The 240,253-nt window shown below is 40.9% G+C and overlaps 5 protein-coding genes and 1 long non-coding RNA gene across 29 annotated transcripts in view; 2 read left to right on the top strand and 4 right to left on the bottom strand.

Moving 5' to 3' along the window:
- The window catches only part of RIOX1 (ribosomal oxygenase 1), a 1,889-nt gene extending 1,208 nt beyond the window's left edge, over positions 1-681 (bottom strand). Inside the window, exons 1-2 of the mRNA XM_057416208.1 lie at positions 377-681; positions 1-223 (exon numbers count right to left, since the gene is read on the bottom strand). The exon at positions 1-223 is cut by the window's left edge and continues 1,208 nt beyond it. Of these exons, the coding sequence (XP_057272191.1) occupies positions 1-223; positions 377-668 (515 nt within the window). The 5' untranslated portion in view covers positions 669-681. The remainder of the gene's footprint in view (positions 224-376) is intronic.
- A 6,405-nt stretch (positions 682-7,086) lies between these two features.
- On the top strand, positions 7,087-106,570 carry NUMB (NUMB endocytic adaptor protein). 17 transcript variants are annotated; one of them, XM_057416179.1, is made up of 11 exons: positions 7,087-7,106; positions 70,796-70,939; positions 82,744-82,818; positions 88,024-88,101; positions 93,569-93,643; positions 95,610-95,750; positions 97,245-97,446; positions 99,740-100,042; positions 101,872-102,021; positions 102,866-103,009; positions 104,606-106,570. In XM_057416179.1, exons 2-11 carry the CDS (start codon positions 70,814-70,816, stop codon positions 105,331-105,333), a joined length of 2,022 nt encoding a protein of 673 aa, XP_057272162.1. In that variant the 5' UTR covers positions 7,087-7,106; positions 70,796-70,813; the 3' UTR covers positions 105,334-106,570. The 17 variants fall into 17 exon arrangements, with proteins under 17 accessions (XP_057272162.1, XP_057272161.1, XP_057272163.1 ...); XM_057416178.1 differs by lacking the exon at positions 7,087-7,106 and adding an exon at positions 7,145-7,249; XM_057416180.1 differs by lacking the exon at positions 7,087-7,106 and adding an exon at positions 10,209-10,229.
- PAPLN (papilin, proteoglycan like sulfated glycoprotein) lies at positions 98,505-159,418 on the bottom strand. Of its 3 annotated transcripts, none has more exons than XM_057416173.1 (29): positions 159,239-159,418; positions 148,284-148,346; positions 136,658-136,773; positions 135,020-135,080; positions 134,637-134,739; positions 133,627-133,757; positions 133,163-133,286; positions 132,319-132,399; positions 131,172-131,344; positions 130,411-130,534; positions 129,135-129,261; positions 127,764-127,829; positions 125,544-125,751; positions 123,579-123,755; positions 122,118-122,274; positions 121,443-121,529; positions 120,636-120,924; positions 120,395-120,512; positions 119,578-119,707; positions 117,714-118,356; positions 116,833-116,970; positions 116,210-116,334; positions 115,154-115,292; positions 113,607-113,744; positions 112,842-112,969; positions 112,141-112,249; positions 110,638-110,813; positions 109,881-110,085; positions 98,505-98,599 (listed from the first exon to the last, which is right to left on the bottom strand). In XM_057416173.1, the coding sequence occupies exons 2-28, from the start codon at positions 148,338-148,340 to the stop codon at positions 109,910-109,912; spliced, it is 4,101 nt and encodes a 1,366-aa protein (XP_057272156.1). In that variant the 5' UTR covers positions 148,341-148,346; positions 159,239-159,418; the 3' UTR covers positions 98,505-98,599; positions 109,881-109,909. The 3 variants fall into 3 exon arrangements, 2 of the variants coding, with proteins under 2 accessions (XP_057272156.1, XP_057272155.1); XM_057416172.1 differs by lacking the exon at positions 159,239-159,418 and adding an exon at positions 158,529-158,735; XR_008973010.1 differs by lacking the exons at positions 98,505-98,599; positions 109,881-110,085; positions 112,842-112,969; positions 159,239-159,418 and adding an exon at positions 158,529-158,738 and having other exon boundaries at positions 110,677-110,813.
- An 18,942-nt stretch (positions 159,419-178,360) lies between these two features.
- PSEN1 (presenilin 1) lies at positions 178,361-204,661 on the bottom strand. Of its 5 annotated transcripts, none has more exons than XM_057416200.1 (12): positions 204,611-204,661; positions 201,424-201,567; positions 199,567-199,605; positions 196,568-196,821; positions 195,096-195,237; positions 191,389-191,456; positions 189,863-190,083; positions 187,694-187,792; positions 186,326-186,412; positions 185,329-185,502; positions 183,224-183,342; positions 178,361-181,142 (listed from the first exon to the last, which is right to left on the bottom strand). In XM_057416200.1, exons 2-12 carry the CDS (start codon positions 201,505-201,507, stop codon positions 181,107-181,109), a joined length of 1,323 nt encoding a protein of 440 aa, XP_057272183.1. In that variant the 5' UTR covers positions 201,508-201,567; positions 204,611-204,661; the 3' UTR covers positions 178,361-181,106. The 5 variants fall into 5 exon arrangements, with proteins under 5 accessions (XP_057272183.1, XP_057272179.1, XP_057272180.1 ...); XM_057416196.1 differs by lacking the exon at positions 178,361-181,142 and adding an exon at positions 181,931-182,920; XM_057416197.1 differs by lacking the exons at positions 178,361-181,142; positions 199,567-199,605 and adding an exon at positions 181,931-182,920.
- Positions 204,662-204,844: 183 nt separating this feature from the next.
- On the top strand, positions 204,845-219,053 carry LOC130602916 (uncharacterized). Its single transcript, XR_008973011.1, has 2 exons — positions 204,845-205,036; positions 218,762-219,053. It is a non-coding gene; the product is annotated as an uncharacterized LOC130602916 (long non-coding RNA).
- Positions 208,974-237,519, bottom strand: RBM25 (RNA binding motif protein 25). Of its 2 annotated transcripts, XM_057416230.1 has the most exons (19): positions 237,322-237,519; positions 230,237-230,357; positions 230,069-230,118; positions 228,445-228,615; positions 228,105-228,162; positions 226,770-226,930; positions 224,084-224,266; positions 221,810-221,863; positions 221,473-221,556; positions 217,625-217,899; positions 216,325-216,541; positions 215,915-216,004; positions 214,203-214,276; positions 213,328-213,478; positions 212,627-212,951; positions 211,381-211,655; positions 210,988-211,086; positions 209,728-209,775; positions 208,974-209,478 (listed from the first exon to the last, which is right to left on the bottom strand). In XM_057416230.1, the coding sequence occupies exons 2-19, from the start codon at positions 230,340-230,342 to the stop codon at positions 209,386-209,388; spliced, it is 2,514 nt and encodes an 837-aa protein (XP_057272213.1). In that variant the 5' UTR covers positions 230,343-230,357; positions 237,322-237,519; the 3' UTR covers positions 208,974-209,385. The 2 variants fall into 2 exon arrangements, with proteins under 2 accessions (XP_057272213.1, XP_057272214.1); XM_057416231.1 differs by lacking the exon at positions 221,810-221,863 and having other exon boundaries at positions 237,322-237,518.
- Between the last annotated feature and the right edge of the window lie 2,734 nt (positions 237,520-240,253).

Genomic DNA, 240,253 nt, shown 5'->3' with positions numbered 1-240,253 from the left:
TCGCCGCCTCGCAGGGCCGCGTCGAACTCGGCCGTGGAGAAGAGCCCTGCGTAGTAGCCGGGTTCGCTCCGCCGCACCAGCAGCGGCGCCCGCTCCCAGTGCCGCCTCACGAACTCCGCTGGCGATACCGGAGCTAGCAGCCACCGGAACAGCTCCGCCGCCCGCTGGCGGCTGTCGTCCAGCTGCCCCAGGCGCCGCAGCAGTCCCGCCACACCGCCGCATTCTCCCGAGCCCACCGCTTCCGCTGTGCCGCGCTGCCGCTTCGCTTCAGCGCTGTGGGCCGACGCCTTGGCCTGCTCCGTGCGGCTGACGGGAGCGGAGGCACTCGGTTCAGACGGGGCCTTGGGCTCCGGACCGCCGCCTCCCGCCCTGCCGCCGCCTTCTCCCGAGCCCTCCGCTGTGCCACGCTGCCGCTTCGCTTCAGTGCTGCGGGCCGGCGCCTTGGCCCTCTCCACGCGGCTGACGGGAGCGGAGGCACTCGGTTCAGGCGGGGCCTTGAGCTCTGGACCGCCGCCTCCCACACCGCCGCGCCTCGGCCGCGCCTTGGCCCACTTGCCGCCTGCACGGGGACGCTCGGGCTGCCCGGCCCCGGCCGCCCGCCGGTACACGGACAACGCCGAAAGCCGGGCCAACCGCCTCCGCCGCTCCGCCGCGCTGCCCGCCGCCATGGCCGCCTGCGCTATGCCGCCCCGCCCTCTCAGGGCGCTTCCGCCGGGGCCTGTGCGTATGAGTGCCCCGAAGCGTCCGGGAATGGGATCGCGGGAAGGAAACGTCCGCCCACCGGAGGGAGTTTTGGTTGTGTGCTTGTGTAGAACGAAAGGTCGTACGTTTTACCGTCATCCCACTGAAAACATGCCGGGCTCCTTCCCTTCCGCCGCCCCGCAAAAGGAGAAGGGAGGCGACCCCACACAGATCCACTCCCTGCTTGGAAAACTGTTCTGGAAGTACGCTCTAAACCCGTGCAGGAAAAGCTTGCTCCGCAGGCGCACCGCCAGGCTGCGCATCTGGACAGCGCGCAGTACTTTGTAGCCTAATGAGACGAGAGGAGGTGAAACCTATTTAATAAGGTTCTGCTGCACAAGGAGTAGAAATTCAAGTTGGATGGAGCCAATTCTGATATGCCATCCCTCCTCCCACCACCGTGCTATAAAAGCACTGTATATATGCAATGGCAACTGTTTTTATTTTGGAGGTATTTTTCTGACAGAGTTCTACCGGCACAGTCTTTGCAGACAAAAATGTGGGAAAAGCAAAAGAAGCAGGAAATTGTCCTCTTTGTTCCATGCTGGTTTTAGCTGAAGGCACCGGGTTTTAGACGTGTGTAAGATAACACTTCAGCCTCCGATTTAAGGTCTTGAACGTTTTAGGCTTTGCCAGCAGGTGGCAGAGGCCGACCAGCGCTCCGCACCCGCACGGTGGGAAATACGCGTGGAACGGGAGATGGCATTTTCCTGGCAGGATGATGTGGTTTAAAATGGGAGGGAAGTGCTCCCTGTGCCTGCATTTGTAGACTGGAAGAGGAAGGAAGGGTGAACTCTATTTCAATCTATTCTTTGTTTTCCCAAGGTTAAGCCCATTTTACCAGAATAATCTTATCAGATGAAACCATTTCAACAGAACAGGGCCATTAACAAACCTGTGATGCAGAAGCTATGAAATATGGTAGATGTCAGGCTGTTGCATGCTGTAATTATAAATAAGCCTGGCTAAATAGGCTTGGCAGGAGTAAGACCATTGAAAAATCTGGGCACCTGGGTTATTACTAGTGTTACTGTTTAATTTACTGGAGTGCAACTGATCCTTCTCAGAAGAAGCTGGGCACTATACAGAGAGCCTGACCTGAGTTACACCAGAATGTATGTAATGACTGCAGCAAAGCTGCTCTGGATGTTTACCAGTATGTCAAGTTCAAAGTCTCATTCAAGGGCTCTTCATATGGGTGTCACTTTCTGCTGCTGAGAGACAGATGATTGACACTGGATTTGGTTTTGATGTATAACAAAGTCTCAGAGTGAAGAACATGGTGGAAAATAACAGTGGTGAAATCTCTATAACAATAAAATGTTTCTTTTGACAATTCAGCTTTTCTAGCAGTAAAGCCTTTCAAGAATAAAGAATATTGCTATTTTTCTGCGTGAAACAAAGGAAGATTTTTACCTAAGGCAAAACGAGACAGCTTCAGTATCACTTACATTGTACTCAGATGGTTGTCTAGGAATAGCCACAAGGTCTACATGCTGTTTTCATTCGTTATCCAGTATTTCAAGGGAGTTTGTTGTAAAGAAAGAACAGTGTCATGTACAGCTCTTTAAATAAACAAAAGGAAAGTAGCCCAGATCTCTGAATGATTAGGCGGTCCCCAGCTGCTGATCACATAGAGTAGCAACTAGAGGCTCGATTAAATTTCTTAATTAGAATTTAGCACAAAGTTAGTCAGATTTTATGACCATATAAGCTGCATTGCCAAGAGCCACATGTGCTTTATTTAAAAGGACATAAAAATGTGGGGAGTACAACTTACTAAAGAGCCACAAGAGACTTTAAAAGAAATAAGCAAATGGCACCTCAAAGAAATGTTGGGTTCACTTGATATTTTAACTTTATGCCTTTCTCTGCTCAAATAATGGATATCTTGAGTTTAAAGAGCAGATCAGGCTAGGCCTTATCCTGAAAAGACATGAACAGTCTTCACTAATGAGTGGAAAGGGCAAAATCCTTAGCAGTTCTCTGATATTAGATATTTGTTCACCACCATGCAAACTGCCCAGTACTTTCTCTGTGTTCTCAGCAAACCATTAATGTAAACTAGTCACTTTTAGAAACTTAAACTCAGTTTAATCCTTTTTCTCATCATTACTTTGCTGTCAGTCTTCCTTTTGCACTACCACTTTTGTTCTCATGCCAAAAGCAATACCCAGTGAGTAAAAAGAAGATTTCAAGCCTTCACTAATGGGTTTCCTTAGCTGACAGTCTTTCTCGTACAGCCTAGTGACATCCAGTATGTCATCACTGGGAGGACACTGGGCTGGATTGTGAAGCCCGCTCCTCATTGGAAAGCCATAAAGTTCACTGCCAAGTAACAAGACTGAAAGCTAATTCAGGAACTGTTTCTCAAGAGCTATCCTCTGGCCCCCTCATCAGAGTGAATGCACTTACTCACTGAAGCATCTCTTGGCAGAGATTTTGGCCTCTCTCCAGCTGTTTCTCTCTTCTCAGGGATTTTCTTATTCAATGGCTGGTTGTGGTCTTTAATCCTGGTTATCTTGTACACAGAGCCCCACTGAGAAAAGAAGTCTTCCCTGCCATGGAACAGTCCAATTAAAACAAATTTATAAAAATAATAATTACAAGGTCCAGTCCTCCCTATGAAATTATCTCTTTAGAGGGATTTGGAAGCACAGATGTTTTCTCTTGTCCCATGTGACACTAATACAGACTTGTAAGTTAAAATTGAATTTACAAAATGTATTTGAGTAGGACCCTCAGCTGAGCTTACTCACTACCTTGATGAGGCATGTGTACTTTGAAAGCATTTAGAAATAATTTCATGGGTTTCTGTGCTCTTAGTAGACACCATCTAGCATTTGGTAGCATTGAGCAGATACCATCTGCAGTGACTCCATAGGCAATGACTAAACACGAAGCTACAGACTCCAGGACTCCAATCTTACTGCTTTTCAGTGGAAGGAGAGAAGTAAACGGCCTTGAGGGGAAAATCCCCATCCTAAAATGAAATACCCTGTAGGATTAATCACATGTAGACAATCAAGTTAGCAGGCATAATCAAGCTGTTCCTGCATGCATCACATATCCTGTGCCAGAGAATATTGTTTTGATATGCACAGACCATGGCTCTTGACAAGCTGTTTGGGTCATGCTTTCCCATGGAAGAAAGATTTTAAAGGATTCTTTCTGTATTAATTCACATATTATTCAGAGTATTTCTGTATTAATGATGGCAACTGTGTAGCATTGCTCATGAAATACATTTATGCCCGCTATTTCAAAATTAACATATAGCCATGCTAATATCCAGCAGCACCATGCAACACTTGCTTCTTCTGTAAGATTCTCCGCTTCCAAAGCCTTGCTAAAGACTTTACCTTTTTCTTCTTCTTTTTTTTTTCCCCTGTAAAAACTGCTTATACTTAAGTATTTCTGAAGTACTCTGAAACTGTTTGCTCACCTCTGATGCAGCACTACCAACATGGAAACATTGTACAAACAGGATGTCTTGGTTTAGCAACCATATTGTTCAGATCTGCTCAGAGCATGACACAAGAAAACCTGAGTGACACTTGCTTATTTGCTTCCCGTAGCAAATTTGTGTTGCTACTAGACAACATGGAACCTTCTAGAAGGATTTTTGAGCATTTTCAGTGCTCATTTTACCAGTATTGTCAAAAAATGGAATTCCTTTTGGGTAAGCACAGTTATAGCAGCATAAAAATGCTTATGTTTTAGTATTTATACTGGTATGGCTTGTTCCTAGAAGGGATAATATTATGGTGTGATTAGAGAAGGGAGATTTAATCACTGACATTGTTTTAGATAGCCAATAGGGGAGAATGATGTTAAGCCTCCGGGTATCTGCAATGAGGATAAGGAGTTTGCATTATCATGAATGCATATGTAATATACTCTCAGGTCCTTAGGGGATAGCATGCTATCCTGCCGTCCCACTCAGACCAAGCATGATCTCCGCTAGAAAGGCACTGCTCGCTGAAATAAGTGGGCATGACAGGAGACAGCCAAGTCCATTAATCCTGCATATTGCCCCCAGAGCCCTGTTCTCAGGCATTAAGAAAAGGTGGAAATGGGGAAATTGGGTTGGGTTTTTTTGGAATGCTGTGGAGTCTCTCCCATTTCTTTGTTATCCCAAAGGATTAAAGCACCTTGAAGTCTTGCTTCCAGTATCAGGCCTTGGAGAATTAATTTACCCCATCACATGTAAACTCTGTGGGAAGACTGACTGTACAGAATAGACTCGGACCCGCAGTACAGCACTGAGAATGTGCAGTTTGCTGTGTGAGATCCCAGCTTGTCCAGCTCAGGGACCTCTAGGGTCATCTTCCTTTCCCACCACAGCTCCCTTTCCCTTTGGTCACCAGTGACTATACAAGAAAGTTAAGTTAGTAGCTGAGCAGAGGTAATGGCAACAAGTCAATTTAGCTATCTAAAAAATACCTGTAAAAGCCACATATTGCTGAAGCATGCATTAGAGTACTGAGTAAGATGAAGAGTTACACTGAAGCTACTGGGAATGCAGTATTTTAAGAGCTATGCCAGGTCAGGAATGTTTTCACAAAATCAGAAGCAAGCTCAGGACTGGTAGAAACCTCTGTCTAGTCATTTTGGAACATTTGGCTCAAACATAGCTGTGTTGTATTGCTGCTGGCTAAGAGCAGCAGTCTGAGAGTAATTGAGTAACAACTGTGAGAGGGAAGGCAGCTCTCTGCTTTGGTTTTGCTTTCCAAGCAGAGGAACATGCATACAGATGAAAGGAAAAAATAATAATAATAAAAAAAAAAAGGTATTTTCTTCTTAGTTCATCCATTGGTGAACAAGGGATGATTCAGGGGTCAGAGCACATCAGTCTGAAACTCAGAGTCAGTGTCATGTTCATCCTGCTCCAGCACCTCCTGTATGAGCTTGGTAAATGATTTTTGCATATAAAGTTCTGAAATTCCCACTGATTTTGGTTGCTTTATTTTTTTGATGTTTGCCAGTTAACATTAAGCCCAGTTTTGTTGCTCTCTTTCTTTGCTTGGTTCGGAAACAAAGAGGAGTAAGGGGGATGGTGCATGCAGAGAGAAGATAATGATGCGGGGAAACCTCATGTAATCTTTGCATTTCAATTTCCTGAGGATTTTGGGGTTTGTTGTTTTCTTGGTTGTTGTTGTTTTTGTTGTTTTGTTTTTTTTTTTTTTTTTTTTGTGGGGGGGGGGGGGGGGTGTCGTTTTTTTTTTTTAGCGCAATGCTGCGGGAACTGTTCTGGCTTGCACTTTGGATGAAGGAGCTGCTTGAAAGTCTGGTGAGGGCAGGCAGCTGTTGGAAATACGCATGCTGGAGACTGTTCAGGGCAAAGCACCATCACACGGGTGCTGCAGGCAGAGGATTCCCCTGGGTGGCTTCCCTTTGAAGAGCAGCCTCCCTGCTGAATCCAGCACCTGGTACTGCCTCCGCTTTGAAAATGGAGTCACAGCTGCGTTTCTTGGGATGAAGGAAACCCGAGAACATTGTGGATCTCAGAAAGCCCCAACCATGGAAGTTAACGCACAGCAGAGAGGACCCTGCTCGCGTTTTCCCTGTAAACCCGGCCTCTAGCTGTTGGAGGACATTATGTGCGCGATTCCTGGAGAGCTGGCATTACCAGCACGTTTCACTGCAGCCCCTGGGGAAGGCGCCAGTGACCACGTGGGGTTTACCGGGGGAAACCGGGTTGGCACCGGGCCCTGCGGCTGGGCCTGTGGGAGACAAGCTCCCCCGCGAAGGGGCTTTACGAGAGCGGCGGGGAAAAGCGCCCATCACGGCAGTGCCGGTGACAGGCTTTGGGCAGGCGCTTGCCCCCAAGCCCTCCGGGGGGCAGTGGGGCGGGGCTGCTTTCAGCTCGCGGCGCTACGGAGCAGAAGCTTCGGAGAACAGAACCCCACCGTAAGGGAGCTCTGCCCAGAGGCCCTACCCGCCCGGGAGCCGACTCACTGTTGTGAGGGAACGAGACCCAAGACTCATGCCTGATCCATACCGGAGACAGAAAACGAGCCGCTCTGTGCAAGAAGGCACGTCCCTACCGAGAGCACCAGCGGGACGCCGGGCGAAGCGGGCTCTGCCCTGACCCCTCGGAGGGACCGCCGCGCACCCCAGCTCTGCTCCTCCCCAGCGCAGCCTACCACCGAGGGGAGAGACGGGCCCACTGCCGCAGCTGACACTTGCACCAGCCTATCCTGGGGCACTGCTCTAACCGCTTTAGCCAATCAGCAGCCGGCAGCAAAAGAGTGGGGGCACTAAAGCCCCGGCGTGAATAAAACACCCGGGACCCGTGGGCGGAGAGAGGCGGGGTCGGGGTTCTGACGAACATCTCCTCTCACCAATCCAAAGGCCGGACGGTGGATGGGTGGCCAATGGGCTGCCGGAATGGGCGTGACGGGCGGCGGGGGCAATCGGCGCTGGTGGGGGGAGCGGTGGCGGTGCTGCTCGGTGGCGACGGGCGGCTGAGGCGGTGCTGGAGGGAAGAAGCTGCGGGCAGAAGGTGAGTGTGGCCGGGCCGCACTGCGTTGTGGGGGTACGGCCTTGGCCGAGGCAGGCAGGGGCTGGAGCCGCGGCCGGGTGTGGCTGTGTCGTGCGAGCCCAGCCGGGGGGGACGACGGGAGCGGGGGAAGCCTGAGGGGGCCGGGGAGGGGGCGCGGTGGTTCTCCGGGAAGGGGATGTGGGACCCGGGGAGAGAGGCGGCGGCGCGCTCCGGTACCCATCCCGGGGGGGGGGGGGGGGGGGGGGGGGGGGTGAGGTGGGCCCCGGCGCGATCCCCGGGGTGGGGTGGTGTGGGGCGGGGCGGGGGCCCGGTGCAGGTGGAGCCCGCGGGGGCGCGGCCGCTGGGCGAAGGCCGTGGGGGGAAGACCGAGCCTCCAGGCCGGGGGAGCGACCCCTGGGGCGCTGCCGCTTCCTGGTCTCTTTCTCCTGGAGCTGCCTGTGCCTTCGGTTTCTCCTAGGCCTTGAATCGCGACCAGGGTTCAGAGAGAGGGTCCCTCTGGCGCGCCCGCTCCCGGGCTTGGTCTAGCCGTGCGCTGCGCTTTGTATCGTCTCCTGGCTTTGCTTGCGGCCGCAGGAGCGAGCTGGGGGCGTCGGGGCTCCGCAAAGCTCGGGCTTCCCCGAAATCCTCCGCCTCGTCTGAGCCGGGGTTGGAGCGCTGTGAAGTTTGGGAGGCGCCGGGACGAGGCTCTGAGGCGGGGGCGCTGACTACCCTGTCTGGCAGCGGGAGTTGTAAGGAAAAGGGCCCCGTAAGCAGCGAAACTCTCTTTTTACCCCGTTCGTGGCTCCACCGGTCCCTTTCAATGTGCAGAGGCCCGCCAGGCTGCACAAAGGAACAGGCGGCCGGGTTCAGCTTGTCCTGCGGCGTGCCGGGGGGACTGGTGAGCAACAGGGAGCCGAGCGGGGGGTGGGCTGCTATGTGCCTGGAGAGGGCTCACCGATCGTGAGCGCTTCGCTCCGCTCTGCTCCCAGTAGATAACCAGGGGTTAAAACGCAGCTTCTATTTCGAATGCGCCTAACTCCTTTTATTACTTACACACTTACTGCATTGAGGGAGATGAACAGTTTTGAAGAATGAAAGGATGCATCTCTCAGAGCAGAGTTACTGTCTTGCAGCAGCTCGGGTCTACAACTCCTTCGGTCCAGTAGATTTATGGAACCTATTCATTAATGGTTTATGAAATAAGAAGGGAGCTTTTGGGTTGATTTCTCTGTGGTATGCTATTTTTAAGGTTGATATCTGTGTTTCTGAATTCAGCAGTCCGGAGCAGGAGATACTTACAGCAGTTGACAGTGTCTCACTGTACCATTTGAGGGGCTTTGTTTTGCTTTGTTGTTGTATTTTTTATCTTCCTGCCCCTCCAGATAGGCTCCCGAATGAGGAGAGTGGGTAAAATGGAAGGCACAGTCATTATGTTTGGCTACATTATTACTCTAGGTAAGGCTTGTAGCAAAAAGTGTAAATATTTAAGTGGATTTCTGACTCATCAGTTCTGTTTGACTTATTGATCTATGGTTACATCTAAAACGGTCTTTATAATTATGCAGAAGTTAATAGTTACCATAGAGAAACAGTATTGTTTTTCTGCTCATCAGTGCGTGTTTTCCATTTCTTCATCTCTTGGCAATTCTCTATGGAAATGCTGCTTGCTTTTTTTTTTCCTAGCAAAAATCTTACGACTGAAATAAAAAAAAAAGTGAACAAAGTAAAAAACAAACAAAAAAAAGAATGAGATGTGTTCTTAAACTCCTTTGTTAGCCTGAGTTATCCTACAGTAAGCTCTTTTTAATCTGTAATTGAATAAGGTGTTGGTTTTAAGCCTCAGTGAAAACTCCGATTTACAGAACTCTAAACATAACACACCAAAGAAATGTTTTCCTAAAGTATACATATGAAATGCAATTCAAATTAGCCATTTAAATCCTTGTTAGCAGAAAATTTATTTTTCAGCCTGGTAATTGCTTTCCAACATTTATTACTTCTCTTAAATGTGTGGAAACTGAAGGTCCACGTAAACGAGACAGTTTATCTTCTCACCCTGGTGTTGTCTAACCCTCCGAGTTTGTATTAGTAGTTGATAGTATTATGCACTTAGGAAGAAAATAGTCCAAACCAAGAAGCCATGCTGGGATCCTGAGACTTGCAAGACATCTAAGTATTACATTTTGTAATTTGTTTGGTGTTGGAATGATCTGCAAGTACTTTATTCCCTACCATAATGAGCATGGTGGGATAAAAGCTTTCTGAACTGACAGTGAAAATCCTTGCAGAAGTGCTTGCCTCCCCAGTAATAGGGGTTATCAGGAAAACATATCATAGCAGTGTATGTATCACATACACTGTATCACATGCTGGTCTGAGCTCGTTACAGCACCATGCAGGATTCTTGAATTCCACCTATAGCTGATTTTGTTCCACTAGTAATGTTGGTGAAGCTGCGTAACGTTGGGGGAAAGAAGAAATCACTCTAATACTATAGAAATTAAATCTCCTTCACTCTAGAAAAGATGTTTTACAGAATCTCTCAGGTAAGAGATTCTCTTGGCAATCTAAGGTGGTTGGACTTTAGGGCCCTGCACTCATCTGGCACTCTGCTGATCGTTCTTTTTTTGTGGGGGAGGTATCAAAGGTTATTTATATTCTTCTTCATTTTGCCAGCTTATCAAGTAGGCTAGGTTTAGACTATTGTGAAATCATGGACTTAGTCTTGCTTTTGGAATTTATGTTGATCAGATATATTGAAATTATAGCTTACTTTTTCAGCCCAGGGATCTCAATTTTAATAAGTGACATTAAAGTGTATTGTCTTTTTTTTTTTCTGCAGAATTCCAAGCATAAGCTCAATCAAGCTAAGATTTAACACATCCTCTACAGTCACGTCATTGCATTACCACCAGAGCAGCTTTGGTTTCTCTGGTGATGCTTTCACCAAACGGAGCTGCTATTCCCTGATAGACATTCTTTGCTGATCCAGCTGAAAACGGTAGTGCAGAAAAATGTTGAGCTTCAGTTGAATCAACTGGATGACTTCATGGCTATGCAAATGTTATTGCTTGCAGAGGAGGAGAAGGAGGTGTCTATGACCATGCTTTTCTGAAGCGGGTCTGTTTTAGTTTTGCATAAGCTTGTCAAGAAACTTGGCAGCTTAAACTGGGACTGTGGTGGTCCTGCCTTCTTGACTGTACATCTTTCCCTGTTGGCAAGGAAGCCTTTGTGGCTGTGAGTTAAGGCAAAGTCAAGGAGTTAATCAGGCTGTTAATGAACTGCTTTTATGTTTTGTTGCATTTTGGCTGGATCATTATTCTGAACTGGCTGACCATCCAGGTCAGGGGGTAGGAATGGGACTTCCTGTTGAAGTGAATGAGATAGGGGGTGGGAGATGGGGCTGTAGTAGCTCTGATTTAAATTTCCTTGAGCTTTTCTGTGAATGTATGTTTTAATCAACATGACCTGGGTTAACAAAGACCTATAGCAAACTGTTTTAAGCTGGCCTGACTAATAAAACCTCAGATAAATTGGAGACTGTTCTGCTTTTCTCAGCTGGCATGTTGATGTGGGTGGTAACAGCAGAAAGTGGAGGATGAGGAGCTAGGGATGGGCTAAGTGGAGTAACCTCAGACTGACACAGCTGTGTCTGGAAGAGGGTTTGTTCTCATCTTAATTCTGGGATCCGTCAAATACCAATTTTGAACTCATATGTTGTATAGTTAAAACAGATTTTGCATAAGAAAGAGGAGAACCTTCATAACAAGCAAGATCAGGAAGACTGTTTTTTACTGACTGAGACTTGCAAGCATTAATAGGCTGTGATCAGTCTAGAAGTTTTAATGGCATCGTGTCATGTGTAGCTACAGTTACATAGTCGTCCAGAATCCTTTTAAGTGTGTTGTAGGAGATATCTCTGTGAAAACTTGAATTGCTTTGTTCAGTATTTGTCATTACAGGGTGATTCTTTGTAGGGTCCTAGTGTTCTGTATTTACCAGATGTGATGGCTTAAAGATATTTCTGGCTAGTAATTTATGTATCTTCTGTTTCTGCAGAACTGTGACTGAAAGTGTGTCAGGACAAGTGATTTGTGTGTGAGAAACTGGCTGAAAGAAGAATATAGATGCCAAAACTAGCAGCTTCACATTTTCCTCAAGAGCACCTTTACATTTCAGAGTTTGAGTGCTGAATCTGTAGGATTTTTGAGATTTAGCTGGTGGGTTTTGATATTGAAGCCAGAACCAAAGTTATTAGTCTTATAAGTGAAATAGTGTTTTCAGATGCAGTGGACTAAAACAGCACTTGGATCAAACAGTTTATAATTTTTTTCTGGCTACCTTTCCTCTTCTAGAAAACAGCAATCTGGAACTTCCTGTTGAATTGGATTGTAACCTGTATTCTTTAATCTTTGGGTATACCCAGAGAGTTTCTTAACCAGAACTGCTTTTTGTAGATACATACTTGGGCACAGTTCTAGAAGCTACAAGTAATCCTGGAGCTATAAAAAACCCCCACACTGGTACACTTGACCAGAACCACTCTTGCTGTATGCTGACTGTTTTTAGTCTAGATGTGACCACTTTGAGTCTGTTCATTTTCTAGTGGAAAAAAACCCTAAACTTTAAGGGTCTCTCTTTCCTTCTACTTTTATTGTTTAAACTTGATTAATGCAATTTGAATCTGTGTTGAGGCTTCACTTTCAGCAGTGGACTGATTTTAGAGTGTTAAACTTGTTTCCATAATCCATTAGGACTAAAGGTACCTTGGCTTTTCCAAGGCTTTGCAGTTTGTTGATGGGCACACTGAGTGTGTAACTGCCAGACTTCCCTAGTTACTCAGTTTGCCTTGCAAGTGAATGCTTAGTGGCTGTTAAATGCTTGGGTCTTTAGTTAGCTGGTATCTTTGTGTGTTGACTTAAGATTCTGAGTAGAGGATAGTCTGCTTTCAAAGGCATCAATTCATCAACTGCTGAAGTAAAAATCTGTGGAGACACAGGAATTTGTTCCCCATACCGGGAATGACACAAGTAGAAACTTGGTTCACAAATTATATAAGCCAGGTCTAACTTTTGTTTAGTAACTAACAGTAAAACAATTGGGTTTGTATTTTTGCTTTGCACAGTATAAGGGAAAAGCAAGTATGTTCCTTCCTTCTAAATGTGTTTAACAGTAATCTTCTAATTTTGTTCTTGGATGTGTTGTTCTGGAACTCAGTAGCACTAGACCAGTTTACGTGAAGCGAATAGCCATGAAACTTAATTGCTGGCTTGTCTAATTGCTTGCTGTACTACTTGTTTCTTATTCAAGTAATAACCTAAATTCTGTGGAAAATAATCAGTGGGTATTTTTCCTTACAAAAAGACAGTTGATACTCATTTGATTTGTACAGGTTGCTGTAACTGCAGGGGTACAGAGCCAGAAAGGCTGTGCTCTGGCAGCTGTGGCTGGCTTATGTTGCAGCAGTAGGATAGATGAATTTTGCAGCTTTTCCCCCTGGTTTCTAATAGGCCTTTGTAAAGCATATACTTTTTTTTTTATTTATTAAGGCTGGCTGTTTTCTTGTCAAAGTCTGTTTAATGTGATATTTCTGCTGACTACCATTTGTTTACAGAAATGAGATGTGGTGTTGTTTCCAAAAAGCCTGTGAGACTTAATCTGATATAAAAAGCCAGAGAAAGAATTTAGCTGTCCCTAAGGTGGTACTAGTGAAGGTTTAGTGCTTTTTGCTGGGTTTCTGCTCAGGTTCTTCTTTTTAGTCCTGATCAATGCAGAGTCTGCATTTATGTCGAGTCATAGCTTTTCAGGTTGAAATGTATATCACCTGTGCATCAAATTCCCTAACCCAGCCTGAAAATACCATATATGAGAATGAGTGTGTTTGGTTTAAGGTCTTACATACACCAGGTTTTATACGATTCAATTGTGATGCTGGTTTTGCATTTCATATTTTAAGTTATTTACTGATTTAGTGGGGTTTCTTTCCTTCCCCTCCCTGCTCAGTAAATTATCAGTAGTCTAGTTAATGGTTAGAATTAATTACATATTCTCTTGTATTAACAGGCCTTGAACATTGTCAGAGGTTTATTAATATTGATGTTCCATTTTGCTTGTATCTATAAATTTTCTTATTTCTGTATAGGTTACAGTGCCTGTGTGAAAAGCATCTCTTATGAAATGTGATCTTTTTTTAACTGGATTTGCACGGGGTGGCTTTGAAAGAATGTCATGACATTTGTGTGCATATTTATTTCCACATGAAGATTACTTCATTTATTTATTTATTTTAATGAGTTGGTTTCTCAGAGGCAGTTTGTTAGTTTAAAGCACCTCTCAACTGTGTCATGCCTCGGTTTTCCTATGTAAAGAATACAGCCTGTGAAAAGCCCCTCATTCTTTAAGCAACTGGGCAGCCCTGTGTATTTCTCTTAGCTTCTTAGCAGAAAGCCAGTCTTGTGCAGGGGAATGAGGGACTGCGATTCAATTGACCTGTGTCTTCTTGCTAGGATATTTACTGGAAGTTTCTATAAGGTAGTTGTTTTTGTGTCAGACTTTATGTAGTTGATTACATATATTAGTTATGTTGGATTCATAGTATGCAGCTAGCAAATAGGAGAATCACTGAATTGTTGAAACGCTTGTTGGGCGTTTCTGGTGTGTTTTGGATAGGTGCATCATGCTAATATTGAATATAGAGTATTTATAATTTCATTTAAATGTCTGTAATATCATTATGTGGTGCCTTTTTTGTTATTATTTTTTTTTTCTCCTTCGGGGTTTATTTTGTCTGGGCAAATTCTGACCTGCTAGCTTAGATGGCCTGGAGATTCCTCCACCAGTCTGTAATGAATGTGATGGTAACTAAGGTCATTCATTTTTGTGCTGTCCCCGGGATCAGCACAGTGGTACATCAAGATAATTTTAAGGTTTTCTCTTGGCCTTTTTACCAACTTGAATTCTTTGTGTCTTGGATTTTCATAAAGAGTACTGAAAGCTGTTAGTGTTATACTCCAAATAAAGTCATTGTTGTTTTTTCCTCAATACTGCAGTATGAATGCTTATAATTGTTCAAAGGCATTCAGGGAGAGCTTGTAAGATTGGCTTGGCACACACCTGAACAGGCAAAATATATAAATATTTCATTACTGTCTGTTCAGGTACGGTACACCCTTTTAGGAGGTGTGTGTGTAGAACTATCCAAAAGTTTTCATCATTCTTGGAAGTAAAGAATCTGCACCTCAGAAATGACCTATATTTGCATATGATATAATACAGTGTCATATCCATTACCTCACATGGTCTTGTACTTCAGTTTTATTTTCAGTTGTAAGTGGTTATTCTCTGTGTAATTAACTCTTGCTTTGGACATTGTTTACATTGCATGCAAGAGTTTGTTTTCAAGGCAGTCACATCCACATAATGTTTAGTATCTTGCCCATGCATGGATCAAGATCATGCATGGATCAAGATCATGCATGGAGCATAACTGAGACTAGAAAAAGTCAACATGGTTTGTCTGCCTACAGTATCTGTTGACTTTAAGCTAAGGACCCAATTCTGCAAATCTTACAGAGTAAAAAATATTTATCATTCATGTAAAAAAATTTGCCTTAATACATACTAATTTAACAACTGCTAAATTGCTATTCTACTACTGTAGATTTAATTTTTCCATTCATCTGAGACACTCAGTGCTGAGGTAGAAATGCAGATACACCAAATATAGTGAGGTGCTGTGAACTGTGAAAGTGTTATTCTGGTTTTGAAAATCTGAAGGATGATAAAAAGTCTATCAAAATAATTATTTTTGAGGAAATCCAAGATGAAAATCCTTCTGAGCATTTGAATATGTCTTAATTTCCTTATCCTCAATTTCCTCTCTTAATTTCTGATAATGTTCTGCAGTGTTTTGCTGTGAATGAGTGATCGCTTGGCTTGAAAAGAAAGTTTTCTACAAAATGGCCTGCCTTTTTCTGTTGGATGTTTTCTCTCACCCACAGAAATTTAGTTGCTTTGATAGTTTATCACTCTCTTTAATATTTTGTATTTCAGAAAAGAAAAAAAATTAGCTATTCAGAACTTTTTGGAAGTGGAATATATCCTGGAATTGTCTGAGATGCTGGACTGCGACTTGTCTCCAGTTGTGTCTGATAATGGCTAAGCTTCTTGCACTAAATTGCAGTTTAGCATCCCAGGACTGTTTGTGTACAGCTTTCTTGAACTGAGTAAATGACAAAAGTGCTTTCTTTTTTCCAGGTTTGTTTTCAACAGGATTGGTTCCCTGTTTCCACTTCTGTAAGTGCCAGCACTGGAGCTTTGGGTGGGGGAGAAAGAGCAGAGGGGCTGTGTTGTTGCTGAAAGGAAGTGACATGGATCTGGTACATATAGCTAATGAAACTATGAGCTAGTACAATCCAGAAATAGTCCTGTGTGCCTGCCTCCCTCACCCTCAAAAGGTGCCACCTGAGCTGAAGATTATGCATTCAGGAGCTCTTTCCCTGGGGTTTCTTCTAGATACAGGAGTGATCTCAGCACTGGGGAGAGGCTGCCAGTAGTATGGCATAGGTAATGATGGCTCTGTGCCTCTTCAGTAGACAGGCATCTGTAGCTCTGTTTACGTGAGCAGCTAACTGCTGATTGTCTTGCGGTAGGATGTAGGTTTCACAGGTGAGAACACATCTCAAATCCATCAGCAATGGTAGGTCTCCTGACTACTACCCCATTGTCTTGCTGTCTGCTTCCAGTAGATGCCAAGATGTTTTTGAAAAAACTGGGTTCTGCTTGTTGCCATAGCCTTTTCTCCTGATACGATGTATCTATATCTGTTCTGTCCCCTCGCGTAATAGCCCTAGAAGTAGGGGTTTCTGCAAGCAAAAGCTGTGCAGCCCTCTAATTGTAAGTAAGCGGTAGTAATTCAGTGGATGTCTTGCTTTTTATAGCATTAGATCCAGTGGAAAATTGAACCGATTGGTGAAGGCAAAATGTCAGCAAGGGCTAAAATTATTAATGATGTGATTGTGAAGGTACAGTTTGTCTTGCTAATGATGAACTTACCCTGGGGGGGGGGGGGGGGGGAAGTAATCCTAAAATTTTCCTTCCTTCAAATTTTCTACAAAGAATGGAAAATTTTATTTCTTCCATGGAGCTAGGCTATGGGGTTGGCTTTTTTGTTCCTTTTCACGCATTTTCTCTGGCTCCAATTATATCTAAAAGAGTACAGACATGCTTACTCGAGTCCTCTTAATGTGGCTTTTACATAAACAATGGCTTATTGTTCAGTTTACTGCTTTAGTTTTTGGTCTAGGTAAATTCTGTGTAAGCTTCCTTTCCTATTTCAAAGATGGTCTTTTGATTTTCTACTGTGCATCTTTCTGCTGTGAGACGTGCGTATCTCACGTATAAAAACTGAGTAGCTGCAACTATGTTTGCTTTTATCTCTATGAAATAGGTAATGATTTGTTGAGTCATCTATTTGAGATGACATTGCATCCGGTCTAATTCTGTGCATAGATACTAGATCAGTCTACTGTGAATTGCTGTCCTAGTTTCTTCAGTGGAAAGAGACTGGCATCTGCCAGTCTTGCGTCATATCACCTGCAGATTCTGAGGACTGCTATTCTGTGGTAGGTGTGAAATGGCTATAGCTGTAGTATTTTGAAAATCGGGATTAATTCCATCTTCCAGGAATTGCTTTCATATAGGCTTTGTGGCATTTGTGGATACCACCAGCAGTTCATGGCTGAAAATTGTGTTTTAAACTGATGTTTCCTTGGATTACCGTGTGGTTCAGCATTTCTAAGGCATGTATAGCTGGCAGGGCCAGTAAACAGCACTGGTTTAAAGCTGCAGGCCTAATTCTTGAGACATACTGTTTTCAGAAAGTAGGGAATGGTGCTAGTGCAAAATAGATAGGGAATTGCTTCTCTTAAGAGCTGTTTATGTGAAACCGAGAATAACCTTTCCACTCTGGACTTAATAGCTTTTAAGATCTAAGCAAAGTAGTTTGTTAAATTCTGGTAATTCTTAGTGCTTGTTTCTTTTAGGCATCTTGGAATGATTGAAGACAATTATTAATTTAGGGAAGGAGCAAGGATGGTCTTGTTTTCATCTTTTAAATACAAACCATCAGTTGCCATGTCAGGTGTTATTAATGAGTACTTATTTAGCTTCAATAGGCTGTTAAAAAAAACCCTAAGTGAAGTTCCCCTAGTAATGTTGGTATGGAGTGTATGGATATCAGTCTCATTTAAGTGTTAAGGCAAGCTGCATTACTGTATTAAATTAGATAACTGCATAATTCTGTGTTTTCTTTGGGGACTTCATTATCTACTGTTTTAAATCTGGAACTGGGTTACAGAAGTTCCTGCATTTTAATGCTAATTCTTTCCTTTAATGCAATTTAGAAGTTGTTTTTACTTTCCTGAAGATAGGAGTTCATGTTCCCCTACCCCCCCCACAAGACTTAGTCCCAGTAACATTTATAAAGGAACTAACCAAGAACACTGTCATTAATATGCATTTTCTTATAATTCTAATATATTTGGGAACATATAATGTCAGACACCTAGAAAATGTGTGAGGTGGTTACTGCTTAGATTGTAACATATTATTCAGTCTTGTCCAGAGCAGAATTAGGGATGTTCTTCACATACATATAAGATTTTTTTATTTTTTTATTTTTAATGACTCTTCTTTTTGGGATAGAAATACGACATTGGGTTTGTCTGAGAGGTGATGAGAATAGTTTCATGTGCTTAAAGTTCTCCTTTATTTTGGTAAGACTATGCAATTGGTCTTTAAGCAGTTAGCAGAACATTTCTTTGACTGATAGAACATCTGAATATCAGAAATTCAAGTTAACAGGACAGGGAAAAGGCAGGACAGTAGCAGATTCTATCATTCTATGCTCAGTCAGTGAAATAGATGCAAAGTATAGGACTTGTTCAAAATAGAATTCTTGTGGTACACAGAAAGTAATGGATGTTGAAGAAAATTGCAAATTCTTTGCTGATTTTGCAAACCAAAATATCCATGATGCAGCACAGGTTTGTTGAAGAGTAAGCTGGTTGATGGATCCTCCCCTCCCTGTTATTTTCCCTAACCTTCTCCTGTAGAAACTTCAAAGCACAAGGTGCAGCTTCTTTTAGTGAGGGGTAAATGTATAAAATCTGGCTTAATTTTTATTTTGTTCTACAGATCTATTTGCTGTTAGGTTATATGGAGTTAAATCCAGAAGGCTTAAATTTTGCAACAGTAACATTTAGGTTCTTGGCATGCCCTACTCAGGGTTATGAATCCTGTTTTGGTTCTCCTGTGTGGACTGTGGTGGAAGGTTAGGAATGCAGGAATCTCATTGCAAAGACAGGGTATTTATTGCTAAGGGTAGGTAGCAAATAAAACACAGAGATGAGACTTGAATCCTCTTACTTTCTAGGGTTAAGGTGCCACACTCTAAGCTGCAAGATGCTTATAACCCTTGTGATTTATGGTTGTAAGCCTCTTTTGAAGTTTAAAACATTTCTGTGGTTCATGGGTCATTCTTTCTAAAATACCACTGGGGGAGGTGGTAGTTGTGCTTCTAGGCAGTGTTATAATATTCAGAGAAACAGATGAGTGTATTTCCAAAGTCCTGTTCACTGACAAGTATTTTTGATATTGTCAGTAGCACTGCTGAGGATGTCTAAGGGTGGCCCTGGATATCTTGTGAATTTTTAACCTGACTGCTGCCACCAGAAGAACTGTTCTTGTTGCCCACTGCGTGCTTCTGCTGTATCTTTTGTGTTTGACTTTTTTGTAAGCCATAACCATTCAGTGAAACCAGCAAAAAGTGACCATTTTCTAATGCTGTGATGAGCTGGATTGTCTCTGAGTGGTGTGGCAAATGATGGCGTAAGGGGGAAAGGGAACTAGGGGGACCAATGGGCAGTTGGATTGGTGCAACCACCTCCTGCAACCTGACCTTATATATGACGGGTTTGTAGTTTATGTGCAAGGAGCAGAGAAGATAATTTGCAGTTAGTTAAACCTAGCTTGGATTGCCATGTGAAAGTGACGTGCTAATGATTTTTGAGGTGGTAGGAGAGTAAAATAAATTGTGTGGTTTGTGGGAGGGAAGTTGCACCAAGTATTAAAATAGGAGTTGCCTGTGAAAAATTACAGTGTTTCCACTTTTTGAGGGGGAAGTGTTTTATTTCATCACTTTGAAGACGTTCCTCATTCAAAAAAAATAAAGCAAACAAAAAAACCCAGAACACACCCCCTACCCCCCCCCCCCCCCCAACAAACAAACAAACAAACAAAAACCCAGAACACACCTCCCCCAAAGTAATAAAAGGTGCTCTGGTCGAGAGAGGTGGAGGTGAGCCAAGGACAAGCATGCCCGTCAAGCCCAGCTGTCAGGCCCCCCTTCTCAAGGACTGACTTGGGTACTGTAGGGGGCTTTTGTTCCTCTTTAGTGTATGGATGTAATACTCTTACTTTGTATGTGTTGTTTTTTTATTTGAATGAGGGCTACTTGGTCAAATCATAGAATGGTTTGTGTTGGAAGGGACTTTAAAGTAGCAGTGGGGAACTACCAGCTTTGAGGAGGTTTGTCAAGTGCCTGAGCTGTGTACCCATGACTAGAAGGAGCAAGTGCTGTGCTTGCATGAGAACTTCATTTACACAAAAGCTTAAACAGTGTCAAGGTTCAAGCTGTGAGAGGGTGTTACTGTTTTGGGTCCTTAATATCTGTTTTCCTGTCACCCCATTGCTGCCTGCTCTTGTCTCTGCTTCTCAGGGGAAGGAAGAAGAACCTCTTGTCTGCATAGTCTGCCTAGGAAACTTTATTTCAGGATCCACCTCTTGGAATACAGATGTGTGAGTACTGTTTTTTTGAGACAGATGCTCTATGGAAATAAGCATTTATATGTTTCTGAAATGTCTTCACTTAATCAGCTCTTGCTTTCAGAAAGGCTGCATCAAACACATGGGAATTTGTATTTTTGTGCTTGAAACCCTCAGGCACTAGGGAGCACAGGTGCAGCCGCTTGCTCTAACTGTTGAGTGCAATCTGTAAAAGTCTGTATTTCACTTTTTAAAGACGTGGAACCATTGATTCACTGTATATAAGCTGCTACAGGCTAGAGCTGTGATGTGGTCACCCTGTTACCATGTTCTGTGTTACTGAAGCATCAACTCAGGACCTTTAATGTTAATTGCCACTTACCTTTCTAGCAAAAGGATGTGGCAGTACCAGGTACCCACCTCTGGACTGGTAGTATTGTAGCTGATTATTGGGCTGTTAATCCCCAGACAAGGTCTGCCAACAGTACAGAATTTCAGGGGGAGAGGTGAATAAATGATTAAATAGCTTGTGCAAGGAAACCGAAACTATAGCTGAGCTCAATTAAGTTTGAAAGTTCATCACATGGACCAGTTATTAGTGGGGTATACACCTTGTATTTATGGAAGTGCTAAAGAATTTTAGCCATGAAAGAAATGCTGTATGATTATAGACTCAGTAAAATTTATTTGGGTAGGAGGACGTGTTTAATTTCAGTCTGCATCAGCCAACTTTTCTGATGCTAAACGGCAAGTAATCACTGTATTTAAAAGTTATTTTGAAGTAAACTTGCATGTTACCTATAACTTTGGAGAAGAAACTGAATATTAAGTGTCATTTTCCTAGTAAAGATGCCTGCAGTGTTTATTCAGCTATACCTTAACACTTTATCATTAACATTTCTCTGGAATTTTCGCACTTTGACAGTTTGCAGTCTCCTTTTCTTTAAAGGAGAGGGGCGACTGAGCACTGCTGTGTGCAAATCTGACTTTAAATAGGCAGTAAACAGCAGAGTTTAGTGTATGTCGTTTCCCAGTTTGGTTAGTTCTGTGATGAGGACAGCTGATCTAGAACATTCCTAATGGGATTATGTGTGCTTTGATTTTATTAAAAGGAGTCTGGTTTTACCCCAGACTTCCCAACATAACTGTTACAGGTTCAGTTTTATGGTGGATGCAGAACTTTGTGTGCCATTATAAAGTCCAGATGCTTTGCCATTTGAACACTCTGATCTGTTCCTAGGCTTTGCTTTAAATGCTGCCGAATTTATTAGTATTAGTAATTTGCTGATAAGATGTTAACTGGGCTTGAGCTTGAGTTGTTGTTTTGTGGACTGGAATTGTTGGGTCTCCTGTGTGTTAATGTTGTAAAGGTGGTCTAATAAACTTTATGTGTGTGTTGGATAAATCTTATTTTTATGCCTAAAGTAATGAGGGGTTATTTGTATGGTAGTGTCTTCGAAACTGGGTGTTCTGATGTTTCTAGAAAAGCTCTACCAGTTCTAGTTAATTTGTAAATCTCTGTGTATACACAGGAGTTCAGATTTTTATAGTCAAGAGGCTTTATCTGTTTCAAGCAAAGCAGAATCAGGTATCTCTTCCTTGTTTTGCTGGAGACAAACTTAAGATTTTCTTTCTTTCTGAATTTGGCAAGCAACTCCTGCATTGTTTTGTGGAACTGTTTTTAATTCCTTGCTACCTTCATTTTTGTGAAATAGCTTATACATGGGCACAGGGGTTCTCCTGGTAGGAGTCAGAGTGGGCTGCCTGAAAGTGAAGTGTGCAAGTAGTGCTTAGGGATGGAGATATTCCTACCTTAAGAAGATGCCTGAGGAAAAATATAGATAATGGATGCCTTGGAGTATTGTTTAATACAAAGGAGGTATTAGGGTAATGAAAGCTATTGATAATCCAGGTTATTTGCTGATGTATCCTTCCTTCTGAAATGATTACTTATTAATGTAATTTTCTTAAATTATAGTGAGAATGAATTGCCTTTGGTGAGTTGTATTCAGTCCAGCTAGGTTTATTCAACTTGTTTAATTCTGATAGCAGTTATTTCACATTCTGACTTTGCACCTCTTCTGATGTGACTTCTCTCAGAGCAAGCTTTTTGCTATGTATGTGAACAGGCTTGTTTCAAAGTGAAGCGTTTAACAAATTGAGCTAGGAAAAAGGCTGAGAATCTTCAAAGTGAGAATGTGTATTAGTGGAAATACTGTGTGAGGCTTTTGGAGAGCAGTTTTTGTTTGATTCTGAAATAGTCTGGAAGAAGTCCACCTTTTAAAAGTTGGTATTAAAGATTTTTTTTTTCTCTTCTGCTTGTTTCATAAAACTTAACATGAATAAAATTAATTTTCTTCTTGTCAAACCAAGTTTCCCATTATTCTTCAAGTAGGAAAGCTTAAAAGCTTAAAATTTAGAGAAAACTTAAAAGGGCAGATCTTATCCTTGAAAGGCACATTTTCATACTGAGTAGATGAAACATTTCCTGCTTCTTTCTTAGTGAGGCATGCTTGCTCAGAACAGGCAAAGCTTAAGAGGAAGCTTTTACCTGGATATGGTTTCCAGCTCTTGTCTTTTGCTGTTTTCATCAGCAACCTTCCTCTTGATCCCAGGAGTGCTTTTAGGAGGACTTGCTGACTGCTGCTGCCGTGGGTCAAAGATCAGGTGCTGCTTTCAGAGCAGTTGCTGACCTACAGGCTGTAGAGGCCTCTGGCGAAGTTGTGCCAGTGAGGATCTTCCTGCAAAAGCACTGGACGACTCAGTGCACAGTTATCTTCCAGTGGAATTGTTTGTTTTATTAGTCCAAAGATAACACTGTTTGCACCAAAGAAGTACTAGCAATGCTAGTGGAAGAATGTGTTGCTTTAAATCTCTTGCTATTCAGGGTATGTTGTGTCTTGTGGCTCTTAGGTCCTGACCTAGGTTAACAGAAGCCGTTATCCTGGGATGGCAGGTGTAAGACAAGTTTTTTCTTCCTCCCACACTCTTATTTTAAGTTTGATATATTTTTGTTTTCAGGGTTTAAAAAATACATTAGTTCCTAAAGACAAAAGGGTGTGTTCAGAAGATACTGCAAGGAGGAAAAAAAATCTAAACCCAAGAAATTAAGTAATTAGAGGTTGCAAGTGCACAGTGAGGACTATCGATTTAAAAAGAGGAGACTTGCAAAGCTGACTTTATTTTATTTATTTATATATTTACTTTTCTTTTTTTATTTTTTTATTTTTTCCTCCCTTTACTGATGCTGGAGCCACAAGGTCTACTGTGATTCTTTCAAAGTCAGTTCTGGATATGAAAGTGAGGGAAGCATCTCAGTTGTGATAAGTCACAAGTCTGTAATTTCATTTTGCAGTTAGTTCAGTCATGCCAGCTGAAGCTTTTCAGGCTCATAAATTTAGCAGGATTCATGATTAATCTGACAATTAGAGTTTGTGTTAAAATGCAGAATACCCAGAAATTCTCTGTGGCTGGCTTTGCTGAGAGTGAAAGAATATCTACTGAAGCAGGCAACATGACACTTAAGTGCTGGGTAAGCTGGAAAATAATGATGACTGAAATTGGGTACTGTTTTTCAACTGAGAGGATTTAAAATATGGAGCCTTGTCTGTAGGAATCGTTTGTCTAGCAATTTCAACCAGGTTGACAAGGAATCTTGGGTCAGTTAGCAATAGAGATGGAAAATGGCCATTTCCAGTTTCCTGAGCCTCAACTCTGCTGGCACTGTGGCAGTGTTAACCACAAGTGCTAATTGACACTTCTCTAAGGGTAATTTTTAAATTCCAACTACAGAAGGCTGAATGCAAGCTGATACCCCCCCAGAAAAAGAGTATTAGAAGCACTGAGAAAGTTAGACTGTTAACAACTGATATCAACTTCTAAGAATGCTTTTTGGATGAGTAAGATGATTTTAGAGGTCATTATTTGTCTTAATACTGCTAGCAAACAAACATGAAGTCTCCATCTCTGCATAAGCTTTGTGTTAGTCTTTTGTCATACAGCCTTTGATCACAAAACAGAACTTAAAGATAATAGCAGTAGTGAAAAGGATGTATGTGTTTGGAAATTGGGTAATGAGGTGATACTGAAGGAGTTTGATATTTGACATCCGTACATCTAGCACTGTTGCCTGAAGAACTTGAAGACTTGCAATGGAGGATCTCCTTGCTTGTATGTGGTTGTAGAGGCAGGTTGTTCTTCACAAGGATAATCTATAAAAGGTAACTGAGACATACTGAACAGGGAAGGTGCAAACCTGGTTGTATTCATTCATTATGTCTCCTATTGGGCTCTTAAACTTGGAGGCAATTTAGGTGTCAAGAACAGAATAGACTAAATTTCTCACAGGTTTCTTTTGCTTTAAGTTGGGTGTTCTTGCAAATGTGTATTCTAATGAAGCAGGACTAAGATAAGGGTCTAGTAATTGTTAATAACAATAAAAAGTACCAAGTTCCAATTACATATAAGTGTTCACTTAAATCTGTATTGAAGCAATTTTTTTCTGCTTTTCTTCCTCAATTATTTTAATGAAGGCAGACATCAGTTGCTTTAAAACTGTCAGTATAATGGTTTAAGTCTTTCAAAGTTTTGCTCTAACACCTGGGGGAGAATGTTGCCCAAATCCACATGAAAGTGTGAAATGCAGCTTATAGTAATCTATGTAATGTGTTTTAAATTTAGTCTGTGTAGTCTACCTAGTAGACAAACCATCAGGATTAGGAAAAACTACTGGTGTTAGTACAGCCACAAACTAGAAAAGTGAAGATGGTCTTAATTTAGCATTTACCATTTGACTCCCAATAGCTTACATAAGTCTACTGAAACAATTCCTTGTATTGGTAAAATTGTGTTTCACCTCAATGCTTTGCGCTACAGTGCCTTAATTATAGTTGACTAGGAAGTTTCAAGTGTAACAGATTCTGTCAATACTGAAAAATTGTAAAAACTTTGGTGGTTGGTTTGGGTTTTTTTGTGAGTGTATGTTTTTGTGTGGTGTTTGGATTTTTTTGTTTGTTTTTTTTTTTGGTGGGGGTGTTGTAGGTTTTTTTTTTTCTGTTTTGTTTGGTTGATTGGGTTTTGTTTTTGTTTTTAAATACCCTACGAGGGAAGCTGTTGGTACAAGTGGAGTAAAAGCCTAAACCTGCAGGTTGTAGGTTATCCTCTGTACTTCCTGAAAAGATCAACTACAGGTTGCTGTTAACTCAATCCTGCCATGTTAATCTGCGAGTAGCTGTCATACTTCGAAGCCTGCCGGTTATACTGGAGAGAGTCTGCATCAGCTTAGGGTCCAAATCCAGCCTTTAAGACATGATTTTTTGTTTTGTTTCTGACCCTTTGTAATGTCTAAGTATAAGGCCTTATTATAAGTATATAATACCTGCTTTTGTTTTGGGATTTTTCTCTGGATTGCTGAGTAATAGGTGCAAAGTCAGCTTGGATCCTGCAAGATTTGTCTGTTGGCTGATGCCTATTACTATGCATCCAAACCAGCAGTGTTGTGAGGTCGCAGCTGGCCTGAGGAAGCAGTACAGCTGCTGCTCTCAAACTCCATGTAGAATTACAGTTCCCACCAATAGCGGACTCTACTGCAGAGACCCTCCATGCTATAGTACTGCTCTGGTCCTCTGTAACTGCTGCTCAGTGCTGGGTTTCCCCTGGTGATACTGCCTTTTGTAGAGCTGCTCTGGCTGTGTGTTTTCACTGTGCTTCCTAGTATGGTTTTGTTTTTTTTGCAGGGATGAGTGGAAGTGAGAGGGGCTGCTTGGAGAAGAGCCAGGCTGGGACCCTGTGTACCACCATTTCCCAGTGTGGTTCCATTGCCAGGGACTCATGTGGGGCTGTTGCTGTGCTTGGGCTGGCTCCCCTGAGAAAGATGGAAGTTGCGAGATAGCTCTGTAGCTCCTTGACTTTATGAGCAGTGGGCTGACCACTTGGGTGGGACCCAGGCTTTGTTGCAGGGGACAATATGTATCCTGATTATGAGAGTCTGTCTCCATGTATTGATTCAGACTGCAAACCGTGGACTGTGCAAAAGCAAGTCCCGTGTTTAGCATTGTCTGTTCTTGGATATTGCAGCTGCTATAACTTCCCCTCCCCTCCGGAGGAAAAAAAAAAAAGGAAAACAAACTTTGCCTTGTGGTATCCCTTCTTCATCTTGATAGACAGAGCTAGAAGGACTATTATTTCTTTAACAGCAAAGCATAGCATTCATTCCATAGCTCTATAAAGCTCCATGGTGTGGAATATGTATTTTAGCACATCTCCAGGCATGCTAAGGCCACCACTGAACCATGTCACTAATGTCTACACAGTTTTTGAACACTTCCAGGAACGGTGATTCCACCACTTCCCCTGGGCAGCCTGTTTCAATGCCTGATCACCCTTTCTGTGAAGAAATTTTTCCTAATATCCAGTCTAAATCTCCCCTGGAGCAGCTTGAGGCCATTACTTCTTGTTCTAGCACTTTTTACTCCAGGAAAAAAGACCAGCCACCTCCTGACTCCATTCTTTCAGGTAGTTGTAGACAGCGATAAAGTACCCCCTGAACCTTCTCTTCTCCAGACTAAACAGCCCCAGTTCCCTCAGCCACTCCTCATCCGACTTGTGCTCCAGGCCATTCACCAGCTTTGTTTGCCCTTCTCTGGACCTGCTCCAACACCTCAGTATCTCTTGTAGTGAGGGACCCATAACAAATGGTGAACGGTGAGCCTAGAGGCATTGGCGACTGGGCACCTGGTATCTCAGCCTGGGTCTCTGCCTTCACTACCGCAGCAGCTCCTTTTCAAGGGAGAAAGGTGGCAAATGCAACCAGTCTCATCTCTGGTGTGCAGACATCCACTAAGGTCACCATATTTAGCTTCTCGATGTTTAGATAAGGCTTACATTGAGTCTCTGTCTTCCTCATTTTCTTTCCTAGAGGCACCATCTTGAACTAAACAAATGTAGTCTAATGGCAAATCTTTTACTGGGTCAACCTTTTTTTCAATTCAGAATAAGACACAATACAATTTCACACGATTTCTTTTGGTGACCATCTGCGGTGGAAACTTACACAAAGTAGACCTAAAGCAGCTAAGCCATGTTTTGTTTGAACTATAACTTGCTCTGTAAATCACACTTTTCATATTTTTTATTAAACTTCAGATGTTGGATTCTCCTCATGTGCCTTGGCAGATTATTCCAGTGGCTAAAAGTAAGCTACAAATATTAGTCCACTCTCAAATGCCAGCTACTTGATCTAGCAGGAAAAAAGCAAAAGATGAAAAGAAGTTTGAAGTCTTTGTCATTTAGATTATGATCTAGTTGTTGCTTAATTTTCTGTTGCATGTTTCAGAAGTCAGTTAACCTGAGCATTAAGAACTCAGTTTTCATGTATGTGTGGGAGTGGCATGTGAAGATCTGATGTTACAAAGCTTCCCTTAAAATGTTGGCACCCAAACTGTAGGTAGTACTTCAGTGCTAAATGTGAAGGAGTCATCATGAGTTGACTGCTCATGGTGCTTCCCCTGCCTACATGTTCTGAGGTAATTTCTGCTGTCTCTTGCAGCATTAAGTATTCACCTAGCTCTCGCTTTCTTACTGGCATAACTAGGATCCAAGATACTCCCTATGATGGAAATATTTAGTATATAATCCTTTTTGTGTATACACGATCTTACACTTGACTTGTCATAATCCATATTGAAATAAAGTCACTGAAAGAAGGACTCTGTCACCATAACTGGTCCTTAGCTGTTTCCCTCGAATTTGTCAGTTTCTGGTAGTGGCACGTTTTACCCTTAAACATTCTTCTTCTCAGGCATAAGTACAATACAAGCAGTATTAAGCCTAATGCTAATCTCTGCTGGACAGAAATAGAAGCACCTTCTTTTCCTTTCCCTGGTGGGCTCCTGTGTACCTGTTAATCCAGTTAATTGATTACAAAGGTAAACATTTAACCCACTGGAATTTAAGATTATGCAACTAAATTTTATGGGATTTACATGCCTTTTATTTAACTGTGAAAACATGATTATAGAGGTTAGTTTGCAATCATGGTATTTCTTGTGACGGAAGCTCAGAGCTTATAAGAGAAATAGTGAGATTGCACTTCACTATGTTAGATATTTGTATTACAGAGGTCTGGAGACTTCTAAGTAGAGAGAAAAAGATTTTGTTACTGTATTGCTGTACTATCTGATTAATTCTCGCATTGGTAATGTAAGAAACCATGCATTACAAATGATCTTAGAATCGCTTCCTTTATTTGCTGAGTAGCCTGTATGGCTGTTGCAAGGGTTCCCAAGATGCAAAGCAAGCGTTAGAATCTGTAGAGTATTCCTTCTAAAAGTATTTTATTTTCTGAACGTAATAGGAAATAATACTAATAGATATAGAATACTGTAATATTCTACGTAATACTGTAGGAAACGCAAGATGTGAAATCAAATATTTCTACAGTGTGGTTATGGCTGAATTGTACAAGTCAAAACCTGTTCTTTCCCCCCTACCAAATATGAGTTGATTTATTTGTACTCCAAATAGTCCATAGGATATGCTTCAAATTAGTCTATTTTAAGTTGTTTAGATGAACTTCTCTTAAAGTGGCTCTCAGGAAGGTGGAGTTTAGTATTGTGTTATGCTCTTTTTTCCAAATAAGTTGAAAAACCTATTGAACTTCACTGCTTTTTTCTTACTGCAAAATGCTGTCCAAACTTCTGGAAATAAAGCCAAAACCAGCAAACCAGAGTCTTTAAAATATTTTGTTCCATACATCTGAAAGCAGTTTATGAAAAATGTTGTCAGAAACCTCAGATGGCACCTTTCAGTTTAAAGGAATAGTGAAATGAGTCATTCTTTTTTCTTTTTTTTTTTTAAGTTTTTTGTCCAGTAATAGGAAAAGGGATATATAATGCTGATCTTTATTGCGTTTGCATTAGGCAGAATTATTAATACTGTATTGTACAGGCTGTGGCACATTTTTGGCAAGCTAGTACATTCCTCTCTTTCTCTATTGCTTCCTCCCACTCCAGAGTTTTTGTCTTTCTCCATCTGCTTTTTGAAGAGAGAAATGTGGTACGCATAAAGACCTCTGAAACTGTAACTTGAGTTTGGATTTGATGTAAAGCCAAATTGTTACCATAAATTCAGACTACAGAAATACACGAATTAGCTCTGTTTTCTTACTAAATAAAACCAAATATAGTTAAACTATAGAATCAGGCAGTAGGAAATTAACCACCCAGACTTTAGTGACTAATACCTGGGCAGAGCTGAGAAATGTCTGCTGTACAAGTCAGTCGTGCCTGTTCTGTGTGTGCTTGTGTATCATCTTTTCTCCATTGAGAGAAGCCTGTTATGAAAGATGAGTGAGTTAAATACAAGAAAAAAAACCAACATTTGTCATATCAGCACAAGAGGTATATGGTAGTATGAGCAAACTACTGTTATGCTCTAATTTTAGAACATAGAAACTTGGTTTTACTCAGAAATCTTAGTCTCTATTGAATGAGTTTGTGTGGAAGAGCAGTGAAACCTACTTGTTCGTTAGCATGGTAAGAACTTAAATTTTCATTGTCAAATATATTGGATGCCCCATGTAATGTAGCTGAAAACAGTTAAGTGGCATGAACTGATACTTTGGAGGATTCTTTTAAGCCTGTCATATGCAAAACCCCATTAACAAGGTTCAGAGGTGGCTCCACACAGAAAAGATATTTTATAAACAGCCTTGGAATGCTACATGTGTGGTAGGTTCTAAAGCAAACAGATAGTAACTCTTCCCCTTTGCCTCTGTTTATGTATCAACACAGATGAATTTAAAAGCTTGATTCACCTTCAGGCTGCTTTTTATTTATTTAATTTATTGGGGAAAAAGTCTGTAAAAATAAGTTTCATTTTAAATGGATATTGGAATAGTTAGGACTAAAGCAAGTGTTTCTTATAAAGCTAGTAATATTTTACTTTAAAGATATTTCCCTATGATGTTTTACACTCAAGACTGAAGAATTATGTCACTAAGAGGAGAGAAGTTGGGGGGGGGGGGGTGTAGAAAAAAGTTGACTTTTCATAGCCAAGGCTATCTAAAAATTGGGCGTAAATAGTACTACCGATTTTCCTTTTTTATGTCTTCTTCAAATTTTATCCAATACCATACTAGGTTTGCATGGCAAGATTTTGGTAGCGGGAGGGCTATAGGGGTGACTTCTTTGAGAAGCTGCTAGAAGCTTCCCCTATGTCCAGTAGAGCAAATTCCAGCCAGTGCCAAGGCCACTGTCATCAGCAATGGTGGTAGTGCTTCTGTGGCAACATATTTAAGAAGGGGGAAGGGAGGGAACCAAACCTGTGCAACTGCAGCCAGAGAAAGGCGTGAGAATATGTTCCATTTAGGCCATGATCTCCTGATCACAGAATTGTAGAATTAACCAGGTTGGAAAAGACCTTTAAGATCATCAAGTCCAACCATTACCCCAGGACTGCCAAAACCACCACTAAGCCATGTCATTAAAGGCCTCATCTCAATGTTTTTTGAACACTTCCAGGGACACTGATTCCACCACTTCCCTGGGCCACCTGTTCCAATGCTTGATCACCTTTTGGTGAAGAAATTTTTCCTAATACCCAGACTAAGCCTCCCCATGCCCAGCTGGAGACATGTCATTACGAGATTAAAATGTGGTGTTTTTTGTTTTTTTTTTTTTTTTTAAAAAAATCTCTCTCCTGCAATTCAACCATTTTCATTGCTTTATATAATTAAATTCACTGCAAGTTACCAGACAATGGGAGCTGTAGCCCCATTTTCTGATCTGACAAATTTAAAATAAATAAATTATACATGTACACACTGCCATAAAGGGTCCTCTGCCTTAGGCATCAAACATCCTTAAAGAACTGCTATCAAACCCTAACACACGACAGACAGAAGGAGGAATCCAAGCCAGGGAAAATTCCATATCAAATTGGAAAAATGCTTAGCAGTCTCCAGAACAGTCCAAGTCTGGAAAGGCAAATCAAACACATATAGATGATGACCATGGGAAAGAGTCATTTCATTGACACACTGTTCTCTTTCCATATCATTCCTGAATGTCTTATGGATTTTTTACAGATAAGCATATAATAAATAGGGGGCTAATACCTGTCCTCTGGTACTCAACTTCACAGACTTCACACCAAAATCCCAATTAATATTTTCCCCAATCTCATAAACAATCACAAGCTTGGCAATTAATTTTTCAAAAGCAAGCTTTTTACACTCACAATATTTTTACAGATACAATTCATACACAGATAGGAACATCACAGTCTTCATAAAAAGATACACCTGCACACAAGACCTGATATTTCATATGTACGCATCAGGTACTCAACTTTATCCAGAGAAGTTTCCTATCAAATTTTACAAATTAAAAATAACAGGGGTGTACATCATGCCAAATTACAGGAGTGGAGAATTGTAACTTTTAAGTTGGCAACAGTCTAACTAAAAACAGACATTGGTTACAACATTTTATCAACGTTTTCTTGTTTACCGAACCCCCAGAAGACCCTCGCAGTTCTTTCTAATGTGCCAAAATGTAACCCAATGGGCTTTTCTTCCCTTATTTTGACCGGCTCCCATTTCAAACAATCTTTTACAAATCTATAGCTTCTCTTTCCCAGTGCTCTGCAAATGCACTTAAAAATATGGAGAGCACCTACACACAAGTTTTATGATGTTCTCAGGGGTTCAGTAAAATAATATCTCTGGGTTCTGGAGATCAGTTCCCCTGGTGTTAGATCATAGTTTCGGTTCCAGCGAAATTTACACTGTCCTAGTATCCACGGTAGGTTCCACTGTTCAAAAGTTACTATGCACCCATATGTGAGGCTACAAGCCTCTGGTACTGAGTGTAAAGTCCAGATCTCAAGAATAGGACTACAGATATTAGAGGTTATACTTCTCTTATACAGCCACTGGGGCGTTTGAGAAACAGCTCTGCAGACACCAAGGTTAGTGCAGAAGGAGGGGAGAGGGTGCTCCCGGAGCTGGAGCAAAGATTCCTATGCAGACCATGCTGAGGCAGGCTGACCCTGTGTAGCCCATGGAGGTCCATAGTGCAGCAGATTCCACCTGCAGCCCAGGGAGCACCTATGACAGAGGTATGCCCAAAGGAGGCTGTGACCCTGTGGGAAGCCTGCGCTGGAGCAGGCTCTTGGCAGGACCTGAGGCCCCATGGAGAGAGGAGCCCATAGAACCATAGAATAGTTAGGGTTGGAAAGGACCTTAAGATCATCTAGTTCCAACCCCCCTGCCATGGGCAAGGACACCTTACGCTAAATCATATCACCCAAGGCCTTGTCCAGCCTCGTCTTGACCACTGCCAGGGATGGAGCATTCACAACCTGTCTGGGCAACCCATTTCAGTGCCTCACCACCCTAACAGGAAAGAATTTCCTCCTTATATCCAATCTAAACTTCCCCTGTTTAAGTTTGAACCCGTTACCCCTTGTCCTGTCACTGCAGTCTCTAATGAGGAGTCCCTCCCCAGCATCCCTATAGGCCCCCTTCAGATACTGGAAGGCTGCTATGAGGTCTCCACGCAGCCTTCTCTTCTCCAGGCTGAACAGCCCCAACTTTCTCAGCCTGTCTTCATACAGGAGGTGCTCCAGTCCCCTGATCATTCTCATGGCCCTTCTCTGGACTTGTTCCAACAGTTCCATGCTCTTTTTATGTTGAGGACACCAGAACTGCACACAATACTCCAGGTGAGGTCTCACAAGAGCAGAGTAGTGGGGCAGGATCACCTCCTTCGACCTGCTGGTCACGCTCCTTTTGATGCAGCCCAGGATACGGTTGGCTTTCTGGGCTGCAAGTGCACACTGAAGCTGGCTCATGTTCATTTTCTCATCAGCCAACACCCCCAAGTCCTTCTCTGCAGGGCTGCTCCGCAGGCTGCTCTGCTCATTCAAAAGATTGATGATCTTTTCCATCATCAATCCTTCCTATGGGCTGCAGTTCTTCATTAACTGATCCAGTGTGGGTCCCTTCCAGGGGTACAGTCTTTCAGAAACAGACTGCCCGGGGAATTACAGACCAGTCAGTCTCACCTCTGTGCCTGGCAAAATCTTGGAGCAGATTCTCCTGGAAGGCATATGAAAAACAACAGGGTGCTTGGTGACAGCCAGCATGGCTTCACTAAGGGGAAATCCTGCCTGGCCAATTTGGTGGCCTTCTATGATGGGGCTACAGAACTGATGGACAGGGGTAGAGCAGTTGATGTCATCTACCTGGACTTGTGCAAAGCGTTCAACACTGTCCCACACGACATCCTTGTCTCTAAATTGGAGAGACATCAATTTGATGGATGGACCACTCGGTGGATAAAGAACTGGCTGGATGGCTGCATACAAAGAGTTGTGGTCAATGGCTCAATGTCCGGCTGGAGACCAGTAACGAGTGGTGTCCCTCAGGTGTTGGGGCCAGTCTTGTTCAACATCTTTGTTGCTGACATGGACAGTGGGATTGAGTGCGCCCTCAGCAAGTTTGCCGATGACACCAAGCTGTGTGGTTTGGTTGATACCCTGAAGGGAAGGAATGCCATCCAGAGGGACCTTGACACGCTTGTGAGGTGGGCTGATGCCAGCCTGATGAAGTTTAACCATGCCAAGTGCAGGCTCCTACACCTGCGTCAGAGCAATCTCAGGCACAGCTACAGGTTGGGCAGAGAAGAGATTCAGAGCAGCCCTGCAGAGAAAGACTTGAGGGTGCTGGTTGATGAGAAAATGAACATGAGCCGGCTTCAGTGTGTGCTCGCAGCTCAGAAAGCCAACCATATCCTGGGCTGCATCAAAAGGAGCGTGACCAGCAGGTCGAAGGAGGTGATCCTGCCCCTCTACTCTGCTCTTGTGAGACCTCACTTGGAGTATTGTGTGCAGTTCTGGTGTCCTCAACATAAAAAGGACATGGAACTTTTGGAACTGTCGGAACAAGTCCGGAGAAGGGCCACGAGGATGATCAGGGGCTGGAGCAGCTCCCGTATGAATATAGGCTGAAAAGCCCCAACCTGGAGAAGAGAAGGCTGCGTGGAGACCTCCTAGCAGCCTTCCAGTATCTGAAGGGGGCCTATAGGGATGCTGGGGATGGACTCTTCATTAAGGACTGTAGTGACAGGACAAGGGGTAACGGGTTCAAACTTAAACAGGGGAAGTTTAGATTGGATATAAGGAGGAAATTCTTTCCTGTTAGGGTGGTGAGGGACAGGAATGGGTTGCCCAGGGAGGCTGTGAATGCTTCATCCCTGGCAGTGTTCAAGTCCAGGTTGGACGAAGCCTTGGGTGAGATGGTTTAGTGTGAGGTGTCCCTGCCTGTGGCGGGGGTGGAGGGGGTGGAACTAGATGATCTTAAGGTCCTTTCCAACCCTAACTATTCTATGATTCTATGACTTAGAAACCATTTCACACAAGAAATGTGTGAAGATGCTTGTTTTTTAAAAAAGAAGATGCTTGTTTTTTAGAACAGTTGTCTTAAAAAGATCTCTATTTCCATAGGTGGTTCTAGATCTCCTTGGAGCAAGGTTGCTGGCTGTCACTACTCTTAGTCACAGGAATTTCTCATCCGTAATGAGATGCCTTTACAGGTATAACTTACCCTGAGTTACAAATCTTTTGAAGAAAGCAGAATAGCCAATAATTTGATAATGGAAGGCATCTGGCTGCTTCCAGTTGAAGGTTTTCCAGTGATGGCAAATATTTAAAAAAAATCCCAAACAAACCCAAACAAACAAATGAGGGAGAGAAGTCTGTAAAAATGTTTTCTAGGAGATTGTCATGAAGGCTCAGAGATGCTTAAGAAGGTGGGGCTCAACTTTGCTGGTGAAGTATTGCATCTTGACAGCTTTTGTTATTGTCCAAACTGTTGGTGAGGTCAAAGGCTTTCAAATATTCAAGTACCGCACAAATCTTTCAACTGTGTTAAATTCAAATCCTTAGTGACACACTGATGCTCTGACTTTTCTGTTTCATCTGTCATCTTAGTGTACTATGGCTAACTACTGTTGCCATTTTCTGCCCTTTGTGTATTTAGAAAAGGGAGCTATAGACCATCTGAAATACTTCAGTTTGTACAGCCAATTGGGTTTCTTGTTCATTTTAGTTAAGTTGAGTTAGGGAAACATTGCTTGGGGGAGTAATACTTTCCTTTTGTCCATGTGGGCAAACCAGTTTTTCTCGTTCAGTGGTAACCAGCGTAATAAGAAATACATATATTTTGGTTGTAGTTTCTTTGTTTTGTTTGGGGGGGTGGATTGTTTTAAGGTTTCCTATGCTGCTTATATATATCTTGAAATTTCAGACTGGAAAATTATAATAAAATGAACAATATGCTTCAGGAAAGCTAGTGGAAAACGCCATTTTTCAGCACCTGAATAGTATAACCTGTTTTGGTTTTTCCTCTTTATGGATGTCTACAGCTAGTTGCTTTCTCATCAGTTGTGCACAGAAGTCGCATTGCTGATGTGCAAGCTTGTGTGCAGTTTTATGTACAGGCGGGCGACCTGGTGGTGACTTAAATTGTAATATTGTCCTGGTTGTATTGATATTTCTGGAAATAGAGTGTCCTTAAGCCAAGTCCTTTGAGAAATTTGCCCTAGCAGGGCTCACTATTGGTGCTTCCAGTCAGTGCTCAGGGAAGTTGTGATGTGCTTGTTGCTGGCCTTCATATTGAAGGCTGTCCTGTGATATTTCTAGTACTGGAGAGAAACTTCTTGTTAAGGATATGTTTCCTCTCCTTGTATGTAGTGCAATCTGTAAGATAAAATAAGCAACTATTGCTAGGGCCTTCAGCTTCTGAGTTCAGTTTGGCATTTTGGGCATACTGTAATTAAAAATGAGTAGCAGGAAAACCATTCCTCATACTAAAGGTACTTTTTTTTTTTTTTTCCCCCACACTCATGTAGCTTGAACAAATACTTTGTACAACAAATTTGATGTTTTGGTTGGTGATTGCTAGCCATGTGAGAGCTGGTAGCCCAGAAGTTTCCTTTGGGAAAGAGAAGTAATGGTATGAAATGGTCCACAGCATGGAAAGATCATCTATACTAGTTAATCTAAGTTTCTCAGTTTTGTAAACTAAATTCCACTTCTTTAGAAGTCAAAACAGTAAAGAGCTGGGTGGAGTTGTATGATGAATCATGTCTGACCTCTAGGTCACCAGGAAGAACTTTATGGTTTGCTGTGCTGTAGTTTTTTCCTGAATGCATGTTTTGCTAAGAAACATAATATTGTGACTCTAATAGGGCTATGCATCTGCTAATTACTGAATGCTACCAATTTCTGGACAAAAATAGTTACTTTAAAATCTTTTAATAAAAATGCATCTTGTCAGTCAATTGCACTTTTTCCTTGGATGTGCGCAGAAAGAACTTGGAGAGGTACAAAGCAGCATCTACCTTCCATGCTGAGATGCCACTTTAGACAGAAGAAATGCTGAATGGTGTAACCCATACTGGTGGTTCAAGTTGGGTTTTCAAATACTTGGTCAGAACTGTGTTGATGTGGGCACAGCTTTGGGTATGCTGGCCTTTAGGAGGCCTGAGATGTTATGGGTCTCACATTAATATGCAGATTTTCACTTATATTGAGAATTAATACAGTTTTGCTTTTTGAATGTCTGGGGGTTAATGGTAACTAGTACATGAATACAGTTAAAATAAAAAATACTGATTTTTGTAGAACCTTATTTTTCTTCTTTACTGATCTGTTTTGTTACCTATTCCGTGGAGTTTTGTATCTGATGGGTTAAAAAAGAAATTATTTGTACAGGTATGATGCATTTTCACTATCAAAACTACTTGCTCAGACAGATTTTTGTATTCACTGTCACACTTACAGACATGAGAAAACCTCACTGACTTGTTTCTGAAGGTACCACTCCCAATATTTCTTCATCTGCCATTCTACTTTTTGTTGATCTGGTTGTGGAAATCAGAAGTACATGAAAAGGCTGTGTGCTGGCTGTTTCAGTCTGAGTGTGTTTTGGGGGGTCAAACAAAAATAGCAGTATGTACGTTCAAAAGGGAGGAGGACTGCACTGAACTGATTATACTTGTAAATGTGCTGCAGTTTCACCTAGAGCACTGAATCGAAATGGGTGCTTGTTTTGGAATAGACTTAATTAAAGTTCTCTTCAAAGGCTTTTTTTTGGTAAACCTGTTAAATCAGTTTGGGAGCCACTGATTTGTAGAAAACTGGTTAAGGATGTTCTGCTGCTTTTCTCTCTCTTTTTTGTTGCTCTTTCAAAGGTTGTGCAGACTTGTGCCTTTTACATTTTTCTGGTCACAGGGTGGCCTAGTGGCTGGTATGCCTGCAGCTGGAGATGACTGTCTGAGAGAACAGCAACACTGGCACAATGTATACCTACCTATAGGAGGAATAAGAGTGGTAGGAAAGGGACATTCAAGTTACACTAACTAGTGGAAACCAGTTACAGGCTTGTGTGTAGGGTGATCAGTTGTGAGCTTGAGGGAGGGAAGGTTGCTGGTGTGGAGTCCTATAGCCACTTTTTGTTACCCTGAGAATTAGTTTCTGATATGTGGCACTTGTATCAGCCTCTGTTAGATCCTCTCTGAAAAATCCAAGTATGTATTTTCATCATTAAACAACTTGGTTAAATGTGGTTGACAAGAATTCTAATGGGCAACTAAAGTATATCTGGATTTCTGCCAAACTGGGTTTTGTTTGCCCCACTCATGAGGTTTGAAATAATTTATTTTGAGACAAGCTAATGTTTGAGAATGCATTTGTTTGGCTTTTTTTTTGTTTCTTTGTTTTTTGTTTGGTTGGTTGTTGGGGTTTTTTTTTAAGTGTAAAGATGATCTCATTTTCATTTGCCTTGACAGATGTCAGGCTGTTAGTATCAGCAATTCTGTTGCTTCTCTGGAGCTTTCACTGCTGTTTTTCATTTGGGACAGTGTTTAAAACCGTTTATCACGCAAAAGTACAGTTTGTAACAAATTCTCAGAATTGCTCCCAGCGCTCTTTAAATGCAAGTGCAACATGTACTATCCTCTGGCATAAAAGCTGGCTTCAGTATGTACGTATTGGCAGCTCAGTCATTTGCTGTGTACAGTCAGAGCTCTTTAATGCGTACTGTCCAAATCTGATGAGTTGTTTAAATTAGAAGTGTTGTTCTAACACTTCACCTCTTCATTCTATATATGTAGAATCAGAGAATCATGGAATAGTTAGGGACAGAAAGGACCTTAAGATCATCAAGTTCCAACCCCCCCCTGCCATGGACAGGAACACCTCACACTAAACAATCTCACGCAAGGCTTCGTCCAACCTGGCCCTGGACACTGCCAGGGATGGAGCATTCACAGCTTCCCTGGGCAACCCATTCCAGTACCTCACCACCCTAACAGGAAAGAATTTCCTCCTTATATACAACCTAAACTTCCCCTGTTTCAGTTTTAACCCATTACCCCTTGTCCTATCACTACAGTCCCTAATGAAGAGTCCATCCTCAGCATCCCTATAGGCCCCCTTCAGATACTGGAAGGCTGCTAGGAGGTCTCCACACAGCCTTCTCTTCTCCAGGCTGAACAGCCCCAACCTTTTCAGCCCGTCTTCATACGGGAGCTGCTCCAGCCCCCTGATGATGCTCGTGGCCCTCCTCTGGACTTGTTCCGACAGTTCCAAAAGTTCCATGTCCTTTTTATGTTGAGGACACCAGAACTGCACACAATACTCCAGGTGAGGTCTCACAAGAGCAGAGTAGAGGGGCAGGATCACCTCCTTCGACCTGCTGGTCACGCTCCTTTTGATGCAGCCCAGGATACGGTTGGCTTTCTGGGCTGCAAGCGCACACTGAAGCTGGCTCATGTTCATTTTCTCATCAACCAACACCCTCAAGTCCTTCTCTGCAGGGCTGCTCTGATCTCTTCTCTGTCCAACCTGTAGCTGTGCCTGGAATTGCTCCAACCCAGGTGTAGGACCTTGCACTTGGCATGGTTAAACTTCATGAGGTTGGCATCTGCCCACCTCACAAGCATGTCGAGGTCTCTCTGTATGACAGTGCCGTGCCCTGGAAAATGCCGGGTAGGCTGTAAGGTATGGATTGATACATAAAATGAAAAAACTGTATGTTCTAAGCACCAGAATGCATAACTACAGGGATGCATTATTTCAGTTTCCTGAAGGTAACAATTCACTTTCATTAGTTATAAACAGGGAAGTTGGTTACTGTTGAGGAGACAGCTTTCTTGCTGCCTAATCACATTCATTCCAGTGCATATCATATCTGTCCATTAGGCTCTTTATTTTTGACTGGAGGAGCAAACCTTTTTAGCCATCGTTAGCATGATGCTTGTATTGTAAGGTTGAACAGAGTAGAGAGGCAATTTGGAGCTAATTCTAGGCAGTTGGTTAAGGATTCTTTGATTTGTTTGTGTTGTATTAGAATGGTTAAGTTAGAGTATGTTAGAATACAGTTTTTCAGGAAGTACCTTTTGCCTTGTTTTGTCCTCTTTTTTTTTTTTTTTGAATCTGAACTTAACTGCACCTCCTGCTTGTGTGTGTGAGGAATGACAATAATGGAAAGCAGAGGAGATCTGATTGGGAGTGGCTTTGGATCTCAGGTTTTCTCTTTTGCCTTGGTCTTTATTGGTAAGATTTCCCTGCTGGAGTTCCAAGCCTTGGAGACTAGTGGGACGTTCTGGAGCAGTGAAGACTTAGCCCCAGTTGAGAACCAATTAAAGGAACGTTTAAACAAATTTGCTTTAAAGAAGCAGTGGGACCTGCCAGAATGCACCTGTGAGTGTTGAGTGAGCTGGTGTCATAGCAAAGCCACTCTGAATTATTCTGGAAAGACTGTGAGAATAGAAGATGGTTCCTGATGACTGGAAGAAAGTAAATGTCACTCTTGCTTCCAGGAAGGGCTAAAGAGTCTGAGGATTTACAGAGTGATCAGCCTCACATTGATCCCTGAGCAGGTAATGGAGCAGATTCTCCTATGAAGCGATTTCCAAACAAATGACAAGAAAGTGATTAGCAATAGTCATCATGTGCTTGGAACAACCTGTGAGCCTTCTGTGATGAAATGATTAGATTGGTGGATGAGGGAAGAGCAGATGATAACTTTTTTGATGTTTGACTTTGACAGTGCTTTTGACATTTTTCTGCTTTAACACCATCACTGACAATCTAGCTGATGATGCAGTCTACCTCACTGAGCCTGTACAAGTTTGCTGAAATGCTGGGTTCAAACAGTTGTGAGAGGTGGTACAAAGTCCAGCTGGAGGCCAATTACTAGTGGTCTGCTCTAGGGTTGAGAGTAGGGGCTGGGCTGTTTAACATCTTCACTGATGTCCTAAATGATGGGACAGAGTGCACCCTCAGCAAGTTTGCAGGTGATAGAAAATTGGGAGGGGTAGGTGGATGCCACAAGAGACAGTTGTGGTGCCATTCAGAGGCATCTTTGACAGGCTGAGGAAATGGGCTGACAGCAATCTCGTGTTCAAGAAGGTTCAACAAGCAGATCTGATAGAAGGGTGTCTGCATCCCAGCACTACCATCCCCATACTTCATTGTTTGTACCCTTGCTGGTTGTTTGCAGACTTCTTGTATTAGGGCTTGGGCAGCATACTGCATACTGGTGTGTAAATGTGGTGATTAGACTGAAAATATGCAAAGCTGTTTGGAGAGAACTATCAAAATCATGGAGAAGAATGTGATAACAAAACTAAAACATTTATTTTTAAGGGTGCTTGAAGTGTCAAGGAGGTGATTTTCACATCTCTGGACCATTATCGAAATGTTATTTGATGTCAGAGTTCAATGAAGCACGGAATGTGAAAGTGGTTTTAATCGCAGCTTATGTAATGGTTTGCCCGTTGTAAACTTAAAGGGTCACTGCTGTATAGCCCTGTGTTGTTGAACTGATGGTCTATTATATTTAGTACAGTCAGCCCTGCTGCCACAAGTCGCATGCAGTTTTTAAGTTATTTCTTTGTGAAAATGAAACATCTTGTCCGCATGTCTTCAGAACTAGTGTTGCCACTTTATTATTGTTTGCTTAAGCATATCTTTCTAAAGATTTCATCCGTCCTGGTTTGCAGTTCTCATCTGAAGAAATGTTTTAGCTGGAGTTAATGGTTGCACAAAAAGTGGATTGTGAAGAGACAAAGTCTTTGAGTATGAAGGCTAAGAGGAGTGTTAGGAACAGACTCAAGTTGTCTGTGTTTATGGATAAGCAAAACAGGTTTAATAGAACTGTTGGGATGTTAAGGATCTTCTATGTAGCCATATAAATCATTTGATACAAGAAATTGGAGTCCAAAAGGAGGACTTGAAGATGACTTGGATTGTCGTGCCCAAAGTGTATGACCTTAGAAGTGGATAATAGTTCACAAAGTCCAAGATAAAAGCTGGTAATAGCTGTATGCTACAAACGACGCTCTTTTCTGCTAAAAAGCCCAGTGTGTCAATTTCTCTTACTTAAGAGTTTTGTGCTTGTCTGTTGTAGTACATCTTTATCATGGTTTGAGGCTATGACATCCTTCTGTGGCTTTGTTCTTTCATGAACGGTGGTGTATGACTGAAAAAGCCATCACAAACTTTGTCAGTCATAGGTAGTCTGTGGAATGGAGGCACTCATCAACATAGTTAAGTCAAAACAAAAAATGTAGCTTGATTAATGTGATTATGCAAAGAAAAATTTTAACTTGGTGCCACTAATACTTGACACAAATGTTCATCTATACACACAACACCTACATGGGCTTCTTTTCACTTTTAGTTACTTATTATCTTCTTACTTACGTTTGTTTGGCAGATTTGGCAGAGCTAAGTGTGGATTTTATTAGTACATCAGTGATAGATGTTCACATGTATTCATTTAGATAATGAAATTGCAGAAGTATCACAAGTTTGTATGAGAAAGCAGGTCTAGAAATATTGCTCCATATAATCTGTGGATTACAAGGTACTGTTTTATAACCACTTTTAAAGGGACATTCTCAAGCTTATTTATAAACCATATTTCTAAAGACTTAAATTTGCTACAACATTTTCTGTTGACAAATATACCTAAGTGCCTATGCATCATTATACTGCAATCAATTGGAATCAGCTCAGCAATTGCTTAGATAATCTTTATTGGAAGGAACATGTCAATGGAAAGAGGTTCCTGTTTTAATCCTAATAATGTAAGCTGGAATGTGTGCTGTCTGCTGGATGTTATTTGAAGTGAATGCCAGTAATTCTTATGATAAAATCAGTGATATTCAATATATCAATTTCAGGAGATACCAGCTCCACCCCAGAAGCTCATAGGAAACAAAGTCTGGAAAATCTGATCCAAGATGAGACTGTATGTTGGCCCTGGAATACTTCTCACCCCAAATCTGGGTACCAAATTCTGGAAGTCTGTCTGCCTGCCCGCCCTTAGTTTTATTTCTTGTCTATGAAATTGATCTTAGAATTTTAAGATGCCCTTGGCAGGAAACTAATAAGAAAAATATTTATATAATTGCAGCTGTGTGGTTCTTCCTCAAGTATATACTTGATTCCAGATGTCTGGATTCAGTCAGGAATATAATGAGGTTGATTTTCTTTTTAAAGGGATGGCAGCTCCCTGATATGGGCAGTCAAGTGACTGTGTAGTTTGCTAAAGATTCTGAAGTGTCAGTACAGTTAAGTGTTTCAGCAGAGGGGATTTCTCGTTCCAAACAGGGGTGATCATGGCACAGTGTAATATGTGAACCATAGCATTACAAGCAGGTAAACAGTCCAGAAAGTTACAAAAATTCAGCCAAGGTTTTTTGATAAACTTTACTCAGTCTGAAATTGGACCTCAAGAACTTTTACACTTAGATCTTGCTAAGTGCAGTTAAAGGTGAAGCCTAAAAATACAATGAAAGCAAAACAGCTTTGTAACAACTCTTAGAGGAAGTGATTTTCTTTTTTGCTGCTTTCTTGTACAAAGCCCAAGTACCAACTCAGGCTTATAAATACTTTCCATTTACTAACGTATTTTATGGCTATTTAAAATAGCATTTGTGAATTTAGCAGTACTTTTAGTTCCTGAAAAATAGAGATCTCAGTCTTGTTTTGCTTTATAGGAAAGGGTGTGTATATATTATAAGGAATGTAACCAGAATCTGTAAATCTTGACATGTGATTTATTCAGTCTGGATTATGTGATTTGCTTTGTCATTGTGTAAAAAGTACAGTATGGAAGTGTGCTTCAGTGTTTGAACTAGGTTTTAATATATGCAAGCTCAAATTTGATTCTCTTATTGTCTCTGTGTTTTGCTGTGTGTCGCTTGCACAATTCTCTTTGCTATTTGATAAAATGACATTCTGTCCCTCAGAAATTCTTAGCAGAATTTTAATCTTGAGAAGATAAGACTTGCTGACCAGTAAAGCAGTAATTTTACTTAGAAGGGAAATTGGTAAAATACTGCCAGTTCATTTAGAAGCCTTGCAATTTATTGTTGACCTGAACAACTTTTTCTATAAGGACTTGGTGCCAGTACTAAGAAAAAGGGAAAACGAGCCTGATCAAAATACTTGTTGAACTTGTTCCCTATGTCATGGGGCATGCCTTGTTCCCTCCTCACAGGTTTGGGGATATAGCCCAAAAAGGGGGAACATAGAAAAAGCCACAAAAGCAGTAAACATCTGATTTTTTAATTTATTTTTTTTTTAAATCAATGAATACAGATTCCTTAGTGAACAGAACTGGACTATATTCTAATAAATTCAAATCTCTATATTGGAAGAAATAGCAAATAAATACATTGTTCTGCTAAACCATTTTCAGCAAACATGTAACTTCAAAACAGAATGGATGTAAAACATGAAAGCTTTTACATAAGACCACCACATAGTGAGTTTAGCAAATCCATTGTTTCCAGTTCCCTGCAGCTGCAGAAGTGGACAAGTTCACCAGGATTTCTGAAGTGGACAAGACTGGGTTAGAAAAGCCTCAGTGTTCTTAGACAATAATTATTTTGGAAGCTGAAATAAGTAACTAGCAAAACTATATTTATTATCCTAATCTCCAAATTTGCACACTTGTTCCTGCTTTCCTGACAGGATGTTTTGGAGGACAGTGTGTCCCTCCCTTGAGGTCAAGCCAGGACAGGGAATAGATCTTCATACTCAAGAGCTAGAGCCATTTTAAACAATGATGCACCTTTGATATGTGATTGTCTGCAGAGAAGAGGGGTATCAGCTACAACACTTCCTCATATTGTTGTGTGTTCAGAAACATGTCACTGCTGAAGTCTCAAATCTTTACAAAGTCCATGTTGTAAACTGAAGTGTGTGCAAAGCTGTAATTTATGAAAGATCAATTTCTCAAAGACCTTTGTACTAATGAGTTTAAAATTCTACCCTTGCTCTGCAGATATAGTTTAGGAGGTTGTTTTACTGCATGTGACACAGCTCTTTTAAGCATAGCAAGAAAAATTTTGAGGGGGATTTTTTTTTTCTGGTTCCCCATTCCCCCAAATTGTTACTCTTAATTTATATTCTTCAAAACTATATAGATTAATTAATAAACAACTTCATAATAGAATTAGAAGGCTGAGTTGGTGGGATTTTTTTTTCTTAATTGTTTTTAAGGCTGTGTTTTCTGCTGGAAAGACTTTTTAACTTTCTTCTGTGGAGCATCTCCCTTCTCTCCTTATGGGGCTGTGAGTTGGTGTTAGGTGAGTGCTGCTTCTGGATTACTTGAATTACTGCTGCTCATTACATAGGCTTCCCAAGTTGAAGGAGTGTCACTAGTTTCATTTCAGTGTCATGGATGTAACCTTTCAAGAACTATTTGACGCAAGGATTGCGGGAGGTATTGTGCCAGCTAATGAAGATTGGGCTTTATTTGCTCACTGGCCTCCACACTAAATTCTGAACCAGCAGTTTAATGTGCTTTCCTGGGTGAGCACTCTGCTTATGGGGGTGCTGGTCTAGAAAATCTGTCCTGAAAGTGTTGTCCAGAAAAGCCAAATCCCATTTTACTGATGGCACATAACACACTTTCAGATGAGTGCAAAGGACGTGTCTTTGTAAATGAAAATGAAATTATGAAGGCGGATATATGTGTTGTGGTGTGGTGGTGGTGTGGTTTTTTTCCCCTGAGATCTGAATGTAGATCTGACCTCTGATTACAACTGAAATTGCTGCCAGAAGATCTAATGCAATGGTTTGATAAGTGGTTAGTTCTCTTGGGAGGAGGGTTGAGAATAAATATCAGTTTTCATAAGAGGTTTGATTCTTCTTTTCCTAAAGGCAAAAAAAAAGGGGGGGAGGGGGGGGGGAGAGTAGGACAAGAAACTGCTCTCTTCAGGCAGTACATTCTGCTGACCAGAATGTCCTTTGAAACAAAACCATTGTTCATACAAAGCTGTAGGCTTGCTTAAAGGTAGAAGTTTTATGTACTGATATGTGCTAGGAAATTAAGATCTAATTAAGAAGTGGTTGACTTGCAGAAAGCCACATGCCATCTTAAGCTAAATATGCTTTTCTAATAGAAAAATTATGCAGTAATTAATAGCATCTAAAAATTTCAGCTGGGATTATCGTTACTTTGTAATCCTTAACTGTGCTAGGCATAATTTTAGTGCATTTGTGGCAACTTTAAGGCAAATCTTTTCCCTTTAAAGGGGATAAAAAAATGGGAAAAGGATAGGAGAGGAAATCATAGGAGGGTAGGCTATTTGGCTTAGATTTAATATTCACAATGCAGTGGTGTGTTGACTGCTATGTTGGAAACTTTCTATTAGTACCTTCAGGGAGATGGGGAGAGGGGATTATAGCTGTGACTTTCCTACTGAGAGGCTTTAATTTTGATTTCCACAGAAATGAAGAGGACAATTGTCCACTCTTGAGCCTTTCTGAATATAAATGCGATGTTGCCTTTCATTTACTATGGGTTGTTTAGTGTTTTTTGGTTTTTGTAGCTGAGAAGTGCTTTCTTTCCTCTGCTGTTTTTAATGGAACAGAAAATAAAGATTTAAAAGGCATGAATTCTCGTTGAGGCTGGGGTTTGCAGAGGCACTTTGATCTGTCTCTCCTTTGTGTGGGTTCCCGAGGCTGGAATTCAGTCAGGACAGTGGGGCAACCCACCTGGGAAACTGATGGAAGGGCAGAGCAGAGCGGCGCTGGGCTCTCCAAAACCCTTTGTCCTCACTGCACAAAGTACATACAGTACTAATCCAAGCTCTTCAACACATAATCCCAAGTGTAGTAGTGATTTGGATCGATTTGCTTCAGGAAGCATTTTTGTGTGTGGACAAAGGGAGTGAGATAAGACTGCGTAAGAGCCCAGTGTTCTGCAGTGAAACTTTACAAGTTAAGCAAGCTGGAGGTCTGGCCCTAACTTACATTTTGCCATTAATACAGGGACTTTATTCTGTACTTTGGTTACCTGATGTCTGGTGGAAAGAGTTCGGGGGTTTTGCTTGGTTTGGGTTTTTTGTTCTTTTTTGGTTGGTTGTTTTTTGTTTGGTGGTGGTGTTTTCCCTTCTTGCATTTATTTGTCTATAGGATATTTTGCTGTGAGTGCATGTGTTCAAAACATAGCACTTTGGTATATGTTTAAATAGTAATTGATGTTGGGGGCGGGTATTTCCTGATACTTCATGATTGTTTAGAACCAAGTTAGTCATCATTGGCCAGGAAATACCAACTCCAGATTACATCAAGTTCAATTATCTAAAAGATAGTTCAGTGTCTATCTGAATGTGGCATAGTGTCAGAGATATTGTGTTTGTAATAGCATCTTGTTTTGGTGTTTAATTATAGAATAAGTAGCGGTATTTGGGTTCTGTGTGCTATAAATACGTCTTGTTGGAGTCACTGCCTCTCCTGCCGCTGGTTTTGGAAAGTGATCAGGCAATATTGCTAAAACTCAAATTCTGCAACTGTAAGAATTGCTTTTGGATTCTCAAATTAAAGAATGTTTGCTGCTCTTCCTCCTTCCTGCCTGGCAACCACAGTTGCCATTTGTGTCAATTTTACAGTACACTTCAGTTGGGGATTAAAACTTAATCTTTTCAAGTTGATGAGGTTCAATTCCACTTTCTGAATGGTAGAGATGATTTGTGAATCCTCAGGAAGGTGTTTTTTCCCCTCAGGAGTCTTACAAATCGTTTGTTCCCCAATGATGTTTACATCAACATATGTTCTTCACTTTACAGATGGTATTGGTGCATTTATGTGCTTTTTCCATGTCATTGATGTAAGGTTAAACGACTCAGATTAGAGAAAAGTGGTATTTTATTCTCTCCACCTCCTTTATACAAATTGAAGGAGGGGCTTGTTTTGCTTATTATTCTTCCCTACCATAACAAAAAACATGCTGAGCTTGTGTTGGATTTTCACAGCAGCTCATAAAACGTTTTTTCAAGGTGAATTACTAGTCTTTTGATAGGGTTAAACAGATGCCATAATAAACTTTTAGATGACCATTTAAGACATCTTGAGAGATAAAATACCAGTGAGGCTGAGTAATGCTTTTTTTTTAATCCCATTCATCCTGCTTAGCTCAGTTTAGATAAAGATGTGTCTCCTCCTTGCAGGAAAGGGTTCAGATGTGCTAAATGATAAAGCCTTTTGTATTAGCAGTAAACTGAACTGGTCAAATAAGCTAGATGTTGAGTGTATAGTAGCTGGTGCATAATGATCTTAATAGCTTTGGTTATGTAAAAACAAAACAACCACCAAATTTCTGATGGTCTCCTATGTAATGATTGTATCTTGTTCCTGTATAGCTTGTGCATTTTTTACTATGCTCTTTTTTCAATATTGAGAACTCTCTTTAGGGCCTGAAATTCCAGATGTAATTTATCATCTTATGTAACACTATTTGAAAGCACTTCCCCAGGTTTTTGTGTGTGGGTATGAGTTCCTGATGATGTTACTCTTCTGCGGTTAGGTAGTCAGAACTTGGAACCTATAAAATAATTTTCCTAGTTAAAACCCAAACAACCAAACTACCAACCCAACAAACATGCTTGCAGAAATTCATTGTTCAATGTTAAGATTGGGCTCTGAATCTTTATCTTAAGATAAGACTGAAGTATTGAATTTAAAGCTTCTTACAGAAGATTAGATTTGATACAGTGACAAGGCAAAATCACTTCTCCAATTGTAGCTATGCTGTTCTGATTTAAGGCTGCTTAACACTTTAATGTGAGAAGAGTAGTAATCCAGAGAAGTGCTCTTATCAAGTAATTATGATTGAAAAGGGGTGGGATATTTTACATAAATTATCTAGAAGAGGAGGTATGTATATTACAGTGAACTTTTTTGTCATGCAACAATGTGTTTAGGCAGGGCAGTGCATCTTAGTGCATGGCATCAGTATGTTAACTTCCTACAGTAGCAGAGCTGCTGTCTGGGAAGTCTCACTCTTCTGCTGTCTTTGGTGAAGCAAACTGCAGCTGGATGTTCTCTGATTTTCATAAGGATAATTAATTACCACTCTTCTAGGACATGTGTATCTTACCATCTTTTTAAACCCAGTGATAGCTCATACAGGGTTCAATACAGTCATACAGGATTTACCCTTGCTTCTAATCCAGTGTACAAGCATTAGCTTGTACTTTGCATGATAGAGTAAGTAAGTTTAATTAAGAAAACTGGACAAAACCACAGAGTTGATGTATACCAGTATCAAACAACCCTGGTAGTTATAGTCAAATATTGCTTTTTGGTTCTGGAATAAAAAAACCTCGAAAGTGTTTGTAAGTATTTGCAGACCCCTTTTCCAGAGATGCTTATTCCAGATATTTGCTCATGTTGACTAAATATTTGTAGGGAGTTGGGGGGAGGGGGAGGATAGAGGATAAAACCAACCAGTGAGTTCTGTAATTCAGGACTGAAATGAGAAATTCAGGAAATGTCTTTCTTAATCTCTCTTCTGCCTTTTTGGCTTCGTTCTCAGGACTGGTGAATTTTTCTGGCTCTGTGCTTGTAAAAATGTATATTGGTACTTAACTGTGTAATTGTAGGCTTCTGTGGTTCCATGAAGTATTACACTCCTTTGGAACAGGTTGAAACTTCCTGCTGTCTAGGTTTGTAACTAGAGAATAACTAGATCACTTCTGCACAGTGATTTTTATAGGTGCATGCTGAAGAGTAGAGTAGCTCTTTCAGTCATATGACAAACTTGGACACCACAGGTGAAAGCAGGATTCAACATACTACATGGTTTACACACCAGAGCTGATTTAAAATGTTGCACTGTTGGCTTTACCCTGCTCCTTGCCAGCTGTTTTTGCAAGTTTTCTTAGGCTACCAGCGAGCACAGCTGGAGCTGGCTAAGCTGGCTACAGGCATCTGCTGTAGAGAGCAAGGAGCCTGTGGTGGCCTTGTCCCACTGATGCAATTGCTCAAGCTTTGCAGGAAAGGCATCCTGTCACTGAAGGTCTTGTTTCATTTGTTGTAACCAAGAAGACAACTGTTACTGCCTGCTAATCCCCACCATTTTTCTATGCTCTGTTATGGAATGAATTCACTTTATGAGCACATTAACTGCAGAATAAAGGAAGGTGTTCAGTAGATTATATTTTTAATTTCATGTGGACAGTGTCAGTGCTACTTATGGTGGAATGTAGTAAATGGCAGTCATGGTAAGCTGTGCTAGTTATAGTTACTGTTCCTGTTAGAGATGTCCTAACGTACGATGATTGTAGTATCTCTTACAGAGTGCTTGCTTGAGAGTCAGGTGTCTCAGTGCAAAACCACAGCTGAAGACGACTTCAGTTTGTGTGCACCGCAGTCTTACAGGTCCAAGTGAGGCACCTCAGGTGTAGACTTCATTTTTACCCAAGGCTATGACAAGTTTGGTTAGGTTTCCCAGAAGCATTTCAGTGTACCTGACCCAGAACAAAGGTTGTCCAGGCCCTTCCTGTTGCGTTGTCATGCCTGTGTATTCAACATGAGGGGTTGTGGGTGGTGAAGAGAATTCACAGGGCGTGTCCTGGGGCAATCTGTCCTACAAAGCCATGTCACAGCCGCATTCTTGCCTAATGTGCTCTCTCTTGCAGAGGTTTACCTGTTTCACGCTCTGGATTTTTGAAAGGGTATCATCTGGATTGGTTTGTGTGTAGCGTACCTACACTGTTAAATCTGTGCGGGTAGTAATTGGTGGACGTAAATGACTTTTCCTTTCCAAATGGTAAGTTAAGTACAATGGAAACCAACAACTTAATTCAGTGTGTAAAAACGTTTCATAGGAGGCTTTTCTTCTCAAATCCTAGGTGGAGTGGATTGAAATTACTGAAAGAGATACTTCTTAGCACTTCTGTTTGAATTACTTATGACAGTGTGATCTCGGTCAGTTCTGCTTGCTTTGACCAGTTGACTCAATGTGTTTATTCCCTGAACTATGCTTGTGACTTTCCCCTTCACTGAATACCACTTCTTTTTACCTTAAAATTTTGTGAGTTTTAAAATTTGAGAGATTCTATGAAAGATTGGAAATGAATTTGAGTCATCTCAGAAAGTTTATTTTTTAAAATGTCTTAATGTAGCTGAGAACATTGTGTAGAAATGTTTTTCAAGTTCTCTGAACTCATCTCTATCAAAAGACTTCAGATTTAGTGAAATCTTTAAATAATACTTACAATTGTACTCATAGTGGGAATCTAACCACTTAAAACAGATTCAGAAAATAGTGATACGTTGAAACAGTTTAAGCATTTGAAATGTAGTAAATAAACACTGGGGATTTTTTACATTGTTTCTAGTAGATAAATTGAATGTTTCTCTAGTTTGAAGACTTGAGTCTTGCTTGAATTTGTTGTTAAACATCATAGTAAGATGATCCAAAATGCTATTAATATTCAGATTTCTACTCAAAATCTATTTCTTCCTTGATGCATTTCAATAATTAGCCATCTTAAAAGCTAGATAAGGTGCTACTTAGCAATATCTATGTTTAGGACGAAGTAATTTCCTTTTGCTCATGTTTTAGTCCTTATTTCTTTAATTTTTTCCTCCTCCAACTGAGGACATAATGCGTAGTCAGTAACACTGACACGCATTGCCTGCTCCCATAATCTGTGGGTAGCTGTATCCTCAAAAAGCACATAGTTTCTTTTCTTCCCCATTCTGAAAATAATTGTATAAAGGAGAATTAGAGGCACAGGACTCGGTTCTAATTTTGCACTGGGGTGAGCATGGATTAACTTGACATATTGTGCATCAACCTGTGATGTTTAGATTTCTGCAGAGATGTTCAGTCATCTCTGTTGCTGGTGTATTGCAATTCCCTTAGTCCTTGCCAGTCTCCCTTCAGAAAGGGAGCTCTTCTGAGAGCTTCACGTTGCAGCTATTTTAATTTTACCAACATAATTGTTTTTGTGTATAATGTAATATTATTATCCAGCAGGAAATACAGCCTCCTACTGTGAACTGAAGATTATCCAATATTTCAGGAATGCTTTCTAACCTTTTTTCTAACATTAGGGAAATCAGTATGTCAGATATCCCTGTCCTGCCCAATCCCCACCCCTGTATTCCTTTAGGAAAAAAAGTCACAAGTTTGCTTTAGATGTCCTGACTCCTGTGATTATTTTTTTTTTCTTTCCTTAATCTATTCAGCTCTAGTTTCATAAATCCAGGGTGGCTTTCAGAAGAAAGTCATAGCAGTAGCAAAATTTACAAAAATCTTACGTAGTGAAAAAGTCACTTAACAACAGAGAATATTTTGAAAAGCAAAAATATTCTTAGTAGAACAAAATACCCCCCCAAAAGCCAAACAAACAGACCCCCCCCAAAAAAAAAACCACAAAACAAAACCCATAAACCCACAAAAATCCCCACAAAAACCCAAACAGCACCAACCCTACCACCACCCCCCAAAAAAACAACCAGCCCAAAACTAAAACACCCCAAACACCTGGAATGCGGTGGAGCAATCACAAGTCTTACAGTCCCTCTTTGGGACAGGGAACATGGAAATACCTCTTGCTGTGTAGCTGGATTTGTAGTACAAAACGTGGACCTCCAGGGATGCTGCTGATGCTCCTTATGCAGTATGTCAAACACACTTGTGTTTTGTCTTTGTCCTCATGTATGGTGTTACAGGGCAGTCTGCTACCAGTTAATGTGGTTTTTTTTTCCCATAAATTCTACCTAGAAAAGATAAATCCAGTGATAGGATTGGATGGCATCAGTGTGTGCATTCAGGGGAATTGGGCTGTACCCCAAACCCCCAGTTTCTTCCACAGCCTTATCTCTCGATTCCTCTGTACCCTTGAGAGTCCACAGTGCATAGGCTATATACCTTAAGTAGGCCACCTCCTGAATCTTCTTTTCTTCCTTAATTTTATATCACTGTAACTTTACTCAGTGGGTAATCAGTACTTGAGTCTCCTACATATGGCTCCAATCTCCTGCTATATCTACAGAACTAGGTATTTATAGAACCCGCCTAAGTGTATTATTCCAGCGGTGAGAAACTGATTCACTGCACATTGTGATTCCTCCTGCGCCTACGTCAGTGACCAACTGTGGGGTTTTTGGCACCCGTTGCATTCCTGGGTGTGGTTGTAGGACAATCCAAGATAGCCTTGGTTATCTTGGCTTTGTTACAGCAGCCCGGAGCAGTTTAGAGGTTCACATTAGAGGCTATGAAAAGCATTTAATTCCAGACTGTGAAGTCTTTTTGTCACCTTCAACTTTAGTTCTTTTTTTGTAAGACTTAAGGAAGAAAGAAGTTACATGAGTAATAAGGAAGGCCTGGTGAAGTTCACAAATTCAATACATGTTAAAAATATTGTGAGTCATGGGAATAAAGATTTCCATAGTTCTGGTTGCTTTTCAGCTTTGGGGTTTAGAATCCTGGGTACACTGAATTTCATCCTTTTATTTTTTTTTAATTTTTTTTTTTTTTCTATAGATTCAGTTAAGGAGGTTTCATCTTGTTCAGCTTGTAACACTTGTAAGCCTACCTCCAGCCAGCATGACTGTACTGTTTAATCTTGAAAAGCTTCTAAAATGAAAGTTGACCGACCAAGACAAGATTCAGCCATGAGTTAGGATTAAACACAGAAGGACTAAGTAGGGGAAAGAAAGCAAGGCCTGTGCATGGCAAAAGAAAACCCACAATAGCTGCCATGATGCATGGACTACAACCCCTTCTTATGATAAGGACTCCCAAAAGGCAATGTGAATATTAGTGTACTGGAAACTGTTGCCACTTGATAGTGTTGGCATTGCTTAAATTCAAGATTTGGAAAGGCTAAGAAAGATCTGCTGGTTTGTATAGTCAGACTCTGTACTTCATAGAAATGTTTCTATATAATCCCTGTGTAAACAGTGCTGGAGGTCAACTTCCAGTGATCATATTTCACAATAGAGAGAGGAGGGAAAAGGAGAACCTGAGTTTTGAAAATGTGGCCTCTTTCTTTATAGAGTATTTTCTCATAGACAGTAAGGGAATGCTAAGAACAGAAAGCTCATTAAGAGCTCTGAACTTGTTTAGATACTTCAGCTCTCCTTAACAGGAAAGATGGTGTGACTAAACTAGGCTGCCCTTGCAAATTTTTGTGTTACTGTGTTTGCAGCTTGATAGATTTCATTGAAGAAGCCTTATGTATGTAAAATGTTGAGGATAAATAACTGAAGAACATGTTATTGTATTGATGATTGATTTTTTTTGTTAATATTTACGAGTTTGTCACCAACCCTAACTATTCTACAATTCCGTGATTATCAACTTTGCCTAACCACTGGAAAAAGTCATTTTGGCGTAACTCTTAAATATGCTTAGTGAAAAATTTGAAGAAAGGTGGCTTGTGGCTTCCAGCAGTACTTTTTGAGGCATGTCATTCAAGTGCCTGTAAACGCATAATTTTACTGTTGTGAGGCTACACTGGCCAGAGAAACATTTGTAATAGCTATTTGGCTTTTTCTCCTGATTTGTATGAGTTCTGCAGTGCTGCTCTTTCTGAGTAGGAATCCAACTTCTCACGTCTCAATTGTGGGAAAACTGTGTGATAAAATGCTTGAATTTAGAAGGGAAGGCTTTATATGATTGTTCAGATTGTTCTGTCTACACTGGTAAGATAGGCTGCGACAAAGGTCAAAAGAAATCTCTTACAGAGAGATGAGGAGTTCTGTAGTTCTTGCCTAAGAACCCTTTCCTTCTCCAGAAAATACTACTACTGAATCAACCGCTGCCTTTAATAGTGGTAGCTGTTTGTTTGGTGCAGTGTGTGCAGGTCCAAAAAGCTGTAGGTAAGATGCTCCTGCATAGATAATCTCAGGAAGTAAAGTTTTAGCTGGAAAGATGAGGAACAAATCATAAACAAAGCAGAAGGATAGGATATACTGCAGTATAGATCGGTGGCATCTGATGGACAAATCGGCCTTTGAAATAAAATACGTCATTTTAGAAGTAATGTGATTTATTTGTTATTTGCACCCGGCAAGTACAAGAAAATGCACATAGGGAGGTCTTACCTATTCTGGTGTAAACAACCTTTGGTTTGTTAGGGCTTTGTGTGTTTGCAAGACACTAGTTGCCTTCAGTTAACCAGGGATGGCGATTGCTAAAGCTAAGTTCTGCTGTATGCATTAATTTTTTTCCGTCCAAGTGAAACGTGTGGCTTTGGTAATCTCAAAGAGACACAAGATGATGCTTGGTATCCAGGGGTTGTGGTCAAGATCCAATCTTATGGAACTTACCAGCAAGAAGAGATTATGAAAACTTCTAAGGAGATCTGATTTTTCCTAGAATGGAATACATTGGCTTTCTATCTCAATTCAGTACCTAATGCCACTGATTTGTATCCCCTGCTCACAAGTTTAATTCCTGTGAATGTAGTAAATAAGGTGAAGTTTAACGTACATGGAGGAGCTGTGAATGAATAATTGATTCCCAATGAAGGAATGTGGTGTTGTCTTCTACATAATATAGATACTACCATTTAGAATGTTACTACAATTATCAATGTCCTATATGCTGCCTATTGTATAAAGAACAACTATTCATTCTGTAAAGAATAGACTTAGAAGGGGAAGGCAGAGGGCACTGTGATAAGAATGGCGAGCTGTGACTGAAGTAGTTGTACTACAGTTACCTGACAGAATAATTGAGTTTATTCAAGGTGCTGTTCAAATCAGTGGACCCTGTGACTAGTCACTGGTGAAGATAACACAGTTCTGACTTTTATGGTTGTGTGAATCTGGCAGTACAATGTCCAGTATCCTTTGCAGTCAGTCCCCGTTGTGCCTGCCCTGCTGCTGGGTGCCAGCTGTTACAGCATGGTCATTTTTACAGTGCTTAATCCTGTTTTCTGCTTCCAAGAAGCAGTTGTCTTTTGTGGAAGTCAGGTGGTGTTCTCCATACCAAGGCAGCAACACAAGGTGCATTTCATCTACCAGACTGGGTGGTGGCAGCAGCAGCACCACAATTTCCTTCTTGCCCAGGCTGTAGATAGACCTCACACTGCTTCTGTGTCAAACCATTCATACCAGGAGTGAAATTTGTTGCTTGCCACTGCAGCCATCCATTGGCATGCAATGCATGATATAGTAAGGACAGAATATGAATGTTATTCAGAGGAAATTCCTGCGAGTGATCATTTGATTCCTTTGATCTGCCACTTGCTCTGCGCTGTGACTGGTAGCAGTGTGTTGTGCTGCGGCCATGGAAAGGCTGCCAATGAGAGCAGGATTTCAGAGTGATAACATATTTCTGTCTGTGCTGAGCTTGACACTTCACTAATTGCTCTGATGAATATGAGGCCCAGTGAGAAGACAGTTTTCCTGGTTGTTTCCTGTTTGACTTCTCTTGTTTCATTGCCAAGCAGTTTAAAGTTGAGAAGATGACAGCTAGTGTATGATTCAAGAGGCTACTGCAGCCACATGTTTTTGCAGCATGTGTTATTTCTGGGCAATGCACTTCTTGGCACTCTCTGACACCAAGCTCTGTGTGTTGCAGATTGTTGTAGCTGTTTTACTGTAGTGAGCAACATCTGATTTAGAAAGGTGAGAGACATCTGTGGGTTTCACAGTTCCAGCCTGGCTGAGGTCATTCAAACATGTGCTCATGAGGACTGTTGGCATCAGCAAAGCTGGTAAGTCGCTGCTGTTCTTGGCAGCCTTGCCTGTACACTGGGACCAACTCATGGGCAGTGACCCATCTCCAGAGGGAAACCCACCTCCCTCTGAGAGAAGATCACCTACCAAGTGCCTGTGTGACACGTTTAACCATCTGAAGGAAATGGAAGTGTGATATCATGTATGATAAACGTAATCCTATTTTGCTGAAGATCATGGCAAGAGTGAAGGAGGTAATTTCTATACCAGTAACATAACCAATATGAGGGCAGCTTTAGGGGATCTGTGTTCTTAGCATTTATCCTTGTAGATAAGTGTGGTGACAATATTGGACTTTCTTCCCGGATTTCAAGGCCAGGCTGGACAGAACCTTGGGTGACATGGTTTAGTGTGATGTGTCCCTGCCCTTGGCAGGAAGTTGAAGCTATATGATCTTAAGGTCCTTAAGCTTAATTCAGCAGATACTACTTGTAATTATACTTTCATGGATCTGTACTAAAATAAGCATAATTTAGAATCTCTTAGGTGGGAGAACTGTTCGTGAGTAATGGCAAACCAGGAATTTGGTGAATGTGGACACGTATGGGATTTCAGTATTTGTGGAAGAAGGTCTTAGTTCCTTATATAGATAAGCTGGGACCCTGAAAAGCAGTACTAGAATTTTAAGATGAATATTGTAACTTTGCCTTTGGAATGTATGATTGACCAATTCCTAAAGTCCTGTTGGTTAAAATATGTCTTACCTAGTAAGTGTTCTGTGTCTTGCTGCAAAAAGAGTATGGGAATACTTTTGATCTTGATTTCTAGATTCTACAGACAATTTCAGTGGAGGTTGTTTATTATTACATGAAAGTTATTTTAAACTGCTGGTATTAGGATGCACATTGTGGCCTTAAAGTCCATTTTGAGACTTGAGTACAACTTTTAAGGAAAACATACATGCAAAGGCTTGTTCTGGCTTTTAATGCATATTTGTTTGTAGTACTTGTCTGTGTTGTGGTAGAAAGTCTGTGCTGATCTTGAAAGAGATAATAAAACCTGTATGCTAACAATTGGGATTAGTATGGGGAAGCTAAAAGAAAAAAGTTGACTTAAGGTCCCAGTATTTTATGGCCAGGAAGGTGGTACAGTAAGGCTGAATCCATTATGTTCTAAGCCAGAGACTTGGCTTGTGTGCTAAATTACCATACGTTTCGTTTTGACCAGAAGCTGAAATGCTGATGTGAGTTCTTGCAGTACGATTAGTAGGTAAAGCAGTTTTATTAGTTTGGAACAGTCTGTCTCAGGCCATGAAATGAGATTTTTGTTTTTCCTGAAACACCTCCCCCCCCCCAAAAAAAAACACCACCACCAACAAAAGAACCCCAACCAACAAAAACAAGCCCAACTTCATTATCCTGGAGGAATTTTGTAACTATTAATTTGGTATTAGGCAAAAAAGATGGAAACCATCTGTTTGGATGTGTATTGAATTACTTATTTAGAGAAATGTATTTTCATTGTTAGGTATATTTAAAGGAAGCTTGCATAACTAAACTGTTTTTACTTTCCACTGGAGTAAAGCGGAAGTATAAATAACCAGTTTGCATGTGGACTGCTGGATTTACGGACATCTCAAGCTGTACCTGATAATTCTCACTGAGCATGGAGTTGTGGATTCATAACGTATTATTGAAGATTAGCTATAATGTGTTACTAATTTTAGTGATCATAATGAAATCTGCTCATTTCTGTGAAAGGAAATGTCTGAGAGATTACTATTAGTATTTTAAAAAATAACACCAGTGATTTTGTAGCAATAGCAGTTTAATTCCTATCTACTGCCTCCATAAAGACAAATGTTACTATCCTTACAGGCAAAAGGCTTTAAATGTCAGGAGATAGGAAGAGGGAGTGGGGAGGGAAGTATGCATCTGTTTATATGAGCTGCTCTGAGAAACTTGACTTGGAGTTGTTCCAAAAACACCCAAACCTTAAATGCAGCCTGATTTGGCTTGTCCTTTCATCCCTTAATTTTTATTGTTTTGTTGTTTTTTGTCTTTGTTTTGTTTTTAATGGACCAGAAAAATCTCCCACCCCAAATCCTCCCCAGTTCTGTTGAGATCCCTACCCCTCCTTGTTTCTCCCAACTGATGATATGCAGACATTGAAGTTAGTAAGATAAAAGGATTTGGCATAGGTCTGAGAAGCTTCAGGTCTGTTTTCATGAACAAAGGAAAATCCAGCCTTGACTGGAGTTGTGGCAAGTTGATATAATGGTGTAACAATTTCAGATCGTGGGGTGGTTCTTTAAAAGAAGCTCTTGAAATAATGTAAAAATCCATTGGGGTACAGGGAGGAAAGGACAGAAATTCTCTGAAACCTTTTATAGCCCACATTGGACTTGACATTATCATCTCTAGGTTTTTTTTTTTTCAGCCAATAGGATCATGTTTTTCTGTATATCCATGGAGTCAAGGTTATAGCTACAAGAGAGGGATTTTGAGAGAGGGATTTTTAAGAAAAGTACTATTGCAGAACCTGAGGAAAAAACTGTAAGTCACTAAGTCAACATATTCCTGCTACTGTCATATGAACATTATGTTCTTGTAACTGCTTCTGTGACACTTGGGGTTGGCAATTTTTATTTTGCCACAAATTACATGAATGAGGATTTTATGAAGCTAAATTCTTCTAAGAGGTATCTCTTTAGCTATGTTGCTATATATAATTTTTAAAATCCCGAGGTAAGCATGCCACTGAAGTTGTGCTTGGATTTTCTTACGACTTTGCGGTAAGCAGACACGGGAAATGTTAGGCACAAGATGAAGTTTTACATGCTGTGTAATCATAAGGAATGTTAGTTGTGTATATACAAAATAGTACCAGAAAGCTGCAATTATGTTAAAGTACCCTGCTTAGACACGTATCATAGGGACTATGGTGACAAATTCTTTAAACATCTTGTGAATTCTTCTGTGGGTGATGAAACATGTGGTTTGTATTAGGTTCTAAAGAGGATGCAGAAGATCTTTAGAGGTCTTCAACTGGTGGGAGAATTCAGAAAACATTACATCCTGTGTACTTAAAAGAATTTACAGCTTGTATCTGGCTTCACTAAGCTAGCTTCTGATTTGATTACATTTATGTAAAGCAAACAGATTTGGGAAATAATCCTGTTAGTTCCTGGTAATGTTCTGCAAAGAGCTATCATGGTAAGAGAGTTACGGAACAACTCAGAACTTGCACTGGACAGGTGTATATTAATTCCTAATATAATAAATATTTTTGTTAATAATAACTTGCATTCTTACATGTCAGCCACATTTGCTATACTGGACAGCAGAGTGAGTTCTCCAACAAGATTCTGCCCATGTTTTATATGAAAGTAAACTTTTGTGTGGCTAGACTTATTGAGGGCTGAGCAAACTATTTTCTGATATTCTGGCAGCCAGAAAAAAATAGCTTTGTCTTTTCTGTAGGCTCATCTTTATTATCAAAACCTGCCATTTTCACAAAAAAGCTTGAAGCAAAGCCTTTGCAATTTCGAGTTATAAGTTAGCATTAAAAATGCCTTTTGTGACACTCGTGATCCTTTGCATTGGCTGCAGTGAGAAGTGTGGCTGATTTAGCCTGAACAAGCTGAAGAAAATGCACAGATAAAAGGACCTTCGTTATCATTGAACTGTTGGAGGATGGGAGCAAGTCAAGTATCTTGAACTGCCACGTAACAGCTGCCAAGCAGTGACTGAAGCGCTTGGGCCTGCTGCAGTAATGGTATAATGAGGAGTCATCTGTCATCCCATGAATGTATGAGCTCGTTTTTTCTCACACATATTTGATGACAATTAAAGCTAACTTTCAGCTGCTAATTGAGATTGGCTAGTGCGCACAGGGCTCATTGCCACCATAATTCAAATTTAGTGAGCTATCTGGAATATACAAATTCACCTGCTTCTTCTTATTTAAATGTCTCAAGCTATAGAAACTTCTGCTTCTGTGACTTTGGGAAAGGAATTTCCTTACCAAGGGTAGTGAGCCAGCTCTTGCTGCTCCTAATGTAGCTGGGTGCCAACAATTCTGCTGTGATGCTGTGAGAGCTGTAACACAGGGGTAAAGGGAGACCAGCTTGGGAGTTACGCTGGTTTGCACCAAGGGCTCTGTAGCACAGTAATTCTCTCTGATACAGTCGGTGTTGCATCCTGAGGAAGAGCAGAAGGTTAAGGCAGGCATCAAATAAGCCTTCCTGGCTGTTCAGCTTGAAATGGGTGATTTCCTGCCTGGGAGGCTGCACCTCCACTGTAATCTCGAATAGCCTTTGGAAGTTTTGATCAAATAATTAAACTGGGTGGGGTTTCTTAAATCCTTTCCTAGTTTTAGTTTATAAAACATCCCAGGGCAAGGAATTGTGCAAGTTAATTCTGTATAATGAGAGAAATAATCTTTTATTTTGAAACCTGGATGGCCAGAGGATTCCATTGTTTCTCTGCGATTTCTACAATGTAAGAATTAGACATAATTCCCTGTTCACTTTCTGACACTTGTGGTACTATAATTTTTGTAGGCCTTCCCAACAGCGAATTGCTCTTCTGAGCTGAAGACCTTTGATGTATCTAATCTGTCCTTGAACAGAAGCAGTTGATGTGGTCCTAATTATCCTTATTACCTTCCTGTACCTTTTCATTTCATTTTGGAAAGGGTATATTAACTACAAGAACTATGTACTGTTGAAGCTGAGTGCAGTCTTGTCTTACACTGGTTTTGCTCTAATCCTTTCAGAATAGTTCTTACTACTGTTTGTTTATTCAACAGTTAACATTTTTAGAGGACTATGCATGTAAATTATGATCTTTCCTAGACAGTGGTAATAGCTGAATTCATATTCATCATTGTTTATAGTTCGGGTCTTTCTCTTACCCTTCTTCCATGTGTTTTTGTCTGCTGCTTTTAATACAGAATAATTTCTTCTTGTGAAATACTCTTACATCATTAAAATCAGTTTATTTTTGTCTATTCCAGAACATTTTGCATTAACTGTAAACAGTTACTTAACTGTTTGCTTTTGAGAACACATATGAATAAAATAAAAACCCCTGTTTCCAGCAAAAAGTTTTGTGTAACTCCTCATTCAGCGTCTGAGCATTGTATTATTGTCGATTTACCTCATATGATTTACCTAGATCTCTATATCTGAATCCTCCTTGCTGACAGACTTGGCAGCACTACTGTCCATTCCTGCTGATGGCTTCTCATGAAGCTGATACTAATTTATAGTTTGTTGTTCCGAATGCTTCCAGAATGTGGGCTATGTGGACTGAACTTTTAAGTCTCTTGTATGCCTGTGCAGAGCACAGTTGCTGAAGCAATTGTTTAAAATGCTGTGCCTTACACTTGTGTTAAGCATGACCATTGTATATGTAACACTGTGTAAAGCTTCCTTGTGAATACATTTTAAAATCTTGCTAAAATGGGTCCTCCAAGTAATCTGGTTGAGAGTACACGTTGGTTCCTGAAACAGGTGTTTGGGATCTGTAGCTTGTTTGTCAGCTGCTTCTGCTCTCACTTAAGATCAAGAAACAAAAATATAGTGTGTGTTCGTATGTTTCTACTCACGGTAAGTAATGATCAGCTCAGCAGCGCAAAGATAGGATTTACTGATATATATTTGACTTTTGCTACTCCTAAGCACCAGATGTTTGCTGTACTGGATACAATTCCTTATCTATTCAAACACTGATTATTTGTATTTGTGACTGATTTGCCAATAAAATATGTTTATTTTGCTTGTAAAATTTATTTTCCTTTTGAAAATACATTTATTTTTGTGAGATTTGACACACTTCAAGCTTTGGTTCTTCGACTTGGGGGATTAAAGGAAATCTTTTCCCACTATTTCATCCCTTTTTGTACTTTTGTCAATATCAAATTGCTTTTTTAAAATCAGCATGTATTTGTAAAGGTACCTTTTAAACTTGAGATGTTCAAGTTTGAAAACTATTTAGTTGTCCGAGACTTTGCTGCCCTAAATGTAAATGATTCACTTCGAACTGGTGTGACTTGGTTAGTTAAAATTCTTCCCATGTGTGCAGATGAGCTGCAAAGCAGAAATGCTTGAACTGTTTTCCACAAGACTCAGCTACTGTTTCTTTAGAAAACTTTTTGCTTATTTTCAGTTATTATGTGTGGTGTAATTCAACTCAATTTTTATTACATAGTGTTTTGGAGACCTGCTTTTTCATTAGTGACTGACAGTCATTGCAGGGTATTTTTAGAGTGAGTTTTTAAAACAGGGGGATTACTGACTCATATCTCTGCACTTAAAGCTTTTAGCATATTGTATAGGACCCTGGTCAGAGATTGCAAAGCTGTGGAGTCTGAATTGGGACATTTGCTTTAGAACAGTTATTGATGGAGAAAGTGAGTCTTGCTTGCTTTTATTTGCTGAACTTCACAGGTTTGGGTAGGCAAGTGATTTCTCTTATGACTGCTAGAAAGAGCATTGCGTGTTTTTGGGACTAACTTCTGCCTTGCAATGATCAAACTTGTATTTTGCTGACAGTTTAAGAGTCTGAGTGTGGTTGCTGTACTGGTACTTCAGTTACATACTGTTGTGGAATACTGAATACTGTATTTAACTGCTTCAGTCTGGGGATATTTATGTTTGAAGAGTCTGGCATATTGTATAGAATTCTAAGCTTTAGGACAGGGCTTCTGGTAGCTATTTTAGCCACTCAGTCATTAACGGTGTATTGGAGTACAGTTCATGATTTCATTTTCTGGTATTTTGCAAGCTATCTGCAAGTTTTGCTTAACTGTGGTTTTTATCCAGTAAGATGTTGGTGTTGTAACATTTTTTTTTTTCCTTCTTCCACCCTCATCCATGGCGCAAGCAGAATTGTCAAGTGCTCTGGAAGCAGCTGTGGAACGCTCATGTGATACTTCAGCTTAGGTATGAGACAGCAAGAAATCTGATGGATTTGAGAGAATGGCTAGTACCTCACATCTTGTACTGACAGTGCATTGCAATTTTGAAGAAATATATACTACTGTTACAGTTCTGACCTCTTTAGTCTTACATAAAGTTTAAAGTTGCTGTTTCTGCTGTATTTTCGAAGTATGATCTAAATATTAGATCTTTCCCTGCTGGAAGGTGAGTTTTTTACAGCTGATATGCATGTTTCAGTAGTCTTCATTTTGTATCCAACATTTCATTTTTCTGCAGCAGGGAAAACCCCCTTAATTTGAACTCATTAAATAACAGCAACAACAGCAACAAAATGTATTTACTAGCTCAACAAATGAACTCATGCTTCACCTTTATGCGTATTTTGATATCTGAGTATGCTTACTTGTAGTATTGTGTTACTAGGTCTTAATTGGGTAATGAAAGGGTAAATGGGTTGGAAAGCCATGTGGTGAATAATGTGGTTAGTCATACTGTATTGCATAAGCAGGACAGTTAGTGAGCATGCTCATACGGTTACATGCCTTTGTTTGCTTCAGTGTGACAGTGCTGGATTTAATTAGATTTTATGGGATCTAAACTTACAAAAAGGCTCAAAGTTCAGCATTCAGAATCTGACACATGGGGTGACCTTTTCTTCCTTAGAAGATAAGGGTACTCTGTGTTCTTGTGCTGGTGAATAATTGCAGAGAGGCTGTTGCAAGGCAATTGCAGCAAGTTTTGGCTAACCTTTACAGTAGACTTGGAAAGATAGGGCATTACATGGTTTTGTACTGTGTAAGTGGAAGAGGAGGGGAGACTGTTTGTTTAGTAGCCATGCTTAATAAGGATTTTTCTGAGAAGTAAAACTCCACTCTGGCAGCTTCGTAATAGGCAGGGACAGACTATTTACCTTGGCAGCAGTCGGCTTGCTTTCCTAACTGCTTCTTTCTTAATAAATGAGAAGTTTTTTACCTTGTCATCTTGAATTTAGAGATTCCCACTGTGCGTTAGAAAGCAAAATAGAGCTAAATGTTTTGAACCACGTCTTTATATTTGCTCTTGTAGTGCTGATAAACCTGCCAAATCAAATCTTGTCCCAAGAAAATGGCTTGAAACAAGCATATTTCCTAACTGATGTCCTTGTGTCCTGGTTATAGCCAAGATTTACAATAATGCTGAAGTGTCAGCAGAGAACTGAGTTTTACGGGAAAAAAGCAGTGTGGAATACTCTTCTGAAATATGGATGTGTGGGCAGTTTGCATTTCTTTGTGCAGACCCTTGTGGATTTCATAGTAAAATTCAAGTCTGGATAATGCTAAAAAGATACCTGCTAGACATGAGTGTTTGGACAAGTGTGATGAGGTTGTACTTGCTCAAGATCATAAAGCCATGGAGTTTTTCGAGGATACTGTTGAATTTTCTGAGGATAGAGATCTTCACAACCATGCCGAGGAATGTTTCTGGAGTGTTTTCCTCTCAAGTAGGTTAGGCAAGCATTTCCTTACCCCCCACCCCCACTCCCCCGATATTAAGATAATTTGCATGTCCTCCTAGGTCTGAAGTATCAGGTAACTTTGGCAGGAAAAACACATCCTTATTCAGAAAGCTTTGATGTCAAGCAAGGCTTGGTATTTCTAAGCAAAAAAAAAACATATTGGAGATGGATGAACTTGTTGCTCTGGGTTTCAGGCTCTGCTTGGCTTGGTCATTTTTTTATTAGCAATATTAGCTACATTTCATTGGGGAAGAGCACATAGGAGCTGACAATTGTGCAGCTGCTCTTACCCGTGCATGGCCAGCAGGCAAAAGAGAGATGAATAAGACTTTTTTTTTTTTTTAATAGTCTCATTATAATATGTTAATTGAATTAGCGTTATGTGGAGGTGTGTAGATTTTAGAATGATCTGTGTAACAGATAGCTGTTAAACCTGGATTCCTCTGCTGTTTGAAATGCGTACTTCTAGGGATTTGGTCTGCTCCTGGCTGCTCAGGCTTGCAGGAGGACTTGTGTTACAGAGGAGAGGGATGGCACTGGGGAAGAGGGTGTTCCCTCCCATGCCCTGGCTACTGTGTATTTGTTGCAGGCTCCAGAGTACTTTGCCCTCATTTGACCCATGATGGTAAATAGTGAACAAGGCTCAGTTCTGAGAGAAAACAAAGTAATCCCAAACCCTCTGAATGTTTTTAAAAAACTAGCTGAACTGGAGACTCAAAATCAATTTTTCTCCTTTTCCATTGCAAACAAGAGAGGCCACATAATTGAATGCAGATTAAATAATTTTGGGGAAGGCTAGAGTTCAGAAGAAATGTAAAAATGGGTTTATAGTTTGTGTTGCTTTTTTGTCGTCAGTTAAAACTGTACGTGGTTGTTTAGTGTGATAGTTATAGTACCTCTAGCCTGAAATCTAACTATTTAAATTGGTGAATGCAGTTCAGGTACCATTACTGTCCTTCTGCCCTGAAGATGCTGTAGTTTGCATCACCTTGTAGCAACAACTTCTATGCAAGAAACATTTATGCAAAATGTAAACTGACTGCTTATTTGGAGGTATGGGTACATGTGTAAGCTTCTGCAAGGCAAGCTAAGTTTCAGATGTTCATTGTCAGCAGCTCCCACCTGATCTGACTTCAGTTATTGTGAAAGCTTACCCATGTCTCACTAAAGGGAAAATTGCTGGCTTGTGCTCACTGAAGGGTAAAAGTGAACACATTCATACAGCAGAGCAGCTAACAAGACATGAATTAACATGCTAGTTTATCTTACAGCAACTTGTTCTGCAGCCATAACCTGGTGGTGCATAAGGCAATGAAACTAAGAGTGCTTCAGCATGCACTTTTATCCGTGACAGTGTTGTTTATTGTGGCAGGTACACCCGCCCTGAAAAAAGCCTGGTAAAACTCCCAGTGGTGTGATCAGCAGGCACAAAGGTGAGGAATTTGGGTCCTGAACTAATATGGAGGCTACATGATCATATCTGACCACAGTCAGATTTGACTAGGGTATACATGGAGCCCTGCAGGGCAGGCATTTTAAGTCAGTTCTTCTCGGAGCAGCAGGCCTGCAGTCGGGGACTTCCCCTTGAGTTGTGATGCTGACCAAGGGAACTCCTTGAGGTTGAGAGCCTTCCCTTTATTAGGCAAATGATTGTTCATTTTGGATCATAGGCCATAGACATTAAGAATCAACAGTGTAGTGATGAATCCATGTAACATCCTGAATCAGTAGTTGATGCTGGAGCTTTAATTGAGATTGTACAATAAATTTCGTTTAGCCTCAATTTCATTTAGCCTCAATTCTGTGACATTTCTGTGTCTGTGCTGCCCCTGAGTTGTCAGGGAACTGGTAGGGGGTAAAATGATAACATTTCACAGGGTCAGAAGAAGAATTATGCCAAAGGTGTCCTTAAATTGGCACTGGAGCTGTGTTTTCAAAATAAATCCATTTGCATAAGAAGAAATAACAACATAAATTTATGAACTCATTATGTGAATAACTTCTGTCTTTTCAATGCCTTTGTATATGCTTGTATGGTGCTTTAGGAAGTGGTCTAATGTGTAATCTAATGTTGTAATCTCTTGGATGGCAAAAGTGGTGGACGTTTTCTTGTATGTGCGTAGTAAGGTTTTTGGGTTGTTGTTCGGTGTGTGTTTTTGTTGGGTTTTTTGTCCCCCCCTCAATAGGCATGAGCATTCAGATGTTGAGCTGTCTGCAGTTGAGCTACCTGGTAGAGAGAACCTTGGTATGTAACAGAACCCAAGGTGGCTCCGTGTCCTCTTTTCCTCCGGAAGATCTCAGTGCTTTCAGCTTTTGTCTCTGATGGAACACTGTGTTTTGTAACTTAGTTTCTGAGTTTCCCATCTTGGTTTTTCACATGGGTTTATCTTCAAATAATTTTTTGTTTTCTCCATTGTTCTCTCTTAGACCCAAACTGGATTTGGGGTTGTAAAAGTGAAGAGGTAAGCGTGTCTTTGATGATTAGGTTTATTTCTTCTTGGGGGGGGGGGGGGGGGGGGGTGGGGGGGTGGTGTGTAGGGTGAAATATTTATAATTAATAATCAGTTATTAAATATGGAAAGATAACTTTCAGCCTATATAAGCCCAAGGCAGTGTATAAAACTTTTTACAATTTCAGTGATGCTGTCAGTTTAGTAGAAAATACCCTACTATCTTGTTGCAGGCTATGTTGGTGCCCTGTGTTGTGTCAGCAGGCATGCTACATTTGCATGGAAATGTGAAGAGCACTGCAGAGATTTCAGGTAGAAAAAGCTCTGTTTTTCTCTAGAGCTCCCGAGCAGGGATCTTGAGCTCTAGACAAAATTAGTAGAAATTTCAGCACTAATTTGAGCAGTGCATGTGCTTCTCTCCTAAATCCTCAGATATGCAGCCTGTTTGCATTGTTTTACTTCACACTTTCCCATCAGATGGCAATTCTAGTTATATTAGGCCAACATGCATGTTATGAGCAAATTATGTGTTTATAGTGCAAACTGTTTTGCAACATACTCAAAACAGTCTGACATCTCGGAGAACCCAAGTGTGGCAGTTGGAGAAAGCTCAGTGGCTGCTTGGCCAGAAAATAATTTTGCTATTTGTCAGCATTTCTATTAAATGAAATAAGCTGTTTTTAAACAGCTTGTTGCCAACATGACCTCAAAATTAGAACATGTAGGAAAATGGGTTTGGTTTTCAGTGAAAAGGAAATACTTTGGGGCAAAATACCACTTCAGCTCTTAATAGGAAATGTAGTTGAGGAACTTGCATTCTCATCGTTCTCTGCGGATGGAGATTCCTAGTCAGAATAAACCTTCAATAAGGTGCCAGTCTCATGGGGAAAAAGCTTCCTGGGAGAAGACCAAGGAAATGCTCATGTAAGCAAACATTGTAAGGCAATTAGATTATGATTTCACAAGTGGTGTAGTGGCTGAGTGCGGTTCTCAGTTCCTTGTTTTGTTATTGAAGCTTTTGAGATTCAGAGTTACCTTGAAAACTTTTCCACAGGTCGTGTTTACACATCTGTAGGTTTGAAATTTTTGCAAAGTACTTTTTAATTGGTCATACTCGGAATACCAGCAGATGGACCTGCTTGAGGAGTGCATGAAAACGATCAGAGGGCTGGGGTACCTCTCCTATGGAGACAGGCTGGGAGAGCTGGGCTTCTTCAGCCTGAAGAAGAGAAAGCTCCGGGGAGACCTTAGAGCACTTTCCAGTGCCTAAAGGAGCTGACGAGAAAGCTGTGAGGGACTTTTGACAAGGACAGGTAGGGTCAAGACAAGGAGGGGTGCTTTAAACTGACAGAGGGGGGGTTTAAGATAAGATACTAGGAAGAAATTCTTCCCTGTGAGGGTGGTGAGGCGCTGGAACAGGCTGCCCAAGGAAGTTGTGAATGCTCTATCCCTGACAGCGTTCAAGGCCAAGTTGGATGGGCCTTGGAGCAACCTGGTCTAGTGGAAGTTGTCCCTGCCCATGGCAGGTTGTTGGAACTGAATAAGCTTTAAGATCATTTCCAGCCCAAAACATTCTATGATTCTGTGAGCCTTACTGCGTCTGTTTATGTCAGTGTAAGAGTCTCCAGCCGTTTTTGGCAGAACATGTGTATCTGTGTATCTCTTGAGTGTCTGTTTCTCAATCGCCAGAGTGCAAGGTCAGGCAGCTGAGCTTTAAGCTATGTGCTGACCAGACTCCTGAGCTTTGCAACAAAGCAGCTGGACCAGTGTTGTGGCACTACCTGTCTTCAGCAGGGAGAAGACTGGTGTTTGTCTTCATGAACTGAGGTGCCATGTGGAGATTTGCTGCAGTACATGTCACCTGCCCAAGGTGATGAATGTCCCCCTTGAAATTCTGGTTTCTTTAGACTTGAGTTTGCACCAACTCCTCTGTCTGCAATTTGTAAAGCAAAAATACATAACTAATACTGCTTTAATGCCTCTATAAGCCTTAATGGAGGATAAAAGCCTGGCACCTCCTCTTAAAACTCTGCACATTTAGAGTTTTGTAAAAGGTTTTATAGCTTGTAAAGTAAAGAAACTGTGTTTGTAGAATTTAACTCCAGCTGGTAACTAAGCCCCCCAGAGCTGCTTGCTGATTCCCCACCAGTGGGCTGCGGAAGAGAATCAGAAGAGTAAAAGCAAGAAACCTTGTGGGTTGAGATAAAAACAGTTTAATCAGCAAAGCAGAAGCCACACACACAAGCAAAGCAAAACAAGGAATTCTTTCACTGCTTCCCATTGCAGGCAGGTGTTCAGCCATCTCCAGGAAAGCAGGGCTCCATCTCATGTAGTGGTTACTTGGGAAGACAAGTGACATAACTCTGAATGCCCCCCCCTTCTTCACCCAGCTTTATATGCTGAGCATGACACTATATGGTGTGGGATATCCCTTGGATCAGTTGGGGTCAGCTTTCCTGGATGTATCACCTCCAAGCCTCTTGTGCATCCCCAGCCTTGTTGTTGGCGGGGTGGTGTGAGAAGCTAAAAAGTCCTTGACTTAGTCCAAGCATTCCTCAGCAAAAACTAAAACATCAGTGTATTATCAATATTATTCTCATCCTAAACCCAAAACACAGCACTATACCAGCTGCTAGGAAGAAAATTAACTGTTATCCGAGAGAAAACCAGGACAGGAGCTGCTTCAGCTTGTTTAGTGGTAAGAAGTGTGCATGTTATTCTGCACACATGTTCTCATCTCTAAATCCTACCAAGGAAGTTCAAGAAAATATTTACTAGTTATGTCAGGCCTTTTGCAGCTACAGAGGAATGTAGCTAACATTGCTCTATAACTAGATAATTGCAATTGAGAATTCCCAAGCAACTTCCTATCCCTGTTTCTTACACTGTTTGTTAAGGCTTGTGGCTATTCTAGGTACATGCCCTCTTCCAGGGGCAGTTGTTTAGCCTTTGCCATACATCTCAACCCTTACTGCTTTCAAATGCTCATCAAGTAGCTTTGAGTACAGGTGTTTGCTGCAAAAGTGGAGTTTGGTCTGGTGTTTTGCTAATGCAGAAATACTTCAGGAATTATCCCTTATGCGGAAAGATTGCTCTGCTGTGATCATTGTTTAGATGGCAGCAATGTATACATTGGCTTGTATATATAGAAACTGATACATAAAAGAATAGTGTATAAAAAGCATCTAATTCTAGGCTTTGGAAATGTAATTACAGAACTGTCTTACCCATTTGAAGAGGTCAGATTATGTAATTGGAAGTCAATTCAGTGCATTTCTCATTTAAATATAAGGACTTTTACCAGTAGACTAAGCAAGGGCTGGACTGTGCCCCTCAGTAAAAACAGGAACCTATCACTCGTACAGCCTAAACACATAATCTTAGGAGCAGTTTTCAGGGCTATGTATCGTTGCCTTGCGTGGGTGCCTTGGAAGCTTGGGCTACTGGTGTCCTTCTTGGTTGCTCTAGGTAGGTGTTTAAATTTGGGGAGGCAGGATTTCATGTGCATCACTTTTCAGAGCTTCTGTCAGCTATTTTAGGTAGCCTTATGCTCAGAGTAATAGTTATTCCTGGATCTGATGCTTCAGTTGCTTTGGGAAAGTATTAAACAAGTAATGTGGATTTGTGTTTTCAAGGATAGATATTCATGTTGAAGTGAATATCTGTCTTTCTCTTAATCCATGTGCAAAATATTTTCCTTTCACAGGTACCTCTGTTCATATTTGCAGAAGCTCAGATTTTTCACAGGAACATTTGTCATGGTAGTGCTTGACCGAGAGTGGCTAAATGCCAGTTTTGGTGCCTATTGACAGTATTTTTTGGTTTTCTTCTAGGACCTGAAAATCTGAGAAATGAACAAATTACGGCAGAGCTTTAGGAGAAAGAAAGATGTCTATGTCCCAGAGGCCAGTAGGCCTCATCAGTGGCAGACTGATGAGGAAGGTGTTCGTACTGGCAAGTGTAGCTTTCCTGTTAAGGTAAGAGTTTCTGCCTTTCTTTTGGATATCCATGAGGTACTCTAGCCATGAATTATTATTTGGGGGGGTGGTGTTGGCAGGCATCAAACCAGCAACATGCTTCATTACACACTGACCTATTTTAAAGTCGGCTCTCATTGCAGAGGATGTGGCTTTTCTTTTTTAAAGCCAGATGACTCATGTAACAAATGCCTTGGAAAATCACTGTCTGAAATATCCTACATTATAATCCAGTTCAAATAAATTGTGTACCTAGGCAGAGGAGTAATGTAATATTAGGCTTAATTTTTTTCTGGGAGAGGAGAAATGATAGACCTCCTGGATTGCATGGAGAGGTACTCGGTTCTCTCTCTTAAAAGTGGAGTTATGGTTACAGTTTGACTTGTAAGGTAAAGCAGTGGGTTGTGCTTGGAAAGGAATCCTCCTTTTTGATAAGTGAAAACTTTTTAACCAAGTAACAGCTGGGTTTCCTTCCAATGCTTGAGGTTATAAGCACTTGTTAAATTTTGAGTGTTTTCTGTGATATGGTTGTGGGTGCGTGACTATTAATGCATGTGAAACTGAAATGATTTTTGAATTCTGAGAGCTCATTCCAGATTATCAGAGTATTATAAGTAGGTGTTTTTTGTTTCACCAATCTCCTTCCTCTTTATTTAATATTTTAGAACAATATTTAACAGTAATACTTAAGAAATACAATGAAAAAATAAATATTAAATTTAAGGTGTTTTGTTGCATATGGTCCCCTTATAATCAGAAGCTTTCTTCCTTAAGGCACACTAATATTAACTCTACAATAGACTGTAAACATATAACACTTATGGAAAGCTAGTGGATTAAATATCTGTGCACAAGGAAATCAGTCCTTAGCCTGCCACCTAAGGACCTTTTAATAGTTTTTACCTGTATTATACTTAAAGTAATTCTGTCTGATAATTAAACAGGTGATGTTGGTAGGTGAAGCTCTTGAAACTGTTACATAGCTTTGTAAAGCTGTGGGTATGTGCAAATGTACAATAAATTTGAGATAACTTTCACACTAGGTTCATGCCCAGCTTCACCCTGCCATAACTGCTTATGTATGCTTTACATATACTAAAGTGTATATAACATTTCTCATTTGTTATGGTTATTTGCTTATTTGTCTTGCATTAGTTTTCTGCTAGAAGGAAGGAACTATAATCCAGTACTAAACAGAAACGGTGTTTTGCCAGAGCTTTGAAAGTGAGTACTGCTCTGTGGAAGCTCAAACTTAGGTTAAGGTTTAACACTGTCTAGGAGCGAACAAAGTTGTTAGCTTAAGGATTGGTGGTTTGTTGGTTTTTGGTGTTTTTTGTTTTTTTTTGTTTTTTTTTTAGGAAGTTGGTCATTAGATTGAAGAACAAAATGCTCAGTTTTGAGACATTCAGTTTCAGTCAAAGTTTTTCAGTCCTTTACTGAACACAAAGGGTGTGAACCACTTCTTTCTGTTCAAAGACTTTTCTTTCACTCTGACAGGACTTGAACTTACAATGACAAATACTTCCTGTATTTAAATGAAGCGTTCATTCTGGGCACATGTACCCAAAGTCAAAAAAGGTTTTGGGCTATTCTGTGCTGAGGAGGCATAGAAACGGATGAGTCTTTGCATCCTGTCATCATAATGGGACTTACTTACCCTTATTTGCTGGCTTTATATTGGAATTTGCTGAATTAATTTAATTTGTTCTTTGGAAAAAATAATCTGAAGTAAACACATGTTGACATACGGTTTTTGAGTTGGTCAGAGTGGTAGACTATTATTGTTTAAAGAATTTGCAATTAGGTGAAAACTTAAAATCAGAACAATTTGACATTAAGAGGTTTTAGCTTATTTGATTACAATTTGTCTTCCAAAATCCTGTGTCTTGAGAAAGAGCAGTAGTGGAAATTTTTATTAGGCTTGGGATGCAAAGTGGGTGTTAACTGGTGTTTAATAGATACAGACAGGAAGTATGCCATTGTGAGTGAACCAGATAAACCAGATGTAGAGTCATTGGTTTAATGGGTGGTACTATATTTTGCTTGCAAAAAGAATAGAACTTTGTGCTATTGAAGGAGAGTATCCTGTCACACTGTTCTTGGGTGTTTGGAAATTCATACATACCAGGGAAAGTATGCTGTCTCCTCTGTCCTTAAATATCTGATGGGAGGACTTTTTTTCCTGGTGCTCCTCAATGGAGCAGAATGATCTGAGATATCTGGGGGAAAGTGGTTAATAGGAATGCATTCAAATCTGATACATGGTGAAAATATCCTCATCTTCTTAAAGTACCTAAATGGAAATTCCAGTGGTCCATTTCATGTAGTATAGCTACTTAACCACAGTTTAATGTGTTTCTGGGAGGGTTGGTCTGTCCTTATACTTTTGTAAGTCTGCCTTGCCCACCGTCTAAAAATCATTAGCTGTAGTGTTTTGGAGGCCAGAACATAGCTGAGTGGCAAGACTGAAGTATGACTTTTGCAGGGATGAGGAATATTTTACCTGTATAGCTGGTGAAGACCTGATAATTGTTAACAAATGTCTCTACAGCTGTCTTTAATGTTTTCTGTATGAAAGTAAAATACATTAAATTAATATAGCAGCAGCCATGTTGAGAGCTTTGTTTCTTCTAATGCTTGCTATTTCATTTAGGTTAAAACTAATCTTTTTTTTTGGCAAGAGCAGGCTAGTGCAAATGCAGAGTAAGGAATATTTGTTCTCAGTTTCTCTTCTAAAACAGAATGATCATGAAAGTTTTGGAGAAAGGTGTTTCACTCTCTTAAAGTAGTGTTAAGTTAGTCTGGTTTTTAACTTCTTGCCTTGGGCATTTATATTTTTCCCAGAGTTGGAGTGTTTGTAGAGTAGCTAGCACAGATTTATTCTTTTTAGATATTACAGGACATGTGGAAGCACTTTGAAAGTTGTGTTGCAAATAGGATTTCATTCTGCCTTCAGGCTTCATTCTGTTAGTGTTGGATAGCGACTCCAGTAGCTGCTCTTTCATTGTGCTTTGAGGATGCTGTACTACAAACAGATTTAAAGTTTCTGAAAGGTTTTCTACATTGGCATGGTTCTTGAAGCTCTTCCTGTGCTACATCCACAGCTGATCCTTATTGTTAATTAAAGTCTGTAAGTGTCCTGTTGGGTTTTGAGCAAATCTGATGCCTCTATGAATTGCCTTTATTCCTGTAGAGAAGATGCTCTGTGGAAAGTATTGGCAAAATTCCTATTACATTGTTGCTTTAAAATTCAGGGAAGTGGATTTGATGCACAGTTGGTTCTCTCCAGTGCTGTGCTCATAAATTTGGAGGTGACGATAGTCCTGGGTGCATATTGTTACTTTTGGGCAATAGTACTCTTTTTTTTTTTGTTTAAGTCTTGTGTGTTTTCCACTAGTTGGAGTGGTTGTGCTGTATATAACCAACTACTGATCCTATTTTCTCAGTCGTCATAGTGTGTGTAGGATGTATTTACAGATACACTGTGCTGGAAATCTAACCACACTTAAGCTGTTAATCTGACACATTCGAAATAAGGCCTTGAAATGGCTCTGGCTTGCCTACAGTGCTCTTCTGCATAAACTGCTTTAAATCCACTAAAGTTACATTGAGAGAAGAACCAGGATGCTGGAGCATACGACTGAATGGTGGTTTTTTTGCACTCCACTGCATTAGCAGAGAGCCAGGTCCCTGTCTGTCAGCAAAGGTATCAAAAGGATGTTAAACTTGTGTTCAGACAAGTGTCAGTTGCAGGCTTTTGCTGTTCCATCGGGAACAAAGTGGTATTGCTTTCTTAACTTTTACGGCATGGAGGCATTGCAGCTTTTATAAATGCACGCAGAGTTGCCCTGTTGTTAAATGTGACACTGTTACAGCTGCTGGAAAAGCTGTGCAGAAGTGTATTTTCATGTGTGAATTCTCTTCCATTTTCTTAACAAACTAAACTGCTGTGTTTCAGTAGTGAATCTTCGCTCTGAGAGGAAAACTCTGCAAGATACATGTAATGTACAAGGGACTTACATGGAGACATTGTGTTTAAAACTATTCAGAAGGAGGTTATGCTAACAGATATTACAGCCGTACTTATCAGTGCAATAATTTATTTCTATGTAGTCTTTATACATCACAATTGCAAAAACTGGAGTTCATTGATGTACACATTTTCAAACTTGTTTTCTTGCTCCAGACACTACCTCACTGAGAACATGTGGCTGTTCTGTGTTTTAATGACTAAAATATTTGACACTAGGGCTTCTTTTGTCTGAAATGCTTTTTCAGATGTCCCCCTGGATAAGTAGGTTTTACTCATACAAATGCACTTTAGAGTAACTGGCCTGTGAAATTTGTATAAGAAAAATAAGGTCATTTCCCACTACTTAACTAAACAAACCAAACATTTGTAAGTTGTAACCAACCAGTTGTGATAAACAGAATATTAACAGCTGATTGCTGCCTGTAGTTCTAAAAGATGCCACAGTTGTATAGATCTTGAATCAATTTAATTATTTTTTTTTCTGTCACTTTCATGGTTTTGATGGTCGGTCTCTTTTGACGCTAATGCCTGTAGCCTGAAAGCTTACTTGCAATTTTTATTGCATTTATTCCAATTGGAAGACTAAGATATCAGTGAGAAAAATCCTTGTGGAAAAGTAACAAACCACATTTATGTTTTTGAATCTGAAGTCCAGGATTTGCTGCTGAGTGTCTGCTATCATGTCAGTTAGCCTTTCCACTGAATTTTGATTTCTGTGTTAGTGGTGGCCAATAAAAATTGCATGGCTACAGTTGTACGTTCGCACCCAAAAGAATTGACTTTTCAGAGTAAATACTCTTTAACCATTTCCTACCCAGTCCTTGCTTTGGTGGGGATGTTTGGAGGACACTCTATTGCCCTGTATTAAAGCAGAGACAGAAGGAAAGAGAACAACGTGTGCCGAGCCCTGTAGAGTACCCTCACTGGGCCTTGCAAATGTCAGTTCTCATCTCTGGGGTCCCTGTGACCCAGCAGTGTGTTATGTCGTTAGGCTATTCATGGCCCTGCTGAAACCACTATCTGCAGGAAATAGGCTATTCCTGTCACTTTGCGGTGTGCTCTGCCCCACTCATAGCTGCCCAGTTGTCCTCTTAATTTCAGAATTAACAATGAACTTTATTGCTTGATGTCAAATTTATAATTCTCATATTAAAAATAAGTTCTTATTTTTAATCAGTTTATAAATACAGCTTGAATGCCATTTTCTTCCTCCAGATAAGAAAGACTGGTACACATCACAGGTAACTGTGGCTTTTATTTAGTGTTAAATGCACTTCTAACTTGAAATAATAGTAGCTGGGAAAGAGTTTACCAGCATGTTGATGCTGAAATGCCTTTAAGTCAGCCATGTGATATTTTTGACTCTGAAAGCTTGAGATGCTTGAATAGTCTTTGGAAACTATGTTAAGTATTTTTAAGAAGTTAATGTGACAAAGCTGCTGATTTCTGAAATGTTGCACAGCCTTGCACCTTAAACACTACAAATCCCTACCTCTTAAGGCATGAATTGATGTTAGCAATGCACAATAACCACTCCTGTTGAATGCTAACCAGCAGCAAGCAAAGGTATTTTTAAAACCCTGCAGTATTTTACACCACACTAAAAAAGCTTGAAGACAGCTAATTATAAAAGAATGATGATTATAACAGGAGGTGTGACACTTGCCTCCAATATATTCCTGTGCACAATTAAAAGTAATGTAGTGCAATTCCTAATCTTTAAACTTTTCACACTTGGGTCCAATCCTTTGTTTCCGTAGCCTTGCAAACAAGAAGTTTTAAATGAAGCTGACTCAGTTTTCAAAACTCCTATCCTTGACTAATGTCAAATTTCTTAAATTGCATAGTAAACTTCAAGTTGTTTTAAAGATACGACTATTAATGTTTAAAGCCATAAAAATTATTTTGATGTCCTTGCAGATATATTTATTTGGAATGTAATTTGGGTGTTGGAAATAAGAAAGTTCTCATTGGGTTATGCTTTTTAATTTTGGTTGATTTGTTGTTTTTTTTTTTTAAATTATGGAATTTCCAGTGTCATAAACGGAAATGGTATTTTTTGCAGAACATGAAGAAGAGATGCAGTGTGTGCCTGTGCAGTGTGTTTTAAAACTTTGTGCTATCAACACTTGATTTTCTTTTAATACTTTTTAAAAAAGACGATTTTCAATTTATTTACTAATGCTGAATTCCTGGAAAAGTAGGAATGGCACATTGGAGTGAATGATGAAAACCTACGTCTAACAGCACATACGTGTAAAGGGGCCGGAAGAAATGAAATGGTGGGTTTAAGCCTCATCAAGGGAAATTTAGGATGGACATTAACAACAGCTCAGCAAAACAACCTCCCTTTCTAACAGTGAGGCATTTAAGCTACAGAGTAGGTCTACCCTATTGATCTCCGGTTGCAGCTGTGTCATAATACTTCAAGGCTGACTTCTCTGATGTAGATGTGAAAGTAGACCCTGCCTTGAGGGAAGTGCCTCTCTGCCATGTTTTAGGGATTTGTGGGAAGATGGAGAATATAGCATTTGTGTATCTGGGATTGAGCTTTGCTATTTCATATTCAAAAGTTCTAACTGGAAATGCTTGTTCACATTGATACATATAATACAAGAACCAGTGAGTGAAGTGCACAGTGTGACTTTTAGCTGGGTGTGATGTGGACAAACATGGAGAACTACTGGTATCGATACTGCTTAGTTTCTAGAGTCAGATTCTTTTGACTTACACTATTCGGGGACATTTAGCAGGCATAGGCTTTTAACAGCTCCTGGTCTGGGGAGTTTAACAGATGGATGAGACATTTTCTGGTGACTTAGGGAGGTGGAAGAAGTTGGACCCTAAGGACATGGGTAGCATCATAATTAACCTGTAGCAAAATTAAGCTTAATTTGTTGATGCTTAATTATAGAGTTTGTCTGTGCTTCTACAGCTCTGTCTAAGCAAACATCTGTTTCAAACTGATAAATTATAAAGGAGGAGCATGGGTGTGAGAGAGAAAAGGAATAAAGTAATTGAACATTGGATTGTAAATCTTTCAGAAGTCAGTGTAAAAGTAGCTCAGCTTTAAGACGTATCCAGGCTTTTTGGATTTAAGCTTATGTCTAGTTTCAAGACAGCATTTCACTGTGAAAATGGAGCTCAGGCTTTAATTCTCGAGGAATATTCCGGAAGTAAATGTATATATGAAGATGCCAAGTAGGTGGTCTTACTGTTACAGATTACTGTTACAAATAATACCAATAATATAAATAGTACTTACACAGAGGAGGAAAGAAGAATGTAGCTTGGCTTTAGGAGGAATATCAGGGAAAGGGTGCTGTGCTTCTGTCTATGGCAGCTAGTTCCCTAGAACAGAACACCTTGGCCAAGACTTAGCGAGCTCTTTTTCTGCATCTGTCTAGTTTCAGATGTCATCCGAAGAACTTAATCTATTTCTGCAAACAAAACGGGGTATGTGAACATCTGCTGATAGGAAACTTCAGTGATTTGTGTAGCTGTGTCAGTTTGGAAGAGAGACTGTAATAGCATATTACCAGGCTTGAGCTGGCTCCACTGAATTGTGGATAATAAAACTGGCTCCACTGAATTGTCCAGGTGGAAGGAATTCTGGTGAAGGATCTTTCTCCTTGCCAGCTATTATTGTTGAACTTTGAAATTTTGAAAACTGAGTTAGCTGAGTATTTGTGAAAGAAAACGAAGAACAAATGTCAGGGCAGTATTTCTTGTACTAGGACGTGGATAGTATTTCTGTTTTGTTTCTGACTTGATACATCACCACTTAATGTTCTCTTAGGAGCAATTTCAGTGGCATATATTTGGGGGAAGGCAGTTAGGACAGCTTCACCAGAACCACTTGATATGATAAGTTGTTCATTTTTAGATGAAGTTGAGAAAAGTTTAAAATGTTGGAAAAGACTAAATATTCCCAAGCACTTCTCAAGTTCTAAGGGCATTTTGCTATGTGGCAGTTTAACTTGTTTCTGTGCTGAGCACTTTCTGTTTGACTTGAAAATGATACTGAACACCACCATCTGTGAACAAGAACATAAAGCTCAGAGGAGAAGAGCAGTAGAGTTTTTGCTTACTTTCTCTACCATCACCTCTTTTTTTTTTTTTTCCTGGAAATGTTAATATAAGCAGTACTTCTGTTTAAAAATGTTTATGTTTAGGGGCTGTTGGAGAACCCCTGAAGTGTTTTATTTGGATTAGAGGTCTTATTTTATGTTACTTTGTATGTGGAACTCTGCCCACGAGGATTTTAGCTTTATGTAAAAAGCATTGATGGTTAATTTCTAGTATAACACTTAAATCTCTTATAGAACATCTTAAGGCTGAGAACTACTGATGTCATGACTATCATTCATTGGTTGCTATGGAAATTAAGTAGGAATGCGTTCAATATTAATATTGCATTCCTACTATGTGCACTTTCATGATGGAAAAGTACTTGCTTTCTCCAGGAATGCTAGCTGCAGTGATCCTTGCAACAAGGACTGCTCTTTTCTTGGGTGCCCTCTTCCTTACTGTTCTGCAGACTCATCAGCCACCATTGTACAGCTTAAGCAGTTCACACAGATTTTGTGCACTCAGTATAGGTGTCCCAGTCCTTGAGTGTGTTTGTGGTAATGTGCTATAGAATCATCACAGAATGGTCTGGATTGGAAGGGACTTTAAAGATCATTAAGTGGAAGGTGTCCTTACCTCCCCTACCATGGTTGCTCAAAGCCCCATCCAGCCTGGCCTTGAATGGATTTGCATGAGATATTACTTATATAGGCCAAATTGCTGCCCAGGCATTTCACAGTGTATTTTTTCTCCTTTGGTTAGAAAGGGAAGTTCCTTTCAGAGATCCTGACAGGTTTTATACAGAAGTGTTGTGATTCGCTTATCTGCTTTTTAAAGTGGTTTCCATGCAGACTCTTTTTTAGAAATAAGCCTTAAGTCTTGAAATGGGACCTGCTGCTTGGCTAAAGCAAGAAACACTGCTAAAAAAAGAGGATTGCAGTATTCTGATTATACAGTTGAAAGTTATTTTTACAAGAAAGAAACTTAAAAATACATTGGTACCTATAAGGAATTAACACCCTAGGAAAAAAAAAGAAAGATTTTTGACGCTGCCTGTAAAATGCGCAAGGCCACTGATCCTGATAGCAAATAGCTTCTGGCTATTGCAAAAATAGTGCAATGGGAAGAACAAGGTTTTTTTATGAAGGGCTTAAAGTGTAAAATGAAAGTACAAACAAAGCACCTTTTGTCCTCTGTATCATAAAGAAGTATTGTGTAGCAGTGTAATTTCTTTTATAATTCAGAATTGATTGATGCTCAATGAGGTCTGTGGATTGTACCCCTTTGGGGTGCATAGATGCACTTGATATGTGCAATAATGTCCCCATTCACTGGAGTGGAAGCACTATTGAAAACTGCGGCTGAACTTGCTGTCTCTAGCAGCAGTGGCATGACTGATTGCTGAAGGTTGGAGCATGGGACTTGAATAGAGGTTTGGCAACACAGGGGAAAATGGTTGTCTGTTTTGGAGTGTGACATGCGGCAATATTTACCCTGCTCTGCTTCTCCCTTTTCCAAGCAAAAGGCAGGTTGCCAAGTACAGGGACTGAATGGTTTGGATCTTCACTTGGAAACATTTTGTGTGCACTGGGGTAAATGAGATGTGCAGATAGCTCTGGAAATCTGAAAGTTTCCTTATACTTGTATGATGCTTAATGGTCATGCAAACTAGATGGCTCATTTCATACATATGTCTCTCTGTCCTTCATAAAACTGAGCTTTGTTCCTGTCTGTATCCTTCCCGTTATAAAAAGAAGTTGACAAACTTTCCTAAGTTGCTAAACCCCAAAATTCCCGTGACAGATATGCACAACCGCAGAATTTCTGCATCTCTGGTATTTCCAGAGGTGTCACAGCAGAACCAAAGATCCATCTGCTATAGCTGTTGATACAAATATGTACTTTTAGATGCATAGTAAATACATGTTTAGTTGTTACTATTTGTATATTTTTAGGATTAAAATTTTCTAGTTAGTGTATGTTCTGGAGAAATGAAGATCTTGGCAAGTGTTCAGCAAGCTTAGCTGAGGGAGTACAGTTGCTGTTTTGGCAGCTCCAGCATTCAATCATAAGGCTTCAGCCTCACAGAGCTCATTTTGGAAAAGCTCTAAAGTGTCAGATCTCTTTTATTTACCTTCTAGTTTCTATGCCATTTTTCAAGCTGTTCTACAGCCGTGAGGAGTGTTTTAAATGAAATTCTGCAGAATTGGTCCATCCAGATTTACTTTGTTTTAAAAATGCCGCAAAGGGGGATTTAATGTTAAAGCCCTCTCTGACTTAAGATCTTTTAAATCTTTCAGCAGTTTAATGATGTGTAGGGTGATATGTAGTCTCCTGTTTGGAGCTTCTTTCATTGCATGAAAAAAAATTGATTATGAAATTTTTAATAAATCTTTGAAACAGTCCTAGTTTGTCCTTTTAGCTGAATCATTTGTTCTTCAGATAGAGAGCTTCAGTATGGTCTTAGATCATGAAACCTTTATTGTCCATCTAGTTAAGTATGGCATCCTATTGAATGAAACAAATATTGGGGGATTTCAGATAACTTATGACAGAACATTCTGTGATGGAGTGGGACTTCTCAGTAGATTACTTAACCTAGGTTTACCACTGCATTAAGTGACACCAGTATTGATTATGATGTTTTAAAACCATTTCTTCACTGTAGCTAGTCTAGAATATGTAAGAATTGTTTGCAGTTCAGCATTTAATGCCATATAAATTGGGGTGAGACTGCTTTTTACAAAGATTCAGAAAATTTAGTAGTTGTTACGGTTGTCTTCAGGAGTTAAGTACTTTGAATAAGAATATAGATGTTTTAGAGAGCATTTCCTTCCCCTCTCAAAAAGAACTATGATTGGAAAAGGTAAGGAGAGATTGGACAACTTAGAGGGCTTTTTTCCCTGCAGAATGTAAAATGAAACTATCTACAGTACCCTGAGCACTACAGTGATTGCTTTCTCTGTAGGCTAGTATTATTCTGGGCTACTAATTTAAAAGCTTTGAAATGTGCAGTTTCTATTCACTGTTGCTTTGCTATTTTATTTGAACTAGTGCTTGCTACATAGAAGAATATACAGAAAAGTGATGTTTTTAAAAACTTTTTATCAGAATGATGAATGTTTCAATGACCACGTTAAGAGCCTAGTGTTGTAATGAAGATAAACAATTTTGGTTTCCAATTTTTAAAAAGGAGAAGTGGGGAGGAGAAGGATGCTTTGTTTGCAACATTGGAATTTATTCTATTTGGACGTGAACATTCAAATATATTTGGTTATCTTGCTATGTAGTATAATTTATTTTTTTTATACTAAATATACTGTTATTTAAAATAATTTATTCACATTCATCTGTATATTAACTTGAGGTTTTCATGCTCTGCTAGTACAAAAAAGTGAGTAAAACTCATGCTGTGAATAAGCAGGAACATGCAGTTCTACATGTCAATTTTTTTTTCCTCAAGTAAGGAAAGTGTGTCTTTCCCTCAGAATTTCTAGATGTATTATTCTTTCCTATTGATTCTGGTGCCTCATAAATACAAAGTCAAACAATCAAACACAAGTCTCAAAAGAAGGCTAGCTAAGTGCTGTTAATGTCTGTCATCTCAGCTGTGGAGACGAATTCAGAGATCGGATTTTTAAACCCAGGGAGTTTAAAGAGCTACTATTAAGCTTTTCTCCTCCTCCTCTCTTTCCTGCAGTACTTGGGACATGTCGAAGTGGATGAATCCAGAGGAATGCATATCTGTGAAGATGCAGTGAAGAGACTGAAATCTGTATGTATATTTGTTTCATGAAAAAGTTGGTTTTGGGGTTGTGAGTGTTACTGAGAAAGTCCATTTGGCAGCAGTGCCCCAGCTGAACACTGAACTTTTGACCCATGTTAGAACAGTTGGCAGGTTTGAGAGCACTGCTGCAGTTAGGGGGACGTGCTAATCTGATGATGAGAGGGAGAGAGTTACAACTGTTCTTTCTACTTGCAGAAACTATTCGCAAAACAAATGTGTAAAAGTCCTCTGTGACCTTTCAGACTAAGTTGGTACCCACATGGGACTTCAATCATTGTTTTTTAACAGTTCTTTCTCCCTCTCTCTCTTTTCCTCTCCCTCTCTCTCCCTCTGTTGCCTGCCACTTTAATAGTGACTTAATTCACCATTATTATACAAAATATTACTTGATTTAGGCTGCTTTTTTCTAATGCACTGCAACATTGTAGTCATGCATGGAATAATCTGGCTTGCATCTGCTCAAGGTGTCCTGAAGGCTACCTAATTCTGATAATGTCATGAAGTGGGCTGCTCTTAGTTTGGCTTCTGTGAACGTTTGCTCCTGTACATGGCACTCGTTCAAAGCTCTTTGTATTTCTGTGGCTTATTTGAAGAGGTCTTGTCATCTCTTTCCTGCAGTAGTAGTATCACCAAATCCTGCAGAAATAGCAAACTCTGGAAAGGCAGTGATTAGTATATCAAGGAAGTAAGGATAGAACAGCATAGATGAGAGCACAAGAAAGTACATTAAAATTTGAAGTTTGAGTGGAGATAGAGATCTGCAATCCTTTGCATCACTTCTGATGTGTCTACATTCTGTAGAATGTCGTTAGTGGAAGAAACTCTTGTATCCTTGCAGCTCAGCAGAATTACTCAAAAGTAAAAGTACATCAAACACTTCTACTGCACCTTTGCTAACTTTAAGATATCTGCCACTGGACATCACTTTTTTCTCACCAAATGTGAGAGCTCAAATGGCTTCCAATTAAACCTGTTCCTCCCTTCTTCCTAGCACACAACAGAGGATTATAGGTCATCTTTTCTGCCTTCTGTTGTGCTGCAAAGTTTCTGAATTGGTTTAGTGCTCTGATTAAAATCAAGTCTTTTCACTTGTTTCTCTCTCAGCTAATGTATATCAACCTGTTAAAGCCGCATCCCATCTGTTCCTATTCAGTCCAGCAGTGGTTGGTGATTGATTTTTATTAAAAAGGGCCACACAAAATATAAATGAGTTTCTTTATTCTATGGATTTAGTTTATGTAGCTAAAAGTGCAAGTACTGACCACATAATGAATTGCATCTGTTTTTGTCCCATTCTGGTTTTTGTTCTATTAGAACACTTTCTATTGGCACACCAAATAGCACTGCAGTATCTACTTTGCAGGTTCTCTCATTCTTTTCCCTGGGGAGCTGTGCTGTAGTTGTTTTCTAGTTTGTTCGTTTTTCTATTTGTTTTTTGTTTGGTTTGTGTTTTTTTCTTAATAAACTTTAAGCCTACAGGGCAGCTAAGTGTAGCTAAGCATGTAAATAATAAGACAGTAAAAATGAAGCACCCAGTTTCTTCTGGAACCTGGATAATTCCAGAATTGTGATTCTTGATAACCTGAATTATTGATACAAATGTCAGACTTGGATATCTGACTTCTACAGTGCTTTTTCTGGAAGTAAATAATTTCATTTCCCTATTCTATGCTATGTCATTGTTCCAAATTGTGGATTACATTGGTTTACCCATTGTCATAAATTCAGTGTTTTTCCTCAGCTAATTTTGATTTCTTCTGCTGTTTGAAGGTTTTGATGTCTTTATATAAATAGGACGCAAGTGTGCATCTCTTGCTGTGTGCATTGCCTCCTTTGTCAGTGTTGGAAGTTCAGAACCAGAGGTGAAATTCTCATTTATCCCCAAGAGGAAGATTCAGATTACTGAAACTACTTTGTGCAAGCTAGTTGCTAAACTCTGTCAGATCCAAGGTTCATTTGGAGCTGCTCACTGCAACTCAACCTCTGCCTACCACCCCCAGTATGTAGGTTTTAAACGGGGGGCGCTTTTTAGGACTCTACCATTACTGAAAGGTCTTTTCTGTACAATATGCTTTCTTACTTAACAAAAGCCAAATGACTAGCTGATGTTTCAGCATGCAAGGAATTTGATAAGAAACCAACTTGTTCTTTTGGTAGTCTCTTGGATTCACAGTATCTGGTTATTTGATGGGCTTCCTTGGTCTTGAAAGAATTACAGTTTTGAGCTGCAGAGCTCCAAATGGAATACTAGCTTAGGAAAATTGGACTTCACTTTTCATATGGTTAAACTACATCAAAATGTAGTTTAATCTTCTTGTAGTTTAATCTTTATTGTTTTTCTCTGCAGGAAGCATGCAGGTTTTATAAATCTAGTCGATAAAAATAAGAATTGTTCAAGTACGTGTATCTTGTATCTTCTGAAAATGAAATTCTGTCTTTATTTAATAGATACTTTTTTTTCCTCTTAATTGTTCCTCTCCAACAGTTGGCAATTCATTTGGGGAGCTTAAGTCTGTTCTTTTTTTAGGGTTGACTAATGAATTTTTAAAACATTTTATGGGATTTGTCAAGAAGAACATAGAACAGTGGTAATCTTGGGTTTAGCAATAGTTTAATTTCTTCTTTGCTTTTTGAAAGAAAAGATGCAAACAAATCTTTGTCTCTTTATTTGGGGAAATAACCTTTCAGGTTTTCTTTGTTGCCTGCTCATTTAATGTGTGGTAATTGGTTTTGAGCATTGCGTCTCACAAAACTTGAAACCATATGATGGTGAGCATTTTATTCAGGCATTGTTTAATTGACAGCTGAGTAAAAGAAGCCACTTTTAGCCAGAGAATCCCTCATCTATATTATATTGTTGTTATATAGCACACCAGCAATACTATAACATGCAGTTTGCAATGTTGCTTAGAATGAATGAAGACAAACCTGAGTTATGTCCCTGTCTTCTGTCCAATGAAATGCCACTGCAGTCTCATAGATTAGAAACCCATGTATTCAGCCATCAGTCTATTATTAGCGTGGGTTTATATTACCAATGGAGCTTGCATTTTTCCTTAGTAGGGATGTATTGCTGACTGTGAATGTTTCATATCTGGTAGGATCCTTGTATTTTTATGCTAAGCTCTGATTTCTTCAGAACCATTTCACTGAATTTAAAATATTTAGCACAAACTGGAAAGGAACTTTGTGAGGGCCCTGTAAGTGTATTTGACTCAGGTATGGGAACATTATATAAAGACAAATTATACTCTCTAATGTCATGTTTTGATTTTAAATCAGCTGTAGCTTGTATTGGTTTCTAACTTGCCACTTTTTGTTTTAAATGATGCATTTGTTTTAATATATGTTCTTGTTTTAGCAGGTAAAGAGACAGTTTAATATTTTAAAACATGCATTAGTTATCTCTAAACTACACTAACTTAGTGTTGTTTAAAACCCATTTTGCATGATGCCTTTTCCATTAACCTTGTCTAGTTTATTAAAAAAAAAATAATCTTAACAAGCATTTTGCTGAGAGCAAAATTAACCATCACCTAAAAATGAGGTAGCTTCTGGTGAATCTCTGAGCTTTTGCTGTCTTTAAAGGCTGTTATTTAGTCTAATGCAATACTCATTGCTCAACTTGGCAGCAGCATCCAACCCCTGCTCATTATGTACACAAAACTGTGATTAATCCATTAGTTTTTCCTCCTAGTTTTCAGAGTATCCTGTTCAAATACATAATCATTCCTGCCTCTAAAAACTAAGCTTTAAGCTGACTGAACGAAAGAGATGTTCTTTATACAGTGTCTGAGTTGCCATAAATATATTACAGATGATTGGTAAGAAGTTCCATGGATGGACATCAGGCAGAGAGGTACACAGCAACAGAAATCAGGAAATGCAAAGTCGAGATTGACACTCCCTTCTTAACTTTGTGTTTCCTGGCTTTTGTTGGCTTGCGTCAGAACCATAGCTTTGTTTTAAATATAAACTTGTTTAGCAATCAGTTCTTGAGACACTGCCTCAGGATACTTGTAACAATATTTTTAATGTAGTATTGTTATCAGCAATCCACAGGTTGGAATTGCACAATGTTAATATGGGGTCAGGGGCTGTCACAAAGTGTCATCTGCAATTCTCCACCTCCTCGCTATTAGTACTATGCCATAGCTTTCTTACAAGTGAAACAATTTGGAAAGATAGCAGGAGCAGCAATATGCTTCCTGTCAGCTTCCTCCAACGCAGTGCAGCATGTGGCTGTGCTCGCAGAGCGCCAGGGCTTGCTGAAGTGTTCTCTCAAGAGATTGGTTCAGATCTTGCAGTTTTCATTGTCTGGTAACAAAAGCAAGCCAGTAAACTGAACTGCGTGCAAATATGCTTACAGTTGTGTGCTGCCTTTTTTGTAATGTGAATTGGGCAATCGGTATAATTGCTTCCAGGCTGAAGAAATCTGGGGAGTTGTAGTTCAACTTTTAGTGTCTTTGCACCCGCTTAGCTGTCTGTCCCTGTCCAAGCTGAGTTTAAAGGGTCTGTTCAGCCTATCAATTGAGTTGTAGAATGAATATCTAGTATTTGTATAAACATTGTATAAAGCCTTCCAAGGTTTAGAGAGAATGAAAGAGAAAAGGATCTCACTCCTGTTTTAGTTGTACTGCAAGGTAAGGTGAAATTCCTCACTGTACAGAGAAGACTGCATAAGATGTGAAGTGTCGGAGTAACATGTAAACCAGAGCAACAAATAAAAGGAATAAAATGAAGCAGTGTTTAACACTGCTTTATACCAGCCGTACATGCTTCTCCAGTTTACAAAGCATTTGCCTGGGGGGAAAACTGATCAGTGTAGAGCAAACTTGACTGTAATTCTGGAGTTAGAAGTCTGCATTTCACAAGAGCCCATACAGTATTGTTTTACCACCATATCTGCTGCCAAGTTTGGTTTATAACCTAACTAAAAGGGACTAAACAAGGAAGAGTGAAAATAGAGTAACAACTTTGCATGAAATTGGGGCTAAGGTTCTCTTCTTTCCACCAATTTCAGGGCAGTAGTTGATTAGAATTGTGTGCGTGCCCTTTGATCTGCATTTTCATGGGATTATTTTCACGTTTGCCTGTCGCACCTTCTCATGGATAACTCTAAAAACCCCTTCCTTTCCCTCCGAACCCTATTCTTGTGTGTGCTTGTTGGTTTGAAACCCTGGGACATTTTAGCTACCCACAGTAATAGCGCTCGACTTGTCCCCCCTGTTCCTCCAGGAAAGGAAGTTCTTCAAAGGCTTCTTTGGAAAAGTAAGTTTAATGCCTTGTTTGTGCTTGCACTATAAGGAGTTACATCCCTGGTATAGCACTGTCATAAAATCAGGGTGTTGAGAGTCCCCTAATCCATTTCAGAATATTTGCTGCTAAAACCGACTTGGAAATACGTTGATCGAGCAAAGAATATGGTTAAAAAAGCAACCTGAAACAGAAACTTAAATCCATATGGGCTGTATTGGAAATCCGGTGTTCTGAAGTTATTTGGTCTTCCTTAAAAAAAATGTAATTTTACCTTTTAAACCCTTAAACTTGTGCCAGCCTGCATCACCTGGGCAAATACATACAGAGCAGTTGGGTCCTGTGCCCTGTGCGTGCTTCATGATTGACTGCCTGGCACCATGAGTTGACCTTCAAATGTTAGTGTTGGGAGAAAGCAGTGTGCCTACTCTTGCTATCTCTTAAACCTTTCTTTTTTGAGCACAATCCTAATTCAAAGGTATATGAAGATGAGATCAGGTGTTTACCTACTGTGTTTTTCTAATTGCAACTCAACTTAATAACCAAGAAATTCACTGTTCCATCATTGAGGACAGTGTCTTAGATACGGTAGGCAGTACATATAAACCTCTTAAAGAGCTCTCTCTCTCTCTTACCTCTCATCTGTGCCCTACCTCTGCATTTAAAATTCCTGTAAAATGTTTTCATTTAGTTTTTGTATAGAGTTAGTCTAAGATACGGCTTCTGAAGTATCTTTTTATAAAATGAAGCTTGTCTTAAATAGAAACTAACAGGTTTGTAAGTTCCATCCATATGAAAGTCTTTTTGAGCATATTATTCTCTGGTCACAGATTTGTTTTGGCTCTGCTTAGGGAGTAAATGAGTTTTGGGGCTTTTTTTCACCTTTCACTCAGATAGGGATGCATGTCATACAGGGTCAGCTGTTTCCCCAATTCAGGTTTTTTTTCTATGATCTGTGAAAGCACCCATCTGAAGTGTCATGATGGTAAAGTAAGAGGCTCTTAATTTTTAATTTATTTTCTTTTAGGGCCAAAATACCATGGGTGGGAGATCTGCCAGATTACCTAGATCATTTGTATATGCAAATGAAATTCCAGAGCAGGAGTTTATAGAGACTGGAGTCAAAACATGCCATTCGCTTCACAACCAAAAATGCTAAATACTACTTAGTTTGTTTAAAGCAGTACCTCAGCCTGATCAGATATGTTGGTTCTCTTTCTGCCTATTGGTATTAACTTATGTTAGGGTACATGAGAAAGCAAAGATATAGAAGGACAGATGTTTGCAGAGCACTTAGATAAAAATCTGGTTTTCATTTTTTTAATTATTAAACCTTCCAACTTCCCTATTACATCTTAGTTGCTCTTTTATGTAGTCTGGTACTTTACTACAGTCTTGTAGATTTGCTTTGTCTTTTGTTATAATATTTCACCGAAGAGCGATCTACTGCTTCAGCCTGTGAAGTTTCATTAATTAGCACTGAAACCAATTATATCCATAGTATTTAGATATCCCCACAGCATCAGTATGGCAGTGCCTTTATTACAGCTTTGCCCTACAATGTTAACCCAAGTCTGGGGAAAACAGCAAAAAAAGCGACAGCTGTTCTATTATTAATAATTGATAAATACTGATAACTCTAATATCTTTTGGCTCTTCATCTATAATTTCCCTGCAGATGCTTTGCTTTGGGATTAATTTAATGTTCCAAACTGCAGAGCTGCTTCAAACCCGCTAGCAGCTATCAAAGAGTCAGTCTAGACAGATTTGCTGCTTTCTCTGTCCATATTTTTCTCCCCCTAAAAGGTAAATCTGACAGGTTTCTGTTTAGAAATGTCAAGTATTTAGTATTGGAAATACTTTCTTTTTTACTTTAAATAAAAATGAGAAGTCTGTTAATCGTTCCAGGTTAGGCTTCTGCAGTTTATTTTGCATAGCATATGCAGCATAACCAAATCAACTGCCTTTTTAGGCAGCTCTTCGTATTTTAAGGCTAAAGCTTTTCTGTTGTAATGAATAGTAGTACAGATTTGATGATCTTTCATATTTTGCTTCCACTGAATGCATGCATTTCTTGTCACACAATATTTTATACAATCTGAAATGAAGAATTTTCTTTATATATGCCTCAGACTCCAGATACATCTTACAGCTGTTTTGAAGTCCAAGGATAGCATAAACTAGGCAAAAAGATTAGAAACAATTTAGAAGTGTTTACAAAATGCATTTTGGGGAAACTTTAATTTTGCTCTGGTATCTTTAAAACTTCATTTCCCACCTTATAAGTGCTACTTACCTTGTCTTTTTTTTTTCTTGTGGTTGCCCATCTCTAGGGCATTGCCAGCTTGTCAGAGAGGTTTCCCTCGTGCCCATCCTACAGTGGTCCTGCTTTATTTTCAGTCTGTGAGGACTGATGCCTCCCCTGCCCTCCTGAAAACCTCTGAGGACTCTGAAATTGGTCCAGATAACAAATTTCATAATGACACAGATTTCTGACCTCCTAAGTACTGAGCAGCAAGATTTCTATTGGGGCTGACTCAGCAGTGACAAATCAGGCTCCCAGGAGTCAGTACCACACATGGCTCTACTCCAGCAGTGCTGTCATCCAAAAGCTCTTGAATATGAAGACAAGTTACTGATATGGGTGTCTAGACAAGTCGCTTGGTAGCAACATTTAAGACCCACTGTTCCAATGGATATTGGCTATTTGCTTTGAATAATGTTTGGAGTCACGTACCTTGCAGCGCTTATTAGATAGGCTGTAATCCTGCGCTATCCTGCTGTGGTAGGCTGTGAATGCCTGTGATAGGGGTTCATTTCCCATGCAGTATCTTGCATCCAGTCTGATCTTTGTCCGGTGTGTGCCAGGAGTACAAGTGCTCATATCTATTTTGTAATCACAATTAACTTGGTAATTTCCCACCCATAATGGAGCAGTACTTTGATTTGCATATCCAATATGAACTGATTTGAAGAAGTATGTAGGCACAGATAAGCTGAGGATTGAGTAGATAGGAAAATTATGTTGCCCAACAGTAGAAGATACACGTTTGGGATAAAGACTGTAAGGACTTACCCCTTCTAAGTGCTGTATCCACCATAAATCTAGAAGAAGGAATTGGGGGGAGCAAAGCGTGTTTAGTTTTTCTCTTGGTGTAGCAAACCCATGTTTCATTGTCTTGTTTGAGGAAGCCTGCGTTTTCAGTGGGAGAGGAGGACTTAGCCCTTCAGCCTTTTCATTTTATTCTGAGAAACATGAAATTCCATGTCTTAGCTATTTCTACATCCTCATTTGATGAAACAGCAGGTGAGGAGTAGCTCTGCTGAATACTGCTTTATGAAGCACCCAGCACAACTAAACTTGACTTTAATACAAACTTGAGGAACAGTTGCGTATTTCCACAGAAACAAGTTTTTAATTGTTTGCTGGGGAAGGACATATAACTGTCTTCCTAATGATGGTAATCTAAGCCAGTTACCTGCAGGCATTGTCTTGTCTTGATTATATTTTCTTGAATAAAGACTTTAAGACAATATCGTATAAGAAACTGGTACTCCTTTTTAAAACAGTTCAAGGAGACAGACTTCTACAAATCATTTGTTTTGGGGATTAATAGGGACTTTCAGGCTATGGAAGTTAGCTGAGCATTGAAAATACACATTATATTCTGTGGATATTGATATTTACTGCCTTTAGGACCAAAATTTAGAAGTGACTTTAAAGGCTGCAATATTTTTTCATACATATGATGGCAAATTTAAGTACATCTTCCTTTGTGAAAGTTATGGGCATTCCAGAACATGTCAGTTTTACTTTAAACCTTCTCTGGGGTATCCAGCAGGCTGGATGGACATTTAGAAACTTGCTTCTGGAAGTGCTTGCTTTCATGCTGTGCTTATTTGCTCTCTTTTCTCTTTTAATCACTCTTCCGTACAAGTCAGTGCCATTATCTGTTCTCACCAAGCTTTTTGAAAATGCTCAGGGTGTTGTTGCTGCTTTGAAACTGGGACAGATAGATAGTTCCTCCCCAAAACTCAACACAAGTTCTGCCAGGCCCATTTTCTTCACACTCAGTGCTTTCTCTGAGAATGAAACAAATGTGATATAACAGGAGACTTTTTCCTCCAAGATACTTCATTCTTACAGGGTTAAAATCGGTGTTGCAGACTTGGAACATGTGGTAGCTTATGCTGGAATGTCCTTGCTCCATTTCTTGCCATATGAATATAAATTTTATACATCAGCAGTGAACTATTAAAAAATAAAAACAAAATAATTGCAGTTCTTGCATGAAGCCACTAGCAGATACCCCCTCATCTTTTTTATTTTTGTTGCTCTCTCCACTCCCTGCAGTGGTCTATGGTGGGTGCCATTAGTAGCCATAAACTATGTAAACCCAGTGATTGAAAAAACATTATGAGGAGAATATTTTATTAGCTGGCTTAAAGTATGGGGTTTGTGAATTAAAGTAACACTTTAAAAAACAATTTTTCTAGTAGTAGTTCTCTGTAACAACCAGTAAAATTGCATGGACATCTTGTACCTATTTTCTGTTGAATGAATTAGTTTCAGAAGAATATTGTATTAAGTGTTTATACTCTTTTCTGTAATTTTCCCTTAAAAAGTAAACAGTCTAGGAAGAATCTGTAGTTTAAATGGCTCCTGAAGCCTTCCTGTGTTTCCCACTTTTACTTAGCCTCAGCTTGTGGCAGCTGAAAGTTCCCACAGTCAAATCTTGGATAAAGGCCAGACCGCTGCTCGCTGCATCAGCCGGCCACGCACCATTGCTTTTTCCAGATACACACCAAATGGCTAAGAAATAATACTTTTGTGCTTCTCTTCCAAGATGTGACATTTAGCTCTTAATAAATAGTGGAACATGTTTGGATGATTTATCGTGGCATTAAGCTTATATATAACATATATATAGTTATATATAGTTATATACATAGTTATATATATAGTTATATATAACATAGTAACTGATGATTTTTGGGTGCTTTCAACACTGGTTTAAGGTGATGCCATGATTCTGCCATGCAACTATTGGGGAAGAGGGTAGGGCTGGTGGAAATACCAGGTAAGAATTTTTGTATGTTTAAACTTGTGCTGAAGAAGCTACCTGTGGTGTAACTCCTTATGAATTAGTGTCGTCTGACTCTCTAGTGGAATTCTTCACCCACTTGGTCAGTCTTGAATTCTTTACTGTCAGTGGATGTACACCTTGTTTTTGCCTCCACCTGTGCTGTGCCCTTTCCCCATCCCCACAATGTGCTGTTTCTGAAATTACTGGCTTTGGTTTGGTTCTCTGAATGTTTTGCAACTTGGATTGACTATTTGGCTCTGGGTACCCTACTGACCGTGGACTTCATCTACACTTAATATTACGGTTCTTCAAAGGGGAAGCGGGTGGAGATCTGATGCTGTTGGGCTAAAACTGTTTTGTTTTTTTCTTTCCTTTTCTTTTCTTTTTTTTGGAAGTCTGGAAAGAAAGCTGTTAAAGCAGTCCTGTGGGTTTCGGCGGATGGACTCAGAGTCGTAGATGAGAAAACAAAGGTTAGATTTCCCTGGACAAAAGTTTTAAATCCCTCTATAATAATATATGTACCATAACTTTAAAGGGACACCAATCTTTATGTTAATGCAAATGTTGGTATTTGAAAGGAAGACTGAAGTATATAATTAGTTTAATCATTTCTTGCTTTGTAAATGTATGTATGCCTGCTAATTTTTTTCTCCACTTAATTCCGCACTACTCTCAAAACATTCCCTAAAATGTGACAGGTAGCACAAGCTTGGAATATTTTTTGTTGCATTTACTGGAAGAACCTTTTTTTTTCCCCAGTAATGTTCTGTTGATGTTGAACTTCTCAAAGTCCCTTGACTTTGTTCTGCACCACTGCAGAGGGCTGCAATAGTAAATACATGGGCAAACTCATGTTAATCAATATAATTTTCAGGGCAACCAAATCCTAGAATGGTTCTGAGTGAACAAGAGCTAGTTTCCAAAAGTGAAATAGGGTATGTTGTGCCTTCAGACTCAAACTGAATAGTAACTGGGTATGAAGTTTGTGATTTCTAATTCCAATATCTAAGATGTTGGTCTGAAGTGGAAGACTAATGTATTTGTAGCATCATTCTAGATTGTTTTAGCATTATTTTTTTTTAATTGTGAAATAGCAGAGTATGTACCACCAGGGTGCCTGTGTGCAAGTAATAGCAAAGAATTCTTGCTTTTACCTTGATGTAGACAATTAGAAATAAAAGCTTTAGGTGTGCCTCTGTAAGTGTAATAGTATTTTAAAAGATGTCATGGCTGTTGGCACAATTTTAACTTTCAGTAATCTGAAATTAATTCAGCTTCATATTCATGTCATTTAACCCATACTTATGTCAACCTAAAAGATAATTTCTGCAAGCCAACATTGTGAAGCACATACAGAACAATTCGTATCCCTTTGCAGTATGACTGCCTGTTGGATACCTGCTCTGTGACTGCTGTTACGGTGTTATGGTTTCATCAGCACTAAACTTACCGTCTCATAAGAATTCAGTTTCTAATACAAACATACCAGTGGGTGCATTCAGTCTACTGATTGCCTCATTTAAAAATAATAATACATGTATTATTTTTAGAAATGTTGCTATGTATATCTTATCTTTTAAAATTGAATTTTGATGAGTTGTGCAGACTCTGAAGGTTGTTAAAAGTATAGAACTTAAAAAGAGAATATACTATTGCCTCCTGGTGGTTGAATACATGAGAACGTACTAACCACCAACCAAAATAACCAAGAAAATATTGAAATGCCATTTTTAACAAAGATGGCATAGTTCTTAACTATTTGCTTTTTAGAAACACTTCTCACATCAATCTATGGGAACAAATCATGGAATTCTAAATCATAGAATGATAGAATAGTTAGGGTTGGAAAGGGCCTTAAGATCATCTGTTCCAACTGCTCTGCCATGGGCAGGGACACCTTGCACTAGACCATGTCACTCAAGACTCCATAACAGTGCTGCTGGTGCTTTTTTGCCTGCATCCCTGCATCCCTGCTTAGCTAATTGGCAGATCAGCTTTTAGTCTTTCTGTAGCATGTGCTAGAACTTGTCACACTTGAAGATCTCTCCTGTAAGTTTCAGCATTGTGGTTAACCACAGTAAATATTTTTTGATTGCAAGACTTCTGGAGCTGCTGTAAAAATAAAATAAAACAAAACCAAGAGTTCCATAATCTAGAGGAGAGACCTTAGGAATTGTTTGGCTCCCTGAATTCTTACGTGGTGCCTTGGCACACTTCTACCAAAAGCAGCTGGTGAAAAGTGTCATCTGTCCTTGTTTTTTCAGAGTAGGAATAGATTCTGAATGGTGAATTCACTGACACAGTCACATCAGGTTACCCTCTTTGTACTATAACTCATCTTCTTGCATTTAGTACTGAAAATTATTTGTTCAAGTATTTCTCCATATTTCCTCACATTTCTTTTCTTGGGGGCGGGGGGATTTTTTTCCCCTTTAGGATCTTATAGTCGATCAGACAATAGAGAAGGTTTCTTTCTGCGCACCAGATAGGAACTTCGACCGGGCATTCTCATACATCTGTCGAGATGGCACAACGAGACGCTGGATATGCCACTGCTTTATGGCTGTAAAGGACACGGTAAGTTTAATGTGTATGTGTCCAACTTTTCCAGCTACTAGTTGGAAGTTATGCTTAGAAAAATTAAGTGCCTAGAATACATGTTTTGATGTCGGCTAAAATATTACTTAGTCCTTGAAAATTATTTTAGTTCTAATTCTTTGTATTTGAATTACTTGATATCCCTTCGTGGTGTCATCTTGTGGAAAGAAGTGCTGCCTAGCATGTATATAACAGGAATGCAGTCAGCCTCAGATATCTCCAGCAGAAGAGAACTACTCTTTTAAAAATAGACAGAAGATATTCTCATTTGAAAATGTATACAGAAAAAGCCTGAAACATAATGACAGTTTTTCTAGGATAAAATCATAGTGTATAAATACAGACTGGTTATGAATGCAGCCTCTTGTATGCGAACGTTATCTTGAATGGAAAGTCATGTGAACGTTAAAGGGATGAGGCTAAACTGCATTTAATTAGCATCCTGTTTGTTTTGAAGTGATAGAGATTTTTCCAGTAGAAGGTTTGAAAGTAAGTTACCTCCATCAGTCTCTTGCTGTTATTTGATTCTGTGATCGGACCTTTTCCTCATTCTGCTTTTTGTTGACTCCTAACTATGCTATACAAAACACTTGAAACCTCATGCAGAATTCTTGCATGAACTCCACATAGCTGCATGCTCAAAGCAATTGTACTTGACAATTTATCATTGTTCTTTAAAGAGAAACAATGAAGTTAGACATTCCCAGCTAGACTTATGTTAGAGCTGGATCTTTTCTATTTCCCTCTCTGAATAAGAAGTCAATTCACTTCCTGATTACAATAGATGAGTTGAGCTACTGGTAGTAACAGCGCCTCTTACTCAACTGTAGCCACTGTATCAGCTGAATTGCTGGACTTCCTCCAGTCTGAATTTCCTTTCCCTATTGCAGCTATTGGGTAGTGGATCCTTTAGACCTCACTGATTAATAATGGAAGGGCTTTTCAGAAGGCACTCTCAATGCTAACTTCTGCATTTGGTCATGGTCATTAAAAGGTGTAAGCAGTCACCACTGTGCTTTTAGTTTTCACTCTTGCACTAAGGGTGGTGTCTCCCTGAGCCCTCTGTAAACTTCCTTCATCTGAGAATACCACTTAACCTGCCTGCACTGATCCCTTGGCTCTGGATACATTCGTTCAGAAACTAACTCTTATGAAGCCACATCTTAAGTGGGTGTTAAGTCCCGATGGACAGGTTATCGCCCTAGCATCTTAGTAGCAGCTGAACTAAATAGATTATCCACCAATCCCTTTCATTTCTGGGTGGCCTTCTTGAACACTGCTTGTGCCTGAGTAGTTGGGAATCTTTATATTACAGGTTTAATTTTAGAGCCATACAAAAGGTGGCCAGTTACAGTAGTTCTCTAATGCCTTAATTAGATTCCTCTTGCAAAAGCAGGTTGTCACATTGCAATGCTTGAAGCACATGTATGTTTCTGTTCCAGTTACTGTATGATGCAATGTTGTCTTGTACAGGGGGAAAGGTTGAGTCATGCCGTGGGCTGTGCATTTGCAGCATGCCTGGAGCGAAAGCAGAAGCGAGAGAAGGAGTGTGGAGTGACTGCCACCTTTGATGCCAGCAGAACCACATTCACTAGAGAGGGGTCATTCAGGGTCACTACAGCTACTGAACAAGCAGAGAGAGAGGAAATTATGAGACAGATGCCGGATGCTAAAGGTACGGGATGCAACTTAAACAATCCTCCATAGTGAGCAAAACCAGCACTGAGGTGAACTGGAGCCTGTGCAAGGGCTGAGGCTTAAAATCCTTGCAACATTCCCCTTCTTTAACCTCCTTATGTACAAATCGTATGCCCAGACACTTGTCACTTCACAGGATGAAAAATGCTCCCAGATTTACTTGTGGTGCATTTTCCCACATCTCCTATAGAAAAAAGTACAAGTGACTTCATATATTAAATCTGCTTCTGCTTTGTTTTGTCAGCCTGCTTTATGGCAGAGATCACCGTAGAACATACTAAAAAGCTGTACTAGAAAGATGTTGTAAAAGTATAGCAAGTTAGCCAGACATTGTAGTCTAAATCTTATGGTAAACGAACAGAAAATTATATGGAATTTTCTTAGAAAATAATATATTTTTATTTTCAAGACAGGTTACAAAGTGTATGTATAGAGCTATATTGCATGAGGGAAGAACAGATCAATCACAGTGTGCTTTCAAAAAAAAAAAGCTAAAGCAACACCCTCACCCCCCATAAAACACATAACTGATGCCCTGGTAATTACACTCAAAACTAGTAACTAACTGATTTGAGAGGAGTTCGGTTTTACTTCTTAGCCATTTAAGAAACCATTTAGTGTTCTAAAATTCAAGTGAAAGTTGAACTTATTACTCAAGTCTTATTACAAGTAGTGAAGTTCTACAGCTAACAAAATGTTAAGTAGTATAAATATTGTTCATAGCCCTCTTTACAGTGGAGTTGAACTTCTGTTTCAGCGGGTTCCACAGCAAGTTTTATGTCGCCACTCGATTGCGAAACTTTGATCTTCGTTTTCATCATCCATCTGCTTGTTCCCATACATTAGTTTTAGAATGTGCTAAATGAAGCTTAAACACAAGGCCTTTGTTACTTGAGGGCATGAGTCAAAGTCTTGACTCAATGAAGGTGTGTGAAATCCTTTCCAAGAAAGACTGATTAGAAAAGTTTCACTTGAACGAGCAGCTGCAACTCATGAGTACTGAAGCTTGCAAGACAACATAATTAGTTCCTCCTACCATTCCAGCTCCTCAGAAATCTCTAGTGTGACTCTTCTCCTTACCAGACTTCCAGTTATTCTGTTGATGTGTCAACAAAAAGTCATTCTTTTTCCTGAAATGTTTGGAAAGCAATGTAAGTAAAATAGGAGTTCACACCAGGATAGTGAGATTTATCCTTCTCCTGATGTGTTGATGAGCTGTGTTTATTGCCCCCAAAGCCAATCCAATTACAACATGAGTGAGTTTTCCTAGAGATGGAAGAATCCGCATTATTCTTTCAATCATAAGCGTCATGAGTTAAACTAGGCTTAATCCTACATTTCTGCCGTTAGGTCTGGCTGACAGGAGCATCGTGGTGCTGTGCAAAACCCTGCAAAATGAAGCAGCTGACTTTAATTTGGGGAAGTTTGCAGTGCAACCAGCTAGTGATTGGGTGGTAATGTTACAGCTAAACTCAGCTGTGATGCTACCATTTATAAATACATTTACCATTTATAAATACATTTACCATTTATGTAAATACAGCTTAAAGAAGCGACACAGGAGCTCCCTGTAAATGTGCCTGGTGTTAGCAAGGCCTGTCAGCTCAAAGGCTGGACCTACCTGTCAGCCCACTTCCATCTATCTATAAATGTGTTTTCTGGAGGTGCTGGGGAGCTGCAGTCTGAGCACTGAATACAGCTTAACCTGTTAAATGCTGCTCCTGCTTTGGCCTGCTGAAGCTTGTGCAGTGTGTTTGGCTGTTGCTGCTGATTCTGCAGGGCTAGGAGGGTGACCTTCAAAAGAAGGTCCTAGAGCTGGGTTCTTTTCCCTGCTGCTGCTGAGCTATGTCACCCTAAGTCACTTAATGCAGTTTGTAGTAGTACTTTGGCCATAGTTCTGTATGAGGCAATAGTAAAGGTCTCAAACACACAATACACTTTTCAGTCTTTGTCATAAATTAATTTCAAGTGTTTCTCGAACTGGGGGTCTCAGGAATAGCTAGAAGGAATACATACATAAGGCCAGCATTTTCAGGAAGTAGCTAGCCTCAGGAAGTTTTGCTTTGGAGACTGGATGTGTGTAAAGTGACATAGTAAAGACAATGAGGGTATACAGAAGTGTTTTTTCTGCTGTGATATTAGGAACTCATTTGGAAGAGCACTAGTTATGCAAATTCCCACATTTTTTCTTATCAAAACAAATGGGACTAGTGGCAGGCAGTTGAACACTACTTTGCTTTATTCTTCTAACCTCACCCTATTTCCTCCAGCAGTTGAAACAGAAGTGAAAACAGTAGCACCAGGTGCTGCACCAAACAATACTGCCCCCTCTTCTGGCTCACCAACCTCTCCTACTGCTGAAGTTGCTGCCTCTCTGGATAAAGAAATGAGCAATCCCCACGCTATTCCACGGAGGCATGCCCCTATAGAACAGCTTGCCAGGCAAGGGTCTTTCAGGGGCTTCCCTGCCCTTAGCCAAAAGATGTCTCCTTTTAAACGCCAGTTGTCTTTGCGAATAAATGAGCTGCCTTCAACAGTGCAAAGGAAGACCGATTTCCCCATGAAAAACTCAGGTAAAACCAAACGGTTCCAATGAAACATTACCTTAAATTGTGTCTCCTTTCCTTCTCTGTGGCTTCAAATAACTACTTATTTTCTAGTAAATCTTTCTTCCTTCCTCATGTGGATCATTTCTCATGAACAAACATCACCATGTCAGAAAACTTCTGCTTTGGGAATAGGCAAGAATTTCAAATGCAGAATTCACATGCAGAAAACAAACAGTTCTAATAACTACCTGAAATGTCACAGCACAGCTCAAAATGCTCTAGGAATGGGTGTTGGTGAATGAGTAGTCCCTGCCTTTTCCCTCTGAGTCACTAAACCAGTTCTTCCACTTAATGCCAGGGCATCTTGAGAGATAGATCCCTTCGAGGCCTTAAGGATTTGTCATGGGATCATGTGATGATTTTCTGTGGTCTGTCCTTCTGCCTGTCTGAATTCTTCTTTTTGAGAGCAATGAAATGGCTTTTCACCATGCATTAAAGAAACTGTACTGTTTAGGTGCTACAGCTGGCTGCACCAGTAATGCGTGGCACAATTTTCACATGATGGTAGTGGGTTTCTAGAGTCATCCCAACAGAAACACGTTGAGTGCTAAGTACCTTGCAAGATGTCCTAGAATCCCCTTAGCTGGGTTATCCTGCAGGCCAACTGTGCTCTCACTTGGCAGTACAGCTAGTTTTAGGGTTCTAAGCTTTAAAGTAAAAACTATTGTGGTAAAAATCAGCAAACCCAACAAAAATACCTAGTCTGACTTCTCTTATAATCCTTATTTGGTGACTTGTGCTTTAAGATCAGCTCAGAGTTTATCAGTTTTACACTAATAGTGCACTGCTCGCTAGTGATACTTGCTGAGCATGCTGCAGTCTTGAGTTTTTCATGATTCAGAACATTCCTGATGCATGTTCCATGTATGCCGCTATCAGTGCTGCTTACTGTCATACCACATGCACTGTATTTGAATATCCCTCAAAGAATCAAATTTTGAGCATGCCTCACCCTGGATTTTAGATATGGTGCATGTTGTGTCCAGACATCTAATGGGTTTTGTACTACTTTTGCTTAATTTGCTTGCTTATGTCAGTTCTGTGCAATGGACTGATGCTCAGTACTTCTGAAAAGCAGTACTATAATAGTAATTATAGTAATTATAATTAGTAATAATGAGAACATCTGGCAAGTCAGCAGGTTTACTCCAGATGTTATTTTATCCACATTATGGTGATACTTGGTTTAAAACTGAGAGTCCATTTTATTTGAGCATTCAGCTTTTGCTTTTCATAATTCTACTACGAGAGCTAGGGTTTTCAGCTGCTGCTGAACTGAAGCAATCAACATTCTTCCTCTAGACTTAACCTGCTGCTGTGCATTGCTGTCAGCACATTTAAACTTCATCTAGTTACTGTGGAAGTATGTTGTTGGAACACTTAAATCTATCATAAGTATTTTCATTTCAAAGAGTGCCAGATCTTAGTGCCAAATCCTTGATATGTTTAGCACTTTAATACTGAAAGATTTAGATCTCTACTGAAGCCATAGAAAACCCTTTTAATTTCTGAAATTAACATCCTCTTGCATTAGCACAGAGAAGCAGTAATAATTGACTTTAAATCTGGAATGCTGATCTCCTTACCCTCTTGACTTAGTTACAAAATACACTGATATATTCTAGTTCAGGTCAGGTCTTCGACACTGTTTTTTGAGAAAGCTGTCGTGCAGATCAGTAACAGGAACATCCAGGACGGAGGGAGCTAATTACATTTCAATTTCACATTAGTAGTTGTACGTTGTTTCTGTATCCTTTAAACTTCCAATTGAATGAATTTTATTTACATTTCAGTCCCCGAGGTAGAAGGGGAAACAGACAGCATCAGTGCCCTGTGTTCTCAGATCACCAGTGCTTTCAGCGCGCCATCAGAAGATCCTTTCTCTTCGGCCCCCATGACAAAACCAGTGACAGTAGTTGCACCACAGTCTCCTGCCTTTCAAGGTTTGTGATTTGTGTGCTGTGATCATGCTTGATGAGGCTTGAGTGCACATAACATTGCTTTCCAGTAACATGTGATCTTAATTTTTGTGCAAATCCTGTTATCAGTATTTTGGGGGAGTGCTTTATTCATCTTGTCTGTTTAGTTTGCCTGTGTTTTTGTTTTTAACAAAAAGTTTGTGCACCTACCACACGATAGTTATCTGTAAAAGGGACTGGCTTTGATACAGCGGTTACTTTAACATCCTTCCTCCTGAACTGCAAAAACCTTACCAACTGTGTGTCACAGGAACCAAATCCCACAAGGGGAGAGATTTTGTGCCACCACATGATTACTTTTTTTCACACAAACTCTTATCTAAGTTGTGGAGAAATGCCAACTATACAACTTATAGCAGCCTCTAACCTTCATTTCACTGATACGCTTTTATACAAATTGTCTGAAAAAAGAACCTGTCCTTGTTAAATGCAGTTATTGTTACTTTGCATCTACAGTCTGCTCTTCTTTTGAATCTAAAATTTATCATGCAGTAACTCCTGGTGAGCTGCATCTATTCTCTATAAAAACAACAAATTTAATTTCACTTGCTCATCAGAACTCAAGGTCTCACCAAATACATAAAAATCCACCATCCCACAATTCTGTTAACAAACCTTGGCTTGGTGAAATGGAATTTACTGGCTTTAGTAACTGTCAGTCCAGTTTGGCTAATTTACACAAACTGCTGTCATGTGGAAGTGTCTAAAGTTGTTGTATGTTTATACGTGTGACATGGCCACTAATATTCCAGTCACATGCATGCCTTGCATGAATTAATTGCACTGATGTTGTCTGCTCCCATTTTAGTTAATGGCACTGCCTCTGCCTTCTGTGTGCTTGCTGCTAAACCATCCCAAGCTGCTGTAGTGTCCACAGCTATGCCAGTTCGTGAAACCAATCCTTGGGCTCATGCTCCTGCTGCTAATACTGGAGCTGCAGCCATGGTCACTGGTAAGATTGGAACTAGATCTGGTGCATTGCTATGAGAACTTGCATCAAAAGCATAATTGAGCCCTTGAGGCAATTGTCAATGGCACTTAATGGCAAGTGGAAGGAACAGTAACAAAAGCCGGAAGTAGTAGCCTTTTGCATGACTGGATGGAGAGAAGCGATGAACTCGCTGGTTCTGGGTCTGTAAGCTGGACTGATTCTTTCTGTGGCAGCATTTTAGAAAATCTAGTGATTAAAAAGGAAGCAGTGAAATAGTGTGTGTTTGGGGAGGAAGGGGAAAGAGTTTCTGCACATCCAAAATAATTTGTGTGCATTCTTCCCACTGACATATGTAATGAGAGATTAAGTTGGTTGGTTAAAGGCTTTAGAGGTTCATTTCTTCTGCTGAGTAAGTTTAGATAGTACTTTAAATGGTTGTCGCTGTGTGGACACGCATGCTAGAAGGCTACAGTTACACCAGCATCCCTTTCTGGTGTAAGCTCAGCTTGGAAAGAGAAACTTGCTTTGCTAGTGAAGTGAAGTGGTAGGTTCTGCTTGGCCTTGTAAGAGTACCAGACTCATTTTCAGTAAGTCTTCCCCCATGAGAGAGAGTCCCTGAGCTCTGCCTCCAACAGTTCCCACTGTAAAAACAACAGTAAACTGATCTCGAGGTGTTGTTTAACTAGATCAGGCTGGCTGCAGATTACTGAGCAGTAAGGGGTTTCTACTCCCAAACACCAAAAAACACAAGAGTTCTAGATCTGGCTCTAGCATTGCTTTTCTCATCACATTGGAAACCTAGCAAAGCCATATGGGAGGGAAACAGGATTTGAAACTCCAAGAAGAAGGAAAGGCAGAATTCGCCTGGTGGGAGAGTTTTGAAACTGGCAGGAATGCTGATTGATTTATTTATTTATTTACTTATTTTAATCATTGAAGATAAGTGAGTTAAAATCAGCTGGTTTTATAGAAAAGAAGTCTAAAATGCTAAGTAAATGTTGAACATTGCAAAAGAGTTTGAGAGGTAAACAGCCTGAGTTATATATGAAGGGAGTAAGGGAAGAGCAAGTGGAGATGGAGGAAGAATATAAAGGAGTCATAGTTAGTACAGTTTATATATATAGTAATTTGGTTAGATGTATTGCCTTCAGTGTTCATGTATACTGTAGTGAGTACTCAGACTTCAAAGTGTATAGGACAGGCAAATAAATGCTGTCTTTAACTCCCTGTACAATTGTATTACTGTCTTTTAGAGGGTAAAGCCTTAATTTAGGAAACAGAGCAAATGAATCTTAGTTTCTTAGTTTCATGTTCTAACAGTCGCCCAGTCCTGAGCTGTATGTCCAGAAACTGATACTCCCCAGTTAGAGGAGTTAGTGGTTATGGACCATATCACTGCCACAAAGTCAGGAGTGCAGGCAGCAGCTCTCCAGCATACCCTAAAGTCTCAGGTATCTGCTGAGAAGGAATAAAAAAGTAAAAGCCTTCATTTTAGTGAAGCAGCTCTCCTGAAGGGAGGAAGCCTGTCTGTCCTTGTACACATCCTCCAGCCTTTCTGAATGAGAAAAGGATGAGGAGGGGACATATTAGTGACTTTCCTCATGCTTTCCTTCCCAGGCGCTGAATGGAGCAGCACCTCCTCAGGTGCAGCCTCACCAAGTCTCTTCCAAGGAAATCACAGACGTACTCCCTCAGAGGCAGACCGCTGGTTGGAAGAGGTCTCAAAGACTGTCAGAGCCCAACAGCAGCCAGCCCCAGCCCCTGCCCCTGCTCCACAGCCACTACTCCAGCCTCCTCCGGCACCTTCCCAGCCAGCACCAGCCTTCCCAGTCAGCACTTTCATTGCACCTCAGCCTGTGCCGGTTGGTGTAGTACCGCCCATGCAGCCAGCGTTTATTCCAGCTCAACCCTATGCTGTAGCAAATGGGATGACCTATGCAGCCCCAAGCGTACCTGTGGTTGGAATCACACCTTCGCAGATGGTAGCCAATGTCTTTGGTACTGCAAGCCACACTCCAGCAGCCCATCCACATCAGTCCCCCAGTCTCGTCAAACAGCAGACATTCCCTCAGTACGAAAGCAGCAGTGCTACAGCCAGTGCTACAGCCAGCCCTTTCTTCAACCCACCCGCACAGCACAACGGCTCTACCGCTTTCAATGGAGTCGATGGTGGCAAATGGGCTGCAGAGGACAAGCATTCGCAGCCTCCTGCACCTGCTCCGCAGGTAGACCCATTTGAAGCACAGTGGGCAGCACTAGAGGGCAAGGCAAAGCAACGCACTAATCCCTCTCCAACTAACCCCTTCTCAAGTGATTTACAGAAGACATTTGAGATTGAACTTTAAGCAGTCCTTGGGAGGGAGTTGGATAAATTGTACATTAGGATAGAGGGATAAAGGGAGCAGAGGGGCCTGTTTATGATCAGTTTGCTTTGATAATCCCAAAGGTCCCTTCAAACAAAAATGGTTTAGGAGGGAGCAATTATGAGGAGGATCTAAACATACAATGAATTTAATGTGCAGTTCTTTAAAAGGAATCGTGGAGCCACCCCAGTCTGCATTCCCTCCTCACTTGGAAAGCTGGAAGTCAAACAGAGCAAAGGCAGGCACCCAGCCCCAACACCTTCTCTGCAGAAACATCCATCATCTCACAGAAAGGAAGGCCCCTTTTGTACTGGGGTCCTTCTGATGCCCTGCAAGTCCTGGACATTCCCCCTCAGGGAACAACAGGGTGGGGTGGGGGTGGGTGGGTGGGAAGTCGTCACCTGCTTAACAAAAGCCAGGTTTGTGGAAAAAGTTGAGCTTCCATTTTGAGTAACAAAGTGAATATTATATGTAAAGAATAAAGTAAAGCCAAAATCTTTATTTTTATGCATTTAGAATATTTTAAATAGTTGGATATTAAAAGCTGTATGAGTTGTAAGTAATCTTGCCAAAGGTTAAAAAAGAAGGGGGTTGGATGTAAGAAATTGTATATAAGATTGATTTATCTCTGATTCTTATTGTAAGTAATATTGGGGGGTGGAAAAAGGGGCTTTAGCTTGTTCTTGTATCTGTTCATTGTAAGTAGCATATTGCAACAACAATCATGACCAGTAAGTCATTATATTGTAGTTTTAAAGAAAGAAAATTAAAGAACAGTATTGTCATGGTTTGAAAACCAAAAACCATGGGGAAAATTTACTGTTTTTTATCGGAATTGGGCTACATATTATATATAGTATGGATTTTTTCCTTTCATGTATTGCTGCAGTTTCTTTGTCTTAATCTATTGGTTCTAACACTACTGTGACAACTTACTGTAACCATATCTACATCCTGGGGCTACCTGGGAACCATTTTATGTTTGTCTGTCGATAGATCTTAGCGTTTTTTAACTTTGGTTTTATTTTTTTTCCCACTGATTTGTGAAACCTTGTGGTTAAGGCTGCAGCTGGTTCAGGTTCTGCCTCTGGTGACTTGTGGAAACCATCTCATTTTAACTTTACTTTTAAACTTTGGCCTTACAAGCAAATGTAAGTTATATATATTTGTACTGATGATTTATAATCTGCTTTAACAGAAATAAATGTTGGTGGTAGAAGCACTGTCTGTGAAAGCTTTATTTCCCAGCCCCACTCTGTTGTCAACATTTGCCCTTCTGGGTATTTTCTGTGTTACTAGGTAAATGTAGTTGAGCTCTGCTTGCCTGCCTAGAAGCTTAATCATTGTATCTTAACACCTCTTCTGTTTTTACACCATGTTAGGTTACCTTGAATTTTAAGACTCAACTTGCAAATATCCTGGTGAACTATTTAAAGCTCTAAAAGGGAGGGCTTTACTGAAAACATCAGATTCTGGGTTTTCTAACTGAATGTTTATAGAGGTAAATATGAAGATACATTCAAAAAGGGGGGAAAGGAAAATTCACTTTTTCTTTCCCCTGATACTAAAATGAGTGAAGACCCTATGAGCCATATGAGAAGACAATGTATTTTCACTCCTTTTCTGTTCTTCCAGTGAGCTGGTATCTACCTTGCTAGTAGGACTGGTGCTTACTGCATTCTTATGTGCACCACATCAGTTTAGAGACAAGGAAAACTCAGACTTGGTAACCTGAAGGAGAAGAAATGCTCCCTTTGTTTGGCCCTAGCATTTGAGCTTGCCAGCAGTTTCTATTTCCAGGCCAGTACAGTGATTCTCGCTGTAATGTGGTCTAGAAAACTGAGTTCTTTTCTTTACAGATTCTCACCTGTTTTCAGTACAATATGAATAGTCATGACCAACACTCCCTGTAGTGTTTGAGTTAGTGCCAATGCCTTTTAAAAAAAAAAAAAAAAGGCAAATATTTGTAGACGTTTATACTAGGAAAGAAACCCTGTATAGCTTACTTTATTTGTTCCCTATCTTTCACAGCCCTGGTGCCCCAAGATCAGCTGAAAATAGCGCAGGGTAGCTACACCCTTTCCCTGTCCTGGAGATAACAGTGAAGGGGATGGGTCCTTCCTATAATCCATTGTTTAGGGAAGAAAATGGACATCTTGATTCTCAAAAAAAGTAAATAGGCAGTTAAGTGCCTGACTGTTACACAGAGGGGAAAAGCATAAAGTCAAATAGAAGAAATGCAGAAAGAACCTTTAGTTAACTATTACAGTGATGGTATGTACATAAAGCAGTGAGCTGCATGTCTTCCGCTACATCCTTACTACCACAGTTACCAGCTGGAAAGAGGTCAGAGTAAACACTCATTAACCAAAGCGTCTTCAATGTCAAAGTCCTGCCCATCAGCATACAGTGGACTGTTAAAGCCCTTGCGAGTCTTGAGAAAGCATTCCCTGGACACATCCTGAGTACCCATACTGCTTAAAGGGAAGCTGACCACGCAGGCTATTTAAATATTCTAAAAATAGAGCCTCTGGTGTGGAAAGGGTTATTATAGTTGTGACTGACTGCTTATGTTGGGATGAAAGGGTCTGATACAACCACAATTAACTTCTAACCATGCTCCTGAGCAGGTCCAGACCTTGACTACCCTCCGTGCCTGCCACAGGTGAACTGGGAGGGCTCCCCTAAGACTGGAATTCACACAGTCTGTGATTGATTAGTCTCTGGTCTCAAAAGGCAAAGTCATGCTATATACAAAAATACCACATACACACAAAAAGATGCTGGTCTGAGATATTAAATGTGAAATTATGTACAAGGACAACTGGAAATCCTCAGGACCATCTTATTACTCTATAGCTGGTATTGTCAACATCAAACCTTATACTGTAGCACCTGTGAATTATAGCAGAGGATATTTTCCCTAATCAAATTAAAGAGTCTTAACTATATAATCAATATTTTTGTCCTTTTTAGCAAGCAGATTCTTACAAGGCCACGGAAAGACCCACCCCCAAATAGCTGCATGACCATCACCTCCTGCTCCTTTACTGGACTGCTTTTAGACTTTGCAGTTTGTTCACATCTTAAAGCAGTGTGTCCAACCCTGAATGAAGAGAGTGCAATCATGAGGTTAGTGATTCTTAGGTGCATCTGAACTGATTTACTGGATTTAGAGTTCACACCGGCTTTAGATTCTTAGGTGCATCTGAACTGATTTACTGGATTTAGAGTTCACACCGGCTTTAGGTGGTCAAGCCTGGGGAGGCAATTTTCAAGCTGTAAAAAAGGCTTTTGCTCAAAAACAATTCCATTTTGAGATACTGAACACATCCAGTGGCCTTTCCTGGTCTAACAAATCATATAATCTCACCTCCCCACTCACAGTTTCAGAGCCTCTCTGCCACTAAGCCCTTGTCTTGAAACAAAGGATGCTTTTCAGCCGCAGCTGCTCTGCATCTGGAAGTCCTCACTTGCTAGCCCATAGCAGCAGCAATCAGCCCAGGCCCCATGCATGAGCCAGGCTTGCCTGGACTTACCCAAGACTAGAACAGATCACTGGGAAGTTTTACTCTGGCACATCAAATACCCCTACACATACTTCTTTCTATGTGTATATTATTCAACTACCCAAGCTGAAACTCAGTGCAAAGCTACCACTGAGCCCAGCTTTGCAGTAACTTCAAGAGCATAATTCTGGCTCTGAAAGAAACATCAACCCTAAAACGGTCTCCTGAGCCTTCCTAGGGCGAGTGATATTTAAACTGCAGCATCTCAGAACAGATAACCATGTTGGTATATTCATCTGAATTACCCCTAACATTCAGGAAGGGTTTAAAAGCATACTTCCATTTTGTCTTAAAGCTTTTTGTGAAGCATTGCTTCTGCATTACACTCCAAAGCTGATTACAATGAAGTAGAAGCCAAACTGAGCCAACTAGAAATTTGCCTAAGGTCTGCTGGAATAAAACAGCTCCAGTAACATGGCATCGCTAGAGCTAGTAATCTCAAAGGACCTGAACGCTAATTTGATATGCATCAAGCTGTTTCTCATGGACAGAGTCCTTTGCATTTAGATTTAAAGTGCTCCCCAGCATTACAAATGCTCATCGCTCATTAGTGATTTGGTTAGAACAGTTCAGACCCATCTTCAAACACTTCAGAGCTTATTTTCTTTAAGAGCACTTCTCTCTTGCTTGCATGAAGAATTGTTCTCTCCCTCTTTTATGCTGGTTATGTGCCTTTCTTAAAGTCACAGCATCCTTATGTTCCCAATAGCATCTTGTTCTGTGAATGAAAGCAACTACTCTTAAGTGAAGAAATGGATTAGCTACAGCAATCCATACAGTGGGGAAAAGAGAAATTTACAATAAACTTGACGGTGGTGGCTCTCCCACCTTTGAACAGTCACGCTCCCTACCCGCTGTTCAATTCACCCTCTATGAGCTTTTCCAGTCTGTCAGAGCTCCCAGAACAGTTTGATGCAGGAAGTGGACAGAGTTCAGATGTGCAGCCTCGCAGTCAGTCACCTGTATTTGATGTGGCCGCAGGGTGTCTATCACCTGTGGCGATGAGGAGGGCTGGCCCGTGGTTGGGAGCGAGAGCAGCTAGCACAACAGAAGCTGGAGTAGTACTCGTTGCTGCAGAGTTGGGCCTGCAGGATCAGGTCACAGTTGGCAAGGTGGGGCTGGTCCACGCACTCACTGCTCAGGTCCACAATGCGATTCACAGTAGCTGCAGCCAAGCAAAAGGTGAAGGAGCTGTACACACACTGCCAGAGCTTATCCTCAGGTTTCGTTTCCCACAGCATGCTCCTGCTTTCTCCACCCTGCCAGTTCTAAGGGTGTTGGTTTAAATTTAGTCCAACATCAAGGATGTTGAGAGAAACTGACACCTCTGGTGAGACACAGGAGGAGAATGCAGTTTCTGGGGCTGATCTGAGGAGAGACCACTCTACACCCTGTATAAAGCCAGCTGGATGGCATCCAGAGTCCAACTACTAATCTTGCAGCCAACTTCTTGGTCAACCAACTATGACATTTAGGCCTTGGGAAGTTAATTAAGCTCCCAGCACCCTCATGCATGTGTGTTGGGGGGAAGCATTTCCACTGTCCTGCTTTTCTGCCCAGGGAAAGCAGGGCTCCATGGGAAGCACAGCCCAGCAGCTCCTACTGCTCCCCAAAGCCCGAGGTCAGTGGTGGATGGGCACGTCAGTAGGCAGACTTACAACAGCATCAAGAGGCAGTCACTATGGTGGGAGAAGCAGGGGGGGCAGGTTGTACTCACGGCTAGGCTGGCTCCTCAGCACCTTCACCTCTGTGCTGGCACTGACGGAGTTGCTGCTGCTATAGGCGCTGCATGTGTAGGATCCCTCATCAGCCTCTTGAACACTGCTGATGATCAGGCTTCCATCCTGGGACAGGTGGATGTGGTGCCCATCTGCCCGCATGGGGACCCCGTTCCTGTGGTGAAAACCATTTTGTGTCACTATTCCCACCCACGTGGCCAGAGGAGCTCTCTGCAGTTTGGGAGCTGAGGCTCTGTGGAAGGAGCGAATCTTTACAAATTCAGCAGGAAGGGAGAAAAATCCTTTTTCCATGACCCGGCTCTACAACTGGATATTTACACAAGCCCAAGTGAGTCTGCGTCCATTGGCCACTGGCTGTGTGGAAGGCAGCTGGCTTTGTGCTCCGCATAAAGACATTGCCCTTTCCGCTATTACACATTTTTGAGGCTTGAGGAACTCAGAGCAAATCCAGGGTGCCTTTCCTCTCTCCAGGTTGTGGTCTGGCAATGCTTATTTGGCTGTCATTGATAGTAGCGCATATTGTTTGAGGAACATATGGGGCAGTGAGCAATGTGCCCTCTTTCCCTTAAAAGCTTGCTTTTAAAAAAATACATTTAAAATACCAGCACAATTGTGTCTGTTCTGTTCCTCCTGGAATACTCTGTGCCCAGCAGCAAAACTGCCTGAATTATGGACTCCCAGTTACCAAGGAAATGAAATTTGTTTCACTGAAAAGGGTTTCATTCAGGCTCTGAAACTTGCATCATTTTGCTAACTCAAATACCAAACTTCTATATGGAAGAAAAGCTCTTTGTGAGATGGCCCACTTCAGTCCTATCCCATGGAGTAGAGGGATTTAAACAATTACCAATCCATCTCTCTGGATCCTTTGCAACAGAGCTCCAAAACAAAGCTGGTTATTTTCAAATAGGGGAAAAAAAACCCTGACCATACACTTGCACAAATTCAGTTTCCCTGTAAACCACCAAGAGAAGAAGACACAGCTTTTCCTTTGCCTTTGTTAGAACACGTTAAAATCTCCTTTGCTCCCACTTGACAGTAGAGGAAGAGAACTATTGCAGCAGGGAACTGGGAGAAGAGTCACCATTATTGTGGGGGCTAAAATGTTTGTTCGGGTTAGGCAGAGAGAGTTTTATAAAGACCAACTAAAGGTCTCCCTCTGATTACACATTTTAGTTTTTGCTATTGTAATACCTCCAGCTTTCCAACACGGAGCCCTTCTGAACTCCATGAAAGCTAAGCTTAACATCTGCTTTTCTCCTTGTTTGGCTGGAACATGAGCCTGGTGACTCCACAGGCATCTTTCCCAGGATTTGGCGGTAACAGCCAAGTTGTTTAGGAAAATGCAGGTGATGCTAAGTTAGGGCTGAGAACCATGGGTCTCTCCCTTGCCTAGCAGGCATCTTGTATTATTATTTTGAGGGTAAGTGATGAGGTTCCAGAAGAGAAGGAAGGGGAAGTTCTGTCTCATTTTTGCTCACCTGGACCACCTTATATTCACGTTGTTGCCAGTCACTGTGCAGTGAAGCTGAGCAGTCCCTCCTTCAGGTACCGTGATGCTTGGCAGAAGACCAGTGATCCTCAGCTCTCCTAGACCAGAAGGAAAATCATCACTAACAGGAAGACAATGCCAGGCAGTAGGAGCATTCCCTCATGGGAGAAGTCCAACATATGCTATGATAAGCTACAAACCCCTAGGCCTTGAAATAGCATGTTTGGAGCTATGATGCTGTTGCTATAGGGAATGGGGATTTCCTAAGGTCTTTGGCCCAAGCAAGCGCAAGTAGCAGTGGCCTCAAAGAGCTTTTTCCTCCAGCTGGTTATAAGCACATCACATGCACAGAAGAGCCATCCTCATAGTTCCTCTTGCTCCTGTATGCAGGGAGAAGCAATTGTGGGACGAGTGTCCTAGAAACAAGACCCTGAGAGTCATTCTTACTGTACTATTAGTTCCTCTTCTCAGCTGCCTGGAGCACCATGATCTACTAGACACACACAGATTACCACTGGGTAACACCACTCACTCTTCCCTTTCCCTCAAGCTGCCTGTTACACGTTATGTAAGAAGCCAAGAAGCATGGCCAGAAAAGAAAGCCATCTTCACCTGCCCTCCCTTTTTCCCACTTGTGTGCAGACACATGTGTGTGCAAACATGCCATGCATGCCTCCACACATCCCATACCAAGAGGTCTGAACAGGACCTGGTGCTGTTCCTGGTCACGTCCATTTGAGGCAATGCAGGTAAAGAAGCCGACATCTTCAGAGCTGACCCGGCTGATGACCAGGGCCCCGTCTGACTGCTGCCTGTGTCTGGGGAACAAAATAAGAAAGCTCCTCAGCCTGTGCTTGGGTCAGGATGGGACTCCAGACACCAGTGCTGAAGCTAAGCAGCGTGCACAACTTTGTAGTAATACTGAGTGAAGGTCTAACAGCAGTTCAGTTCTCAAATCCCAGCACTAGTGTTGGGATTAGACTCTGAGAAAGTGTGCTGCTGGTGCGGGGTTTTGGGAGGAGAGGGTGAGGGGAGCTGTAGGACAGCAACACCAGTAGCCGTGGAAGCCATGCAAGCACCCTGAACTCTCTGCCGTGGACCTATGTACTGGCTCACATGCCAGCTGGTTTTTGGCAGATTTGCCTGCTGTGTGCTCTATTTCTGCTAATCTTGTAGATGAACATATTTCAGCTTTGGCTCACTTGTAGATGCTGTATCACAGCTGTTCACTCAAGGGTTCAATGCAGACTTTGATCTGTGAATGAGGGTAGGGCAGTCAAGCAGTATGGTCTGGCTCCTAACAGGGGAAGCTGGCCAGCACAAAGCTGGATGGGCCCTAGCTGCATGGCCAGGAGCTCCATTCTGCCAGGGAGGAGTCAGGGCAGGCAATGTAGGAGGAGGTTCTCCTCCACATGAACCTGCCTTTGGGAATGGTGAAGCTGCTGGGGAGCTCACCTGGGAGAGGAGAGGGGCTGCCCGTCTTTCTGCCATTCAATGGTAAGAGCCGGCGATACTTCCACTGTGCAGGGCAGTCTGACCCTCTCCCCGATGTTGGCCTCCACTGCTGAGGGTTTGCTCTTATCCATCCTCAACCTGAAAAGTCCACCAGCACAACAGAAGCTGCACAAACTCCCTTGTTTGGCATTTGACTTTCAGCACAAGGCTTTTTCAATCACAAGCCTTCTGTTTTGCCTCCAATGGGAAAGGGCAGTGCCTGCACTCCTGTCAGAGCTCTTGTACTTGCCGTTGCTAGCATTCACTCACCACATTCAGAAAAGAGCAGTCTCCATTTAACCCTGCTCCAGTTCAGCACAAGTTGGTGCTGCACTCCTGCCGGCCAGCTTAACCCTTAGAGACAGCAGCCCTGTTTTTTATAGCAACCCCCTGGATAATAGCCCAGGAAGTGTTTGTACCATTTGCCATGTGCTCATGTTGCTAAGTCCTGAACCAAGCAAGCTTCCCTGAAGGTGCTTAAATGGCACACAAAATTGAGCAGGTATTTTGAGGGGAGTGTGAAGAGCCCACTGCCATCACCTGACTGCACACAAGGCCCAGGAGCTGGCCATCCACTTCATGCAGCAGAAAGGCTGGGGTCAGGCTCTGGCACCACCCATCTCCTGATGTGCTTTGATCTCTTACAACTACAGTTAAACACCATCTTGGAAGAGAACTAAACCGTGATGCTCCTGGGGTGAAATAAAATATCTGCACCCCCCTTCTCTGACCTGAATTCCTGATCTCAAAAAAAAAAACAAAAACAGAGCCTTAATTGAATGAATCACTTCTTTCTGCTTTTAGGCAGAAGCAGCTGAAGAGACTGCTGGGGAGTTCAGCAAATTGACTGGATTTTAAGTTGTAAACTCAAAAGAAGGGAAGGATCAGATCATGGTCCCATTTAACCCAGAGCCCCAACATGCTGCATTTAGAGCAAAAATAATGTGCTCTTTTATTTCTGTGGGGCCTAGAAACACCAAAAAACCGTGCAAGAAGCCATAAAAACCACCATCCAGTATGTGAAGAGAGTTTTGAGACAAACTGGTTTGTTCACAAAATATTTAAAATAAATGGATGGGGACTCAAGTAACTGGAGCTTTTAAAATCTGTATTTCTGCCTATTCTGTGGTAGTTAAGCAGTTCTTACTTGCTTTGCTTGTTTTCCAGAACAGGTTTCTCTTTCTGCCTACACTAACTTGAACAGCCAAGGATGCTGGCCCTGATATTTCTACTTTTGTTTGAACCAGCTCCTTTGCTGTCAGCCTCCCTGCACATCTTTGCTCAGAACATGCTTCTTTCAAGAGACCCCTGGGGAGGACAGAAGGTAGCTTGCGACTGGGATCTTCTTTCCTTCCTGTTGTCAGAAGTTTAGTACTGCTTGCTCCCCAGCCGTGCCCCAGAATGGCTGACCCAGGACCTCTGCAATCTTCAGCTTTTCTACATGAAGAGACACCATATGGCTCCTCAGCTGGGCATGGTGGACAAACTGTTGCTGTATGTGCACTTACGTGTATGTGAATTGCTGATGCACAGAGGAACCGGCTGCCTGTACAACCTTCCTGCCTCTGGATAGCTCCGAATGCTGATGATTTTCCTTGTGAAGGACCTGACCTCTCTCAACCTCTGCCGTAGCAGCGCTCTGGTACTCTATTCAAAATAAAATGCCATCTGTGAGTAAAAGGACACTTCTTACTGTGACCTCTTGCATATGGTTTCTATGAGCTTGAGAGAGCTTGCTGAACTGAAGCCAAAGAGCCCTTCAGCCATCTGTTTTCTGGCTGACTAGTGCAGTAAACCTGCACTGTCTGCTAATGACAGTCACAGACCTACAGGCAAGCAGTTTTAGACTCCTTTTTCTCTTCTGTCGAACATGTTGCCACATCCCTTAGGCCACAATGCTTTCTGCTCCATGTGCCACTGCTGTGACAAAGCATACTTTGTGACTGAAGACTACAGGAAGCTTTGCTGGCCCATCTTTTGAGACTGGTTTTTCATATTGTTTTTGGTTTTCTTTCTTAAACAAGGCACGTTTTTCAGAACAGGGAACTGTTTGTTACCCAGCAGGACCTGTCTGGGCCAATGCACCGGCACAAGCAGCCATGGCAAAGCAGTCACATTACAGTGTGAGATGGAGAGCCCAGGAAAATACAGGAAGCCTTTCTTCTGGGGTTTCCTTTCTGGGATCAGGATGCAGCTGATGGCTCTCAGGGAGGAAGATATGCTCACTGTGCTGGAAATGGGCAGGTTACAGGCAAGCCACAACTGCAGTTGTGGGGTGGCACTGCTGGGGGGGCGAGTACTTTGAGGCTTGAGGCTTTGTCAAGAGACAACACAAAAAGAAGCCCTGCTGCCTCTACACTCCCTTGTGGCACCCCTACAGTGGAGGAGACCGACTGCTTTGACAGCTCATGGGGCACCACTGCCGTGGAGGGAACAACACTGCTAGCACAGTGTGGCAGTGGAGGAAGTCTGCTCCTGCAGCTGGCTTTATTGCTCCTGCTGTCAATAACCATTAACAAGGAGCCCTGAGCTACCTCTTTAGTTGTAAGCAGAAGATAAGTCACCTATGATCTGTAACTGAATCTGTCGGGTCTCTGTCTTCCCGTCAGAAATGAGGCATGCGTAAGTCCCAGCATCCTCCGGCTTGACAAGGCTGATCACTAAGGAGCTGTCAGACTGGTAGGTGTGCCTGCAACAGGAGCAAGGATTAACGGGCTCTGCCTGGCCAGGGACAGCATCTGCCCAAGGTAGAGCAGCCCTTTATGCTGATCTTACATAAACCATCACCATGTAGTGCCCTCCCTGGCTTAGAGAAAAACAAAACCTTGTTGACTACAGAGGGGTCAGATGCAGGGGAAATAAGTGCCACAGAAAGCAGGTCAGGAATAGAGAGAAAACCGAGATGGAAAAACAGGGAACTGCTTTCAGCAACCCTCTCCATGAGGAGGTTGAGTCCCGGCAATCATCTGCAAGCAAAAAAGAGTAACTGGGTTTTTCCTAACTGTGGTTTTCTTAACACAATGTCTGGCTCTAAACTGTTGCTGGAAACAGACTTCCCAGGAAAAACAGGATCTTAAAATAGATTTAAAAAATTATATCTTAGATGGGAGTGCCAGAAACTTCCATCCAGAGGAACTCTGAGTTACTTGGAGCCCATCTGCTCTCCAACGAAAGGAGCTGAGCTCACCTGTCAGACAAGACCGGTCGGCCATCCTTCATCCACTCCACTCTGGAGAAGGGGGACATGCCTGCCCTGCAGATCAGCTGGACATTTTGCCCCACAGCTACTGTCACAAGAGAGGGACTGGCTTCTTCCAGGATGGTTCTGAAAAAGAAAGTGATTCCATTGGCACCACTGCTGCTTTCCTCTCCTCTGAGTCCTCTGATGTGACCCTGGATGAATTACAGCCACAGGGCAAAGCAGGACTGGCTAGTTATTCAGCTCAGAGCTGATGCACCAGGAAACAGGAGCCCTACCCTGAATGGCAAAAGCTGCTCTGAACAGACCAAATGCTACAATATCTGCAGGAAGAGTCCTACAACCCCTCTGTTCTGAAGAAACTAGGTTCAGCTCAGCAGACAGACACAGATCCAGTGCAGATACGTTTAGATCTTGCTTTACACACTCCTGATTTTCCCCCTGCATTTGAAAATGTTGTTCCCCAGAACAACCCACTGCTGCTCATACGCAGTGGTGAGGTAAAGGCTCTGAAGTCAGAGAGTCAGCTAAATTTGTTTGTCAGAACAAGACAAACCTATGGATTCTCATTTACAGTGTAAGAATGCTCCCCAGACAAAGACCCCAGGATCCTGCAGTCTTTTCACACACCATACTTTCAGTGCAAAGACAGGGACAGCAGGTATCTCCATAGCCTGAATAACTTAATTTACCAAAGGGTCACATGCATAGAATCAATTCTATGATTCTACGTATAGCCAATCCCTTGCACGGCGTTCCTAGTGAGCTGGTGCCAGCTGATGCAACATTTCCACTCCAGAGGAAGCTGCACTGGTGCTTCATAAAGAGCTGGCAGAACAGGAAAAGAAATACAATAAACACATCATCACCTGTGCAGAGCCCGCACTGGGAAGGTGTCTGCAGGTGCATGGTACCCAAATCCCTCTGTGATGGAAACATCTGCTCCAAAAGCCTTCTGCCACTGCCTGCCTTCCTGGGGCGGCTCCTGCTGGCCACTGCTCCTCTGCCTCTCCGAGGGCCCAGGTACTGCTGTTTCCCACAAGTGCCGCAGGCTCAGGCTGTCCAGTCTGCTTTGCTGGGTGCGCCAGCGTTGGCTATCCAGCACACCAGTCCTTGGCAAAGACTCTGTCAGCACCTCAGTTCTCCGACTGTCCTGTCTGTGTCTGTCTTGCTTGGGGAGTGAAGCTCTTCCCTCTTGGCTGTGACTTGTAGACTCTCTCAGGGGTGGCTGCTGCTGACCACGAGCATCCCCTGTGCGAGAACGGGAGCTGGTGTGCTGGTGTTGCAGCGCTCCTGTGCCAGAAGAGGGCTGGTGCTCCAGAGGACTGACCCCTGTGGAGTTGTGGCACACTCTCATGCACTCCTCCTCTGAAGCAAAACTGTTTTTATTGCCATGACAACCTCCATACCAAAACCGGTTGCACTTGCCAACAACAGCCACAAAGTACCAGCGAGTGGTCCAGTTCGAGCAGGGGCCATGGGCACTGGGCAGCAGGCATGTTACAGAATATGCTACCAAAAACAGCAGAACAGAGGGAAATGTGAGGATCATGAAGCACAAAGGTCCAGGTGCTTCAAGCCACCTACCATGATGATCTGATGGGCCTTGTGGGCAGAGGGCAGGTGGGAAAATAAGACACCCGAGTTTGGCACCCCGCCCTGCTTTGAAATTAGGCAGCTGCTCACATGTTTCTTTCTGCCCCAGTTCTGTCACTGGTGGAAAGCAAACCAGCCTTGAAGCCATTTCTAATTCTAGATACTAGATGGATGCTTTATGGCCTTTCTTGGGGAATCCTGCAGCTACAAGGCTGGCTCTGGGGCTTCTTGTCCTGCAAGGGGCATGTGGCTACTCTTTGCACATTTCCAGCCCACAAAGCAAATGGATTAGACCCAGTTGTGAAGCCTCATGCATTACAGAATACCCCTCCACACATTGATATAAAGAGGACCACAGCCCAATGTGTCCACAAACTGAGCCCTGGGCTCTTGAGTCACAGGTACCACAGCCACATGCTGACAAACACTGAATGTAGGGCCCTGGGAGGTCCTTTGCCGAGCTGTGGCTGAGCAGAGAGGATCCAGAGAGCTTACCCTTTCCCCAAGGCAGCCTCACAGGGCTTGCCACGATGCAATCTCTGTGCTGCAGCAAAACAGCAAGGCAATGCAGCAGCAATGTGCCTGCAGAGGATACAGCTGGGAACTAAAGGAGCAGAGATGCTTTTGCCCAGCAGCTCTAGTGCCCTCGTAATACAGCACTGTATTGATCTCTGCTGGTTAAAAGCATCCATGCAGCCCTGAGCAACACCTCCATTCTTAGGTGTATCTCTCATTCCAGCCCTGTCCATGGTTGTCTGGAGACTGAGCACAGCCCTGATTCCTTAGATTCCTACTTCTCTCAAACACCTGGTAACCAACTTGGAGCACTCCAGGCTGCACCAGCATGTCTTTTCAAGGGCAAACAGCTCCCCAGGAGTCCTGCAGGTTGACTGAGATCACACAAACACAAGTCTGTCCAATTATCAGCAGAGGACAAGAAGACTTTTTGCAGTGGTTGACAGAACTGAACCACCTGGCTGCTTTTCTACACTTCCCCCAAGTTTCCCCTGCCCCAGCCACCAGGCAGAATATCTTTTCGAAAAGATAATTTACTACATTTTACAGAAAGCAGAGCTTCCATGCATTCTGTAGGACTCTTCCCATGTTTCTAAGCCAAGAAGCTAAAGTATCACTTACGGTAGTTGGGCCTATTGAGACATCCTTCCCCTTGAGGACCTGAAGCTGAAGCAATATTGTCAAAACAGCAGCCGTACATGGAACCGCGGCACTCGCCCGAGGGGTGCTGCTGGGACAAGGCTTGGCTTGCCTTTAGAGATAGGAATTGGAAGCCAAAAGTTATCATGCATACATGAAGACAGTAGCACATGTAAGGCACCGTGTCCAAGCTGTCGGCTGCAGAAGGCCAGCTGTTAGAGGAACCTCTATCTGTCTGTTTGCCTCCTAGAGGCTTCCATGCTGGGAAGGGGTGGGAAACGTGGCTGTCAGCCATGGAGCCAGGGCTGCACTTCTCTTCAAGACAGACCTAACCAGCCCAGCTGCAGACCAGTTTTTTTTTAGCTGGCCCCACCGAGCACCCCAAGCTGTAAGAGGAATCACCTCCCTGGCTATTTTGCCCTCAATTAATCTGCAGAGTTGACAAAAGCAATTAATAGTGGCCATGGTTTTCCCATTTTTTCCTCCTAAAAACTGGATGGCAAGATTCTGTCCAAAAGAAATTTGATTGTTCAGGATTATTCAATCAGTCCTACACAGGATGGTCATCTACTTCTCAGACACCTCCCACTCTCCCACTCTGTCTCCTGCTTACAGAGGATCACAGGTGGATTGCCCCAGACTGCACAAGGGCAAAGTTGGCCAAAGGGCTTCATGCATGGAGTACTGGTTCATTACTGGCAGAGATGAAGCACAGCAGAAACCCACAATGTGAGCCACTGCAGTAAAATCTGAATCTTCATATCTGATGGGCTCCTAAAACACAAATTGTTGTACTTACTGTTGGAGTGGGTGCAGTAGGCTGATTTCTGCTCGCTTGAACATCATAGAAATATTGCGGGCATCCCATGTTGTTAGGACCCTGGGCAGCCGATGCTCCATCAGGACAGCATCCATACCTATGGGAAAAGGCAGAAGGGCTGCAGCAGTACCCAACTTGCCCAGCTCAAGTAAAGGCAAAATTTCAGCAAGCCCCCAGGAAAGGCAATGCCTCCCTGCTCAGGCATATATATTCCAGTTACCTGTTTTGGTGACAGGAGCTGAAGGGGCAACCTCTCCCCAAAGGGCCTGAGGCTGGAGTGTGCCCATCTGGACAGCAGCCGTGTGGGCTCTGATGACAGTGCTGAGAGCCAGTCCCTGCAGTGAGGCCCTGAGAGAAGCTGAGCTGATGGGAACCTAATGAGTGTGACTGGGATTCCCAGCGAACAGGCAACAAGTTGATGCCACGGTCCTTGGTGGATGGGATGTGGTGATTTCCCTGAGTACCATGGTTCATAGAGCTCCCAGGGAGCATCCTTTTGTCACCAGGATCTGTGGAGAGAACTCCTTACAGCATACAGGTGCACGTCAGTTTTCCTTAGCTCTGCTCTTTTTTACTTGCTGAAGGCTACAGTGCAGGCTTTTCTGCATCAGAATGCACCTGAATGTGCCTTCTGCCCGCCCCTCACCTTCCCCAGTCTTTGCTCACTGCACTGACCATTCTTTCTGCTGTCCCATGAGAAACCACCTGCTGCACTACTGTGGTCCCATCACGTCATCCTTTCTTATTCCTAGGATCTGCTTTGGGCAGCATTTCTCTCAGCCAGCACAGAAGTCATGCTGCCAGAACCTGGCATGTATATATACTATACAGAGTCTTCTGCATGGATAAATTCAAATACTGGTCACTATCTGTGTAAAAGAATCTACACTTTGTCCCTGGCTCCTTGAATTTCTAGAAGTCCATGAAAAGAACAAGAGAAATGAAGAAAAGCAGGAACCTTCCCTGACCACAGCCTATTTCAGGTCCACCATCATCAAAAACCCAAACTAACAAAATTCTTCCAAACCTGTGGCAGGGCTGTTTGGGTTGTAACGTGTCAGCAAGGACTGGCGAGTGACATCGTATCCCATAGTGTCCTGCATACTGGGGACCTCTGCAAAGAGAGACGTACACAAAATGAGTGCAGACAGTCCAGCCATATGTTCTAATAATTGCAAATGCATTCAGGAATCAACAGGAGACTAAAGTTGATGAAAATGTTTTTTAATTCTGGAACAGCTGCTGAGCAGCAATTGGATTCAATTGAATTGTCCTGCAATGGGCAGGCAGACAAATGTCAGCATTTCAGCTCTGGCATGAAGGCTAGACACAGATGGCAAGCAAAATCTTCTAAGCAGTTGTGTCCTTTATAGCTGCTCCACAGAGGGAGGAGACCTGGATATAGTTTTTAGTTACTGAGCCTGCCCAGGTTGTCAGTCTTCATGACTGGGACTCCTGGGGTCAGTGTACAGTACACACTGGGACAGAGCCATCAGAGAATACTGAATTCAAAATGGACACACATCAATGTTGTCTTACATACATTTCAACAGCACAGGTACTGGGACTCTGGTTATGTGCACAAAACATAAATGCACAGGCAGGCAAGAAATTGAGAACATGAGCTGGTGCAGAGCTGGGAATTTCTACTCCTAAACAAAAGCATCTTAGGAAAAGCGAGGTGTGCAGCAGTACCACTCACGCTGTGGCAGGTAGCAGGGCTGCATGTTGCAGCTACCCAGGGTGGCTGGTTTCTGTGGCTGGATGGCTTTGCATGTCTCAGGACTGTAGAATTTGGAATCGCCATCAGCGCAGATCACTTGGCGTGTCCGGATGCCTGAATTGCAGCTCTTGGAACACTTGGGCACAGAGACAAGTCAGGTGAGCAGGCAGCAGAGGCTGAATGCAGAAACCCCACAGACCAGAGGAGTGGAACAGCTGCATGACTGGCTGCAGGCTGAGCACAGCATCCTCCATCAACACACAGCAAAAAATATGTCAGCTGGATCCATCTGAACAATTAGAAAACCATACTTTAAACCATTTTAAAGGGGCTGCACCCAGCCCTGAAGCATTAGACTCTGGGCTGTGCTCAGCCTGTAACATCTGGATGAGCTGCTGTTACACACAATAGTGTGGCAGTGAGCTGGAGTGAATTGCTTCAGCCTGGCCTGAAGGCATCTGAATACTATGGGGATCCGCCAGCTGTGAGAAGGTCGGTTTTGAACTATGCTTTCAAGAACAACAGTTTACTATAGGAAAGCAAACTGCTGGCTTTCTTGTAAGCAGCTACCTAGAGTTTCTCTCACTGAAAGCTGTAGATGAAGAGGGAGAAATGAGCAGCACCTCAGGGAATGGGAGAGGATGAGGTGTCTGTGTAAGCCAACTGTTGGTGGCAAGCTCTACAAACACAGGAGACTATTTCTCTCTCTTATTCAGATGCAGATAGGAGCCCTTCTGATATCAGAAAGACAGGGCCCCAAAAAAAGATCAGATTAAGGCATGCAAGTTCTTTAGCTGTTATGAAAACTCGGCCCATATCTCATGGGCCAAGAGATGTAACATGTTTTAACTCAGAACAAGCTGAGTCTGGCTAGCACAGAAGGGGAAAAGTGTGTTTGGAAGTCACCTGATGCATTTGATCTACCCCTATCTCCTTCCCGCAGCACTTTTCCCAGGTCAAACAGAGTCTGGCTTTCTCCACAAAGACAAGAGTAATCCAGCTGAAGCACAGATTATCTGAACTATTACAAAAATGTACCTTAAGCCATATCACCATGCTCAATGACCAGTCCTGAAGCCTGGTCACAGTTATGCAAAGAGCTGTTCTGCTATTCACAGCAATGGAGCAAAGAATTGGGAATCAGCAGCAAGGGCGGATTATTGTTTCAGCTTATTGGCTGCATTTTGCCACTGTCACTGAAACTATAATCCCCCCCATCAGAAGGGTTTATTTTTGTAGCAGCTGCACACAAAGCAGGCAGCAGATTAACTGGAGCATTACTAGTGCCAGTTACAACGCAGATGTGAGCCAAGGGACTGGTAAGGAAGCAGTACATGCTCTCAGCCTCAGCCAGTGCGCAGACTGCACAGATCAAAGTCTGTTTGCAAGGAGACAGCAATACAATCAGTTATTTCTGAACCGTGGAAGCGTGATGCTCACCAGACCCCAGTCTCCAACATGCCAGCCAATTTCTTGGATGCAGCTCTCCTTCAGGCAGGGCTGGGTGGCCGACGGCTTTGGCTCCATTAGGCAAGCGAAGTCCGGAGCCTGAGAGCCCTGCTGTGTTCTGCAGGTGACAGTCCGGGTCTGAACCCCTTCCCCACAGCTAGCTGAGCACTGCAGAAAGGGGCCAAACAATTACAAGGAAGCACCTGGTTTCCACTTGCACTTCCAGGCTATGCTCCCTAACATTAGGGCAGAGCACCATTCTGAGGTTGCCTGAAACAATCAACCACCATTAAAATCATCTTCAGGACGGGAGTTAGCAGAGTAGTTGTTTATGCTATAGAACAGACTATAAGGCATGGTGGATAGGGTCTGGGAGATCTGGAGCTCACTGGATGATTTTGGCCTAGTCGTATCATTTATTTTGATCTGTACCAGAGAAGACATGGAGAATGATTTGGGAAAAAAAGTATCAATACTGCAGTATACATCAAGAGTAATAAATGGCAGGAAATACCTGGAACCTCGTGTTATTTACTTTTGGTTACAGTCAGAACAAGGTAAAGAATTAAAGGGAAGATATAAAGATTAGGTTCTTGTATTGCTCATGTCTTCTGCCTGAAGACCCTGTGCTTCATTTTTCATGGTGTGTAGCTGTGACACAACTTCTGTACTAGCAACTGGCTTGTGACATTTTCAATGCCCTCTTAAATTCACAGTCATGTTTCTTGGAATCCAGCCTACTTTTCCATGAATTACCAAGGTCTTTTACAGACAGCATTAACTTGGGGACAGTCCGAATTACTTTAGATGAGCTTCCCAGCTGAGTTCCAGCCACTCATTTACTAGAGTGACATTTTATCTCTGAAAGTACATGAAACAGTCACTTTTGAGAACCCTGGCATGAATAACAGAGATCAGTTTGTAAGAACAGGACACATGGTGCCTTCCCTGGACAGCACCCTTACTACGAAACCCTGAAGTCATCTCAGAATTCACACTTCACATCCCACAAGGGGGAGGGGGAGGTAAAAAAAGAATCTACAGTCTATGTATATATATACATATATGAGTCTATGCTATACAGTCTGTATCATGCCTCAAAGTTGCATTTTATTCTGCTGCACCACTCAAAGTACTACCACAAGATCATTAAGTCAAATGTTGCAAGCATGCATATCCTCCTATAAAGAGGAGGATTCTCTTGCGCTTTAGGGATCGGGTAGAGACTACTTTTACTTTCTAAGCCCTTGGAACATAAGATGCCTCCTAAATGCCTGGCTTGGCAGCACTGAGCATACCCAGTTTGAACAGTTTCGTCTCCGGGAGATATAAACGCACAAAAAGCATCAGAAAACACACCACACAGCTGTGTTTGGAGAAGCCCTGCATGGACACACAGCAAACAGCAGGTCACCAGTGTTTCAAGCACATCTTGCTTACCAACTGTCGATTGCAGTACTGATGCCCAAGCCTAGCAATGCTGAGGCTGCAACATGCATGGAAAGAAACAGCACAGACAGTAGCCATGAGCTCTTGTTTTACGGAGGAGGGAGTTTAGCGCATCATCAGCTGATGGACAGGAGCTCTCATGCCTGCCCTCTGCCTTCACCAGGCCTGACTCAGAAACTCAGCCAGTGCCATGTCTGGTGGATCTGTAAAAATACAGGAGTGGGGAAAGGACTGGCAGACCAGAGAAGAGAGAACATGCAATAAGAAGACCAGAGGTGCAGGGGCATACACAGTTTTGAGCAACACGTATGTAGGAGGACATAGCTGCTAGCCAGCTGGAAGTCTGTTGGAGGACCACAAGGACACACCCTATACCCCTGGCACACCACTTATCCAGAGACACACACTTTTTAGAGCCCCAGAAAAGGAGCCTGCTGTTTATGCCCAAGCTTTGGCAGGTCTTCCAAGGTGCCAAGGGCAGTTACCTACACACACACACAAACTCACCTCTGACCAGGGCCCCGTGCTCCAGGTTGCACATTGTCTCATGTTGCAGGGCTGACTGCTGCGAGGCTGCTGTGTAAAGGCCATGCACTCAGCGTTATCCACCACCCCTTGGGAGCTCTGACCATCGAATGCCACACAGTAAACAGAGCGAGTCTGGGTGCCCCCACCACAGGTAGCTGAGCAGGGTCCCCACTCCCCTGTTTTCCACCTGCAGGTCACAGATTCAAGCAAAACAAAAACATAAGCCCAGCTAAACCCCTCAGAAACACAGAGGAGATCAGTGCCATGTCCCTGTTGTAATCAGACAGGGAAAAATTCCTTTTGCAGAACAGAGTCAGAGGCGAGTTCCCATTTGACCAAGTGCTACCCAGCTTAATTGGCAATGCAAAGCCTGAGTCCTGCTTCAGAGACAAATCCCCAGTACAAAACACTTGTGCTTTCCCAGAGGGGGAAGATTTTTCTCCCTGGCTTTTGGTATCCTGATGCCTGCAAAAAAATCACGCCTGGAATGGAACATCAAAGAAAAAGAAAGAAAAAAAACACAGAAACAATCTAGATCAGTTAAAAGAAAAGCAACACACACATGGCTAACCACCCATTATACTCCTGCCACTATCAGAAACAGTAAAATCAAGCCAAGACCTCACTCTGCCTGCAAGCCATGCCAGACACTCTCAGAAGTGCTTGTGAACTTTTCCCTGACAGCCAGTAGAAAGCTGGTTTATTCCTCCCATCAGCCAAATTCTCTAACAGCAGCACACTCAAAAACTCCCAAAACATGGATTTTGTCCTGTGTTTGGTTGCTGAAGGTGCCACAGAAATGATACACCCTTGCTAACGGAAGGAGGGATGTCCACAAAATCTGTTTAGATGTTAAAATCCCTGCCCTTGTCCATTTCCATGTCTCAGTGCTGCCTAGGTAGCTGGGAGCACACCTTACATGGCCTGGATTCAGGGACGACAACATTTTGTTTAATTCCAGTTCCATCTTGCTGTGCAGTCAAAAAGCACTGGTGGCAGAGGGGGAGCATCATGGTGATGTGCTTGTCAACTGCGATCTCCCCTTGCAGCTGGGTGAGCCCCAGCCGCAGAGTGATGGCAGTTCATGTTTTGTCCCTGAGCTTTCCAGCTGCTTACCTGGTCTGCCCTCACCACTCATTCACTGAGTTTCACCCAGCCAATTCACATTCATCCCCTGCCAGAAACTCCACAGCAGACTCAGCCATGTTCATCTCCTTAAGATACACTTCCTTCTTGCTAAAGGTGCAATAGCAGCTCAAAAACAAATGGCCTTTGCTATAAAATAAGATGTTCCCATTGGAAAGGGAACAACTACAGCAAGTAGAAGCCACTCAGAGCAGTGTGGTTTCAGGGCTCAAAACAAATGCTTTGATCAAGATTTTTCAGAAACGCTAGAAGGATTAACTCCCTCCCCCCGAACTGAATTCTACCTCTTGTAAAGTGAGTGTACAGTTTTAGAAACTAACTAGGAACATTCATCTACAGCTTCTTTCAATTTCTTCTCTTGACACTTGTTTCATTTCCTTTGTAAGACAAGGTCAGCTGTAAGCCTGGGACCCTTGTCAGAGAGCAAAGAATTGCAAGTCCTGCACGATTAGCATCTTACTGGGGGATAACTGCTTTCTTCTGATCTTTTTTACTTAGCATACCTCATTGTACGTAAGTATTGAATCTGTCATGTCCTTGTATTCAGCTCAGTTTATAGGGACTTTCCTGCTTGCTATAGGTCCCATGTCAAAGAAAGAAGAGCTTTTTAGAAACCCTGAAGTCTTTGCTATGGCATGCTGGCATCCTAGCCAATGTTTATGTTGCCCAGTCCATCATGCTGTCTGTTCCTTTCTGTTCTTTAATTTATCTTGATAACTCAAAAATTAACACCCCTTCACCTCTTTACCTTTATTCCATAAAAAAACTCAACCGAACAGTTACCAGGATAAGCATCCAAAAGCTATGAAGAAACTGTCCCCTTCTGAGTCCCACAAGAATCAAGTTACCAGCAGCACGCACAAACACCTAAGCAAGGCTGCCATCCAGCACCCTCCACCGTCATTTTCATTGCCAAGAATCCAAAGCAAAGCACCACCAACTGCTACCACCAGTGCCAAAGAGGAAAGCTCCCCCATCTTTGCCGGGCAGCTAGGTGGAGAGCAGAAGAGAGCAGCTGCCTTCTTGTGCTCTCTGTAGCCTCCTTCTTGTTACCTCTTCATCTGAGAGCTCCGCGCTCCGCTGTGACTCCAGTCTTGCGGCAGATAGATGTAAGAAGTCCTTTATACACAGAACAAAGGATTTAAAGAATTTAAAACAAGTACCTACAGACTGCCACGTATTCAGAAATGCTCCCAGGTTTCCAAGTGCCCCCTCACCCACAACAGTACTCACAGGCTTCCACTGCACCCACCAGATACAGCTGGTCACAGCTCTGGATGCCCATGTGAGAGGCAAGTGAAGCCGACTGTAAAGCTGTATCAGCAAGGGTGGAAAGGGCTGGGTAAAGGGGTTTGATAATGCTGGTGAATGAAAAGATTCCAGGATTCATCCCTTTCTTAGAGCAAGGACACTGGAAATGCAGAAATGACAAAATGACACCAGCTCTGACCTCCCACTGTTTTTGCAGGCTCCAGTTGAAAAGAACTGTCCTGGGTTCAGCAGTAGCAGTCATTTTTTCTCCTTCTTAGTAGCTGGTGCAGTGCTGTGGTTTTGACTTTCAGCCTGGGAACAGCGCTGATAGCACCGATGGTTTTAGTTGCTGCTCAGTAATGTTTACTCTGACCAAGGACTTTGTGAGTCTCATGCTCTGCCAGGGAGGAGGGGAAGCCGGGAGGAAGCAGAGACAGGACACCTGACGCAAACTAGCCAAAGAGGTATTCCATGCCACAGCACGTCATGCCCGGTATATAAACTGGGGTCAGTTACCTGGAAGGGCCAGATCACTGCTTAGGTCAGGCTGGGTATCGGTTGGGGGGTGGTAAGCGATTGTATTCTCTTCCCTTGTTATTTCCCTTATCATTATTATTATTATTGGTGGCAGCAGCAGTGATTTGTGTTATACCTTGGTTACTGGACTGTTCTTATCTCAACCCATGGGAGTTACATTCTTTCGATTCTCCTCTCCATCCCTCCAGGAGGAGGGGAAGGAAGAAAGTGGGGAGTGAGTGAGTGGCTGCATGGTTTTCTGTGTTGCTTGCTGGGCTTAAACCATGACAAGAACAAAACCCAGAGAATCTGCTTCTTACCTCCTATGTGGGCTAGAAGACTGTCCTCCACAATCCTACTCTGGAAAGCAAATTTAACTGGTCCATAAAATGAACATAGGATGTATTTAGCCCTTTCCTTGTGCACACAGAAAGAAAGTGTTAAGCCCTCATCACAGTGTTATCACCACCAGCCTTGTCTTGGGCTTTCTCTGATTCTATGATATTTTCTATGATTCTCTAAGAAGTGAAACAGTTCCTTAGAGAGAAGCACACTGGTGGCCAGGAGAGGTGGAAAAGTGAGAGGGTAATTCTGTTTCTTGGTTCTAAAAGCACCTCAGGAAGAAGTCAGAGTCCAGAAGAAGAAAGAAAATCTTACCGTTTTGTCTGGGGACAAGTCTGATGGCCACATGTCCGGTTATTGTCTGGTTGTGGTTTATTCCTGCACATATAGTCTGGATAAATTTCATTGTCTATGGTACAAAACACCAAGCGGGATTGGAAACCTAAAGGAGAAGCAAAAGAGTACCCTGATCAACACAGGCCACCCAGAACCAGGTTTGCAATGTGCTGGTGTGGCAAGACAAGTTTCTAAAGTAGTGCAGAATCCACACTTGCTGCAGCGAACCTGGAAAGAGAGTCCCGTGCAGATCTTGGTTTGTCACTATGTGCACAAATGATGCTTCCCCAACTCCTTTCAGGAGTCCTCTGGAAGGGCAAGAGAGCCAGAATAGTTCTGCGTACCTGAGGAGCATTTTCCTATTATTTTATGGATTTATACTCACAAGGGAAGCACCATACCCAGGACTTCAACAAGAAACACTGCATGATGTGTGCAGTATATAGCAGCAGAGCTGGGAGTCTCCTGTTAGACTCAGGTCAGTCTTGAGAAGACTGGATACAGGAGAAAAACTTGCAACTCTTCATGCTTCCTACAGGATAAGAGTGCCCAGGCAAAGACAATATCAGCACCTACAGCCACAATATGGCAAAAACTATTGAAATAGCCATTAGCCTGTAAGACCAGAAGAGGCTGACAGGAACTCTATTTACAAGTCAGCTGGACAGGTTTGTTGTTTTACTGGGGTTTGTTGTTTTGGTGTTTTGATTTTGGTTTGGGGTTTGTTTGTTGTTTTGTTTGCTTGTTTGTTTGGTTTTTCTGTTTTTTTTTGTTGTTGTTGTTGTTGTGTTTTTTGTTTTGTTTTTTTTTGTTGTTGTTGCTGGCTTTGTTTTTTTTTTGTTGTTTTGTTGTTTTTGTTGTTTGGGGGCTTTTTTGTTGGTTTTTAGGTTAAAATCCATAACTTTATTAATGGAAAAGGTGATGATGGGATTCAGTTATGTAGGTCAGTTTGGAGAGGACACCTCAAGCAGTTCAAAAAGCCTGAGAAGGACATAAAGAACTGAAGAGAAATGAACCAAACCAAAACAGATCCTAGTAACAAGTCTATGGATTAGGGCAATGAAAATAAGACAGGACAAGGCATGGGAGGCAGTACTGTTGTGACTCCATGTGTTACCTTCCCTTGACCAAATCTTATTTGCCACCTGCAGATACCTGTGCTGTCTGCCAGCAGGAGACAGACTGCTGGGAAGCAGCTGCAGAGGGCAGCACACTGTCTTCAGTGTGGCAGCCGTCCCTGATCCTGTCCCCTTACCTCCTCCGCATTCAGAGCTGCACTCACTCCAGGAACCGTAGCTCCAGCTGTAGCCCGAGGCCTGTCCTTGCACAGGCAGGTAGTACTCATACTGTACCCCTGGGTTTGGCTCCTGGCTGATGAGCTGCAAGAGCATGTGAGAAAGTCAGGGAAATAACAGCAACAGCGCTTTCCCCTTCACAGCATTTCTCACACATGCCTGAGGGGTCAAGCTGACCTGCACCCCTCCCACTCCAGGAGCACTTATTCTCTAGGCTGTATTTAATCCTCGCCTTCTAGGATACTCTAGAGAGCATTATTTTTCACAGGAGGGTGCATTCCATCCTCTCAGTGTCAGGAGATCCAGCTATGCCTGTAACAGTAAGTGTCCTTACCTGGCCTAAAGGACATAACAAGCAGTGCCCTAGAGCCTGTCCCTGCCCCAGTACCATTTGGTGCTGACTCACTCACTACCCTTGAAGTCAGAACCCAAGGGAATAGGCAGGAAGACACCAATAAGCTTTGCCCTTCTCCTTTCTAGGCAGCAGAATCAGTGCAGAAAATACTGCTGTTTCTGTAAGAAGACCACCTTGGTCTATATCTTGGGGGCCTACAGGGTCTATATCTTGGGGGCCTACAGCTCTGTAAGACTCCTGAGGGCTCCATCATTTCTCCAGTCTCCAGTTCTATGTGGTCCCCACCAATGCACTCCCACTGCAAATCAAGGGCTGCTATGCAACCAGAGAGCAAGAGTATCAGTGGGGGCAAGCACAGCTGCTTACCTCAATGATGAGGGGTTCTGTGGTGGGACCTCGTGCATGGAGGAGCTCTGGGGCCAGGTCACCCTCCGAGCCACGGTCATAGTGCATAACCGTGCTAGCCACCTGCAGAGCTCGGCTGAAGTCGATTGTCCAGTGCCCATTCAAGTAATACTCCCCTCGCACGTTCTTGACAGCTGCACAAACCCACGTGCCAGAGAAGAAAAGGCAGCAAATTAACATCCCTATAACCTGCAACTTAGCTCCAGGTGCCATGAGACAGAGCCTGCTCTAGACTTCCAGGGTACTGTCAATCCAGAGCTCTCAGCTCTGCCATTTGAACTCCAGCTCCTCACACCAGTACTGCAACCCTTTAAGAGTGGTGACCATCTAATGTGGCAGCATCTACCAACACAGCAAAAGTTCACACATCAAAATAGGACCATAAGAACTCCACAGGGATGCTCCTGTTTCCACTCGACCCTGTGTTACAGGTGTAGCAATAAGGTGACCATCATGTTACAACCATGCATCCCCTGTAAGGCTCTTGTGCCAGAAGCTGCTCCACACTCAGACAGTGGCTCTTCCCAGCTTTACTGCAGACCAAACACTTTTTCTTACTGCACAGCCAAATGTCTCAAGTACATTCCAGCCCTGTTTCTGCACAGCCTATGTCATCCTCTGTCCTGTTTGCTGTTAAGATGCGGGATTCACACCACACTGTCTCGACACCTCTATCCTGTTCATCAGATATTCTGTTCAGAAAATAAAGCCTTTGATGCTGCATCTGAGTTTTGTACAAAGGCAAACATCACCAGCCAGATTTGTCCAAAGCACTGGGCAATGGAAGAGTCAGAAAGCAGAATAGTATTTGCTTTCTTCACTGGAATTTTCTCAGCCCAGAAAGCTAGGTGAGGACATTCCTACCTTCTTTTTGCACTCTGCAGCATGACCAGAATTTGAGACTGTACAGAGAAATACCCAAAACATATCTATGTGGAAAAGAAGCCCATCCCAAACTTATGTGTGGCAGCAGTTCTTTGGATTTACAATCACCAAGGAAAAGAGCAGTACTCATGGTCAAATTTTGCTGTATCAGCTAAACTACTTGTTTTAATGCAATGGCTGGAATCCAAATGGGCTGAAACAGAAGTTCTGACATCAATCTTACCAAGGAAGTTCCTGCTGGGCTTAATCTCCTTAATTTGGATGCTTGTGGCTCCCATAGGGATTATGAAGATTTGATTGTAACCTGAAAAAGACCAGAAAGGCATTATTCAGTATCTGTGGATGCCACACAGTCACTCTTTGGTGCCAAAGACGCTCACTGTTTCACTAGTGCCTGAACAGCTGAATGAGCTTCATGATGGCGGCTTGAAGCTTTTCAGCTGTCTCTTTATCAGCATTCTATTAGCTTCACCCTACAGTATCCACAGGTCAGCCCATGTGTAAAAAGTTCTAATCTCACCTCAGAAAAGTAAGCATAGGGGTCAGTGCAAAGTCCATTTTTCAGATTTTATAATCTTTGGACTTTCAGCGAGCATCCTACTGGAGCTCAAACAGAGAGAGATCTGACCGCAGCTGTAGTTGTTATCTTGACACTTTTCAAAATTGGCCAGATGAAAAAGATGCAGTCCCTTTTCTAGCCTTGCACTAATCCTGGTGGGGCTATCAAGACTGGAGAGGGAGGCAGCCTTATGAAGGCAGTATATGCTATGTTCATATGGCACATTTATAGCACCTGCTGAAGACTGACCAGGGAAAGACACCAGCAGCACAGCAAGTGCTTCAATCTGTGTAGAGGCTAAGGAAGTGATTCCTAGGATACGGCCATCAGTACATATTCTGATGCTAAAGCAGATGAAGAGCTACATGCTATACAGACATTTCAAATGAACACCTAAGCCTGCCTATGACAATCCTGCGATCAGGTGTCCCCACCAGCTTTTGTAGCAGTTGCCTTTAGGTTTACCTCTCTCCTCCTCACCTGCCCAAACCACCTAGAGCATCTGTACCTTTGGGGAGGCTGGGCACATCAAAAGTGCCCTTCACAACATAGCAAGTGCTGCCATCTCCTCCACACTGAAGGCACTTGTCCTCCTTCTTGGCAGATTCCAGCATGTTATCACAGCCAACAGCCTGCAGAGCACAGAAACATTGATATGAATAAATAGTAATGACAGAGGAAAGAAAAAATGGCCAAATGCTGGACTGATCTAATGAGGAAGCCTGAATCTAAGGAGTCTGGGAAGTCAGGATAAGGCAAGGAAGGAGTTGTCAGAGAAAGGATAGGCTTAGCATCTTCTACTTCACATTCAGAGACGGACAGATAAATGCTGTCCACATGCTCCTCAGAACCTTGGTAATGAAATGATTCTCCTTTTCTGATGCTGTTACGAAAGATCAAGTAGAACAAAAGGAAGCAACAGAAAGACCGACAGACCCAATAGTAAAGGAAGGAAACAGCAATATAACTAACCTGGCAAACTCCTTCTACACAAATATCCCGCTTGCCAGGTTCACAGGTAGTCCCATCTACCACTGCTTCCTTGTGCCTGTAGTAGAAGTTTTCTCCCTTGGGGATACAGTTTAATTCACACTTACTAGGTGCTAGTAGGAGAGAAGAAAACAAACATCCTGTAGTATGGCTAATGCATCAGAGCTTGGTTTTAGATCACAGGAGCAGAAACATAACTCATATTAAGTGGCAGATTTTGAACAAATTTCTGGGTCACAGACTGCTGGGGCTGGAAAAATGCCCCAGTAGAGCCCCAATATATAGAGCCATTTCCTTGCTCACCTTGACTGGCCAGTGGTGGAAGGGGGATGTTAGGCCAGGTGGATATTCTGTTATATTCCTTAGCAGGACTGTTCTTAAGCTCCTTTAAAGCACAATGCTTTCAAGAATGAGAGCATGTGCTGCTACAGAACACAAGGGAGTTGTTACCTTTACAGCCAACAAAAAAAAAATCTATCTTGAAATCCCTCCTGATTTCTTAAACAACTGTGACTAACAACATACCAAAGCTCAGAACGAGGACCTCTGGTTTCTACACCTGCCCTCTGAGCAGATTCCTCAAGAAAGCATGGGCCAATAGAAAGAGATGTCATATTTCCTGAAGCACTCATTAACTATATGCATTTGATTCTCCTGTGCCATGCTAATATTCTTTCCCAATATTGAAAAATATAGCACAGCTTCTGCTTCTCTGATACTTTAAGACTTATCTGTAACCAGTTACAGCTTTCTTAAGTTTCTGAAAGAATGGCTGTTAGAAGAGACAACTATGTAATGCTGCAATGGGAGCTGTCTCTTGGCCTGTGCATCCAGTGTCTGCAAGAGGAATGTTTTGTAGCTGGCAACAAGATTTTTCCTATGCAAGCCTCTGCCCCCCCAGTAAGGGTACTACAATCAAAAACATTACAATCACGTCAAAACATACTGTTGATAGTTAAGGATAAAATGTAACCCTACATGTTTATCATTACCTCCATAATACGGAAGCCACTTGTATTTCTTTCCTTGGAATTCTTTCCCATCGAACTCTGCGCACTGCTCTGCCCGGAAATCCCGGGAGCCTTCCGGGCAGCTCTGTTGCAAGAGAAAATGTTCGTATTGGGTCATCATAAAAAGGAGAAAAGTTAAATGCACAACAAAAAGAGGTATTTTACTACATTGCTCCCATATAAGATCAGGGGCATAAATTCAATATGCTTTTGAAGGGTACTGTTGATGAACTGCATTCACCAGTGATGCCACAGAAAGAGAAACTAATAATGACATATTACTTATGAACAAGAGTGATGTTTGTCTGGAGAAAAGGAGCAACAGGCAAGCAAAAACAAAGAAGAGGACAAGCAGAACACTGTACCTGAATGTTGCATGACTGGTAGCTTCGAGCTGGTCCAACACAACCGGAAGAAACTTCTGCCCTGAAAGACAGAAAATCAACATGAAGCTCTCTGAAGAACAGACACACAAAAAATCATCTCATGGCAGACATTAAAAAACACCTTCACATCAAACATATCACCCTCACAGTTTCCTGAAACAGCAAAACTACAATGCATTACTTTTCTATCAAAGTAAGCCAGCATCTTGTAGTGCCATTTCTGCTATGGCTTGGGTTTTGGCATGAATGAGACACACACCATGAACAACTGCAGTATAGCTCTTCAGGACAATGTTTCAATTAAATAATGGAAATGGAGCTTTTAGTCCAGCAAACAGCAAGGTGCCAATACCCAAACCAGAAACATGAGCAGTAGGAGGTTAGTGGCCAATATAGGATAGGTATGCACATCACCTAACATGCTGCTTACATGCAGATTGATAGAAAGAGGTAAATGTGCCTATGGAAAGTGTAGAACACTCTCATTCCAGTCAAATTAAAATGGGTTTAAACTTAAACAGGGGAAGTTCAGGTTAGATCTAAGGAAGAAGTTCGTTACTGTAAGGGTGGTGAGGCACTGGAATGGGTTGCCCAGGGCAGTTGTGAATGCTCTGTCCCTGGTGGCGTTCAAGGCCAGCCTGGGTAGAGTCTCGGGTGACATGGCTTAGTGTGTGGTGTCCCTGCCAATGGCAGGGGGGTTGGAACTTGATGATCTTAAGGTCCTTTCCAACCCTAACTATTCTATGATTCTATGATTACTGCAGGTAAGAATTACGGAGAACTACAGATACAGAGGAAATAGATCTGAAACGTCAACCAGTGTCTAATATCTCCCAAAATGGAGAACAGGCCTGCAGGGATTCTGGCAGGTGTATACCGTAACAAGTAGCCTTCAAAAGAGACCTTTCTTTATTCTGGGTGGGAAGAAGCAGTGCTCTTCTGGATTCTTCTACTGAAAATCCCACTCTCATTTCTCCAAACATAAAGAGAGGCTGTTCTTTTCAGGATATTACTGAAAGTCTGGCTTCCCCCCTGCCCCTGTTTTCTTTGTTTTTATCCATAACAGGATCTCTAAGGTCCATTATTCCCAAGAGGTGCAGTCCCAGTAATCACCCTCACTGCATCTAACCCAGCTGCAAATGAGGTGGCACAGTGTTCATGCTGCTTGAGTAAACCCTACTCTTATATTTCTTCTGGGACAATTTAGTCTCCCAGGAATCATTACCCTAAGAAAATCTTGGCATAGTCGCCAGATCTTGGGAGAGAAACTTACTACTCTGGACTGTTCTTCCTCTCCCACAGGCTTGCCACACTAGACCTGATTGAACAGCTGCTGCCATACCAATCCCCTGATTGCACGGCCTCAGATCTCACAGGGAAACCGCTGTGCTCTAGCAAAGGAGCTAAAGCAAGGATGTGTTGAAGTGAACACTGCTCAAAACAATGATAAGACTGAAGCTGAGGATCATCTCCAAGTGGACTCAGGTGACTTATTCCCCTGAATCCCCCCTGGAATCAAACACTAGGTCATTTTTGTTCTGCATATGTACAGGTACATTATTGCAGGAGCTCAGGAAAAAACACATTTAAAGAAAACAAAGAGAAGTTAGCCCTCACCTCTGGGAGTAGCAGCCCCGTTGCCGGAAGCTGACTCCACCGCCACAGCTCCGACTGCACTTGCCCCATTCACCCCAGCTGCCCCAGACATCAATCTGCCGTTTCATCCGGTGACCCTGTAAATAAAACCCCACAGACATAGCAAACAGCGATGGCAACACAGGAAAAAAACCATGAAAATGAAGCGGAACTCCTATGCGTTCTCTTGCTGGGCTGTATTCCTCGTATGAAAAGTGGCATGTCAGAAACGTCAAGCCTCAAATTTTTCAAGAGTATTGGCTTCCTGAAGCCACACAGCACATCCAGCTTTTTAATCTTCCTTAAACTGTTACTGTTTGCCTATTCATAGAATCTCAGCACTTCCGAATAACCACCTGAGCAAGGATAACATCTCCCTCTCAGCAAGGCAGCAAAGGCAAATTTAATACTTCAGGGACTATGAACACTGTCACTCCACACCAGATCAATGGAGCCACTTACTCCCAAATCCTTGGCTCCAAGACAGATACTTAAGAGAAGTAAAGAAAGCAGTAAAGAACCCCCCGGAACACACTTTTTACTGCAACAAAATGCTATACATGGAACTTTTTTCTCCCTACCCAACTGTATCTAATGATGAGGTCAAGGTCTGCATCATCATTAGCTACAGCCTTAATTAATTTTGTGTTTAGAAAGTATGAATGCATACCAGCATTAGAAGAAATGATAGTACAGACAAGAAGTTACAAGAACCAACCAAAATAACATTGTTTCAGCAGCATGTGAAATATCATATTTTCAGGAAGAAAAGGGCCTACTGCAGCTGATGAGATCCACATACAGCAGGACATGGGGGTGTCGTGGTTTAAACCAGTCAGGTAATTCATTCACTCACCTCCCCCCCCTTTCTTGCCCTCCCCCTGCTCTCAGAGGGACGGAGAGGAGAATCAAAAGAATGCAACTCCCACGGGTTGAGATAAGAACAGTTTAGTAACTAAGGTATAACACAAATCACTACTGCTACCACCAATAATAATAATGATAAAGGAAATAACAAGGGAACAGAATACAACACCTCACCACCCGCTGACCGATAACTCGCCCCCCAAGCCCGACCAAGCTCCGACCGATACCTCCTCCAACCCTGCAGTCTCCCAGCCCTTCCGGCTAACTCCCAGTTACATCCTGGGCATGACGTGCTGTGGTATGGAATACCTCTTTGGTCAGTTTGGGTCAGGTGTCCTGTCTCTGCTTCCTCACAGCTTCCCCTCCTCCCTGGCAGAGCATGAGGCTCACAAAGTCCTTGGCCAAACCAAAACATCTCTATCAGCTCTGTTCCCGAGCCGAAAGTCAAAACACTGCACTGCACCAGCTACCAAGGAGGAGAAACATGACTGCTACTGCTGAACCCAGGACAGGGGGTTTAGCAGAAACAAAACAGCAATATTCTGAGAAAAAAGAATAATTGCAAGAAGCAAGAGGATTAATGTTGCCTGGGAAAAGAAGGTAAATGCAGGGGTACACAGGGAGTGATGCTGCGAAAAGACAGTTTGCCGTGCAGCTGCATCTGAAGGGCAGTTTGCGTGTATATTATACAACTGAGAAGGTAATGCATACCACTTGGGCACTTGAACATTTGGGGTAGTGAAGAGTGGGCAGGCAGAGAAACAAAAGGCAAAAAAATATTGATATGTAGTCTAATTCCCTTCCATGTGCACAGTATCCCACCAGGCCTACATAATGAAATCGTGGGTCTGGGTGCCAATACATCATCTAATTTCACACAGCTACTTTTGACTTGCACACAGCATCCTTTGTTCCCATCCTCTATGTTTCCCAGTTTGTACTCTTGTTTCCATTCTTTCCTGCTGTCCCTCATGCATCCTCATGTAAACTATTCCCAGATTGTCACTCAGCTAGTAAATAGGTTTTCCGCTGGAGCGGAGGAACAGTCTAGAAATGGAGAATTTCACCATAGCAGTGATATTAAACCACTCAGTTCACTTTCCAAGGCCTACAGAAAAGGGACAAGCTCCTCACTTTAAAAGCATAATTTTCACTTCAGTTAACTGATAACTGCTTTTACAGAAGACATCCAGGTCTCTCCTAGAAACAGGAGCTAGCCTAATACATTACGCAGTGAATCCAACTCAGCCAAGATGCACGAGTTAATCCTCCCTTGTAACGTAAACAAGTTTTGTAATTTTCTACACATAGTCCCTGCCTGATTGTATGCTTCTGAGTTACAGTCCTGTTTCTCTCTTTCACAGAATAATTTCCTGCTGTTGGCAGAGCAACAGTCAGATGTATTAGCTGATCATATTTATGCACTTATTACCAAATTATCCACAACTACTTAGCTGCAGAGTTATCCCAGATTCTTCTTGACCACTATCTATATTGCTCTAATGTGAAACACTTTCTTCCTAGCCCATGCTATTTAATTTGCTTCACAAAACTTCTGTGCAATTCTTTCTAATACCTCTACAACCAAAATCCTTCAGGACAAGTTTTCTGGTTCAGACAAACTCTGCTTGCCTTCACCCTGCTCACGCAATGGCACTACCCATGTCACAGCCACTTGTACATACCTTCCCTCTGCCAAGTCAACATCTCCCTGACCCCTTGCCAAACCCTTCTCCCATTCTTCCATTCCAGGTACTGAGCTCAGTGTTTGCTTGCTTCATTCTCACTTGCCTTTCTGGGAGCAATCCCATGAACAGTGTTTCAGCTTTCAGCAAGGCATTTTATTTTCCCAAGTTATTTCCATCACCTAATTCCTGCCCCTGTAATCCCCCCTGCCTTACTCTCTAAAGAATGAAACATGCTACCACTCTGTTTCTCTGCAGTCTTATTCCTCTGTATCAGCTGACTGATTTAGGATCAGTATTAGCTCACCCTGGAAACAAGGGACCTTTGAGTCAGCATAAGGAAGAAGAAAACATGTAGATAAAAATCCAAAGGAAGAGCATTTGAAAGTCAGATTACTGGAAGGCAATTAGGACAGAAAGCCCTTCCCTGACACCCACACCAACCTGATAAATATTCCAATAACCCTCCTACAGAAGCAGCATTCTTTATTCCTCCTATAGAGAGTAAATCTGCAGGGACTCTTTGTTGTAAGGCTTATGCATCTGCAGAGTGCAGGAACAATCATTTTCTCAGTATCACTCCATTTATGTATACCCGAAAAGGAGCATCAGCCAGAACAATCCTCCCAAGGCCTTATAATATTAGAGAAACATTTTAATAGGGGCCCAACTCCCACATTCAGAAATCTGTGCAGTGTCCTCATTATTCAGAGCTGCATGCATGTGTATACGAGCAGGTACGAAGCTGCATATTTATAGTAAATAAGAAAACTATTTTTACATCAGCTGATAACAGCATGCTTTTAGGTGCTGTCAGCTAGTTTCTGTTCCAAAAGCCTCTTTCTGCTCTCTTCAGACTCTGGAATGCTTTTATGTGTTGTCAGTCAGGACAACTAAATCCTGGTCCCTCCTGGACTGCAGAACTAAAAATTTACAAATTTCATCACTGTTACCAATTTGTTTGTTTCCATCCCTCCCTCGCTTTAGCCTAACATGCATACAAGAACACAATTCCCTTATCTGCATTAAGTACATATTTTAATGTTTCAGGAAAAAACAGAAAATGCATGCAACCATCTTAGTTGACTTCTAAAAACTCCAGAAAGGACTGTCGCTTAATGCCCAACTGCTCTGTCTAGTTTTATTGCCTGCTAAGACAACAGAAATACACACATATTGATGGTGCAAGTGACCCTGGCACCACATGCTCTCAGTGCTCATTGCTCTCCCCTCTTCTTCTTCCTCCTCCCCATCCCCTGCTCCTGGAGGGATGGGAAGGAAAATGAAAAGAATGTAACTCCCATGGGTTGAGATAAGAACAGTCCAGTAACTAAGGTATAACACAAACCACTACTGCTGCCACCAATAATAATGATGATAAGGGAAATAACAAGGGAAGAGAATATAAAACTAAAAGGGGAAAGGGAAAAGAAAACAATAAACACATGCGATGCACAATACAATTGCTCACCACCTGTTGACCGATACCCAGCATGACCTGAGCAGTGACCTCAGCCTTCTGGGTGACTCCCCCCAGTTTCTATACTGGGCATGACGTGCTGTGGTATGGAATACCTCTTTGGCTAGTTCAGGTCAGGTGCCCTATCTCTGCTTCTTCCTGGCTTCCCATGCCCCTCCTCATTGGCAGAGCATGAGACTGAGAAGTCCTTGATCAGGGTAAGAAATACTTAGCAACAACTGAAAACACCAGTGTGTTATCAGTGCTGTTCTCAGACTAAAGTCGAAAACACAGCACTGCACCAGCTACCGAGAAGGAGAAAAATAACTGTTACAGCCGAACCCAGGATAGGCAGTGATTTCATTTTTATGAACACTGCATTGCTTTCATCAGTTCCTAGACAGATGCATTGCTGATATAGTTGCAGCATCTGCTGTTATCAAGCCAATTGTATTTGATAAAACCAGCAAGTAAAAAAAGCTATGCCTCCGAGTCAGTAGAGCTCCAGACTTTGTCTTCAAGGACAATTCCATTATGCATCAGACACAAACAAAAGAATTCTGGAAAAGGATAATATATACAATGTAATATTTATTTCTGTATATGAAACATGCACTGGAAGAAGAGTTATGAATGGGACTAGGCTCAGATAGAAAACGTTGGCAGTGCATAAAAACTTCAGAAAGGGCCCTCGAAAGACTTCTCAGCCAGTCTGATGAAATGGATAGGAAACTGTGCATGGGAAGAGGACTGTGCTCCCCAGGTATATGCATTGCAGACATGCAGTGACCCACACAGTTCATAGAACCAAAATGTAGACTAGTAATTCAGCATGAATAATTTGCCAGTGCCTTGTTGCAACTCAAAGGCAGCTCAAATGCTAGCAAGCTATCAAAGCAAATATCAATATACTATGCAGTCCAAAGTGAGCTGTGAAGGTCTGTAGTCACAGGTCCAAACAACCTAAATGCCAGCCAGGTTCTTATCCACAGTGTTTCTCTTACTCTTTGAGCACCTTTGAGGGCCCAGAGATAGTTTGAATTACTCTGTGATTCTTTGTGGCTGCCTTTCCAGTCTGACAAGCAGCAACAAAACATCACATTACATCACTCCAACAATCGCTGCTCAAAGCATGTGATTACCAATATCCATGCCATGCCGGAGAAGTTTTGGACAAGGCTAATACTTGCTTTTAGAGCATCAGGTCACATAGCTTTGGTCTATAGAGCTGCAACTGAAGTACTTTTTTGGACATGGTAAAGTTGTTTCTGTGGCTTCTTGGGCTGTGTCACACAGTTACTAGACTCCATTCAGACCTGAATCAAATCTCTTCTCCAACACTGAGAATATGGTGGGAAACACTGGAAGTTGACCACAACACACAGTACAATTGTCCGCTGAAAACAAATATTGCTGTCAATGATAAAATGAGTGATGTGGTATTACTGTTACTTTAGGCAGTCAAAAATCAGACTCTCTCTCTAACCTTTCTTATATTTCTGAAGTGACCCTACATCCTTTTTTAAAAGAAATATCTACTTTCTGGAGTTTCTGAAGCCAGGCTGGGATGTGAGCTTCAGGTGGGCCTGGCTCCTCAGGTCTCATTGCCAGGATGGGCAGGGCTATGCAGGGCCCCACTGCAGCACTGCTGGAGCAGGAACTGACAGCCCTGGGGGGGCTGCAATTGGGTCCTGGGCTGTGGGGAGCCCAGTCAGGGATAGAAAAGCCCAGTGGTGTCCTCAGGGCCCTGACAAAAACAACACACATAATATATATATATCCTTACACCATGTTGCTTTTCAGGTTGCGAAGCATTTACTTCTTTCTATACCCAGTACTATAATGATGACCACCTATAAGGTTTCCACATAGCTAAGCCCTAAAAGACACGTGGCATTCAACACTCACACTGAATTGAAAGTGAGCTGAAAAAATTCAGTTTCTCTCACATGTTTATAATATAGATATATGCTACTATTCCAACAGATGTATTTTCAGGATAAATCCATCTGCAACTGGCAATGCTATTAGCCAAAAATGCAACAAAAATTAAGCAAATTAATCAGAACCACATCAGCAAGGCATGTTTTTAATAATCTCATTGATCTTGGCTCAGACACAGCAGGCTTGAAAAGAGCTTTGAGGGTGAAGAATGCCAAGTACCATTTTTATGAATAATGAATAAGCAATCAAAGAACTGCATTTAAGCAAAACTAGGAAAAGCAAGAATGAAAGTGAACAAGATGGTGACAACAGGAAGTGAAATACAAAATGGTACAGAAGAGGAGAGTATTGTATTAAGACAACTGCTTCACAAAGAGTAGGAAAAAATTACAAGGCTCCGTAAGTTTTAATGGCTTGTGGTTTATACTCACTGTATCTCCTTTTATTCCCCTCTACCACCCTAGCCATGGCTTTTTAGCACATCCACTCTAACAAACCCACTAAAATTCATCAGTTCTCCTACATCTTCATCTCCTCAAAACACTTCAGGGTCTCCCTACACCATTTAACCCTCCTCCATATTGTTCCCAACTCTTTTCCATGTTCCCTGTGTTCACATCCCCAACACTCCTCGCTCTTGTGCCTCTTCATGGGACTGTCCCACCATACACATGGCTCCTTCCACATCCCCTGCTCTCCTGTCAGCTGTGCAGGACATGGTGCACACCCACTGCAGAACCAGGCACACGCTGGATTGCTGGCTAGGGTGCAGAGCAGATAATAGCTACTCTTTGGAAATGGAAAGCCTTCCAGAAAATCTGGGTGGCCTGAAGCTGGCTAGGGTATAAAAAAAGCTGTCTAAAAGGTACAGCCATTGCAGAGAAGTCAAATTAATTCCTGGAATCCTTGTGGAAGGAATTGGGGACATTCAGAAAACTCCACAAAGAGGAGGATTGTGAGAAAACTTTATGACCCCAAACTTATTTGGAAAAGTGGACAAAACACACAGTATGAAGTCATCAGAAGTTGTTTATCCAAGGGGCCTAACAGGAACTGGAGGGTGAAATGGATGAATTGTTTCATACCAGCAGACAACACACTCAGCTAAAAGCACTTTGGCATTTGATTACTGGAAAGTGGAAAATCTGACACCAGTTTGCAAAAGGATCCCAGAGGAAACCAAGGGACATATACCCACATATTGTAAAATTGATGTCTACTGATAAATTAATAGAAATTATAAATTAAGAACAGAATTAGCTGCCACCTGCATAAACACAATCTATTTGGGAAAAAGTCAACAAGGCTTTTTTGAAGGGAAATCCTTCTAAGACTGTTAAAGTTCTTTGAAAGATTCACAAACATGTCAGCAAGGGCAACATGTCAGACTCAGATTGCCAAAAACCTTCCAACAAATTCCTTCACCTAAAGCTTTGAAGGAAGCTAAGCAGCTAGAATAAAAGTCCTTGCATGGCTGATGAGCAGGTGGCCCAAAGACAAAGGTAGGAGTGAAATCTCCATCCACTGCAAGAACTGATGTTTAGCAGCAGAATTCTGTAAGGAGCCTTAACTGCTCAACACACTTAAAAGTTATGCCAAAACCACAGAAGTAACAAAGGCAACTGTTAAGGGCAATTCAAAGTAATACAGGACAACAGAGAATCGGAGACAAGAACTATTGAAGGACAGTATAGCGTGACTTGGCACGACAATGACAGTTATGATTTTATGTAGGTAACTTGAGCGATGCACAGGAGAAAACACAAAATTGTTACATATGAGCTGGTCTTTATAACTCAAGTGCAGGATCTTGGTCTTATGATAGAAATCCTGTAATGATAGAAGTCTACATGGCTTTGAGATATTAACCAAATTCAGGGAAGAGAAATAGAGATGTCTCCCCCTCAAAGGGTTCATAAACTACAAATGACTGGAGACTGGAAGCATATTGGGGAAAATTGTACTTGCCTACCAAATCTCTTATAGCTTGTTCTAGACACATTTTTATGACATAGCCAGAGATAGGACAGAGGGCAAAATGAACTGTACAGTACATTATTGCCCAATACAATCATTCTTGTGCACTTTTTCTACCTTTTCTTCAATAGGAACATTAATAAAATCTCCTCCTCTTTCTCCCTCCCCACAGTAATTTTCACTGTTTCTGTATGACCTTAATTTTGGTCTTTCTGCACCTTCCACCCTTTCTGTCAGATCTAGTTAAGAGGTTTAGAAGTGTAGTCAATAGATTAATAGCGTTTAAACAATAACAATGTTAATTTCCTTAGAAGAAATTAAACCCAGCATTTTTACCTAGAAATGCAGACCCATAGGGAGGAATATTGCCCAGACTAAATGTATTTGAGTATGATTTTCAGCCAAGCCTCAGACCAGCCTTTACTTTAAGCACACCTGAAGTACAATCTAGGTGCAAATGTAAGTACTGGACATGATGTAACTATTAGCTAATGCTTACAGATAATAGAAGATTACATAAAACTTCCCCTGATCGGCAGCTTTTCCTTGAAATAGTCTCATGATATGGGCAAATAAGGCATTTTCAATCTGGAAGGAAGGAATTCCAGGTGCAAAAATTTGCCAACATGAAATCACACTTGTAAAATAGAAATTGAGGGAGAGAGGAATCTGATGTCATGTTTACTAAACATAAAGCAACCCCAAAGTGTACAACATACACACAATCATGCCAAACACATGCACAATAATAGAAGAATTATTCATGTGGAAAACTTTCAGAATTCATTTTCTCTAATCACTAGAACCACTGTTTCAGCAGCAGCTGCACTAACAGACAGGAAAAACACTTCAACCAGACATTTTCCATTATTGCCACTGTTCACAGTCTTCCTAGAAGCAATGACAGGATGGCCTGAAGTTGCACTAGACTCTTCTGTCTCATATAAAAGATGGAGAGACATCTTTGTTTTCTGTTTGCATAGCCCATAAACACAACTCCTTCTAACCATCAGGCTGTAGCTTCTAGTACTATGACAGCGCAAACAGTAAAGGAGCTACAAGTAATGAGCGATCTTCTTTTCCAATTCCTTCAAAGCCTGATGAAAAGGGACAGACACTGCAGGTGCTGTATGGTAAGGCCCTCTCCATGTTCTAGCAGGAAAGGAGTGTAGTGGGTCCCACCAAGGGTGGAGCACTGGGCAAGCAAGCTCTCAGCAGCCAATGGCTTTGACAAGCAGGAATCCCTCTCTTGCTCCTTAATGGTGCCTGCAATGTCTGGCAGATAAACCAGCCACTCAGACTGCGAGCAGAGAAGATGTGGGTAATAACCTCAGCTGCTCTTAAAGTCTCAGCCCTGTCAACATTTCTGCCCTTGTTCCAATTGCTGCTTTCCCTAGCCTAACAATCAATAAAGTAAAAACGAGTTCAGTTACTCCACTCCAAAAGTAAAAGTGATGAAAACAGTAGGCATCAATCTACACCCTTTAATTACGAGCAGACACGAATCCCTCATCTTCTCCATCCTTGTGTAAGCCCACAGTTCACAGGTTTATAGCTGTACTCCCATTAGCACTGTCAGTCTGTGTGTTTACAAGTTCATGCTTTCTTTTTTCTGGGACAGAATCTGTCCAGGTAGCAATCATTGTCTGCATTGGTGCACAGGATGGATCTAAGAGGTAAACGGCTCATTCTGGAATAAACAGTGCCTTTTCCACTGTTTTTAGTTTTACCACCACCCTCTTCTTCCTGGGGGGTACACTATTCATTAGTGGAGGTGATCCAACTTTCTGTCCATGTGCTTCTAAACTGGCAGCTCATTTGATACCAAAATCAAAACAATTGCTGCTGCCTCAGCTGCAAGACTGCTCTGTAGGTTTAGCACAGTTAAAGTGACAGAGCCTCAATTTCTTAGGGATATGCTACTATACAATTAAAGGAAGTGTTTCTCATTCAGTGGGGGGACATGCAGCATGCCATCTGACAATCTCTTATACCTCTGCCACCAGGAATCACAAAAGAACACCACAGGGAAGGGACCTTTTCAGTGCTGTGTGACATGGATTAAAGTGATTTTTCAGTAAGCCTGCCATCTCAGTAAAGCCCTAAAGGAATGGAGAATGGTGTAAACCAGCAAGCAATTCTCCAACTTATTTTCCCACCCTGCAGTATTCCCTGCCTCAGCGTTTAGTCTCAACCTTTCCTTTCTTTCACCCACCACATAAGTACAATATTTGCATGTATAGCAGCAGGGCTACCACTCCCCCTCTTCAGCAGTGAAATACAGATAGGCAGGCATTGCCTTTTCAGAACCGTCCCACCTTAGGGAGCTCAGGCAGGTCCACTGCTCTTCTGGTGCATAGCCTAACCTAGCGCAGACTTGCATGCCATCACTACAATCAGTCCTGCCAGCTCCAGCTCTCACAGCCTAACTGTCTCTTGCTATAGTTCAGCCCACTTGCATTAGCGTCTGGTAAGGAATGGCCCATGTGAAACCAGAACCATTACTCTATTCCCTCACAGAAGAGAATTACCACAGCAGTGCCTCAGTGCTGCTGGATCTTCCTGCTTCCTCATGGCTTGACAGATCCAACATGTCAGGGAAACAGAAATTAAGTGGGGGCCAAGCAAAACCTTCTCCTTCCATTCAGCATTGCTTCAAGAGAAGCTACTGACTGCATGCAAGTGACAAAGTCTAATGCTAGAGAGGAATATCAGCCTTCACAGCTGCAGGGTGTTTCAGTCATTTCCCTTCCAAAACATCACCAGGTTGGAAATAGGCAGGTGAACTGACTATAGTGTGCTCCATTTCTGGTTCTTTTGGCATACAGCACCACCTTCTATTAGGTATGAGATAGCAAGATCTCATTTAAGCGTATTTCCATCTGTAACATAGGATGTCTGTGACGACTAACAAACTGCTTGATTTCTGGCATCTCATCCCTGCTTTTCAAAGAAGGCCTAAAAAGCATTTGCAAATGCTGAATCTGGGTACAGAAATTCATAATCATATTAGAGATTTAAAGTTTTGGACTCATTAATTTTAATGGCATATTTATAATTCCTCACTACTTCCACAAAACACTTACTCCAGGTGATAATTACCTCTTTTTTCCTCCCCTTTCTGTTCCTTTACACCTAACACACATATTGCATCTTCCTTTGCTAACACTTCCACTCAGCAGGTCACCTTTGCCTCAGATGTCCAACTCATTAATATAATTGAAGTTACACTCAGAAATACTGTTCTCCAGCTGCTCTGAGAAAGATCCGACTTCTCTCTCAGAAAGGAAGAGGAATCCCAGTTCCTAATACCTGTGTTCTTTTTCAGACAGTATCGAATTAGCTTAACATAAAGGTTACCTCCCCCAGTAAAGCTTACACCACTATGACCAAAGAAAAGAGAAAATCAGATAACCAAAGATTCATTCTTCTTACTTCAAGTGATAGCTCTCCGTAGCTTTGCAGATAACACCCCTTGAGCCAAAGGCACTACCAGTATTTTGTTATTTAATTGCCACGTTAGACTTTTCATAACATACTGCAGTAGGCCTGATGACTTGAACATATTAGCTCTTTCAGGAATACTTTCTACAAAATGCTTGAGTTAAGATGTTGACAACCGTTAGCACAAGTGTCTTTAATTTTTGTAACAGTGACCAGAAGAGCTTCTACTTACTGAAAATGCAGAAGGTGGCATCACTGTTAGCATGAGCAGAAGTAACAAGCTCTTCATCTCTGCCTGCGGGAACAGAAAGATTACTGATCAGAGTTGCTTGCTTCTTTGCTGCTTGTACGCAGAAAAGCTACAATACAATAGAGCAAAAGTGAAGGGAGAATAGTTTTATCACTACACTCCCTGGATAGATGAAGGCAACTGCAACAATGAAATTACCCTGCAGAGAAAGCCAGACTGTAATTACAGAGTGCAAATATTTCCCTGAACTTTCCTCTGGTATTACGAGAACACCATCCCCAGGCACAGTGGAAGCTGCATGCTGTTGCATGTCTGCCCTCCCACCCTTTTACTTATACACATGATAAAATACTTGAAGATTGCAATGACTTCAACCAACCCAAGGTAAGAAATTCCACAGTTAAAATTTATGTACCCTATATTCATTCTGTGTGACTTGGTGAAGCTTCATGTCTGTCTGTGTGTGATCTTGCTTGTTTAAAATCCTACAGTTAATCACACGCAGCTGTAGCTAGATTCAAACATCAGTAGCTGTATCCCTTTTACAGGGCTAGAAAGGAGATCAGGCCACACAGACTGGTGTGGCAACATACAGTAGGATACAATAGTTACTAAAAATCAGGGCATTATGCACACTCGGAGCCACAATACTTCATTGGTGCATTGCCTGTTGTTACTTTATCCTTCCTGAGTTGCACCAACCAAGCCCATACCAACCACCACTCACCAGCATTTACAGCTGTGGACACTTCAGCCGCAAGAGACTGCCTGTTTTTCAAGACCATTTTCTCATGACCTCATGACCAGTCAATTAAGCCCAGAAAGCAGAGATGGACTAGATATTCCCAGCTTATTTAACCTAGTCTAAGATGCTTTCTAACTTGGGAAAGGAAAGAGGAAAGATGGAGAAATCTTCTGTGCATAAACGCGTCAAGTGAGAAATGTTCATATCATCAGTCATTGTATCATCTGATTTAATATTAAAACTTCTCATATAGCTCCTTAAGCCTGTGAGCTCCTTCAGCTCCTGGCCTATTAAATTCAGATAAAATATAGAATGTGTATAAAGTCATTGTTTCATGAGAATACCAAATCAGAAACAAAATACACCAAAATGAAACCTGCTTGATCAAGCATTTGAATATTTCAGGTTACTTTATGACGTGCAACCATTTTTCTCACAGTGCTAGGTCTCACTGGATCACAGCTCATTACAACTCCCTACGTCCATATACACCATGGGGTTTGACACTGAACTTTCACAGTGCTGGGGATAAAAAGCTTGTTCTTCAACATTTTTCTTTCAGATGTAAAACCTACTAAGTGCTAAAAACCCAGTCACACCAAATTCTGCGTGCAAATAACAATGAACAGGGAAAATGTAACTGGGAAAACAAGCACTGATAAGCGTCTCTCCTATATACTGAGGGACTGTATCAAAGCCACAAGACGTCACAGTTTTGATGCTTGCTTGTATTTTTGTGCTGCTGCACTTGCATGGGAATTGCTGTCATATGTCCCAAATTTACCTTTCAAATGTTTAGACCATCCAGCCCTAATAAACTAGTCAACGGATTCCCGGAAGGATGGTCAGAAGGAAGAACAAGGCCTTCTGTATCCTATTAAATCCTCCACTGCAAAACAAACCTTCCGCCTGACTCTCTGAGCTCTAACAAACTTGTTATTTTAAAAGCTTCCTCTACTGTAGCATTCAGCATAGATCCCTTTTGCTTTCCTTTCAGCCACAAACAACACAGATGGGACTGGGGAATCTGTCTGAAACCTTCAAAAAAAGGTCAAGTTCTGTTTCCGGATTTAACAGCTTTCATTCCTTGTAGCACCTGGGATACAGCAGCATATGTTTATTCTGCTTGTTTGCCATTCTCCTCACTGAAGGCTGGGTATGCGGGGGAAGGAATGAAAAGGACAGTGTCTTGCAGTGCTTTCACTTATAACAACAGCAGCTGCTGCTCCCTGTGCCTCCTGCCCTTCCTCCATTCTCTTCAACCCTCCCCAGCTCCCTTTTCCCACTGCGTGCTAGAACAGCATCTCCACTCCCCTGTACCCAGAAACAGCAGTAGGGCCTGAGGGGAAATGGTGACTTTATGCTCAAGATATGGAACAGCTGCTGGAAAGCTCACATAGAGGAAACCCTGCCACAGGGCTAAAATATGACGTTATCCCAGCAACAGGGATTATGAGAATCAGATCACAGTGAGTAAGGAACAACCAGAATCTTCAAACAGAGCTAGAGGTGTGCCCTACCTCCATTCCATACACACATTAACTGCTCAGGTTAGATGAAAAAAAGGGGTCAAAGTGATGTCTGGGTCCAGCCATCTGTAAACTCGGTCAAAATGACTGAGTTTCAGACCAGAACAATGAAGCTGCTTTATCCAAGAGATGCTGACCCAAGCTCCTCTAAACACTGGAGAAGTTCAAACTGGAATCTGACTTCAGCAGCTCTGGACCCTTACATCTATTCCAAAACAGTACGGATCAAGCCACATTTTGTGGAAATTTCAGAAACTTCTGAAAGGATGATATTAAGGTCCTTTCCAAACCTAACTATTCTATAATTCTATAATGTTCTGGTGCCCCTTCTGAGCTGCCTCCACAGTGCCTACTTCTCCCTAGAACTTTGGAGAGGGCACCAGAAAGGAGATGGCTAAAATTTCATAACTCTGGACAGAACGCAGGAGCTCCAGTACAACTGAAAACTGGGATAAGCACCCTTATTAATCCTCAGGGCTTAACACTGAACCCACTCAAGAAAGAAGCTTTTGCCTTAACAAATAGAAGGTGTAGAAAAGACAGATGGGCAGCCTTAGAGATTTCTCTGTAATGGCTGTAAAAATATTTAGTTACAAACTCTTATTCAGGGCCAGGCAGACTTAGCAAGATCAGTCAAATCTTCATTAAGACCAGGAGTACGTTTCAGAAATCAAGGATAGTTTTAATGACTCCTATATTTACTTTAAGTGTGTAAATCCCACCTTCCAATGCATGAAGGTTCAAGCCTGCTTAATTTGACTTGGCCTCTTTTCCAAAGAAGTTCCCAACATCCATGCTCATAGGGAAACAAGACCTACACTGCCTGTATGTATAGGTAAAAATAACTTTGAATCAGAGGGCTAATTTCAGGGTTTCAAAAGCATAAAGTTAACTTTTGCTTGAGGGAAAAGATACTGGGCTGGGATGAAGAGGCATACTGGACTTTCAACCCATTTATATGATGACTTTTTCCTTTGAAGAGGAAGGAATCCAAACTGGAAAGAAATATTACAAATAACTCAGCCTTGCTTAAAAAGCGCTTAAGCCATTTAGACTACAGAACCAGATCACAAAGTCAGAATAAAACAGGTTCCAGGAGTTCCATTGCTCACAGATTTATCGGTCTGGGTTTTTCTCTATTTATCTTTAAAATAATTAGACAGCCAGTGCTACATGGCTTGTCTCTGTTTAGCACATCAGACAGACTAGTCTTCTTTTGCCTGGGAGCCACATTTCTAAATCAACCTTTGGCCAAAGACATATACCACGTATGCGAGTCAGGGACTGTTCTAGGGATGGTTCACAGGCAGAAGATAAAAAGACCCTTTGAGGGTTAAAACTCTTCTATTGCCAGACAAGGTTTAGCTGGGCATGCAATAAGCAGCAAAGCCACGCAGCAATACTAGCTGCAGCAAGTTCTTGGGTTCATTTTGTCTGCTAGCTGGTGATTTGAATTACCTAGTGTGAATCTATTATTCCCACCTGAGTTAGCTCTGACACAGAAGCCACAGACAAGTTGAGCACTCCAGCATTTGCCAATTGGACAATTCAATATTTGCCTGTTGCAACATAGATAGAAATTGCTTATAGTAAAGTTCAGCACATCCAGCACTAAAGCAGAAGTTGTCACTGTGATCCTGTTACTCGCACCTTTCCAGAATTTCCTTCCCTTTCCTCCACTCCCAACTCCACTCCTCTTTAACACCTCCTATCTCACTCAGTTGTTATATTTTCAGAAGTTTGGTTGAAGGAGGTGGCAAGTCAGAAAGGATGGTGATATGTTGCTCAGTTATTTACTGGCATGGATCATTTTTAGCCACTGACTCAAAGCTTTTTATCTTCCAGTCTCATTTTTCAAAGACATGATTACTTTTGCTTTGCTCTCAAAACCTCCAGTGTATCTTGGTTGCAGCTTGCTTTTGCTTGCCTTGTCTACGAAGAAGCATCTTTCAAATTTTGGTGGAAAAGTTAGAAAGGGAAAATATGTACACACAGCAAAAAGATGAGATGAAGGCAGGGAGAGAAAAGAGCACCATGGAGCAGAGATTAAGGATAGGGAAAAACCTCCTTTTACTTTGCTGGGAGATGAGTTAGGAGAGCATGAGAACCACATCACATAGCCCAGAGGAGCTAAGAAACCACTCACCCTTTCAGGCAGAGGAAATCACATTCAAGATACTTCTTAATACGTATGTTTTCTTCCCCAGCTACAGTAACTACCGTTTGGTTTGACATTTTTCCAAAGAAAATCCTGGGCCTGATGTTCTTTGTACTAGGGCAGATAAGCCAATTAGTGTGCATGTGCCTGTAAAGTGGGAGGATGCTGAATTTCCTTTGCCTTGACCATGCAATGAGCCACATTATAAAGAGCTGTTTATAGAAAAAGCAGGGAGAAATGTTTATAATGTGTTTAAACACAAGACTGACTGAAAGGGCTTAGTAGGAAAGGAGAGAGAATAAAGAAAACCAAGACACAAGTTGCCTAAGTACAAGCTTTATGGAGATATTTTTACCATTGGTATCCAGATTTATTAATTTTAAATACATACTAGTAGTAGCAGAATCCTCATCAAAAAAAGTACTCCTGCTGAGGGATACTTTTAGCCATATTATGCATATTATGAAAGATAAACTTTAGCTAGAACAACTTTAAAATTCACCTTGTTAAATGAAAAAAGAAAACAGTTAAAAAACTTATTACTAAGCACAGCAGCAGAGCACCAGCTGGCTGGAGAACTGAGTAATGGCAATATACAAGCATCTTCCAGACTGCTCCATCAATAAGCTTTCATCTCAGCCTTCAGCCTGATTCATTGCAGGCACATAAATCTGCACCAGGCCATTGCTTAATGTGGCTGACAGAAACTGATAATGTTTTTACAGAGGAATTCTACAGCAATACCAAGTTCAGCAGCACCTGGGAAAGCTATAGCAGCCTCTGCCATAGAGTTTTAATCTGGAAACCGAAATCACACAGAACTGTAGTTGAAAATGATCAGCTGCAAGAGCAGACCGTGAAACACACAGAAGTTCTAGTGAGGCCTCACACCATGCCCTGTTGGGAGATGGGGAAGAGGCAGACTGGCTTCTTTCCCACTCTCCAAAATACACAATGAAGTATTTAAGGTTTAGGTCAGTGAAGCAGCATCTTCCAAGTAAATACGGTCACTATGCCAGTGCCTTGCAGGAACTAATACAGTATTTGATGAGGACAGTTTTCTCTCTACTTATTAATATCAGTTGAGAATCAATTTTCTGCAACTAGCCTTCCACTATTAGGTTTGCAGCTAGAGATTTATTATAAGGAGCAAAGATAGGATTCTGCCTTCTATTTTGGTACTCTCACTGTGCTTAGCTGTTAATTAAATCTGGGAGCATGTAGGGATAATGACAAGTGCACACAGACTCATTTAGACAGTTAATTGCAATAAGAAGCCACACACTGCCTACGGAAAATATATGACAAAGATATAATAGTCCAAACACTAACATAGTTGAAGAGGAATGGCTAACAGCAATTTACTACTGTCCCATCACAGCTCAAGCTTCACTTACATAAGTGATTTAGCTTGATCTGAAACACTGAGCACTGCTGCTGTTTACAAACACATTAGCCAGCTCAGACTAATCCCTTTCACTTCAAATCTCAGAGAATTCTTTAGGAGAAGAAAGGATTTCAATGCTGGAAAATCGCTTCCAATTTTGTCTTCAGTCCATCCTAAATACAAACATGGCAATCTTCTGCACTGTGCAAGGGGTTAAATAAGAAGACAAAATTGTCGTAAGTCAAAAATTGTCAAAAGAATTTCAAAACAATGTGTTTTTTCTGCCTCTCTTTGCAAGACCTACATCTCTGTTCACTTAAAAAAATTTTAGCACCATGTTCAACAGTGTGCTTGGAGTATGCATAGGGAACACCTGGGTTCCCAAGCAAATTTATTTAAAGGTGATTAATAACATGAACAGAAGAACATGAGAGTATTTACCCTGAACTTCATGTGGGCTTTGACTGTTGCTGCCCCTACATTGTTTCTGGAACCCAAGGTACTCTTTTTTCTTAAAGCTAACTCACTTTTAAACATATATATATAGCTCTATATATACACACGTATCTCAGTAAACATGCCAAGCATGCCACACTTGTATGGGTACATCTCTTCCCTAAGGAATCACCCTTACTGACTGTGATGCAGACAGACCTTCAGTGGTATGAAGCACGAATTCCCTCAGAGAAGCCAGAGGGTTTACTTACATTCCTCTGCAAGGGAAAGATGACGAACATGAAGAGAGAGAGAAGAAATGAAAAGGAGAAAACCAAACAAACCAACCCGAACTTCTGACTAACAAATTTAGGAAACAGAATGTGTGCTAGTGGAATCTGGGCTGCAGCCTCTAAGGATACAGCCGTAGCATCTTTCATCTGTCACTAAAAATTAACTTCATAAAAAAATTATCTTAAGAGAGTGTGATCACACTGCAGCGCCTGGAGAGATCTCAAAAGAAGCACATGCTCGACTGTGTGATCACAGCAAAATGACAACAGTGTAATCTATAAATAAATTGGTTCTTTACTCTGAAGCTGTTTTCTTCCACAGATGCCCAAACGGGAGCTTCCAATTACTGCTTTGAGGGCTAGGCAGAGAAATAAACAATCCATGGATGGTACTTGTTTTCTCTGTCATCTCTGCATGTCAAGAAGGTGAGCTTGTTACTGTGCAAGATAGCATAAACTAGTGGTTTGCTCACAAGACCATGTGCATGTGAGCAGGTATCCACTCAAGTCCTTTTATATTAAAGTCCCTTCTCAAACATTTATTAACCATTAATTTTTGTTGTCTAAGACAAGACCAGAGCAAACCAAGTCACGTTTCAGATCCAAGAGTGTTAAAAAATGAGATAGTGAAGCTGTATCCAGCAGAGTATCATTTCCAGTGAAATGAGATCTTTTGACAAGTCCATCATACCATGGGCATGACTGCACTGGATCAGAGTAATCATCCATCACTGCCTAGGCCCAGAGACTATGCTGGGAACACCGAGGGGTTTATCATCAGTTTTGTATAATCCTTTCCACAGACCTAAGAGCAAAGCAACTTATTTCTTCTGGACTTCATAGAATTATAGAATCGTTAGGGTTGGAAAGGACCTTAAGATCATCAAGTTCCAACCCCCCTGCCGTGGGCAGGGACACCTTACGCTAAATCATATCACCCAAGGCCTCATCCAACCTGGTCTTGAGCACTGCCAGGGATGGAGCATTCACAACCTCCCTGGGAAACCCATTCCAGTGCCTCACCACCCTAACAGGAAAGAATTTCCTCCCTATATCCAATCTAAACTTCCCCTGTTTAAGTTTTAACCCGTTACCCCTTGTCCTATCACTACAGTCTCTAATGAAGAGTCCCTCTCCAGCATCCCTATAGGCCCCCTTCAGATACTGGAAGGCTGCTATGAGGTCTCCACGCAGCCTTCTCTTCTCCAGGCTGAACAGCCCCAGCTTTCTCAGCCTGTCTTCATACAGGAGGTGCTCCAGTCCACTGATCATCCTCGTGGCCCTTCTCTGGACTTGTTCCAACAGTTCCATGTCCTTTTTATGTTGAGGACACCAGAACTGCACACAGTACTCCAGGTGAGATCTCATGAGAGCAGAGCAGAGGGGCAGGATCACCTCCTTGGACTTGCTGGTCACTCTCCTTTTGATGCAGCCCAGGATACGGTTGGCTTTCTGGGCTGCAAGCACACACTGAAGCTGGCTCATGTTCATTTTCTCATTGACCAACACCCCCAAGTCCTCCTCCGCAGGGCTGCTCTGAATCTCTTCTCTGCCCAACCTGTAGCTGTGCCTGGGATTGCTCCGACCCAGGTGTAGGATCTTGCACTTGGCATGGTTAAACTCCATGAGGTTGGCATCAGCCCACCTCACAAGCGTGTCAAGGTCCCTCTGGATGGCATTCCTTCCCTCCAGGGTATCAACCGAACTACACAGCTTGGTGTCATCAGCAAACTTGCTGAGGGCGCACTCAATCCCACTGTCCATGTCAGTGACGAAGATGTTAAACAAGACTCGTTACTGGTCTCCATCCGGACATTGAGCCATTGACCACAACTTTTTGTGTGCGGCCATCCAGCCAGTTCTTTATCAATTTCACTGAGCATCAATATGCCACTAGGCAAATATTTCCCCCTTCACTCAGCTAATGATGAACCCATAGCATGAATCATGAGGGCTACTGTAATTGCATCCTATGTATTCTAGGTGCTGTTCTTCTACAGAACAGCAGCTCTCATCCTCTTATCAAAAAAAGCTATTTGTTTGCCATGTATTGATGAGTCACAAGGTACATACATGAACTAATATATTGGTTAACATTTTATTAATATATAAAGCCCCCCCCCGAAGAGAAAGCTTTCTGGCTGCCTAAACCCTACCTGTTCTGAGGCACAAAATAGTATTTTGCCTTACTTAACATTGCATACAGAAGGAGCCCTCAACCCAGATCAGAGGGGCTTTTCCCCCAGGTTGCATATTTTAACAGAACATCTGTGTTATTTAAAAATAAAATTTGTTCTTTTAACTCAAATTCAAGTACTACCAAGAAAACCAGCTGCAACAACATAACTCCTTTCCTGTTTCCTAAACCCTTTTGGCAAGTCAGGGCACAGCCATTCACATTAACTGCAGCTGAATCTTGGCGCCTAATTTTTGAGGCAAGTAACCGCTGAAGCAACTAGATTAGATGAACTCTACCAGCATTCTCTTTTGCCAAGCTGGTAAGCAGCTGGATCCCAGAAAGCCCATCCCCAAAACAAAGATACATGAATATCTACATCAGAAGTTACATTTATTGAACAGCAAGATTTGAGATCATCCATTCTCCAACTCCTCTTTAGCATAATCATTGCTACTTTCCTTTAAACTTAATTTAGTTTTATAATTAATATTCTTTTTAATATGTATACATAGAGACAGCAGCAAACAAAAACCTACATCATTGCTTGAAAATCACCTCACTTCATTCATCACTCACCTTTTCTCAAAGGTTAGAGTGGACTGTTTACTAGCAAATGGATTCAGAATATGCAAATACCACAAAGGAACTGTCCCAATCCCAGAATTTCTGTGAAGCCATCAAGCATTTAGACTCATGAAGCAAGCTATTTTAAAACCAAACACCCCTGAGGTGTCAGGATGCCCCACAGTGTGTGAGAACCTGAGAATATGCCTGGAAAAGAAGTCTCAATTATCTCACACAGGACAGGAAAATATGCTAAAAGCAAAACTTCAAAAGATACCAAATTTGCTCCGTTTTATTTTTTTGCTTTTTATTATTAATTTCATTTACTAACATAAATATACTTTAAGCTAGTGCCATGCCAAAGACATACAGTCCTACCTACCTTTGTTCCACATCACAAACACCTCCTTTTGGTCCCTGTAACAGCAGAGTGTTTGTCCTGAATACACACACACACACACGGAGCTGTGCAGCACATTGGCTCATCAACACGCTGCACCTCAGGAAGAATGATTTTTCATGGCTGCTCTATCTAAACACACTGGGAAATGCTCTGCCATTGCAGAGGGTGATACATCTCATAAGAAGCCAGGAGAAAAAAATCTAAATCGCAAGCCAGCTTACAGAGAAGCTGTTGAAGGGCCCTCACAAGTACAATAAAAGAAACTCCAAACCTTATGAAGACACTTCCAAAAGTAATAAGCAAAGGTGTTTACAAACCCTTTTGAAGGTCTCTACAGTCAGACCTAAAGAAACATACCATCTCCCTAAGCTTCTGTACTAACACAGGTTATTCCTAGTCTTGGGAACAACATTGGAAACCTTTACGAAGCTTTGAAATGCAGTTTTTAAACCAACAGCTCCACCTGACCACCCACAAGGAACACCAGAGCATCAGGAAAATCTACACCTCTCTATATTGCTACCAGCCCATTACCATCTCCATGCCAGGACAGGTCCCTGAAGCTGCCTTCTTGGCCTGTTTCACACATCAGACTTCCTCAAGGATGAGAGATCTGGTCCTGCAAACCTCCCCTCTCACAAACAGGTCTGTTGGCTCTGACAGCATCATTTAGCTGGGCCTCCCAAAGGATCCCATCTCACACAGCTTAAAGCAATGGAAGATTGATTAGGAGACACTCCCTCCCCTCAGCACCTGCTAGCACATGAACAGAAGCAGTTTCCCTCTCAGGAGTGGTAGTTAGGGGGTATGAGAGTATTGGTGCCCTTTGATTCTAGGCAGGATTTTATTCCAAAGCACCTATGTCTGATTCTCCCAGGCTCACCCAGCATCCTATCAAACTGGTAATGTTCTTTCCACTCCCCTGTTCTCTACAAGCACAATGTCAGGGAAAGCAGTTTTGATTACATTAAGTCTCAGTGTAATTAACTGCAAGTAAAAGGGATTAATGTTCACCAAATACATAGAGTGTCTTCATCCCTCACTTCTAGGAAATACAGTTTTGCAGTCATAAGGACTCTGGTCTCTCTCCTCTTTCCTGCACTCTTTTACCTGAAGCCAAAAAAAAAGAGTGGGAAATTAAAAATGGTTTAAAAATGACAAAACAGCACTGAAAAGACTAATAGATAATAGATATCCAAGTAGAGGGATCAGGAGGCAGCCCAGAATACAAAGTCAACTCTTACCTTCTGTGTGAACCTGTAAAAGGTGAGTGCAAAACTTGGAGATACTTGCACCACTGCAGCAAATTTCGAAAAACCACTTTCTTATGTTCTGGTTCAAACAGTGGCTCTTAAGCACTCTTCTCTCCAGCTTCTGTTTGGTTACTAATCCTTACTGCACAGGAAAAAGAGAGTTATATTTCATTTAACCCCTTCAGCCTCTGTTTCTTCACAAGAGTTTTCGGTTTTGCTTGGGAAAGCTGGAGTTGAAAGCATGCACACACACATGAATGCTCTCGGATTCTTTCTAGCTCCTGTAGTCTGTGTGTGAGTGCACACACTAGCTCTAAACTGTGCCTTAAGTTACTGCAGGGGTGGGGCCCTTTGTAGCTAGTTTTAATTTAGCTGTAGGCAGCATATCAAAAGAGAGACAGTTATCCACAGATCCCTTCAGTGTTCAGTGAGTTCCCAGCTCTAGAAGAAAATTTATTTAACTTAAGTTTAAAATTAAAGCCTGAATCACAGTTCCCAGATATGTTTTTGACCAAAGAAAGTTTGAACATAAATACAATTCACAGCTAGATCTGGCTCTAGGCAGGGCTAAGCAGGTCCCCAAGGTCTGAAAATACCAGCACAGATCTGTATTTAACCAAAGACAAAAGCAGCTCAGGTTTCTCTATTTTTTCCCTCTAACAAATGTCCTGCAATTCAGAAAAATCCCATAAAGGAACAATTTAGCAATTGAAAAACTGTTAAGGGAAAAGGAATCTAGTTGGATGCATTACAAGGAAAAACTTGTGCTGTTATTCATGTGGATACTAGAGGAATCATTGCATAACGACTTATGTGTTGCTGCTGTTGTTTTATCTTGAAAATAGATAATTCCACCCTACTGATTTTGTCCTCTGGTTAGCATAAAACAAATATTGAAATACAGAGACCACTGATCTATAAAAATAATTCTGATCCAGCAATTATAACAGCTACCAACGTTTCAACTCTACTTAATACTATGACTGAGGTTTCCAAGATTATGAGAATAGTTTTAAAGTCTTAAGTTTGGGTTGGGTCTTTTTGTTTGCCTTCCAGTTTCAGAGTCCTTTTTCCATCAGTAGTTCATTTGAAACCATGATGAACAAAACCTTGCTTTCAAATGGAAAGATGAAGCTTCTACCTTCAGGTAACTCCATGTGCTGGATCTTCCAAGTAAGACATCAATGTGTGCAATGAAATCTCCACTACTCTCCTCTTGGCCACACTACTACTTTAGATGATAAGAAGAGAAAATATCGTTGGCAACTGTTGACAAGCCTAGACACACACAGCTCCAAACAGAAGAGAAAGTTTCTAGCAGCCTCGTAAATGCACCAGGTGACACAGAAGCAATTTTATTCTAGGGCCACAGCTCTTTTCATCCCAGCTGGTCAATCCCTGTCTGGCAACTAGCCACCAAAGATACACAGTACTCAAATCCTACTGCTACACATCCCACAGGGGACAGAGTTTGAATAAAAGTCACGTATTTTCCACATGCAAAAGCAATCCCATACTTTCCTGCCCAAGCTAACTCAGACACAATAAACAAGGATAAACCCTAACAGGAAAATGGCAGCACCTCCACCAAGAAGCAGGGGAACCCCAAAAGGCTGAAAGATACAACACAGCCCAGAAGAATGCTTAACGGCGGTTCTGATGCATGGCTACCTACGCTGCCCATGTCAGGACAGACAACAACTGAACATTGTTAATGGCTAATTAAGGACACAGAAATTACTGTCTTGCCCTTTTAGACTTAAATTTTCCTTTAAAAAAATAAATTCAGGCCTTGGCCCAAGCTGTGGGTGCTTCTTTTCCATCAGAAAGAAGTTACATCAATGCATGTTTTTTCTTTATCCACCCATACTCTCAACTGGCCATCCTGATAGCCGCCACAGTTATATCCTAAACTTCATGATATTTGAACAAAACAAAACCTGCACCTTTGACCTTATGTGAATAAATTACACTTTCAAATCAATTTAAAGCTTTTAGAGCCTGTATCGTTGGCAAGAAAAGGCTCAAAATCCAATCCAAAAAGCTCAGAAGCTAGTAGGCAAAAACCCCACGAGCACTCCAGATGAATTTATAAGTATCTCATTCTTAAAATTTCTTCTCACAGCAGCAGGGCCCTCAATGTACGTTTTTTGGAAATAGCAAGCTTAGTAATGTTCTTGTGGTTCTTGTGTTCTTGTTGATAGTTAAAACTACAAGGGAGTTCAGACGGGGAAAATGTGACTGCTCATGTTGGAATCTAGCCAGGACACATCCAAAAAACAGCTGTGCCTACTGCATTAAAGCAGATAGTGTGTAAACACATCCGGATTGATTTTTAACCCCATAAAGACTTAATAACCAACCTCCTGAAAGGAGCTGAAATAAAACAAGAAGTAACCAGATTTTTACCACAACTAAGCAACATGAGACATTGAAGACACTATTTTTACTAACAAAAGGAAATTAAAATCTGCTTACACTTCCTGGTTCTAGTAGAAACATGACAAAATCAGAAGCTATTAGTGTGATATTTGAACTTGAGGCCAGTTCCTACCAGGAAAAAGACAATGCAAATATGAAGTAAAACTTTGCCCTGTAGTTCCCCAGAAACTACGTGTGTACTGCATGTGTACCTTTTCTCTGGGAGAAAGGACATGTTCCCTGTGTTGAAATTGTTTTCAACCACTACCATTTAGTGAAACTAAGATAACCCACTGATTCATCTCTTGATAAAACACTCACAGTCCACTACAAAGATAATACAGTCAGGACTACAGATATTTGCCTTTTGCCACTATTCTATCCAGTTGCTAGCCTGGAGGCAATGGCATCAACATCATCAAGGAGAAACAGCTGAGATGATGAATACTGCTGAACAAGACATCCCTTCCAGTCCCATCAGTGAAGAGATTTTGGCAAGAAGCAGCCTCTACAGGAGCTGTGATACTGAGATAGCAACACTAACGTGGTCAGAGATCAGTAATAACACTAATGTTTTCTCTTCCAGAAGTACCTTTAAAGGAAACAACCAACCAGGACTCCTTACAATCAGAGACTGTTTTCAGATTATTTGAAGATCTGCATGCTTTACTGGACACAGTTCCAGTCTAACTAGTTATGGCTGTCTAACAGTTATAACTTAGTGGTGGGTTTACCTTGGCTGGTCACCAGATTCCCACCAAGCTAATTTATCACTCTTCATCCTTAACAGGACAAAGGAAGAAAGTACAATGGAAAAGCTTATCAATCACAATAAACACAGGGAGATCAGTCGCCAGTTCCTGACATGGGCAAAACTACTTGACTTCAGGGAAGTTAATTTGTGAGAAATAAGAACAGAACAAGAAACACCTTCTTTCCCCACCTCTCCTTCTTCCCAGGGGAGTATATCACTCAACTCTTCTACCTCCTCTACCCTCCTCCTGAGCAGCATCCAAGAAACTCAGACAAGACTCACAAACCCTCCACAAGAGAAGCTGGTCTCAGTAGCTTGAGCATTAACCCAAGGAAGTGAAGGATCTGTGTTCAGTTTGTTTAGGAGATCTGAACCTCCCAGGAGACTACTGTGATCAGGAAACCATGGCATAGCAACACACTGCAAACTGGTATTCTTGATCACTCCCTTAGTCATTTAGCCAAAGAGCAAGGACCAGCAATGTTATGATTATGGCAGGGTCACATGCTTAAAAATGGGATGTTTGCCTTGTTTTGCTTTCAGATTAATATCCAGCTTCTTAGGGAGGTGCAATAGCCTAACCAAGGGCAGTGGACAGCCATTCACATACTGGTGAGCAGGTGAACCTGCTACTTTGGGCATTTTGCTCAGGGTATATGCTCAAAGTATTCTGAACATAGGATAATACTGAACAGCAGTCTGACATCCCAAATGAGTGTGCGGGTGACTGAATAACAAGATCAAGAAGTAAAGGTCTCTGGGATGTCAAACCAAGTTTGCTGCTACTGGGGACACTATAGCATAATCTCTAACCCTCTCCTTTCATCAAATGCACAGGGTCTGAGAACAGGAGGCTTCATTCTTCGGAAAAGAATGCATCTTTATACGTACTGATTTTTTCTTATTATTTTTTAAAGAAAACACAGAAAAGTAAAATTTGATTCAATCTGAACTGAGCTTTTGCCAAACATGAATAGTGCAGCAGTATCTCCATTCTTCCCAGGTTCTCACTCACTATCACAGGATAGGCACATCATTTAGCCCTCTGAATCCTAGCATCTCAGTATACAGAATGAACCCTTGCCAGTCCTTCAGGAAAAAAAAGCTCAATTTCATGTTCAGGAGACATTGCAAAGTCCTGGCCTACATCTGCTCCAGAGCCCTGGCCATTACTCATGAACTCTTTCAAGCGCTGAGGACTGCTGCAGGAGTTGTATCCCTGTGAAACTTTAGCACAGATCCCACTACTAGCAGAGACAATTTTATTGTGATTTGCCAGTGTGCAGCCACTGAAGTCAGCAATGCAAGAGAGCAAACTGGAGTAAGATGTATGGAAAATAGACACCAGTACTGAGAGGATTATTAGTACATAACTCAAAAGACCCTAAACCAGGGCCTTGGGGACTACAAAATTGTCACTATAGAGAACTAGACACATACAGACCTAGACCAGATTTCTGAAACAATCACCTTATACATTGTACTCACATTTTCCATGATTTTTAGTCTAGAGGATCAAACTCCATCTGCTGACCTTCACAAGTTCTCCGGGAGACACTGTATGTTTAAAATCTGGAGATCTTTCCAAAGGTAGGTTTTCATGAGCAGTGACGGGCAATGTGTCACATAGAGCCCATTCACCTCTTTCATACAGGGGCCTTAGAGCAGTGTTTTTTTTAAAGTTTTGGGGACTTCTGGTCCACTTTTGGGAGGTTTCCCTCATGTCTTCCTAGCTGCACAGACGCAGCTCACTTTCGCTTGTTCAGTGAGTGAGTACTCCCCAGCACATTTATGCTTCTCTTCACTTACACTCAGCTTCTACTTTTGATTCACCAAGCATAGTTTCTTGTCCATTGTGAGCCCCGGATTCCCACCCATCAGCTCATATGCTCATGTGCAGAATTCAATGCTCTTCCCCTCTCACAAAAACATTCTTGCTGAAGGTCACAGAAAGGGAAGTATTGGCTTAATTCCTATCCAGTCTCCCTTCTATATAATGCAACCCAGAACAGTGAAAACCAATGCAATCATCAGTACTTTGCTATAATCTGTTCCAGAAACAGACCAGATCACAGGTACTGGGTCTGGCTGAATCCTCTTTCTCTTAGTCCCTTCTTGACTACTGAGCCAATTCTCTCCAAGAGAGCACTCAAATAAATTGGCTTTTTGTATTCAAAGAATTAGACACCTCTCTTCATCTCTTTCCAAGATGAAGGAAACGGTAAGCCTGTCACTTCATATTTATTTTGATTCTCACCCAAATCAGGCAAGACTTTTATTCAGGCCAACTTTCTGAAGAAGCTGATGATGCTACACACAAGTTTCAGCTCTTCATCCTTTGGGCATTTAAAGAAGAAAAGCAGCACACGCTGATCATGTTGGTGTTCAAAAAGCAAAACCAACTTCAAAGTACTGTGACTAATTCCATGCAAACTTAGTTCTGAAAGGCACTGCAATACACTGCACCTCAGGATACCAGTGAAGGCACTAATCCATTGCTAAGACTATACTTGGATACACAAAGATTTGTGTATAAAAAAAACAGAGGACCTACATGCAATGGAACATACATCTATTTTAAACCAGCCAAACTACTCCCAAGTTTAACACATGGAAGCAAAACCAGGACACAAGTGAGTCTAATGGAAAGGAAGGAATGTTATATTAATTTTTCCTAGCATTGGATAATGCATCCAGGCTTTTGAATGTCCCACCTCAAATCTTAGGATGTTTGAATAAAATCATTCTCACAGCTTTCTTTAAAAATAGACACTTTGAATCCTGCTAATTAAGAAACTCATCATAAGGACACTGCAATCCCATTTTCTTTTCCTGTATCATGGATTTAAATATTACGTAGGGTGAACTTGGCAGCCACAAAGAGAATCTCATTTAGAGAGATTAACCTGGGAGCACAGAGAGATCTGGAGGGTCTCCATTAGTCCATTCTTTGCTGCATAGGATTTAAACAGGAATAATTATATTTAGCAAGCATACACATACTCAAAAAATAAAATACACATGCATTACATGAGGCAATGCCTTATTCACAACAGACGCTCCCTCAGCTGTTTGTTTTCCTTTTATTGTTGGTTTTACATTTTAATGATATATAAAAAGTAGGAGAAACCACAGGTGGTAGGCAGATTTGAGCTGGAGAATTCATTTCAAGAGAAAACATTTTCCGTTCTTATACAAACAAATATAGTGATTAATGTTAATTTCTTGTGCTCCCCAAGCTGTCACTGGTGAGCAAAGGGTCAAGGCTTGTCATTTGTATTCAGATTACATATGAAAGCATAAAGGACAGTCTCTGATCTACCAAATGTTTTCCAGATATTCCAATCTGCTCCACCCAAAACAGCAAAAAATAAAAGTCTAGATCCACAAATTTAAAAAAACATGTTGTCACAGCTCCCACTTACAGCTATTCACAGAAAAAGCTATTCGCCATGGATGTCCCAGCGCTTTGCTTGCCACACAAACAGCAGCCCTCTGCTCAGAAGATCTGGCCCAGAGCTCAGTCAAATTAGTGGGAAGATTTTAATTTCCAAAGGGTTTTGTTCAGGCCTAGAGTAATGTGGCGGGGGTTGGGGGGGAAGGGAGGGGAAGCAGAGAATTAACAATAACTAGCTATTTCTGTGCCTGATCTTAGTACTTTTATTGCAGTTACAAAACTGCAACTATTTTCACCAGTGCTGGACCGAGTCCTGTGAGAAGGTCTTGCTGAACTCTTCTGCCCCTGCCTGAATCTCCATGGGGAAATCAAAGCAGCCAGGTTTCTCTTTGCCCCTGGGCCAAGTCCCTGCTCTCAGTGTGGTTAGTCCCCTCTGCAGCCACACTACGCCCGCTGTGGTTAGTCCCCTCTGCAGCCCAGTGTGCCTGGGCTCCTGATGCCACACAGAGCCTGAGCCCCCCAGGAATGAAAACAGCTTCTCTCAGAGAAGTCCCAAATGTCAGCCCTCATGGGGAAGGGGGAGCTTGCTGGACAGAGATAACCATACAGCAAAGCTTTGGAGGGAAGAAGTAAGCTGGATACATCACAGCCACCATGAAGAAAGATCCTGCTGGAACTATTACAGCTATTCTCCATTTAAACATTCTGGATTTTTCTGTCAGCACTCCCTCCACACTCCCCACTGAGATCTCCTGCTATTGACTGTGGAGTCAAAAGTCACCTGCTCTAAACTGGACTTGGCACTGACTACCCCAAATGCTGCTTAGGAGAGACGGGAGAAAAGTTGAAAGCAAAACCTCTGACATGCAATTCTCACCCTGATGACCCACATGCATTTATCCCTCCTAATTCCTGGTTCCGTTATACACATTATTTCTGCTTCAGAAAAGTAAATCCAGTGCCAAAACACAGCTCTTTGCTTAAAAAAAGTGTTATATTCAGCAGAGGTTTAACTACAGCATACTAAACATGAAGTCATTAGGATTTAACACTATTGTAATGAAAATCGAGACTAAAACCTTTCCAGTTCTTATACTTCACTTTTGAATTGGAAGAGGACAACACCAACTGCTATAGCATTAAAAGATCCTCTGGACCAACACGCCCTTGATAGCAAGTACTTGGAAGCATGAGGCATGTCGTAAACTCTTGCTGATGTCTTTCAGCGTCAGTCAGCTAAGAAGCTGACACCCTACTGAGGACAGCATCACAGCCTCACTGTGCAACAGAGAAAGTTAGCAACAAAACAGAGCAATAGGGGCTGTCAAGACGATGATCCTTCTCTCCATCTCGGCAGACTCTCAAAGCACAGCTCTCTCACAGCTCAAGGCAGAGACAGTTCTTTTCCCAGGCTCTGTCCTTGTGCAACCCCCATGGGGCATGAGAAGGTGCCCAGATCCTGGCAGCAGTTGCTGTATGCCTATGGCTCAGATCTCTGACAAGGGACTGTGGAATGAGATTTCCCTCCCATCATAATGAGGTATTTAGTCATTAACAAAGGAGCCTTCTAGGGCAGAATTCCAGCTGCGACTGAGATCTTGCCTCCACAACGAGATGGTTTTTTTTCCGGCACACAGGTTTAGTCTGAGGAGGAAGGGAAAGGGTTGCTTTAAAATACCAATCCAGGGATTTTCAGTTGCAATTGTTGAAGGTTTCTGTTTACTCTTAGATCAGGTTAAGAAATCTCTTGCTTCTCTTTCTTGCTGCTTCACAGCTGCCGGTTGAGCTTCTGTGCTTGCCGCTCCTTTGCCTCAAAGGCAAACTTGGTGTCCTGCAGCTGGGCAATGGCCTCCTTGGCCTCCTTCAGGTCCTGACAGATGTGCTCATACTTCTCCGTCAGCTCCCTGTTCTCTCGGCGCAGTTCCTGCACCACCTGGTTTACCTCCTCCGTCTGCTTGGTGCAGTGGATCTTCAGCTGCTCTACCTCAGAAAGCATGATCTCCATGTTCTTGACCAACGACTCCAGTTTCTCTTTGGACATGGTGTCAGGATCAGTTCTGTTCAGCCTGCCCAACCCAAACCCGAAAGGGACAAAGAAAGCCACCCTGTGTAACATGCACCAGGAAGGCTGGCACTCACACTCTAGTGGTCTCTTTTTATACTCCCTCCTTCTCATCCTCCTCCCTTCTCTTTCCTTCCTCAAAGTGTCTCTAATCTTCTTTGCTTGGTTAATCTACTTATTTTTATTGCGCTGTAGAAATCTACTGAAGGGCTGAGAACCCCACAGTAACATATGTGCTGTGCAGCAAAAGCCAGAGCAATAATGAGACTCTACACAGCCTGCCCATAGAAAAACAGCTTTCTTCAGAAGAACTCTCTTGGGAACCTCTTGCAGAGTCCATTAAAGTACAAAGAAACCTCTTCAAGCCAGACGCCTACTCCAGTCTTGCACACCCAGTCCCCAGAGCACAGCATGAGTTTCATCTTACATATATTGAGGTACACAGGCTTGCATCAGTGTAAGCCAAATATAGGCAAAGAAGAGAATGAGCCTCAGTTTTTTTATCTCTCTTCTAATCTTGGGCAATACGGAAGGAACAAGCTCTATCCAACTTCCTCCACAATAGCCTGCACCCTATCTGAAGGAGTTCACAATGGTTATCACAATCAGTGGCAACCACAGTTACTGGGCTATGCACCACATGAAGGTGGCTTGCGCTCTGTTAGGGACAAACGGGCTCAAGATTTTAGTCCCTGGTTCCCCTCACTTCAGCTCTACCAGTAACGTTGGCCCCAGAAGTAACACAAAAACTTCTTCCTGGACGCATGTGCTACCCACAACGGAGTCTGGAACTGCTGCTGAGCACTGCTGTGAACCTGTGAGGATCAGGGCTGAGACATGCCAGGCTGACCATACACTGACGACTCAGGTCACAGCAGGCACCAGGATGATCCCAGCAGCCACAAGGGATTGAGAGAGTCTGGCCGACTTTCTGAAGTTTGACCCAGACTCTCTTATGTATCCAGTTAATTAATGTACTTGCCAAGACAATAAGAATCATTAATTAGCCAGGGATCTGATGTAACAGTATCACCCCTGAGAAACTGGCTGAAAAGAAGGTGGTGTTGCATGTGGCTCTCCAGGAAAAAAGCCATGCAATTTGGCACTGATTGTCTGGTCAGAGGGCACATACCACAGCAGACGCAAGAATACAGGCTTGCCTTTGGACAACTTGCAGGCTCTGGACAGAAAGTGTGCCTCTCTCCTTCCAGCCCCACACTGAGAACATTTCCCCAGGCTGAGGCTGCACCTTTTTAAAAGCCCTCAGCCTGTGGTACACACCCACAGAAATGCACAGTCTTCTTTACCATGTATCACAGACGGACATAGAATCATAGAATAGTTACAGTTGGGAAGGACCTTAAGATCATCTAGTTAAAACCCCCCTGCCATGGGCAGGGATGCCTCACGCTAGACCTCACTGTATTCACCTCACAGAATTATGTTCCAGTGCACAGCATTATAAAATGACCTGTATTCTTGCATGGCATTTTGCAACTCCAGTTCCCTTAAAAAAGACCCCTAAGATCGATCCTGTAGTCCCATAACACACATTCAATACCAGGTTGAGAGAGAATACACATGTTCACATGCATGGCTCCCACAAATACATGTTTCCTCCCTTTTCCTCCACAAAACATTGCTTTTTCAGTTGCAGAGAATTTCAGAAGCTTCATCCCACAACTCATTCCCCTTTTTCCCCTGCTAGGCTCAGAAAAATAAGGCTTTTTCTTCCAGGGTATTTTACATCTCCTCCAGCACTGGATGAAAACACTGCTGGACACTGGCCAAGCTCTGACAGTGTTCAAAGGCTTGGGACTTCTCACAGCTGGAGGTTAAAGAGTCACTCACAAAGCCAGCCATCCTACTGCCTCGCACACAAGTGCACCAGCAGAGCCCTCTCATGCTGGCAGATGGAGTGCTTTGCACCACACTTTGAAATGAGCAGAAAGAGTGACATCCTTCAGATGAAAAGGGAGTGGGAGAATCTAAACATAATTAGAATATGTCCTAAAGTCCTTGAAGAAACATTTGCACTGGCTGTCAGCCCAGATCCCATGTGATGCACATGGCACTGGAATAGGCTGAAACACGCTGCAGCGTTACAAAACAGCAGGTCTTCATTAGTGAGGAATCTTTCCTGTTTCCACAACTGCACCCACTGCACTCAAACATTTTAAAACAAGCAGAATTACAATGATGCGTAAAGGGAGTGCGACAGAGGTCATTTACTTGGATATTAGTAATTGATACATCACGTCTCACTATCTTACTCTCAAAATTATTGAAGTTGCCTTGGATACAGACAGAATCTTGGGAACAGAAACTAGGTAAGAGACTACTGAAATAACAATGTAGAATGAAAACAAGGAGTAGCATGAGAGGAGTTTATCTCATGAAAGATGAGAAAGATGGGAATCATTACTAGGCTTGGTTTAATTGAAAATATTCTTTGATGAAGTAAGAATTAGGAATTGAAGACAAGCTTATGAAAATTGCAGTGGGAGAATGATGCAAAAATCACTAGAGCTAGAGAAATACAGCAAGGAGTCTAGCATGAACTGTAGTTTCTTACCTTCTGTCAGTACTGGACTGCTACTGTTGCAGAACTGGAGGCAGAGGTAAACACTGACAAGAGTGAAAAAAGCAAAGCAGCATACCTGAAAAAAAACAATTTAAACCACAAGAATTCAATGCAGAAGGACACACAGGAAACAGCAGTGTTGGCGAAGTAGCATGTTAGACGGACATCTGTGGCACAACATAACAGGGGATAAAGCACTGCTAGGCTCCATTACACTGAGGCATTGCACCATAGGGGGATGAAGTACCTTCAGCTTCTCCCTCCCTTCACCCCACTGGGGAAGAAATGTAATGTTTCATTCTGAACATCTTGTTTGAAACTTAGACAAGCATCCAGAGAAGAGGCTGATTTCAAAACATGCAGACTCTCGGAACCAGTTTTAGGAAGAAGGATTGAACACTGCACAGCATGGTATTTCTAGGGCTGTTTTGCAGCTATCCCCATTCCCATTTGAGGGAAGACAGCTCAGCTGTAAGAATGCTACTACAGTTATTAAGGGCTCGCCTGTGCAATTGTCATTTTGAAAACACTGGTGATTTCTATGCACTCAGCCAAATGGTGCCTGTCTGGTGATTTCATAGCCATGTTAAATCAGGAAAACTTGATGTTAAACTTCTCACTACAGTACATGCTACATTCATTGAGAGACACCATTCCTAAATCTATGAGCCTTCTCCCATGCATTCTTCTTCTATTCTACCTTTCCCTCATGCACATGGATTTGAGATGTATGAAAGCAAGGAAGGCAGAGCAAAATAAGAACAAAACGGGAGCAACCACTGGGAACGCCCACTCCTGCTTTTGTGGATGGCAGGAAAACTGTAGGAAGTGGCAGAGGTGGAAGTGAAACTTCCCATAATGGCTGGAAGCTACCACATCTGACTGCAATACCATACAGCTATGCTAGCTTTAGCACTAGAAGCAAACGACAGGATGGGGTTGCCAAGCTGAGGGTGGTTCATGTGAGACATATTTGTGTCTTCTTCACAGATCTCTGAGCCAAAGAGAATGAACCATTCTTCTCATCCACAGGCACATACAAGGGAGAAATGCAGGTTTCCTATTATGTGCATACCTCAGAGTCTGAGGAGACACAAAATTCATACCTTTTAAGTATGAATCTGAAAGCAGACCACAGGCATTCCAGTTTCTAGGTTATTTCAAAGAGGTCCTAGGAACATTTGTGGAATACATAAGTAAGCTACATCACTCTCCTTCTGAGGTTTTCTCAGCAACACAAGGGGGAAAATTCACTAGACTAGATTTTTAAATGGGAAGAAAAAAAAATGCAAACCCCAAAAAGAATGGCTTTAAATAACTGCTTAGGCTGGCAAAGCAAACCCTGTGGAATAAAAAGTAAAGTTACAAACCACATACCTCGTCTTCTCAGGCACATACTTATATTGCTGTATCTATTTCTAGTTTTACCAGCCACATACATGAATGTCCAATGCAACGTTCACAAAACAAAACTGTCGTGAGAGACAGCACTTGACAGTCTCATAGTAGCTAGTTTAAGGTTACCATTCCCAGCTAGCAATGGTCACTATTTTAACAATTGAGATATATATTGTGTCACTAACTCTAGTGATAGCGTTGGAGCTCTCCACACTTTCCTCATGCAGCCTTTTCACAGATCCCTGGCTTACCCCCACAGCCATGTCCAGCAGCCAGCACAGCATGCACAAGCTCTGTGCTCCACCATCTAGGAAGTCCATTTGGGTAAATGCATTATGCAAACAAAGTCATTACAAGCTTAAGCATAAAAAGCACTCATCTCTACAATTATAGTAAAACCATTTGGAAAAAAAAACCACAAACCACTAAAGAGCAAGCAGCAGTGAAGACACTCAACATTCCTGTAACAGAGAGTGGGAGACATTTGTACCCAGCTGTTCAATTTGCTTCCAATAAAAGACAAACACCATTGCTACATGTGTCAAAATACTCAGCACTAAGACACTGATATAATGATGATCTCATCCTGCAGAGCTTAGAGAGTATTGATAAAATCTGCTTTCTTACTAAAACATGAGACTTAATTTTAGCTACTATTGTAAGTATTAATCATATCTCATGCAACTTGGCAGAACTTGAGCTGGGCATAAAGCTACATGATTTACAGGTTCTGATGTAAAATACTGCACCAAAAGGATAACCACCTAAAATTATGATCCTTGCACAAAATAGAATAATATGCTTCAATATTCTAAGTGTCCAGAGAGGTACTAAGGAATCAAGGAGCCTTTTTCCATTCTGCTTCCATCTACTCACCAGCTGGATCAAAATACTTCAGAATTAATTTAGTATAATAGAGCTCAGTAAAGAAAACATGGTACCATTAACAGAGTTATCCCCAAAACAGATTGATTTCTGCTTAAGAAATTATCTGGGTAGTACAAATGCCACACCAGGATCCTTAGACTCTGCCCTATCTGGAGGGTGTGTCCACTGCCTTTCCTCCCCCTCTTCCCCCCCCCCCCCCCAATACCTGAAGCCAACACTGAAAAGGAAGGGGAAAGAGGAAGGAAACACCTTACCCATCTCCCAGTGCATATGCAGACCAGCCAGCATCTCCAAAGCCAAATAAAATGCACAGGACTCAAACGATAGTCCAGGTAACCCAGTGAGCAAGGCACCCAGACGGGTAATCAGATCTGATTAAAAGGTATAGTGGTAGCACCAGGCGTCAAACAAAAGTCACCAAAGGGGTGGTTAGTTACTCAGAACTGCTAAAACTGCTATGGCATTTCAGTCAAGAGTGTTGCGTAATTTTTGCAGTAATTGGCTAGCTTCTCTCTAATACCAGGAACTTCTTCACAGACAGAGGGACAGGAATAATAGTCAGTGGTTTATCTAACATATCTTTGCATGTCATATTGAACTAAGGGCTGCTGGAAAGGAGCAGAAGAAGCAAAAACCAATTACCTGTGATCAAAACTTTCAATAGAGGGGCAACTGAGTACATTAAAAAAAAATGCAAATAAATAACTAATCTTGGAAGCATTCATAGAATCATAGAATGGTTTGAGTTGGAAGAAACCTTAAAGATCATTCAGCTCCAACCCCCCTGCCACAGGCAGGGACACCTTCCACTAGACCAGGTTGCTCCAAGCCCCATCCAACCTGGCCTTGAACACTGCCAGGGATGGGGCAGCCACAGCTTCTCTGGGCACCCTGTGCCAGTGCCTCACCACCCTCATAGTGAAGAATTTCTTTTTAATGTCTAATCTAAATCTCCCCTCTGTCACCTTAAACCCTTTGTCCTATCACTACATGCCCTTGTGAAAAGCCCCTCTCCAGATCTCTGTAGACCTGTCTTAGGTACTTGAAGACTGTTTTAATGCCTCCCCTGAACCTTCTCTTCTCCAGGCTAAAAAACCCCAACCCTCTCAGCCTGTCTCCATAGGAGAGGTGCTCCAGCTGTCATTTACTCTGTTGCACAATCTGTCCTAAAGACCGGGCGCCCATCTAGCCAGAACATGCAGACTTCAGGAAAACAAACAAATGCAAATCCCCAAACTGTTGCTGTTATTCAGTACATATGAACTGAAATACAGGTTCAAAAAAAAGTTTTGTATTTCTTATATGCAGGATGTGAGGTTACATGATCCAGTCCTGTAACCAGACTACACCAAATAAACTGACAATGGCACAGATGTCAGTAATTACTGAGAAATTTCATCTGGTGAGAAAGGTCTCTTTTAGTCCTAGATACACATGAACAAATGTTCGCATCATTTTTGGTTCAAGATGCCAAATTCTATTGTAAAGATTATTTTGACATGGCATTTCAAATTCTCACTACCTAGCTAAACTGATCTCCAAAAGCCAGATGAAGAAGCTGTCAGTTTTCTGTGGATTTTTCTTGACTACCTATTGTACATTTAAGAATAAGTGATCCCTGCATTATCTAAATACTCCAAGGAATTTTCAATTGCATTAACTTTTCAGGGACTACAGACTTTACAGCAATATTTAAATACGACCTAATGCTGTTTGGGAAGCCTCCAGACTCTTAACAAATGGAAGCACTGAAGATGAAAAGACTTCCTCAAAAGGATTATTCTAAACTATGGGATATCCATGATAATGGCAAGCTCTTGCCCAGAACTACCTACAAACAGTTTCATTTAACCATGACAAGAAGCTGTCAATGCCAAGACACTGGTATAAATAAAGGATAGCTTCCCAGGTGACTGCCCTCCTATTAGCTGGTCAGAAGATCAGTCTCTTAGCAAATCCCAGTCAAACACAATCAAAATAAAGCGCTAAACTTTCTGGGGGCAACAAGTAGCATTTTCTCTGTGCTGTATACCTAGTTCCTTGTCCCATAAACAGCCTTGATGATCTTTAAGAAGATTAAGAACAGAACAGCTTCATCTCCAGAGGAAGTGGGATTAAAAGGTTTATTGCTACTATGACAACAGCTAGATTCTGCTGTTCTTAAAATAGTTTTGAAACCTTGGCAGTGACTGGAAACGCATACATGCCGCCCCTACAGGATTCATCATGTACCAAATACAGTCCTTCAAAAGGAAATCATATTTTATAACAGTCTTTTTTCAAGCGTATATTTTTATCATGCTCTTTAATCCCTCGTTACGAGCGCTAAGAATAGAAAGCAGTAAAAAGGCAGTGCTGCCATGTGGCTGTGATTACAGCTTTAGAAGTGATTACTGCTGGGAGCCGACTGCAGACACCAGGAAAGGCACTGTTCTCACGCCTGCTCCAAGGCAGGGCTTGTTCCTTGTCCCCAGAGAGTAATCAACCCTCTTACTGAAATGGAGCTCTCTGGGGACTAAATCTAGTCCTCTAGCTGTTCCATGTTGCCAAACACCAGCCAGTTTTGGTCTTGAGAATCTCCCCCTTGACACCTGCAGGCATTCTGTTGCATCTACATCTGAATTAATTCCTTCCTCATAGGTAAAAACTGGCGAATTTGTCACACAGCTCATTACCAAACAGTATCGGGTAAGCCTGTGCCCAGGGCATAAGTCTGTCAATAACTAGATGGTAGCAGGACATCCTTCATTTGTATATGCTATTATATCAGTGATTGTTGAGCATGGCTAAACAAGCCACTGATTCAAACAAATATGCAGCTATGACATTCAATGAACATCCAGATGTGCTCTAAGGCATTTCTCAAGTACGTTCATGCTGCCTTGTACAACAAAACCAGTAAGAAGTACAATGCTTAATTCTGACAGCAGTACAACCCAGATCAAAGCGGGTAACCCTTATCTAACACTACTGAAATCAGAAAATTAATATGAACACAGAAGTTTATTCATTACTCCATTTAGATTAAAAGCATATTTCAAAACAAAGAAAAAGCAAATCTAATCCAATTACATTAACACTATCCATATGTATCTCTTGATGCCAAGTTGAAATCTCCTTCCTGCAGCAAATCGTTCTTTAAAGAGAAGAAAACCAAATTCAAGTTCCAAAACTCAGGACATGATTGATTGTTTCCTTATCCAAACCCCAGTTCTGTTAGCTCCTGTCATTGAAGTTCCTTTCTCTACAGAGTTCACAAATTCGGCATTTACAGACCAGAATCTGGCCTAAACCATACCTTTAATTGTGATTTCTTGGTAATTTAAAAATACCCAGCAGTGACTGCTACAGACCAAGCAGAATCCTCCAGAAGAGCTGACACTGTCAATAAAATACAATTAATTTACCTATCCCCAAAAGGTTACTTTAAAAATGGAATGAAGTAGGAAACAAAGGGGTAAACTAGCATATTAGAATCATGTCTCCAGTCAACCTTAGTAAAATACTACTAAGAAGTCAAATCAGATCTCTGCAAGATCACTTTTAGAGGAGGGTTTAGCTCCCAATTACAAATACTATTTCTATTCCTAAAATATTTCATCATATCATACCTCACAACTAGATCAGAATTGAGAAATCCTTGTATTCTGGAACAGTTTTGTACCCCTGCACTGGACTCATTCCAGTAAGTCCCACCTTCCTTAAAATGGGGAACCCAGAACTGGAGACAACACATCAGATGTGGCCTAACCAGTGCTGAGCAGAGAGGACAACACTCCTCCGGATCCAGCCCAGGATGCTGCTGACCTCCTTTGCTGTGAGGGTAGACAGCCAGCTCAGTCATCTAAGCTGTTCACCAGGACCCCAAGGTGGGTCTCTGCAGAGCTGCTTTCCAGCTTGTCAGACCCCAGCATGTACTGGTGCCTGGGGTTACTCCTGCACAGACACAGGGATTTCTGTTTTCCATTGTTAAAACTTTCATGACACTCCTTTCTGCCCAGTCCTCCAGCCTGCTAAGTTCCTCTAAAAGGCTGCATAGGCAGTCACCCCTTCCATTTTTCTACCATCTGTAAACCTGATGAGGGTGCACTCCATTCTGTCATACAGATCATGAATGATGAAGTTGAACAGCCAGTATTGAGCCCTGTGGTGTACTACTACTAATTTACCTTCAATTGGACTTCCTGTGGCTGATCGCAACCCTCTGCATATCTAACCCATAGTTTGTCTGCCTGTCTATGATGACATGGGAGATGGTGTGAAAAGCTTTGTAGAAGTCAAAGTAAACAACATCAACTACTCTCCCCCCTCACCCAGCAAGCCAGTCATACCAGTGACAATGTCGATAGCAACAAAGTTGGTCAAGAACAATTTTGCCTTTGTAAATCCATGCTAATCACTCCAAATCATCTTGTCCTTCATGTATTTGGAAGCATTTTCTGCTTCTGCTTCCCAGGAACTGAGGTGAGGCTGACTGGCCTGGAGCTCCCCAGTTCTTTCCTTTTCGAGGATAGGAGTAAAATTTTCTTTTCCAATCTCCAGACAGAGCGGCCTCACAATGACATCAGCCGGCTCAGTGAGCACTCATGGGTACAACCTGTCAGGCTGCACAGACCTAAGAGCATTGTTTGTGTACATGCTTCCTAAACTGCCCTTTTCCACCAAGGTTGTCTACCTTGATCCAGACCTTCCCTCTGGTCTCAGGGGTACGATTCCTTAAAGGCCAGTCCTGCCAGCAAGTACCTCAGCCTTCTCCTTGCTGTTTGACACAAGTTCCCCTGCCCCATTCAGCAGGGAGGGCACCTAGTCTTACTTTCCCTAGTCTTACTTTTGCTGTTATATAGTTGTAGAATTCTTTCTTCTTGCCCTTCATACCCCTTGCAAGATCCAACTCCAGAGGGGCCCTGGGTTTCCTAACCCTGCAAGATCTTAAAAGAAACTCCATGCTCCTTTTGGGTCACTTCCTGTTTGGGTTCAGTGAGGAGCTCCTTGTTCATCCACGGAGACCTGCCACCACCTCTGCTTGACTTTCTACTTGTCAATATGGACCTTTCTTTAGGTCTTCCATGCAGGCCTTCCATCCAGAGACAAGGCAGTCCCCAAGAAACAGCTTCAATAGCAGTCAGTTAACTCAGATCTGAATTTTGCAGTGAATACTTCCCCAAAATAATGACAAAAAGTCCTTCTAGGGGAAAGCTCTTTGCTGCCGATTTCATATCAATACAATTAGAAAAGTCACACTACATACCGCTGTTTGTGAAATGTTTTCATTCTGAGCATCCTATGTATTTTTCCTCTGTAACAACGATCTTTGTGTTACCTGGTGTTTCAGTATAATCGCATAGTGTTTTCTCATGCCTTAATTATACCTTATGGGTGCCTCTACAACAAGCCTGGACTCACTCTTCAGATGGAACACAAAAAATAGCTTTCAGAAGAAAGTACTTCTACAGAAATCAGCGTGAAGCTCTGCCGCTGGGAAATAAAGCAGGTACCTAAGTGTCTTAAGTCAAGAATCTCACAAATGCTGAATCAAAACAGCTATGGTGTTTAGGCCTCCAACAGCTTTAAGTGATGACTTTAAAATAATATAGTAAAGGCAAGATAAGTCAGGATCCATGCAACTTTTATTTTAATAATTAAGACAAACACAGTAAAATTTGCAATAATCTATCAAAAACTTATCAAGAACATGAAAGGTGTTTAAAAAACATTCACATTCAATTCAGGTTATGTACAAACCAGTGTTCGTAAAAAAGAAAACAGCAAATGCTTTGAGTGTAGAATTCCATTCTAGTTCATGTTTCAGCGTTCCCAATGACCAAGTTACCACCGAGATGCAATCACAGTGCAGAAATGTTCCACAGTCTATTAAACTCATTTCAACAGCATCATTGCCAAAAGTAATGTCTTTTTAAATAAAGCATTTTGAGAAGTTTTGTCATACAGTACCGTCCACCCAAAATGTACTTCTGCAAATTTAACTCTTGACTGCACTAATGGCAGAACATTTCTCATTTACAGGCCCAGAGTACATATATATCTACATGGCTACAGGTACAGATACATATCTATATATCCAAGAAGCACCAGTCTCCTATGCCTGAAATAGTTACGGTTTGCTTTGTACATTTTTAGTGGAGCACAGCCCTTGATTATTTGGCTCAAAGAATTCATCATCTGCCCAGTCAGAACTATTCTGTATGTGTTGCAATATCACATGCATACCTGCAAATCTCACCTCACACAGATGACATTTGAATTTGAGTGCCACCACGGATAGCACTATACCATATGTATATGCCATATGTAGATACGACAGCATCATACACATTTCTATTAAGACCAGCTTCCAGGGATCTCTCTTTTTTGCTCTGGATTAAATCCCCCAACAGGGAAAAAACAGGAGAAATGAAAGTGGCCAGGTTTTAGGCAAGTATGTAACTCAGTGTTATTTTTTCCTCATTTATTTATCTGAAGCTTAGCCAAAGGAGACTAATCACTGATGTAAGCTGAAAGGGAAGAGAAAGCTATCATGACACCCAGTTTCAAAGTATGAACACTGGAACAGTCACACACCAGCTACCAGTCAGTCTGCCTGGGCACAAAAGAGATTAATTTAGCTACTAGGGTTACACAATAGTTCTTTCAGAGCTACAGTCTAACGTGCTGTCATTAACATACTAATTTAATAATAACAAAAACTCACAAAAATGCAGACTACACATTGAAGTCCTTCAGTTATACCAAGCTAGCCAAGCTGAAATGGTTCACAATCTCAGACTGGTGTTTTAAGACAAAGGAGAGGAAAGTGACACAACCTTCACGCTTATGTAGCTAACAACCCACAAGCAAACAAAGACTATTCTCAGCTGAACATCATGGACCCAAGTACTGAGATAATCTTTGGTTGCAAGATCTCATTTGGAACATAAGCTACCATGACTTGGTATAAGAGGGCAAATCTAGAAAATTTCATCTGGTTTCTGAAAGTGTACGTAAGACTTGGTAATAAGCAGTTTATTTTAACATACATTGGTCTGGGCTGGAAAAGCAGTTTCCCTTCTGAATTTGACATTCAAATACATAAACTTGAACAGTTTCTGCGAATATAAATTTTACAGCCTCCACCACTGTAAGTCCACACTAGCTCAGAAATTAGAACTTCAGGATAGCAGATGCAGTGCTGGGGGGCAGAATATAGGCAATTTAGCGTTTGAAGATTCTGAGCTCTTCCTTGGGTTGTACATCTAACACCCATTCAAGTATATGGAAAGGCTTTTGTGCATTTCTATAGATTCTAAAGCAACTCTTCATAGAGATAGTGCTCCCGTGGTGCATATTTAAGCCAAAACCCCAAATAATAAAGATAACTGGGGCATTTAAGTAACAACCCTTGATTGAGAGTCAGCTCAGATAGGCAAACTGATGCTAGTGATGCCAACTCTTAACAAGCCTGTTCTACACAACAAAACAATAGTTAGGATGCCAAATAAAACACACAAGAGAATTTTCTTAGATATAATGCTCAGGAAAGGGACAAGTTACAACAGTATAAAACCATGTAAAAGTCTTGCAAAAAAAAACAGAAAACAAAACAGACAACTTGTTTTAGGGTCAGGCTTCAAAAATGGAACAGTGATTTAAGCTAGAAAACACAAGCAAGTCTGACTTGAAAAGTCAGTGTACGCAATTTTGATATGGTTGTTTTAATAATGCTACCCATAACAAATCAGCACACAAATGAGATCATAGAACAACAGAATGGTTTGTGTTGGAATGAACCTTAAAGATTACTTCCAACCCCAGGGTCCCAATGCCAACCCCTGAGGAATGCCACTCATCAACTGATCTCCACTTTGACATCGAGCCATTGACCACACCTCTCCGAGTATGACCATCAAGCCAATTCCTTATCCATCAGGTCAAACCCATGTCTCTAATTTAGGCAAGGATGCCATGTGGGACAGTGTCAAATACCTTGTAAAAGTCAAGGTAGATGATGTCAATTGTCCTCCCCTTATCCACCAGTCCTGTAGGCCCATCATAGAAGGCCATCAGATTTGTCAGGCATGACTTGCCCTTCCTGAAGGCATGTTGACTAAAATAAAATTTATTTATTTATTTCATGGGTGAAATAAACAAAGTGATAATGAATGAAAGTACTTTAGAGGAGACAAGGCAATATATTTTATGAGAACGCAGATGCTAACACTGTAGTTAGCAAGTCATACTAGAAGAGACAGATGTTTCCAAGGACAATCAAAGTAAACGTCTCCTGGTTTTAAAGCAAACTATTACATCATAGCCTTTCTTCCCTTATTTGGGCAATGGTTGGTGAGCATCTGTGGTGTCTCAGTCCTTTGAATCTACAGGCACTGAAACAAAGCCCTAAAAAAAGGTAAAAGGAACTTGTCAGGATTTTGACAGTTTTTCTACTTGGCAGGGACTCCAGTATCAAGATGAAAGTAAAATGGAATGCCCATCAACAGTACCCACTCCCTATGCTTCCCTCAGAAAATAAATTACTTGTACAGAGTAAGAGCCTACAGCAAAATCAACTTCATCTTGCACAAGACTCATTTCCAAGCAATTATTTAGAAATTATTTCTTTCAAATGAAGAAGAAAACAGAGTTTAGTAGTTTTAAGGTTTGAATCAATTCTTTTTCTCATAAGAAGTTAAAAATCTTCTGTCTTCTTTTCAGTGACTGAGTTGCATTTCATTTTTCCAGGTTCCTCACAGGAAAGGTAAGTAAAGTGAAGGGGGTCACAAATTTCTCTTATCAGTAACACTAATTAACGTCTCAACTTAAGTATCCTCACCAATAAAGATACTGCATGAAAACAAAAAACCAACCAGAAAACCAACCCTGCCCAGCCTGAGGTGCTAGAGGGTTGACTGACCAATATTTCAGGTCAACTGAACTGTAAACCACATTTTTGACAAGGAAAAATTTAAATGAAGCATTAGAAGTGCTACTAATAGCACTTTGGCCTCTAGATCTGGCGAGCTAAACTCCATCTGGGATTGCTGCAGATGTGTACTTATAAGAATTTCAATAGAAGGAACATATACCAACAATGCAGTCCATGCTGTTAGTGACCATTCTCAAACACAGGGTTTGAAATAGTGTTCTAGTAAAATGATCTGCAAGAGCACAGAGAGTAGGTCCTGAAATTGCTTTTTAATGCAGTTTATTGACCTTCTAGAACCTAAGATCCAAATTAGGACCTTATGAACTACTAATGCCAAATAATTCAGTCCAAGTCTAAGTAGCTATATAAACTGGAGCACGTGTACAGAACGTGCACTCCATGCTTGAGGATTCAAAGTATTAAAACTGAGAAGAGGGTCTCGTTCCAGTGTGGGAAAAGAAAAGCTTTTATATTTAATAAACAAAGCATGCTCAGGCACAGAGGCTATGAAGTGGTGGAACACTCTTAGAATGACAGTCCCTTCTACCTTTGTCAAATTGCTGCAAAGTATTTTCTCATTACACAAAGACTCCACTGTCAAAAAATCTCTGCCGAAGAAGTCTGAATTGTTTTTTTTTTTTTCTCTTTAAGCAGTTACAGGGACAAGTTCCTTGTGATTTGTCAGCTTCCTCTGTTAACATCAAGGAAGTCCTGAGCACCCTTAGTGCTGTGAAAATAATCAACCTGTGGTAAGAGATCACATTGCTGGTGGAAGCATTAGCAACTCTCACAGCGGTGGTCCTCACCAGAGATAAATACACGTATCAGATTACTTCTGACATAATAGCACCCGGTTTAGACCGGCTATCAGGAAGAAGTCATTTTCACACAGAAAAAGCTCTTATGGTGCTCAGTGCAGCAGTCGTCTCAGGAAAAATAACAACCAAACCAACAAAAACCCACGCCACTGGAGGAAGTTGTAATGATTCAGGCTTGGAATCTTGAGTATTAAACTTCAGTCTCACTTGAGAACTGAAGGAAAAACATTTTTCCTCCTGAAGATTTGCTACAAATATCCATACCAGCATCAAATGTGCTAGATATAAAACTGATGGAATGCTAGCTGGTCCATAAAGGGCTGCACCAAGTTATCTGTAGCAAAGTAAAAAACAAGCCCAAAGGTTATGGAGATTGGAAGAGCTGGTAAGGCCTTCTTAAAGATGGCAAGAAGCAGAAGTGTAAGGCACAGACCCTGAGAGGAAAAAAAAACAACAAAAAACATGGGGAGAAATTAGGGAACTCTGACAAGCAAAAGATTATATATATGCAAACATTATTCTCACAGAAATACAAGATACAGCTCATGTCTTCTTAAACTAAAGGCTTAAGTGACAGATATACAGCCAGCAAAGATGACAGCTAAAGTCCTCATCAGTTTTCCTCATTCATCTGGTCACCAGATAAATGAATTCCAAATAAAAAATAGCAGTAGTTATGACTTTGTCTCTGACGAACAATAGAAACTATGCCTATTATAATATTACAACATACTCACAATTAATATGGCTACAAAACAGGCTAAAGTTGTATTCCAATCCCCGCTTGCTGTTGCGGAGGCTTTGCCGACAAGAACACTGTAGAAAATGAAGTCTCCTAAACCTAGCTTTACTCCTCCTGCAAAAGTGAATATATAGCAGCATTAAATACCAGACAATCTACTAATATTAAGCATCAGTAAGTGTCAGAGAATACAGATTTACAGTATGTTTTAACTAGACTTGTTAGCAAGAACATTTTCTTTTCAAAACTAGCATTACTCCTGAATCAAGCGATAAAAAGTCTTGTGAAACAAGACATCTTAAGAACATTATACCACTCAAACATATAATCAGAATTTTTCTATGTTCCTAGTCCCCTGTACATACAGATGCAATATATACAAACATATGTTTGTAATAATATTTGTTCAGGGAATGTTCACTTCTGGTTGTCATACCATATTCAACAGAATACTCAAGTACAATTTCTTTAAGATGTCTGAGGGAGAATACAAAAAAGCCCTTTGCAGATGATGTTTTATTTGCCAGCAAAATGTTCCACTGCCCTCCCAGTTTTCCTACAGAATTCTTACTAAGGTAGCTCTAAAAAGCACTTGTGTGTGATTACAGAGCACATCACAAAGGCAAAAACCCAAGATATTTAGTCTAAGATGTGAGGTCTAGGAAAACTTATGAGTTAATGCCTTAGTCTTTTAAACAGTAATCACCAACCTTAGCAACAACTCTGGGAACACAACACTCAATTATTTCTGCAAACAAAGTAACGAAGATTTCCTGAACACCAGTACACTTTGAGCTTTTAATCCAAGATACTAAGTCAGAGAGGCCAACCTTGGGTCACCAGCTGTTTTCATTTGGCCTATTGTTTACTTTGTTACCCGATTACTGTCCAGCACAAAACTCATTTTAGTTCTAAGAAATTATCAAAAAGAGGTGTATGCCTGATTATCACTGGGGAAAAAACAATGGAAAAAAGAAGGGGGCTGGGGAGGAAGACAGAGGAAAAACAAGGCAACCTCAAAACTGCTGACACAAAACTTTGATGCTTGCTTTTTCAGTGTGACAGAACAATAAGCAAAGGCAAGTCCTTCCACACAAGTGAACTCTCCAAATTTCTAATGAGCTGCTCCAAATTTCTAGTAAGCTAATGCTGGCTAACAACTCTGGATCGCTGCACATCTGTCATTACTATTCGCTTTAGGAATACAGGAGGGAGAAAATCATTAGTCTGACCAGAAGAGAGTTTTAGTTAACTACTTAACAAACTAAAATAGCCCAAATCTCAAAATTTTTGCATTTTCATGTTATTTTTCTAAGCTCTATAAATTAAAATGGATTTGTAACACACTCTGAATTTGGAATTTTGGGGACAAAATAAATTAAAAATAGACTTCCACTTTAAGAACAATTTTAGAAACAAAGGAGCACCTGAGAATCAGAGGAAGTAGTTGTACCTGTATCATACAGAGCATCACATGGGGAGAGCAGTTTATCAGACAGGTAGACCCTGATTTATTAAGAGCTTTGCAAATCTTAATAGCAGTTAAACTGCAACTGGAAATCATAAGCCTGTTAAAACAGATCTCTGAGTATCAATGTCATATGCTCTCCAGAGATGATCAATCAGGAAGAGGCTGGAGAAAAATAAGCAAGCTCCTGGCATTCTGCATTCATTTCAGTCTCCAATTAGGTTTTAAACATTGCTTTCTACAGAGTGGATTACAGTAGTTTAATCTTGAGGCAAAAGATGTTAATGACTTTTACAGGGCCTAAAATCCAAGAGATGATATACAGCAGAACACTGCGTGGAAAAGAAGCCAATGCAACTGACTGTATAATGGTCTAAAAGGAGCTTGTGTTTTTCGAGTTTTACGTCTGTGTATCAAACTGAAGAGCAATTTGGCCAATACTACTCACTCCTGCAGCTACCAAAAAGCAACTCCATCTATTTCTATAAGGCATGTCAGTACTGATCATGAGCAAGAGCAGTTCTTCGTTGATGCTATTAGCTCATAGCATACTCTATCTGTGCAGCCGGAATACCCAAGACTAACTAGCTTCAGATTTACTAAGTCTTCTGGGCACAGTACTTCATACTCACGTTCTTCAGGGTCTTCACTTGTTTGAGAGTTACTGGGTAGAGCCTGAACAGCAGCACGAGATTCAGGTGTTGATTCAATGGGTCCTATTCTATTGTCCCTTTGTTGCTGCCATTCCTGACTAAATCCACCATCATCTGCTTCAGCATCTTCATTCCGAGTCTGGTTTGCCGGAGCTCAAAGGAAGAAAAGCATTTAAGATCATCTTCAAAAAAGTGCCTTCTAAAACATGACAATTTCTCCACATGTAAGAACATAAATGAATGAGGAAAAAAGAGCATTTCTCCACATGTAAGAACATAAATGAATGAGGAAAAAAGAGGTATTTCATAATATTTAGCAACATTTAACATTGGTGAACACCATTACAACACATTCTCACTTATTTAAACAATCAGGAGTCAAAGTGCACTCTGCAGTCACAGTATCTATATGCTAAACTCAGGTCCTAGTATTCAGGAGTACTTCAAAATAACAGAGTGGAAGTTCTGTGGTGACCTAATTTAAAGATCGCAGTTTAAGGTATAAACTCTCATCTTTTATTAACTTCTTTAATCAACACTGTGTAATTTTCCAGTAAAGTAGAAAATACTGCTGGAAGTTACAGATACATAACACCCTTTCAAGTATGTTAAATTCAGAAACTCTACTCTTCTTTACTAATACTTGTAAACAAGTAAACCATGTTTTTAAACACTAGCTGCATAGCCAGGAGGCCTAGACACATTTCTGCTTAATACAGTTAGCATTATGCTGTATCATCCCAATTTGACAAGCTATTGACTGCCTATTGACAGTCATTTCACCACCACCATCCTGGATCCCAGAAAAACAAATACACTAACCACACAATAAGCAAGTCATTTTTGAGGTCTTGACAGATTCATCATTTCACTCTTCCACAGCAGTTAGAACACTTAAAAAGCTAACCCCCAAATACCCATAAACATGTATTTCAATAAAATAACAACAATGAAGGCCTGTCAAAGTAAAACTCACCTTGTTTATCGTAAGTAGCATTTTTGGAAGCTTTCCGTTGGGCTTCTGGATCTTCCTCAGCCATGTTAACCAGCCATATCATTGTTGCTATTAAACAACAAAAAAATAAAACCCACACCAGCACAGCTAATCAGATAATGGCATCAATCCATTCATTTTCTTTTTTTTTTTTTTTGATATATCTATCTTTTGCAACAGGCAATTTTACTCTCATTAAAGCACAGTAATACCCGGAACACAGCCAGTACCAGATACAACATGCATTTAGAGAATTTGGAGAATAAAAGTCTTATTTCTGCTAGATGTTGAAAAAATGGCAACAGCTGTTGCCAGAGAAAATACTTCTACATATGAGGAGGCCCACTCTGAAAATCTGAATCAACAACTTCATTACTTTTTTCCACTGATCAGTTATTTTCTCTGCAAGTAAAAAGGTCTATTAAGACTGGTACTGAGGTACCTCAATTCAGAGGCAGTTATCTGCATCAAATTTAATAGTTCTTTGCCCCCACCATCACAAAGAACTTTCCAATCTAGAGGTAATGAAATGCTGTCACACTTAAATGGTGTATTTTAATTCAGGTTTGTGGTTTCTTAGCATTAGCCTCTCCTCCCACAAAACAGAACAGGCAACTGTGAGTAGTATCAGTAAAACACAGCAAGAGTGACAGATGAAGAAAACCCTCCCCATTCTCTGTAACCTTGTCCCTGAAGTAGCCCTTCTACAGCACAATTCCTGCTTCCAAACACAGGCCTTTCTGGAGCACCAGTAGCATACTGACTGACCATTAACCTATTTCACCATTTATATGAAACACTAGAGCTAGCAACAGTTAGGTGTACAAACTAAAATGTTCTGATGTTGAACTTCAGAAACAGTGGAACTATGTACTAATTACACAGGTGATAACAGCAAATCGCATTCTGTGGCTTATTTTTCACAACTGCAGGGGAGAAACAATGTATGGAAAAAGACAAGCCCTGGAGAAAACAGTTCTATAAACGAATCTCCTCCTGGCAATTTCTCCCTTTCCTTCCAGTAGCACACAGATTGTTTAAGTTCTTAAAGCTCATAAATATTTTCTGAAAACAAATAACTCCTTTTGCATAGGCTTAATTTACAGCTTAATGACACACTTCTTTGGCCAAGACAAGGTGTATTACCATTCTTCCTGTTCATGTTTTGTAACAAAGTATGCTGGGTTTTATTTCAGGAGATCTCAGCCAGAAATGTTCCACACTTTTGAAGCAACAATGAAAGGAAAACTGAGGCCCCAATGACCAGACTAAAAATTCCAGCTGACAAGCACCATGCTAAAATACAGAAAAATGAGCAAATCACTTCAGCTGAGTGAGAAATGTACTTACAGGAGTAAATAAGTGCTGGGAAGAGAGTTTCATTTCTCTCTTGAGCCGTTTCAACTAGCATGCGAAGAGGACCTTTAGGACATAGGACAGCAACCAAGTCTGAAAGGAAGAGTGAACAGATCTTGCATCACTGCAGACTACTTACATTTACTATTGCGTATTACCTTAAGTGAGGACATCACATTTTTTTGTATCTGTATGTTGTCTTGTAAATTGAATACTAACTTTTGTGAATTATTTGCTCTCAACTAACATCTTGGAAATACCCAATCTTGCTTTCTATTATCAAAGCTTTTCCTAAACCAAGTTTAATGCCAGAACAAATTTTAAGACAACAGGTAAGTGAGGCTCACATAACCTCTAAGTAGGCATGCCTGTATATTCATTCCCACTTACAGATAAAAAAGTGAATGCGCACACGAAAAGGAAAAAACCCAGGTTTATTACGCATTGCAGAAAAATGCTCTGTTTGCGTACATTTGAGAAGTGTTCAAGCATCTTTAGCATAATAAAAAGACAGCAGCTTTTTGTTGCTTCTCTCAATTCTTGTTCATGGGACAGTATATGAAACTGGGTGAACAAATAAAAATTAACTGAAAAAAATCAATAATTTCCAAAACAGGATAACTGTTTTGTAAATTAACTCTATGACTGTAACTGAAACAAGTTACTCATCAAAGCACAGATCAAAGCACAGCATTAAGAAAAACTGATCTATCAGATGCTCCATGTGTTTTCTCAGCTGAATGTCAATGGCTTGTTACTGAAATTTGCAACTCCACAAACAACCTCAGCTACCTTTCCCTTGCCTTGCATATTTGGACAGAAATCTGTAACACTTACATATTAACCTTGCTACTACCATTTGCAATTCTCTACTCACTGTATGTCTTTAAATTGATTTGAAACAAAATCTGGCACTCACAGTGTGGGATCACAGGCTTTGAAACTTGCCTTCCCCTATACTCAAAATAACCACATTATTGAATATGTCCAAAAGAGTAATTTTGTTTTGCAATCACTGTAGGAAGGCTGAATGCTTGGAATACTCAGATTTGTTCCAGTCACAAGAAGGGTGGAAGCTGGAATGGGGGATGGGAAGGTTTTCTTTCTGTGCCTTATGATCCATGAGCATACACACAAGGGACATTTTTTCTTCCTCTGAAAGGAGAGCACACCTAGGGAGTACACTGACCTATCAGAGCTAATACAATCTTATTAAACCCTACACTTCTACAGCTGGACACAGTCTCAGTCTTTATCACCGTCAGTGACTTTCAGAGTACACATTCATCACACTTACATGCTTCCAAAACAAAATCAAGTTATGAGCACATCTTCATGGCTGTAATGTTTTAATTACGCCTAGGTAACTGGATTTTAGTCTTGCCTGGGAACTAAATTAGTATTTGGGATATAGAGTGATCTTCTTACCAAGTGTCCACTGCCCTCTAAAGCTTTATGAAAAAACTACATCTACGCATCAGTCATCATTCTGAAAAAGTCTAATATGCGGTAATTCAAGTGAATTTTCTTTTTATATAAAAAAGTCAAAGAAACAAATCTCACAACCATGTTCTTCTAAATGTAAAATGACTTTGAGCAATTAAAACTGTCTTTAATCACTCCTTGCATCCTTCTCATTACATTACTAGACATGGATCAGGGTGTTGTTTATGTCCACAAATTTGAGCAATTTGTAGGTTACGCAGATTTATGCCTGTACGGGACTGTACACAAACAAGCAGCTCCTAAATTCTGAACATAAAATAGTTTCCAAAAATTCTTGCATAAAATGAGAAGCTAAAAAACTCTCCACCTTCATAGAAAGGGATCAAAATGGCAACATAAGTCTCGTATCTCCTCCTTTCTTGAATTAGTTCAATTCTCCTCCCCAGAGGATCTAGAAAGTTCAGAAAACAGGAAGGAAGATGGCACCACACAGTCACACAAAGCCCTTAGCTGCGGGGGACCAATCTCAGTTTAGATCATGATCTTATTTCTGAAGTTTGTAATCGCCTTATCTGCCATGGACGACACCAACACCCTCCTACTACCCCCCCCCCCCCTTTTATCTTTTTAAAGGTCTAATCAGACAAACAGGAAAGTCAGGGAGTAGAAGAGATTCCCACCATAATACCTGTTACTGTGCCTTGCCCCAGACCTTACCATACACTGAAATGACAGCCAGGATAAGCCATGCAGTCCATTCAGGAAGGTACTTAATGAACACCAAGGCCATGAGAGCACTTATCATAATGAGATATGCCTGCTGGAGCCGGAGTGGACCCTTCCAATGAATACAAATCATTCCCACAACACCGAAGTTCCAGATCATGAGTGCCACTGTAATGTAGTCCATGGCAACGTTATAGGTCTTAAAAACCTCACTAAAAAAGAAATAAAAGAAAATACTATGGACCACATTTGCTCAAAACAATGTAAACAGGTTACAGATGCAAGTTTCATAATACTGTTATTTAAAATTTTCATATTCATTGTTAGCACAAATGTAAAATTCAATCTTCAATTAGAACCTCCCTGTTCTTAACAAAAGGGGTAGTTTTACCACTGTTTGTTTCACACCAACTCTTTCACTTTTCTGAAAATTATCATTAATGTTTTATTTCCTTCTCAAACAAAACCAAAATTGACAGGAAAGGACACAGCTAGGCTGGACAGAGCCTTGAGCAATATGGCCTAGTGTGAGGTGTCCCTGCCCAAGGCAGGGGGGTTGGAACTAGAAGATCTTGAGGTCCTTTCCAACCCTAACTATTCTGTAATTCTATGACCAGTCACTCTAACTGTGCATATGATTTTTGAACATCAGAAGGAAGAAGGAAAGCCTTTAGTCTTTCTACTCACACATGTTCATGGAAAAGTGCTACCTCCAACCCAAACCCAAAGGAGGTGAGACTTTCAACTCACCTCCACCTAGCCTGCACTGCACTTGTGCAGCAGACCTTGGCTTTGTATTTCAAAAGTTGTTAATAAGGTTAGAGAAAATACTGATCAAAAAAAGGCATCACAGATCACTTTTGGCAAAAATTAAGTGACTGAAAGAACACCACTTTCTCCCCTTATTGTCCAAATTAAACAAGCTTCTTCAAAAAGAAGTGTACCTGTCATCAAGTGGTACAAAAATACACAGAAGTGTAATAGCTCTGTGGCACAACTCTAGTTACAAACCCTGATCAGGTTGCTTGTTTTAGAAAATGCCAACTATTATGAACAACTTTTCCTGATGTCTGGATAAAGGCACTCTTCCAAATTTGAAAAGAAAAACACAACATATTTTGGTGAGAGAGGCAGTTCTTTTCAGTTGATTCTTTTCTGACACTCACATGCAAACAGCCTTTGCATATACAGCCCACCACAAAAGCCACAAAGTAAACAACCACTCGAGTCATATGGCTATGAAAAATTAAAGTTATCAGAAGATATGCTAACAGAATAAGCTACCCTGTAGAAGACAGCTTATTTTAGTGATGCACATGATGGACAACCTCTGTGTATCAGATGCACTGTAAACCCACAAATCTCTCTTTTAAGTGTACTCTATGGAACTATATAAAACTAAAGATTTCATTACAATAGTTTACTCACTGGCATTCTTAAGATTCAAGGACTAGTTCTAAAATAAACAGACAAAGTGAGACATTAAAAATAGCATATTAATGCTTTAGTTCACTTACCCCAGGTAGATGAATGAGAAAAAGAAAAGCAGCAAAAGAGAAGAAATTATAAGCCAGCCATGGATCACCTGTATAAAAGATATCAATACAGATTTTTTTAAGATTTGTTTTTTTTAAATTAGTATCTACTTATAATGCTTTTATTTTCCATTTTGATTTAAGCAAGAAAGTTAATATTCAAGATAGCTCTCCTGGTTTTTGCTACGGTTCATATTTAGCCTACACACATTACTGTATTTCAGTTTACACTTATGAACTGTAAGTGCTTTGTGATCTTTTGATAGAGGTGGTATACAGTGAAAATTACTGTCTGTATATTTTTTAGGCCATTTTGACAAGTGACATTAATAGCAGAAGTATCCAGTATTAACACAGATGGAAAACATGGTTCATTTTTGTGGAGTTAAAGAGCCTGATCTGATTTTAAAACATTTTCAGAATACAGTTATAAAATTAAATGCTGGAGCATAGAAAAACCTTCAGTTCTTATCTGCTGAAATTCAGAATTAGCATGTCATTGATGAATAACTATATAAGGATTTCTATATTCTCATATGAATATATATCAATCATCTACAGACAATCCCTAATTCTGATATGAGAGCAGATACACATGCCCAGCAATTTAACTAAAAACAGTTCAGGGTTGCACTCAGTGGAAACATGCATAGATTTAACCCTGGAAAAGACAGACACGCAGACTTCACACTGACAAAAGTGCATAGCACTTACATATATTACTGTGCAAAATTAAAAATTAAGATTTAAGAGACCTGTAGCTTTTGTAATCTCTAAATTGAGAATGAAACATATTTGTCAAATTCCCAGCACAGAATCTTACATATAAAACCAGACCCAACACTGCAAGTACAAAACCACTCAGAAGTAGTACTCTAGAAATTCAAGCTGCATAAGAAATCCTGCTTGAATTAGACATGCTTAGTGGAAAATTAGCTATATATGTTCACCAGATTGAAGTATTCAGCAAGTGTTTAGAAACTGTGTTATCTTTTTCTCTTCTGAAAGATGTGTAGTAGAATGTAACTTATGGTATAGTTCTTAAAGTATTTTGCAAAAGTTAGATGTAAAGCACATGTGCACAGACTGAAGGAATCATGTTTACGTGAGGCAAACAGGACTTGCCAGCAAATTAATAATCTAGCTATTAGCTGGTAATTTAGAACATTCAGCTTAATACTAAATTTTTCATAAGCATGTTTTAAATTCCCAGGGATTTTTGAAACATTCATTCTCATCCCTCACAGTCTTTCAAAACAGGTTCAAATTCAACCTTCAGCCTAATAAAACTTGTCAGTTAACTTGCTAATCCAACAGACTGGCTTTCCATATTTCCTAGTACAGTCTCTAAAAGACTTCATTTCCCACACATAATAAGCATGGTGCTTGTAAAGATGCTGCAGGAAAACTGCCAAAGTATCTGTATCAATCAGTCAAACTGTCACTCAGAGCTAGTGGGGAGGGAAGAAAATGTACTAAAGCTGAAGACTGAAAGATACCTGAAACGGAATCCAACTTTCAAATAGCTGGTAAAGCTATCTATATATCTAGGTAGTGACATAAAAAGAGGAATTTTAATTCTCTGTAAAATCAGTTGAAACCACTTTTTTCCTTTAATAACAACATGACTTCTAGGTGTATTTATTATATTTGTAGTATAAGCTCTTAAACTTTTTTACCACTTAAGAAATTAAAGTGAATACTACCATTTCATTCTACTAAAGAATAAAAACAATAATATCAAACCCCAAGGCCATTAGTACCAAGGCAGTTTGCACACACTTTGCATAACTATTGTCAGCAGTACTAAAGGTATTTTCAAGACTTGTCATAAGTGGGTATTTTATACACAGAAGTTTGTTTTATTCTCAGTATGTCTCTCAGTTGCTATAGCATTTTTCAGATCACCAGCCTCTTTTCATACAAGTGATTTTGCCAAAGTGCTTCTTCCAACTTTTGGCCAATGTTTTCCAAGCAGGATACTATGGCAGGTCTGTTGCCTACTAATCAAATAATCTTAATTCTTCATTTGACAACAGCTTCGATGCTAACTGATTGCTGGTACAGAGTTGACTTTGATGGCAGAATGCAGAGAATTAAAATGAGCTACAGCAGCCAGATCTGGCTAAAACAATGACACATGCAGAGAATAATAAAAAACAGTATAAGAAAAGTCAGTCAAATAGAATCATCTTCGAAGATGCTGTTTGTGATTAGATGTAGGAGCTAGAATGAGGACCATGCTTAACTTATCACATACAGAAGAAACATAGGAAACTAACAGCAGTAAAGCTGTGACAGTATTTCCTTTCTTCAAAGGAGTTTTCAGATAAAAATCTCATGAAAAATAAGCATGTTATTACTCCCAGCCGGAGGCATAATGTTCTTTCATTGTAAATTCCATTCCCCATAATCTAGACTACATACTGCATGCAAAATACATTCAGATGGACATGTAACTACATTTTACAGCATTCTGGTATAGCAGCATAGAAATACACTGTTAGCAATTATAAAAATAAGTCATATTTCTTTTAATTAGCATAAAACAACTACAGAAAATTTCTGTTGTCTGATCATTATAATTTTTTTACTACAGCAATTATTTTTGTAAGAAGAATGTGCAGTACTTTGTAAGGTCAAGAAGGAAGCCAGAAATGTGAAGAGCTTCATAAAAAATAGTTGATGCCTTCAGCACCTAAGGAGAACCCACTGGGTGCTAAGGAACCTAGCTGAAGTATATCAGTTATTTGACTTCATTAGAATGAACACAATTGGCAATTTAAAAAGAAAACTTTGTCAGTCCAGATTTAACACCACAATGTGATAAAACAAAAGTCTATACCTAAAAAAAACAAACAAACACCACATTCCAAGCTGTATGCAGATTCAGGCAAAAATAATTTCCCCAGTCACTTCACAGATACTTTGAAAAGGGGTTTCACCTACAGCCATAAAGACCAAAACCATTTTCCCCTCTTGGTGATAAAATAAAATGAAGCAAAGCTTTGGGCCAGTGCATGGATTCCACTATGTTTTACAATCATGAAACAGGTTCAAGGTTCTGGCTGCATACTTGGAAGTTTTATTAGGCCAAGCCTTGTCAATTTGGTCATCAAAACCAAAAGGCAACCAAGAATTTTCACAAAGAACTCCTCCCAGGCAATTTATTTATGCTCAGCCTGGACTTGCCTAGATTACATCATATGATTGAAGTCTTTTACAAAAGAGCCTTAGTGTCTCTGTGTTTGCTATTAGGATATTGTCTGGCATGTACAGCCATGCACACATCACACTGTTTGGAGACTTCTGTACTGGGGTAGGGCTGGGAGAGGGGAGGAGAAAAGGCCCTGAGGTCCTGAACAGATTTCAAATGGTAGGACCAGGTCTGTACTTCGTAAGTTCTTGACTGCAGGAAGATTTCACATTCCTGTGGGTATCTCACAGCAATAGGAAGCAATGGTACCCCAATTCTAACTGACAAAAGAGCCAGCAGATTTAGCACTGGGCCTATGTCTCCTGCTGCCTCAGAGGAACAGTGGCCACAAAAACTGTAACAGTAAACCGAATCACCAATTCTGCTACACTTGCTCACTCATCCTTGATAACATCCTTCACTTTGTTCCATTCTCAATAATCTGTACTAAAAAAATAGCACAATTACTCAGGTTAGATATATTTATACTCACCTTGTAGCACCTGTATTTGTAAAGCACAACCAGGAGTATGGTCATGACAATGATAACACTGATCATGATAGCTGCGTTGAGAATTGAATTCAGGGCTCTCTGTCCTACTGTCTCTGTCTCTTCTGTGAAAGGAGTGTAGATGCTACAACAACAAAGAGTCAACTGAAATGCCACTGAATGCAGATGTTTCTGATACATGAGGCATACATCAACTGAAATTGCACTGATCTTTCAATTCAGAGCTGCAAGAGCAACACCTATTTCCTACTTGGGCAAAATTTGAAAGGCATAGTATCATATTAGGCAAAATTTAATTAAAAAAAACGTAGAAGACTTGCTTTTCCTACATTGTTAGATTATTACTGTTTTGTATTTTGTAAAACAATCAAAAAAACAGACCACAATGTTGCCTGATAAAATTACTCACATGCTATGACTCATTAGACTATTACTGCAGCTAGACCTTTATGAGCACACCATCTACTGGATTTGCAGTGAAAGGATCCCCCAGTGGTTTCAACAAACCAAGTATGGGCTCAACTGTCTTAAAAAAATACAAGATACTGGGGAAAACACTTCACTGGTGGGTGAGAACACTTACCATAAATAAAAATCTAAAGAAAAATAATTCCTTGATTAAAAACTTTGACGGAGAGAAAGATCTTTGTGTTTTATTGAAGCATTTTACAACATGCTTATGTTATACAAACATTTCAAAGGCAAACACACTTTGAACCATTTTGTCTGGATGTTTTCGCAATGGAATATTTAGACTGATTTGCTGCAGGTTGTGACAGGTTTAGTGCTCTTCCTTTATTCCTTTCTCTCAAATTAGCTTTCACTGAAATTGCCTTTTTTTGACAACATGACTATTTTACCAAAAAAAAAACAAAACAAAACCAAAAAGCAAACCAACAAACACCTCCCCCCAACCCCCCCCCCCCCCAAAAAAAGCCATTTTCTATACAGGAAACCTGCCAGAAAAAATCTGTAGATGCAACTGAAGTGAACCTCAAAAGCTGTTTTCCTCTTCCATTTGTATTTATTTATCAAACAGCAGAGATAAAATCAGAACTTGGCATATCTGTTACTTCATTTAAATGAGTAGCTTCTTCCTTTTCCAAAATGTTTGTATTGTAGCAGAGTACAACTGAAATGGCTTTGACTCAGGTTTCAGTTTATTCTCTAAATGCCACAGGGCATGATGAAGGCTTAAAATGAGAACTAGGATTTGAATCAAGTAATAACAACCACATTAACCTGACTAGTCACCAGATAGAAAACAAATGTCAATAGTACCACAAAGAGTCTGGTTTCTGGATGGAATACAACAAAACAGTCTTTGGGCTGGTGAAAGAAAAAGGGAGGCAAGATGGAGTTCCCTGCTTGAATTAGACTCACAAAGAAACGGAGATTATGGAAAATTTTCTAAGTTAGTCCATTAAAAAGATAGGGGGGGAAATGATACATACAGCTGTCCATCCTTGCGTGTGTAAAAGCTGACAGACTTGATGGTTGCAACAACGACCACCATGCAAAGTGTGACAGGTACAAATAACATAATCACATGTTTTGCGCCATATTTCAGCGTCAGCTCCTCATCTTCTTCTTCTTCTTGTTCCACCACTTGCTGAATGTTTTGTGGCTGCCCATTGGTCTCAGAGTCAGGATTGTCATTTCTTCTGCGCTCACTATTATCATGGCGACGTCTCTCGCAACTGTCATTCTGCAATACACAAAAAACAGTCTCCTCAGCAACTATCCACAATTATACTCCTGTACATGAAGCAAAAGGAATACATTTAAGGTAATATTTAATGTCAGGAACACGTGGCTCAGCAAGGACTTAAACAGTAGTAATTAACTGCATCACATAGTTATCAAAAGAATGGGAGCACAGTGTGATGTTAGAAACAAAAGCTGAAAGTAGGCTGGCTGCATCTAACAGCTACATCCCCTTTCCTTTAAAACTGAGTAAAGACTGACAGCTTTTCCCCCTTGGTCCAAACTACAGTTCATACAAGGATACATGATAGAAGATTACTCTCAGCTTCACAAGAATTAACTATATCTGTTCCTAGAAATGACAGATATTTATGAACCTAATTCCATGAAAATCCCAAGAAAATTCCTGTCTTTACCACATTACTCCCACTACCATATACTAACTAGAATATATTAAAATGGAGTTTCAAGAAGCACTGTGTTCCCACATTTTTAGGGAGAAGAATGACACAGAAATGGTTATCAAACTCAGGTAATTCTCAGCCTTTGTACTGAGATTTGATCTAGAGATTTAGCATGATGAGCTAAGCTTGCAGATTCTTTCGCTCCTTTCCCAAGGATACTATTGACACAACCTTTTACTGGCACTGAAGAAATTCCACCACCCCTGTTAGCAAATACAAAAGAGTCTCCTAGCTTTCCTGATGTTGCTATATAAAACACCAAGGGTATAATTTGAACACAAGGACAGAGGTAAACTTTCAACAGAATTAAGGTTAACCACAAGCAAAACCAGACTGGAAATAACACCTACAAGTAAATGATGGGGTCTGCACTCCTCCTGGTGTCTCATACCTTTTGACCCTCTGCAAGAAGCCCCATCAGCAGGGGACATTCAGCCTTTTATATACAGTGTGCATATACAGAGAACACAACAGGAGAGTAACCTATGTTTCACCTGTTCTGGACTACAAAGAAACAAAACCATTTTATGTTTACCAGTCACTCTAAACAAGCCCCAAAACGCAGTAGTAAGACTACTTTTTTTTTTACTGCATTACTGTCCACAGCCAATGCTGTACCATTTCTATTTCTTCCGCTCAAGAGCTTTAACGTAGGAGAACTTACATACAGATTTTTGATCCCTTACAAAATTAATCTGATTTCTTCAGAATTACTTCAAACAGTTTGATTAAGTGCACTAAAACAGCTTTAGATTAAAATGTACAACAAACTGAAGGATGAACTACCACTCATTAAGTAAAATTGCTCTAGACATGAGATAGGGCATTGAAAATAACCTAATGAATTTCTGCTTACACAAGTAATTTTTTCCTTATACATACAATGTTAAAGTCTCATTACCTGTTCTTAACAGCATTTACAACCATAACTGCTGAGTTATACCTCATTAATTCACTGCAGGTTTTTGATAAATCAATAATTATTTCAGAGATTCTTTATAAAGGATTTTCCCAGCCCTACCCTCCAGAAAGATCAGATGTCAAGTCTACACTCAGGAACTCACATAGGGGTTTTCAAAAGCACATAAGTGATTAAGGAGTACAAGTGCCTGGACTTTGAACTGCAAACACTGACACTGCTAAAACCTTTGTTGAAGCTTTACAACTTCTCCAGCTCATGAAAAATTTGCTTTTACAAAACATCACTAAGTAACAATACACACCAAACACTTTCCCTATTTACTCCTTTTCTGTGGTATCCTCAGGATCAAGGCTAAGCAGGGTTTCAAGAACTGTCCTCACGGAAGGTTTGCTTTATTTTTTCAAAAAAGAAACTGAATATAAGGGGAGGAAAAAAAGTCTAAAATTCTCTTAGCTAAACAATTAAAACTAGCAGGCAAACAGATTTTGAGACTTCTAACCTTAGTTTTAACCTTAGTTTGAATTTAGTATCATTAAAGATATTCTGTTCAATATTATTTCTTATTAAATGATTCACTATAAATCACATGGAATTTTGTGTAAAGTCCTCACATATAATTATTGAAAATCAGATAGAAACAGCAGTATGGAAGAATGCAAAGAGATCATGTTTAATTATTCTGACATGCTGGCTGCAACTGAACCTCCTTCTGTATAGATTATAGCTGAAATGTAACATTTTTTCACTTTGACAGTAACCTACTCCATTTCTCTCAGCCTAAAATAACAATAAACCCGTTTGCCTAAATAATCTGCCTGAAATGATCATAAGTAATACTATGTCGGAGATTATAAGAGCCTTGGAACACTTCACAAGCAAAGCAGACCTAGTATTTAGGTTTCTGCACACTTGCAGAATGTGTTGCTCTTTTTCTGCTGTAACAGCAGCCCAGCACAAGGAAGCCATTACCGCTATCTCAGGCATAAAAATGTAAAAGTGGAAAAAAATCCACAGCTTTGCAAAGCACAACACAGAAAGAGCCAAAAGAATTGCCTGATTAACTAGCACACCACTACAAAAAACTGCAAACTCAAACAGAAAGAGAAAAATTGAAGAAATCGGACAAGTATGTGCCATTTTATTCCCTTCACTAGTTAAGAACAAAGATGCGACCACAAAATGTCTTTACATACTAATACACAGTGCATGACAAGCAGACCAGCATCAAAAGAGTTGTAAGAGTTATCCTCTCATTTGCTGTTAAAACTAGGAAAAAAGTTGTCCTTTCAGGCTACTAAAGTGTAAACGTGACATGCGTGTGCCCCACTGCTTAAAATAACAAAATGCACTCATATCCTACCTGATCAGTATTAAACAGAGCAGAAGCCATGGACTCTTGCTGAAGTGGAAGCAAAGGAACAGACTCTTCGCTTTCCTCAGACATTGTTAAAAGTGAAAATTCTGAAGCTAAAAAGTCAGTAACACCTGTTGTAACACTGTAAGCAAATTAAGTTATGAACTATGTGCTTTCAGGTGAATAAACAGTATCAAAAGCAAAGTGTTAATGTGTTTTTTTCCTATCAGTAAAATAGTTAATAGCAAACCCAGAGCAATGCCCCTGAACCAAGAGATAAACACCTAGCATATTCGATAAGAGTTTTTATTTATTAAATCCAGATTCATACATCAGGAGCAGACCACTTTGCCTGACAGTGGGCACAAACCTTGCTAGTTCTCACATACGCCATTTAAATTTAAAGGTCACGATACAATGACACATACTGAAGACTCTTCTGAACTCTTGGGGTGTGACTGGAAGAAGAGATGGCAAATTATAGTACTTAGTGTTCATTCACACTCTGTTAGCCACAGAAGCTGGATACCCTTAAGCGGAAAAGCACTTTTATATGTTCCACAAAAACAAAGCAGATGTGTGTAGGTGAGAAAACCCATTACAACTATGTATTGAAACCACCCTAGAGTTACACTTAAAACATGGAAATAAAGCACCACAAGTAGTAGTAATTCATAAGTACAATCTGTTAGTGAAAATAGAACTATCTGCCCCCCATTGCTAGGAAGGAGCATCACCTTGCTCCCGCAAGATTGTGTGCGTCTGTAAGGATGGTGAGCCCACAGCTTATGACTGAGCTCTGCCTTTTTATCTGGCAGAAGCGTTCAATAAAAGTTAATCTCTCACCTGTCCAAGAGGAAATTAAGCCTTTTTCATTCCCTCACAAAGCACTTAGTAGGAAAGTTTCCACTTCCCCATTTTTATTTACAGTTTCTTACAAACAGTAAGGTTTTAGTCAGACTGACTTTTTGATTTAAAAATAACTTTTCAGGTGTCTGTTTTTTTTTTATTTTTACTGATATACCGGGTTGTCCATTTGGGATAAAACAAAGGACTTTTCAAAATCCTGGATTGTGTAGAAGAGTTAGAGCAGGGATCAAAATATTCTCTTGAATCACTGCCATAAGTATGGCTACAAGGGGCCCAGCCTTACAAGAGCATTTCTGTGTCACAGGGAAACCTGATATTTAAGAGCTATAAAAGAACAAAGAGCTGAGCATGACAAATCCAAGAGCCTGAGGACCACACCCAATCAGATAATCTAAACTTTTTTTTTTACCAAAACATGTGGTACAATGGGTACAGTTTGAGCAACAAATCTTTCAAAGCAATCTTATGAAAGTTTATGGTTTGAGTTCCCCCTTCCCACAGAAGCCTCAAGAACTCTGAAAGCACCTTAACAATTATTCACAGACAAGACAGTGCTGCTCTTCCTGCACAGCAGTCCTCCAGCAACAGCAACAAAACCCAGGCTTCCAGTTCTACCTAGACTAAAATGAACTGAGTGGGAAACCTATGAATTGAGCAGATCACAGCCAGGCTAGAACAAGAGTTCACTAAATCCTCTAAAGGTCAATGTTTGACAAAGGAGCATCCCACTCATCCCATTTTCTTTTTTTTTCTTGAGGGCTTGGACATTCTAACACCACTTTAAACTGAGGAAGTCTTATCTGTATATAAAAATTAATTTGGAACATTAGATGATACTTTACAGGATATTTCTTTCATCAGCTTATCACCACAACAGTCCAGATGAGAGACAACTACTCCCAGACAGATTTCTAGCATTCTGAACTGTATGTTCATCCGCACTCATTACTCATGCTGATTTAACTGCTATCAGGTAATAAAATTCTTACATACAGTGTTGCTGAGGTGGTTATCAGGGAAGTTTTCTGTCAGTTGCCCATGCTGAAACTGGGGTAAATGCGCAGATAGTTCTGTCATTGGGTCTGTCCTCTGGAAATCAGTTATTTATGCACAAAACAGATCTTCCCTCTTGAGATGCTGAAAGGAAAAAGATGTGTGAAAGTCTTTGTTGTTATATGACCAGGTTCTCTATTCCCTCCCTACCCCAATTTTTACAGTTCACATAGAGCAAAGACGATTTTCCATCTACACCATCACAACTGTATCACATCTACTAAGGAGTGGCAATATGGATTTTCCAGCATAAAAACAAAAGTGTCTAAGTGTTTCTAATTAGTTCATCAGCCACAGAAGTAACCCAGCAATAAACTAGTAATTCAAACCAGTTTTCCATTCCTTTTTGTGCAATAAATAAGAAGCACTGCATGCTTAGTGTCGGAGCTCTTTCATGTTTCTATCTCCACGGAGTACAATTGCTCCAAGTTGTTTGGTTTTGGATTGCTGATAAGCCCAAGGGGAATCTTCAAGCACAGACGACTGAGTTACACTTGATCCTTTAAAATCTGGATGTATCTTTAACACTTTAATGTAATGCCCCAAGAGCAATCTATGGAGAACTGAGCTGAGCCTCAAGAAGTAATGTTCATTTATTTCTCCTAGTGTTAAGTTTTCCCTATCAGCTAAATTCTCTATCAATAAATGCACAAATAGAATCATAGATTGTTTGAATGGTTTGGGCTGGAAGGGACTTTAAGTTCATCTAGTTCCAGCCCCTCTGCCATGGGCAGGGGCGCCTCATGCTAGACCATGTCACCCAAGGCTGTGTCCACCCTGGCCTTGAACATTGCCAGGGATGGAGCACTTACCACTTCTTCAGGCAACCTGTGCCAGCCTCTCACCACCCTCACAGCAAAGAACTTCTTCCTTATATCTAACACGAACTTCCCCTTTTTAAGTTTAAATCCATTACTTACCCCATATGCTTGTAACAGCTTTATACATTCCTCTACAAAAAAAGTCACATGCTAACATTTTCCTATGCAAACATGAATAAACTATGTGCTCCCTAACAAAGGAGAAGAAAGCAATATAGAGGGAAGAGGAAGCAGGGTGATGTAGCTACCCAAGTTTAAAAAAAACAAAACAAAAACCAAACCAAAAACATGTTAATTTGAAGAAACAATGAGCAAGCCTAGATAAATCACTGGCTTGGTTACACAAAACACAGGAAAGTGAATAAACCACTGCCTCAAGGCTGGAATGCCAGTCCCCACTTCCATCCCAGGCAGCAACTTGTGCTCCTTGTGCCAACTCCAGCATGTATCAGTCCTCTACTACAGCAGAGGACTGATAAATAAAATTACATTTTATTTACAAAATGGAAGAAAACAAATCCAGGAAAAGAAAACAAGAATATTTTTCTGCTGGTTTAGTGTACTTAACTAATGTATGGAGTGATCTCAAAACCTCATACAAGGGAGGACACCACAATGTAAGGCTTCTCAGCTTTGGTATCAGCAAGCCTCAAGTGCTGGAAGACAGCACCATGAAGAGGGAGTGACATCTATTTTCATACATGGCAAAATACAGAAGCCAGTTCTCTACTTGCAAATAAATGCTTATCTTACAAGACTAGTGCATAGCACTTACTAACTTCAACAGGGATGTAGCTTGCACTAAAGAGCCATTAGGAAGAAACACTAATTTAACCAGTCTAGTGGGAGCATGCAAACTGTTTGGAAAACAATTTTCACTAGAATGGCTCTCTTCTACATTTGTAATTGAAAATAAAGCACATCTAACTTACAATATAATGAAATGTAAGATTAGATGGAAATAAATAGGCAGTGTGCTGTTTTTAAAGTTTTTGCACTAATTCTTTGACTGGGCTACAGAATATAAACAATTTTGACTTAAGGCTGCCACTGGTAAAAATTCTCAGTGACAGGGTCACCACTCAGGAAAAAGTTAGGTATTTTTATCCAAATGTGGAGTATCTGAATGAGATTTTCCACATACCAGCATGTCAAAATTCTAGTTTAATTAAAATTATAGGAGAGGGGTGGAAAAAACAAAACCAAAGCACACCACCAAAAATCAAAACCATCAACCCATGAAACCCTAGGTAAAGCCTGGTAAAGAAAACCACCACAAAATGACCAGAACCACTCAGAGTAACAGAGAGAAACTGAAGACAGGGAGAAAACTGACAGAAAAATTACAGCATAGCCTGAATGACAGTGTCTACCAGGCCTCAATACTTATGGTTTGTTAAAATAATCCCCTTTGAAAACTTCAGAGCTCAGAACATGGATTCAGGACAAACAGCTTTATTTTCCTTTTTTTTTAACAAATGAACACTCAATTTAACTATGAAAGAATGACATCTAGAAATCAACTCTGCCTAAAGAGGCATAATTTTTTACTTGTTTTACCAGAAAAGGGGCTCACCAAAGCATTATTTTTCCTAATAAAGCTGTTAAAAATAAAACAGCCTGCCTGGAAAAGTTCTTCCTTGCTTCCTTTGGCTCTCTTTAGTACAAAAAAAACAGGATTTATTTACAGCTATAGCTTTCCATACACTATTTTGCCTAAAAGGCTGTAGTAACACAAGAAGCAGCTCTACAACGATCCTCTGCTGAGAGAAGAGGGACAGGTACCCATCGGTGCGGCAAGGTTAACCCCTGCCTTCTCCCTCCAGCGAGCAGCAGCCACTGCTTTCCTGGGGACACCGAGCGCCCCTCGGAGCTCGTCCTCAGCCTTGCCTCAGCCCTGAGCACAGCCCCGGCCGACCCGGCGTGGGGACCCGGGCCAGGCGAGCGGCTACCCCGCCGGCTCCCACACAGGCCGCGAGGCCCTGTGGTGGCGGGGCTGAGGGGTTGGGACCCTGCACAACACCGCTCGGCGTCACCGGCGCCCCATGCAGTCTCACTGCCGCAGCTCTCCTTCACCCGCCCACCTCTCTCCCGCTCCGGCCGCGGGAGGAGTCAGGGACCGCGCCCCTACCCGCGGCCAAGGGCTCACACAAACACCGGTCACGGCCGCCCCACGACCAACCAACCTGGCCCGGCCCCGCCCCGGGTTGCCCAGCCAGCCCGCCCTACACTCAGCCCGTCCCAGCGGGCGGCCACGACCCCCGGCGTTGCCGTGACCCGGGCTGCCCGGCGCCCCATACACCCACCTGCACGGCGCCCCTCCCGTGGTCCCCGCCACCGACTCCCCTCCGCCCCGCAGCCCGGCCCCACTCGCTTCCGGCCCGGGCCCCGCCCTCCACCCCGACCTCACTTCCGATGGCGACAGCCGCGAACCGCTGCTGGGCAGCATCGCCAGGCCAGGGAGCCGCCCGGCACCTGCCGTCCGCCAGCACGCACCTCCGCAACCACAGCGCCGGGAGGCGTAATCCGGCTATCACCGACACCCGCAGACAGGCGGGAGGCAGGAAGCAGCGTTTCTGAAAGAGCAACCCCACACCTTGCCGTGAAGCGAAAGCATGAAGTAGAATCACAGACTACGAGGAGGCTGGTTGGGTACTAGAGAGTGAGCGCTCTTTGAAATGTCAGCCAAGAGTAGGCCTACGAGAGAAATGCAGCTTGTCCTGCTTAACCTGGTGAGAGATGTTGCCAAGTAAAGAGTGGTATGACGAAAATATACATTTGGTTATTTGAATCTAAGTCATGCACTTGCTAAACGGTAGGAACCCCATCTTAAAATGATCCCACAAAAAAAAAAAACCAAAAACACCACCACAACATGAAATTAAGTTGAAGTGATCTTTGCATTTCAAAGTAAAACCATTATCAAAACTTAATCTAAAGTCAGCATGGCATCATTTCAAGAAGCTTTTAGTAGAGCTGTGACTTGTATGATAGAAACAAAGGAGAGTTCAAACTTGAAACTTACCTTGCCATCCAGGATGCAGGAAGGGTAATCCACAGTTCCTTTTTTAAAAGTGCATAACCTCGCTGGTTTACTATGATACAGGAAATGCTGATTTATATTCTAAATATAAAAGTGACATCTCTGAGGGACTATGTAATGCTGCATGTTTAAAATACATGTTGTATTTCACTATTTGACTACACTACAGGAAGATCTATGGGAAAATGAAGTGCCAGAACTGTACTGCACATTACAGTTAGGTTTTACATAAGCATTCTGACAGAAATACCAAGTTTCAATAGGTCATATGCACATGAAGTGGATTTAAAAGAAGCCATTTTCTGATCAAAAGTGATGCCTAACCATTAACAAGTAAAACTGCATGTTAAGATAAAAACAAACAAAAAGCCAAACATGGACATGCAGCTGTACTAGACTATTCTCTGTTTATACTATTGATACCTGTTTGATCTATGATAAAATGCTGATCAGCAATACCTTACACTGCTCATTTTTCACAGCCACGTACAAGGTTGTGTAAGTCTGCATGTACATCATCCACTGTTCCAACAAAGGAAACCATATATACAGAATATGAAAAAGTGTGATCTTACTGTAATACAAAAGCTAACAACTTTCAGTTTTAAGTGTATCCATTTTCTAAAATACTACTCCTGCAAGCAGCTATCTAGTAACTCCATTTAGTAAAAGCATGAAAGGTCTAATGCTCTCTCAGTAACAGGAAAGCATAAGTAGTAAGAAATAGGAATTCAGTAAGAAGCTAAACTTACTGTTAGGGACCTTCCTCCTGCCCACATTTAGAGCCACAATCATGTAGCTAGATGGTTATTTTTAGTGCAGGCTCCTGCTTAAAGAGAAGGGAAGAAGGAAGTACCCAAAATTAGAAAGACCAAATCATTATGTGAATATTCTAAGAAAATACTATAGAACAAAAAGTCTCTTACCAAATTAACAGCAATATAAAAAAATATATCATTCTTGGTAATGTATTTTACTTGTTCATAGTTTCACACTGCTTTCAGGGTTTCCATACTAATGGAAACAGCAACATTTTATATTTTGCACTCATATATTTCAAGTAATACGCAATGGCTGTTATGCAGAATCATTATCAGGAGACTAATGGCATGTGGTAGGTTAAGGTGCAAAGCCTTGTTCCACAGTGAAGTCCAGATCAATAAGTAGTATATCCAGTTCTGTTGTATAAATATTGATTCCTACACACACATACTATGTGGAACTTTCAAAGTACCTTTCCATCACAGAATGGATCATACTATGGCATGCTGCACTGAGTACCTGCTGGCAACATACATAACTTTGCTGATGGATCTCACTCTCAGTATACTCTTAATCTGTGCATTTACTAACATAATGCACATAGTGCACATTAAATCACATATTCAGACAGTAAAGTATTGTAATGTTGGCAAAAAGGCTTTTTCTACTCCAGATTTTCCAAGTTTATCTTGAAATACTTCTGTTACTGCACACTGAAAGAAAAAGTTAGCAGTTACCTTCTGTATTAAGAAACTCTCAGCAGTATTTGTGTTCTACCCCCCCCCGCATCACAGACACAAAATATAGTTATTGCTGACAAAACACCCATGAGTAAGAGATAAACATCAGAAGGGACTTTATAAAGCAACATTTTGTATTCTTAAAGAGGAAGATTTGTTGAAGTACTCATATAAGCCAAGCCAGACATACTACAGTGAACACTCATTTCTCTTTCCACTACTGAAGAAAACCTCAACTTCCACAAAATTATTTTGAATAACTAACAACTACTTCCAGATACTTATTTACCTGGATACTTCACACTCCAGCTAAAATTTTAGATGTCTTCCTAACTCAGATGCCTTCAGTCTCCTTAGGAAGAGTACAAGCCTATGTCAGTGCACAGACAATACAGCAGATGAATATACAGCTTTAGTTTCGGGCAGAAGAAAATAAGCTCAAGTTTCACAACTTGAGCTTTCAGTGAAGAATCTCAACAGGATGTTAGGCAATCTGGCACACAGTGGCATTACAATGCTTTTGTCACATTTGGCTTAACTACTGATAATGGCAGAGACAGAATGCATTATCAGCACGAGAAAAAGCATTACATGAAGTTCACTCTCCCTCTTCTCTGTGTTTATTACAAACAGATCAACTTCTGAATTTATTTATAATTTGGAGAATTTTTGGTAAATGCTGATGCAAAACCGTATGGGGAGAAAAAGGAAGTCACTTCTTAGGATAATATCAAGTTGCAGAAAAAAAGAGGAAGGTTGCAGCATGTAAGGATGTAAACCAAAACATTCTCACACAAATTCAAGTGCAACATAAAAATAACATCTGAACATTACACTTCAATTTAAAAAAAGAACATTTTGTGCTATGGAGTACTACAGGGATAAGAAAGAACGTATTGGGATCACATCTGAATTTTCAGGCTCTGAGTCACCTGACAAAGCAGGAGGTAGTTTTAAAAAACCCACCCCTCATTTGGGAACGCCTGTTGATTCAGAAACCAATGTTAAATAGAACTGCATGCTGCACAAGACTCCAAAAGAATGTCAGCCCTTAAATCAAATATATACATTTTTAATATCTGAAATATTTACAGGGTGGAACCTTTACACAATCCCATTTGTTAAGAACAGTGTTTTCAATTGTCCTCTCCCAATACAAAGAACTAGTAATTCAAGGTCACAATTATGTTTTCTGAACAGGTTAACCTGTATCCTTCACTTAAATACAATATAGAGATACTGAAACACCTTTACTCAATTTGTTTGCTATTAAGAATTGCTTTTAAAAATTAAAAATGTTTCTGAGACAGTTTGCTCCCTGGAACACGGTCCTCCTGCAATCAAAACAGTTCATAGCATATTATCAATTTGTCTTCTTACTCAGGTATGAGATAAAAAATGCAGTTTACAGTACATCTCATCATTTATACCCCATCAGCCTATTTATAAAAACCCATACAAACAAGGCAGGAGAATATTACCCTCTTTTTGTGGACCACAGACTGCTTACCAGTAGAAAACAAAAGTCAGGGCTAGTTTAACAGTATGGATAAAAACAAGACGTTGGCTTTGAAAACTTATGATTTAGTTTTTGTCAATTGTTATGGTCAGTTCCTCCAAACAAATTTTTCCTAAATACTAAAAATATATTTTAAAAAATAATTTCTTATTAAAAAAATCTGGTTATTTTGGAGACAGAAGGCATAATAGGAAAGGGCTAAACTGAAACTGAGCAGAAGATACCCTAGTTTTTAAAAAACCCTAAATCATCAAGTAGCACTTATTGAATTGAGGTCCTGCTCTTGTTTTAACTGAGCAAAGAATAAAAAACTTGCTGTAATTTGCACTTTCTAGGACAGAAGCAGAGCACCTGCAAGAGATTTGAGTTCCCAGCTTCATTAGTAATCTTAAATAGGCAATGTACCAAGACTACTGCTGGTTCACATCAGAATGAAGAGTCTGAGGGAATTCCTTTTCCAGAGACAGATGAGGGGAAAAAATGAACACACAAAGCTGTTCTGTGAAAGCAGTTCAAACCACTCATGTTTAAATTGCCTTCTGATAATTCCTTAAATAAAAAGAGGGAGGGTATGGGGAAAAAAAAAAACCCAAACAAACAAAAAAAATCACTGATAATTTGCAGTGAAACCATTTGTCTTCATCTGTAACTGATATAATTCCATTTTAAGTGCCAGTATTTTGCAAAACAGGGGCTTTTTTTCCTCAGTATTTACAGGAATCAGAGTAGCATAACAAAATTACCAGAGAGCATGTACAGTAGCTGCAGCTTATAAAACATACCAGTAATTGTACCTTGTGAATTATAAAGAGAATCAATGCAGGATTCAGATAACTAACTGAGAAGGTAAAGGGGACCTCAGAGCAGAGGACAAAAAAAAAAATTCACATTTTCTACATAAAAAAATACATGTCTCAAGTCTCTGAGAACAGAGAAAATTCAAAGTCTTTGAATGATGGGGGGAAAAAGGGGGAAAAGCCAAAGATCGAAATGGAACCCTAGAAGCAAGGAGAGTGTTTACTTCACTAGACCGATCTTCTTTGCTTCTGTCTCGTATATCAATAACCTCCACATTTTGACTATGAAAACTTCAGCTTCTTCATCTAGTACCTGTAGGAAATACACATTTTATACATTATTTTTAGGTTAGGCATTCCAGTTATAAAGACTAATTCTAGACACATCAGAACTACGAAGTTTGATCTGCTTAATCAAACAGCTTTCCTATCTAATGCTTATTTCCTATGCATGTTCTATGAATGCCAAATATTTCTGTCATGGGCTCCTACTATTTTGCAGAATTGACTATTAGCTTCAGTATAATGTAGGAAGTATATCAGTTACATAATTTGTGCTTACCATGGCAACATCATCCAGTATGCTTTGTGGTGAGCTGTGAGCCATAACCTGAAAAAAACCAAACAAACAAAACCCTCAAATGTTTTTAGACTGAAGACTCTGGGTAAACCATATAAACTCTCTGGACAAAACCCAGTTAATTCTCAAGGATTTTGTATGCTTTACACATGCAAAAAGTATTCACAGTTCACTAGTTCCCAATATTAGCCAGTGCAAAAATTAGTATTAAACTACATCAGATTCCATCATAATGAGTGCTAGTTTATGGCTATTTTCTGAAGAACAAGTTCCAGGAAGCCCAAAGATTTAACAGGTCCTGTATTTGCTGGCTATCCTTGCATCTCCAGTTAAGCTCTCCTAATTTGAGGAATAAGCCCCCCTTCCTTAAACAAGGAACTCCTATTAGAAGACAAAGGCAAAATTCTTCATAACATGCAGATGGAAAATTCAATTAAGTATTTCAACTTAGTCCCCTCCCAACCAAAACTGTCTTTCAATACCAGAAAACACCTTTTTTTTTAATATACACACATATATAAAAACTTAAGCTTGGAAAATATTCCACTTCTTTTCACTTTTTACCAACCTCCTGCACCACATAACTATCATTCTCATACAGTAGCCCTAAAAGACAAACTGAGAAAGTCATTACAAATATGAGTACCATGAAATCTGAAAAGAGTTTTTGAAATTCCATGTTGATGAAAAGCCACAGGGCTGTTGTGGTAGACTTAAAAAGGCAAGTTATCAGAATTTAGTTTGTAACTATGGCAGAAGCTATGCACAGTTTCATGCAACAGCCGAAAGGTATAGCAGAATGACTTCTAATGGTAACTCTAAAACCTCAGTATTTGCTTACTACTAAAGCAACAGCAGCATCTAAAGAATTTTTTAAGAAGCTAATCTGGTTGATCAAAAAATACATGTAAAAATCAAGATACTAGCTTTTTCCCCTGATTTCAAATAAATCTTACTTTTAAGCTAAAAATGTTAATGGCCAATAAGATATCAACTCTGAAATCTAATGATAAAACTATCAGTTAGAAGAGCTGCTCTTTAACTGCTCATTTCTTTATCCAATTCCAGATGTTTATGCAACAAGTAACAGACAGCATCTACCATGTGTATATTGATCCCAAGAACACAGTCTCTGATGACCATTACAGATTACAGACAAACTAAGAACAGACTGCCTTCAAATACAGATACTGCACCTTAAACACAGAGCAAACCCCAAACTTCACACAGGAAGATACTAACCTTAGAACAGACGAAGTCAACTAGCGTGGCTTCTTCTTCACCAATATATTCAATTATTTTCTTGTTGATCCATGGTCTAATTCGACGTTCCATTAATGTCTGGAAAAAAAAGACAAACTCCATAAATTTCCATAAACTGTCTTGAGACCATACTGACAGACAGGCAGCTCCAAGACCCAAACAACAATGCAGCGGAATTTTGCTATCAGTGAGATAACCCCTACTGATGTGGCATCTGTATTTCTGACAGCCAAACATGTTTTCACAGGACCTTTTCTCCCCTGTCTCATTAAACGGCTAGACAATTTGCAGCAACAGTTCAGGAGAGACCAAACAAAAATAAGCAGGCATACTTCAGAATAAGTATAATATATAGACAATCAATCAACTTACTGAATCCACAATTGACCAGTCAAGAGGATAAGCAAAGAGCTCCGGTTTGGCTGTGGGAATCTTCTCAATGAGACTCTTAATATGTTTGCGTTTTTCTTCTGTGTTGACACTGCCTTTGATGCTGCTTTTATCTTCATCTCCATAATCCAGGGGAACAAGTTTCCTTTTACGGGGTACATCATCACTGTCTTCATCATCAAATTTATTGAAAACACTATCCACAGCAAGCTTCTTCCTTTTTACAGCATTGGGCTGATTAGGACTATTGCAGGCACCTACAACCCAAAGGGCAGAATAACATATTTGTAAACTGTAACCAAAGCTTGGTTGCTCTTCACACATTTCTTGAGGAATGTCATTTTATATTATAGAAATGCCTGTGAATGCCTAGCATCAGTTTTTAAATCTCTTACAGTATGTTATAAAAAGGGTAAAAGAGGTAAGTATCTCAGAGTTCAGTCAAGATGCTTGCAAAATAGGGTCTTCTTTCTTTGATCTGAAACCAATTAGCACCCTGACTGATGGAGGATTATAGCATAAGTTCAAACCTTAGCAGAGCTAGGAAGTGAAAGGCTGCAACAATTCTAGCTATAGGAAAAGCATTAAATCAGCTGAATACCATCCTGGCTCTCTTTATTCAAAATCTAACACAGTATGAGCTCACACTGCAGCCCCAGGGTAGTGAAAAAAGATAATTAATGCATAAACATTCTGGAATACAAATATCCTCAATTCTGCTGCTCGGAACAGAATTTTTTTTTAAATTCCTAAGTACTAAAACTCTACACTCAAAGTTCCAGTCACAACTGTCATCAATTCATTGTGCTACTCTCAGAGGAAGTTAATCTTACTTTCAGTTTTCTTCTTTCAAAAAGCTCTTTGTGAATAAACAGATCTAAGGCTTAAATCTAACATATACTTACATCAACAAAAGTATGAGAGAGTTTTAAAAGATACATCTAGAGATCTATTAAAGTTGAAAAGCATGGGGAAATAACTATTCCCAGCTCAGAGCATTACAAAAAAATGGCAAGCCTTGAGCCTTCCCTCCCTTTTCCAGTCCAGATTCTGTTAACAGAGATCTACAAAACATATCTTCTGGATCACAGAAATAAAGCGCAGCATTTAGATAACATCTTGATGCAAGTACATAAAAAAATATATTTGGAAAACTGTCTGGCTACTCAGCTTAGTATTTTTCCCGTTCTGATCCTACACAGAACATGAAAATAAAATATAAACTTGCCCAGTTTGAGGCTAAGTCCTATTTTGGGCCGATGTTCCTCCGGCTGCTGTTGATCTGGTGAATTTTCATGAGGGATAATAATGCCACAGGGAGATTCATCACCAGGTGTGTTAGGGGTTGCATTTCCACTAGCAGAAGAAACAGATGGAGCAGAACTGATGGGTCGTAAAGTTGGTTTAAGGCAGGGCTTTTGTTCAGGCTCCTCCTCTTCTTCCTCTGGCTCTTCTCTTTTTTCCTCTTTTTCTGTCTTTTCTTCCTCTTCCTCCTCAGACTCTGGTTCTTGTTTTATTTGTGGCTGCCTACGCCGCTCAGCCTCCTGCTCCATCTGCAATGAAACAGACAATTAGCAAAACCAGAAACTTTCTCAAAAACAGTACTGTTGGAAAAGAATCTAAAGATCCTCCATTTCCCAGAGAACTCTGTTATTCAAGAACAAATATATGCAACTACTGCCATTATAGTTGGAAACAATGATCAATCATATTTGTTTTCAAACTCCATCCAGACACAGTTCTGGAAAGTTATTCTTATTCACATTCTGGAAAGTTATTGTTTCCAGCATTCTTACTGCTTACCTGGACTTCTTTTTAAGAAAAAGTAAACAGAACAGATATTAACTATCAGATCTCTCATCTGATTTTGCTCAATACCACCAGAATACCAAGGGCTCTTTTTTTCCTGTCAGACCAGCAGCTACTTACCCTCTGGAGTTCTGCATCTGGATCTGGGTGTCCTTCTGCCAGAAGGCGCTGCCTAATTTCTTCCAATTCTTCTTTTTCCCTTTTCCTATCCCGTTCATCTGCTTCCATCTCTTTCTCCCTGTCTCGTAGCCTCTTCTGAAGAGCACTACCCCTACAAAAGATACAGATTTTGTACTCCAAAGAACATTCCAATGAGAACCTTGTATGACACGAAATAGCTGATACAGACGTTTCTTCCACTAAGTGAAAAGTAGATTCATACAAACATTTGAGGTCTATTTTTGTAACAGAAGAATCCAAGATACCGGTTCCCAACCTTCCTATACAGAATTTACCCCATCACATAAAACAGATGGGGTACACAGTAGAGAATGGGACTGCCAATCTCCATAGAAAAAGAACCTAATTATTTTACATGTTTTGTCAAGAACCAATTCTGATGTTATTTTTATACAAATTTTAGTTAGTCCTATGCTGAAGAATCTTCCCCATCCTTTACAGAGTTAACAATCTTGTTCTTCATGCAATTTACAGCTTCCTTATAGTGAATTTTTCAGAGAAGCATGCTTGCTAGCTTTTCCCTGCCCTCATTAGCTTATTCTGGTATTACGCTGATCTCTGCTCTGCCTCACCCACAAGTTGAGGGATAGGAAGGAGCAACTACTCCCAAGCATTAACAAGTAGCATTAAGGAGCCTCCCTTTTCCCTCTGGTACTTACCAAGTGACACTGAAATAATTTAGATAAGTATATAACCCTTACCTCACAAAATAATCAGTCAAATATAAACTTCATAACCCTCTGCCAACAAACCCCACAGCTGTGTTAAAATGAGCAATGAAGATTTTATTGCTAGTAATCAATAGAAAGACGTACCTGTAGTATTTTGGATCATCTCTGTCATCATCATAATCTTCTAAGAATTCTTTTAACCGTTTGGCTTCTTTTGCCTGCAAGAAGTTGAAAAATAAGTAATGTTACAGAATAATTTCTGGTTTTCTTTCTAAGAGTTTAAAATTTAGTAATATTATTAGTAAGTTTATTTTATATATACTATGTTTCAAACTAAAAATAGGATTTTCCAAACAAAAAATGGAAAGGTTTTAGAATTGCATTATGCTCCAGGGACTTCTCAACTTGCTATCATATGCTCAACAGCAGATGGTACATCCACTAGGTCCACTGGGATCATGGCTATGACCTGCACACTACAACTCTGTTATTAGCATTTCAAAGGTTTTTTAAATATACCCCCTCCCTTTTGTTACATCACAAAAGAAGAGGATCAAAGTTCCTGTTCTTCAAATTCCTAAGTCTGGTATTGGATATTTTAACACGGCAGCTTAAGTGTGTTTCATCAGTGCCATTTTGTTTCAAGAGCCATGCTTTTTAAAAAAATAATTAGTTATGCATAGAAACAAACCTAATGGCTACTTCTAGGATAAGCACTCTTGTGTTACTAATCCAAACCATGTGGCACAGTATCAATGCACAGGCCTAAAACTGAAGGGAGGGAGGAAGGGACTAGAAAAGGAGACATCTTCCCCCCATCTGATAAAACAGAGAAGAAAAAACAAAGAAAATAAGTAGTTCTTTAAGGAGAATATAAATTAGGACATTCTAACTTGTCTATAAGCAATATTCTTAAAAGAACAGCAAGATATTTCAATGCTAATGACTGAGAAACAGATCATGATTTCGGTTGTAAATTCAGCACAGAATTTCACACTGCTCTCTGCAAGTGCAATCCATAGCCAGCATCCAGGAGAATCATGAACAGAAAAATATTTTTGAGTCATTCTCAAACATTTATAGTGAAAAATTAGATTCCACATAAACCAACGTGTTTTCCAGGGGGCTTGGGGTTTTCTTCCCCTTTTTCTTCCCTTTCCTGTGTATCTCTGCATATTCTGCCTTGAAATAATTCCCAATCCATCTCCTATTTAGAACTCTCTCATATTCTCTCTCCTTCTCTAGGAGAATTGTAACGTGAAACAGTACAACCACAATTTAAAATAAGTTTTGTGTTGAAGCATAAAGAAGTATGAGATTACATAAGCATCTACCTTCCAACAGTGTCTTTTTTTTTTAAAAAAACTTCCAAGCGTTACATGGATAACTGGTAATTTCACAACTAATGAACTAAAGAGACATTTGCAAAACAGATAGATTAGGATATCATGTATTACAGAAGGTACAGGCACATGAGCAGGTTGGAAATAAAAGGACTGGTCTAGTTCTATGTGCATGACATAGCAAAGCTTACTATGTTCTACAAATCTGACACAAATACAGGTTACAGATGTAATAGTGCATGATTATCAAACCCCAGTATTTTGCAGCTGCCTACTTCTCATTCTTTTCCCTTCACAAGACCAAGCCACTAGACTTTGCTTTCTAGACTCTCAACTGTACTCCCAGTTATTAGACATTTCTGTTTAAAGTCTATTAACTTTGTTTTGTATAAAAATATATATGATGTTTATATAAAATGAGAGCCCCATCACTGTCTGTAGATAGTAGTAGAAAGTCCCATTCTAAATGGGACCCAAAGAACAAGAAGGGAAAATTACAAGTATAAGCCTTACCATTTCCCTCCTCCTTTCTTCTTCCCTTTCAGCCTCTTTTTCATATTCTCGACTTTTCTTCCGTTCTCTGATTTCCCAGTTTTTAAGACGCTACAACAAAAGAAAAAACACACACTCCAATTTCAAGCACTTCAAGAACAGTATTACTACTCTGAAGTTAGTTTGGGTTATTGTTTAAAACCAACTTCATTAAAATTAAGCAAATGATTTATTTATAATTTAAAATGCCAGAATAAGAAGTCCAAAGTTGTTGTAACTTACATATTCTGGCCTAGTTCATGCAGTCAACGGATTAAAAATAAATTTAGGAAAAGAGAGGGAGAAAGAATGATGCATTTTATAGAAGAACACTTATTAATCACCACTCAGAAACAATTTTTTCTTAAGGAAACTTAAAATTCCCAACCTACCTCTTGATATGCAGCTTCTTTTTCACGCAGTTTCCTCTCTAATTTTCGGCGCTCATAGGCATCTTCTTCATCCTCTTCACGATCTCTCTTCTTATCTTTCTCCCGTTCCCGTTCCCGCTCACGTTCTCTCTCCCGTTCCCGCTCACGCTCTCTTTCCCGTTCCCGCTCACGTTCTCTCTCCCGTTCCCGTTCTCTTTCCCTGTCTCTGCTTTTTTCTCTGAAGGAAGGAAGTCCAAAGTTAACTACAAGCGCCTTCCTCTCCACTCAAATGATTTCACTTCAAATACATAATGCACTGCTTCTAGCATCTTACAAGTTATTCTCCTGCAATTGTACAAGATGAATGGCAGATACAGCAATGGGCATAAATCAGTACTTGTAATATACTCAAAACCCCATTTACCTAAAAGTAATTGAGTACCACCATTAAATAGTAGTATCTACAGAAACTAACAGTGAGCACACTGCAGTTCTTATCAGACTGTGTTAGTAGTTCTCCATAAATGACAGCTAAAACCCCCACAAATTAAGGGTATGCTTAAAAAAATCTTCCATGTTTACATGGCTTACAGGCAACAAGAACCCTACTGACAAGATGATTTAAAGTGAAACACCTATTTTTTCCTATGGTGAAGAAGGTAAAAAGCAGTATTTAGAGCTTGACAGATTAGCCACAGTTTAAGACTGAAAGGAATCCCCTACTTTCATTAAAACACACACACACAGACAAAAAAAACACACACCCCCCCCCCCCAAAACCCCAAACAAATTCAAAACCCCAAACAAAACAGCAAAAAAAAAAACAAAAAACACCCATCCCTCTTCCCCCATAACAAAGGAATGTACTTAACCTTAAAAACCACACACATAAAAGAACCTCAATTAGGAGTAAAGCTACCCATGGTTGCAAGGCCAGGTTGGACAGGACTTTGAGCAACCTGGTCTAGTGGAAGGTATCACCGCCCTTGGCAGGGAGTTGGAACCAGATGATCTTTAAGGTCCCTTCTAACCCAAACCTTTCTACGATTCTATGAAAAAGATTTGACATAAAACCACTACGGTTGAGTCATGGTTGGGCAGTTGCTTACGCATATTGCGGTCCTTGCATTCCTGTGCTGTGGAGGCAAACAGGTATTCTTCCAATTTGTGTAAATACACTTTCTAAGATTTTAATTTCCTAGTTTTATGCTGATCTATAAAAAGGACCATTCTCTTGAATAGCAGCTGATATGCTGGACTATACACACTTAGTAAACAGCACTTAAAAACCAGAAATAAATACCAACTTGAATGCATTTACCTTGATCTGCTACGATCCTTGTTGCGATCGGAACTCCTTTCACGATCTCTGTCACGGTCTCGGTCACGGTCTCTGTCTCGGTCCTTAGTTCGGTCACGATCCCTATCTCGCTCTCGTTCACGCTCCCGCTCCTTCTCCTTCTCTCGTTCACGCTCCCTCTCTCTTTCACGCTCCCTCCTTTCTCGTTCACGCTCCCGTTCCCTTTCTCTTTCTCTGCGTTCTTTTTCAATTTCCTGTCTTTCTTTCTCCTTTTTGCCTTTTTCCTCCTCCAGTTTCTAAAAACCAACAAGAGAACTTTCATAGTTAATTTTGTAGTTATAGGAACTGGATATTCCCGGCGCAACACACAAGGCAGGTAATGGAAATACCAAAACCGCCACTGATTTTAAAATATTAAATAGGGTTTGGTGGGTATTTTTTGGAACTCGTAAGTATGAAATCAAAATGCAGCAATCACAAGACTAAGTTTCGTGCAAAAGCATAGGTCTACACAGACCAGCAATCTCCAACCTTAGAGTAGGGCTGGCCTCATATTATAAGCTGACTGAACTGCACATTCACAGTGCACTGCAAGTCATGATTCAGGTGGGCCACAAATTCCATTGGCCCTATAAGCCACTTGGGTACAAGCAAAGCAAACTTCTAACTGATAAATTAGTTCTGTTCAACTATGAAAATATATTTCAGTGGAATGCTTACTGGGACAGCGAGTTGTTTCCCAAGAAGACCTGGCAGACCAAAACCATCCTATATGAAAACTTGGGTAAAGAAATTTATCCACTTACACATGGTGCATGTGGTTAAACAGTGAAGAGGACTGCAACCTTTCCCCTTTTCCCCTCCCTAAAAAAAGTTCTAACAGTTCATTGGTAAGAACTGGACTCTGCTGAATGGAATCCTTAACTTCCACCACTGCAAGATGGAGAGAATTACAAAAAAGGTTGGAAATAGCTCTTTTGAAACACAGAAACTAAAGGGTTACCTGCTACAGTTCTACTAAAAATTGTACAAAATTGCCACTTTTTTCAATTAGAAACAGTTCCTATGACCAGAATTCCTATAAGACAATAGAAAATACATCAACAGAATGATAGATAAATCCATCCTTGGAAGCAATTGTTATGTGTTAACTTACAGATGCTGTGCTAGGACATGGACCGCCAACACTGGATTAACCTTGCCTATAAGCTATGTTTCTGGGAGGAAGAGCAAGTACACGGTTCACAAATATACCAAATAACAACCAAATACACCAAATTTCAACCTGATGGATGCCAGAATACCACTTTTTTTGAACAAATATTAAGCAGAATAAACATGTATATCCCCTTTGGCTCCACGTTTACCATCACTGAAATGAAATTAAAAACTGGAACAATGAAACAGTATTTTCTCTGGTTTGTTTGTTTTGGGGTTGGTTTTTTTTTTTCTTTTCTTTTAAACAAAGCATTTAAGACAACTTTAAAAAGCATTCTTACCTGGTAAGTATTCTTCCGCCACAGGCACCAGGGACCAGAGAACCAACAAAGGATTACAGAAATAAAGCTAAATAACTAGTGATTAATGTATCCAGCGAAACTGCATTGCACTGATAGCACATACAGGCAAACCAATGTTGGATACATTGAAATCACAAAAGAAAAAAGGGACTAAAAATGGTGGGAATTGGTAGAAAACTGATATGAGAAAACCCAAAACTTAGATTCTACAATATACACTGGGCTGAGAACTAATCTCTAAAGGACTGTATTTTACAGGAGCTTTACAGTGTTAAACCTCAGTACGGTCAGATGTTAAACTACGTTGTCAACTTTCAAAAATCCAACTTACCTCAAATTTCATATACTTTTAAAGAAAAGTTTACATACTGAAGTGGTTGATACTTACAGGTTATCTTAGATGTTCCAATAGAAATTTCTTTGGTTGAACTCCTGCTTTTTTGCCACTCTCAGAAACTTTGTTTGTGATGAAATATCAAGAGAGTGTGTTTCTTTTTAACATATTCACACCAGGGTAAATACATACACACAGAGACAAGTCTTGGTGTATTAAAATCCATTTTGTAGGTCCGCTTTCTTAAAATCCAATTGAAAACAAAATAAATTGGTCTATTTTATAATCAAAATCTGACCTCACCAACTTCTATCACCCTAAGAAAGAAGATCTGAAAGGGTAATGGGATGGGAACAGTACCAGATTAATGAACAGAAATGAACAGGTAGAAGAATTATAAATCTTACCTTAAGCTCTCTTCAGACTCGTCCGTGCTGTAAATGGACGCCCCCTGCAATGCTGATACCCTGACAGTCTGTGGTTATTGTTTTATATACTCATACCAAAAACATGCAAAGGTTCACTGTGCTCATTAGCCAGCTGCTAAAGATTCAACAGCCCCTTTTAAACATATCCAATATACACAATTACTACTTTCAGTTGATTTTGAATGTTAAGAAATCCCAAATAGCCCCCCCAATAATACAGATCAAAGGCAGTAAAATGCCCAACAGCTTCTGAAACAACGAAGCACGTTTTTTGTTTGTTTATTGGCTGTTGTTTGATTTTTTCCAAAACATTACTTGCTTTCATCTTAGTACACCAGTGACAACTTGGGGCTAGGAATCAAACACAATTCTACTGAAGTTTCACCACTGACCAGTTTCACATTCAATTGCTGAGCTTCTCCAGATCATTTCTTCTAGAATTTTTCCCCAGGCTTTTTTTATCTCCAACAACTTCAGTCAAGAAAAAAATTGAATACAAATGTACATACAACGTGTAGTCACTTGTGTTTACATTGATACAACTGTGTGAAACCATGGTACCATCCCCAGTGACTGCATGTGGTAAAGCTCAGTAACATGGCATACTTCATTCACCTTGCTGTACTTTCAACATTGATTTGGGGTATTTTGAAATAAAAGCATGCGCTCAAAAGAGGAGCCTGCTGGTAATTCCCTAGGCCAAGGATCATTCCAGTCTTGTTGTGGGGAAAAAGTAATACCAACTTTAAGCTAAACATTGAAATAAGAACATTACATGCATAGTTGTGCTTTACTATCCACAAGTATCATTTCCCAGAGCAGAAACATTCACAGATGCACTAGCATTAGTGGAAACTTCTGTAAGTGGAAACCCTGAGGTGGGACTTCATGTGCACCAACGTTTCCAAGCCAGTTACCCCTTTGCATATTTTTCTGAGGGGGCATCCATAAGTATAATAAAAAACAGAAGCTCATACTTACATCCTATTCCATGTTACTTTCCAAGCTGTGAGTTTCATCTTGCATTAGTCACCATATGATCTCTATCATAATGGTGGGGGTCAATGAATAGATTAGCTTTATGGGAATTTACAGTTCTTCCATGCATCTAAAGTTTGGTAAGTCTGGTAACCACTGACCTAATTTTAATCTTCCCCCACTCTTAACTTAGAACTATTAAAATAAAAGACTTAACTTTAATTCACGTTTCAACTCTTCATAAAATCTTGGATTATGTTACATATCTACCTACAGAAACACACTCAAGTGTATGTCTTATACTGTAGCCCCATTTAGCCTTTAGTTATAAATATCTTGAATTAATGTATGTGTAGAAACTTTATTCATGTTAAAAGTGAGAAGACTGCAAAATACTCAGTAGCACTCAAAGTCTTAGCATAAAGATGTCAAGGGCCACTTTAACGTGGTAGCTGTCTTTTTTTTTGACTTGTAAAGAACTACATGTATATTAAACCTAAGATAAACATTTTAAGTGATATTGCAATGTACTGCTAAAATTTTTAATAGTGTCTTTTTTGGATTTTGAAAAAGCCTAATTTGTATCAAGTGCAAAAACAAGAATACTACCTTGTGTGTGTCTCTGAATTTACTGATCTCTCTTGATATCAGGTCTCTTTTGTCTTCCTCCATTTCTATAGCATTTATATCCTCCTAAAAAACAAGGGGGACAGGAGGACAAGCATTAAGAGCCATCTGTACAGACACAGGAGAACAAGAGAAAAGCTGAAGGTTAGAAGTTTTCAACCAGTCTTGCAAGAGATAAACAAAGTCCTTCTGCAGTACCAAACCTGACAGGCTGATGTTAATGAGTGAAAAAAAATAAAAAAATCAGATGGACAAGAGTCACAAATCTGGCAACTAGCAGTAAACATAGTCATTTTCAAAGCCTACAATGTAAACGAACCTTGGTGATGAGTGGATAAGGTATCAGTGGGGCCACTGGAAATCTGCGGAAAATCTGCGGAAAAATCCACGGAGATTTTTTTTTTTAAAAATAGATTGCACACTACTCTGAAAAACAATGTTTTGTATGTTTGCACTACAAAGCAATATTGTATTGCTGTGATCTCATTTCTTTGATTCAACAAAATTACAGAAGAACCTCGCTAATTCTCCCTCTCTGAACTACATAAAATACATAACTGAAGTCTCATATTGGTAAGACTTCACTGAATTACAAGTGTACTACAGGATATTAGTACGCTATGGTAGCAACATAAGACTAAGCTGCACTTGCCAATATAAATGATCAGTGTATTTGCAGTGGGTATGTCTTGATTTTATTTACTCGCTAATTCGCAAAATTTGGTAGATTGCACCTACTAACTAAGTTAGTGCGAATTAGCGAGGTTCCCCCGTGCTTGCAGTTTAAAACCAGATTCCACTCACTCTCAGCTCCCCACACACATTTTCAACTTTCCCCACACCAGTCATGCCTTCATCCAGAACTAACAGACTGCTAACACCAGCGGGAGCCTTCACACCAAGCTCTACAAGGGACAACAGCCCCAAAGCTGGCGAGTTTCCCAAACCCACCCCCACAACATATCTGTACCCATCTTCACCCCACCCTCCACAGTCCTTCTCTCCCCTCTCCTTTAAGGATAAGAGAGCAATGAGCTAGGACCATTCTCTTCACTCCCACCTGTATCCACACAGGCCAAAGATGGGAATTTCCAAGTTTCTTTTCCTCCTTCCCATCATGGGATGATGATGGGGTGTAATTTCAACCCAAAAGTGCTATATACTTAAAAAGACCAAATAGACTTATACATCCACTTGACTAGCTCAGATAGGTTAAATTCTACATCATACAGAGCTAAAAGTACATCCCTCTGTCCCAGGGACATACTCAGAAACCAGCTCTTCCAAGACTGCAATGCTCTCTTACAATGTTCAACTACCTGGCATTACTCATGGCCATATATATATATATATATACATATATATCTGTACATCTGTACCCACAGGATGATACACATTGTAACAAGGCTTGAAACCAATACAGTACAGCTGACAGCATTAGACAGTGACTCATTTGTAAATTCTCATCCAAGAAAGCATCTCCTCCCAAAGGGAGGAAAAGGAAAGATTAAGCTCAGCACTCTTATACCTCAAGTCAGCCATGGCTAAAAATGCTGTAGGGAAGACATACTGGCTCCCTGAGGGAGATGTTGCTTCTTGCACCACACAAACTCCATAAGCAATTGAAACTGCATTATTGCCTTGGAACAGGTACTTTGCAGAAGACTTAAGTAGGTAAAAATGTTGGTCAAACAGTTTTCCAATCTCTTTCGTATTAGGTGCAGAATGGTAGGTATGAAAGCCCATTTTCCCATGGTTAGAAACTTGGCTGGAAAGGCTAAGTTTGAGTTTGCTCATTCTTATTCACCCTTCTCCAGTATGCTTTAATCCATAAAAAGGTCATCCACAGAAGCAGGTCTAAATCAGAACATTAGTTCCTGCTCACCAGAGGTTTTTTTGCATTATACAATATGTGAAAACCAACTGATCAAATCTAGCCACATTAAAACATGCATGTAAAAGAGACTTTGGTAAGGCAGGAAGATTACAATATGCCTTTCACGCCTGAAGGATCCCTCCAAGGTTTGTGATATATACATATATATAGCTAATGAAGAACTTCCATATCTGGGGAAGACAGCTGCAACCAGCTGGATCAAGGCCCACTACAAGAATAGACACTCTAAGCAGAGAGAGAATTTTGTCAAAAACTACCAGAGCAAATTCCTGCCATTACCAAAGCACCCTGGCATCTTTCAATAGAACTGGACGGTGCACAGGAACTCTTTACAGTTGTTACTTAAGTTCTCATCTGAAAAACCCTACATACTAAAGTGCATTAAACTTGATATTTCCACCTTCAGAGGGATGAAAGGTTGGTTCAATCCTGCCCAGATTCAAACCTCTTGTTCCAACAAGTCTAGGTGCTTAGATGCCTAAACCATCCTGAAGGGATGGCATCTGTAACTGACTAGCTTTCCACTTATAAAAAAAAAAATAAATAAAAATGAAACTGCTGCTGACATCAATGCTTGTTGATTTGTTTTCTCATCAGAAGTTTAGGTTTAAAGTATTTGCAAAAGGTTTGGCCATTATATAAGGGTGAGTTGAAGAAAAAAAAAAAATCTGTTTTGTCCAAAATCAAAACACATACGTCCTCCTTCTTTTCCTTTTTCTTCTTCCTGGGGTGAGAGTCAGATTCCTGGGAGGGGGCATTGAGCTCGCTGGAATATTCTCGTATTAAGACTTCAATGGCCCCTTTAATTATCTGATCTCTTCTCTTTGTTTCCTCATCCAGTGCATCGTCGTCATCAGTTGTCGTCTCTGGTCTGGCATTCTAAGAGAAACGGCAAAGCAACAGGAATCAACAAATTGAGAAAATTGTTAGTTTTATTTCAGAAGTTCACCTTTGATCACCACATTCATGGCCCTACAGCATTTAAAAAACAAAACCAAACCACAACACACAAAACCAAAAAACAAACAAAAATCCACAAAAAACAAACCAACTACAAGTAGTTATCAACTGCATGATTTTAGTCACATCTTTTCAGGCTGGCAATACCATAGGGACCACACATGGAATGGCTGCAGATAGCAAGTGTAGGACTGCATAACAGAATAGAACAGATAGTGATGATAAAGGTGGCAGACAGAAAAAAAGTGCACGCTCGCTCACAGGAGGGCAATCACTATAGTCCAGCTCTTGGTCAAGAGTTTCTGCCTTGCATTCTCCAGAACTTTAAGTCATTTCAACAGCAGTTCCTCAAAGTCTTCTACTTAAGTGCCGTGCAATACAAATGTTTACCTATAACTTTCAAGCTGCAACTTATCATGGTAGAACTGAGTTAAAGAAACATTGTTAGGGAAAACATTCCTTGCACTGCAAACACTTTCTTATTACTGCTGATCAATTACTTTGTAGTTCCTAATCATTTTGTCCCTTTCCACCTCACAGGGAACACAACCAAAGTACATTTCACTAAATGTTACATGGAAAGATAGAGCAATGATCTGCACACTGCACAAGGCAGCCCACCTCCTGATCCCTTGAACCTTTTAGAAAAATGGAACCTCACCTGAGAATCCAGCTGGGTATCCCGTCAAGCGATAGGTGGTGGGTAGAGTGGGGGAGAGGGAAGGGTCTGATGGAGCAGCAGCTAAGAATGAGGGGGAAGGGAGGATTCAGTTGGAGCTGAAGAGGCTGCCAGGCCAAAGAGGAGCAGGCTGAAAAGAGCTAGAAGGCAGTGACAGGGAGCAGTATTGAAGAGGTCCAGGGAGAAGAAGTGATCAGGGAGAGGAGCTAATTAGATACAGGTTTGCTTGGTGTGTCTCTGAAATATTGTGTTGTGGCGTGCACATTTGATTTCTTAATAACAAAAATATTAGAAGAAAAAAGTTGCAACGTTTGGATTTGAATGGCACCAGCACACCAATAATGGTTATGAAAGGAATCACAAGCAGCGCGATTATAGTTCCTTGGCAATTCACAGCCTTTCTTTGCACCACCACAAACAAAAAAATTGCAGCTAATCTCACCCTACAGTTCAACAGAATCAGCACATACTGTTGTCTTCACCAACGTCACAAACAGTACCCTCTGCTTTATTACAATCAACCCCCCAAGACTGCCTGTAACCCAAAGGAGTTCACAGAAAAAAATGAGAGATGTACAAGAACTCCACTGATACTTTAAGTTTATTCCTAATATCAGCTGTGAGGCACAGTATTACGAGTGACACCAATGGGAAAGAAGGAAGTATAGAGGGGAAGGGGCAGTCAAATCAAACCCTTGCCTAGGTTAACAGCTAGTATATTATGCCTTTCAAAACCCATGAAGTTAGCACTCCACTTTATTGAGCCATTTAATCCCATACCGTGAGTACACAGCAAAAAAAATGTGTTAAGTACTCCAAGTCATCATAATGCCTCTAGTTCTGGTTAAATAAAATTTTAAAAAAAGTACATGTGTTTACACTGTATTTTACATGCCTTTAAGAACAATTCCAATTTAACCTGCTATCATGTGATTAGCATTTTTAATTTTCTGAACAAGAGCCTCTTCTCACTTTCATTTTACAGAAAAATACTTGTTTTAAATACTGTAAGACAGATGCAGAACTTTAAAATAGTTATAGACCAAGCCAAATATCTTGATTGTGGTGTGAAATATACTGTTTTAGCAAAGAAATAGGTAACATTCATTTTAATGCAAGTTTGTCAGTTAAGTATCTTTGTATCTCACCAGAACGCAACATATCAAGTATCTACAATTATTCCAGAAGAGATCCTTAGCTACAGAAAGGAATGGTACACAATCAATTTCCCCATCTACTAAATATCTGCAAAGCTGCTCGCTACCTGATAACTGCATCATCTACTGAATGATCTACTTCTTTTCATTAATATGTTCTAGAAGATCATCAGTGGAGGGGAAAGAAACTCCAAGTCTCCTTAGATGGTTAGTTTACAGACAGACAAAGTAACAATTACTTCTAGAGTTTATATACTTTAAAGAGTTTCTAAACAAAATTGAAGAAACAGAATCATGAGGTATAGCACGTATTAATACCCTTTCGAATGAAGTACACAACTAATTCTAGAGATTCAGTTTAAGGTATCTAGCTTACAGGTAAGTTCCAATGCTGGTGAATTAAGAGCTCACACTTCACTGCCTTTCAACGTATCTTCAGACTCATTAATGTGACTCTGGCAAAATCCTAAAATGAATTAGGGGCAGAGACAAGAATAAAAACTAAGCGGCACACTCACAATCTGATGTGGCAAGTATGTTATATTGCTCTCCTGTCAAAATAACAAGTCACACGTCAGATACATACCCCATTTGAAGCTTTTTTCTTTGCTTTCCATTCATCTAGCTGAGCCTTTGTCTTTGCATCAACTTTGACCAGCAGCTTCTTCTCGCCAATCTGGAGGTCGTGGAGTAGTCTCAGGGCTCGTAGTGTGGATTCTGGCTCTTTGTATTCACAAAATCCAAAGGCTGAAAATGAATGATTGAAATTAAAAGCGTTAAAGCTCTTCACATAATACATTTTGTGTAAAAAAAGTTATCTGAATCAGTAAACTTGGAATACAGGCACTTCTTTTTTTAAAACCAGGAGTACATATCATAAAGAGACAGAAAGATCATTCACTACATTAGACTTTGATATAACTAACAGCCCATAAGGTAAAAGCAATACCTGTATTGTAGATGCCCCATTCCTGAGGGCATCCCATCCAAAGTCAGGTTGGTTCTGAGCAACCCAATCTAGTAGAAAACGCCCCTGCTCATTGCAGCAGGTGTCAGATTAAATGTCCTTTAAAGGCCGCTTCCAGCCCAAACTATTCTACGATTGTCTTCATAGAGCTTTTGACATGTCTGTCTTAACTAAGGAATGCAGCCTATATGCTGCATGTCTCAGGTGGATTTGTAATTATCTGAAGACCAAGGACATCCATCACCAGCTCTTTGTTGACCTACAGCGAGGGATATTTCACACTAGGATTTTCACAACAGTTACAGAAAGTTGTAAATGAGGAGATCACCTTATGAGAGCAAAATAAACAAAGTATGATATATAAGAAAGCTGAAGAAACTGAATTACATCTTAAAAAAGGAAAACTACTATCCTAGAGAATATATGAAAACACAGCAAAACAGCAAAAATTAGTAACCAAAATTGTTTCCTGTATTGACTGAAGAAAGGTCACATGAAAAAATAAATCCATTAAATTTGACAACAGGAAAGGAAGATGTTTTACATCAGGAAAACCTTCTTAACTGAGCAGTTAATACTCAGTAATGGAATAATACACAGAGTAATAGAAGCTACTGTTAACAGTGTTGTAAATATGCTCCTTTGGATGCTAAGTCCAAAATGGTAAACCTTTCTCAGGGACGGTCTCCTGATTCAGTCTCAGAACAAAAAGGTGAGCAAAATTAGGTTTCCAAGACATTTTCCCATTTAAAACCCTTTCTCAATTCTATTTTTTTAATTGTCTTGATTCCAAGGATAGAAAACACTAGGAAGTATTTAGCAGTTAAATATCATGTACAATACCTTAAAATGTAAAGGTAGTACTAAAAATAGCAATGTGTCACACATTTGAAAAGCTGCCAGGTAACAAAACCAAGAATTTTATCAGAAATTTTGAGAAGTATGAACAATTACCTTGAAGTTTTCCAGATGCCCCTTGCACTCTCTTCCAACTCAAAACCAAGCCACATTTCTGCATTAAAGATATTATTAATTAAAGATTGTTTATGTTCAAAACATTACAAAAACTTTACCACTTTTGCAAAAGACGACACGTAAAAAGGGCAAACACTACTAAAAATGTTTATGTCCACTGCCATACACAGCTTAAAAATGCTGCACTCTTCTGTCACTGACTTTAAACAAGCATAATGGACTGCTGTTCTGGTGAGTGGGACTAACTGCTTTTAGTTTCAATTCACTGCTTGTGAATCAAGCCAGGGAAGGATGAAATTTAACAGTCCATTGTACTTACTGCTAGAAGCTGCCGTATGAGCATGTCCGAGGCCTTCTCAGAAATGTTGCCTACAAAAACCGTGGTAGTGGGACCGCTATTCTCATCGTTTTCTTTGTTCTTTAAGCCAGGATGATCTTTTCTGGCTCCCAAATGTTTGCCAACCATAGACACCGTGGTAGGAACTAATACCTAGAAAGAGGAGGAGAGGAGTGTAAAAAAGTGTTGGGTTGGGGGTGTTATTTATTTCTATTTAAATCTGTAAGACAAAAGAGCTGGGGACACATGTATTTCAAAATTAAAGTTTCGTATGAACCTTAGCAGGCTTATGAAGCTAGACACCAGTAAGTGGTTCAGGCTTTAACACTTTATACCACACAAAGAAGACTACAGTTTTCTGGCAAAGACAGAAAAACACATGTACCTGAACATGGCTAATGGAAGGTGTCAAGGTGAGCATACAGTAACATCAGATATTGTTTCTTCTACAACTAACTAATTTACAGTATTTGAGTCGCTGGAAGTTGAAGTACCTTACCTAACAATGTAAAAAGCAAACTGCAAATAGTAAAGTAACTGACTCAGAAGGCTTTAAGCGAAACATGACAGCTCTTAAAGCTTTCACAGGTGAACATTACTGTTTTATTTAATCAATACACAACCCAAACTTCTTTGGGTGAAGGAGCAAACATTTGTAAACTAAACTGTACACAGACAGGCACAATCATCTCTTCCATTTTGCTCCACCTCTCCTTCCACCTAATATTTAATGGTACGCATGCATCGAATGAATCCCTCTTCTCAGAACACCCTTCTAGAAGTGTCACTTATTAAGAATTATTTTAGTCAGAAAACAGAGTAATAAATTTGTCCCAGTATCTTTGTCTTAAATACATCAGTTTCCATGAACATATCCTCCTGTAACAGATAATAAAAGCTATCGAAAAAATTGGTACTTTGAAGAGATTTTAGTTATGCAAAATCACAGAAATGGCAATTCAACTTGAGGCCAACAAGTAACCTTTAAGTTTTAAAAAGTGCGTTTTTTTTTAATGCACCATAAAACATAAACCTTTCCTCCAACTAGAAATTAGTAAAACAAACAAAGAGACCTTCCTCTCATATTCTCTTCCACGTACGCATATTACACGCGACTATTCCTTCCCTGCAACATGGGGAAAGAGCTTGTTTGTAAGCTTGTCAATGCACACTTTTCTGGCCAACTCAGCAGTGCTGAATGATAGCCTTATAAACCTGGATGAAATGATGCCTCCAGAAGACTCTGACAGGCCAAAAAAACTCAAAAGCAAGAGAGCTGGAACCTAACTGATCTAACTGTACTGCACAGGAAGACCATGCACGACCCGAAGGCAAAGCCTAAATCATTGTATTTGAGAAAAGTACGACTTCTCGCAAGAACAGTAACTGCTTTACCGTTGCAGCTACAGCTCCAGACATGATGTCAAACTTCGTCTATGTCAGAAACTAGCATAATATTTGCATAATAACTGCATTTAAAGTGAAGGGTTTCCTCTCATAGCATGAGTTCTGATGGAATAGAGCAAAACAAGAATACTGATGATATTTACTAAGTTTTGCTCTCCATTTTATTTTGCTATAATCTCATCCCCACTGTAATACTTACAGTCGGAGCAGGAGCCATAATGCCCATTGGTACAGGAATCATAGGGGTCCCTGAGAAAGACAAGACATTAATATTAGTCTGCCCTGTTGAGATTACTGGTGAATACAAATGAGCTGATTGCAGACATTTCCATTCTAGGTGACACTTCCATATACTCACATAACTTACCAGGAGGCACAGGTGGAGGAAAGCCAGGAAACTGTGGAGGTGGGATTCCAGGGGGAAGTGTTGGGATTCCCATAGGAGGGCGATTCAAGTGAGGTGGGAAAGACATTCTTCCAGTCACAATCTGTCAAAAAGACAGAAAAGGAAACTTATACTAGTTAGCTCCCAAACATGAATTATAAAAGCAATGCAAATGGTAAGTGTCCATAATAATTTTAAATCTTTAGATGGACATCCAGCTACAAACAAAAACTATTTTTAACTCTTTTCCCCCAGCTATTCATAAAGTTGCAAAACTAATACAAGTCTTCCTTCAAACTGAAGAAACAGCACTTCTAGGAAAGTGTTTCAGAATGAAGTGGAAAACAAAACTGTATTTGACTCCTCATATCAATGGTTTACAAGGAGTGTGAATTACATAGCACTTAACAGCTTGTACAGTTTCTTTTAAACTGTCTTTGCAGTATGTGAAAACAGAAGTAATCTTTTAAGACATTTTCAATAAAGCAAGTAGTTCTCTTGTACAAGAAATGATCACACAAAATACAACTGTGGAACAAGATGAGAGAAAGAACTGGGACATCCCAATGCTCAGCCTTAATAGGAACTGTATTTAAGACAAGACTGGAAGATCTCCAAATTCTAGCACAGAGACAGTTAAAAGCTTGTAAGAGTGTTCTCTGGTCTATTTTTAACCTCCCAGTTCACACATCTTCCAGAGCTCAACGTGGATGACAGTCCATGAGCTGAGTCAATATGCTACCATGGAGAATAAAGATGGCTTTAATATAATTTGCTCTTCAGATGGTGAGTATTCTGTGTGTATCACTAACACTGTAACATACAAACTAAGAATAAAAACATCAAGATCACTCTTAACTAACATGGCACATATTCTTGCTTCCAGTATTATCTCAACAACCTCACATGGTCAAGCCTTCAAAAAAGGCTAGTCCTCGGTTTTAAAAATACCAAAACTGGTCACCAATATTACTGCTGAACACATAGGTATGTTCATACTGCATCAAGGAAGCGCTAGAGGAATATCAAACAGATATGAATCACAAGGACACCATATGACAAGTGACAAGAGCCCTGTTAGCTGTCTCTTAGTAATGCTGTTTCTTAGCATTAGAAACTTGTGTTTCTGAATAGACTGTACAGACTGCTTTCCAATCTACAGTATGGCATCTTCACTGCAATGGCCTTCCACACAGGCAACCACAAGTCAAAAATGAAGCAGGCAGCCTTGAGAAAAAGAGTTATGATAAGCTTATTTCTGATACGCACAAAAGACCTGTAGATTACAAGATGCTTTCTCCAGCTTCCTGCCACTGAACACACAAGAAACAGGAAATAAGCTTTGCTATAGACAGATGTGTCTTCCATAAATGTACAAGAGCAAGCAGCTAATGACAGCCTCAGACACTAGAAGAGCTAATATCAGTACTCTACCATAATAGTAGACACATTTGAATGAGCTAAAAAATTATAAGAGAATCATGCATCAAAACTTTATTCCCACAGAGTCTGGAAACAACTATGAGGGACAGATACATATATACATATAATGGACCAGACAGGATGACAGGGAAACCCAAATGTATTTGTTAATGCCTTTGAACATCGGAACTTACTTATTCTGGTATTAGAATGCATATATGACCCTACAGCAGAATTCATTCAAAGACACATGTACAACTACATCAACCACAAAGAGGTTTGTGATGATGGCCTTCATTAATTGGCCCCAAAGGGCATTCATCAACATCTCACCAGGAGAAAAAAATAAACATTCCTATAACACAAGATCTAAGATGGCAGAAGAGAGCAAATGCAAGCATTCCTTCAACAGTTCAATAAAGATTATTGTATACAATAAACACAAAAAGTTTTTTTCCCCCCTTAGAATCCATACACCTAAGAACACAATCCCCTTCTGTCATTCTTGACTTTTTAAAACTGAACAGGAAAAGAAAAGCATTTTGGTGTATGGCCAAAACATTTCATCTGGAAGAACACTGTCTACTCCGACTCCTCTGCACATCAGCCAACACTGCTCTAGAACCTGGATGGTATGGCAGGGAACACAACTCTCTTGCCCACTTTGGTATTACTACTGGAAACGTTTTCATCCTGAAAAACACAGCCAAGGGAAGACAGAAAATTAAGATCCTTAAGGCTCTGGGTTCCTATCTATATTGCTGATAACTGGACAAAAGTCAAAGCTGGTTTAGGACAGTATGGTAGAGCAGTAAGTTATCAGATCCTAGATGGTTCTGAACAGGCTACAATAGTGTAACACCATCTGAGGACATTAAGGAGTAGTCAGTTAAACAAAAAAGAACAATAGGGGAAGTAATTTTCTAGGCTGCCTGTAAGTGCAGTCCTTTCTCTAGATCTGATGAGCACTTTATCTGAGACACCATTTTGGAGAAGCTAATGAAAAAAAAAAAGCCTAAGAGGTGAAACAGTTATTTGAATTAAAAGATGCTAAAACTTACTGCTCTCGATGGATTTTACATATGCGAACGGCAAATTTGTTTGTTTTTTAAATTAAAAATACCAAAATACTTAGCAGTCAATGAAGTAATTGTTACTGCATAAAAAGAACAATGTGGTTAATAAGAATAAAATTCAGTCTTTCAGTCTTCTAGTCAGATGATGTGAAGCAGTTATCTCTAGGGCTTCAAGAGCCCATTTTACTTCAAGCATTCTGTTCTTAATTTTCTTTCCATATTTCTACAGTTACTTTCACAGCAGCTACAAAGCTGCCCTGTTACTAATTCCTGCACAGACCTATCCTTGCACCTCTGCTGCCTGCAAAACTGAAGATCAACACTAGAATTAAAGAAAGCCATGGTCTCTTTCTTGCTTCTACACGTAATTACCAATGTGAAACCGGCAGAGAGAACATTTTAATTCTGATTCCGTTATGAAAACGGTGAGGATCAACAGATACCAAGAGTGAAACTGCTCACAAGGAAGTGAGAGATCTGGACAACAGAGGAAGCTGCAACCAATTCTTTGCAGCAGCAAAGATGTTACAAGGAAGGGAACTGAATAGCACGATTTTTCTCTCAGCAGCTACAGAGCACACAGGAAACTGACTTACTCTTCCAACAGTCAGAGGGGTTGTTAAAAGTAACTACAAGCCAAGTGTTAGGTATAGAAAGTTAAGAGATGCTAAGCCAGGTCTAGGTAGAATACACTTGCAGAAAACTCAGAAACAGTATCTTGAACTTCTCTGCAGACTCTCCTACTACTCTGCCAGTACAGTTCAATGATCAGCATCTGCTATATTTATTGTGGTCTCAGTATTGCATAGGGTGATCTTCAGATTTCTCCAATACATTCAAGTAAGCAAATAAGGAACAAAACAGTCCAGAGGTATTTTTAAGACCTAAACTGACTTATGAAAGTATTACCACAAGTGAAATTGGACGCAAACAGCATTCTTGGCAGCTGCCTTTTAACTAGCAGCTCTTTAAAATAAAGATTAATTTGTGTGAATATTACAGTGGTCACAAAGATAACAGGGTAAGAAAAGCAGTGAGCATCTGGCCTGATGCTACCTGAAATACTGACATCTTCAGCCCCAGAATGATGGATTTGTGTCAGGTCTCTGACCCCAGGCTCAGGCAACTTAGGCTATGTCCAAGCCAACAAGCAGGGCAGTAAAACAGGAGTAGATCTGTTAAACAGAACAGATCAAGCCAAGACCCTAATGTCCACAGTACACATTTTGGGGAGGACCACCCCACAGAAACAAATGCCCATTTCCAGGTAAGAGCTCATTTTCATTCTAAAAGGAACCCAGTCCATTCACCAATGTGAAAAAAGGTTTTCCAAGTGAGGATGACTGCAAGACGCCCTTCAAAAGCATACTCCTGATCCAAGTTAACAAAGTGATGTAGGCGCACATTTTATTAGCCTTGGGCAATTTTTGTAAGCTGCAGATTAATTATGTCAAGGATGGCAAACAACCCAAGCTTACTTTAAGTAGAACTAGCTCAAATCCTGAGCTATTAAATAAAGCAAGTGCTACACAAACACAGCTATAACATTCCAGGTTCAACTTTGGCATAAAAGTTCAGCTGCTTTCATACACTGCTCTTCTGAGTTAGTAAGTCCTGATGGAACAAAACACCATGCAGAGCTAGCTGTGCCTATCTTCTGAAACCTGGAGAGAACACAGGGATACCCATGTGGCTCTAAAATCCACTAAGCCTTGTTAATTCTGACATGGTGCTATCCCTGCTGGGACAGAGCTCTGCCCATAAGAGCATGCTGGCTCTGATGCACAACTAAAGAAGTGCTAGACTTGAGGGTCTGAGACATCAAAACTATGAAACAAGAGTCGCCATCATTCAGACATAGATGCCCCATGCTGCTTTGTTATCTCCAATTCCCAAAAGTCCCAATAATAGGAGACTGATTATATGAGAAGATGGTACTAGTCTGGCTGCACTTACTGTAGCTGTGTTTTTTAAATCGTAGTACCCTTTAAACCTCTACTAATTTTTTTTTAATAGAGGGGTGAAAAGATACATCACAAACAGCATGTGAGTTTCAATAAAAAATACAGCTAACTACTGTATTTCAAAGTGACAGTGCTATCACCTCCTCAGGGCAACATCACAGTTCTACCAGTGTCACAGGATTAATCTCATTAGTACCTCTGTGTTTACACAGCATAACTTCATTTCAAAACATTTTAACCACTTTCAAAACATTTAAGTTCCACATGAAACAACTGATGAGCTACTGTTAACGTTCAGCAAAATTAACTGTAAATATCCTTAAGTCTTGATGCACAACCAAACTTACTGTGTTTTAAGAATGACACACGTAATGTCAAAACAGCTGTGACAATATGGCTGATCTAGCTTGGTTTCATTTTGTCTGATTTTGACTGCTCTTCAACATTTGCCCAGTAAAATTCTTCTGCACCACATAAAAAATCCGTACACTTAAAGTCCAGAATAAACTGCACAAAATACCTGTGCAAGCTAGTCCCTCAAATAAGGGAGAAGTAAGGATGCTATATCAAGACATTTGATTTGCATACTCATGTAATTACATTTAATTCCTATTAAGAATTGTACCACATTTCGGCTTTTGATTCTAATGTCAATACCTAGGCAGCAAAGAGTGAATAATAATTTCCTCTAATTTATGACAAAGTACTTTATACACTTTGTGCCATGGGTGCAGGTGAGCAACAAAAGCCTTTTCAGAAGTCACTGGAGAAAATATATAAGCAATCTATTGAAGTCAGTACTATCACAGAGGCTTTTAAATCAGTTTCTACATGATGTATGGATTTTTAAGCCATTCAATTACAAAAATAACCTCATAGTTTGTCACCCATTGGAGATGCTGTTTATGGTATTGCTTCTCACAAAAAAAAAAAAAAAAAAAAATCAACACTGCCTCAAAGAAGCCAACTGCTTCTCTCAGTGAAAATACCCACTTTCTTACAGAGGCCCACAGTTTTCTCTAAAATTGCCTGCAAGCTAAGCAAGACATGTGAAATTGATATGAAACACAAGAGACACAGGGAAAGATAAAACAGATGCTAGATTTCCTGAGTATGTTTACTTCTGAGCAAGAAAAACTAGTATTTGCTCAAGCCTCTTTTTCAGAGGTGACCTAGAAAGTGTTCACTAACTACCATAAGTTGCCAGTAAGTTGCATCCCAAGCTGTTAATACATAGCAACATGCTTAGAATCATAGAATCAACTAGGTTGGAAAGGATCTTCAAGATCATCAAGTCCAGCTGTCACCCCAGGGCTGCCAAGTCCACAACTAAACCATGTCACTAAGGGCCTCATGTACATGTTTTTAAACACTTCCAGGGATGGTGATTCCACCACTTTCCTGGGCAGCCTGTTCCAATGCCTGAGCAGCCTCTCCGTGAAGAGATTTTTCCTAATACTCAATCTAAACCAGAGCCTCAGTCCAAAAGCCCCTTAACCCAGGTTCAGTTAGGCTCGTCACAGCAGAACTTCAAGATATTTGGTTTAGTTCCTAATTCTCTGATTCTGCACCCACATAAAGGCCTAGTCAGTCAAATAAGTGACTGTCCACTCTAATATCGCTATTAACTCTTCCCAAAACACAAACATGGCTGTGGCATTACAACATTTATGTGAACAAGTACTTGAGAGACAGAAGCAGGGAAACGTAGAGCACTATGTGCAATGCTGCTCCTTTACAGGGAAAATAATAAACTGTCCTGTTCTCTCTTTGAATTTGTTCTGGACCACCTTCCATAAATGCCGATACAATACCTGAAGCAATGCTTGCCTGCCCCACAAAAACTTACTACACATCCAAGTACATACATTTTAATCTGATCAGCTTGAGAACTAGACAACTTTTAAGATTTCACTTTCTGTAAGCTTCTGTACTAAAAAAAAAAAAAATAATAAAAATATAGAAAATAGAAGTTAATTTTGTTCAGAATGTTCCCTGTATTTGAACAAATTTCTTTTTTCCTTCAGGCAGACAAAGGTCCTTTTTCTAAAATGGAAAAAGATATCATGAGAAAAACATGCCAATACACACACATCACAACCTGTATTACACGGATGAATCACTCCAAGCCTGTTAAGCACAAGCTGCTAAAACGCGTTTTACGATGACTACTCCGGTCCACGCTAAGGACATTCAAGTCCCTGACGTGGAGTAGCAAAAACCCCACCCATAGGCAGAAAGGCCCAGGCCACGCTGCTGAGCGGCTCCGGGCGCCGGCAAAGCTCCACTGCAGGCTCGGCCTCGTCCCGGCCGCGAGCGGGCTCCTCTCGCCCGCCAGAAGGGGCTCTCAAGCGTCCCGGGGAAGAGAGGAAGCAAAAGGCCGCCGCTACTCTCCCGCCAGTACCTGAGACCGCGCTCCCGTTCCCCGCCGCCACCAGCCGGACGCCTCCTCCCCGCGGGCCGCGAAAGGCGAGAGACCGCCTCCGCCTGCCACGACCGAGGGTGCGGAAGCGCGACAGAGGAGTCCGACCCGGCCGGGCCGCGCCTCCTCTCACCGCCGCCGCACTCCTTCCCCTCTCGACCCCCGAAGCCCCTCACTCCTCACCGCTTCTCTGCGGAGCGGGAATCGCGTCCGGAGCGCCGCCGCGGCCCCTCCGCGCGGCGTAGGCCGGGGATGGAGCAGGAGGACGCCGCTCGGCCGCCTGGGAGGCCCCGGGGCGCCACTAGGCCTCGAACACACCGCACCGAGCCGCCTCCACCGCGCTGCGTGAGGTCATGTGACCCGCCCCTTCCGCCAACGCCCCGACATGCACCGCGCAGCACCACCATAGAGATGGCTGTGCTAGAGCGCCCTCCCTCTCAGCAAGGCAGCACTAATACACGCCACCATAGAGTGGCAACGGCTAGAAGGGCAGAGAAAAGGGCTCCTGGGTTGCCATCTTTGCTGTGGGCAGGGGGTGAGGCGCCCTCACCCAGCCCCGGGCGTCGCCATCTTAAGGTCAGGCAGTGCCGCACGGGGCTGCTCTGGGCGCAGGAAGTCTCCCACTGCGAGCCGGTACCAGCCCCTCGCACGGCTGCTGGCGGGTGTTTCTCACTGCCTGCGGTGCCGTTCCCGCTGCCGCGCTCTGGGCCCTGGCTTAGCTGCGGCTGTGGTAGGCGCCTGCGGTACCCGCGGGGAAATTCCTCTGTTGCTTTTATCAGGAGGGAACGCGAGTTGTGACAGACTGGAAAACTAAAACAAAAAGCAGTTTTAGGGGCAGTAGACATAAAGATGTAGAATTATAGAATGGTTTGGGTTGGAAGAGACTTTCAAGGATTATCTAGCTCACCTCCCCCCTGCCATGGGCAGTGACACCTTCCACTAGACCAGGCTCCTCCAAGCCCTGTCCACCCTGGCCTTTGCCAGGGATGGGGAAGCCTCAGCTTCTCTGGGCAACCTGTGCCAGGGCCTCACCACCCTCATCTTTTAAAAAAAAAAAAAAATCCTAGTTTAAATCTACCCTTAGTTTAAAACCTGTACTATTGCTACAGGCCCTGCTAAAAAGTCTGTCACCATCTTTCTTACTAAGCCCCCTTTAGGTACTGGAAGACTGTTAGAAGGCTTATCTTCTCCAGGCTGAGCAAGCCCAGCTCTCTGGGCCCATCTCCAGAACAGAGGTGCTCCAGCCTCCGATCATCATTGTACCCTCCTTTGGACAAGCAGGTCTATCTCCTCCTTGTGTTGGGGGCCCCAGAGCTGAATGCAGTACTGCAGGTGGAGTCTCACAACAGCAGAGTAGAGGGGCTGCTGGTCATGCTTCTTGTGATGCAGCCCAGGATGTGGTTGGCTTTAATGGAAGGCTGTATCTCTGCTAAAAAAAAAAACAAAAAAAAACAAAACTACACCTCTGTGGATTTAAAGAGCAAAAAGAGCAAACAGCAGTATCTTAGGCAGCCATGTGCTCAACAAAAAGATAAAACTGTGCTGTGAAGCAGTTGGGCATAGCCATGGTCCACAACTGGTAGTTTCCCTGACCTACCAGCATTTAGGTTACGTTAAGACAGTTTAAAATGTACAATTCCCTCCAACATTACACATGAGACAGTGATTTATTACAATGAAGGCAAGCAACTGCAAATGGAAAAAGGAAGTAAATGGAAATGGAAGGAAGGTGATCTTATAGGTGATTAAGAGATAAGACCACAGCATGAGCATCTGTGCAGAAGGCTGTTGAAAACATTTTGGATCAGACAGGCAAAAAACAAACAAGCAAACTTTAGTACCTTTATATTACGTTTTCCACTGTTTGTAAACACTGTTTAGGGAAAAGTGCTCAAAAGATGAGAGTGCAATGACAAACAATCCCCTCCACCTGTAATGGCAAGGAAAACATTTGGAGCAGACACTATCAGCTTCTTTAGTACAAAGCGGATGTACTCTGTCTGACACCATAAGTTGCTACTTACTGAGCTGGAACTAAGGTCCTGTTCATCACCTTGCTTTACCAGATGATGTGCAAATTTAAGTATTTTAGCAGTAGCAAATTCAGGAAATACCTCAAGATTGATTGCAATTCCTTCCCCCATCAGAAACAGCATTTTTATATTCTATTGATTACAACTTGTGCCATGCAGCCTGCGTTACCTCCCTTCAACTAATGCAAATTTAGTAACTGCAATACTGACTACTGTTAATACTTCAAATAATTCATAAACATGCTGAGGTAGGTAAAAAAACTCATTTTGCAGCTTGCAGGAAAACTAAGGAAAGGGGAAAGCCTATAAAAAGAATCTTTTGAGTTTCCTGTTTCTATGTTGTCTCAGAGTGAAACTCTTACCTGCCTGAAAAAGAGATGAGAAAGCCAAACTCAGTTGTGCTGCTGTAACAAGCTTCTACTTACAGGAAACATTGCAAAGGCTTTTCTAATTTAGATATTCATCTGTTTTGCTTAGCCAAAGAAGTAGACCATTCTGCATTTATTCTCCTTGTACAAATTGTGAACATCAGCCTCCAGTATCCTTTCTAACCATAAAGAACAGCATTAGTATAATCTAGTAAAACCACCTATTTCCACATCTCTACTCTTTCTGCTATTGGCTGTTCGAATTGTGTACCTCTAAACCTATCCATTTTATCTGTTTACCCTTCAGTTGTGAAACTGAGATCCCTCCCCAGATACTGATTATAGTTCACTTTATTCATTTCCTCACTGTGGACTCCAGAGCTTCATGCTCAAAGCCAATCAAAAAGAGTGCAGTAGGTCGTTTTTAATATTAGGGCCAAAATTAAGGAAGGTGCTTTGTATGTCTGCCCACTATTTTGCATTTCTTAAAATTTTTGGTTCATCAAAAGTTTATTCCTGTACATGTCAGTCCATTTAATCTTTTTTATTGATCTTCTCTGCAAAATAACTAAGTGAAAATACATTATCATAATAGTATGAAAGAGAGCAGGGAAGACAGGTACTGTGCCAGTCTTCAATCATTCATCATCACTAAACTGTATAGAGGAGAAATGGATAAGCCATGTACATGCCAAGTAACACAACTACATACAG

The sequence above is a fragment of the Pezoporus wallicus genome, unplaced genomic scaffold, assembly GCF_028554395.1.
Source record: "Pezoporus wallicus isolate ANWC-B61680 ecotype Strahan unplaced genomic scaffold, APGP_CSIRO_Pwel_v1 scaffold_2146, whole genome shotgun sequence".
Lineage (NCBI taxonomy): Eukaryota > Metazoa > Chordata > Aves > Psittaciformes > Psittacidae > Pezoporus > Pezoporus wallicus.
The sequence above is the reverse complement of the archived record's forward strand: the minus strand, read 5'-3'. Positions and strand labels throughout refer to the sequence as shown.

Coding starts and splice junctions, on each gene's coding strand:
- NUMB (XM_057416179.1), top strand. CDS start 70,814: ATGAACAAATTACGGCAGAGCTTTAGGAGAAAGAAAGATGTCTATGTC. Junction 82,819..88,023: donor CAGTGAAGAGACTGAAATCT/GTATGTATATTT, acceptor GGGACATTTTAG/CTACCCACAGTAATAGCGCT. Junction 103,010..104,605: donor AGCTGCAGCCATGGTCACTG/GTAAGATTGGAA, acceptor TTTCCTTCCCAG/GCGCTGAATGGAGCAGCACC.
- PAPLN (XM_057416172.1), bottom strand. Junction 129,262..130,410: donor CAGCTCTGAATGCGGAGGAG/GTAAGGGGACAG, acceptor CTTCTCCTTTAG/GTTTCCAATCCCGCTTGGTG. Junction 116,971..117,713: donor CCAGTGCGGGCTCTGCACAG/GTGATGATGTGT, acceptor TTTCTTTTTCAG/AACCATCCTGGAAGAAGCCA.
- PSEN1 (XM_057416196.1), bottom strand. CDS start 201,507: ATGACAGAACTATCTGCGCATTTACCCCAGTTTCAGCATGGGCAACTG. Junction 187,793..189,862: donor GGCTGTCATTTCAGTGTATG/GTAAGGTCTGGG, acceptor TCTTCCTTTCAG/ACTTGGTTGCTGTCCTATGT. Junction 182,921..183,223: donor GTTTTGTAGCCATATTAATT/GTGAGTATGTTG, acceptor TTTTCCTCTCAG/GGTCTGTGCCTTACACTTCT.
- RBM25 (XM_057416230.1), bottom strand. CDS start 230,342: ATGTCTTTCCCACCTCACTTGAATCGCCCTCCTATGGGAATCCCAACA. Junction 221,557..221,809: donor CTTATCCACTCATCACCAAG/GTTCGTTTACAT, acceptor CTTGTTTTTTAG/GAGGATATAAATGCTATAGA. Junction 209,479..209,727: donor TACTGGATGATGTTGCCATG/GTAAGCACAAAT, acceptor TATTTCCTACAG/GTACTAGATGAAGAAGCTGA.